A 281,060-nucleotide genomic window follows, 5' to 3' on the forward strand; every position below is an offset into this window, starting at 1 on the left:
TAGACTGTGGAAGATATGTAGTAAGACTATAAAGGTAACCTGTCTATTGCTCTCAGAGAATCCCATAAGCATATCTTCTATGGTAGGCGGTCTGTCCCAGCAAGATGTTCTAGGATTGAACTTGGTAGACTAATGTATAGCATGTCCATAGTGCCTAGAAAAGTCTACAAAAGGAGCTGGCTCCCCCCTGTGCCCCACCCCAGAAGATCAGTTGGCACAGCGACAAGCTTAAGGTATGTATAAAAGCACTACTTTGGTGGACATCTGTCACAGGCACAGTTATCCATCCACACACTCTAGAATGCAGCTACAACTAAGACAAATTTGGTCTAGCTGGTGATATAACCGCTTCACACTGAAACACCAGATTTGCCCTCAACACCAATGCCATTAGAATACAGCGACAACATATGACAAATTTCGGTCTAGCGGGGTACCTATCAAGAATCCTGCACTGTCATGACCTCAATCCACACCCACCCGTCCAACTTCTTGGGTTGCTTCCTCAAGCCTAGCTAGCCCGCCCAAGTCCTAATCTTGGAGAAATGCACACATGCATCTTAAGGCTCTCCTCTTAGAACTTCCCCATACCTGGACTTCGGCCCCTGATGGCTTGGCTTTTCTATCACAAAGCGCTTTGAGATCATACAAATGTGAAAAGGCGCTATATAAATGACAATACTAGCAAGCCGCGCAGAGCAATACAATCTTAACATTGAGGGACTTGCTTTTACTCTTTTCTAGCCTGGTTAGGAAGTACTGTTTTTGCTTGTGAAATCATTGATCCATCTTTGTGGCCCAGGACTTCATCTCTTATATAGCGCTTTGGATTAAGGCGCTATATAAATAACACATCATCTCCCAGCTGTTACTTATAGACCGGTAACACAATGAACACCGCCCATCTAATAGGGATAGCAAGGACAGGACTACTGCTCTAATTGGTGATTGACAGAAATTCCTGACAGAAATTCCTGGTAGCAGTGCCTATCTTGTCACTCACGAAAGAGGCACAATCTAATGTACATTGCCCTTATTTAACAACCTTACACTTGTGTCTGACCTTTTTAATAATTAAATTCTTTGAGGTATATGTGTATACTTGTTTGGTAGGAAGAATCTTCTTGCTATCCCTTTTAGATAGGCGACGCACCATCGGACCCCTAGGGAGAGATCCTCAGGATAGGGACAGGGTGTTCTTCCCAGTAGGGACAGCCTGCAAGTATGTTTTGTTGAACAAGAGTTGTTCTCCGTTTTAATATTTTCTCCATAGACCGTTCATTGTGTTACCAGATATTGTCCTAACGGTAAACCCTAGGTGTTTTTGTTACTTACAGACTGTCGGGCGCGCCCAAGCAGGTATGTGCCAGTTAGTTTTGGGCATGTGGTGCACAGTGGTGCTACTTGGTCAACTGCTAAGACTCCCTGCACATATTTAGCAGTGGCCTTATTCTTTCTTCACCCTGTGTAATACAACTAGGAGTCATCAACCTGAACTTAGCCCATTTTTTCTACCCGCGCAGGAGGCAATTATTAGCAAGTATTTAACACCTTCTACCCCTCCTGAACAACTTATGGTCTCTTCCTCCGAGCCAGCTTTCCTACCTCTTTTGTTAAAGCAAATCCCATTTTCTTCTGTTAGCGAGTTGGGCTGTGCCTTACATGATGTGCATGGCAGCTCCCCCGCCCCCAGCCAGTTCAACCTCAATGAAGCAGATATTATGGCCACCTAGAGTAGTTTTAAAGACTCCCCTCCGGCTACATTACTTATTAAGTTGGGGCCCTGACTGATTCTCTGATGCCAATAAAGGCTTTAGATGTAAAAATCATTAGAGCATCTCTTAAACACATGGTCATTAAGAAAACAGCGTTACTGTTAAATATCACTTCCCACAATGCAGTCATGATCCGTTATTTCTAACAGAAACCTGGTTTTAGATTCAAGCAGACCTAAAATGTATTTGACTGCCCCTGAGAGCTAGATTTCTTCTCCCAAAACAGGAAATTTGGTAATGGAGGCGTTGCAATATAGTCAAGGAAGAAGTGCAGCTCTTTGAAGTACCCTGTGCGTGTAACGACTGAAATTATACACCTCAAACTAAAGCCAAATTAAAATAGCTCCATCAATATTATTCTCCACCAGCCCCGAAAAGCTATGTCCAGTTTCAAGGATATTATCCAATTATTAGAGTACTTAAATAAACCAAACTATGATACTCTAGTACTCTGATGGTGTGACGACACCGTGGATAAAGAAGCAATATGTTTAGAATGATAAGTCATTTTTCCCCCGGGTTAGTTTAATTAAAAATGTTAATCAAAAACTCAGGTAAGGGGATAATATGGGTAGGGGTTTGGGATGGATATGGAAGGGGCGCCTTGGGGTCGAAACCCCAAAATATAAGTATTTTGATTAAATATATTCCTTAAAATCCTGGCAGCAAAAGGATATGGAACGGTTTAGACTAAACCTTAACATCGAATTCCTAGTCTGGAACAAAAACCCAACATTGGACTGGGTGGCTACATTTTTAATATCAAACCGTGCATTTGGTCGGACCACTTTTTCGTGGACCCTTCCAGTACATTTGAAGATCAAAACTAATTTACATAAAAAATCTTTAGTAGGAAGTACAAAACAGTAAAACCGTAACCTTTATGAGTGCACCAATACTCTTTCTGAAGCTACCAAGGACTCTGATTCAAGTACTTTGGCAGCGTCATACAGAACAGACATGACAATGTTGGATCACATAGCACATGAGTAAAAGGTGTAAGGGATGGACTTCCCCATAATAGTTGTTTCACCCCCAACTCTCCATTCTGCATGTTGGACAATCGTGCTTTCCACCAAACCATGGTACAGAAAGTGCCCTGCTCGATCTACTGACCCACATGAGAGATATTCTGGACCGAAGTAAAAGTGGACTGTTCTGCTTGACTTGTCAGCAGCTTTTCATCTCCTTGATCATGAACAACTCTCAAAGTAGGGAAATGTTGAAAAACAAACAGCACTGCCTGTATTCATTCATTCCTAAATAGGAAATCCACAGTACATTGGGAATGGGAATTGCACTGCATGGCTACACATTGGATGTGTCTTAACAGCACCAAAACATAACTTATGGTTTTTGGGCCATCACATGCCAGGTCTAAACTGGACTCTAGGATTCAAGCTTTGCTACAGAAACAATCGAAACCCCAGTAAATTGCCACCACAAGTAATGTACAGAAACTGAAGTGAATCAAAATGGTTTGCTCGGTTAAGGGCGTTCCTCACGAAAAGTATCTCCTAATTCAAGAAAGATCTTCATTGGTTGCACGTAGCTGCCACAGTACAATTTTAAATGATTACCGTAAAGCAAAAACGAATCTATGGCTAGGCCCCCTGCTTAAGACTAACTAGACACGAACCAAAAAGAACTTAAGTTGTCATGCAATACCATTCTCCTTTCATGCCCCAGAATAAGACGGGTAAAAGTTGGTTGCCTTTTCGGAAACGCCTGAAAGCTCTTCTATTTGAATGATCTGCCTGCTTATCCTCTTTCCCGTTGTGGCTTGTGCACCCTGATGCCTATGGGCAATGGCGTGTAATACATTGTGAAGAGTCAATGATGAAAGTAGTCTAAATAGGACAAACTACATTAAGAACAAAATAGAGTCCCAACATTTGAATGTGTGGTAACAAATCTGAAGATTGCCACTAGGGGTGGAGCCAAGGACTAATGTAATTGGCTGGGGCAGTAAGACCCAAGTGACAGTCGTAGGCTATACAAGTTACAGTTTTATGAAAAACGTATTAGCAAGAATTACCAGCCTGACAAAATATTCAATAAGCATGTAAATCCATGAACGACTCAATGCCGGAAAATGTACATTGCGGTGAACTGAATATGGTGCGTTTGTCAGTGTTTTAGGTCATTCCTTTTATAGTCCAACTGCAATACATTGCCCAATTAAAATGGTAAGTTGATCCATGTCCTGTTTATTTAAGCCACCTCCTTTTCACATGCCTTACCAGATCAACCAATCCTCAAATAGTTGCCCTTGGTGCCCCCAGCAGGGGGACAGTACCCCATACCGAGGTACACTTGGCTTGAAGAAGTCACCTCCGCTACAAAGAACAGTACAGGTGCCAGACCCATGGCTGCCTTGATCACAAGGAAAGTTTCGAGGAAAATAGGAGGGCAGAGATCTGTGTGGACTGTACTCCATAGTAGCCTGGTTCACTAGGCCTTCTGTGCTCACGTTTACTCAAAGGGAATGGTTTGCCCATTTTTATGGAGTTTCTACACTCTGAATTACAGGAACAAAGATGATGGTGGGTGTAAGCCACATGGGCAATATTGGAAGCGCATTGCTGCCCTAGTAAGGGTACAAGAGAAGATGGGAGAAAAGTTAGCCTTTTCCATTTATGGGGGGTCCCATAGTTGCCTTCAGGGTAATGGGGGCGTGTTACTCTGCCTGTTATAGCTATATGGTAGCTGCAGTGTGGTTAAAAGAAATATTAATTCAAGAACAAGAGGCCGTATTACTAATTGACAATGTAATGCAACTGCTTGAAAAGGGCAGCACTAAGGAGCAAGACAAGTCCTGGTTTAGTGAAAAAGGGAAAAGACGAGAACCAAGTATACAAGAGATTGCACATGAAGAATATTTGTGCATTGTTCCGCTACCAACTCTGCTGAATCCATGATATGGATAGGTGGGCAGAACTTTTATTAGTAACAAAAACACAGTATGCCCCAGGGGTATCCTGGTACTGAAAAAGGGGCTCCACCCGCTGGGACAAGAGGAAGGAGGCATTTACAATTGAAAAAAAGGGTTCATGGATGTCCGGAAATGAGCGTGGCCTCTAAGCCTCAAATGCTGGGGGGAAGAGTTTTCCTAAGTGCTTGTGCCGCCAATCTAGAACTTAAGAGTCTATTACCTAGGTACAAGATAAACCTAGGTACAAGACCTGCATTTGCAGATTGAGGGGTTCTTGCCGGAGTACGGAATAACCTGCTCCTGGAAGTAGAGCTCGTTTATTTATGCAGTGCTCGGTGGGTCAAAAAGGGCTTTAAAAAGACATGTGCATATCTAGACAGGCCAACCGCTATTAAGCGGTCAATTTTCAAGTCTGCCAATACAGTATTTTGGCTGGCCAGTGTAGCATCTGAGTAATTGTTTGCCTAAAACTGCAGAGGCAACCAACAGCCCTCTCAGTAGACGTGACAAAAAGGTACCAGCTTAAAAAAATGTAAATCCAGCATTGCACTCGCCTGCAAATCGAGGGACAAAGCTGCGGTTACCTCCCCGAATGCATTAGCGGACCCAAGTACACTGTGTAGCCAATCTTCCGATTTTGATACCCAGGTTGCCTACTGTCCAGTGTGTCCTCAAGCAACTGTGCATACCAAGAATCATTGCCTGAAAGAGGATGAGTTGGGATGGAGGTAGAAAGAGGCACTGTTACGGTGGATGAGCATTGGGGGGACAAGAAAGGACGCAGAGGAACATCAGATGGGTGGTTCAAGTCAGGGGAAGTTAAACATGGAGGCAGAAGAAATCAGATGGCGTTACAAGAGGGTAGCGTACAAGAGCAATGCGAGGTAAAGTTGGAAGTGCAACCCAGAAAGGGTTGGAGGGATTCCCATGGAGACGGGGTAGCACCCTAGGAGATGCATTGTTATGGATAGGTCTGGTAAGACATGTCGGATGTAAAATTTTCCAAACCTCACCTCCCCACCTCAAAACATCACACCCACAGAACTTTAATGCTGCTGTGGTAGTGAAAGTGCTAATAGTGCAAACTCCTAGGCAGCAGTTCGAGACTGATCTATTAAGCATTGGACAAGTCAAGTCTGTTCCATTCAGGGGAGTAGCCATCAGATGACCAGATTGCATAGGCAAGGACTAAACAGATTAGGCCAATATGCAGGGTTTAGTGCTAGTGGGTCTATATCAGGGTTTTCGGCACCAGATAACTGCCGAAAGTCACCAACTCGGCCATAACCAAAGCTGACACCTAGCTGGGCTTTGTCCAGCACATTGCCACCAGCTTGAAAACGTGAAGCAATTAGTTATGTTTAAGCTAGTGTCCAACTCTCCATAAATACACTATCTTGCAAGATGGCGGATTGCAACCGTTCAGTGAAATAGCACCTTTGTCAGCCCAAGGCAGAAGTCTAAACGCCACGGATGTAAACTGGAATTTTTAATAAGTATGTATAAACTAGAAAGCACCCAATCGCGCTCCGAACAAATTGAATCCACCCGAAATGGCCGGATGCTCTTCTTTCCCCTACAAAGCAGTGATATGGCCTACACGCATTGGATGGGGCAGTTAAGACCCAAGTGACAGCAATGGGGTATATAAGTTGGGACAAGTTTTTTCCATTATGGGGCGATCCCTATGTTGTAAAACAACCCAATATTTAGTTCAAGAACAAGTGTCCGTTTTACTAAAATTACCAATGCAACTACTTGAATAGGGCAGAAGGGAAAGACCACGCTTAGCGAAAAGGGCAAAAGAAAAAAAACGAGAACCAGGTAGATTGTACATGGAGAATGTATTGTTCCATTATCAACTCTGCTGAATCCATGATAGATGGGAAGAACTTAGTAACACGTACACAGAATATCAGAGGTATCTGGGTGCCGAGAAAAGGGGCTAGACCCGCAGAGGCAAATGTTAATACAAGTGAAATGGATTTCCGGAAATAGCATGTCCGCTGTAAGCCTCAATGCTAAGGGGGATGCGAAGGTTCCTAAGAGCTGGAGCCGCTACAGAGAAAGCAGCGTCATCCAAGGCACAGGGCATGCATTTGCCGATTGAAGGTAACCCGCTAGCGAAGGTTAAAAAGCTTGTTTATGCTGGACTAGGCACCTTTTGAGCACCGACCCAATTAATACACTTGAAGTGGCCTGGCGCTTTTTCCTCCACCAGTCCTTAGCAGTGATATGGGCACATCTCATTGGCTGGGCATTGAGTGACAATTTGAGTGGGCTTTACAATTTGGGAAAAGCTTTTTCCATTATGGCGGGATCCTCGATGTGTGGTCAAAACATTAAGTGGCTGTTGACAATGCACTTATTGACAGTGTACTAAAGGCGAGAACCAAGTGTATCACAAGAGATGCACATGGAGAATGCGTGTGCATTGTTCCATTACCAACTCTAGTGAATCCATGCTGTGGATAGGTGCAACTTCCTAGTTAGTAACAAAGTATGTCAGATATCATGTGCTGAAAATCCACCAGCTGGGACAAGAGGGAGGCATTCACAAGTGAAAAGGTTGGTGAATTTTCGAAGAATGGCCTCCAAGCCTCAAATCCTGGGGGGGGGGGGTAAATTCCTAGGGTCTGGTGCCGCAAGAGTGCCACCCATTGGTTTTAACTTACAAAGCCTGCATTGCTGGAGTAGGGCATAACCTGCCAAAGAGCTCCTTTATTCACACATAAAAACTCGGTACCACATTGCCTTTTCCATTATGAGGTGATCCTACGGTTGCAGGGGTCAAGGGGGTGTTATTACACTGCAGCTGGCAGTAAGTGTCCGTTGCTAAAATTGACAATGTGCTCCAACTGCTTGAATAGGGCAGCCGGGCTGAACTATTGTACATGGGAAATGTGTGCATTGTGCCTAGAGGTATCCTGGCAATGAAGGGCTACACCCGCTGGAACAGGAGGTGGGGGCATTTACAAGTGAAAGAGAATTTCTGGAAATAAGCACGTCTGTTTGTAAAGCCACAGTGCTGTGGGAAGAGGTCCAACTCAATGAGGTCACTACAGGACCAAGCCAGCTAGGTTTCTGCTGTTGCAGAGCCCCAAGCCATACATACTAATGCAACTAGCTTGGCTACCCGATTACCAACTAGAGGCCACAAGTAGTAGATCGCGAGTGCATGGCCATCAGGCTCACAGCTTCCAGGGTGGACAAGCTTGGCTTATAGGCAGTCAGAAGCACAAGTAAATATAGCTTTTAAACAAAAAGGACACTAAAGAGCTACACCAGTCAAGCAAGTCACAAGCAAGCTAAACGAACACAAAAGTCATTTGACCGTTTTTATTAGGCTTTCTTGAAGCCAAAGAATTGGATACAATAATTCCTTAACCACTTGAACATTGAATATGCATGTATTCCAGTAAAAAAAGGGCAATAAGAACCTTTCATGGAAAGCTTCAAGAATCGGAGTAGTTACTTTACAGTAAAAAAAAAACTCGTTCTCTTTAGGTTTGTCAGGTCGGTATACCATGGCGATTCTTATGTACACGTTTCCAAGGCTATACCTTGCTACACTAAAGGAATGTTGTAAAACACGTTGAAGTCAATAATGCACTTGTTTCAGAAGATTCCACAGCTTGCTTAGTTCCCATTGAATAGTAAACATTGCTCCGATGATCGATCTTAACTTAACGCAAGGCGTATCGCATCAAACTGCTCTGGTGGAGGACGGGCAGAAAAAAAATACTGAATATTTTGCTTTTGGACTGGATAACAGTGCGAAAATGCTGGTGCACTAAGAAAACAAAATTAGCAAAGCTCCAAAGTCTTTATAAATACAGCCATTGTAAAGAGGATCTTGACATCTGGGTCTAAGGAGGGAGAGATAAATAGGGCGTTAGAACGTGTATAAGTATTCGCTTTATTACTTTGTGGCAAGCCACCGCGGCAACAGATTTTCATGGGCAATTACACTACATTCGTGGAGGAGGGAGGTCGTAAGGGAAATTTGGGAGACATTGACAAACATTGACTAACAGTTGTTCACCAAATATAAGAAACTAACGTACCGTTTAGTTGTCATAATAGGATCCTCCTGAGCGATCATAACCACCACTCCTGCCGCCGCCACCGCTGGAAGAGAGAAACATTTACATTTAGAGGAAGCATATAGGCAGGGGCGCAAACAGCCGGGTAAAAAAAAAAAGGCAGGAAGTGGTACAATGGTACAAAGTGGAGAGCATTTGGGCGGAACGAAGAGATAAGGCACCAAGGAGCGGGGGCAAATGGAGTAAGGGGCATATCAAGAAACTCAAGGTACAGGCAAATTTGTAATTCTTACCCGCCATAATAGTCTCTGGAGCCGCCACCATATCCTCCACTTCTTCCATAGCTGTCACCGCCACCTATAAGACAAAACTCAATGTTCACTAACCCGCTTAACAGGGCACTCTTTGTGTACCACCCAGCCCCAAAACTAATGCAGAGAGGTAGCGTAGCTATTGACACACTACCTCTGGAATATCCGCGCCCACCTCCGGAGCCTCCTCTGTATCCTCCTCCGCCACCTCCTCGTCCACCACCTGAAGATTTGCCTGCGAGGTCAACTCTGATTTGGCGCCCATCAAGACTCTGATGAAAGATATAAAAACGCCATGAAGACGAAGCCTTATACCTTTAAAGTATGAAAACGTATACACCGGTCTGTTACTTTTCGTTAACGGCATAAGCTAGTGGTTAGCCAATCTCAACACGTCCATTTGAGACAGTCATTTTTAGAAAGTGGCAATTGAGATGAAGTCGTGTGGGTAACTATAGGTGACCCGTAAACCGTTCAAGCCGAATATATTATGAGATGACTGGTGAACAAGGCCTCACCTCTCCATTCATTGCATGCAAAGCTTCTTTGGCGTCACTCGGATTCCTGAACGTTACGAAACCAAAGCCTCTGGATCTGCCAGTCTCACGATCTTTCACGACGACAGCTAAAAACCAAAAAGGCTCAATATTTACAAAAACGAACAGTAGTTTGCCGTCACAACTTTAAGATATTTACATGCAATAAAACCGTACTCACCATCGCATACGTCGCCATATTTACTGAACGCAGACTCCAAGGAATGTTCATTCGAGTCGAAACTCAATCCTCCAACAAAGAGCTTCCCTTCATCTGACGAAGACATGACTTAGTTCTCTCTGAGGGAGAAGAAAATACAGAACGAGTTTGAATATTGAAAAACTAGCACGTTGGGAGCACAAAGGCTTCATCAAATTGCATAAGTTTAACTACAAGGTGCAGTCGCTTCAAGGGGGCATCATCGTATACTAGTAATCATGCATTACCAAATGTAATTACTTAGAGAAATATTTACTACTAATGGGTTATATTCCCTGCAGAGACCCATTAATATAACCAACAAGGTCGGACAGGGAACACCGCTCAAGATGGCGACCCGGCGCGTGGAGCGGCCATCTTGGCGATGAGGCGGACGCACCTTTATGCGCATTTTCATTCATTTCCCAAAAAGTCAATCGTTCAATAAAAGAAGTTAAGACGATGGATTTACAGGACAGTACCAAACGCAATAATGAACATTTACTTAACCCATTGGATACATTCTACTCCCAATAAGAGACAATGGAGGGGGGGGGGGGTCCTCCGCGTCTTCGAGAAGCCGTTTAACAATCCAAACCACGCGCCGCTCCAGTCAAAAGACGCCTCTTCCAGTCAACTACAGCTAAACTAGGCAGTTGAATGAACTGGCGTGTTGATATCTAACAAACATTTACAATCTCCCACTAATCGCATCATACCAAAACCCCTTACGGAAAGGCTGAAGCGAAGTCCCACTCGTGTGAAAACACTGGCACAACAAAAAAAAAGGCGAAGTCGCCTTCACCTCTACGGTTCCCCACTTACCGGATCAGGAGCACTGGGAACGGTGGAATCTCAAGAAGTGAAGGAACGATCTATCGGGCACTGCCCTTTTATACAGCAAATCGGCCACTTCAGTGACGTATTTCCCGCCGCCAAGGGGGCGTGCTGTGGGGGATGGGCTAACGTGTCCATTCACGGCATGACGTAGTTTCCCACGTGAGTTGTGGGTCGAATCTGTACTAGGCGCGCCTCATTGAGCAAACAATAGATATGGCGCATTCTGTACGACGCAAATAGAAAGGGTCGGTATCCACCGATATTGTATCGGGTTCTTACCACTGCCGGGGTACTCAGGTTTCCCATCGTTTCAACCAAAAGCCTCTTTAAAATACCTGATCACTTAACCAACCATTCCCCACTCTTCTTTACGAATGAGTGTGAAGCGGCAGCTCTTTGCTCGAATGAGACCACGTCCGTTATTTCATGCTCCAAAGTCCAAACACGTTTTGATTCAACTGTAAACGTTGAATAGTAAAGTGCAAGGTTTTCTCGTTGCTGCGGTATGCCAATCTTGTTATGGCCACAGTACTTAATTACAAGCATGCAAAAGCAGAAGATAAATGACAAGCTGGTCCTATGCTTGTCTCAACACCAGTCTGATGTGCATACCTTTGATGGGGGGAGGAGAGAGCCTGTGGCGCTTGCTTACCTTAAAAAGTAATTATCAAGGTTTACCATCTTAATAGCGCCATTTTTCGTTTTCGTTGCTCTCGATGTGCATGCGTGCCTCTAAGAAAAGTGAGTTTGTAGTGGGCTAGCAGGCTATGCAGCTAGATCATCCATACCAACTCTCCAGATCTGGGCGGGAGACGATTTTTTCATCTTAAATTGGGCTATTTGTTACTTTCTCCACCCTGACATATTTCTAACCTCAGTTCAATATAATGGGAACATTCACTTCTCCCGATTTCTGTTAGAAAATATCTGAGGTGCCGCAAATTGTTGACATGTGGAGAAGTGTAGATGTGTTAACAGTTAGGCTCATGGTAGTCTGTGCCGGTTTTGCGCACGTAAAGTACAGTGGTAGGGTATTTTAGGGGCGTTGGTCTGCCTAGGTAGAGCAACCTGGTGTACTTCTTGCAGTCTTGGAGACAGCTCCCCTTTCACTTACATTGAGCGTGCTGTGCCTCCCTTGTATATCCTGTCATCCAAAACACTACTTATTCACAGACCTGCCTACATTGCAATGTGTTTTTCTGTTATGTATAGATGGATATGTAGTACGTTTTGTTGTAAAAAAATTCATGTAAAATGCCATTTTGGGAATGTTTTAGAGTAGCGCGGATCATGCTCATTACACACTCCCAAAACATGATATCATTCACCAAGCTGTCTGTCTTCTTCTTGCTGATAGATTTTATCCCTCAGCTGTGATTTTGGATATGATATGGCATTTATAATGCACCTATGCACAAGTGTTTCGGCGCAACGAGGCAAGGGAGGGGAAACAGGGAAGACAGGGACAGTGATACTACTAGGCCAGGTGACATTGAGATCGCGTAAATGCAGGGGAGGCGGTAAACGCGAGGGGGCAGTGCAGTACATAGGATAACAGTAAAATATATAAAGACAAATAAATAAAAACTGCAAACATCAGGTGTCAAGTGCTAATGGGGGCTGTAGGGATACAGCAACAGTCATTGAATGCAAAGGTTGCCAGGGGGTCAGTGCAGGTGTGCAACTGGCGGGAGGGGACCTGGCCCGAAATCATGGGTAGCCAGGTAACCAGTGCAGTTTCAGATTCAGCCAGGAGATCAGCAGGAGAGGAGAGAAAGCAGAAGCAGAGAGGAAGGTCTTGCTGTGCTTCCAGAACCGGAGATGGTTCTCCTTAAGTTTCAGGGAGGCTGTTCCAGAGGGAGGCCCCAGCAGAAGAAAGAGATCTGTCACCAACTTGCTGCTTGGAGAAGCAACTAACCCTGAAGGAGTTGGAGGCGGATGAGCAAAGAGCTCGAGAAGGAAGATGTTTAGGAAGAGAGAGTTGAAGGTATCGAGGCCCGAGAAGGCCTTTTGGACAATGCAGAGGGTCTTGAACTTCATCCTCGCCGCCACTGGGAGTCAGTGCAGATGTTTCAGTCCTGGAGAGATACGATCCCTGGGCTTGAGGCCAAGGACAAGTCTCGCAGTCTTGTTTTGGATGAGTTGCAGAGGGCGGAGAGTAGAGGCAGTCAGATTTAGAAAGAGGCTGTTGCAGTAGTCCAACCTAGAGAGGACCAGAGCTCTGGAGACAGTGAACTTCTGGGGGAAGGAGAGGAAAGGAAGAATAACTCAGGAGCGGTGCAGCTGTTAGTGTGACTTCTTAGAGACGTCAGAGATGTGAGGAGAGAAGGAAAGTGTGGAGTCGAAGATGACCCTGAGGTTTTTAGCCTCACAGGTGGGAGCAGGAAGAGGGCCAAGAGAGGCCGACCAGAAAGTGACAGGGAAGGAGGGAGCAGGTGTGCCGATGAGGAGAATCTCGGTCTTACTGGCATTAAGGCTGAGACCGTTGGCGGCACACCAATCCTGGATGGCGGACCAACAGTCAGAGATGAGAGAAGGAGAAAAGGTGGCAGAAGGGAGCATGAAAATGAGTTGAGTGTCATCCGCATAGCACTGAAAGTTGGGGCAGAGAGCGGCGATGCAGTGGGCAAGAAGTGCCAGGTATTGGTTGAACAGCCAGGGAGAGAGGTTAGACCCTGGGGAACATCACAGGTAGAGATAGATGAGACGAAGGACCAGAGTTGGACCTGGGAGGGTCGATCAGAGAGGAAGGAGGTCAGCCAAGCCGGGTCCTAATCGGTGATACCCAGGTTATCACAGAGACGGTTGAGCAGGATGGCATGGTTGACCGTGTCAAAGGCAGAAGAGAGATCAATTAGGATGAGGACACAGGGTGTTGGAATCAAGGTTGGAGAGCAGGGCTCCACAGATGTTCAGGAAAGCAGTTTCCGTGCTTCTGGCAGCTCTGAAGCCAGACTGATGGTCATGGAGGCAACCAACAGATTCAGAGTGAAGATTAAGCTGGGAGATGGCCAGCTTTTCCAGGAGTTTGCCTAGGAAAGGAGTGATGGAGATTGGGCGATTACTAGCTGGGCAAGAAGGGTCGGCGGAGGGTTTCTTAAGATGGCGCACAAGGGAATGCTTCAGGGGGAGGGGAAGACTCCAGTGGCAAAGGAGTGATTGCAGCAATCAACAGGAGCCACAGTGTCAATGTGGTCCTTGATGGTTTTGGAGGAACAGTGGTGAACCTGTTTTGACAAGACTTTCATAGATCAGACTTGTCTAGAAACATCGTCTGAGGAGAACATGGGAAAGGCAGAGAAGGGGGGAGAAGAGGTGGCCGAAGAAGGGCCAGGGGAAGGTAGAGATTCCAGGATGACCTGAGTTTTAGAGATAAAATAAGAAGCCAGGGCCGTGCAGAGGGCTTGGGAGGATACATGAGAGGTAGAGACTGCAGCAGGATTGCCAGCTCCTTGCAGATCATAAAAAGTTCGGCCGAGCTGTTAGATGCCATGTAGACTTGGATGTGGGTTCTCTTCTTTGTGAGGACAGATAGCCACTATTGCCTTTGGAGCAGGCGGCAGGCCAGTTTGTCAGGGGATGTACCGTAAGCACGCCATTTCCTCTCAGTCACTCTGCACTTGCGTTTAAGGGTGACGATGTCTGCGTCATACCAAGATTTGCACTTGACTTTGATCTTCAAGTGGATCCTCATGACAGGGGCAAAGACATTGAGAGTATCAGATATTGCAGAGTGGACCATGGAAAGGGCTGTGTCAAGGTGTGAGTCAGCCAAGGGCGGAGGGGGTGTAGAAAGTGGCAGCAAAAGCCTCAACTAATACACACTTCATAGGCCAGATAACCGAGAAGGTAGGTGGCAGTGCTGGAGTTGGCGTGACCTGAGGGCTAAAGAGGGTGACATGGGAGGAAAGGAGAAAGTGATCACTCCAGGAGAGAGGAGTGGTGAAAGGGATCGAAAGGGGAAGGTCTGAAGAGATCAGAACATCCAGAGGATACCGAGGCTTGAGCCTCATTACTCCATCTTCTCGGGTTGAGTATGTAGTCGTGGGTTCGGATTCTTCTTGGTCTTTGTGGACTCGTCAGAGTAGGGCTGGTTTCACAGGGTCTTTGCTGTGATGGGCCGCTGTTCACCCAGAGTGTGCTTTGAATTTTTTTTTTAACATGGGGGCAGTAGAGGTGTGCGTGGCATCAAGTAGCATGATTTTCTCAGGGTTCTCGATTTTCAAATTTAGGCAGATCTGAACTTATTAAAGCTTTGGGTGACAGTATATTCAAGGCCTGCACAGCCTTCTCAGCAAAAGAAGCTGTGCAACCAGCTTCACTTGCTGAGGGGGCTGTGCATCCCTTCAATATACTGTCAACCAAAACATGGCGCTTGTTTGTTTTGCGGATGACAGGGCCTCATTACATGGATGGCGGAGAACCATGGCGCTGTTAGCGCCATGGTTCATGCCGGTAAAATACCGGCACCGCCGCGGCGGAAAGGGGAATTACCGCCCCATTCCAAGGTTGGTGGGGCGGTAATTCCCCCTTCCATCATTGCCCTTCCCCATTCCCATTTTTGCCCCATAGGGCATAATGGGAATGGGGAAGGTCGCTAATTACGGTACCGCAAATTGCGGTACCGTAATTAGCTCCCCGGGTCCCTTTGCGGGTTGGTTTTTAACGCCTGCAAAAAGCAGGCGTTAAATCCCCCAACCCGCAAAGGGACCTCGTAGTAAGGCGGTAAGGATTTACCGGTACCGGTAAATCCTTACCGCCATATTGAAGTTTAGGCACTGAGAGGTGTAGGTATCTGCTTTGTTAAGCTGAGCTCGAAGTGTCTACCAGTGTTATTTCAAATCAGACTTCCAAGACTTTGGGCCCGATTCATGGAATTTTTTGCACGGTTCAAATATTTTTGCACTGCCGAAAAGTGACTTTGCATGGCCGACACAAACCCTGATTCATGGAAATTTGCAAAGTGTATTTTTGCAGTGCAAAGTGAGTTTGTACTGCAAAAATGACTGGATTGACTTTTAACTGCAAAAATACACTTTGCACAGTTCCATGAATCAGGGTTTGTGTCGGTCGTGGAAAGTCACTTTTCAGCAGTGCAAAGTCAGTTTGCACTGTGGAAAAAATCCATGAATTGGGCCCTTAATGGCATAAATGAGTCTTTAAATCCACTACTGGTGTGATAGAAATGTCTTTACCAAGTGTGCCTTCAGGTACTTGATTAGTTTAGTTTCGTTTATTATTTGTAAAGAGCACCCAACCCTGAGGTAACTGGGCCCATAAACTTGAGAGAAAGATGCAGAAAACATACAGATAATTGTTATGTGTGCCCCTCCCTGAAGTCCTATTAAAAAGAATCATTGGAAACTCCAACAGTTTTGGCATGTGTGCAGGTATTAGATAGGCATTTTCCACACACTGTTTTATGTCCAGGTACTCATTACTTTCCGGATGCTACCATTAATGGCCTGTTAGTGCCATTATGGCCATTCTTTGCCTATCCCATGCTTTCACAAAAGCCAAAACTGTTGATATTTGACAAGGAGGATGCTGTGCCAGGCAAGGTGAGGGTGTGTGAAGAGCTGCGGAATGTTGTGCCACCATGAAACAAGAGGAGGAAAAAAAAAACAAAAAAAAGAAGCACAGTCGTTGTCTGGTCTGCCCCACGTTATAGGTGAAAACTGTTGTTGGGAGTGTGAAAGCTCGCTCCTTCCCCAAGCATTGCTAGGTACAGGTGAGCAGTCTGGGTCCTTGCAGGCAGGAAGCTATGATGCCATAGCAGAGAGGTCAGTGTGCTTTCTAACTTTTGGGGAGCGAAGAGCCAATATGCTGCTCTCTGGCCTCTGCTGTGCATGTTGGCTTGTACTTCACAGGCAGGCATGTGGCTGTCCCTGCTACATCAGGCTTATTTATTTTCATTTTGGGGTGTCTTTTCTTGACTTTCACATGGCACATCTTGGCTGGGTGTGCACGGGACTGCTGTGCTTGTGAGTGGAAACGGACCCATTCTCTATACTATAAAGCTGTAGCGTTGGAGGATGATGTGTGCACAGCATTGCACATATACTGTGTGTTGGGTGAGAATCCACCTCAACGTGGGAATTCGCTCCTTTCGAGTAATGCTGAGGGCGATGCTAGGGCGATGGAAGATATGTGGATTAAGGGCTACATGGTAACTTAGAGCCTGACTCCATAAGGCAGTGAGTCAAAGGTCCATGTTAAGCGCCGAACTGACTCCCACACCACTCTACAATAGCACACTCCAACTCGCTCGCTCCCTGTCTGATATCACACATATCAAGCACTCGCTAAACTGCCTATATTACACACTCTTGCCACCTTACCATATCCCTACACTAACCTGCAAGCAGCTAATGGGCCCTGGTTTGTTGAATACCAACCTAGAAAACCATAATGCATACCGCACACGTGAACATTCATGTAAGCGATGTTTAAACACAGACGATACTAGTAGTCTCTGCTCTCACTGACTCTTGATACCCCCCACCGCCCACACCCCTCCACTGCTTTCTATGGCCACGTTTCCAGAGGGTATGCTTTCGATCATGCCTTTCCCTGGCCTTGCCAAGCTACCTACAGTAGCCACTGGAGCTGGCGAGAGGCCAGGTCCATTGCCCACTTTATCCCTTAGCGGGACCATGGGCTACTCGCTGGCCATGCCCAGTACCTGCCTAGCCGCTGCAGCCACTACCAAGCCACCCAAAGTAGCCATTGTTCTGGCCACTTTAGCCTGCTTGTGGTTCAATGGCCAACTGTTTGTGGCCGCAATAGCCACGTTTGCCTGGGAGATTGGCTTCATTGTCCCATTGACCACGCATGCACTTTGGCCATGTTGTAAGACCCACCAAGACAGCCACTGCCATTCATGGGTGATGTCCATGTCTGCTGACGGGGTCCGAGAGCTGGGTCTGTGCACTCTGCAGTAAAATCGGCAGAATATTTTGCCATTTCGGGGAATATTGTAACACCCACGCTCAACCTTGCCTGGAGGGAGGTGGTGGTGGGGGGAGTCTTGAACAGGAGGCTGCTCTATGCCACTTTAAAAAAAATGTAGCACAGAATCCCACAAATGGACACCAATAGCAGCAGTTTAAGACATTTTACAAGCTTGCCAGCAAGTAGATCCGACATTTCATAACTGTGTGAACACCCGGAATTCCAGGGCCCAACGGCAACCCCCTGATATCGAGCATTAATGTCTGCCAACTTTTTGGCACTTTAGCATAAACCGCTCAATACATCGGTGTGAAATGTGTTAGAGCGCACTTTCAGGACCAGACACATCTTTCGCACGAAAGTGTGTTCGATGCAAATACCGTCCAGCATATTGGGCTGCAGGCATGACAGAACATGTGTCCATGGAGAATGAATGGGAACACATGCGCTTTGGAACTGCCCTATGACTTTGCCTTCTCCCCCCCCACCCTCACCCCTTGACAAAACGTGTAGGCTCAGTAACAAATATTGAAACGTTGAGGGGGTGAACATGAAGTTGAATTCAGAGATTCAGTTGAGAGGTGTGCAGTTCGAAAAATGCTGTACTCTCTGCACAGCAGATTAGGTATAATTACTAAGCTTTGTCATCAGTTTACCAGGGATGCCCCAAACACGTTTAGAGAACTAGAGGGCCAACCTAGCTCACAGGATGTGCCAGCACTGGTCATTCTCGTCCTTTCTGTGCAGCTCAACGCGTAGAAAACAACTCTGGAATGTGATATATAGCATGGGGTAATGTACCATTTAAAGATCAGTGCACATCGCTATGGATAGTACCGTCAGTGTATCCCAAAGGCAGGAAAAGAGATGTTGATGGTTCCTTTGCTTAGCTTACTGATTGCGCGCACGATTCTAGGGTGGCTGCAGCTCACTTTAATCCAACAATGGGCCTGATTCGCAGACGCGTTTTATAATGGTGCAATTCCATAGGAAAACGCTATGTCATAATGTCAACCAGGCCCTATATGTCACGTTTTTCTCTGCTTGCCAACCATGCAGCATATATACAAGTATATCGTACTTTAGGAACACTTGTGTCAACTAAAATGCAGAAATGCAGTTAGTGTACAGCAACTACAATGACTTCGCTGGCATTCGTTCCCACGAAAATCTGATTTGGCCAGGATCACACATTTTATTCAGCTGATCGAGCCATTTTTAAAATTCGGGAGCCATCCGGACAACTCGAAGGAGCCAAGTCCACCATCCGGAGTCATACGTTGAAGCTGAAGGAAGAAAGCAGGGATCTGAGACCTACAGCTCTTTAGTGTTTTGAACTACAAATCCCACGATATCTCGCCCTTGACAGTTCTAGCTATGGCTGATGATATTTGTAGTCTCCATATTTGAAGACGCAAAGTTTGCAAGTCCCTGCCTTAAAAAAAAAATGGGCACACTACGTCCTAACGTCTCCCACTAAAGCAAAAAAAGTAGTATGCAAACACTTAAAAGCAGAACTATGGGCGACACGTCTTAGAGGGAGACAAAGGCGCCCGGGGCCCCAATGTGGGCAAATGGCTATGGAGATTTTTTGGCCTGGCCTGGACCATTTGCTAAGTAGCTGATAAGCTCCTTTTGTTGGCGCTGTAGCCGCGGGGCGGGAGAGGGAGGGGGCTTGCATACTTCTGAGTAGATTAGGCCTTCCTGCCTCCAGTCTGATCTCTGCTCATTGGAGGACCCGTCTTTGCCAGACCCCATGCCGCACAATCCCACTCAGGTGCGAAGGAAGCCCTGGTCTGCTCATTGTACAAGAACAAAGGTTTTGGAGGAGGCAGAGACATGCAGATTGCGGTCACACCCGTGTGTGTGCAACACGTACAGTGCTTGATGTCCGAGGGGCCTCCAGAAGCTCTGGGCTCCTCCCATCACTCCGCATACGAACTCCATTACTTGGCCTTTGCCCCCTCCCTGGGATCTCTTCTTTTGTTTCAGTTCTTTGTTGTGCATAACATTCCATCAACGCAGACATTTCGACCACCTATAGTGAGAAGGGACGGAAGTGTGGTGCTGGGCTGAAATGGGGGAAAAAACACACGCATTTGCTGGCTTACTGAACTTCGTGAAAGCACACTACTTACATCACAAATGTGATTTAAAACACGAAGTGGAATGGTTATGTTTTAAAGCCCCACCCAAGCTTGCAAAACTAAGCCGCTCGTGACCCTGAATCTGGCCCAGATCTTGCAACTTCTTCTAGACACGGGCAAGTTACGATCAGGAGCCATCGCTGGCGAAAACCCAATGCTAGCAGCATGCAGCTTGGAATAACACGCACAAACAAGGCAGCATTTTCACGAATGAAAAATGAAACTGACACCATTCGACGCCAAAGAAGCCGCACAAAGGAAAATCTCGTGTTGCGAAAAAGTTGTCCGCAATTAAGTCGCTATGTAAATGTCATGGCTATCAATTAATAAAACCTTTTTTCCCCTACGGTTCTTCCTAAATACGTTTAAACATGCACTTTTCTGAATATGCCCCGCCTTGTGTTCTGAACTTGCCTTGGTTTTCAGATCCATCCCTACAGGACTGCGATGTTGTGGGAAGCTTTCCTTCACCCCCTGTGCACATTATACACAGTTCTCTGCAGCCACAGCCACTGTGGTTCTGTGCAGATATTGCTCGGGTGAACACGCAAACTACATGAATATTTTTTTTTCCCGTGGCCCTACGGTATTCTATGAGCATCACTTCTTTGGGGAGATGGGTGGTGTCAATATTCTGACGATGAAGAATATGCTCGTGGGAGTTCCTGCATCAAATCAATGAGTCAGGCATAATGACCTCAACCGTGGCACTTGCCAAGGCACACAGTTAGTTGGTGCTCCTGGAGCAACTGTTTGAGCGGAATTCAGGAACTTCCCAAAAATATTTGTATCTATCTATATCGCTGGGAAATGTATGTTAAAATATCCCAATTGGTCCCATTTTCTTTCAGAAAAACATTTTAGGAAGTCCACGCGTATAAAAAACATTGCCCTGAAAAATTTCAGAGGTTGGCAGTGATCCAGATTTCTCTTTCAAACGTTGGTGATTGTAATTGTACGGCAAAGGGGAGAGCGCTGGCAGGGTGACACCGGGGCGCAGTTTCTCTGGCGCGATCCCGCCGGTGTCCCTTTCAGCGGCGCACTGGCCTACATGGAAGTTTGGGATTTCTCGCTGGGCCTCTTATCTGAGAGCACTCGGAGTTTGTTATATTGCCGCATGCAGCAAACACACTTACGATGCTGTGTGTTGTATTCCGACAGGCGTCGGAACGCTGTAATCAAAATAATGAAACCGTGCTAATCATGCAAAGTAATAATACCCGGGAGCCAGGGGATGTGCTTCCAAACTCCTTTAATCATAAGCGCAAAACTGGCGCTTCGGACAGTAGATCCGCCCATCTACTTCCCGTGGGGTGCAGCCCACTCACACACACACACACACAACAATAGAAAGGTGACTTGGCTCCCCTAAACAGGGCAATTGAACTAAAGAGAGGACGCAACATCTCCCCGCAACTTAAATAAGAAATGGGCTCAGTTCATTTCTTCTATCCATCGAGTGGGTCTGCGTATGGTCCGTTTCGACGGGCTTCATCTTGGTGTCACTGTCCAGTTTGCTGAAGTGTCGCTATCGCTGTCGTTAGCGTCCCTTTCTTCCTCTTGGTATTCAGACTCTATGTCTGATGAGTCATAAGTGTTCGTGGCAGAGTTTCCCACAGGTTCGGTATACCCTTCAAAAGTTTTAAAGAATGAAGAGTTTCTCGTGATGGTTCCACGTGGGCTGGCGGCCGTTATCATGGACCCGTTGGTGTGGGTCACGGTCATGGGCTCTGATCTGAACGCCGGGGTGTCCTTGGTGCTTTGATCTTGTCTTACTAGTACCACGTCGCCCACTTGAATGCGGCACGGTTTAGCCTGTCTCCTTTGATCTGCATAGATTTTTGTCTTTTCTTTGTTCACTTTGTCTCTTGTTCGTGCATCATCAACGATGGTCGCGGGTGGACGGACACGGGGGTTGTGTGGAAGTCGTGTCTGTATGATCCGGCCAAACATTAGAGTGGACGACATACGCCCGTGGTACTGTGTGGGGTGTTCCGATATTCTCTTAGTAGTGTGCAAATTGCTTGCATGAATGACCCATTAGTGATGGAACAGACTTGCAGGGTCCTCTTGAGATTGCTCATAAATTGTTCAGCCATTCCATTGGCTAGTGGCCATAAAGGTGTTATTGTCCTGTGTTGGAAACCTAAGTGCTCTGCGAACATTGCAAAGTCATGCCCGCTGAAAGGAGGCCCATTGTCCGACTTTACAGTTGAGGGAATACCATAATCGGCAAATGTTTTGTCAAGTGCAGGTATTACAGTCTGTGCGCTGGTTGAGTGTATGAGATGCACTTCAGGGAAGCGTGACATTTCGTCCACGATTACTAGTGCGTACTTCCCATTTTCTAAAGGTCCAAACATGTCGACTGCCACCTCGTCCCACACTTGCAGAGGCATTTTAGATGGCCGTAGTGGAGCTGGGAACGTTCTCAGGGCTACTGCCTGACATGTGAGACATTTGCTCATGAGTCTTTCCACCTGCTCGTCCATTTTTGGAAACCAGACCTTGGTCCTCAGCTTTCTTTTTGTGGATACCACTCCACATTGTCCTGCATGTGCTATGTCCAGTATTTGTTTTTGTATGCCGGATGGAATTACATGCCTGTTTTCTTTGAGAAGCAAACCCTCCGGGGACACGGACAAGGTGTGTCGCACTAGTTTGAAGGTGCAGAGTTGTGCCTCCTCTTGAGCAGATAGGCTCGATGCGAGTCGATCTTTCATGTGCCACCGACCTGACTGTAGGGACTCTTGTACGATTTGCAAGAGTTTATCTGTGCTAGTAGCTTCCACGAGTTGAGCTGTGGAAATATGCTTTGGGAGCGCATTGTTGACAAGGTAGTTGACATACTGATTCGCTTTTGTGGATTGTCTTTCTTCTTGTGCCGGCAAGGGGTATCTAGATAGAAAGTCTGCTGGGTTGTTGTTTTTCCCTGGCCGGTGAATGATGGTAAATGAGTATTCTTGTAACCTTAAACCCCATCTGGCAATGCGGGGTGGCATCTTGGCGGTGGGTTTTCCATAGATCGTGGTGAGTGCCTGGTGATCCGTGACAACTGTGAACGGGCGCCCGTATAGAAAGAGGTGATAATGCTCGCACGCCCACACAACTGCAAGACTTTCTTTTTCAGGTTGAGAGTATGCACACTCTGCAGGTGATAGACTTCGGCTGGCGTAGGCCACTATGTGTTTCGGTGAGTTCGGTGATGCTCCTGGTCTAGATTGAGCTAGTATTGCTCCAAGACCGACTGGACTGCATCCACGGTCAGTTCAGTGTCATATGCAGGATCGTAATATGCCATACATGAGACCGAGGCTATTCGCCGTTTGATCTCTTGAAACGCTTCCTCACACTCTGCTGTCCACTGGAAGTCTCGATCTTTTCCTGTGGAGTCTTAGTGGGGTGCCCACTGACGCAAAGTCTTGTATGTATCTGGTGCAATAATTGGCCATCCCTAGGATTGAGCGTATGGCTGATGGAGAAGTGGGGGTGGGGGCATCGACCAGTGCTTGCACTTTCTCTGGATCTGGACGCATGCCTTTGCTTGAAAATATGTGTCCAAAGAATTTTAACGTGGTTTTACTGATTTCGCACTTCTCTGGGTTTAGTGTGAGATGGGCATTTTCTAATGCTATGCAGACTCTCCTCAGGGTGTCATCGTGACTTTCTTGTGAGGTGCCAAAAACAAGATGTTGTCGCTATAGTTCAAGCTCTTTGTATTGACACTTTGCGGTAAACATGCCTTTGCAGTATAGCGGTTTATTGGAGCCGTAAGGGTATATCAATGTGTCAGCTTTCCGTAAATCTTTCTTTACTTCGAGATCCTTGTATACTATATCACTTATGACGTTGACAGTAGCACCTGTATCAATTAGAAATTCCAAAGTTTGTCCATTGAGTTGAAGTAATAACGTTGGGCTGTATTCAGCTGCTGTGTCGTTGCCTATGGCATGTACGTATGCTCGTTTTCTTTCTCCGCTGGATGATGATGATCTGGTGGTTCTTCTTTCTTGTGGTGACTCATCCAGGTATCTAATTCTTTGTCTTGATTTGCAATACGGGGAGTGATGTCAGCTCTTGTGCTGGTTAGAGGTGTCCTTCCTTTCTTCCCGCCAACAAGTAGATGACATGTGTTCTCTGGATGGGCTGGGTGAGCGCCACCTGCTGGGCACGGTAGATTGACTTGAGTATCTGCGTGGACGTTCCCGCCTTAAATGTCTGCCATCTTGTTTCCAGGATTCTCTGTTAGTCTCTGCATTGTGGAAGAATTTTATATTTTTGCAAACGGACTGGAAATGGTTTTCTCCCCCGCATTTATCGCAGTGATGGCCTATCGCAGGGCACGGCCCTACGTGAGGAAATCGGAATCCGCATCTGTAGCATTTCTTCTGATCCGATGAGTCAGCAGGAGTGCGAATGGGACATACTGTTGTTGTGTTGGCATTCTGTGTGATGGTGATGTTCCCAAGCGATTCGGTTTGTAGTGTTGGAGCAGCATCAGCCCTCGCTATTTGAAGGATTTCTTCCAGTGTCCTGCTTTTCTGCAGCAATTTTTTGCGAAATTCAGGCGATCCACACCCTGCAATGGCTTGAGATTTGAGAGCTTTGTCAGTGGAATATTTGTCGAAGTCACAATATTTGGCTCTCTTTCTTAATCTCATGACAAAATTGTCCATGCTTTCTTCCTTGTCCTGGGTAGTTGTGTGAAAGACATGTCTCTAATAATCGACATTCCTCAGTGGTCAATATAGGTGTTCAAAGAGTCAATGATACCTTGGAATGAGTCAGTATTTGAATCAGGCATTTCAAAGACGATATCACGTACCGTGGGACCCATTGAATGAAGCAGAATTCCTGTCAGCCGACGCTCTTCTCTCACTCCGGAGGCGTCAATGTAGATATGGAGCTCTTCAGCTCCATATCTAGCCATCTGGCCCACCTAGGTGCCAGACTATTTGTATCTGTCATGTCAAAATGCGGCACTGCCTGCAGTTGCAGGGATTCAGAGGTACCTTCTTCTCTGATGCCAACCGGTCTCGGGGTGGAGCTGGTTTGGGGGCTTTGAAGGCCACTGTCCAGGTTATCTTCTGACATAATGGCAAACACGTGTGATCCGCTGTGTTCTGACGTGCTCTGATGCTGGTCACACCCTGTAGTTCCAGACGGCTGGTAGCGTTAGTGATAAGTCGGTATGTGGGGCCCACATGGCTTATGTGGAATGTTTGTGTCCCAGGCTGCACTTTCCTCCGTGGCGGTGCCTTGAAAACTGTGCGTGCAGGCGAGCGAACCTTGTTTCCTCGCTGCTGCCTGGGCACGCAATGACACGATCGTGCAAGGCGGCAATGAGGCTGCAGGCTTGTAGGTGCGGCCTTCGCGCCGTGCCGCCGCGCGGTGAAATGGGTTCAGCTGGGCTTAACAACCCAGTAAGAATACCTTTGTTGCCACTGTTGTATTCCGACAGGCGTCGGACACTGCAATCAAAATAATGAAACCGTGTTAATCATGCAAAGTAATAATACGCGGGAGCCAGGGGATGTGCTTCCAAACTCCTTTAATCATAAGCGCTAAACTGGCACTTCGAAAAAATTCATAATACAGGATCCAACTTCATATTTGCAAAAATACTTATTTTTACTCGCGTGTACGGTACCATCTTTGTGGGGACTTGAACGCGTGTTACCATCCTTGTGGGGACTTACTTTATTATTCTTATTTGGGATGGATTTCACCATAAGCAAATGGAAAAATGCTTACTTTATTGTACTCAATCGACATTATACAATTGTATTTCTACAAGTGAGTACCTGCCTGCATTATAGCTATCACAACAGATGGATTTCGATGGTTGGGGATTTCCTACAAGATGTTTAATTTGCATGCAAAACTTAAAAAGGCACTTAGTTTCAGGCATTAAACACTATTATAAACACTGAAAATGTTCCAGAAAAGATAACTGGGACAGAGGAGATGACTTGATTGACCCAGGCTCACACATTGTGGCCAAAAAGGAATAAATAATTCAAATTTAGATTTCATTCTTCACAGGCATCACCTCCCTGCTAACTCATATCTCCTCTTTAGAAATGGTCTAATGGAAATGATGTTGCTTTCTTCTTTTGGAATGTGTATACTAATTGTGGAGTTAACCTTCCTATAGGGGTCATGTTTGATTATGGAAAAGTTATTTTCCACAGAGATCATGTGCGATAATCATGAAACGATCCCCACAGAGACAGTGTGTACTTGCAATCATGTTGAGGTCCCCACAGAGATGGTGTGTGATTGCAATGATCGTAAGATGCCCATAGAGATGGTGTGTGATTAGGACTATACTCAAGTCCCCACAGCGACAGTGTGTAACTATTGTGCTGTTACGTGCTTGGGCATTAGCCACTATATAAATCTAAATAGAATACAAAAAATACAAATACAAAATATGGTCCCCACAGATATGGCAAGTGATTATGATAACACTAAAGTCCCCACAGAGCTGGTGTGTGATTACAATGATGATAAGGTCCCCATAAAGATGGTGTGGGATTAGGACTATACTCAAGTCGCCACAGAGACTGTGTGTAATTATGATGCTGTTAAGCATTTGGGCATTAGCCGCTATAGAAATCTAAATAAAATACAAAAGAAAATACATATATAAAATAAGATCCCCACAGATATGGTAAGTGATAATGATAACACTAAAGTCCCCACAGAGATGGTGTGTGAGTATGAAAAAACTCAAGTCCCCACAGAGACAGTGGGCATCATTACTCGGTAGGTGTTAAACCAAGGTGCTATTAGCACCTTGGTTGACACCGGTACCATACCGGTACCACCTTGGCGGAAAGGGGAATTACCACCCCATTCCAAGGTTGGTGGGGCGGTAATTCCCCCTTCCTCCAAGGCCCTTCCCCATTCCCATTTTTGCCCCATAGGGCTCAATGGGAATGGGGAAGGTGCTAATTACGGCACTGCAAATTGCGGTACCGTAATTAGCTCCCTGGTCCCTTTGCGGGTTGGGTTTTAATGCCTGCAAAAAGCAGGCGTTAAAGTACCCGACCCGCAAAGGGATCTCGTAGTAAGGTGTTAAGGGTTAACACTCACCGGCACCATTAACGGTGACCGTTAACCCTTAACACCTACCGTGTAATGAGGCCCAGTGTGTAATTATGATGATGTTAAGCGCTTAGGGTTAGCCGCTATAGAAATCTAAATAAAATACGAAAAAATGACAAGTACAAAATAAGGTTTCCACAAATGAACACTAAAGTCCCCACAGAGATGTTGCGTCATTTCTAAGATGTTGAGGTGCCCACAGAGATGGTATGTGATAATGATAACACTAAAGTCCCCACATAGAAGGTGTGTGATAAGAATATTGCTAAAGTCCACCCAGGGGCCACACAGAGGTCAATAAAAAACTGGAACTTAAAAGTGTGAGTCTAGTATTCAACTGCTCAAAGGTTGTCCTAATAAATCATCACCCCTTCCACATATTAAATGATGTACCCCTCCTTCTCCTACCACTTACACTACACACACGTATTACACCTCACACATGGCAGCATTATGTCTATTAATACCAAATTAACCTGATGAAGACTTGCCAACGCTATCATCTCTATTTATTTGACTCACCCCCCTAAGGCAGTGGCAAATCAAGTATCACAGTGCTGCCATTTAATAGATTTGGGGCTTTCCCGTCTGGATAAAAGAGAAATCCAAGTGCCACTGTCACAAACCACACAGACCCATACTGGCACTGAGGACTCAGGCACTGCCTCTGGCCTCCACACATCAACAATGCTGGTTTTGAATATGATTCCCCTCTAACCCACTATGACTCCGACCCCACCAGTTTTCTAGAAACATTGCATGCAATAAAACCACCAAAATGCAAAAGGTTCACTACGGAAGACCACATTTCAGTTCATGTATTGAGTGTGAAAATTATGTTGAAGTCCCATACAGATGGTGTGTGATTATAACGGCTTTATGGTCCTCACACATATTGTGTGTGATGATGGTGATGATTAAGTCCCCACAAAGATGGTGTGTGATTATAATATTGTTAAACTCACCTTATACATAGTGTGTGATAGAAATGAGGTTAAAGACCCCACAGAGATGGTGTTTGAATATAGTGATGTTAAAGTCTCCACAGCGATGGTGTGTGTTTATAAGGGTGTTCAAGCCCCTACAGAGATGGTGTGTGATAAAAATAAGTTTGAAGACCCCACAGAGATGGTGTTTGATTATATTGATGTTTTAGTCCTCACAGCAATGTTTTGTTTGATAATGGTGCTATTAAAGTCTTCATAGTGGTAGAGTGGGATAATAATGATGTTAACGTCTACACAGAGATGATGTGCAGCAATGTTAAAGTCAGAGATGGTAGGTAACAATGTTTGGTAAATGGATCTTGTATAATGTGGCTTAAGCTGTTTTGGAGACTTCATGGCATTACGTACTGAAATAGAGGAAGGTGGGTATTGGTGGAAGCAGAGCAAATGTGATCTGCAAATCCTGAAGGGTTAATTAATACAGATGTGGAAGTACATGCTTTGCTTTCTGTGAACTGGTAAAGATACAGGGTGAGTTGGACATGTGGATTTTGTGTTGACATATGGGCCCTAGATGTGTTCCATGAAATACTAACAGGATTAATCTTATGAACATGGGTAGGTGTGTCAATGCAACATGGTGGGGGGGATCACAGAACAGATAAGGGCGGTTTCCCTTTGTGGGTGTTATGACTGGCCATGCCACTGTGAGGGGAGTTTTAGTTGGTTGATATACAGAATTTAAGATGAACGAGGGAGTGTGAAGGTCAATAACTTCACAAAAATGATTTTAAAGACCCCACAGAGATGTTATGTGATGTTGGTAAGGTTAAAATCTCTGCAGAGATAGTAGTTGATGATGGGAATGTCAAAACCACTACAAATGCGTTCTAAAATGGAAATGTTTAATGTTATATTTTGCCCTCATTGTTAATGTGTGATGATGGTTGTTTTACACATCGCATAGACAAGTTGTTGAGAGATGATGGTGATTTTGTTGGTCCCAGAAAGGTGCTGTGTGATGACAGAAAACTGAGGAAGCTGAATTAGAAGTCGGGTGTCAGTGATACATAGTCGCCAAATTAGCATGAAGACCACATCGCCTCAAGCCAACAGACATCTTCTCCACAGCAATTGTTTGATCATATTGGTGCTTTCATCTACATTGCTTTGAAATGTTGTTTTAAAATTGTGTGTACGGCACCATCTTTGTGGGGACTTGAACATGTGTTACTATCCATGTGGGAACTTGCATCATTACTCTGTTTTGGAATCCAGTGCTTTCATTTTCAAATGTAAATATGCATGGTTTATAACAACACACATTAATTACACAATTTTCTCTTCATATACAAGTAATTTTAAGACACTTATAGGGTTCTTACTGAATACAGTTTAATGATTTTGAATTTTCTACCAGATAAGTCATGTTTGCATGTTCACTTAAAGACACTAATGTTGACAGGAAGCCACATTCCAAGTGGGACAAGTTGATTGGGATTGGCCTAGGATCATGCTATGTGGCAAAGATAGGATACTGGGAATTATATTTCGGTTTTATGGCTCCATAGACACCATCTTAATCACGAGAATAGATTCTCTGCACAATAATGGTATGATTATAAATATGTTACTCCCTACTTTGGGATGATGCATTGCGACAGTGAGATGTATGTCTCCAGAGGGATTTTATGTAGTGTGATGAAGTTGATTTAAAGTCCTCATAGGGCTGGTGTATGATGATAGTGGGATTAAAGTTCCCATAGGGATGGTGCGTACTAATGACATTAAAGTCCACACAGAGATGAAGTGTGAATATAGAGGTGTTGAAGTCCCCAGATAGATGGTGTATGATGACAATCAGTGAAGAGAGATGTTAAGATCAAACACAAATGTTTACGTGACCATAGATATTTTGTGCAATATTAGAATGTATTAAGTTTCAACATAGGGGGTGAGTGAGGTGGGAGATTGCAAAGTCCTCCGAGAGTTGATGTGTGAGGATTGCGTTATTGAAGTCCCCACAGAGATGGTGTGTGATGATTGTGGCATTGGCGTCCCGAAAGAGGTGGTGTAGTTGTTGGAGATGTTTGAGTCACAACATAGAGTGAGTGTGATGAAGGGTCTGGTATAGTCCTTACAGAGGTGATGTGTGATAATAATGCAGTTGAAGTCCCCACAGACATAGTGTGTGATAATAATGCCATTAAAGTCCCCACAGAGATGGTGTTTGACAATAGTGCTTCTGAAGTCCCCATATGGATGTAGTGTGATGAGAGTGAAGAGTAACATTAATAACCAAAAGAGATGTTTAACTGACTGTAGATATTGGCCCTCATTATGACCCTGGCGCTAAGTGAAAAACGATGGCGGTAAATGATTACCGCCATTGTTTTCCGCTAGGTCCGATTATGACCCGTGACCGTTAACTACGATGCCATTAGCGGCATCGTAGTTAACGCTGCCGCTAACTGCTCCAAGGAGGCGCGCACGCGACCTCCCACACCGTAATTACTGGCATAGCAGAAAGGTACGCAAATGCCGACCCAAGCGGACATGCACCTAACGCCATCACCCAGCCCGTTAAGTACCTTACCGCCATGGTGCTAATTACGCCATCGCGAACCAACCGTAAATGGCCATGTAAAGTGAATCCAGCTGCCACAGGTGCACAGAAACAGCACAGGTGGAGGCAATACAGACTCAGGAAGTACAAAAAGAGCACACCCCACCCCTTCCCACACCCAGTCACACTCCACAATGATACCAATAGGACTAGCAATGTTGGGGCTGGAGGACCTGATAGCAATGCAAGTGCTACAACAACAACAACAACAACAACAACAACAGGCAGCACAGAGGAGACGCAGGAGGAGAAGGAGGGCAAGGCAGGGCCAGCAAGCCCCACAAGCACAGCCAGTGCCACCACGCAGGCAGCCCCCAATCCCACGCATCAGAGCCAGTCCATTCAACCTCACTGCCGAGCAGATCCACACCCTGTACCGTTTGGACCGTGACACCATCACCGCCATCGTAGACATGACACACAACGACATCGTCAGCATGATAGAAACACCAACCGCCATCCCACCCCTACTGAAGGTAGTGTCTGTACTCCACTTCCTGGCCACAGGCACCTACCAGCACACAGTGGGGCACTTGCATGGCATTTCACAACCATTATTCTCAAGTACACTTATCCAAGTGCTCGATGCCCTCCTCAAGCACACAGACGACCACATCTCATTACCACGGACTGCCCAGGAGATTGCAAACACCAAAGTGGGTTTCCATGCACTAGCCGGCATACCTGGTTGCATTGGTGCCATCGACTGCACCCATGTGGGATTGGTGGTTCCACATGCCATGGAGGTACCGTACCGCAACCGGAAACAATTCCACTCAACCAACGTGCAAATGGTCTGTGACTCCAACAGGATCATCACACATTGTTGTGCCCGATTCCCCGGAGCAACCCATGATTCAATGGTCCTGAGGAACTCCACAATACCACGCTACATGGAGCGACATGCAGGCCCAACATCCTGGCTACTCGGTGAGTCTAATGTCATGACCATGGAAATGTGAAGTGGGTAGGTGAATGATGTACCAATGCATACTCCACCTGGCTGAAAGTGGGGGGGGGGTGATGCATACTCCACCGGGCTGAAAGGGGGGGGGGAATGATGCATACTCCACCGGGCTGAAAGGGGGGGGATGATGCATACTCCACCTGGCTGAAAGGGGGGGGGGTGATGCATACTCCACCTGGCTGAAAGGGGGGGGAATGATGCATACTCCACCGGGCTGAAAGGGGGGGAATGATGCATACTCCACCGGGCTGAAAGGGGGAGGGGGGATGATGCATACTCCACCGGGCTGAAAGGGGGGGGAATGATGCATACTCCACCGGGCTGAAAGGGGGGGAATGATGCATACTCCACCGGGCTGAAAGGGGGGGAGGAATTATGCATACTCCTCCGGGCTGAAAGGGGGGGGGGATGATGCATACTCCACCGGGCTGAAAGGGGAGGGGGGAATGATGCATACTCCACCGGGCTGAAAGGGGGGGAATGATGCATACTCCACCGGGCTGAAAGGGGGGGTGATGCATACTCCACCTGGCTGTGAGTAGCAGCGACAACAGAGCCAGATCATACCCTAAAACAACCCAAACTTCACCCAACACCAGTAAACCCCATACATGATGTATGCAGCCCTACCATGTGAATGAGGTTGTGTCCCAACCATGACACAACCATCTGCAAGTGCATTGTACCAATTCAGACCACATTGACTACAACGAAATGCACCTACATGCACGTCACCAAACACCATCAACCGAAAGGCCTGTCCCCCATAACTGCGCACGAAGGAGGCACATGACGGACAGAAACATCAACACACCATTACACAGACAGCATGGCCCCCAAAATGTCCCTATCAACATCAGTATTGCTCACTGGGGTCATGATGAGGCCGACAGCAATGTTGCAATGATGTGAGCATTGACATCACAGGACACGTGCCAGGCCACCAAAACAAACGGCATGAACGAACACAGTGGATGGGCACTCACAAGGCACTCGACCCCTCTGCATACATTGGTTGATGGCATGCAAAACAGGCCATGAGAGCCATGAGCATATACCGGTCGCATAGTGTGAATCAATTAGTGCATTTAGAAGTGGTCCAAAGTAACAGTTGGATGCAAGCCATGGTGGCACATCATGTTCTGAATTAGACGTCATGACTGACACATACATTCTCGCCCACATACAGGTGATGCAGGCTATCCTCTGAAGAGGTGGCTCCTTACACCAGTCCGGAACCCACAGAACCAGCATGAGGAGGACTTCAACTGTGCACATACACGTACCCGTGTGGTCATTGAGCAGGCATTCGGCCTCTTGAAGGCACGGTTTCGCTGCCTCAGCAGGTCTGGCGGGGCACTCCTGTACCGCCATGAGAAGGTGGCAAAGATGGTCATGGCATGTGTCATGCTACACAATATGTGCATCAGACGAAATGTGCCCCTGCCCCCTGACGCAGAACTGCAACCACCTGACGATGAGGATGAGGAGGGTGCAGATGGGACCGCACCTCATGGAGGAGGCGATGCACAGGAGGGGTGTGAAATGCGTCAAAATATCATCGACCAATGCTTCTAGCACACACGGCTGGTGTGTATCACATGGAGACGGCACTTGGGGCACTGTGTGTCTCTGGGTCAAATACACTGTGGACTGTACACCAATAAAGCACACATACGCAATGAAAATGTCCACACATTTGATTTGGGAAAAAGGAAAATGTGTATTTCAATTGTAAATTCTTGTGACAAACCCCCTCCCCCCTGAACACCCCAACACACCCCCTCCCCCCTGAACACCCCAACACACCCCCTCCCCCCTCCCCCCTGAACACCCCAACACACCCCCTCCCCCCTCCCCCCTGAACAACCCAACACACACCCTGTGAGTGGCTAAAGATGCCTGTAACAGTGGGCACACGCTATTGCAAGCCCCCTCTCCCGGCCCCCGGGGCACCCCTGCCTGTGGAGCGCAGGTTCCGTCCTGATCGTCGGACGGGGCTGCTTTGGGCAGAACTGGCAACGGAGGATGTCCCTGGCTGCTCAAGTGCATACATGTCCTGAAGGGTGTGGGACAGCTCCGAGAGCACACGGCGCACGGCGGCAAGTTCCCCACAAATGTCCCTTGAGGTGGACTGCATTGCAGCCCTCAGGGTCTCCGTGCTCGGCTCAATTTCGGACCTTAGGGTCTCCGTAGATTGTTCTATGGCTGCCCTAGCCCCCCACACATTCCGCAGCATGCTCATTGAGGAGCGTGGACAGCTGTTGCTGACGTGCAATGACATCCTCAAGGGACTGTTGCCTCTGCTGGGCCATGCCCATTCCAGGTGGTGTAACGGAGGGGCTGCTCCCCTCCTGTGGACTTTCAGCGGGGCATGGGGTGGATGGCCAGTCCTCTTCCTCTGGGTGCCCCTGTGTGGGATCCTCATGGGGGCTGGTATGGGACAAACAGGGGGAATGAGGCAGTTCAGTGGGGCGTCCAACATCGGGCTCCTCTGTATCGGAGTCAAAGCATGCTGCAATGGCAGCTGTTTCCCCTATGGTGCTGCTGCCTGCAGAAGCGGGTCCTTCGGTGGTGGACAATGTGGGGACGTGGGGACAGCTGCTGCTGCTGGCCTGCTGCCTGCTGGGGTGCCTGTCGGTGGCCCGTCCTGTGTGCTGGCAGAGGATTTTGCCTGCTGTGGGGTCTGGCTCACTGCAGCTGAGGTGGAGGGTCTGTGCACGGTGGTCTTGGCCCTCTTGGCTTTTTTTGTGGCAGGGGTGTCCTCATCCTCGGGGTTGGATTCTGAGCCTGTGGTGGAGCAAAGGAGGGAGAGCGTTATTGATGGGTCTGCGGACATTGGAATGGCAATGATTGACATGATTTTGGTCACTAGATGAGGCACATTTGAGGCAGGGGCATGCAGGTTGTCTCCTTTTTGTGTGGAATAAGGATGGAGGTATGTGGGTGCCTGCAGTTAGGGTGTGCATGGTACATGTATACAGGGTGGAGGTCGCATGTGGCTGTGGGCAGTGTCCAGCTGATGTGTTGCATTTACACTCTAGGGCAACATTGTGTTACACATGAATGGACTTCAGTGACTATAGCATGTCTTGATTTGAGGCACCTACCTTCATCGCCTGATGTCGGCGCTCCTCTTTCCATCCCTCCTACACCTTCGATGCCTTCCATGCCTATTGTGCTGGCACATATTTCCTCCCATGGTTGGAGTTTGATAGGGGAGTCAGATCCTCCCCCAGTAGCCAGGCCCAGGTTGCGATTAGCGGAGATGATGCATCTGACACAGAGCCTCAGGTCATCCCACCGCTTCCTGCACTGCTGTGGGTTGCGGGGTACGGTCCCCACCGCACTGACACGCTCTGCCACCAGGGACCATATGGCCTTCTTTTTGGCTATTGCCAGCCTGGTCATTTGCGTAGAAAATACTACGGCAGCATTGTCCTGAAGAGTCTCAGCGAGCATGGTCAGTTCCTCCCGAGAAACTCGGTCCTGACGCTGCCGATCGCATGCCTTCTTCACAACTTTGGGCATTTTTATGTAGGTAATTGGGTGGGTGATGGGTTGGGACAGGTCTCAGGGTTGGATCTGGTATGGTTGGGGAGGATGGCAATGGATTGTGTTTTTCAAGATGGCCGCCGTGCTGTTTCCCGTTCCGCCGCGATGACGCTACTTCCGGTTCCGCTTATTTACGGTGACCGCTAATTACGGTGACCGCTAACTACGGTGTCCGCTCACTACGGTCGCCGCTAAGATGGGTGGCGGTAGAGCACCTTGCGCGGCGTACGATGCCAGTAGGGGCCGTTTCCGCCATGGCGTAATTTACATTACCGCCATGGCGTAATGCTCGTGCGCGATGGGTCGGAATGTGACGCTCTTTCCGCCATCGATGCACGGCGTAAACGTTCATTACGCCATGGCGGGAATATCAGATACTTACCGCCTGGGTCGTAATGACCTCCATTGTGTGGTATTAGAAATGTTTGATACCCAAAAGAGGTGTTATTGAGGAGGAGGGTGCTACATCCTATTAGTGATAGCATGTGAAGATAAATTGCCAACACGCTGACCTATCCACAAAGGATGTAGATTGGGGATGTCTGGGGTTGTAAGCAAGTCTAAACCAGCTGTAACCACACACCGTGTGTTTAGGTATAGGCTCTGGGTGAGCCCACAACAGCACAACAGCCATTTTAGACCTGCCTTCTCGTGCCCAGAGAGAGAGTAATGGCTGGGGAAAACTGCAAGATGTCGTCTTTTCCTCCTGTGACACAAAGTGGCTTACAAAACTTTCAATGCAGCAAATGATACATTATTTTTTAGGAGAAATGATCTTTCAAATGTAAAGAACACCAGTCCTTGAACTTAGTAGAGATGTACATTTGCTCCTCATGGGCAGCTCGTATTCCTAATGAAATGGCAGCAAAATTTGCAATGGAAATAATGTATCAAGTATATAACAGAAAGCTACAGTACTGCAAGCGCTTCCCATGATAACACTGGCGGAAGCCGAAAATAAAAAGTACTCAAAATTCTATTCCGAGGAGGAAAAGGGGTGTATTATCATCTGTTCAACGGTGGGGAGTAGGAAAGAGGACAAGATGTGAAATGGTGGTCTTCGGGTGGGCTTGGGAGCCCATTTGGGGTAGAACATTTTTGGCTTATTGGTGGAATACCTGGGGAATCTCGCGAGATTAACGCGGCAACATCGCAAGACCTGCTTGGAAAAGAAAGAGCTTCACACTAAACTAAAAAAGTGAAAGGGGTAGTAGAAGAGGGTCAAGGAGGGAAAACATAATGGTTGTGGTGGGGACCCAAGAAAAAAGAGGGGGTGACATGGTGAGTGCCAGTGAGGATGGGGAAGACATTTTAATTTTGATACTTTGTCTTGTTACATTGCCGGGAGTGGGAATCTGGATACTCTGGTGGTATCATCACAGGAATAGTAATAGGGGGGGGGAGTCCCTTGAACTCCAATTTAAACCTCATTTAAGCACAGATCAGGGGGGCAAAGGGTCTTTGGGAAGACTTGAAACAACATGTTAAATGGACACAGCTGTGGCCAGTGAAATACAGTGGACACAGCTGTGGCCAGTGGACCTGAGACCATCAGTCATGGCTACTGGCCCACTGGAAATGGCCAAAGGGAAGTGGATCCTGAGATACCTAGGGTGTTATGGGCCTCAGCGGGTAGACCAGTGCAAATGGCCATGGTCTGGCCAGTGATCTTCCCTCTTTTAAAATCATTGGTGCAACATGCACAGTGGCCACGACCGGAACTGACTTCTAAAGTGATGGTTTCCTCTTTCCTCACAAGATACTCTACATGGGTATGTTCCATGACATAGTTGGGTGGCTTGAGTACCTGCAGGAGGGTTTGGTGTGAACATGCAATTCACTGGTTCAAATGATGATAGAGCTGTCTCAGTCTTTATTCTTTGCTAATGATAAAATGTGTACCAATGAGTTAACAAGTTAATACAATCTATTATTTTTTTTATTCACGTCTATAAAACCAGCATATGTACCAAGAGCTGTAACAAAGTGCTAGAAAGAAACAGTTATCAGGACATTACATGTTTTAAAGATTACAGCAATTTATTGAAAGACATGCAGGGCTGAAAGAAGACGTTCAAGGGGCCATTTCAAAAAGTTGTTTGGGTCCTCTTGCCAACAGTTGGGAAAACTTGCCTGCATATGTTAACATAAATTATAGATCTGATATAATGTAAGGCCTTTAAATGGAAAAGGGCAGTGGAAAATGGGCACACATATTTTCGATTGGTGCAGTTTTGTATTCATCGAGTGTCTGATCAAACAATGTGTTATGAGGTCTTTGAAGAAGGAAATCAGTGGAACATATAAAGGACTTCAAGTGGGGTAGGCAGCTGTGTGGTGAATAGATTGTTTCCTAAAGCAGTTACAATGGGTGATTTCCGTGGTTGAGGTTGCGTACCATGAGCCTCCTTGAAGCTCATTAATCTCCAAGCCTACTTACTGCCCCCACACCATAGAGGTGAATGCAGAGCAAAATACTTTCAGGAGATTCATCTTTGGCCAGCAAATGCACAGCTTTTAGTTTGTGAGACTTATGCTTTCATATGAGCATACCTTCAGTCCCATCTTGTAGCTTCATGTTATGGGAAAAACCTAGATAAAGCAATGGAGGCAAGGGGTTATAGCTGCAGGTCATCATGAGACTCTTTATTGACTTCTGGCCAGCAGAACAAGCAGCCAGTGCCTAGCTGAAACCTTCAATGATCACCTAAGAAAAGGAACTAAACCTTCTTCTTCAGAGTCACAAGAAGCACCCAAGGCTTGGGGCACAATTTCAACACGCATACTGTTCACCCAAGCAGACTATCATCTGACTATCATCATGAGAGCTCTACTTCTACTCTTCTGCATCAGCCCTTTGCCTTTTTGTCCGCTCTTCAAATGGTAAAGTCCAAAAGTAAATTTTGATTTTCAGGCACATTGCACGACAAAAAATAAAAATAAAACACATCTTTTAAAAACAGTTTGCATTGTGGACCTTTTATCAAAAGGCTAAAACAGCGAGAAATGTGGACAACAAAAATGTAGAACAAGTTTTATAAACAAGGTATATTTTACAAGATCAGACCAGTTGCAATTCAGTAAAAAAAATACAGGTGCAGAACAACGATTCAGCACAGCTCCAAAAACCTTTAGAAATACAGCTATTGTATGGACGAGCTTGAGTCAGGATTTTTTTATCGTTGCAAGCATTAGTTATCATAACTGTCTCTATACGATCCACCTCCATAGCTGCCACTGCTCCCACCACCACTGCTCTTAGAGTCCTGGGATCTACCATATCTGCCTCCTTATCCACCACCTCTATATATTCTGCTTCTGGATAAATACCCTCTCCTACCATAACTATCGTCACCCCGCCCTCTTCCTCCACAAGAAAATCCACTCCCAGTCCCTACTCGGTACCCTCCACGGCTTCCGTCCGATTTGCCTCCATGGTGCACTCGGATCTGGCGCCCATCCAGGGCCTTGCCGCCCATGCCCTTTGATGCATTCTTTGCATCATCACAGGAATGCAAACCCTCTGGATCTCTGTGTTTCACGGTTCTTTATTGCTACAACCTCATCGATTGCGCCATATTTGCTAAATGTTGCTCAAAGTCATGTTCAGTTGTATCAAAACTGAGTCCGTCAATTAATATCTTGCCTTCATCAGAAGACATTGGGCCTCATTACAAGTATGGTGGTCCAGAAATAAGGGTACCAGTAGAAACGTACCGGCACCCTTTCCAGACCGCCATACTACAACAATGCCGGTAGGTGCCACGGATCCGCCGACAGGCCTGACCTGCCGGGTTTTCAGGCACCTACCAGCAGGGTTGTCACTGAAGCACTGGCACTGTTTGCAGCGATGCCAGTGCTTCAGTGACCCCATTTCCATGGAGTCCTAGTGGACTCCCTGTAAATGTGGAATTATAGTTACCGCAGCCACTTGTGATATCCTGGTGGCACTGGGATATCAGGCAGTGGTAACGGTATTACGGGGTTACCGCCACCCTCGTAATGAGGCCCATTGTGTCACTGTTGGTTTTGAAAGTAAAAGGCGATGTAGGATTTCCATGAAGAACAGCTTCATTATGAGTTTGGGTTTATCATTGGGCTTCATTATGAGTTTGATGATAATTTGGCCGTAAATCTGCCAAATTACCACCAAACTCATTTACCGTTACTGCCACTTGGTCTTGTGGGTTTACCACAGGATTACACGTGGTGGAAGCACAATGTTAATCCCCATTTTTGGATTTCGTAGGACTCAATGGGGATTCTAGTGGAATTTCTGGAAGCGGAAATTTAGCCGATGTTTGACCTTAAATAGGCAGATTTAACTGCAGCATGATGCTCGAGGAATATCTTAGACTTCAAGCCAAACTTGTAGTTTGGGGGTGGGGGGCGGTAAAAAGGCTACCCTTTCTGTTGCTGACCAAAAAAGTGGCTGTTACAGAATTTCCACCAGTTTCTTCCTGAAATCGCTGCCCTTTTGTGCTAATATCCACAGACAGCTCTGTTAGTGGAGCTCAGTCCTAATGTATCCGCAACACGTTTGTCAAATGTGGGCATAATAACAATAACAATTACATGGTTGTATTTATGTCAGATTTCTCCCCCTTCTATAAGCTGAAATAATAAGAGGTATAATGACCTAAATTAATGGTATGCACTTTATTGATATTGGAATTATGAAAGACTGAGCCAGTCCTGCCAAGATTTAAATCTTTTACTGTAGATTGCACACCCATGTCTTCAGTGAGCCTTTTCTTCACTGAGCAGTCTCTCCCTGGATTTGCACACTATTCTGCCAATGCAGCTCTGTTCTGACATTCAATGCGACATTTCTATTTCTTTCATTGCTTCACACAGCTGAATCAATGCACCTTAATCCTGATGCGGTGCTCGATAGTTTCTAATGCTCACCTAAATGTTTATATGCTATATGTATGCTGCTGATCATGTTTCCATATCTGCAGTATGTCCACATTATCGCTCGGAGAGCGTGTACAAAAACAGTTCTACCAAAGGACCTCTGCTTTGGTCACAGTGTTCCCGTTCCCGATTGCTCACAGCACGCATAGGCTTTAACTAGATCTGTTTTCTTGGACACACAAGCAAAGGTGATACATTCCTGTGGGTGTAAATATTCCCTGCGGCTGTAAACTGAAAAGCACAATTTCATCTCCAAAACTTAAAGTAACTCAGTGAACTTTCCGCCTGTAAACTGTGACCTCTGGACATTTACAATTTCATGATATAAACTGACAAGCAAGGTATTTCCTTTTCAGTGTGCCCGCCTGATTTTCCCTTGTGTTCTGGGCAACCCCTCTCCCTTGCATATAAGCTCAAATTGCCATGGCTACCAGGCGGCTAAGGTGTGAACGGCAGCCATCAAGTTCTGAATGACAAAGGCTGTGTGCATTTGACTCTGCTTTGCGCCCCTCACCCACTCTCATCCCTTCCTGGCTGCAAAACAAAGTGCTTCACGTGAATGAATGAAAGCACTCTTTACTTGGGCGGCAACTTTAAATATGAATCAAAGCAATTGCTGCATCATCTGTTTCAAAACAAGGAATTCATGACTTGAAAGACAAGCACCTCAGTGAACTTTTGCTCTAACTTTCCTATAAAAATAAAAACAAATCACATCTCGCAAAAACATATATCGGGGTATCATAGGAGATTGCTCTATTTGCGAGTTTGACATAAGGATCAACCTATTGTAGCAACAAAAATAGTAATGAATTGCTCAAACAATTACATGTTTAAAAATAAACGGGTACACGCATCTGTGGTTTGCCTAAAACATATAATGTTAGCTAAGTTGATATTTTTATAGCAGTAAGTATCATGCCAGCACTCGCATTTAGAGTTCACGGTGTAAGTACGGGTTTTTAGAAACCCTGAAGTTTTAAATAGTTTCCACGTGATGTTTCAATAAACAGATCAGATGAATAAAGTATTAGAGTATTATCCGTAAAACATGACCTTAAAATAGCAAATCAGCGCACTCTGTGAATGTCTGGGCCATGCAAAATCTGTGGCTGACATAGCATGGCGCTTGTCCCAATTGAAGTAAGCAATAATTTGGAAAATGTGTCACTATAAAGCACATTTAAAACATAAATTCTGCTGGGTGTATACGCATGAGCTAATATAGATTTGAGAGCTTTAAGCGAGAAGTTTACATCAACTCTTCATGAATGAAAGTCATCATTTGCCATTAAAAACTGACAGTTTTGGTTTTAAAGCAATGGTGTTTCCTGTTCTATTGAGAAATTCCTTTGCTTGGTATATTCTTTTTCAACAGAAATTATCTAACTATATTTTACTGCCTTTAAATAAAATATAATTTGTATTGTGTTAATGCATGTATTTGATTGAGAGTTAAACATTAAAAATAATAGTGACTTTTTTTCAGCCTCAACATCCCAAAAATACATGTTATGGTGCACAGTTGTTGAGTCAAATCAAGCATGTATATAACAAATAAGTCATCAGACATGAAAAATTAGGAACTTTCCTTAATACTAGCTCATCCCTGATATTATGCATCGTATCCAATGTGGTGACTATAGGCAATTGGATCATTATGCCGATTCAGATTTTCTGTATATATGATATGATATGACATTTGTAACGCACCTATGCACAAGTGTTTCAGGGAGCGACAAGGCAAGGAAGGGGGAACAGAGGGAGGACAGAGACAACGATCTTACTAGACCAAGTGACATTGAGATCGCGCAAGTGCAGTGCCAGGGGGGGAGTGGAAAAGTGCCTGGGGAAAGGGGAGGGGGCAGTGCTGTACATGGGATCAAAACAATAACAAGAAGTGCAGCCAGTGGCAAGTGCAAGGGTAGATGTAGACAGCAGGTGTCTTAAAGTGCATGCAGGGGGACTGTAGGGTTACAGATACAGACCCAAGTGCAAGGGTTGCTGGGAGGCAGTGCGGGTGTGCAACTGAGCAGGCAGGGACCTGTGCCCAAAATCAGAGGGTAGCCAGGTGACCAGTGCAGTATCAGACAGGAAATCAGCAGGGGAGATGTAGAGAGAAGGCAGAAGCAAAGAGGAAGGTCTTGAGGTGCGTCCGGAACCATAGATTTAATGATTTAATAATAGAATTGCATCAGTTCGAGTGCTCTTTAATATCCATGTTTTCCTTTTTTAGTGTTGCTAAGTGTGGTTGATCTACATTTTGAAGTGTTTTTATTTTGCTTTTATTGTTCTTCAGTGGTTATATATTCCTATGGAAAGAGGAATTTTGTTCTTGTGCTCCAAATAGCATGTCGGCTTGTCTGACTACTTTGTCCACAAGGACCTGGAGCTCTGTAACACTGAATTCACTTGCAAGGCAATGGGGATAGGTGTCGGGTGCAAATCAATAAGCAATTGTAATAAGTATTTATTAATGTATTTATTTACAGGAGGAACAATGCTCTTTTGATCACAAAAGAATGTACAATAGATAAGAAATTAGATTTGCCGGGAAGCTGTGAGCTTCTTACAATGGGAGCTTGAGGGACATTCTGACCAGGTTGTGGAGGGGAGTAAATGGAACAGTCACTGGGTACAATGCATAAGTGGACATTGTGACGAATCCCAGGAGGTGAGGCCGCTATCCGATAGTCCCTGTGGGGATGACATTCTGAGAGTGGATCTCATGGAACGGGAAAACCCCTATGGGACCAGTGGCGACTATAGTGGGAGCACGCTGTATCCACCTTGACCCACCTGTCCTTCACCCCCACTCTCGTCAACCCTACCCTCCTATCCTATACATTTCTGTACTATGGAAGCAGTAGGAAGGACTGATATGAGGAAGAATAGGGATGATTAAAATGAAGATCTGAAGCAAGAAACTGTGACAAGGAAGAGGCACAGAGCTGCACAGTTCACTCAGAAGACTCTATCTGAACAGTCTAGTCTTCAGTCACAGAGCATACTGGTTGGGAGCATAAAGACTGACAACGGACTTGTCAGATGCTCCGGGGAGGAATCACGAGAGGGACTGAGGCTCGGAGAGAAAGTCGGCAAAAGTAGATCCAAGCACGGAGACGATAAAGGGGCGATCTCTACTGTTACCGCTAAACAAAACGAGAGGCTGGCTGTGGGAAGTGTGAGCAGCACAGTCTAACAGGAACACGTGGTCTGATGAAGAGGGAGATGCTAAAGTGGGTTTGGAGCCATTGCAGCAAGCGGACAGGAATGTCAGAGAACCAGCAAAGCAGAAAAAACACAGGGTAGCCCGCGACCAACCGGAAGGCTGCAGCCAAGATCCTGGCGGTAAATGGATGGCTGAGCCTTTGGTTGGGGGTCCCCATAAAGTGAAGGAAACCCTAAAAAGCATGAAGACTGAAAAGTGGGGGAAAGAGGACAGCCCCTACGCAATCCTAAGAGACGGTTTACCAAGACACAGTAATAAGGGAAAAGGACATATCCAGTGATAAGAAGGCATAATCTTCTTCATGGCAGTACTTGGAGTGAGGGTGACCCAGGACTGTCACATATGAAAAAAACACAAAGAGAACTGTGAGTGTAATATATCTGAAGACAGTACTTGGCAGGGGAGTAAACTAAGTCTGTATGTAACATTAATAGACGATAAACATAACTATGAGAAGAGTACAAAGGAACACAGAGCTTGGCAGGCCTTTGAACCAAGTTTGTGTTTGAAACTAAGAGATCTGAGGAAGGAGGAAACCAGGTCTGCCAATCAGGGTTAGGGACCAACCACAGCTTGGAGGAAAATTCAAGCCACTCTTCTTGGTTGCAGTGCCTGGTAGGAGAAAACCAGGTCTGCCAAGCAGTGTCAGGGACCCACCTCACCTTGCAGGAGTATCCAAGCCACTCTTCTGCATTGCAGTGCCTGGTAGGAGGAAACCAGGTCTGCCAACCAGAGCCAAGGGCCCACCTCAGCTTAGAGGAGCATCCAAGCCACTTGTGTTCTCTTCTTCATTGCAGTACTTGGTCAAAGGAAGCCAGATCTGCCAACCAGGGTCAGGGACCCAACACAGTTTGGAGACATACTGTGGCTCTTGTGAAATCTGATCCCCAGTGCAAACCCAAACCGATGGCATTCATTGAGAGACAAATAATCTAAGCAACATCTCCCTGCTGTTGCCCCCCCACTGCCCGCTCATGCCCCGTGTCTCTCTCCTGTTGCCCCCTACCCCCCGCTCATGCCCCATGTCTCTCTCTCCTGTTAACTCCGACCCCCCGCTCATGCCCCGTGTCTCCCTCGTGTTTCCCCCACCCCCGCTCATGCCCCGTGTCTCCCTGCTGTTGCCCCCCACCCCCCGCTCATGCCCCGTGTCTCTCTCATGTTGCCCCCCACCCCCGGCTCATGCCCCGTGTCTCTCTCCTGTTACCCTCACACCCCTCTCATGCCCAGTGTCTCTCTCATGTTGCCCCCCACCCCCGGTCATGCCCCGTCTCTCCCTGCTGTTGCCCCCCACCCCCTGCTCATGCCCGAGTCTCTCTCCTGTTACCCTCAACCCCGCTCATGCCCCGTGTCTCTCTCCTGTTAACCCCCCACCCCCCTTTCATTCCCCGTGTCTCTCTCCTGTTACCCCCCACCCCCCGCTCATGCCCCGTGTCTCTCTCCTGTTGCCCCCCACCCCCGCTCATGCCCCGTGTCTTCCTGCTGTTGCCCTCCAACCCCGCTTATGCCCCGTGTCTCTCTCCTGTTAACCCCCACCCCCTGCTCATGCCCCGTGTCTCCCTGCTGTTGCCTCCCACCCCCCACTCATGCCCGTGTCTCCCTGCTGTTGCCCCCCCACCCCCCACTCATGCCCCGTGTCTCTCTCTTGTTACCCCCCCACCCCCCCTCTCATGCCCTGTGTCTCTTTCCTTTTACCCCCCACCCCCCAGTCATGCCCCGTGTCTCCCTGCTGTTGCCCCCCACCCCCCGTTCATGCCTCGTGTCTCTCCTGTTACCCCCCACCCCCACTCATGCCCCGTGTCTCCCTGCTGTTGCCCCTCACAACCCGCTCATGCCCCGTGTCTGTCTCCTGTTACCCCCACACCCCTGCTCATGCCCCGTGTCTCCCTTGTGTTCCCCCCACCCCCCGCTCATGCCCCGTGTCTCCCTGCTGTTGCCCCCGACCCCCGCTCATGCCCCCTGTCTCTCTCCTGTTGCCCCCCACCCCCCTCTCATGCCCCGTGTCTCTCTCCTATTGCCCCCCACCCCAAGGTCAAGCCCTGAGTCCCTCTCCTGTTGCCCCGACCCCCCAGCCATGCCCTGTGTCTCCCTGTTGCCCCCCACCCCCCGGTCATGCCCTGTGTCTCCCTCCTGTTGCCCCCCACCCCCGCTCAGGCCCCGTGTCTCTCTCCTGTTAACCCCCACCCCCTGCTCATGCCCCGTGTCTCCCTGCTGTTGCCTCCCACCCCCCACTCATGCCCCGTGTCTCTCTCTTGTTACCCCCCCGCCCCCCTCTCATGCCCTGTGTCTCTTTCCTTTTACCCCCCACCCCCCAGTCATGCCCCGTGTCTCCCTGCTGTTGCCCCCCACCCCCCGTTCATGCCTCGTGTCTCTCCTGTTACCCCCCACCCCCACTCATGCCCCGTGTCTCCCTGCTGTTGCCCCTCACAACCCGCTCATGCCCCGTGTCTCTCTCCTGTTACCCCCACACCCCTGCTCATGCCCCGTGTCTCCCTTGTGTTCCCCCACCCCCCGCTCATGCCCCGTGTCTCCCTGCTGTTGCCCCCGACCCCCGCTCATGCCCCCTGTCTCTCTCCTGTTACCCCCCACCCCTCTCATGCCCCGTGTCTCTCTCCTGTTGCCCCCCACCCCAAGGTCAAGCCCTGAGTCCCTCTCCTGTTGCCCCGACCCCCCAGCCATGCCCTGTGTCTCCCTGTTGCCCCCCACCCCCCGGTCATGCCCTGTGTCTCCCTCCTTTTGCCCCCCGCTCATGTCCCCTGTCTCTCTTCTGTTACCCCCCACCCCCCGCTCATGCCCCATGTCTCCCTCGTTTTCCCCCCACTCATGCCCCGTGTCTCCCTGCTGTTGCCTCCCACCCCCGCTCATGCCCCGTGTCTGTCTCCTGTTACCCCCCACCCCTCACTCATGTCCCGTGTCTCTCTCGTGTCGCCCCCACCCCCCGGTCATGCCCCGTGTCTCCCTCCTGATGCCCCCCAACCCCCGCTCATGCCCCGTGTCTCTCTGCTGTTACCCCCACCCCCCTCTCGTGCCCCGTGTCTCTCTCCTGTTACCCCCCACCCCCCTCTCATGCCCCGTATCTCTCTCCTGTTGCCCCCCACCCCCAGTCATGCCACGTGTCTCCCTGATGTTACCCCCACACCCCGCTCATGCCACGTGTCTCTCTCCTGTTACCCCCACCCCTCTCTCATGCCCCGTATCTCTCTCCTGTTGCCCCCATCCCCGGTCATGCCCCGTGTCTCCCTGATGTTACCCCCACCCCCCGCTCATGCCATGTGTCTCTCTCCTGTTACCCCCACCCCCCTCTCATGCCCCGTGTCTCTCTCCTGTTGCCCCCTACCCCCCGCTCATGCTCCGTGTCTCTCTCCTGTTACCCCTCACCCCCCTCTCATGCCCCGTGTCTCTCTCCTGTTACCCCCAACCCCCCACTCATGCCCCGTGTCTCTCTCCTGTTACCCCCCACCCCCTGCTCATGCCCCATGTCTCTCTCCTGTTGCCCCGCACCCCCGGTCATGCCCCGTGTCTCCCTGCTGTTGCCCCCACCCCTCGCCCATGCCCCGTGTCTCTCTCCTGTTACCCCCCAACCCCCTCTCATGCCCTGCGCCCTGCCAAAGTATCCCTGAACTCACAGGCACCTGCACTAAAGAAGAAAGAATGGAAAACTTAGGATCAGGCAATGGGAAACTCATATTGGACCCCCGGTGAATCCTATGTTAGTTTCATGACAGTCCTGCTCTCCCTGGTTGCAGGATGAAGATCAGCCGGGGCCTCATCTAGGGTTTATTCCTGACCCAGCGATCAACCCTGTACCAAGTCAGGCTCCCTATATTCCAGTGGAGGAATGGGTAAGGGTAACCTGCCACATCCAATTTACCAGGAGCAATGGGATCAGGATTAGTCTCGAAAGAACACTCTGAGTCGGGTTCACGTCCTCTTCTCTTACTGCCAGTGTCAGCTCAAACTCATCCTGGACTTGGAGCAGATGGTTCCATTGCAAGGTCTTGATGTTTCCTGGCTGTCCTCATACCCATAGTCAGTAGACAGGCAGCACTACTAATTGATGCTCAATGTTGAATGGTTGAGACTCCCACTTGTTACTCAGCTTGTTCTGTCCACTCTTTTTCCAGGCTGTGGATCAACACACAATCACCAGGTGGAAGACTTGCATCAATGTGCAAGATGCAAGGCAACTGAGGATCTGTGTAGCCCAGAATTGGTTTGAGTATTCGAGGAGCTCAAGTAGTGAGGATCTGCCTCAGCTCCTTGAATGCCTCCTGGCATTAGTCGGTCCACCTATCATCAAAGGGCTCATGTGGATGGTGTAAATGGTCTGCAGAGTAGTCCTGCCGCTCCTCTAGTTAGGCAGGTATCCTTTGATGAGGTCCACAAGCGGTTGCACGATGTTGGCATATCCCACAACAAATCTCCAGTAGCTGTTAAAGAAAGGAAACTCTGTAACTCCTTCAAGTTCTGAGGTCTTGACCAGGTGAGGAAGGCTTCCGTCTTTGCGGGATCTACAGGAATGATGTCTGCAGAGATGATGTTTCTGCTGTATTTGCTGCTTGTCCAGCAAAACTGGCACTTGTTCACACTGACCTTTAGCCCTTGCTCCCTTAGGCAGTAATTCTGCCAAAAATGCCCCATAGAGTCCAATGAAAAAAGGGATCATACTCTGCCACCACCACGTGTAATCCACCTGTAAATCTGCCAAACTAAGTGGTGGCAACGGTAAGTCCAGTGGATTTACAGACAGAATACTGCCCAACTCGTAATCACCCCCATTGTCAGGTGAGATTTCGTTCAATTTCTGATTTGGCCATGTACTAAGCAGAGCATGATGTAACATTACCATTACATGAGTTCATGTTAACATAAAACACACTCAGGCCTATAAATACTTTCTTAAATGATTTCAACATCTTCACAAAACCTCTCTTTTACTTCCTTGAAGCATTACATATCTGTAAGGCATTTAATGTCAAAGAGCCCACATACAAAATGTTTAATATCATAATACATCTTCATTAAGGAGACTTCAACATCATCACACACCATCCATGTGAGGACTTCAATATCATCACATATCAACCCTGTGGGGACCTCAACATCAGCACACACCACCCATTTGAGGACTTAAATATCATCACATATCAACCCTGTGGGGACCTCAACATCAGCACACACCACTCATTTGAGGACTTAAATATCATCACATATCATCCCTGTGGGGACCTCACCATCAGCACACACCATCCACGTGAGGACTTCAATATCACCACATATCAACCCTGTGGGTACCTCAACATCAACACACACCATCCATGTGAGGACTTCAATATCATCACATATCATCCCTGTGGGGACCTCACCATCAGCACACACCATCCATGTGAGGACTTCAATATCATCACATATCAACCCTGTGGGGAACTCAACATCAGCACACACTGTCCATTTGAGGACTTAAATATCATCACATATGATGCCTGTGGGGACCTCACCATCAGCACACACCATCTATGTGAGGACTCCAATATCATCACATATCATCCCTGTGGGGACCTCACCATCAGCACACACCATCCATGTGAGGACTTCAATATCATCACATATCATACCTTTGGGGACCTCACCATCAGCGCACACCATCCATGTGAGGACTTCAATATCATCACATATCAACCCTGTGGGGACCTCAACATCAGCACACACCATTCAGTTGGAGGATTCAATATCATTGCATTGCATTTCTATGGGACCTTGAGCATAAATACACACTATTCTTATATGGCCTTCTATACAATGACACACCATCCCTGTGAGGACCTCTATGTCATCAAACAACATCCCAAAGGAGACCTCAACATGACCACACACCATCCTTTTGGTGGACTCAGTACCATCATATCAGCTCTATTGGGACTTCAGCATCATTACATACTATTCGTATTCACATACCCTTGTATGGCCAATTGGGTGCATCTGTGGCTTCATTTGCATCACCTGAATGCATTTTCCTTCACCATTTGGGTATTTTTGGTTGAATTGGCCACTATTTTTGGCAGTGTTTCGTTCAGTATTTTTACCTGAAGATAGGATGGAATTAGCATTTTTATTTCCAGCTCTAATTCCACTGGAGGATTTAGCCCCGGGGGAATTATCACTGGTTTTCATTACTTATTCCTCCAGCGCTCATTTCTTCTGGGTTAATTTCACCAGAGGAATTAGTGTCCATTTTCAATAACCCTTATATCAGCAGATTGATCAAAGTGGCGCTAATTCCATTACTGCCACTTTTTTCCCTTAGAGATCAACTTGTAAGGAAACCAAATGAGTATCAATTAAACATCAACTTTGTGAATGTTTTTTGAATAATCAGACAAAATGTGATGCCAACATTCAATTAATTCACATATCAGACTATAGACAAGATGACATCCGTGCACATAATGTGTTGTCTTGACAGTGTAGAATTCAATTTCATCACACACCACCCATATGGGGACTTCAACAAAATCACAGAAAAATAAGAAAGTAAAGTAAGTCATATTGTGATTCGTTTTTTTACAAAAGTAGTCAATGCTTGAAATGAATCTGGAAGTGTGTTGTGCAATCAATGAGGGAAGATTTACATTGCATATCAATTATATCCAATTCTGTAAACATACAAAATACACAAAAAACAGCTTAATTTCATTATTTTACATTTAATTGCAGAGTTCAGGCCATTTAAAACACAATTGTATTTGTGTATAAATGGTTCCCATGAATCTGCTGTCTGCTGCCTAAGCATGTAGGGCATCTGATTTATCAAGTGTGTTTAAATTCCTGTCCGTGTGTTGATGACTGCAATACCAGACCCACCCTGCGGGGGCAGAGCTGAGTAAAAAATCAACACACCAAAATAAACACAGGTCCCCACAAAGCCATTTTTTAAAAAGTTCTAAAAATTGGCACAGATGTCTTTTAAGTTGTTTTAAGTCATTTGGAAGGCATTACCATGTGGGGACTTGGGTTTAGGTCCCCACAGTGAAATCAAGTCCCCACAGCGTGTGCATGTTTACACACCCAAGTCCCCACAAGGATAGTAACACAAACTCTCACACACACACACACACACACACACCCTCCCCACCCCCCCAATTGAAATGAAGAGGGGATGCAACACTATGTTCGCTTCCACATTGTAAAAATCGGCCACTTTGGAAGAAAAAGAATCCAGGGTCTCCTTTGGTTCCCAGTCCACGCGGTCCCCTTTGTGCACGAAGTCTGAGCATTAGATGATCAGCCATTGCAACAGATGACCAGTGTTGACTATGAATCGTCTGCATCCCCAGCTGTGATGCTGTCCCGCCTCCTTGGTGTTGCTTTTTGGATTTCTTTGCTTGGAAATACAGGGAGAGACACGTTTTGTAGGTCGTCATTGAGGACGAGCCATGTATGTTTCTTTTCCCTTTTCTGTGTATTACAGCCTGTGCGCTGGTTGAGTGTATCAGATGCACTTCAGGGAAGCGTGACATTTCGTCCACGATTACTAGTGCGTACTTCCCATTTTCTAAAGGTCCAAACATGTCGACTGCCACCTCGTCCCACACTTGCAGAGGCATTTTAGATGGCCGTAGTGGAGCTGGGAACGTTCTCAGGGCTACTGCCTGACATGTGAGACATTTGCTCATGAGTCTTTCCACCTGCTCGTCCATTTTTGGAAACCAGACCTTGGTCCTCAGCTTTCTTTTTGTGGATATCACTCCACAATGTCCTGCATGTGCTATGTCCAGTATTTGTTTTTGTATGCCGGATGGAATTACATGCCTGTTTTCTTTGAGAAGCAAACCCTCCGGGGACACGGACAAGGTGTGTCGCACTAGTTTGAGGGTGCAGAGTTGTGCCTCCTCTTGAGCAGATAGGCTCGATGCGAGTCGATCTTTCATGTGCCACCGACCTGACTGTAGAGACTCTTGTACGAATTGCAAGAGTTTATCTGTGCTAGTAGCTTCCACGAGTTGAGCTGTGGAAATATGCTTTGGGAGCGCATTGTTGACAAGGTAGTTGACATACTGATTCGCTTTTGTGGATTGTCTTTCTTCTTGTGCCGGCAAGGGGTATCTAGATAGAAAGTCTGCTGGGTTGTTGTTTTTCCCTGGCCGGTGAATGATGGTAAATGAGTATTCTTGTAACCTTAAACCCCATCTGGCAATGCGGGGTGGCATCTTGGCGGTGGGTTTTCCATAGATCGTGGTGAGTGCCTGGTGATCCGTGACAACTGTGAACGGGCGCCCGTATAGAAAGAGGTGATAATGCTCGCACGCCCACACAACTGCAAGACTTTCTTTTTCAGGTTGAGAGTATGCGCACTCTGCAGGTGATAGACTTCGGCTGGCGTAGGCCACTATGTGTTTCGGTGAGTTCGGTGATGCTCCTGGTCTAGATTGAGCTAGTATTGCTCCAAGACCGACTGGACTGCATCCACGGTCAGTTCAGTGTCATATGCAGGATCGTAATATGCCATACATGAGGCCGAGGCTATTCGCCGTTTGATCTCTTGAAACGCTTCCTCACACTCTGCTGTCTACTGGAAGTCTCAATCTTTTCCTGTGGAGTCTTAGTGGGGTGCCCACTGACGCAAAGTCTTGTATGTATCTGGTGCAATAATTGGCCATCCCTAGGATTGAGCGTATGGCTGATGGAGAAGTGGGGGTGGGGGCATCGACCAGTGCTTGCACTTTCTCTGGATCTGGACGCATGCCTTTGCTTGAAAATATGTGTCCAAAGAATTTTAACGTGGTTTTACTGATTTCGCACTTCTCTGGGTTTAGTGTGAGATGGGCATTTTCTAATGCTATGCAGACTCTCCTCAGGGTGTCATCGTGACTTTCTTGTGAGGTGCCAAAAACGAGATGTTGTCGCTATAGTTCAAGCTCTTTGTATTGACACTTTGCGGTAAACATGCCTTTGCAGTATAGCGGTTTATTGGAGCCGTAAGGGTATATCAATGTGTCAGCTTTCCGTAAATCTTTCTTTACTTCGAGATCCTTGTATACTATATCACTTATGACGTTGACAGTAGCACCTGTATCAATTAGAAATTCCAAAGTTTGTCCATTGAGTTGAAGTAATAACGTTGGGCTGTATTCAGCTGCTGTGTCGTTGCCTATGGCATGTACGTATGCTCGTTTTCTTTCTCCGCTGGATGATGATGATCTGGTGGTTCTTCTTTCTTGTGGTGACTCATCCAGGTATCTAATTCTTTGTCTTGATTTGCAATACGGGGAGTGATGTCAGCTCTTGTGCTGGTTAGAGGTGTCCTTCCTTTCTTCCCGCCAACAAGTAGATGACATGTGTTCTCTGGATGGGCTGGGTGAGCGCCACCTGCTGGGCACGGTAGATTGACTTGAGTATCTGCGTGGACGTTCCCGCCTTAAATGTCTGCCATCTTGTTTCCAGGATTCTCTGTTAGTCTCTGCATTGTGGAAGAATTTTATATTTTTGCAAACGGACTGGAAATGGTTTTCTCCCCCGCATTTATCGCAGTGATGGCCTATCGCAGGGCACGGCCCTACGTGAGGAAATCGGAATCCGCATCTGTAGCATTTCTTCTGATCCGATGAGTCAGCAGGAGTGCGAATGGGACATACTGTTGTTGTGTTGGCATTCTGTGTGATGGTGATGTTCCCAAGCGATTCGGTTTGTAGTGTTGGAGCAGCATCAGCCCTCGCTATTTGAAGGATTTCTTCCAGTGTCCTGCTTTTCTGCAGCAATTTTTTGCGAAATTCAGGGGATCCACACCCTGCAATGGCTTGAGATTTGAGAGCTTCGTCAGTGGAATATTTGTCGAAGTCACAATATTTGGCTCTCTTTCTTAATCTCATGACAAAATTGTCCATGCTTTCTTCCTTGTCCTGGGTAGTTGTGTGAAAGACATGTCTCTCATAATCGACATCCCTCAGTGGTGCAAAATAGGTGTTCAAAGAGTCAATGATACCTTGGAATGAGTCAGTATTTGAATCAGGCATTTCAAAGACGATATCACGTACCGTGGGACCCATTGAATGAAGCAGAATTCCTCTCAGCCGACGCTCTTCTCTCACTCCGGAGGCGTCAATGTAGATATGGAGCTCTTCAGCTCCATATCTAGCCATCTGGCCCACCTAGGTGCCAGACTATTTGTATCTGTCATGTCAAAATGCGGCACTGCCTGCAGTTGCAGGGATTCAGAGGTACCTTCTTCTCTGATGCCAACCGGTCTCGGGGTGGAGCTGGTTTGGGGGCTTTGAAGGCCACTGTCCAGTTTATCTTCTGACATAATGGCAAACACGTGTGATCCGCTGTGTTCTGACGTGCTCTGATGCCGGTCACACCCTGTAGTTCCAGACGGCTGGTAGCGTTAGTGATAAGTCGGTATGTGGGGCCCACATGGCTTATGTGGAATGTTTGTGTCCCGGGCTGCACTTTCCTCCGTGGCGGTGCCTTGAAAACTGTGCGTGCAGGCGAGCGAACCTCGTTTCCTCGCTGCTGCCTGGGCACGCAATGACACGATCGTGCAAGGCGGCAATGAGGCTGCAGGCTTGTAGGTGCGGCCTTCGCGCCGTGCCGCCGCGCGGTGAAATGGGTTCAGCTGGGCTTAACAACCCAGTAAGAATACCTTTGTTGCCATTGTTGTATTCCGACAGGCGTCGGACACTGCAATCAAAATAATGAAACCGTGTTAATCATGCAAAGTAATAATACGCGGGAGCCAGGGGATGTGCTTCCAACTTCCTTTAATCATAAGCGCTAACACACACACACACACACACACACACACACACACACACACACACACACACACCCCCCACCCCCCCAATTTAAATGAAGAGGGGATGCAACACTATGTTCGCTTCCACATTGTAAAAATCGGCCACTTTGGAAGAAAAATAATCCAGGGTCTCCTTTGGTTCCCAGTCCACGCGGTCCCCTTTGTGCACGAAGTCTGAGCGTTAGATGATCAGCCATTGCAACAGATGACCAGTGTTGACTATGAATGGTCTGCATCCCCAGCTGTGATGCTGTCCCGCCTCCTTGGTGTTGCTTTTTGGATTTCTTTGCTTGGAAATACAGGGAGAGACACGGTTTGTAGGTCGTCATTGAGGACGAGCCATGTATGTTTCTTTTCCCTTTTCTGTGTATTGTAGACCTATAGTGAAGCCTGCCGTGCCTCATGTAGAGCAGTGGACTGGCCTCTGCACCATAAGCCTTTATTTCCATATTTTCAATAAAAAAGGGGCCGGGCTTGCCTTAAATGTCTAGAATGAGGCCACTAATACAATTATTTCCATGGCCTCTTTTGGTTCCCAGTCCACCCCTGCTCCTGTCCCAGGTGAACGCCCGTGTTCCCGCCTTTTCCCTTTCCCTATTCTGTAGGCCCGAGATAAAACAGGCAATTTTCCAGTGTTCTGCCCCGGTATTGTGGGCACGCTGTGAAGGTTTCTTTCCTTGACCATGCTTCCCGTTCCTGCTCTTTATGCTGCAGACCTGGGGGGAAGGGCCCTAAACCTCGATTTTGTCTCCTGCCTCTGTTTACTTGGCACATGGTGGAAGGCCTGGTTCCCACTTAATCCATGCCTGCCAGTATGTCTGTGAAGGACGTTCCTGTACCATGCTCGTGCTCCTGCCCTACTGTGGGCCTGCACTGAAAGTATTGGTCACTCAAACCCAGCTACCCTACTCCGCCTTCCCACTCCATCCCTAGGGCTGTGGTGAAGATCCATGTAACAGAACTGTGTCTCAGCCTGCGGAATGATTGGTGTCGCTTCCACCTTGCTCCTCGAGTAATATGAGAGATGCGGGTGCGGAGCATGTATGCGTGAAGAGCGGTAGCGTGCACAAGGCATTCTACTGTGGTGCTGGGACTGGAGTGGATGCTCTCTCCAGCATGCTCCACATTGTATTTGTATTTTATTTATTTATATAGCGCACCAGGCCCAAGGGCATCCAGGCGCATCACTTAGGTTACAACAAAGTGTAAGCATAAACAAGAGCATTTACAGAATTATATATATGCAGATTGTAAGGACAGTAATTACATATTTACACAAGAGTGAGCCGTAGGCAAGAGCATAGGAGGTCGCTAGGGAGCAGTCTGAATCAAGGGCAGGTCTTGGGCACACAACCAGGTTTTGGCCTTGCTCTTGAATGCCAGGAAGGAGGGTTCAGCTCTAAGTGGGTTGGGGAGCGGATTCCAGAGTTTCACCGCCATGACTGGGAAGCTGATCCTGCCAGATCGCTGAAGGTTGAAACGGGGTATGGAAAGGCAGTTGGTCTGGGCACTTCGGAGGGTCTATTGGAAGTGTGGATAGAGAATCTATTGGCCAGATAGCTGGGCGCTTGGTTGGTGAGGCATTTATGAGTTAGGGCAAGTGCTTTCAGAGAGATTCTTTGTGTTACTGGGAGCCATCGGATGCTTCGTCTGGTGTCAGAAATGTGTTAGTTCCTGGGGATATTTAGAGCAGCTCTAATGGCATTGTTTTGGATGATCTGTAACTTATTGATATCGCAAAGGTTGGTACCAAGATAGAGGGCATTGCAATAGTCAATTTTGGACATCACCAGTGTCCTAGCTAGTGTGCTACAGTTGGCTGGTGATAAGAATGGACGGCAAGCTGTGATTAACTTACATGTGTATGATGCAGCAGAGGAGACTGTGTTAATTTGTCTGGCAAGAGAGAGGGTGGAGTCAATATAGATGCCTAACGTTTTAGTGTCATTTGAAACCTCGATGATATTGCCATCAATGATGAAAGGTCTAATTTGTTGAGTCTTTGGTCAGAGCATAGGATGAGACGCTCTGTCTTTTCATCATTCAGACAAAGTTCATGTTGCGCCATCCAGGCTTGACTGACTTGGTAGATGGAGTTATCAGCAAGAGTGTCAGTTGTGTGATCACATGTAATGGGGATGAGTATCTGGGTTTCATCTGCCTAATTAGTGTAGGTGACACCCAGATAATCCAGGATATCGAATAGTGGCTTCGTAAACACGTTGTACAGTGTAGGGGAAACACACAATCCTTGTGGTACCCCACAGGTGAATGGCGATGGTTTTGCAGAGGGAGAGAATACCCTCTTAGATCTGTTATCCAGGAATAAACTGATCCAGGCCGTTGCTTTGTCAGAAAAATGGGCAGCTAGTTTGAGGTATCGACAAAGTATTTGGTGATTTACAAGGTCAAACGCCACAGATAGATCTAGTAGAAGTAGTAGGGCAAGTTTACTCTTATCTTTTAGGTCTTCAATCTGTGTTTTAAGATCAATATGAGCAGTTTCAGTACCGTGCTGTGGACGGAACTCAGTTTGCCTCAGTTCCAGGAGTTTGTTGGATTCCAGGTAATCTTGGATCTGCAGGTAGGCAGCTCGATCAAGAATTTTTAGCAAACATTGCACTGTAGTGATGGGCCTGTAATTGGTTGGTATATTTGCATCCAGTGATGTTTTTTTAAGGAGCGGGATGACCCAGGCATCCTTCAAGTTGTCAGGGACAATCCTAGAGCTAAATGAGGAATTTATGTGAGTAGTAATGAAAGGAGCTAGGTCATGAGAGGCCTCCTTAATAATAGGAGTAGGGCATAGGTCACCCTGACAGAAGGTTTTAGGTTGTTAATAATATTTTCAACTTCAGCAATGGAGCGGGGTGAAAAGCTGAATGGTTTCAGCGAGTCGAGATTGGTGTTGTTTTTGACCATAGGGTAGGTTGCGGGTCAATCTGCTGAGAGGTTTTTTTGTCATTGATTCTAGTTTGGCGAGAAGCTATTTTCCCTAGAAGCACCTTTTGAATGTTGGCACACCAGGTACTATCTTTGGTACAGGTGTCAGGTGGGGTGACAGGGGATTCCAATTCTTTTAGTATTCTGAATAGCTCTTTAGTATTAGATTTAGCTTGTTCGATATGCTTGTTATAGGTGTCTTTTTTCGCCTGAAGTATGGCCTCTTTGTAGTTCAGAGAGGCTAGAATAATACTTGCTTTAATTGAACGTGTCAACCAGGACCGTTGGATCAGTGCATGAGGAAGCGTGTTCGTTGAGAACTGGGAGGATTAGTGGGAGTAGTTTTTCACAGGTTATGTCCCGCTTATTTCTTGTGGAGATCGCAGGAGCGATGTCTAGAGTGGTACTAATAATTCTGGCGGGGATATTAAAGGTAATTAAATGGTGGTCTGTCCACGCAAATGGTTGGTTAAAATCCATGTTCATTTCACAATTTAGGTCAGCTATCCAGTCCCAGATTCTGCCCTTGGAGTTTGTAGGCTTGTTGATATGTTGCATGAAGCCTAAATTAGAGAGCAGATTATTGATATCATAGGCTGGGGTATCATTAGTGTCTTGGAGACCCAGGTTGAAGTCTCCTAATACGATGATTTGTGATTTAGTTTTAGTGTTATCGGCAAGAATGTCGGATAGGTCTTCAGCGAAGGTGGATATGGGCCCAGGGGGCCTATAGATAAGGTGGAAAGTAATAGTCTGATTCGGGGTTAGGGCTAATTTAGCTGTCAGTACTTCTGCTGATGTGATTTGATGCACATGGGAAATGCGGAAGTTTATAGAATGTGTATGTATGATGGCAATACCACCTCCCTTGGTTTGACTGGTATTATGATCGCATCTGATGATGGTGTAGCCTGTAGGAATAGTTAATGAGAGTAGCGGTCCTGAGGCAGCGTAGAGCCAGGTTTCTGTGATGGCAATGAAGTCAAGGTCATGTGTTATGATAAGATCAGCCATATCTAGTGCATGAGCCGTAAGGGATCTGGCATTAATCAATGCTCCCTTGATTGTGGTTTTGGGAGCAGGTGGGGTGCTCTCATTGCGGTTAGTGTCTGTGATGGGTGTAGGTAGAGCGGTGGTGTGAGCTGTTACAGTTGGAAGTGAATGGTTAGTATGTCGAATAGAGTTCATATGGTGGTGGGAGGTGTGAGGGAGTCTAGAACCAAGTCTGGAATTCCTCACGGATACCGTACATGGTTGGTTAGGTGTAGGTCTGGTGGCAAAGTGTTGGAGCCAGAGGGCTGGGGAGTTGAGGTATGGGTTGGTAGAATGAGTAAGGGTGGCCATAGCTGAGGTAGGGTGATGGTGTAGGTTGATCAACAGAGTAGTGCTAGGGCTTTGAGCATGTGAGGTGGGAGGTGTGGTGAACGTTAGTTGCGGGACGTAATGGGGCAGTTGATGTGTGTGCGTCCAGGTGTGTGATAGGGCTAGAGGTAGGGAGTTGAGATAGAGAGAGGATACCTCAGTTAGTAGTAGTAATTTAAGGAGGAGAGGCAGGGCGAAGTGATTGGCCACAGGGGAAGGGCTTTGCCAGTGCATAATAACTGTAGCCTCAGATATGTCCACGGGTTAGGTAGGTTTGGACGAAGTACAATTTGCAAGGGTCTAACGGAGATGAATAATTAGCATAGGCTAGCAATGTGTCTTGGGAACTGCGTGGCAGGCATAGCGAAGATTGCAGGGTCCAAGGCACGTTAACAGGCACATCCGTGACAAAAGGAGTAGTGCATCAAGGATGGGCTACATTCAAGTTAGCAGTAATACGCATAATAAGTGAGCAGATAAAATGCAATTTGAGGCTAGGTAACAGGCAATTGGTCAATACATTCAGGCAAATTGGCAATTAGTCAATACATTCGGAATGTAATGTAGAGCATGGTGGGGATAGAATGAGCAGAGTGGATAGCTTTCAAGCTGTACTAAGCTATTCAGTATCACAGAGTCGCTTACCAAAAGGGGTAGAGGCATAGGGGCCAAGGCAGAGATAACACGCCTTGTGATAGCCGGTACTATTGAAGGCCAGTTTTGAGATCAGGCATATACGAGCAGGCATATAAACAGTAGAGTCGTGGGCAATAGGCGATAACTAGATGCCAGAGTGGCACAATATGCGTAGGTTTCAAGATATAATATACATAGTGGTGGTGTGGGTAGCAATATTAGGGTCCGTAACGTGGACAACTTGCAAGAATGTCATAGGTAAAAGGCAACAGGGAATGTGCAAGTAGTCTCTTGAAGGGTCTCACGTTGTGATGTGATGCACACAGTACAGTGGTACATGTAGGACAGCGTTATTCTGTGAGTGCAACAGAGTCTCACCGTATGTGCCTCGGATGGCCAGGGGTCCAGGCTGACAGGCTTGCAGGCCAGAGAAAGGACGTACGGTAGAACAGGATGGTGGAGCTTAAGGACCTGGAGCAGCACGCAGCACGGCACACTCGGTCAGCTCAGTCAGGAACCTTTTTCCTTACACCTTCTTCCGTGGGCCGGCGCTCGCCTGCCGGCGTGGTGTGTTTGGATTTATGATGACTGCTGCAGCCTATCCAAGCGGTCCTATGCTTGGTGGCTCAGGATGGGGGAGGTTGCATTCAGCAGGGCGGCCATCTTAAAGAGGGATGACATTGAAAGGACAAATCCTCCTTCCCTAATGCTTATGGCTACTTGTTACATAATAAAACTAATGGTTCTTACACTTAGCTATTACGTTTTCATTTCCAGGGCTACGACACCACAATTGCAAATGAGTTGGTTTCCACACCACTGGCAAGTGCTCCAATACCTGGAACCATGCAAGGTGCAACTCATCCGCTGCCATTTATTCCAGCTCTGTAGATTCAATGGCTGCTTCTTTTAGGACTTTATTTCAAGGTGATGGACTCGGAGGCGCTGAGTATGCTGCACGTAGGAAGAAAGCGATTTTGCTGAACACACCAGATGTGGAGGGTCACAGCATTATCAGAGATATATACCAGTGTTTCGCCAGCAATCCCAAGATTTAAGACAAGTCAATTCAAGAGAAAGCTTTCGCTCGACGAGGAAAATCAGATCTCTAGAACTGTCGAAGAAAAATCATTTATGAGGAAGGATGTGCCCGCTCCACTACCCATATTCAAAGAGCATAATGTTTGTCCCGAAATAGGGCACTGATGCACCGTGATCATGTGCACATGCAAAGAAGACAGTCACAGAAAGCATTGTATCGTATTTGTAGCTGCAAACATCATCTCGCCAAATGACTGTATATGCCCTGCGAGGTCGAAAGAATATTTGTGGTCAGAAGGGATACTTTGTCAAAGTGTCACCAAAAGTTCAGGAAATCCGTTACTACAATGACCAGTGAGGGTCTCAATAACAATTCACCCTGGCAAGAAAAGCACATTGTTAGCCATCGAAGCAGGAAGGAGCCCGAACCGCACTGTCGGGTTCAAGTAGATGGGAATTAAGTAAACCTCATGGCCAACGCTGGACCAGACTTCACTTATTTATATGTCTACATACAACGAGATAGTTTTGATAGACACCACCACAGTGATGAAGATGAACTTTGAATTTGTTGTATACTGAAGAATACACATAAAACCGCTTTGTTACAAGAAATTGAATTTGTTTTGTGCTTCAAGTTGGAATATGCACAACTAACATCTATTTTTGCAAAACTTAGACCAGCGATCCTCAGATATCACAGTCAGGCAAAACCTGAAAAAAAGTGCTCTGTTTGGAGATGGTATGGTGCGAAGACAGAATGGTCCACCACAACAACGTATTCTCTAAGATGTTAGGTTGTGTAGCTGTGCCTGTGAAACACAAATTTCAACCTGTGCTTGACACATCCCTCTTAGCTTTGAAAGATCCACTATAAAGGCCAAGGGTGTGAGGAAGGGAGCTGCGAGGAATCAGAATTCCTTTTGGAGGCCTGCCTATTGATGGTACTCTGACTCTTTCTTTTATAATACTGACACAGCCAAGCCGGAGGCCAAAGGCGAGACAGCTGCAGCAAGGACTCTGAGTAACTGCAGACCTGCAAGGAATCGGAATTCCCTGTAAGCGGGCCGCCCATTTGTTATCCACCGACCAATGCGCTTTCACGCTATAATGCTGGTACTCCCAAAGCTTAAGGCAAGGCAGTTTCTGGCAGGCCGCAGGCGATACGACTGGAAGGTGCTGAGAAGTTCAAATTCAGGACTCCAATCTTGGGTGAAGTTAGTTTGCTAAAAAATGTAATATCAATACTTCTGGGCAAACACAGAAATGGACAAGATGCTTTCTCCAAACAATCACAAACTGTGTTACCCCAAACAGCAATTTATATATGTTTTTTAACACACTTATTCTAATGCAACCAGTGGAAGATTTATATTAGTCCTTAAGGGAGGATTTCATTCCTTCCAATTAACACAATAAACCTCGATGAGGAGACGGTTAGGACTTGACCATACAACGATTCTTCTGCCGCATTCAAGAGATACCAGCACAGATGTGCATTCATTATTCAATTCAAGCACATACACTATTATCACTACTCGTTTGAAATAGTTTCACCTGAAACATAAATGCCCTCTGACAAGGCCAGCAACTTTACAAAAAGTGTGGTGAGGCTGCAATTATCTAGCATGTCTGTAAAGAACTGCTTCTGTGAGCCAAGTTTCAAAGCTCCATTCTGACAGCGAGAATTTATGATTCTGAATGGTGTCTCTCCAACTATACAAAGCAGGTGAGCTGAATATAAGGAATAGTACTGTTGAATAATTATATTTTTTCATTTGAATCAATTTACAATTCTTTTGACCTTCAACAACTACATATATATCTGCGGCCTCTGTATTTAAAAAAAATATGTACAGAATATTTGATGGAGAAGAAGGTGTAATTTTCTTTCAGGATGATGTATTAGTGTACGCTGAGAACAAAGAAGAACACAAAAGGAGATTAGAGAGAGTTCTCAAGAAACTATGTGATGTTGAAATGGCCGTAATGGAAACATGAAAGACCAATAGAAAAGAGATTGCATATTTAGGGCATGTGATCTCCAAAGAAGGGATATCTCCTAAGAACGACCTGATCAATACTAGAACACATGGCCACTCCTAATTGCAAGGAACATGTTATAACATTTTTGGGAATGGCAGAGTACTATTCAAAGTTTGTCAGAGGAATCGCTGATCACACAAGTGCCTTGAGAGGAGTGTTAAAGACCAGCGTAAAGTTCATGTGGCACGACAATTGTGAAGATGAATTTCAGTACATTAAGAGGGCGTTAGCAACGGCACTGGTGTTGCATAACTACAAGAGGGGGCTACACACTGCAATTACTATGGATGCAAGTAATGTGGGGCTAGGTGCTGTTCTTATGCAAATTAAGGAAGGAAAGGAGCATATAATAGCCTTTGCCTCATAACTGCTAAAGGGACCCGAAAGAGCTTATGCAACCATAGAAAAAGAGGCTCTAGCCATTAAATGGGCTATGGATAAGTTCAGAAGCTTTGTTTGGGGTACCAGCTTTGAATTACATGCAGATCACAAACCTTTGGTTGAGGTGTTTTCCACGAAAGGTCTGGGCAAAGTTTCAGGGAGAATAAGAAGATGGGTGTCCAGGTTGCAAGAATTAGATTTTACAATTCAATACATCCCTGGTGTGAGAAACTATGCCGCAGATTGTCTGTCGCTGATAACTACAAATGTGGAAGTTAGAGGTGTAGATGAGGAACAAGGCACAGTTTGTGAAATAGTGGAAACCTCGATTTCGAAACAGGAATGGCATGTGGAAGGTGAAAAGGATGCTAAAATGAAAATCGTCATCAATGATTTGGTGGAAGGAGGACTGAACGGAGAATCTGCACAAAATGCAGGAGTCAAAGGATTCTGGAATGTTAGAGAGGAATTTTGTGTTCAAGATGGTATTCTCATGAGAGGGGACAAACTGGTCCCTCCCGAAGGATTAAGGGAGTAGGCAATCCATCTCGGACATGAAGGACATCAAGGAATAGTGACAACTAAGTGAAGGATAAGGAACAGCTACTGGTGGCGGTGTGCGATAATCATATTGAGAAGATAGCCAGAGACTGTATTCTTTGTACAAACAGTGATAAGGTGTGTGTGAGTGAGAAGTGTCCCATGGCTCTTACGGATATTCCAGAGAAGCGGTGGGAGAATCTAGCAATTGATGTGATTGGGCTGGTATGGAGTGATGGATGTCAGACTTATTGTATTGTTGTTGTGGATGTTTTGACAAGATGGGCAGAAGTGATGATGACACCCCATGTCACTACTAAAAGAGTGATTGGGTTCTTGGAGAATTTGTGTGAGCGTGAGGGGTACCTGGAAGTGATTCTCACTGACAATGGTCCACAATTCAAATCAAAGGAAATGGAGGTATACTGTGAGGAAAGGGCCATTGTTCACAAAACCAGTGCCATATATCATCCACAAACCAATGGGATTGTGGAAAGCTATAACAGGATAATTAAAGAAGCCATTAGATGGGCATGGTTAAATGGAAGGGATTGGAAAAAGGTGGTAAAACGAACTATGGTTGCTAGCCGGTTCATGCCACACAGCACTACTGGGGTTTCACCCTTTGAACATAGTAAAGGAAGGAAGGAAGGGTGCTACGAATTTGTTTCCAGGTTGGATCGGTGGATGACTGGCATGGGAGTGAGGTTTGATGAAGTGAAAGACAACATCCGACACAATCAGATGAGGAACAAGGCTTTGCGAGATAATAGGAGATTCAGGAGGCGTCCTCTCCTGAGAGTTGGAAGCTGGGTCAGGATAAGATTACCAGTTGTGTTGAGAGGTGCTGGTTGCCAACGGTCAAGCCCATTTGAGGTTATTGGGATTTTCAAACATGCTGTATGAAACCTGGAAAGGGTGATGGTGGTAGGATTGAGACAGGGCAACAGAATGTGTGAAGGAGAAATTGGTGTAGAAAAGGAAAAACTTTGTAGTGGTGGTTTTTCATTGTCACATACAGCAGATATGTCTCCTACATCGAGATGTGGAAGAAGCTACCGAAGACCGAGATATCTGGATGATTACACCCGATAATGAGAGAGAAGAACTTTTGTGAAAGAAAAGGAATGTGTAGCGTGCGGCACACACTGTGTCATGGAACCCAGTGACACAGTGTGGAATGAGGAGCTGAGCAGCAGGATGCGCGTGGAGAGGAACTCAAGTCAGCGACAGTTGGAAGGACCTGGAGAGGCAGAGCTTGCATTTCCCAGACTCAATGTAACTTACAATAAAACATAAATATAATATAATTACATTGCCTACATGCCCTCATTGGACACTACAGTGCTGTTCCTGTTTATATGCAGATAACGCGCTGTAAGCCTGTTTCTTTATCCAGCGATGTTCCTGCTATATTTTCTCCACTTTTAAAGCAGTCCATACCAACATTTCTCCCTCAGAGATCCCCTAGCTCGAGTTCTGACTTAATCAGTAGCCAGCTGACTAACTGTCTTAAAAAGGGTATGATAAAATGAGTGTCTTGAATTCCCAATATGAGCTGTTGTCAAATGTAATCTTAGCCCAGCATGAGGAAGATGATGGCTGGGCTATTCTGGGACTTCAGCCTGAGTCAAACATTTAACTATGGCAACTCTCTCACCGTAGCTACTGTTTTGTACAGTTCTGGACTGACAAAAACATAATGAGCAGACGGTTGGTGCGCATTTGAGCAAGGCTTGCATATAGGAGAGTCCACACATCTAGCCACATCATCTATATTCTAGTCGATCTGGCTGGTTAGGGTCTACCTGAGGTCTTAAAGGTGATCCTGTGAGTCGAAAGTGACCAGGACAACCTGGTTTTGACCATTCATACTCTCTGATATTATGAGTAGATGTATTATAATGGAAAACAAAACATAAAGTTAATGTTACTTCTACTTGGGAGCCCACTGGCCAAATCTAGACTTAATGTTATGACATGATAGTTTATTTATATAGCGCATATACACAATGTGTTTCAAAGCGCTTCACTGCAAGGGAGGGAACAAGGGAGAATACAATGACATTCTTATAGGCCATGAACAACAAGAATGTGAAATTAACTATCATACTCGGCCTGACGACATTTCAGATAGTGCAAGAGCTAAAACACAGATAGGAAGGAAATGGAAAACAGTAGGGGACTACTTGCATACTAGGTCTGATAACATTTCTGGTAGAGCTGGAGATTAACAAGAGGTGAGGGAGGGTGGAGGAGAACGGACGGAACAAAACAAGTGACTATCGTACTAGGCCTGACAACATTTCAGTTAGTGTGGGGGATTGGAGGGGGACAAGTAAAAGGAGGGAGGGAGGAGACAAACATGTGTTGCTATCATGCTAGGTGCAGGGGCAATTCTGATAGAGTAAGTGCATAGAAAAAAGTAAAGGTGGTGGGAAGAGAGAGGGAGAAGGGAGAGGAGGAGAAAACAGAAAAAAAAGTAAGAAAAGAAAATATATAACAATGCATTACTTACCGTAAAAGCATTTCTGATGGTTGTATCTTCTTAGATTCACATGCTGTGCATAGGTCCGACATCCAGTGGTCACTGCGGAGTATTGCATTTTGTTTTTCGTAGTCGAAAAAGGGGACGTCGACAAGGCGTGTCTGTAACACTATCCCTATAGTGACGTGCGTTGTACCCACAATCCCTCACGCGTCGAGGTCCCTCTGTTTGTATTTTTCTGCCCTGAGGGAGCCTTGTAGACGTGAGTGAGTACAGAAAAGAGAGAAATATAGAAAAGGATGTCTATGTTCCTTCCATCCGAGCGGGGAGGAAGGGTGGGCGCATGTGAATCTAAGCAGATACAACCATCAGAAATGCTTTTACGGTAAGTAATGCATTGTCTTCTGATGTTTGTTAATCTGCTTAGAATCACATGCTGTGCATAGACTAGCGAGATATACCTGGAGTTGGCGGTGGGTTATGAGAAGGAACAGTAGAGAAAATATGTCTTAATACTGCCTGTCCCACCTGGGAGTCAGATCTAGAGTGTGCATCTAGACAGTAGTGTTTTGTAAAGGTGTGCACAGAACTCCAGGTAGCCGCTTTGCAGATGGACTCAAAGGGAACATTTGCAATGAACGCTATGGAAGCCCCAGTGCCTCGAGTGGAATGTGCTCTTGGCTTGAAGGGTAGTTCTCTCTTAGCAAGAGTGTAACAGAGAGTGATGCATTAAACAATCCATCTAGATATAGTGGACTTTGAAACTGCATCTCCTTCTCTTCCTGCTGCCACAGAGACAAAGAACTGATTAGTCTTTCTCAGTGGTCTGGTTCTTTCCATGTAGAACATGACAGCTCTGCGTACATCTAGTGTATGCAGACTTTTTTCTCCCAAGCTGGAAGGGTTTTGAAAGAATGTTGGTAGTTCTATTGACTGGTTTACATGAAATTTCGAGATGAATTTTGGTGCAAACCTTGGGTGTGTGCGTAGAACCACCTTATCCTTGTGAACTGTTACGAAGGGCTCTAGTACAGAAAGAGCCTGTAGTTCACTTACTCTCCTAATGGAGGTGATAGCTATTAGGAAAGCAGTCTTAAGAGTGAGGTCTTTAAGAGTTGCCTTGTGCATGGGTTCGAAAGGAGGGCCCATGAGTCTAGAACGTACCACATTTAAGTCCCATCCGGGAGCTGGGTTAGCTATCGGAGGGTGTATTCTCTTTACCCCCTCCATGAAGGCCTTGATAACTGGTATCTTCCACCACGACACTTTAAGTTGGGAAGTGGTGTATGCAGAAAGTGCCGCTAGGTGGACTTTAATGCAATTGAAGACTAGACCTGAATCCAGTAAATGGGTCAAGTACAGAACAATGTTAGTGGGAGAGCAGTCAACCGGGTTGATGCTCTTACCTCTACACCAGATGACAAATCCTTTCCACTTGCTAGAATAGCAGTGGCGAGTATTAGGTTTTCTGGCTTCCCTGAGGATGTCCATACATCTCTGCGGGAGTTATAAATGTCCAAATTCTATGATCTCAGGAGCCAGGCTGCTAAGTTCATGGTCTGAGGGCATGCATTCAGTGTCCTGCCCTTGTCCTGTGACAGCGTGTTGTATGGGCAGGGAAGTTTCACTGGGGGAGATAGGGACATCTCCATCAAGTGAGCGAACCATGGCTGCCGGGCCCACATTGGGGCCACTAGTATCATGGTAACCTGCTCCTGGTGCATCTTGTGCACCACTTTGTTGAGAAGGGGAGTCGGGGGAAAGGCGTAAACACATTTCCCTGACCATTGAATCGACAGACCGTTCCCCTTGGACTGGTTCTGGGGGTACCTGGAGGCGTAACTTTGGCATTGTGAGTTCTCCAGAGTTGCGAACAGGTCTATTTCCGGGAACCCCCATTGCGTGAAGACGTCTAAGATGATGTCTTCGTGCAATTGCCATTCGTACTCTTCGGGCAGGGGGAAGTCTCTGCTGAGTTTGTCTGCTAGCAGATTGAGTTCCCCTGGTACATGTTGTGATAGTAGGAACATGTTGTGTTTGAGAGCCCACTTCCATATATTCTGGGAAAGCTTGGACAGTCCTGGAGAGTGAGTGCCCCCTTGCTTGTTGAGGTAGTACATGGCTGTGGTGCTGTCTGTGAGGACCATCACTGTCTTTCCTTGTAGGTGTTCCTGAAAGGCTTTCAGTGCTTTGAACACCGCTAGTAGTTCCAGCAGGTTTATATGCTTGGATGCTAAGCTCGGAGTCCACGCTCCGTGAGCAGTCTGATGGGATAGGTGAGCCCCCCATCCTGTAAGGGATGCGTCTGTGGTTAGAGTGGCTTCCACTGCGGGTGTGGCAAAAGTTTTCCCTAATAACAGGTTTTCTTTTGTCCACCACCGTAGCGAGAGAACCAAGGCCTGCAAGACCACCACTAGATCGTCCCATTGTCCGCTGGCCTGACACCACTGGCTGTAGAGCCACTCTTGCATTGGGCGCATGCGCAGGCGCGCGTGAGGTACCAAATAAATACATGACGCCATCATTCCTAGCAAGCGCATTGCTTTGCGTACCGTCACCTCTCGACCTGCCACATAATGGGGGATCTGAAACAGCTTGTTTTGGACCCTCTCGATGGAGGGGAAGACGAGGCCGTCCTTTGTTCAAATTAGAGCCCCTAGGAATTGTTTGATTTGGGTGGGGTCTAAGCTGGACTTCTTTTCGTTGATGGAGAAGCCCAGTTGGGACAAAAGGTCTACGGTCTTTTGGGTATTGGAGAAGCATGTTTCGTAAGAATCCCTGTAAGAGGATTCAATTCAACACTACAGCTAAGTCAATGCCTAGTCTGGGATACTGAATGAAAACCCTTATTGCTATATCTTTATGTCCAGTTCATGAGTTCTGGATGACTACCCCTATATAACACCCCTCTCTTGGAATCCCCCTGACCCCGCTAAGCCAAGAAGTAGTTCTGTTTTGCAAGTTAAAAAGTTTATTTGAGAATTTCAACAATATATATATATATATATCACACTTTATAATAAATTAATAATTGAATATCACACTTAATCTGAGCAGTAATCAATAATGGATAGTCTGGCACTAGCACGCTTCTTTATAATCAATGATGAGTGGTTATAGGATGGATAAGATAGCAACAATACTTTTATGGTTTCAAATGGATGCAAGGTGGAATGAAAATGCAGTACAGAAAAAAAAACTTGATATGATTTCAACAAAACAATGTAATCACTTTTCTCTGGCAATCCACTCCCCCCCTTATGCAATGTAAGGAAATGAATAGGAGAGCCCACAATTCTTAGAAATACAATCAAATAGAATTCAGTTCAATTCCCCCTCAGCAGCTTATACAACAATAGGAGTTTTGAAACACAGGCAAAATGCTTTGAATATGGTGACAATGCAGTGAGAAATATGCTGAAAATGCTTTTAATTCCCTTCAGGAGGTTCAGGGTGAGTGAGAGATACTAGGGATGAGTTCAGGCTCACTTTAGCAATGATTCAGAGATGGTGATTAAGAGGCAAACGAATTTTTAGCAAGTAAAGAGATGACTGCTGATGGTTACACGTGGCTGGATTTTTAACCAAATTGCAAATCGCGGTAAAATTCGCGAGTGCGAGAATCGTGATTACGGCAAAAGTATACAGATTAGCAAGTCGATTCTAAGCTTGTTGGAAAGCTGAGATTCTAAGCTTTCAGAGGAAAGTTAAACCAAGTTCCTAGCCCAAACGGTTCCAGAGATACGGACGATTAAATAAAGGTAGTTTTTCGGATTTGAAATTTTAAAAGTTCAAAGCGACAGGTTACAGCTTGCAGCTAGAAAATGACAGGTGACAGCTTTGCAAATGACAGGTGACAGTTAGGAGGCAGTTCTACTTAGATTAAAATAGTTTGGATTAGATTATTTTAACTAAGAGATTGGTTCTGCACAGTTCTGCTAGGTACTCACAATATAATTAGAAATAGAATGGGCCTCGCCACGGATCTGGTCAACAGGTTTTCTTCACTCGCCACGGACGGTCTCTACGCACAGCGTCTGGGTCAGCTCTACTCTGCTGGTCTGGTCTGGGTCTCTGGTTCTGATCAGGTCTGTGGGTCCGGATACAGCGGTCTCCGGTTCAGCTGGTCTCTCTCTGGATACAACACTGCTTTCTGGCAAATGGCAAGAGTTCTTGCAAAGAATTCAAACAGCTCGCCTTGCTGTGAATAGTGGCAATGATTTGAGGCCTGCTAAAGAGGGATTTAGCTTGTAGTTGACCTCTCTGCTACAAATTCTGAAGTAAAGTCTTGGTCTCTGAAGGTGGATAGATTGAAGTCTCTATGTTGGCTCTCTGGAGGTTGATGGAGGTAAAGTATGGATTTTCCCGGCAGAGCGTCCCGCAGCAGATGGAATAGAATGTCCTTATCTGTCCTGACTGTCTGCTTTTATGTGTTTTGAAAGTGGGTGGAGAGGCTAGCTTTCTAGGCCCTACCCCTCTCCACTTGTCATTGGCCACTTCCTCCTCTTCCCCTTGATTGGGGGAATGAAATGAAGTGTCATCATGATGAGGTCTGTTTATGATACAGAGAACCCACCCCTGTCAACTTTACACACAATCTATATTTAACCAAAAAGACATATTTCATAGATACACAGTTGTTTGGCATTGCATACACACATCATGCATTTACTGATGGTAGCCCCTGTTCCAATTCTGTCGTTTCTAGGAGCTTGGGTTCAAAAATGGCAACATATTTCACTTTTTGGTCGGGTTACCAATATTGGATTTGTCACCGCATTTACACAAATGTTCGCAAAGCATGTGGGCATTAGGTGGTGGAGTGTCAGATTTTTAACGTACATACATTTAGAGTAATATCCTCTTTTCCGCTAAAAACCCCCCTGAACATACCACCGGGTCCTGACACGTCTTCAAATGTGCACCGAAAAATCACAAGAATAATGATATCACTTATAAAATTTTCACAAGTCCGCTCTATGAATGATCCATCTTTTTAGATTTATGTTCTGGCCCCAAAGGGGTGTGGTTTCCCCCAGCACAAGGTTGAATTTCTGTTTTTTCCAGTTCTGCCAAGCCAGCTTGCTCTCACAGGCAGTGCTCCTCCCCTTTCCTTCCAGGAGGAAGCCACTTTTACGACCCCCATAATAAAACATTTGCCTGAGTCAGGACAGGGCTTTGTTCAATTTCCTGCAGAGCCCAGGTAATTCAATCAGAGAAGTGTCATATCCCTTTTGGTGGGAACAGCAAAAGGCAGGTAGGCCTGGGAACACAGCTGTTGTGCAAGTCTCAACTCCTGTCGGGGGTAGCTGGTGGGCAGAATTCAGTTTCATTAAGCCAGGTTTCAGATAAAATGTCACTTTTTGTTCCCCAGTTTAAGTCAAGACAATTTTTACATATGCAGCTAGAATGCTGATTCTAAGTTCAAAACTATGACATTTCAACAGTGACAAACTATGTGACACTCTAAAGTAGGTCACTCATTTAATTTAAACATTTACGATTTTTGGTAGTTTTAAATCCAGTTTCAGTTAGGCTGCTGCAGACCTGCAGAGCTCAGCCAGTCTTGTTATGAACATTCAAGTCACTTCAGAATATAACTTTACATTGTATCCACCTCTCAGTAAGTCTTTCTTTGGTCTGCTTTGGGTTCATTTATTCAGTTTTACACAAAAGTCTGGTGGTTTTAAAACGCCGGCTTTCTGATAGTGGTGAGTACTGGTAATGCAACCATTTTTGGGATCTTTCTTGGATTAATGCATTCCAAACAGGAATGGTTCTTACATGGTAGTAAATAATCCTTGCTTAACATTGTTTTGATGGGGCTCCTTACAGTAAAATGGTTATGTGGAACCCCACAAAAGGGTTGAATCTTTAAAGTGGTCCGGTGAGCCACGATTTCAGCAACTTTTTGACATCAGTAACAGTGGATTTTGTTAACAAAGATCTTTCTTTACACTGGTGGGTGGCAAGTGAGGTAACCATTTTGGTGTGCGCACAAACTGCGTGGTTCTCCTGGATTCTGGCGCACTTGTGGGCTTTTTGGCCATCTTGGATTTTCTAAGCCCACAGCACCAAATGTTGCAGCATGATAGCTCGAACGTGGGTCAGGACACCCGACATCCCCTGTTATGAGCCAGTCGTCGAGGTAAGGGTATACCGGGATGGATAACCTGCGCAGGTGGGCCGCTGCCACTGCCAGTACTTTCGTGAATACCCTTGGTGCAGATGCTATCCCGAAGGGTAGTACTCTGAACTGGTAGTGTTTGTTTTCTATCTTGAACCTGAGGTATTTTCTGTGCGCTGGCAACATTAAAATATGAAAGTATGCATATTTCATGTCTAGTGTTGTCATGTAATCCCCTTGTGATAACAGTGGGATTACTTCCTGCAAGGTCACCATACGAAACTTTTGGGGTTTGACAAACTTGTTCGCTGGGCGCAGATCTAATACAGGGCGCATGGTTAAGTCCTTTTTGGGTACAAGGAAGTACACTGAATAAATACCTTCTGTTACCTGAGATAGGGGGACAGCCTCTATAGCCTCTTTTTTCAGTAGCTCTTCTACTTCTTGAAGAAGAATGGTGAGGTGTTCCGGTGTCATGCGTCGGTTCCGTGGGGGTCTGTACTTCGGGGAACCGTTGAATTCGATGCAGTATCCGTGGGCTATGGTGGATAATACCCAGCGGTCTGATGATATTCCCTCCCATGCTGAAAGGAACGATGTTAGCCGGCCCCTGACCGGTGATGCATGGGAGGGGACCTGAATCTTCGGGTCATTTGTTGGTATTGGGCGTGGAACCTTTGGGGCTGGAGCCGCGACCTCTTCCTTTGCCACGGCGTTGGCCTCTTTGACTGAACTGGGTAATGTTACCCTGGTTAGAGGGCCAGGTGGTAGCAGAGTAAAATTGCTGTTGGTTTTGCTGCTGGCGTTGGCCACGAAAGGAGCTTCTATTGCCATAGCTGCGTCTGTTAGGGGGCCTAGAAATTTGGTCAAGAGTCTTGATGGTATCAAACTCTTTCTTCGCATGTTATAGGGCCTCATTAACTGCTTTCCCAAAACCGATGTGTTTGTTCTATGGGCTTATTTATCAGGGAAGCCTGGGTTTCCGGCTTAAATCCCGAATTGCGCAGCCAGACATGGCGTTGGAGAAGTATTCCCTGAACCAGGGAACGGCCAGCCGTCTCTGCGGCATCTAAGGAGTTCTTTACGATGCCCTGGTTTACAAGAGTTCCCTCTGAGATTATAGCTAACAGGCGTGAACGCAGGGGTTCTGGTGAGTCCTCTGCTTCGCTGCGCAGCTTGCTCCACTGTGCATCTGCGTAGCTAGCTAGTAGGGAATTGTTATTTGCAATCCTAGTTGAGAAGGCGGCGGAGGTCGTGATTCTCTTCCCAAGTGCATAGAGCTTCTTGCCCTCTTTGTGAGGTGGTGCCTCACTAGTGGATAGTGGTACCCCCGCTCTTTTTCTTGTATAAGTAACTACGAGGGAGTCCAGAATAGAATGTCCTCTGATGTACAAAGAGTCAGAGGACGAAGGGCTGAAGAGCTTTTCTATCCAAGGGTTGACCCCTCTGACTAAGGCAGGATTGGAAAGGGAAGGAGTTATTCTTCTCTTTATAGAAGCCAGGAGCGGAATAGACTGTCTAACAGGGGCTTTTTCTTTAATAACTTTCTCTACAAAGTCTATGGGCCTCATTACGACCCAGGCGGTAAGTTACCGCCTGGGCCGTGACTTTACCACCATGGCGTAAACTATGTTTACGCCATGGTGGTTGGCGGACTTACCGCCCCATTCCGACCTTGGCGGGGCGGTAAGTCCCCAATCCCCATTTACCCTTCCCCATTCCCATTTTTGCCCCATAGGGCATAATGGGAGTGGGGAAGGCGTTAATTACGCCACCGTAAATTACAGTGGCGTAATTAACTCCATGGTCCCTTAGCGCCATGGATTTTAACACCTGCTAAAAGCAGGTGTTAAAAGCGCCATGGCGCTAAGGGACCTCGTAATTGGCGGTAAGGGGTCGGCGCAGCTAACGCTGGCGTAAACCCCTTACCGCCAGGGTCGTAATGAGGCCCTATGTCAGGAAGAGTCTCCCCTGTGTCTATTTCAAAATGCGCTGCTGCCTTGCGTGTAAGGATCTTCTTCCAACCCCTCTCCCTCATGTTCTTCCTCTCCACCTAAACACTCCTCATCTTCCTGGAGGCATTGCTCCTCTTCAGTGAGGTCATATATGTCTGTAGAAGGGGGAAACAGCCTAGGAATCTTGACCCTAGGGACATCCTGGGGCCATTCTCTTGGTCTTTTGGGTGTGGGTGGGTTTTGGCTTCCCAAAAACCTTTCCATTTTCTCCATACAAGAATGGAGTCTTTCAAGGGTCTCATGGGGGACCCCTTAATAGTCTAGAGTCACCTTCAAAACGCTTAGAACGCTCCCACAACGTCGAAGAAAGGTTGTCGTCGCCCTCTGAAAAGCCCTCTGGTAGTTCAGAAGTGCCCTTAGATGAAGGGGGCAGTTCCTGGCTACTCTTGCGCTTTTTCGGCGTTTCCATAGCTTTTTGTGCGGTATTCGACGTTTGTTTCGTCGTCCGCTTACGTTTGTCTTCGGAAACAATTCTCGCCAGGCTCTCGACAACAAGTTTGTCAGTAGAGGGCTCTGGTGTCGACGTTGCCTGCGTTACGTGTTGTTCCTCGACGGCCGCTCTATGGAGCGTTACGTCGGATGATTTTGAGGTAGCGCCCGTGTTTGATGAAAGCCCAATCGCTGGTCGCGGCTGCGTTTGCGGGGGGGGCTTGAGACCCTTACGGTCTGAGGTAGACGCCTGAGTGCCCTGCGTCCCCTTCGGCGCTGATGGATCCTTCGTCTTTGACGAAGAAGAGCCGTGGGTTGTGTGCTTAGGCCTATGGGGTCTATGTGCGTCCTTGTCGCCGGGGTGTTCATCCCCATAAGCAGGGCGTGAGCCGAGCCCGTCGGGGCTGGGGACGGACGTCGAGGAGCGCGAGCGCTCCTTCTGGGGGTAAATGACTTCCGTAACGGACGTCGAGTTATCACCCTCTTCGTCACTTTCTGTAACAGCAGCGGCGGGTGAGGAAACTGACTTCGACATAGCGTAGTCTGCCCACCTCTTAACTTTCCGTTCTTTAAGAGTTCTTGGTTTCAAGAGCTTACAGGCCGCGCAGCTGTCCTCCTTATGATCGAGGGGCAAGCAACGATTACAGAGCTTGTGTTTGTCCTTCCAAGTGTATTTGCCCCTACAGCGTGGGCAAAACTTAAAAGGTGTCCTCTCCATAGCTGAGGCAATAATAACTGGTGATAACAACCCCAAGGGAAAGATAGGGGAGAAAGAAAGACATTCTCAAAGAGAAGATAAAAGTTCAAACCCCCACTCTCCCTACTGTATGTTGGCCGGCGAGGCCAGGCCACGTGTTCGGCAGCGCCGAAGGATCTCCTCCGTCTCTTCCCCTCCGTCGAAAACTTGCTCGGCGGAGAAACAGCTTCACAGCTAACGTCGAGGGGAGGGATCTTTAACAATATAATAAGTATAATTAAGGACCGAGGTCCATAGTAAGTATTTGCAATGTCTCTCTAGGAGCTCCGCGTAAGGCGACCAGAAGCTGGGCGGAAAAAAACAATCTGAGGGACATCGACGCGTGAGGGATTGTGGGTACAACGCACGTCACTATAGGGATAGTGTTACAGACACGCCTTGTCGATGTCCCCTTTTTCGACTACGAAAAACAAAATACAATACTCCGCAGTGACCACTGGATGTCGGACCTATGCACAGCATATGATTCTAAGCAGATTAACAAACATCAGAAATATAAATATATAAAATGCAGGTGCCAACCTTGAAGCTGTATTTCTGTGAGGTTCCAATACATCTGAACTTCAAAACTGCAATGTTCAGCCAGTGGCTCTGCATCACTGTTCTCATCTGAGGCTGTTCCTGGTATGAGAGTAGTGCCATCTTTATACAGTGACCTCCTTTCTGTGATTGAAATGTTCTTTTGTATCCCCTGACCTTGGAAATTGTCCCAATGGTAATTTATGATCGATTTGTGTCAACTGTCAAGCCTTATGTCACTGCAGATAGTTCTGTGATTAGAAAGATGGAAACAGAAGGTAACAGTTTGATCTTACAAAAAATAGCTTGAAGCAGCAGTAAGCAACATTATTCCTATTTCAATAATGATATCTTAAAACATACATGCACATAAACATACTTAGGAGTCCTTTTTAGTGCTTCAGGACATTTCCCACAAACCAAGAAAGCACTTCAGGAGAATGCATCATGGGCATGGCATGTCATGTTATCAAAACTTATCAGACTGAATCCATAGACACAGCTCTGCATAACAATGTTTTATTCCCTCATTAAGGCGATTTTACTATATGGAAGCAAGGGCTGAGGATCAACTCAGAAGCGAGAACTTGTCAAGTGGGACAAGACTCAAACAGAAAACATGCACCAACGTTCGGCAAACCAATACCTAAGGTCCACATTAACACACCCAACAGTGCATGAAGAGCAGAATTGGAGATGTAGCCCCTACTGCTAGACATTAAAAAAAGGTGTTGAAGTTCTGTACACTGCTCAATGAAAGCGAGGCTAGGTCATTCTAAAGAACACTGGCTAGTCCAGTGGTACTCCCAGATTGAGAGACGGAACAACATTCAATTTTATAGACTACTAAATAGAGGATACAAACTCAATGAGAATACCCGCTACCAAAGATAGCAAACTGAGACAAATAATTACCAGATCTAAGTTGAACAATAACATTTGAGATTGAAACAGGTAATCCTAGAAGCATGAGGAAAACAGTATCTGTAAACAGTGCAACATGAAACATAACCAAGAAGAAACACACTTTCTCTTTCATTGCACCAAACAAAAAGACACACGAGACCCTCTTTTGGAGCGCTTCAAAAGATCACAATCTTACCAAAACTAAAAGATGAACAGAACGTGCACATTCGCATGAGTTTAGATGGTAAGAAGGCAGCACAGACAAAACAGCACAATAATTAGCATCATGTCACAATATGACACCAAAAGACCCCAAAACCACACTGAGCAAAACCATAGGCTCTCATTTTAAAAGAGGTGGCTCATAAAAAGCAAGTGTAAAAAGCATTTGTGGCAGTGTTACACATGCATTTTACGAACGACCTCACATTCGTGGATTGAGCGTGGGCAAGGATCATAGTTTGTAAATAGTCACACCCATTTGTTCCACCATAGAACTACGATAGCATTTCCATCTGCATTAGATTAAAAAAAAATAATCATTCATTAATCAACAAAACAAGATGCAGTGTACCACAGATGTTATCGCAGTACTACCACGTGTTGCAATGTTAAGCATGAGCATACCAGAATATAATTCTTCCATATTATTAGAGCCAGGTCTATGAACCACTTGTTGTGAGAAGGGGCATCGCTTGACATCGAGTATTTCAGTAAACGGCGTTTGGCAATCAAACAAACAAGATTAAATAATTTACATATACATTCAGGGACTTTACCTATATTTTCAAGGAGGTTTTCTGCTGGAAGAGGGGTATTGGGAATGGATGTAAAACCAGATAAAGTGCTTGCTAATCTGTGCCAGAATTCCAAAATGTGGGGATAAGACCAAAGCATGTGTAGATAATTAATGTCCTGCGCGACACATCTAGGGCACCCATTACAGCAATTGGGGTCAAATTTGGCTAGCCTGGTTAGTGTAAAATACAATCTATTTAGGACTTTAAATTGGATCAGAAGATATTTGGAATTGGATGATACGCAATTAGTTAACAGACATTACTGTTTCCAGTATTTTTTTGAAATAGGGGCCCCAGGATCTTCCTCCCATCTACTGTGAGCTCTAACTTGTGTAATTGACATATCTAATTAACGTTATCACCTGAATTAGATTTTGGTGCAGGTGGAGATTCTGTGGATTCCTATAGAATACACCAGCTTTTTCCACTTGCTTGAAGCTAATGGATTCCATAGAAATAGAGGTAAATGTCTCCCACCATTCACAATGAGAGCATAGGCATATTTACGACTGTTTGCACTATGGATTGTAAACATTGACAGAAACCCAGGTTCGCCCAGATTGCAGATTTCAAAGCATTATTTGCACTTTGTAGAGCAAACAATCAATTTAGCACAGAGGGAACTGCATTGCTAATAACGGGAACCTCCGACATGAGGCTATCAGTCCTTAGTGCAACAGAGGGAAACAATAGAATCAAATCAGATACTAACCTACTGTATATAAACAATATTCACCAAAGGATTTGATAGAGATGATTCTTTTCAGCTTTGGCAATTCTCCTTTGTCTGATCCTGGACGCCTGCATCAAAATGCTATGGTATTTCTCCCCCTTACCCTGTCTGTCTACATATCACGTTGGCCTGGATTCACAGATAATGCCCCTCCAACCTCTTTCACTGACTGTATACTGAAGGGCTGAGTTCCTGTGCCTTTTCATGAAAAAAAATGTCAAAGAAAGGAGCAAAGTCTTCCCGCTGAAAAGTAATGAATTGTGGTCTGCCATTTCAGTGACCTCTTGGTGCTAGGTGGTTTAAGATATTGGTGAATGGGAAGCTAAGGGGAGGAGAGGGAGAGGCAAGATGCTGTACTGGAATATTAAAGAAAAACACAATAATGTGCGATAGAGGCCCATGCTTCAAAGGAAGTTTTGCTTAACTGGTATGATATGCTATTTATAACGTGCTTAACAGCCAGAGGTTTCTAAGTGCAGACCCGAGGATCGAACCTGTGTTGCTCCATGTCGTCTTGCCTCCCAGGCGAGCACGTTGTCCCTGAGCTATCCTCCCGAGACAACTATGAGGTTAACACAAATGACCCAAGGTAGTCAAAGGCAGCAGCGCTTATATACAGTAAAAAGAGGGCTGGTTAGTAATTAATTACATAGCAGTGCACATAGACCAGCGGTATTCAAACTGTGGGGCACAGCCCTGCAGGGGGCTGCGTCGCATCCCAGGGGGACCGGGAGAGGCTAGCATGAAATCTAAAAAAAAAAAAATATATATATATATGCATATATATATATATATTTATGTTTTTATATTGAAGAAAATGGCTTTGGCTGCTCACATGGTCGGGCAGAAGCATGAAACTGTCTCAGACACCAATGAAAAAGTGGCCTGCAGTTGTAAATGGATATTCATTCCTTTAGTCACAGACTGTTTGAATAGTACCCATGGGGATGCTTTGTGTTAAAATGTAAGTAAATTGTGATATTTAAAGAATATTTATTCATCAACAATGGTCAAAATTACTAACGGCTCAATGGTCAAAATCTAACTGCATTGTGAAGTAACTCATCAAAGCGGCCCACATTGGCCAAAAAGGTGGGCCATGTTAAATGGCCCGCACTAGCATTTTGCATTTTTGATACATGCATTGCCCTATTGGCCAGTCCGAGCCTGGCGGCTCATCCATAATGGCGAGGGGGCGCCCACCCAGTGGCCCCCTCACCCATTATGGGGGAGCTAAGGAGCCAGCCCAGTTAAACAATGAGCACTCCCTCAGCTGCTTTTTCCAGATGAGGGAATGCTCCTCGGCTGGTTGAACTGTCAAAGGGAAACACTATTTCCCTTTGACAATTCTGTTCAGTGCCCCAGCCGCACATGCTCACTGAGCCATGAAAGGCCGGGGCGTTTTGCTTCGCCAGCATTGCATAGCTCATTGGAAATGCTGACTGGGGCACTGCGTGTCTGTATGTGCGAGGGGGAGCTCCTGCGCCTCCTCGCACATACGGACAGAGCAGTCTGGAGCGGGGCATTTCAGCACCCACGCTCAGGCACCTGCAGAAGGTACGTTTATGTTCATTTTTTTAAATGTAAACATGTGTATGGATGCATGTATGCTTGTGTTATGAGTGAGTGTGGGGTGATGGATGCTTGAGTGAATGATAAAGTGATTGCTGTATAAGTGTGTGTGTGTGTGTTAGTTTGTTTTGGTCCGTTGAGCTGATTTTGGCAAGTGGTGGATAGAGGGGGAAGGAGGGGTGGACAACAAAGTAATTTCAAGAATGCCTAAATGGGTTTGGTGCACAATCCCCCTACCCACCTGCCAAAATCAGCTCTCTGTCCAGTAAAAAATGTCCTGCCTGCCCCCTGAGCCCCACTGCACCAATTGCAAACTGTTTGGCTATTTACCCATTTCTTTTTTTAAAGTATGCTCTACAATGCAACATTTTAACCCATTATTTTAAAAAATAATCACGGGGGAAAACCTCCCGATTCCCCCTTGATTGGTTCCGGCTCCCTCACTGACTCGGTCGCTTAGGCATTTTTGGGGGAAATTGTTATGCCCCGCCACTTCAAAAATTCACCAGCTGCCACAGGCCCTCATACTGTGTTGGGAACGGGATGGGCGGAGCCTAGGGACTGTGGTGGGAGAAGGATGGGCGGGAACCATGGCGTAGTGGTGGGAGCAGGGTAGGGAAAACCTATGGTATGTGATGGGGTAGGGAGAGCTCAGGGACTGGGTAGGAGTGGGATGAGGGAGCCCAGTGACCGTGATGGGAGCAGGTGGGGGAGCCCAGGGACTTTACTGGGAATAGGGTGTGGTGACAGCACGCAATAGTGGTGACAGCCCAGGAGGATAGCTCAGCTGCAACGTTTTCGCCTTGGAAGCAATACGACACGAAGCAACACAGGTTCGATCCCGGATCCGCGCTGGGAAACCTCTGGGTATTGAGCATGTTATAAATAACCTATCATACATACTGTCCATTGGGCATTTTTGGGGGGGTCCTGGCCTGCCCACATTTTGCTCCAGGGGTGCCCTGGCCAAAAAAGTTTGAAGACCACTGACATAGGGCCTCATCACGAGTCTGGTGGTAACCCTTAAATGCGACGGTAGTGCTATTACCGCCACATTTAAGGGTCCGCCAGATCATGGCTTTGATGGATTTCCCCCCAGCTCTGGGGGGAAATCCGCAGTAAATTTGCCGATTTTCGGCACAATTACTGCCGGCGGGAAATCCGCCGGCGGTAATAGCGCAAGTTTTCCCCATTGGGCCCAATGGGGAATGGGCAATAACCCTTCTGCCAAACCCGTGTTCCGGCGCTAATAGCGCCGGGGGGTTTGGCGGTAGGGCTATTAGCGCCGGCGTTACCACCCAACTCGTGATGAGGCCCATAGACAGAACCTTTCACCCAGGTGATCCGCCCGCACTGGTCCACCCCCAAGAACTGGATCCAAAAGTGATGGCCATTTCCTAGCCACCAGGATGACAGATCCCCGGGGACTAGTGGGCAAGACACCGTTAGGTTGCTCACAGAAGATGATAAACAGATACCTATCAGAGCTTGATTGCTAGCATTTCATAGACATTTTTGAATAGCTTGTTTACAAAATGCGACTCATTATCAGACTTAATTTGCAGATACCACACCTTGGAAATACGTCTCTCACCAGGAACTTGGCCGCACTTTTAGCATATGGGTGAATGCAAGAACAGGCTTCTACCCACTTGGAAAAGTGGCACACTACCAGGATTTGCTTAACCATGTGGTTAACACAAATGACTCAAGGTAGCCAAAGGCAGCAGTGCTTATATACAGAAAAAAGAGGGCTGGTTATCAATTCATTACAAAGGAGTGCACTAAAAGAACAATAGTAGGTACACTTTCCATTTACATGTCCTTGTCAGGAAGGACTGCCCTTGAATTAGTAACTAAACCAAGCACAGGTGAGCACATGAAAAACGAGACCTTATGTCACCCTTCCCCAAACCACAAACATTAACCTGATCCTCTACACAAAATGTATGCCAGCATTAGTACAGACACTAGACAAAATCAAAATAGGCACCCATTTAACTAAGATAGCCGGAAGAGACAAGATGGTTGTTAAGATACTTTGGGCCTCATTATGAGTGACCACATTTTGGTCGTTTGGTGTACATATCGAATGGTTTTAGGTTGAAAAGGTGCAGTGAGTACTAGCAGGCAGACTGCTGCATTGCATTGTGGGTAGCCAACGTGTAATATATACGGTGGAAAGAAAAAGAAAGAAGAATTGTGAGCTGGTTATTGAGTGCTGGGATAGGCCCAGCATGGGGGGTGGGGCTCTACATGCATAAATGATCCTGATTCGGATAGTAGCCTTAAGCCAGGAGAAAGTTCCTGTTGTCTATTGTGATGGGTAAGTGAGCGAGTACCAAACCACACCTGTGCCCACCATCTGATAATTTGGGAAGGCACCTGGTCCACTTTGTCTCCCACTAGATACCCCCAGAGCCAGGCATGGGACCTCTTGACATATATCCCATTCTTCTTTTTGGCACCCACAGGGCCTTGCCTGTGTGCATGGTTCAAATTAATCTCAAGTTTGGATTTAGTGTGGACAATGAAAAAAGTTGCAGCACTAGGAACCATCTCATGACTCTGAGGTTGGTGGCCTTTGTTCGAGACAACTAAGTGAGCGGGGCGTGGTTGGTGGGCAATATGAATGTCCGTCCTGTTAAATAGTATTTCAGAGCCTCTATGGCCTTCTGATGATTAGACACTCAAGTTCAATCGCGGTATAGACCTCCTTGTGACGAGTGAGGTTTCTAATGGTAAAAAGAATGGGTTGTTCTACCCAATTACAAAGCTAGGAGAGCCATGCTCCCAACCTCACAAGGGAGGCATCTGTTTTTAGGAATAATTTGTCATCTGCCGCCGCCAGGATTGGCGGTTTCTTCCGCGTTGTGGGTGGCAGCACAGGGGCAGAGTGTTTTAGTCCCCTTTCTATGGACATGGTGCGCAACTCCGTCTTTCAGAGGCGGTGCGTGCCGGGAGCTTAAAGACCTCCTCTCCCCGGCGGACACCCTGTTGCAACCCCAGTCGGATGTTTCCGCTTCCGGGTTTTTCACTCCTGAGGCTTGGCGCTCTGTTCCTGTTACTGCCCAGCCTCTCTTCCTAGTTCCCTGTCTTTGTCGCTCTTGCGAAGCTTTCCTTCCCTTGCTCCTGTCTTTCTTCCGATGCCTTCCGGTGGTTTTTCTTGTGCTTTCCCGGGTCTCGTTTCCTTCCCGGCCTGATCCGCCTCTCATTCCCTCTCCTCGGATTTCTCTGCTTTCTGTTCAGTCTGCTTGACACCGGTTTCCGGGTTTGTCATCTTTTCTTTCTCTCACCTGCCTGGTTCCAGTGTTCCGCTCGGAGCCGCGGCTCTACCACACCCTCGCCAGTTGTCCTCTGGGCGTTCCTGTCCGGCAGCTGTATTCCTCCTCATCGCTTCCTTCCAGGGATCCGTGCTTACACCTACCAGCACCATCGCCTTTCGATTTGGCCACGATCTCTTTTCTACGAAGAGTGAAGAGGAGATTCCACTTGATCCGAAGGTTTTTTTCTTCCCCATTGGGTTTTTCCCTTCCTCCGGCTTGATTCCGGAAAGGGAGCCACAGGACTGCTGTTCCCTAGCGGTCACTGTAGCTTCCTTCCGTGACAAGCACATCCACCCAAGAAAAGAGAAGGACTACTTAACCAGGCGGCATTTACAGACTACCGACAACGATTCCAGCAGCTCAGGTGAGGACGGTCCAAAAGGAGGGGGAGAAGAGGGAACCAAGCGACCAGAATTATCACATAATTGTTCATCAAAGTTTGGATTTATGAGGATAATAGGACAAGGAGCTGTGATTGGTTACTCGTGATTGTGTCACCAGTGTTTAATTTAGACTCATCAGAGTAGTCCAATACTTTCAAAGGCTAGGCTGCCATTTTGAATAGTGCTTTTCTTTTCTGGCACAAAGCCTGTTCACTTTAGAGTAGGCATTCTCCACTTTGGAGCGATTTGGAGAAGGTAGATAAAAGACTGTTTGTCCTGCTCCCCATTCCCTACAACCACACAAGTGGACATCGCTACAGAGAAGGGTCTGTGGTTTTAACTCTTGACGTCCTGGCCCTTTTCATGAGTATCCGTTTGAAGCCCACATCCAAGTGCAACTCTTGGTAGGATTCCAACCTCACCACCCTTAAACGCAAGTGCAGGGCGGCTGAGAGGAAGTGGAGGGCATCAAGCGCACCCTCTGACAAACTGGCCTGCCACCTGCTCCAAAGTCAGTACAGACTCTCTGTCCTCTCTAAGAAGAGAGACTACATCCAATCCTGCATCTCTGCGGCCTCAAGCAACTCAGACAAACTTTTCAAAATCTGCAAGGAGCTAGCCAACCCTGTTGCAGTCTCTACCTCTCCTATTCCCTCACAGACCCTCTGCACAGCTCTGGTTTCTCATTTCACCAATAAAATTCAGGACATCTTGTCCACTCGCTCTTCCCCTACCTCCTCCTCTGCCAACCTTGGCCCCTCTTCGGCCATCTCTCCTCCGTTCCCCTCTTCAGCCCAGACAATGTTTCTAGACAAGTCTGATCTATGAAAGTCTCATTAAAGCAGGTTCTCCCCTGCTCATCCAAAACCATCAAGGACCACATTGACACCCTTGCTATAGTCTTGGCCGATTTCTGCAATCACTCTTTTGCCACTGGAACCTTCCCTTCCCCCCCTTAAGCACTCACTTATGCACCCCCTTCCAAGGAAGCCCTCTGCCGATCCTTCCTCCCCGCAAACAATTGCTCGATCTCCATCACTCCTCTCCTGGACAAACTCCTGGAAAAGCTGGCCATCTCCCAGCACATTCTGCACACTGAATCTGTTGGGGGTCTCCACGACCACCAGTCTGGCTTCAGAGCAGCCAGAAGCACTGAAACTGCTCTCCTGAACACCCGTGAAGACTTACTCTCTAATCTTGACTTTAACCTTCCTTCTGTCCTCATTCTCTTCAATCTATACTCTGCTTTAGACATGGTCAACCACGCCATCCTGCTCAATCACCTCCGCGACAACCTGGATATCTCTGGTCAGGCCCTGGCCTGGTTGACCTCCTTTCTCAATGACTGACCCTCCCAGGTCCAACTCGGGACTTTCCTCTCTTCTATCTCTCTTTCTACTTGTGGTGTTCCCCAGGGGTCTAACCTTTTTCCCTGGCTTTTCAACCACTACCTGGCACCTCTTGCCCACTGCATCTCTACATTCTGCTCTAACTTTCAGTGTTATGCGGATAGCACCTAGCTCTCCCCTCAGCCCCCTCAGCTCCTTCTCTCATACCAGATTGTCTGGCCGCAATTCAGTAGTGGTGTGCCGCCAATGATCTCTGCCTTAATGCCAGTAAGACTGAGATCCTCGTCATCGGGACACCTGCTCCCTCCTTTCTTCTCTCTCTCTGGCCGACCACACTAGGCTCTCTTTCTGCTCCTTCCTGTGTGGCTAATAATCTTGGTGTCATCTTCGACTTCGCCCTCTCTTTATCTCCTCACATCTCTGACATCTCTAAGAAATCACACTATCAGCTGCACCTTCTCATAGGTATTCTGCCTTTTCTCACTTTCCCCCAGAGGCTCAATGTCTCCAGAGCCCTGGTCCTCTCTAGGCTGGACTATTGCAACAACCTCTTTCTAAATCTGCCTGTCTCTACTCTTCGACCTTTACAACTTATCTAGAACAGGACAGCAATACTTGTCCTTGGCCTCAAGCCTAGAGATCGTATCTCTCCAGCTCTGAAATCTCTCCACTGGCTCCCCGTGGCTGCAAGTTTCCTGTTCAAGACCCTTTGCATCGTTCAAAAGGCTTTCATGGGCCTGGGACCACACTACCTCCAACTTTCTGTTCCTAAACCTCTTCCTTCTTGAGCCCTCCAACCATCCACATCCAACTCTCTGAGGGTCAGACACTTGTCTAAGCAGAGAGTGGTGGGGCAAGAGTGGGGGGGATCTCTTTCCGCAGCTGGGGCCTCTCTCTGGAACAACCTCCCTGCCTCTCTCAAGCTTAAGCAGAACCACCTCCAGTTCTGGAAGCAACTCAAGACCTTCCTTTTCGCTTCCGCTTTCCCTCTTCCTCTCCCTTGCTGATGTCCCTGACTGCTCCGCACACTGATCACCTGGCCCCCCACTGAAACTCGGGCCCAGTATCCTGCATTTCCGGTTAGCCTTGCACTGCCTCTAGGTGCCCTCAGCACTTAAGGATCTGTATCTGCAACCCTACAGTCCCCTGTCTCTCTGAACTTATGAGCCACCCTCTGACTGCACTTATTGAGTTACCTGCACTCCATCCCCCACCCCTGGGGCACATCTCCCCCTCGCTTCTCTCCGCACTTGCGCGATCTGAATGACACAAGGCCTAGTAAGGTTTTTGTTTTGTCCTCCCTCTGTCCCCCTCTCCTTGTCTTGTCGCGCCTAGAAAAACTTGCGTACAGTTCCGTTATAAATGACTTATTATATTATTTCAAGTTGTTCACTTTGCTAGCAGATCATGGATTGCAAGAGCAAGCTGGTTCAGCTGTGTTTGTGCTTCCATGAAGTGAATGCGTGTCACTCTCATCCATGGACCTCTGGGGTGTCCTCACTGAAAAGTATGTATTGGTTTGGGAGTTGCACAGACTTGCAGTGCAGTCCACATAGGAGCATTCATAGTGTTACTGAGTTCGACACACACTAGTTCTGTGGATTGAGTGGCAATGTGCAGTCTTATTCATGTGCCGGAGTGGTTTCTTGGTAACTATATGCAAGTAAAATGGGGAAAACTCTACATAGTTCCTTTGGCCTGCAGTACATTGCTCTCCGGAAGGGTTGGTGTCTCTTAGGCAAAGTTTGTATGCAGTACTGTTTGGGACCACTACACACAACTAGGACTACAGGTGTAAGCAAACCAACCTTTGGTATAAGTCTGTACTACACAGGTTTGACAGTGGATCTGAGCAGCCAGGCTTATCTCAAGAGGGGAATGTGAGCAGTAATGGTGATGCACATAGGTCTACAATCACAAGTGTTCAAATAAACTCTTATACTCAAGGTTTCTTTGAGAAATACTTATTAATTTATTTATGTCAGTTATAAAACATGCATAAGCAGGAGGCAATATAATCACACACAAATATACTTCAATAATATTTCAGAATACTTTTCAAGAGGAGTAAAAGGCAAAGGACATGAACATGAAAGGTTACAATTATTCTTAGACAGTGAAAATACTTTGAGTTTACTAAAAGAGTCAATTCAATTCAATAGGCTAGGCGAAAGTCAATGGGCTAAAGTCTTGGATAGGATAAAGCGGTTCTGGTAAGTAAACGGTAAAGTCTCTGCACAAATTCTTGGAAGTAGTTTGTAAAAGGAAGAATCATATGTTGGGTCACAAGCTGATTAGGCCCACGAGTTGCAAGAATTTCAGGCACTTTCACTGCGACAGGTAAGTACTCTCAGTCTTATTTCACAGTACCTTGCAATGAAGAAAGAGATGCAGCTGATGACTTCTATTCCTGGCAGATCCTGCAGATCTCGCTGTTCCGGTGTATCAGTCGTGGGGACAAGAGGGAGGACATCGGGTGGGGGACTCCTGCACTGCACTGGGACTGGCCAAAAAGCTAGCATATGGCAAACTTCAATTTTGGTGGCTGCGAGTAAAGCACACACACTGGTGTCCCTCTCCCTGGTTCTACCGTTTCCTGTAGCAACTCTTAGGAAATTCAACCAGCTCAGAGATAGGTGTCCAGGTGGCTTACTTGTGAGTTGATTGGTCCCACCAACTCAAAGGGAGAAGTCGTCCTTGCAGGGGCTTCGCTGTCGATGTGAACTTGGCGATTCGGACCTGCAGCAGGGCTTCACCGGGCAAACCAACGGTCCAGGAGTTGCAGCAGCCATCCTCTTCAAGCTCTAATTCTGTTCCTTCGTTCCAGTGGTCGACTCTGCTTTGCAAGCCAAGAGACTCGCCTTTTACTGAGTTCTCTCCCATTCATTCCAGCCTAGCTGTCACTCACCCAGCAGGGTGGCTGTCCTTGCCGGACAGTCAGCCAGCCAATCACCACAGAGTGCATTTGGGTCTCCTAGGAGACTAAGCACAGGGAGTTTCGGGCACCTCCCTCACTTCCTGCCCACCCCAGACACTCCGGCGCCAGAGGCGGGTTTCACTCCTGAAGCCCGCCAAAGGCGAATGAACAAAGAGACCAAACCTGATTTGGTGCGCAGAGAAAAACTCTAGAAGGACGTTTCCAGAAAGAAAGGGCGCAAAAAAAGACCAGGACCTGTTTTAACAAAGGGGGCTCAGACACCATCTTGAAAAACATGGCTCCCACGATTTAACGTTACCGGAGTACGACTAGTTCGCGGTCAGGAAAAATCATGGTAGTTCGTTATAAAACCACTGCCACCAGCCATTCTGAGAGGAAAGGGTAGCATTTGACTGCTACATGAGTATATAGACAGTAGACACAGGTAAGTAATCCCTCCAGCACTCTATTGTAAGATAGGGTGTGCTTGGTCTAGGAATTTAAAAGACTAGTAAAGTCAATTTTACTTTACTTGCTCTGGGAAACAGTAGTTTATCCCAGAGAAGATAGTAAAACCTTGGGAAAGCCTGAAAGGCTTCCCTGTGTCACTGCACTGAGGGTGCTCTGTGACACAATTGCAAAAAGATGATGCCTATGGAGTTGGTTAGATTCATAACCAAAAGAAACAAAAACAGAAAACAATTAGAATTAAAAGTACAAAGTCCCAAAGTTCAGCAAAAGAGCTGGGGGCCTCTAAGGTACAGAGGAATTAGCACATTTTTGAGAATTCTCCCTAACAGTGTCAGCCTCTATACAAGCCCCTAACATGTGACTCGTCACTCCTTGTCGACAGGTAAAAGGTGAGATAACCAATGGCGTTTGTCCCCCAGGGTAGGAAAAGAATCCCTTAAAGAAACAATGTCATATCCCCTGCCATAAGTGGGTGCAAAGTGGGGTGATGACCAAGAGATCCTCTCCATACCACCCTATGCCCATCATCCGGTAGTCTGGGGATGCACCCAGTCCCCTCAGTCACCTGGCTGGATGTCCCCAGAACCGGTTAGAGGACTTTGTCACAGTACTTAAAACACACACTTTTGTTTGGGCAAGGCTTTACATTTTTCTAGCGCCACTGAGTTTTGCTGTTGGGTGTTGGACTTTTTTTTCAGCCTCACGTTCTAAGCCATCAAATTGTTACCTTACCCTTTAATCCACTGCTTAGTTTCATTGTGGGATTTGTGCCCCTTATTGGTAACCAGGAACGTAGTCAGCGTTGAGGAGATTTTTTTGGGAGCGGCCCCAGGCCTTTGATGATATGAGAAAGGAAGCCTGAATTATCTGTTAGCGTTACCTTGCTTTGCATTGCCCACTTTTCCAAAGTAACACAACAATTCTGGGCTGAGGCCGCCAACAGCACATCACTGCTCTTTTGCACTTCTCCAGCTCATCACACTAACTGCCCCCAACCCCTCCCTTTTTTTCAGAGCCGCCAGCAAGCCAGGGGACCACTCCGGTGGTGGTAGTGCGCGGTACAAATATCCTTTAACATTAACATGTTTCATGTGCCAAGTTTTAAAAGATTTCAGGGCCCAAATCCCCAAATGGTAGCACTTTTATTATTGTATTCACTTACTGATCTGAAACGCCCCAGGTGGTATACACTTGCGGTTACTTTGCCCCACTTCTATCCCATCAAAGTGCCGAGCCAAAATCTGTTCCCAAGTGGCATCCAGGGAATAGTGGAGTTAGACAAACATCAAAAAAATCACAGTGAGCCAATCAAAGACCAGACGTATTGGGTGCAAAGATTATGATGCAAGCATCAGGGACACGTTGTACTTTGGCACAACTTTCAGTGTAGATGTCAAAAGGATGTAACCATAAGCAACACAAAGTGGTGCAAATATCGCAATGAGTACCAGAGTGGCACAGCCAGAAATAAAACACAGTGAGGCTCATTTGGAATTCCAGCACCGTACATTGCCGTCAAATTACAGTCATGAGCAGAATGATCTCCAGTGTTTGCAAATAGCATAATGAGAGTATCAGAGCTGCACAACAGTGCCCATATCATTTCGGTGTAGCAAGAAGCAAGCATCACATACAGCATGGTTCCGTTTCCCAGGGGCCAGGAGAGGTGCCATCACTGGGCTTACTTATGCAAGACGATGAAAATCACACAAACAGCCAGCCAGGAAGCATGTTCTATGTAAACAAACTCTCCGTGTGCAGTTAGAAAAAACGGAAAACAGTTAATAGATATGCACTTCATCAATGACCCAGTTGATGGACTGAGAATTGTTACAGCTTTGTATGTATTGATTACCCCATGTAATACATTTTGTGAATATTCTGTATGTCTATCACATGTACATTGAATTGATTTGTTTGTTACTGTTAGTTTATGTAGATTTACACACATAACAATTGGACAATAATACATTATTGTATTGATTTTTAACTACATAACGGTAGGGTATTTCTTACTAAGGCTAAAAGATGAGCTGGTTGGTCTGGCCATATGTATTCAGAGAATAGCATATATTTTCTATCAGCATATAGAGAGTTTGTGTACATAACATTATATATGTAATGCCGAACACGACCATCTGAAGTGATTGAACCTTTCAACCCGATGTCTAATGCTCAATGGGATCCCGAGCAATGACGCCACTGAATAAATACGCTCATTAAGTCACTACTAAGTGAACGCACGCTCGAAATCCGCAATAGCAAACTCCTTAGATCTTAACTCCACCCAAACTCAAACCCCCATATCACTATGCTTACTCTCTACTCTAAACCATTAAGCAGTTAGAGTGCAGCTACACCCCTCAACCAATGTCAGCCTAGCTGCTCACATAGGAACATCACCCCATGATAACCTCAGCATTCTAATAAAACACAGCTACATCCCATGACAAACCGGCAAAGCTGCACACATAAGCGTCCTACACAGGCCTAACCCAGCCAGTACCAAGTCTAGGAGTCCACCCTCCAGACTGCACACATTCAACTGATATCAATGCCACCACACCTATCGCTAAGATGCAGCTACCATCAGGCATTTGCATCACCTGCACACATAACTGGTGCACCCAAGCACCGTATGACACCTCACTCTCTCAAACTGACCTGGACTACGGTTCACAAGGACATTCAACCTACCAGCGCTTTAAGGGCATAGCAATGATATATAGAGCGCTATATAAATGCCAAACAAAATATCATAACAAAACATATGGCATCATTACGAGTTTGGTGCTATTCCTGTGGCAAATCTGCACAGAGAATTACAGAATTACAGTTACCGCCAATTGGTCCGGTGGAATTACAGCCAATTTTCTTCCTTAATGATGGCAACCTCGGATGATCACTGCATCTCTTATTTAAAGGGTTGTCTAGCGGGGGTCGCCAATAAGAAAAGGTTTGGCGACGACTCCAGGCTGCTAAAAGCCAAGGCCTTTTTTTCCTAAAGCCTGAAGTTCTCGCATGTGAACGAGCGCTTATGACTTTAGAAAAAAGAGTTGCAGGCATCATAACCCTCTCTCCCGGGGTGTGAGGGTGAAGATCCTGCATCTCTTAGTTAAAGAGGTGCCTGGCAGGGTTCAGCGTCACAATGAAGGAAGAATAGGTGTGGCATATACCCCCGCCAGGCATCCCTTTAGATAACCACCTGTTTCCTGGAATAAAAAAAATACTTTTCTTGTCAATATTATTGTTGTATTCACTATATACTTTAAATATTTGAATGATTTAGGACCTGAGCTTCCATCCAAACATACAGCGCTAGTCTGAACCCATCATAAGTATTACCCTGCCTTCCTCCCAAATATCCATACGTTTTCATTTGGGGGAGGGGCACAGAAGTGGGAAGAAACAAAACTTCGACCTACTTACAAATAAGGGCAGATTATGGGGAGTAGAAAATGTGTTTGTATTTGTAAATATACTAAACTTACAAATACACTCATCCAAACAAAGGTGCCACTACACACTGTAATATATTGTGTCAGTGTAATCTTACAAGAGGGCCATGGGCTTTCAAGTGACTTTTATGATTAAGCTAGGTGAGAAATTACTTTGTTGTGTGCAATATATAATTGATCACAAATAATATATGTGAAGGAACACTTTACTCTATTAAACCATGAGAGAATGTTTTTAGCATTGCATACATGTTCTAGGGACTTACCATTTTGGCACATAGGTCACAGTGAAATCTAATGATTTGTCCCAGCATCACACATACGGTCAAGTGGCGAAGCCGGGATTTGAGTGCCTTCTGCTATTTATGTACCTGTGTAATCATATGTTTTATAATGACAAGAAATAAAAACGAGGTCCTTCACCACAGATCTTTCGCTTTGACGGATAATGGTGTTTCAAAATTGCAGGTTCACTGAGTAGTAGTAGTCCTTCTCTTATTGGAAGGGGGCTTCCACCCATATGTCATATTGACTACCACTTGCCATCCCATTCATCCTATACTATCACTTAGGGTAGTAGCCTAAATCTATTTACCAGTATTCGGGGTAGTGATTTGTATCTACTTTGGTCTGATTCCCTTGTTTTTCCTGGACACACGGAATCAAATCCCAAACAGCCTGCACCCCGCTTCCCTTTCCCCACCACCCCTGTGCTGCCCTCACGCTATTGGATCCATTGAGGGCCTGTGGGCCAGGCCTTTCTCCAGAAACCAAGGATAAACAGGAATCATTTCTCAGGCAGCCGGTGATGAGAAGGTTGTCTTGTTCTAAATCAAAATCTGGACTAACATAAGGCACTGATTCTGCTAATGAGTTTAGTCAAAAACAAATGTGTGATGCAATACCTATGTGATCCTATTCATCATCATCATCATCACTTTATTCGGACATGGGGCCATTAAAGTACAACATCACATATATAACAACAATGCAACAATTATAACAGATAAGCTACCCATCCCCATAAATATTGGAGCGACCACTACTACCTCCTAGAACAAGTACTAGCCCATAGATACTCTTCCCAATTAGGGTCTCTTTCGATGTGAATATGTCTTCAATAGTGACTTCTAGTGGCCTCGCTTTTTCTTCCAGAATAGTGGTACCAGCCCTCCTGCATCTCTTAGTTAAAGGGACACCACCAGTATGGAAGAAAAGGCCTTTGTTTCTAAAGCTTGAAGCTCTCTGCTTATCATTGCAGTGGATCAGAGGTACTATGCATGACTGGCCCTTCCGCAATGCATTATAAGTAGAAATGCCTCTAGGTGCTTAAATAACAGGTGTTACTTACTGCCTGCAAGGTTGCAGAAGTAAGGCTTGGAAACAATGGTGACATATTTTTGAATAAAGGCTTTTATTAACAAAACCCGGGTTGGAAAAAGGCCTCTCTATCCCTAAAGCTAAGAGGGGTTTCCCTGCCTAAAAAGAAACTAGTGAAATTGTCAGGAAGTCCAAAACTATGAGAAGACTATGTTTTGTAAGTTGCACAAGGAAGGATGCTATGATGAACAATGGGGAAATTTCTCTGATCTTTATGGGTGAAATGTGCTTCATTTGAGAATTTTCGGATTGGTCTAGATTACTATATATGTTGTGGGTTGTGGGTGTTTGTGTTTTGTTTTATGTTGTCGTTTGTGGTCTTGTATGTATGGTCATTGATTGTACTTCTTATTGGGATGTTATATAGTTTGTAGTTCCTTTTTCCTTAATTGATATCTCTTACATAATGTTCTATGTGAATTTCACTATTGACCTAGTCATTGTTATTTTGTATTTACTTTGTTTTTCTGTAATTGAAAATGAAAATAAAGTGAATAAAAAAAAATAAAAGGTCTGTCACGGTCGTGTCCAAAAACATACTTCTGACCCTAAAATTAATAATATGAGATAACTGTGCAAGGATGGTCCCTTCTCAAAGCAAAAAGCGTTCCTTGTGTTTTCAAACAACAGACACGTTCCCAGGTTCACTGGTATTAAAGGTTATGCAAAATGCAGGATTCCAAATGCTATGGTTGTTCTCCTTTGACCTAGACTTCTTCTCATCTTAGGTAACAATACAATTCAAGACATATTATTTATTAGCTTCACGTTCTTGTATCCTTTCAGCTTGGCATGTCGCTACCAAGCGTAGAACTCCCTCTCTTTTATTATAGGGTTCTTAGCCCTCTTATTCCCTTTTTCTCAGGGTCTCAGACCCTCTTGTTTTGGGTGCGGATCCTAGACTCGCACGGTTGTGTTGTATTCGTTTAGTTCACTCTCCTCCCAAGTATATAACTGTCTTTTATTCACTTTAGGGTCCTAGCCCCTCTAATTAGGGTCCATAAAGGTGCAGAAGCAAGAGTCTTGACACAGATGTAACATTTTGTTTTCTATAGACTTTTATTTATTCAACATCGAAAGGAAAAAGGGTTGGGGAAAGGCCTAACTGTCGCTATCAACTAAGAGGGGTTGCCATCCATATACAAAATAATACTATGGACCCAGTCAGGATGTTCGGCAAACAAAAATATTCACCATACTGTGTCGGGCAAAGGATAGCACAGGGACAGCACGCTGGTCTTGGAAGCAAGACCACGCAGAGCAACAGAGGTTAGAATCCTGGATCTGAGCTTTGAAACCGAACTTAGGTACAGTATTAGGCGCACTATAAAAACCAATAAAATAAATAAATAAACCTATTTCCGTCCCTTACACTTTCAATTTAACTAAAGAAGGTGTCTTCTTAGTTCTAGAAGGAGGTCTCTCTTGTTCTGGATGCTGACACAAAAGCACAGTTCTTATGCAAAAGAATATTTATAGCTTAATGTTCACTCTTCACAAGTTCAGCCAACCTTAAAGATAACCCAGTTCCTCACACTCCTCGGGGAACCTCTTCCTGGGTTCTTGGTTCCACAAAACAAAGTTCCTCAAAATCTGGCCCAGCTCCATGAATTTCCATCTGGGTGGGCCAGGGTTTTGACCAGGGTGCCCATATTCGATTAGGTGTAGGTCTAAGAGTACCCTGAGCAATGTCTTGTTTGGTACTCTTAGGCCCACACCCAATGATCCAGATTTCCCAGATCCGGGATCCAGCAAAACATTTCTTCCCAGATCTGCAAAAATACATTTGCACCCCTCTAAAAAAAAAAAGTACATAGATAGCAAATGAGCAAGGGAAATAGTGTTGCAACATCAATCTACGTATCTTCCCTTGCCATCGGCTCCTCCACCTTTCTGTTACATCTGATCCTCCTTCACGTTTCTCCAGTCACCTTCCTTCAGCTGCCCTAAACACCGTTTACCTCCCTTCCCACCTATTCACACCAGCACCCACCATACCTTTCCTGGCCTGGAGTGGGAGAATTGAGGGTGATGCCTCCTCTTCCTCCTCTGAGAGGGCTGAGCATGAGGCCCCCAGTCTTTGTACCATCTCAGATGGTGTCCGCCCAACAATACCTTCCTGAGCACTGTGGCTACTCCCAGCAGGCCCCGGAAGAGATGCTTGTGCTCCCTCCATCTTGTTGTGAAAGACAGACCCCCCCCACCCAGAATACTGAAGCAATGAATAAAATATTTTGTTTCCTACAAAATTAGTTTTTTTTTTCAAACTTCTTTTAATTTCAAGAACAGAACATATCATGTCCAATCAATACAGCAAGTCTTGTTGATCTTAACAATATTTAGAGCACAACAACATATCCTCCAATAACATACACATGTATACAATCCTCCCTTCACCCACCCATTCCACAACCCCCCCCTCCTTTGCAACGGAACCCCTACAGAAGTCCCATTCTGAATCTCTCCTATCAATGGTTCATGCCCAAAATTACATTTTAAACACAATATGTTATTTTTTGTGGAGTTTTTGCGGCACATTTTAATTGAGTTGAGAGTGCAAAGGAGTGCTAGGGCTGTAAGGGCTGCATCAGGAGGCAGACAGTGCTGGTTGAGCAGTTTGCAACCTCCTGGTATCCTCCTGGTGGGGCATGCCCCTGTACATCATTGTCTGGTACATGCTGTTTACACACTGGTTATTGTATGCAAATGTCCATGATGACTCTTTTGGTGTGTGTGTGTGTGTGTGTGTGTGTGTGCGTGTGTGTGTGCCCTAATGTCTGTGCTGCCCATCTATTAAACCATGAGTGAGGCTTTTTGGAATAGCTTATAATGCAAACTGAATCACATCTCGGGACACCTAATTTTAACAGGTAAGTCATAGTGAAATAGAAAATTATGCCCAGGATCACACCCTTTGGTCAAGTGATAAAGCCATAATTTGGGCCCAGCCTGATATTTAGATACTTGACCACACATCTTCCGAGTTAAAGTTGATACAAATATGGGTTTGAAGTTTGGCTTTGAATACCTAAAATAATAGTAAATATTATACTTTATAAATTACTTTATAAATGCACAAGTCACATGATAAACCAACCTGGCAATGTATTATTGTAGAAACATGTTGATGAAAAGATTAAGGGGGGGGTTTGTTTTGAATCCTAAATTGCACAGAGTAGAATTCGCCTGTTTGCAGTTTTTTGCAAAAGGGGCCGTTCATTAATTTTAATTGTTTCCACCAAGTACTGGAAAAGTAAAGAGTAAAACACAGGCAAAAATTGCCTTTGCTCTTTACTACTTGTCTGAAAAAGTGTAAATCACTTCCAGAATTAACGATTGTGGGAGCCATCCACAATTCCTTTTACCAGGTGTAAAAGTCAGAGAGATCCCATAGAAATCTATTGGTTTCTGCCAACGTAAAAATACATGCTAGTGGAACACCAGGATTTGGCAGGGGGAGTCCGATCTGCTCTCCAATGTTGCCTGTCAAATCATACAAAATCCGACAGCTCATACAAATTGGACCTAAATGCATTTAGCGCCACTTCTTCCACTCCGCTTGACCTGGAAAATGATCCCCTATGACTGTAGCTTTATTTTCCCCATTGTGAATGGAAGCCTACAAGCTCCAGCTTGGCAATGAATGAGAACGTACAAAAATTCTCATACAGACACAAAGTGAAATGAAATCCATGACAAGGTTATTGTTTCACACAGCTTGTTCTGTATCCCCTTACTTACTAATCACACAACAATCACACTTAAATAGCTTCTTAAAAACCTATATAATTCTTTTTAAAGTGCCACAGCAATGGTCACTGCCTTTTTACCTTTTATCATCCCTAATCACTTCCTGTTGTAAATAATCTGCCTCTGAGACACGTTAAAAAGATAAGATCTCACTGGGTGGGCCTGTTCAGCCCTGCTATTTGTATTTGAGGGGCAGAGAGAAGAAGCAGGGGTGGGTGCATTGGCATTTGTCCCTTGTCCAAATGTTAATTCCACCTCTGATTGCACTCTTTAGAAAATATTTAAATACTGCTTTTTGGTTATACCAAATGTGCACCTTTTATACTTTGCCCGCAACATTATAGAACATGCTCTTCTTTTTTATTATTTTACGGTTGTTCATGTTTTATTTCCGGCACTGCCTAAACACCAAGCACCCAGGACTGACATCACACTTTACAAACAAATCCCACAACACACATGACATATTCTGTTTGCATGCAAACTCTGTAAAGGTACTCAAACAGAATGAGGTTATCAAGTCAGTACTTATAGTTTGAATTATGAAATGTTCTGGCAGAGTAGACTAGGCTTCCAAACAAAGATACATTCTATTTAGGTCAGAGCCCTACTGGTAAGTATGCATGAAAAGATCTGAAACTGGTCAATGCTTGACAACCAAGGCTTATCATTTTCAAGTAGGGCCTTGTTGGAACAGCTCAGTGAGGTGCAGCTTGATTCCCTGTGCGTAGCAAGCAAGACACCCACATCTGGGCATATACACATTCACTTAGGGAGACAAACGGAAGCCAACATGCATTGGCAAAGCCAACAGCTTCAGCTTTTGATTAGGCATGGATAGGCATTTGCCAGGCACTGCCATAAGGGTACCACCTGACCATAAAATGGGAACAGCTGGGAAATGGTGCCAGTAACTGGGTATATGATGGCCTTGCCTGGCAAATGCCTGCTAATACCTATACGCTAGCCAGAACTGCTGGCTTTGTGATTGCTTGTTTAAGACAGGACTTCAGTGCAAGTCACAGAGGCAGTGACAAATATATTGCTTATAAAATCAACTGGCTGAAGACACACATTAAGATAATTTTACTACACCAGGAGCTCATTTACAGAGGCAATTAAGTAATTAAACACTAAAAAGAATGCTTAGATATAACACCGGCAGGCCCTATACAGCAACACGTTTGGTGTTACTTTGTGATGGAGCTTGCTCAAAGAGTTCTAGAAAGGTTAGGTTTTGGTGGTGAGCCATTGATATAGCCATGGCTAGTCATTAGGTGGGTAAATGACCAGACACACACATAGGATGTGTGTTTCTCCTCACATTTTATTGCCACCCTATCTGTGCTCCACAGCATGCATTCTGGTTGCACCTAATAGGCACACGTCTCTGAATCAATTATAACCACTGTCATTGCTCTGGCCAGCCTTCTATACCATTGTTTGCATGCCTTGGCCCTTTCAGTAATATCAGAAGCCCATCCAAAACTGCTAGAACGCAGGTCCTAACAATGCATGTGGTTGCTTGTGTTCCAGTGAAGATGGAACACTGCCCAGCAATTGAGCCTGAACTGCATACCTTTTGTGTGGCAGCACCAAAAGTAATTTGCTAATGGCTTGTCCCCTTCTCTAATCACACAGGCATACTACAGAATTATGGCATGGAATGTTGCGCAGAGCAACAGTAGTGGTAATGTTTAATTCAAAACCTTGCATCAATCACGTTTTGATTTTACTACACTCTCCCCTCCAAAATTACATTTTTGTTACTTCCAACCTTATCTTTTCACTTGTACTCAAGTAGTTAATGCAGCAGAATAAATACTTTGAATGTAATTTGTAAGGCCCCCCAGTCAGTTAACGCACCTTCTGCAGAAATCTGTGTTCAAGAAACTTTACCTGTCATTTATTGTTTGATATAGTTAAACCATTTTATTAAGCATGATGTGAAAAACCACTATTTTCCTCCCATTACAGAACCCAAAATTGTGATTTTAAGTTTGAGAATATAGTTGTAGGCAGCCTGCTTGAATAAGTTAGATGTGTGAATGGCCCTCCATCTCCCGGATCATTTGTACTTTTATGGCTCTGGGGCATAAATCATTGTCTAGGGCAAGAAAACAAATCCACGCCAGGCCTCCTACAGTGCAGCCTCTCAGAATGATGTCTCTGAGATTGCTGCTGAATGCTTAGAGTGACATGCAACCTCCACTCCCTAAGTTACCAGTGGTGTATAACACCACTGACATGGCCTCCTTTCTAGGGGGGGGGCAGAGGATGGCTGTGGGGGGGCCCGGCCCCCGTGACCCCCCTGCTGGAGCCGGGCCTGCTCAAAATCCTCTGGGGAATTCCTCCTCACAAGTCCGTAGCACAAAATGATCCTTTCCAGCCTCTTGTCAGGTCTAGTTCGCTAACCTGCTGGACCTCACCGTAGACTTTCCAATGGTACACCAAGTCTGGTTTACCCGCCTGCCAGACCTGATTTCCACAACTTTCAGTTCCAAAGATATTTGCGTTTTGGGCTCCAGCCCACTGGTTATAACTGTAACGCTCACCTGATTCCCGCAGAGGCGCCGGTCTTGACTGGGTGAATGCCGTATCTTCAAAGGTGATGTGTAACACACGGTTGGCTCTTTGGGCTGGACCTCTGTGCACTGTATGTCTGACTCGAAGAGTAAGATGTCTGCAGATAGAAAATATGGGATTAATGAACTGGGGTTATTGGGTGCCTCTCTCCTCTTCCCTTTCTCTTCTCCTGTAGAACCCCAAAGGTTAACGCCCTCACCTTAGGTAAGTGAACGCTGAGCTCTCCATCTGCCTCGGGGCAGGGTGCCGTAACCAGTTTCTTCACTGGATAAGGGTGCAGGCCTCTTGATCTCAGAGGACTGCTGTCCGTCGTTAACTGCACGAACGGTAAGTTCTGGGCACTTCAAATGTCTTAAAAGTCTTTTGTAATGATATCTCTTGTTTTGCAGGGTTCCGGCGATGGCGGATGGCGGGCTGATGAGAGTTGAGGATCGAAACCGCGTGAGGAATAGAAGCGCCTGGAAGCACGTAAGTAAGCGCTTGTAGCCTGCTTCACGATGCGCACTAACTGTCCCTTTTATCTTGCAGGTACAAGTTCTGAGCTTTAGAGAAGCTGAAGGGTGCTGGAATACCCACTGGATTCGGCGTGGGAAGGAGTAATGGCACGTGAGTAATAAAGTTGCCCAATGTCTTTAAACGCACCTTCTTTTGTCTTTCAGATGCGGGATGCAGCGCCGAAGGCCTCCGGAGCGTGCAAAGAGCTGGTAAGCTTTTGTCTTTCAGATGCCGGAATGCAGCGCAAGGCGTTGGTGACAGCCGATGGACCAGGTAAGAGATGCGCTGCCACTGAAGACCGTAGTGCTAACCTGTTCTTTCTTTGTCTTTACAGGTGCTGCTGAAGACTGGATTCCAGGATGGTAAGCCTTTGTTCCCTTAGGCCCAGGATCAGAAGCAGAAGACACGATGAGCGTTCTGCTGCAGAGAATGCAGAATAACGCAAAGCAAGATTCATCCATCGGGTGTGGTTTAAATAGCCTCCTGTAGTGCTTAGGTGTCTCCTTCCACAGCCACGCCTAGGTAAGAAAAGAGTTCCTGCTTTCCAGAAGAGTTCCAGTGTTCTGAACCTAGGGAGTGGCTCCTGCCCCACCCAACAGGAAAAATAGTCCCAAACAGAAGAGGATCAGGGGTTCAACTGGAAGGTAAGTAAGCAGCATGGTCTGCTGCAGGTAAGTCCACCCAAGCATTATGAGCCCGGCGCTTCCAGCGCTGGGACTGGGCATCTTTATGAGCCTGGTGCCACTGGCGCCAGGACAGGGTCCAAAAGGTCCCAATTGGGACTGGCTGGCACTCGGAACCGGGGTTATGGGTCTGCTTCCAAGGGAGTCGGGCAAGTCCTGATCTTTTGGAAGCAGAGATCATGACAGCACCCCCCTCAAGGCCCCTCCCAAACCGGGCTTCTCCGGGGGTTTGGGCTTGTTAGGAAATGTTCGATGAAATCTTTTGATTAGACGAGGCGCGTGGACATATTCTGCAGGTTCCCAGGATCTTTCTTGGGGACCGTAGCCTTTCCAGTCAATCAGGTAAAATAGTTTAGATTTGGAGATCTTGGAATCCCGGATGCTTTTGACTTCAAACTCGAGTTCTCCATCAACTAGAATAGGTTTTGGAGATGTAGTTAGTCGGGTTTGAGGTTGCACAGGTTTTAATAGAGAGACGTGGAAGACCGGATGTATCTTCATGTGAGGGGGCAAGTCCAACTTGACCGCTACTGGATTTACTATGCGAGTGATGGAATAGGGACCAAGGTATCTTGGGTTGAATGTGCGTGGTCCTTTTAGAGGTAGATATTTGGTGGATAACCAGACTTGATCTCCTACTTGATATTGGGGGGCTTCCTTCCAATGTTGGTCTGCTCCTTTCTTGTATTGTTCTTTAGCCCTTTGAAGGTGAGAAACGGCTTCCTTAAAGGCTTGGGTGATTGTAGAATGCAGGTGGTCTACTGCTGGTGTTCCAAGATCTTGGAGTGGATCCAACTCCGAGGTTCGAGGGTGACTACCGTATAAAAGAAAAAACGGGGTCTTCCCAGTTCCCGAGTGGACAGAGTTATTGTAGGCATATTCGGTTATCCAAAGGATATCTTTCCAAGTTTTTTCAGTTTGTTGTAGCATGCAGCGCAAATACTGTTCCAGAGTTTGATTGGTCCTCTCGGTTTGTCCGTCGGTTTGAGGGTGGTGGCTGGTCGAAAGTCTCACATCAATTTGAGCCGACCGACAGCAACTTCGCCAAAAATGAGAAATAAATTGACTACCTCGATCCGAAATTAGAACTGAAGGAAAACCGTGCAGTCGGACGATGTTTTCGAGAAATTCTCAGGCCAGAGTTGCTGCTGTTGGTAAGCCTTTGAGTGGAATGAAATGCGCCATCTTGGAGAATAGGTCCACGATTACTAGGATCGTATTGTATCCGGAGCATGGAGGTAGATCGGTGATGAAGTCCATAGAAAGCGTATGCCAAGGGCGAGGCGGGATGTCAATAGGGCGTAAGAGGCCAGCTGGTTTTTCCTTTTGACTCTTGTTTTGGGCGCATACTCCACAGGACATTATAAAGTCTCTGATATCTTTTTTCCAAGACGGCCACCAGAAGTAGCGCTTGATCTTTTCCGAGGTCTTGGTCATACCGGGATGTCCTTCCATTAAAGAATCGTGATAACAAGAGATTACCTTTTTCTGTAAATCTGTGCTGGGCAGGTATAACCGTTCTTGGAAATATAATAGGTTGTCCTTCACCGTAAAGTCCTTTCCCTGCAGATGCCAATTCTGTATGTCTGCTGGAGTTACCAGTAGCCTGGCTTTATCCTTAACTTCCTCTATGGATTGTGTGGCGATTACACCTAGAATTCTTTGTTCGGGAATGATAGGTACAGGTTTAGGATTGATCAAATGTTCTTCCACTCCCATCCGAGGAAGGGCATCAGCTTTACCGTTTTTTGTACCAGGTCGATAGGTAATTATGAAGTCAAACTCGGCAAAGAATAGTGCCCAACGGAGTTGCCTAGAGGATTGAGCTTTTGCGGTTTTCAAATATTGCAGGTTTCGGTGATCTGTAATCACAGTAACGGTGTGTCGGGCCCCCAGAAGATAATGCCGCCAAGCCTTAAAGGCGGACTTGATAGCTAGAAGTTCTTTATCAGTAATAGTGTAATTGATTTCAGGAGGCGAGAATTTGCGGGACCAAAATGCCACGGGATGCAACTGATTGGTTACTGGGTCCTTTTGTGATAGAACTGCCCCCATGGCAAGACTCGAAGCATCAATTTCAACGATGTAGGGGAGTTCTGGGCAAGGATGTTTTAAGATCGGTGCAGAGATAAATCTAGTCTTAAAATTCTGGAAAGCTTGTTCCGCCTCGGTAGACCATTCAAAACGTTTGTTTTTCTTTAACAAGGCGGTGATGGGCTGGACTATTCGAGAGAATTTGGGGATAAACCTGCGGTAAAAGTTAGCGAAGCCTAACATGCTTTGAACACCTTTTACGGAGGATGGCGATGGCCATTTGAGAATTGCATCGACCTTCTTTGAATCCATATGCACTCCGCTAGGTGATAATATGAATCCCAAGAATTCAACTTCAGTCACGTTGAAAACACATTTTTCCAACTTAGCGAAAAGTTTGTGTTGACGCAATCTCTCGAGGACCATTTTCACGTGTTTCCGATGTTCAGTTTCCGATGAAGAATAAACGAGGATGTCGTCAATGTAAACAACAACACACACATCTATGAGCTCTCCGAGGACATCGTTCATAAAATATTGAAAGGCGGCCGGGGCATTGCAAAGTCCGAAGGGCATGACCTGATATTCAAATAGCCCATACTTGGTGCGGAAGGCCGTCTTCCATTCATCGCCCTCTTTTACTCGTACCAAGTGGTAGGCTCCTCTAAGATCCAGCTTTGTATATATGCATGCTTTTCTGACTTGGTCCAGGAGTTCAGGGATCAAAGGTAACGGATATCTATTCTTAACGGTGATCTGGTTCAGGGCGCGATAATCTATACAAGTTCTAAGGTCCCCTTCTTTTTTTGGAACGAAGAACAAAGCTGAGGAAGCAGGGGACTTGGAAGGACGAATAAACCCATTCGCTAGGTATTGATCCAGGTATTGTCGGAGGTGAAGATTCTCAGGCTCGGTGAGGGCATAAATTCTACTACAAGGAGGAGTAGATCCAGGTATCAGGTCTATTTGGCAGTCATAAGACCTATGAGGAGGTAGAGAGTTAGCCTGATCCTTCCGGAAATCATCTTGGAATTCTAGGTATTCAGGAGGTAACTGGGGAGCCTCCGAGGAAATTGCTGCCAGTGCAACACCAGGTCGAGGGTGACAAGTAGAGACACATTCTGGAAACTGAACCGTTCTTGCTCGCCAATCGATCTGAGGATTGTGCTTCTCTAACCAAGGAATTCCTAGAATAATCTGGAACTGAGGGGCCTTGATCACATCGAACACGATCTTCTCATGGTGTCCATCTTGACTTGCTAGCGTCACTTCTTGGGTGGTATGCGTTACTGGTCCGGAGGCTATCTCCGTACCATCCACCGTAGTAATGACATCCTTTACAGCCTTTGGACAAAGAGTCAGATCCATCCTCAAAACCATTTCATGATCCACATAATTGCCGATGGCACCGCTGTCGACGTAAGCTTCAATCGCATGTAATCGATCCGGATGTTCAGGGCTAATGAGGACCATAGGTATCACGAAATGCGAGGTCACGGAACTGGTTTTAACGCTCGGCAAGAGGACCTCTATTCTTGTCGGGCGAGGTCGTTTCCCTGCTCAGAGTTTGTGACCCTGGTAACTGCAGCTCCTACTGCCTTCTTGGCTGGTTTCACCGGACAGTCTTGAAGAAAGTGCCCCGAGTTTCCGCAATAGAGGCATAATTGCAGCTGTTTTCTCCTTTCCCGCTCCTTTTGTGTTAGTGGTCCTTTCAGGCCCCCTATTTGCATGGGTTCCCCGGAGTCTACTCCTTTGGTAGGAGTTGGTGGTTTGGAAAATACTCGAGCATCAAACTTGGAACGATCGGCCTTCCTGTTCTGCAGTCTGTGGTCAATTTGAACGACTAAGTCAATATAGTCCGAACAGTCTTGCGGGGGATTCACTACTTGGGCTAACACATCTTTGAGCTCTCCACGTAGACCTCTATAAAACAGCGTAATCCTTTTGTCCTCAGGCCATCGAGTTTCCACTATCAGTCTGTTGAAAGACGCAATATAAGCCAAAAGGTCTTGATTACCCTGTCGAAATGAAAGGAGCTCATTGTCCAAGGCCTGCCCCTGTGAATGTCTTGCAAACAGTTTTTCCATACTGAGCTGAAAAGCTTGAAAATCATGGCGAACCGGATCATCTTGATTAACTAGAGGGATCGACCAGTCTGCCGCATTGCCACTAAGGTACGAAAGCACGAAAGCTACCTTAGCTTGATCAGTTGGAAAGGCTGCTGGCCGGCATAAGAAGTGCAACCGGCACTGATTAATAAATACTGCAAACCTCTTTGGGTCACCAGAAAATCGTTCGGGCGGAGCCAGAGGTACATTCCCAGGTAGGTTGATCTGCACTGGGTTCGTAGAGGATGTTGAAGGAAGATTTGCCTCTGATGCGGGTAACGGAGTTTGTCCGGCTTGTGACTGTAGCAATTGTCTAGCGAGATCGTCTATTCGCTCCTTGGAAATAATCAGTTCCCTTCTTAGAGCATTCGGTTCCTGACGGGCTGCATGCACTTCTGCTCTTAGTTCCCCAAGTAACTGGGCTAGCTGGTCGGTATCCGAGGTTTCCATAGCGCCTGGGTGGGAGTTTTGCGGTAGGCTTTGCGTTCTGTAAAGCTCACCTGATTCCCGCAGAGGCGCCAGTCTTGACTGGGTGAATGCCGTATCTTCAAAGGTGATGTGTAACACACGGTTGGCTCTTTGGGCTGGACCTCTGTGCACTGTATGTCTGACTCGAAGAGTAAGATGTCTGCAGATAGAAAATATGGGATTAATGAACTGGGGTTATTGGGTGCCTCTCTCCTCTTCCCTTTCTCTTCTCCTGTAGAACCCCAAAGGTTAACGCCCTCACCTTAGGTAAGTGAACGCCGAGCTCTCCATCTGCCTCGGGGCAGGGTGCCGTAACCAGTTTCTTCACTGGATAAGGGTGCAGGCCTCTTGACCTCAGAGGACTGCTGTCCGTCGTTAACTGCACGAACGGTAAGTTCTGGGCACTTCAAATGTCTTAAAAGTCTTTTGTAATGATATCTCTTGTTTTGCAGGGTTCCGGCGATGGCGGATGGCGGGCTGATGAGAGTTGAGGATCGAACCCGCGTGAGGAATAGAAGCGCCTGGAAGCACGTAAGTAAGCGCTTGTAGCCTGCTTCACGATGCACACTAACTGTCCCTTTTATCTTGCAGGTACAAGTTCTGAGCTTTAGAGAAGCTGAAGGGTGCTGGAATACCCACTGGATTCGGCGTGGGAAGGAGTAATGGCACGTGAGTAATAAAGTTGCCCAATGTCTTTAAACGCACCTTCTTTTGTCTTTCAGATGCGGGATGCAGCGCCGAAGGCCTCCGGAGCGTGCAAAGAGCTGGTAAGCTTTTGTCTTTCAGATGCCGGAATGCAGCGCGAGGCGTTGGTGACAGCCGATGGACCAGGTAAGAGATGCGCTGCCACTGAAGACCGTAGTGCTAACCTGTTCTTTCTTTGTCTTTACAGGTGCTGCTGAAGACTGGATTCCAGGATGGTAAGCCTTTGTTCCCTTAGGCCCAGGATCAGAAGCAGAAGACACGATGAGCGTTCTGCTGCAGAGAATGCAGAATAACGCAAAGCAAGATTCATCCATCGGGTGTGGTTTAAATAGCCTCCTGTAGTGCTTAGGTGTCTCCTTCCACAGCCACGCCTAGGTAAGAAAAGAGTTCCTGCTTTCCAGAAGAGTTCCAGTGTTCTGAACCTAGGGAGTGGCTCCTGCCCCACCCAACAGGAAAAGTAGTCCCAAACAGAAGAGGATCAGGGGTTCAACTGGCAGGTAAGTAAGCAGCATGGTCTGCTGCAGGTAAGTCCACCCAAGCATTATGAGCCCGGCGCTTCCAGCGCTGGGACTGGGCATCTTTATGAGCCTGGTGCCACTGGCGCCAGGACAGGGTCCAAAAGGTCCCAATTGGGACTGGCTGGCACTCGGAACCGGGGTTATGGGTCTGCTTCCAAGGGAGTCGGGCAAGTCCTGATCTTTTGGAAGCAGAGATCATGACAATAACTCTTCCTGTACAATTGTTCTCGACCCTTATATGATATGATATGATAGTTTATTTATATAGCGCCTATACACAATGTGTTTCAAAGTGCTTCAAGGCAAGGGAGGGAACAAGGGAAAATACAACGACATTCTTACAGGCCATGAACAGTAAGGATGTGAAATTAACTATCGTACTCGGCCTGACGACATTTCAGATAGTGCAAGAGCTAAGACATAGATAAGGAAGGGACGGGAGAGTGGGAAGGAAATGGAAACAGACAGGCGACTACCGTACTAGGCCTGACGACATTTCTGGTAGAGCCGGAGGAAAACAAAAAAGTGAGGGAGAGGGGTGCAGAAAGGGAGGGGAGGAACAAAACAAGCGACTATCGTACTAGGCCTGACAACGTTTCAGAGAGTGCTGGAGGGCGGGTGGGGGGAGTAACAGTAAGGGGATGGAGAGGGACAGACGAGGTTGCTATCATACTAGGTCCAGGGACAATTCTGATAGAGTAAGTGCATAGAAGAAAGGGGAGGAGGGGAGGAGATAGGAAAAGGGGAAGGGGGAGAGAACAGAGAGTAAGCAGTCAAAAAGAGTGGAGAAGCAAGCGGGGAGAGCAAATACAATTGCAGTAGTCAGTAGTAACACATAATGTTGCAAGCCAAGATACAAGATGTATCGGTAAGATTGCCGGTAAGATAGCTCAGCGGGTTGAGCGCTCGCTGCTGCGATCTGAGTGTGGTCTGCAGGTTGCAGGTTCGAATACCAACAAGGCCAACTCAGCCTTTCATCCTTCCGAGGTCGATAAATGAGTACCAACTTAGGTTGGGTGATAGTGTATATAAATATGTGCTCTGTAAAGCGCTTTGGATAAAGGCGTTATATAAATAGCACATCATTATCATTATTACAAGATGAAGATGGGAACGGCATGATTCAGGGCCACCATGAGTACATTCCACTGGTGGGCTTACACTTTTTCATCTGGATCCCAGACGCTGTTCCTTTGTCTTTGTGGAATCCTTGTCCCTTTGTTACATAGTGTCCAATTGGACAGATACTCCCCTGCCAGGTACTGTCCCACCTAGGTGTACTCTCAATGTTTGTATCCGATTGTCTGCTTTTTCTGCGATTCCATTGTGCCTCCCAGTGCATGTGTATCTGCTTCACACACTTTGTATTATTTTGTATATTCTCTTTGTCACACCCTTGTGCTCTTCGGGATGTTCCTAATTGATGTATAAAGTTTTCGGGCTGTTTTATGAGATTTGCAAAGATTGTATTAAGTTTTATAGTATCCCTTTCCTCCCCTTGGGTTCTTCGGGATGTTTTCATCAAGTTTCTCAGCTCCCTCATTGATCCTTCATTGCCCCCCTGACCGGTCTGGTCCTTTCCCTACCTTTGGGAAGTCTTGGGGTGGTCTTTGGTCTCTTCAGGAGGTGGAACAAGGCTTCTCTGTTCCTGCCGCGCTCATTGTTCTCCTTCTATTAGCTCTGCAGGGCTGCCCGCTCAGCTTTCTCCTTCTCACGTTAGGACCTCTTGGATACCTGTGACTGTCTGCGTCCCGGCTTCCAGTCTCTGGGTTCCTCGATACGGGACCAGCGTCTCTTTCCCTGTTCCTCCAGGGCTGGCTTTTCGTAGTGGGAATGAGTCCCTTTTCCCTTTTTACCACCAGGCTGGCCTTTGTGTGTGTTGGTTCCGCAGTGGGTTTTCGCCTCCTTGCTTCATCTTCCTCGTCACAGTGATATTTTGCATCAGGCTTGGGTGAGTCTCCCTCTTCCTCGTCTCAGTCTTATTAAAGATGCCCTCTGCTAAACCATAACAAATAGTGATTGGTGTGGGGACCAGAGGGATTTGAGTGGGGGTTAAGGAAGGTGAGGACACCAAAGGAGTGAATGAAAACTGCGTTCTCCCAGGGCCATTGTCATCAATCCCATGAAGGATTTCCCTTCCCATGAGATCCACCTGCTGAGTACCACCTCCAGTGCAGGTCCCAGACTTTCACGGTCGTGTTGTATCCACTTGGTTCACTCTCCTGCCAAGTATAAGGCTGTCTCTGATTCTTTTCAGTGTCCAAGACCCTCTCTTTTACTAAGGACCCAGGCCCTCTTGCTTTTGGGTGCGGGTCCCAGACTTGCACGGTTGTATTGTATCCGCTTGGTTCACTCTCCTGCCAAGTCTACAACTGGCTCTGATTTGATTCAGGGGCCAAGACCCTCTCTCTCCAGTTCCTGAGCTCACCCCAATGCTTCCCCAGTCCTCTCACAGGTCCCTGGCAACCTGCGTACCTGCCTGCCTTCTTCTTGGCTGTACCAGTGGTTCCCGGGCAGCTATATTCTTCCTGGAGTCTCCCGTAGCGTTAGGGTGTCCAGCGGGCTCTGCAGCGTCCTTGCAGACTGAGGCTTCCCTTTTGCTGCGTGCTCTGTCTCTTGCACACTTCGTTTTGCATCTGGGTATGGCTCCAGCTATTCCTCTTCGGGGGATGGCTCTCACTCTCTCGCATCTCCTCAGCACCTTTGTTTGAGTTTGAACGCTGATGGAAATCCGACGTCGGACTAATGTATTCTTGGAGCCAATCACTGGTTGTTGGGAACTAGACCGCTCGCTCGGTTCCTCGCGAGTGAGCATTCTCCTCCCGGGCATCTTTTTTGTCACAGTACCAGCCTTAAAGTTATATGCACAATACTTTGTATCATATAGGTTATCATTGGTGTTATGTAATTTGGGTTGGCTAGCCTGGCAACAATATATATTAGCCATCTTCTTCGTCACAGTACCAGCCCCATAGCTACATGCACACTACTTTGTATTATCTGTTTTTTCAGAATTGTTAGATAAGTTAGGTTGACTAACTTGGCAGCAATATATATTAGCTTCATATAGGGAGGGAGTAGGGGGGTTTGTCAAAGGGTTTGGACGTGGCAAAGCGTCTGTTTGAAGAATACATTCTTTCGTAAAGTTGTGTACTTTCAATACCGGGTCAATACAAATGATAGATTTTAACATGTTGAAACAAGCCTGGTTGGTGTTATCCCATTTAAGTTTTTGGGGCTCTGCATTCCTTAACTTGTCGGTAAGGCAAGTAGTGATGGAAGAATAATTCGGTATGAACCATCTGTAATATTCCACCAAACGGAAGAAGGCTCTTAAGTCTTGTTTGGTTTTGGGTATTAGTGTACCCTATACTGCTCTTACTTTCTTGGTTTGGGGTTGCAGTAGTCCATTACCAAAAAAAATAAATACTTAAGGCAGTAAGACCGGCCTTTCTCAGAGCTAAGTGTTCTTCACAAGTGTTCTTATGAATAACTGTGTCATCCAAATAGGGCACGCAGAACCGAGAGAATGATCCATTAAGATGTGAAAGGTCGCGGGTGCACCATGCAGACCAATTGGCAGAACCTTAAACTGCAACAATCCCACATGAGTGGCGAGGGCTGCCTTTTTCATGTCAGATGGATTGATTGGTACTTGCCAATAGCCCTTCGTTAGATTAATAGTGGAGAGGAAGTTTGCAGATCCCAGTTGATCAATAGTTCATCTATTCACAGCATAGGATAGTTGTCGAACTGGAATGATGCATTTAACTTTGTAAAGTCAATACAGAATCTCCATGACTGATCCGGTTTTGCTACTAATACTATTGGCGAGCACCAAGGACTTTGTGATTGCTTCTCTATCTCTAATATATCAGAAGCCAGCATTTTCTCCACTTCCTGTCCACTTCCTGTCAAACTATTCCTCTACGAGAGTCAGGTATCCGATAGGCTTTTAAACTGACAACTTTATTGGGAGTACGGGTTGCAATTACCCTGCAAGTCTCTGAGATGGGCTCCCCATCCTGACAGGGACATATCCATCCTTAGAAGAAGTGTAGAAACAGGGGCCTGAAAAAGGCATGAATTGCTCTAGGTTATGTAGAGCTTGGTGGAAAGGGTGTGACCGGTGTGACCGGTGGAAAATGTCTTCACACGAGACCGATGCTTGAATCCATTGTCAGTTGAGTTCTTCCTGGATTGGTCTCATTTTCAACCTGCAAGTAGGAACCAGCAATATACAAGATGACAGCATGCCCAGCAGGGACTTGTAGTGACACACCATGCTTGTGCGTTTTCTTAAAACCCACTGATCAGCTGGGAGAGCTGTTTTTCTCTGGGATTAAGGTCTGACTTGTGGAATGCAGGTGTCTAGTTCTGCTTTAGGAAGAGGGCATTCTATGCTAGCATAACTGCTGACTTTTCATGATTGATGGAGAAACTAGATTTGTGATGGTTTCGTTCATCTGATGGACCACTCGATGTTCATACCTTTGTGTTTGCTTTGACAAGCTAATTGTCAACGTACGGAAAGACCTCTACACCTACTCTTGTTAGGTGCGCTGCCCCACCGGGGCAAACATTTGGTGCAGATCCTCATGACTGACCGTAGGCCAAAGCATCCAGAACTGATAATGCTTGTCTCCTACTGCAAACCCTGGTTAGCGCTTATGTACTGGATGAATGGATATGTGGGAATACGCATCCACTAGGTCGATTGCAGCTAGAAGATTGCCCTTCTGGAGCCAAGAGAGGCCACATTGGGGTGTGGTCATTTTGAAACTCATGCGATTAACCTATTTGATCAAAATGCGCAGGACTAGGAGCGGGCGCCACTGTCTTTATGACTAGAATTCCTTCCCTCCTTGATTGAGAGGAATGGCCTCCATAGTGGCTTTTTGTAGCAATTTGTCCACCTCTAGCTTGAGCTGACCCATGTGGCGTGTATTGTGTGCACGTGGAGGTAGGGCAGGAGTCTGTGTGAGGAATTCTGTAGAGGAACAGACGTACACATCCGCAGGAGATCCTACACCCCTAATTTTCCTGTTTTGGAGACATAAGACAGTGCCCTATCTAACACCAACTAATTTACCAATACTGCAGCGAGTATTTAGAAGATGGTATCCATTGAGTCAACCATATCGAATGTACCCTTGAGTTGATGACAACCTGCAGAAGTAGATCCCTGAAGGAATATGGGAAAGAGCTAAGAAAATGGACTCATGATGTCATAAGAAAGTGTGCACAAAGTCCTGAAATACTGAGTGAAGACAATGTATGAATCATAGAGGAGAAATGACTAATTAAAGAATCAAGTGAACCTTAAAAGTGTAAAAGAAGATTACACGTTAGAAAGTGCTGCAGAAATCATAAGTATAATGAATGTACATACAGTGAAACGCAAGATAGATCAAGTCATCGTACAGGCTAGCTACAAGTAGTGAATAGAATACAGGCGCAGCCTACATTGTACAGAAACTGGACATTGGTATCAGGAAATAAGTAAGCCAATGAACCATGAAGAGAAAATGAAAGGCTGTGTCGCAGTAGAATAGCAGGTTGTTGGATCTGCATTGGGAGGCTGGCTGGCCTGAAGTCAAGAACTGAGAAGTCGAGGTCAGCTATCTACGCTGAAGAGGAACATGTGTGCGGAGGATGAATCTTCTCACGTGAAGGTGTAAGAAAGAACACAGAAGATGTTACGTTATGTTACTTTTGCATTTATATAGCGCCTTATGTATCATTGGTATGATCTCAAAGCGCTGGTAGGATGAACGCCCCCGGGAACCGTAGTTCAAGTCAGTTGAGAGAGAGGGAAATAGAGTCGTAAGGTGCGTGGGTGCAGCTGGTGAGGCGTTGTATGATAGCTGCTTCTTAGCAGTAGGTGAGGTGTTTGGGAGCTTAGGAGAGTGTGTTCATTCTGGAGGGTTGACACCCAGATTGATTTCTGGCTGCGTTAGGCCTGAGGAGACGCTTAGACGAGCGGTGAGTGCTCAGCTAGCTGTGTTTAATTAGGATGTTGAGGAGTAAGAGGCAGGTGTTAGTATGAGAACAGCTATACCGAATGTGTCATAGTATCGCTGTGTTCTAGTTGAGTGGTGGTGTATAGGAGAGAGTAAGCGTGGTAGTGTGATATGGTGGTTTCCGATTCCGTACATCCACTCGATTCCTTCTGTCCGTTCCGTGTACTCCATCCGTTCCGTGTACTCCATCCGTTCCATTGGTTCCATCCATTCCATCCGCTCCATCCACTCCATCCGTTCCATCCACTCCATGCTTTCCAGCCACTCCATCCGTTCCATCCACTCTATCCGTTTCATCCACTCCATCTGTTCTATCCGTTCCAATGGTTCCGTTCCGTTCCATTCACTCCATGCGTTCCATCCACTCCATCTGCTCCATCCATTCCATCTGTTCCATCCATTCCATCTGTTCCATCCACTCTGTCTGTTCTATCTACTCCATTTGTTTCATCCCCTCTATTTATTCTATCTGTTCCATCCACTCCATCCACTCCATCTGTTCCATCCACTCCATCCGCTCCATCTGCTCCATCCACTCATCCGCTCCATTCACTCCAACCGCTCCATCCACTCCATCCGTTCCATCCACCCCATCCGTTCCATCCACTCCATCCGTTCCATCCACTCCATCTGTTCCATCCGTTCCCTCCACTCCATTGGTTACATCCACTCCATCCATTCCATCCACCCCATCCATTCCATCCGTTCCATCCACTCCATCCGTTCTATCCACTCGATTCCTTCCATCCGTTCCGTGTACTCCATCCGTTCCGTGTACTTCATCCATTCCATCCATTCCATCCGCTGCATCCGCTCCATCTGTTCCGTCAACTCCATCCGTTCCATCCGTTCCATCCACTCCATGCGTCCCATCTACTCCATTCGTTCCATCCACTCTATCAGTTCCATCCATTCCATATACTCCATCTGTTCCATCTGCTCCACCCGTTCGATCCACTCCATCCACTCGATCCACTCCATCTGTTCCATCCACTCTATCCGTTTCATCCACTCCATCTGTTCTATCCATTCCATCCGTTCCGTTCCATCCACTCCATGCGTTTCATCCACTCCATCTGCTCCATCCGTTCCATCCGCTCAATCCGTTCCATCCATTCCATCTGTTCTATCTGTTCCATCCATTACATCTGTTCCATCCACTCTGTCTATTCTATCTACTCCATTTGTTTCATCCCCTCTATTTATTCCATCTGTCCATCCACTCCATCCGCTCCATCTGCTCCATCCACTCCATCCGCTCCATCCACTCCATCCGCTCCATCCACTCCATCCGTTCCATCCACACCATCCGTTCCATCCACTACATCCGTTCCATCCACTTCATCCACTCCATCCACTTCATCCACTCCATCCGTTCCATCCACTCCATCCATTCCCTCGACTCCATTGGTTCCATCCATTCCATCCACTCCATCTGTTCCATCCGTTCCCTCCACTCAATCTGTTCCATCTACTCCATCCGTTCCATCCACTCACTCCATCCGTTCCAACCGTTCCATCTGTTCCGTTCCAGTCGCTCCATCCGTTCCATCCTCTCCATCCGTTCCATCCACCCCATCCATTCCATCCACCCCATCCGTTCCATCCACTCATCTGTTCCATCCACTCCATCGTTCCATGCTTTCCATCCACTCCATCTGTTCTGTTCCAATCGCTCCATCCGTTCCATCCACTCCATCCGTTCCATCCCTTCCATCCACTCCATCCGTTCCATCCACTCCATCCGTTCCATCCGTTCCATCGACTCCATCTGTTCCATCCACTCCATCCGTTCCATCCACTCCATCCGTTCTATCCGTTCCATCCACTCCATCCGTTCCATCCGTTCCATCCATTCCATCCGTTCCATCCACTCCGTCTGTTTTATCTACTCCATTTGTTTCATCCCCTTTATTTATTCTATCTATTCTATCTGTTCCATCCACTCCATCTGTTCTATCCACTTCTCCTGATCCATCTATTCCGTCTACTACATCTGTTCCACCCACTCTAATCCGCTCCATTCGTTCCATCTGCTCCATTTGTTCTATCCATTCCAAACTTTTTGTTCAACTCGTTGTGTTTCGTCCACCCCTTCTGTTCCATATACCCCTTCTGTTCCATGCACCCTTTCTGTTCCATCCACCCTTTCTGTTCCATCCACCCCTTCGGTTCCATCCATTGTACCTGTTTCATCCATTCTACCTGTTTCGTCCACTCTACCTATTTTGTCAAATCTACCAGTTCCACCCATTAAATCTGTTCCATCTAATCCATCAGATCGATCCACTCCTTCTGTTCCCTCCGGCTCGTTTGATTCATCAACTCCAACTGTACTGTCTACTGTATTCATTATATCCATTGCATCCGTTCTATTCATTTGATTTGTTTGTTCCATCCGCTTCGTCCGTTCTATCTACTTCATCCATCTGTACCATCCCTTTCATCTACTTCGTCCCTTCAGTCCGTCTCATACCTTCCGTCCGCTTCGTCCCTACCGTCCGCTTCATCACTACCGGCTGCTTCCGGCCGCTTTGTCCCTTCTGGCCGCTTCGTCCGTACTGTCCACATCATCCGTTCCATCCACTTCGTCCGTTCCGTCCACTTCGTCCGTTCCGTCCACTTCGTTCGTTCCGTCCATTTCTTCTACTTCGTTTGTTCCGTCCATTTTGTCCGCTTCATCCGTTTCATCTACTTCGTCCGTTTCATCTCTTCTGGCCGCTTCATCCGTACCGTCCACTTCGCCCGTTCCGTCCACTTCTTTCGTTCCATCCACTTTGTTCGTTCCGTCCATTTCGTCCACTTCGTTTGTTCCGTCCATTTCGTCCGCTTCATCCATTTCATCGGCGTCATCCGTTCCACCCGCTTTGTCCATTCCATCCGCTTCATCCGTTCCATGCGCTTCATCCGTTCCATGCGCTTCATCCGTTCCATGCGCTTCATCCGTTCCATCTGTTCCATCCACTGCCTCCGTTCCATTCACTTCCTCCGTTCCATTCTCTTCCTCTGTTTCATTCACTTCTTCCGTTCCATTCACTTCTTCCATTCCATTCACTTCCTCTGTTCCATCCACTTCCTCAGTTTCATCCACTTTATCTGTTCCACTTCATCTGTTCCATCCGCTTCGTCTGTTCCATCCACATTGTTTGTTTCTTTCACTCTGTCCGTTTCATTCATTTTGACTGTTTCATCCACTTCATCCGTTCCATCCACTTCCTCCGTTCCATACACTTCATCTGTTCCGAATCATCCGTTCCATCTGCTTCGCCCATTCCATCTGCTTCATCCTTTCCATCCACTTCAACCATTCCATCCACTTCATCCGTTCCATCCACTTCATCCTTTCCAACTACTTCATCCGTTCCAGTTACTTCATCTGTTTCATCCATATCGTTTGTTTCATTCACTTTGTCTGTTTCATTCACCTCGCCCGTTCCATTCACTTCATTCGTTCCATCCACTTCATCAGTTCGATCCACTTCATCCGTTCAATCCACTTCCTCAGTTCCATCCACTTCACCTGTTCTGCTTCATCCATTCCATCCACTTCATTCGTTACATCTGCTCTATCGATTCCATCTGTTCCATCCACTCCATCCGTTCCCTTCATCCGCTCTATCGATTCCATCTGTTCCATCCACTCCATCCGTTCCATCTCCTTCATCCGTTCCATCCACTTCACCCATTCCAGTCACTTCAACCCTTCCATCCAGCTTCAACGCTTCCATCTGCTTCCGTTATACCTATTGCATCTGATTCATCCACTTCATCCGTGTCATCTACTGCATCCATTTCATCTGTTTCATCTGTTGTATCTGTTTCACCCATTGCATCGGTTTTATTCATTTCATCCATTTCCTTTCTTTCAACTACTTCATTCATTTCTTTTTAGTTATCCGTTTTAATTTACACTGGCAATTTTAGTTTTCCATTTGTCACGATCGGGTCTCGATGCTTTTTGATTCGGCAACCTTGGGTTACTGACTATTGTTGCTGATTAAACTGTTTGTGATGAGAGTCGATTTTTATGGGAAGAGCCACGTTTTCAGTGATTTGCGGAAAGACATAAGGTCTTCAGTGAGTCGGCTGTGGGGTGGAAGTGAGTTCCATAGAATGGGGGCCACTGCTGAGAATGATGATCCACCTAGCCTAACTGAGTTGGTTTTTGGTATCACTAGGAGATGGGCAGAGCTTGATTTTACAGTGCGTGGTGGATGGTAGGGTCTAAGTTTGACCTGTAGATATTGAGGTCCAGTTTTATGCATTGCTCGGTGTGAGATGCATAAGGTTTTGAAGGTCACCCTTCGGCTAACCGGGAGCCAGTGCAGAGTTTTGAGAGCTGGGGCGGTGTGATCCCTTAGGCCAAGAGCTACTAGCAGTTTGGCTGCGGCATTTTTAGTTTAGTCAGGTGGTACGCGTGGACTCCGAGATAAAGGGAGTTAGCATTGTCTAGCCTTGACATTACAATTGATTGGACCGCAGTGAGTCTGTTGGGAAAGGAGAGATATGGAAAAATGCTCTTAAGAATTTTGAGGTGGTAGTGGCAGGACTTAGAGACGTTGTTGACTTGGTGCGAGGTGGTTAGGTCAGAGTCCAGAGTGCATCCAAGCTTTTTTACTGAGGTTGAGGTTGTCTGGAGTTGCCCATTGCTGGTGGCCAGGGTAGAGGGTGCGGAAGAAGTTCGGTGTTGCCACACACCATGATTTCGGTTTTGGAGGGGTTCAAAAGGAGATGGTTTGTGGTCATCCAGTAGTCAATGTCAAGGAGGCAGGCAGCTAGGTTGTGTTGGCAGCTGGGTTTTGAGTTAAGGAGTTGTAGGATTAGTTGGGTGTTGTAGGCGTAGTTGTAGCACCAGATATTGTGCAAGCGGATTATTCGTGGGAGGTTGGACATGTGGAGGTTAAAGAAGAGGGGGGCTGATAGGCACACTCCTTGTGGAACTCCGGTGTTGGCTGGTCGGTCGGCGGAAGTGAAGGAGGCGAGGAGGGTTATTTGTTTCCTATTGTTAAGGAAGGATGCTATCCACTTGAGTGCATTTCCACAGATTCCTAGGCACTGGGGGCGGTCGAGGAGGATAGAGTGGTTGATTGTGTCAAAGGTAGTGGATAGGTCAAGAAGAATTAGTGCAGCGCATCCCGCAGAGTCTGCAGTGTTTTTAAGGTCATTCCAGACTGAGGTCAGGGTGGTTTCGGTTCCGTGTCGAGGTCTGAAACCTGATTGAGCGTGTTCTAGGAGATTGTTGGCTTCGACAAGGGCGTTTAGTTGGGAGTTTGCAGTTTGGTCGATGAGTTTGGCAAGGAACCTGGTGTTTGAGATAGGGCGATAGTTTTTGTGGTCGAGAGGGTCGAGGCCTGGTTTTTTTAGGAGAGGTTTGACATGAACAGTTCTGAACGCGTCAGGAAAAATTCCAGAGGAGAGGGACTCGTTTATTATGGTTCTCGCGTATTCTCCTGCGCAGGTAGATGCAAATATTTCTTTGAGGGTTGAGGCTGGTCAGGGGTCTAGCAGGGAGCCGGATGGTTTCCGGGCGGAGAGAAGTTTGGTAAATTGGTCATTTGATATTGGTGTGAACAACGCGAACGTTGGTTGGGTTGTAGTTGCAGGCAGAGGATTGGCGGGTGGGGTGGGTGGATTGTGCGGTGGGTGCAGGAGGGCCAGTTTTTTGAATAGGGAGTTTGTTCTTTCGAGAGCAGTGGTGTAGAGAAGTGCAGAGAGAGTGAGTCGCAGATTGATTGAGAAGGGGTTATTTGGGTGGTGGTACATGACGGTTTGGTGAATTCACAGGTGATTTTGTGGAGTTCTTTGCTGAGGTTTCCACTGTTGAGGATTCGAGAGTTGTAATGTTTTTTTTTTGCTTTCCGGATTTCGGCTTTGTAGTGGCGGTGGTGCCGTGCTAAGGTGGATCTGCTCAGGGTGGTTTTATCATTCTGGCACTTGCGTTCGAGGGAGTTGTTTTGCCAAGTCTTAATTCATTAAAATATTTAAAAGATTGCAGAATCAACAGAATCATGGTCTCTTGTCACGTGTGTCAAAGCTGAAAATAGGGATTGAACTTGGGAGTTCCAGACACAGTAGCGAGTGCCCTCACTCTCGTTGCAGTCATAGGACTAGAATACTCTGCAAGGCCAAGTACAAAGAGAATTTTATGGCAGAAGGCATGGCTGATGAGAGATGTTGGGCTAATTGGGTGGTAGGACAGCGCCATGTCCTATCTGCTTGCACCTGAGTCTTGGCCTATGTGCTTCTAATTGAATTGAATGTTCCAGACATGGCACAAGCATGACAAAACAATTGTATTAGTCTATATAACGAAGGAGCTTATAGTTGGAGAATCCAATGAAATACTGTGTAACTGATTTTTCTTATTACACATATGAAGAGGTAGTCATAAATTGTCCACCTGATGTCTGGCAGTCAATGACAAACCTACCTCCTATATGAGTGTATATCTAGATGTGTCCCTAAACCAATCCCAACTCTTGATAGGTTTTTCACTATTGCCACGTAGCATGACATCATTCTGACGCAGAAAGAAAGTATATGATTGTATTTCATGTGCAAATCACTGAGAGAATGAGCGTGCGTACATCCGTTGATGTTCGTTGTAACTTCCCTGTTTTAGATAATTGCTAATAAAACAGCAACTTGCCATCTTCTTGAGTTTGTCCAGTTATTTTCTTCCACCATTAGCTGGAAGATCGTGGATTTTCCCGTGGAGAGCGGCCGATAGAAATAAACTTGCAAGAAAAACCGAGACAGTGGGCAGGTCCCTCTTTGAAGAAATCCTTGCTTGGTTTCCAAGGGTGCTCCGCGGACGGAAGGCAGAGTGGTCGGATTGGAGGAGGAGTCGATTAAATGGATGAAAGTAGACTAAGGGAAATGGCAATATAAAGGGGCAGGGTTGTGATATTTTATGAAAATAAGTTGCTTGACAGGAATTTTGTGTAGATAAAGGAAGGCCTAGGTAATACTACTTCAAGGGAGATAGAAGAAGACATCTCAAATTCCATTCGGAATATTAAGAGAGAGGATATCCACAGTGAGAATCATGGAAGGAGACGTCTTAAGCTCTGTATGGGGTAATATAATTGGAGGCGTAGGAAGAATACCTCTTACTATAAATATTATAGGGAAAAGATAAGGTGATAATGTTTTTTTTTAATGTGCAGTGTTATTATTTTAATTATTATTTGATGTATGAAGTTTTGAAAAGTGATACATTGTGAAGTTTGGAACTGAAGTTCTTTTGAGTTAAGTTTAGTAAACGGTTGGCGCCGGTCAGAAGACCGATAGGTTGTTGAGACAAAAGAGGATTGAGCAGTGATTGATGGTACTTGCTCATATTTATTGTTTTTTGTGTTTAGAAGTGGTAGCCAATAAGCTTTGAGATAAGTACAGATGTATTAAATATAACAAGGTAACGATCTGGTAAGTATCGACAGTTAATTGTGACTTGTCATTATGGAGGACACTTCTCTTATACACACCTTTGTAAAACAATACCACGACATGCGCCCAAGCTCAAACAGTACAGTGCAGAATGGGTAAAGGGCACAGAAGATAAAATGTTCATACCATGGCCACAAGGGGGATCATTGTCAAAGACAGTATTACAACACATGACCACATATGTGCACGTTGCGTACACAGGAAAGAAATTAGAGAGAAGACTGGCAGTTTTAGAAGTCTGGAAAATGTTTTAAGAGGAGAAAGATGACCCGCCACCGGAGGAGTGGATGCTTAATCATCATAAAGGGGAGGGCATCGAGCCTCTTACTCCACCTGAAACTAAGAATGTAGATGCAGAAAAGACTGAATTTTATCCTTTTAAAGAATTAAAAGCAGTGGCGGCGTCTAATAACCTAGTATATGCACCCCGCCTCCCGCTTATAGTGGTGATGACAGTCTAGAAGAGAGTAAAAAGAAGGAAGACGTGAATAGGTTCATACAAGATAAAGAGGAACAAGGCGAGTCATTCAATATATCAACAGATATAGACAAGGCAATTATGAGATGTAAAGGGGAGACGGATAGGGCCGATGAGGTAACTCTTGTACAGGACGAATGGATGGGAGGACAGATATTACTCAAGTTAGATGGGAAAAGCATCGAGGAGGTTAGGCAAAAGGAAGACAAAGACGAGCAAGAAAAGAAGGTTACGGAATGAGAGAAGCGGTTTAGGGAGGATGAGCAAGGAAGGAAAAACAGGTAAAAGATATATAGAGAAGAACACAAGAAAGACGAACGTGGGCAGAAGAACAAAGGAAGTATGAAAGTCGGAAGAAAGAAAGGGAAGAAAGGGATAGGAGAGGAAGAAGAGGCACAACGAGTGAAGGAAAAAAGATTACAGAGAAGAGAAGAAGAAGAATGAAGAGAAGAAATAAGAAGGGAAGCACAAAAGCCAGAAGAAGTGAGGGTAAGAAGAGATGCGAGAGAGCAAAGGGACGTGGAAGAAGGAATAAAACAGCTCTTGATGAGGGATACAGATCGACTGATATAACAGATGAAGGTATGTTCAGAGAGGAATGTAGAGATGATGACCTAACGTTTTTCATAAGCATTACATATTGGATAAAGATTGAGAAAAGGGAAGTCCCACAGTGAATGGCACTGATGTGGCAAAGACCAGCGTTCTTTCAGGAAGACACAGAAAGGTACCAAGTGTCCTAAGGGCTACGGGCCCATATGACATTAGCCTATTGAAGGGAATAGGGGCGGTTAAAATAAAACTCAAGCCAGGAGCAATTTTACCCCAATCAAAACAGTACCCCATGTCCCGGGAAGCTGATGACGGCATATTTAAGACTATCTCAGCGTTCATGAAACAGGGAATCCTAGTGCCATCGGACTCCTCATGCAATACTGCGGTGTATCCGATTAAACAATCAAAAGGGAGGTTGTGGAGATGTATCCAGGACTTGCGCCCTCTTAATTAGATTATAGAAGTAGAATTTCCATTAGATCGGAAACCTGTGATAATATTGTGTAGCATTCCAGTTGAAGCTAAGTATTTCACTGTGTTTAATCCCATTGCACAAAGACTCACAAGACCTTACTTCCTTTATGTTGAGACAAAAAAGACTAAAACATACTTATTTGCCTCAGGGTTACTGTGAGTCCTGTCGATTATTAATAGGGTACTACAGATGGATTTAGGTAATATTGAACTCAAAAGTACAGTAATTCAGTGCGAAGTTGACATATTCATCTGTAATGAAACAGAGGATGAATGTGGGCAGGACTCTGTTCAGTTAGTGACTGTATTGGCAGACAATGGATACAAAGAAGGTAAGGAGGAATTACAGTATTGCCAGGAAGAGGTGTTGTACATAGGCCAGTTAATTTCACATGCAGGAAAGAAAGTGACACCTGAGAGAGCTGAGGTTATTATGAAAACACCAAAGCCAAATACAGTGAGGCAAATGCAGCAATTTCTGGGCCTATGCAATTATCGTAGGGCCTGTGTGTTTGACTACAGCACATACACAAAACCACTTTTGCAACCACTTGAGAAAGCACAAGTTGGTAAGGAAAAGATGGAATAGACTGAAGAAATGGAGGAAGGATTTGAGGAATGAAAAAGAGCAATTTGTACAGCTCCAATTTGGGGAATTCCCAATTATAGTGAAGAGTTTTATTTGTTTTCACACACAAATGGATCAGAAATGACAGCAGTACTCACACAAAGAACAACACTAGGATATAAACCTTTGGCGTATTACAGTGGGATTTCAGATCCAGTTATGAGAGGACATTTTCCATTCAAACAATCTTTGGCTGCTGCTGCATTTTCGATTAAGCAGTCCACAAGTATTGCTACAGGCTGTGCAATGACACTACATGTGGAGCATGCCTTATTTTACATTTTAGAGAGACCCAAAAGTACATTGACGAGACAAAGAGCATCTACATATAAAGTAATGATTTCTAATCCAGCGATTATTATTGTGAGATGTAAAATAGTGAAGGAATGCAGGAAGTTGGTGGGCACCACGTGGTTTGTTTAATTGCTTATATCCACACTCTAAGTGTAATATGTTTTGAGTTACTATGATTGTTCTAGCCTGGAGCTACAGTAAGAGAAGGTCCTATGGCATCAGGACCAAAAAGTATGCAAAGAAGAAAATAAGGTGAATCCACCCTATTAAAACTGGTGCTCTCAGTTCGCCCTTCTCAGGGCTTCACAAATATGTGGTTTAGTACTTGTAAAGTTAGAAAAAATATATTGATCAAAATGGTAATTTGCTTCCAAAAAGAATTTTAATTGTTCATAGGAATTGTTTATTCACATTCCTATTTGTGTACTACTTTGAGTACTATGGTTTCATATTTCATGAGGCCAGGCAAATATAATGGTTGGCTGTTACATGTACATGTGCCAATGCATTTCGGTTATAAACCATCTTTAGGGCTGTACATATTCTCTAGGTTCAATATTAAGCTTTGCCCAACATCCACTTTCATTGCCAAACGTATTTATAAAAAGAACAACAAGGTTAAACAAAATACAATTATATTCATACACAAAAGGAATATTAAGCACATACCAATCGTTTTTATATCCGCGATTATGTCCCAGATTGTTAGTTTAAAGAAAAACAAAAATAAAAACTTAAAGTCAGCAATGCTATCGAGATTCTAATGGTATGCACGGTAAATCTGGTTAAAGGATCGAAATTCAGCATAGGCAGCAGAATTGGTAGTGCTTGATGCTGCGCTCGAGAAACACAAAGATCAGGAAGTGACGGTGTATTGTGATTCTGCCCATGTGACGTCAACCGTACACGCAGAGCTGTCATGTAGGAAAAGGAGGGGTTATCTCCGCGCAGACGGCAGTCCAGTGCAACATGCTTCTTTATTGGACAGGCTCATTAAGGCACTACAACTCCCAGTGGCCATAGCAGTCGTAAAATGTGCAGCGCATACTGAACGAAAATACTTTATTTTTCCCGGAAACAAAGCTGCAGATTTAGAAGCTAAAAGGGTTGCATAGTGCTCCGAAATTTCAAGTTTCGAAACTGAAAATGTTAAAGAAGTATCAAATAGAAGCATTGGTACAAGGGGGGTTTAATATGCTGTTGATTATGCAACTAATAGAGATACAAGGAAGAGCCCCACAAGAAGCGCAGGAGCTATGGAGATGTAGGGGGTGTTCTTTATTATTTATTATTTATTTATTAATAAGGAGACAGGAAAGCACTGGAAAGCCAGTGATGCCAGCGACAGTACTGAAAGTCGCACTTGAGTAGCAGCATTACCCCGCGCATATAACCCGAGAAAGTCTTGCTGCCACTATTGCAGAGGGCTGGTTTGTTCCCAATTTATTGGAACACGTTGCACAGTTCATTGTGAATTGCATCGTGTGTAAGAGGACTCTATGGGAGTGGGGACCCGGAAGCGCCGGCACCATTGCTGACAGTGCTGGCCCTTCTGTGAAGAGTCTGCCTACTGGGCCGCTGTGCCCGGCAGGGTCAGACCTATTGGGCGCAGCAACCAGGCAGGCAAACACGTTCTTTGCCAGTCCAGAAACAAGGGTGCCAGTGTGCTTACCAGCCCCCTTGTTTCTGGATCGGCAAACTCGAAATGTTGCCCAATGAGTTGAAAGTGTAAAATAAAATCTAAATTTCATGAGGCGTGCAGGCAAGGACTCCGCTGACATGTACATGGATCATCCAAAGAATGTCATTTACGCAACTTTCACCTCAGTTCATAAGTGACACATGAGCCTACAGCAAAAAGGAGGAATGGCGGAAAACCTCTGAAAAAGAGGGCCATAAATGCCTACACTTTCAGAAAAGGTCACTAGGTGATTATCAGACTAACACCCTAGGACAGATTAACCAATTCCAGGTACCTGTCACCCGTAAAAGTAGAAAAGGTATACCAAAACAGAGTAACACACGGCATCAGAAACAACATGCTGAAAGGGGAAAAGGGCAAAAAGAGCAAGTAGCAAGTTACAGTATAGGCCATGGGGCCACCAACTCTAGTAAGAAGGATTTTCGAACAACTGCCTGAAGAAGGGACCAACATATTTAAAGAGCAAGAGTCAAACTACAGGGTATCCAAGTTAAGGGAGCTTATGGCGTTGGAATCAAAAGGGTACAAATGACAAAGACTGTAGTGCATATTCCAAGACTTTGAGTTGAACTATACATTACAAACTCACAAACTCTTCTTCTTACTGTAAGAAAAGAGAATGATCCATTCCTCTATTTGTTGTTAGTACTGGGGAGTGGTAAGCAGGCTATTTCTGCCAAGAGGAATGGATTTAAATGGAAACCCTGGAGCAGGAAAGAATACAAGTTAATGTGAGGGGTTAGAAATGCAATGCAGACATTTTTGTGAAGGTTTTTTCATAAAAGAGGATTCCCTGCCTATCAAAATAAACGAAAAGAAACACTCTAACAAAAGGAATCTGTCCCTTACAATTATACATACAACAAACATATAAAGGAAATATATGGCAATTCAAATATAACAAATATTACAGTTATGTTCAACATAAACTCAATAACTGTTTCTTCTTGTAACCTGAGTGATGTTCCCTTCCCCAGATCAAAGCAGGAATTTGTATTGACAGTTGCAGATTACTAAAGTTCCATTTTACAACAAAAATTCCGATGATAAGTTTCTTCTTACTCCAAAAGTCTCTCTCTTGGACTTTCCAACAGTTCAAAAGAAATAACAAATCTTTTTATCTCCACTTGTAGCAAAGAGCACAACACAACTTCTTCTTTGGAAACAAAAGCACTTCGACAGTTCGGTTTTAGCGACAGCAAGGTTTTGTCTGATTTCACAAAACAAAGTAGTGGTCTTTGCCACTTCTTCTTCTCAGTCTTTAACCACAACACAGTACTTCAACAACAACTGGCCCTGTCACCTGCCAGGTCTACCACTCAAAATATTTCCCTTGTGCTGGTATACTCGCCTGCCAAGACAAAAAACTTCTAACTATGCTACAAGCACTTCTGTGGTAAATTTCACGTCAAACAATTTAGCAATGAATACTTCTTCTGAAAAGACATGAAACAGATTGGTGCTGTTTATGCCACATGCAACACAGGTTATGCTTCTCTCCTCCTAAATGCTTTATACCAGGAGGGCTGCTCTCCTGCCACAATAAAGTCTTTTGGCTTTCAACAATATCACAATCAACAACTTCAGTATAGGCTACTGCTTCCTCCATTCAATAATGACATGCGCTTTAAAGTGCGCAGAAGACAGACATTCGCATTCACCTGCTGGGAACAGCTGTAAGGGGATCCGCATTGCATGACAGGGTCATTCATGATCTTGTCTTGCATTGATTTATTTTAAACGTGAACAGCAGTGGTATGAACCACTGATGTCATTGTTAGATTGCGATCCCTCAAACAGGGACAAAAATGCTTAGCATTTCACAGCAACAGACCCTTAATAATCCTGTCACTGTGAAATGTACGCGGGTGCTGGGACTCAGTCATACATTTGTGTTGGGAGCGCACTCCTGCTAATATCCTATACACCTTTTGCTCTTTTATCCATCCTCCCTCCTTGAGAATAAGGCAACTTTTGCAGTTCTAAATGCAAATTAAAAAAGCATGCCCCTGCTCTTTTTTATTTATCTGTCTTAGATTTTTAGAATTGGGTCCAAAAGTCGCAACTTTGTTTGGTGAAGTTGTGCTAGCGCCTTCATTAAAATGGGCCATAACACGTCAGTCCATGACAGCAGGGACGTCATTTCACCAAAATGCCAGGGGTAGCGGAAGTGACATCACACGACCCTTGACCTCCCATGACATGGCTGGAAGTGATGTTATTTGATCAACCCTGAAGTCATATCACGGGAAGCAGTGGAACATGACCTTTCACCCCTTGACAAAACAGGAAGTGGCATCACAAGTTCACTACGAACAATATGGTTACGATATGACTATAATGTAATATACATTTCATACAAGAATGGATCGACATATGTATCGTTAAAATCAGTGTGTATAGGCCCATATTACCAAATTACTCTGAATGCAAGCAGACGTCCATGGCCAAATGATAATGATTATGTTATTATATAGCACTTACGCTTATGCGGTTTATATAGAACACATATACATACAATAGCACCGAACCTGTGTTGGTACTCCTTATTCGACTAAAGAAGGATGAAAGGCTGAGTTGAGGTGTTGAAGAACATACTAATTCTGTGACTCACCCCCTGAAGTGTGCCTGAAATAAACCTTTAATGAGTCTAGCAATTATTGTATAGAATTCCAGAAAGAAAGTCAAATTATTTGGTATTCCTATTCTTTCTTATTTAGGGTCTCTGCTGAAAGTGTTAACCTTAGAACCCCTGTATTTTATTTTGGAGGCCTGAACAACAAAGCCTGCCACTCCAGAAGCAAAGAACCAAACCAGGTGCTTGAGAAAGTAACTTGCTCCCAAACCAAAGAATCACAACTCTATCTTGCGCTTACTGAATCAGTTAAGACGACTGGCGCAAGGCTTGTCTGTGTCTTAAGGGTCCCAAAGGCTTTGCTGCCCCAGCATTCTCATCTTTATCCTAGTAAGTACTTCATTGGAAGCTCTGAGCATGTGCAATATAGCAGCCCAATTAATAGAGAACCCTCACCAATCAGAAACATTACTGGAAACTCCAAGATCATGCCTCGCGTTTGCTAATTGCTACAATGCTGTTAAAGGAGACACAACAAATCATCCAAAAAGGTAGAGTTACGGAAAACCATAACATTTGTTTTTTTTTTACCTGATATTCTTAAATGTCCGACCTGAAGATGTGGGCGCCATTTCAAAGCTCTGGATACTAGAATTCCTGGATACTAGAATTAGATAAAAGCATCATTAGGGCCTTCGATCATTACTCTCCAGTGGCTAATACGTTTAATTCCTGTGGCCACAATGTTATTGCAAAAGTTTTAAAAAAGCAGACACCCGAAGAGTGATGACAAGTACAATGGACCTTATTACAAATATGGCGGGCAGTAAAAGAAAATTTGGCAATGGATTTACAGCAATTTGTATTGCACTGCCATATGACAAGTTCAGAGGGGAGTTGGAGGAAAAACCTTGAGATAAACTCGAGATCTTTCCTCCCGGATAATGGAGGCTTTACCACCAGTAAAATTACTAGATGCGATAAATCTCCAAATGAGAATAGCGTCAACTCTGAAGGATTTGCCTCCAGTTTCAAGGCAGTAATCCCATCGCCACTGGTGAACAGTATTCCGGTCTGGAGGATTTATCACATGTAAATCCTCCAAAATTCTTAATGAGGCCGTTGTATGCAGTACTGGCACCTTTCTTATTGAATTACTGTAAACATGAAGACAACCACGAGGTGTGCACGGTATGCGTCTTGAAAAAAGTCCCCAATTTCTGTGTAGTGCAGGAAATATAGTGTTTTGTTTTCTTACATTCAAAATCAGCCCTGGTGGGATGGGGGGCGTGACCTGGCCAGAAGGGTAAGCGATCCCTAAGGCCAGAGCTCCCCTTAGCCCTGCTACATGAAGTGAGGCCCTGCCGCGTCCCCGACCAGCTAACTGCCACATGCGAGCTGGATGTCGGAAGAGCCTGGGCATAATATGCTGCATTTGTGGCGCAGCTGATGCAGTGATTGAGCAGAATCATTTGGTGGAACACCCAGTCGGTCGGCCGGCTCGCCGTCTCTCCCAAGAAGGCTGCAGCATCAAGATAATAGGACGTGCCATGTTTCCCCGCCCAGCAGCAATACACCAAAGATCCTGCAAATAAATCGAGGAACAGGGAACCCTGGCTGTTAGGACAGTTTTTCTGAAGTCCAACTAAGGGCTTAGTAAAACTATTCAACTGAGGCAGTACTAGACTCCACTCTTAGTAATAAGGCTGTACCACCAGAGTTCATGGTAGCATAGACAGAGCAGCCAGGCTTACCTTAGGAGGGAGAAAGGGCTGTAGAATTAGTACAAAGAAAATTGCAATACAAATGTTCCAATGAAACACTATGCATGATATGATATGGCATTTATAACGTGCCTATACACAAGTGTTTCAAGGCGCAACAAGGCAAGGAAGGTGGAACAGAGGGAGGACAGAGACAGCGATCCTACTAGGCCAGGTGGCATTGAGATCACGCAAGTACAGGGGAGGGGGAAAGGGGAAAAGTGCAGTGGGAAAAGGGAGGGGGCAGTGCAGTACATAGAATAACAGTAAAAAAAATAAGAAAGACAATAAATAAAACTGCAGCCAGCTGGTGGCAAGTGAAGGGTAAGTGCAGACATCAAGTGTCAAGTGCTAGTAGGGGCTGTAGAGATATAGAACAGCCCCCGAGTGCAAGGGTTGCCAGGGGGGCAGTGCAGGTTTGCAACTGGTGGGGGGGACCTGGGCCCAAGATCAGAGGGTAGCCAGTTAACCAGTGCAATTTGAGATTCAGCCAGGAGATCAGCAGGGGAGAGGAGGAGAAAAAGTAGTAGTGAAGAGGAAGTTCTTGAGGTGCTTCCAGAAGCAGAGATGGTTCTCCTCCAGTTTCAGAGAGGCAGGGAGGCTGTTCCAGAGGTAGGCTCCAGCAGAAGAGAGAGATCTGCCACCAACTCGCTACTTGGAGAAGCGACTAATCCTGAGGGAGTTAGAGGCAGATGTAAAAATAAATGATTTCTTTAAATACAAGTAGGCCCAGATAAATCTAGGGGTAAATAAGTACTATCACATAGTATATGTAATCACAATTATCAAAACAAAACACTATGCTTGAAAGTCCACAGACCAAAGTATAAACCTTATTTGGAACAACTAACTGTAGTTCTAGGGAAGTCAAACCTTTTCATACACATTCAGTATATGTCACACCTATTCTTGGACAGTAAACATCAATGGTTACTTTCACAATGACATTCAGTAATGCAAGGGCAGTAGACCCTACCAGTTGTACAGTGACTATCAGTACAAATCACATAATCAGTCAACTGGACAATATACTTTTAGTAAATAGTGAAACACTTATTCTAGGTACAGTAAAAACCTATAACTCCTTTTGCGATAACATAATTATACTAGGCGAGTAAAGCCTAAGGATGTAATATTCAATTACAGGTGCTTTTGAGATCAGTGAAACACAGATAGAGATATGCAGTGACTCTGGTAATTTAATTTTGGATGGCACACAGCTAATTAAAGGTAAGTAAAACCCATATACTTTTTATCCTCACAATGGAGTCCAGGTTAGATCTTTCCTAGCTAATCAAGTACCTTATGTATGACTTATTGGGGGACAGTTAGAACCACAGACTCTTCTTGTGTCTGTCTAAACAACACAGGGAAAGCAAAACCCAATGTTACACTTTACTGAATGACTCAAAGTTATTTTAGGTAGGCAACATCCTAATACAGACTTATTCTGGACAGGAAGGCTAGCAGTAGGTGAGGCAAGACCCAGTTTGGGGACACGCATACAATTATCCTAACAGGACTAATCTGGCGATACCAACAGTTGGAGTACACTCATGCAATTATCCTGCAGGAATAATCTGGTGAAACCAACATCTTACTTTTGGGAAGAGGCACAACCTAATCACAGGAAAGTAATATACCTTCAGATCTACTTTCTATTAGAATGGCAACACGGTTTCTAAGGAAAGGAAGATGTTAACCATACTTTTAAGAATAGTGCATCACACATCCAAGGTAAGTAAGAACTTTTGTAACTGTTCACTCTTAGAGTTACAGTTACCAACAAACTCTTTTTCAAGTAAGTAACTATTAAACACTTATTTTCTTTTATAGGCAAAAGGCCCAATACTTAAAAAGTAATTCCCTTGTTCTTGGAGCATGAATGTTCTCAGTGGCAGAAGGGGGTGGAGGATAACTATGTGCTAGTGACCAATAGACAGTGTCAGAATAGGTTCTTGAGTAGCAAAAGTCAGAGTTCCTTAGGAAGACTGGGCAAACAGGTGAGTACTTTACTTCTCGATTTAGAAGAGGGTCCAGGGACTTCGCAGAAGACACCCTAGCATTATTCTAGCAGTGGGACTGGATTCACTGGAACACCCCACAGCTACACAGAAATCCTAAGAGACTTAAGATAAGTACATAGCCAAGCCAACACAGTACCTCAGCATTGAAGAAGATTTTGCAGCAGGAGGACATCAGGATCTGCAGCCAAATACCCCGTCAGTGGATTCCTTGTCGTGGTGACTGAAAACAAGACCTCAGAAGGAAGTTTGCAGCAGGGATCGATGGAGAAGGCTCTAGGCAAGGTTGTCCTCGCGGTTGTATGCGGTTCTGTGGATTTGGCACCTTTTCAAGGAGCACAGAAGAAGACAGAAAATCATACTTGAATTCTCGTCATTACAAAGGTCCAGCACTCTGTTGAAGGGACTTTTAGGACTCAATTTGTGTCTCTGGAAATTCACCAGGATGCCCACGAAGTTTCAGCGAGATTCGTAATTCAGAAGACCGTGCACCACACAGTGGCTCCGGGTCCTTGGGTATTGAGGTATTGCAGCAATGCGTGGGATGACTCAAAATGCAGGTCTTCTTGAGTCTACTGGGTCTCACCAGGCTCTGGGTCAGGGTCGTCGTTTCCAACAGGCTCCGGTTACAGAGCAGGTTCTCCCATGCTGGAAATCGTTTCAGCTGCTTTTCCTTCATCATCCTCTTTGGTTTCGGTTCCAGTGGTCGACTTGTCTTCAGTTTCCAGGTTTGCAGTATTTAACAGGAAATACAGAACAAAATCTGCATTCTCTCCCTGCATTTTACAAGAAGGAGCGGTCTGGTTGTCCAAACAGGACAGCCAGCCTCCTATTGGGTTTTGTACCCATTCAGGCGAGGAGGAAGACAAAGGGCTGTGGAGTTATGGACTCCTCCCTCACTTCCTGCCTTCACAGACAGACTGGAGCCTTGGGTGGGGTGCCAGGGGAGTCCAAGGGACTCCCGCCGAACATAAAAATCACACAAAGGAATTTCCGTCCCTGGATGTCAGGGGAAGGAACATGAAAGGACAAGAAACACAAAAATGGCAAAAAAGAAGACAGAGGCCAATTTAGTAAAATGAGCACCCTTGGGTGCCTTTACTGCAGCTGTGAACCCAGCCCGTAGTAAATGTGCAACAAATTAATACAAGGTATCACTGCCACCAGCCATTGAAGGTAAGCTTGTCCCTGTAACAGAATTGTTACAGTTTTAGTGTGAAAGGGGATATATTGTATCTCCAAGCACTCCACATAAGGTGGGGGTGCTGGCTTCACAGAATAAAAAGTAAAAGGGATCCAAAGATCCTTTCTACCCTTGGGAACTGTAGTTCTCTCAAGGTTAGCAAAATAAAGTTAAAAGGGTAGCCCCTAGGGCAACTAAGCAACAACAGGCACTTATTGCCAAAATGTTGTTAAAGAGGATAACTTTAAAAAGACATTATGGTGAGTCAAAACAAATGACACCCATAAAAAGCGTTAAAGATTCTGTGAGTGTGGAAAAAGGTTCGCACTCACTGATGTATTAAGGAAAAATATCCCACTAGTAAAGAAAAAGTTCTGGGATTGACCCAGGTCAGGAAAATTTACAATTTTTATGAAAATATTACCTAACACCGGCCCGCTCACTCGACTAGATCTGTAAACCGTCTTGCATATGCTAGAGCCCGAAGCGAGGAGTGAGAACTGCCACCCACCACGGCAGTAATCTGTGCAGGGAGAACGCGGGCAGCAGTAGACCCTGTGCACACAGCGGAGCCGGTGGGTAGCGTATTGCGGGTTTCCCACCCGCTGGGGGCTCTTGGCTGGCTGAGACCCCTCAGCTTTGTGCGACCTGAACACCCGACTGCATATTCTGCCTGTGTTGGGAGCCCGGAAGGAAGCCGGCCCAAGATTCCCGTTCTGTAAGCCCACAAACTACCTTGTTCCGCCAACGTGCACTTGCAGGACCCTCCTCCCTACAATGTTGTATAAATGGAAAGCTGAAGATTGAAGAGTCTGATGGTTTCCACTTTAGAACTCTCTTTCTTCCAACATCTTCGGCACCTAGCTAAACTCTACCAATTACTTCCACAGCAATCGGAAACCTAGCAGTGCACACATATCCTGCACTGCTCTAACTCCATCTTGCCCAGTGCCTTGTAGCTTCATTGCGCGTAGTGTGACAGAGACAACCACAAAACCAATGAAAATAAAGGAAATAATTGAAGCCATGAAACAACATCAGACTGAGAACAAGACGCTAGCATTGGCGACACAAACAAGCACTTATATCAAGAAAGACAGGTTTAGGGAATGGAAAATGGAAAGAGCGTAGAAAGCTGCTTGAGGGTAAGGTTAAAATCCAGCCTGAAAGAGGTCAGTAAGGATATTTGAAGTTAAGAGTTAACGCTCCTTTTATGAAGCATGGAAAGGATCCAGACTACTGACTGATGGAAGAGTGTGTATGGTCATGATCCAGGAGGTGCAACCTGATCATCTCAAAATGTTTTGGGCATTGATTACTGTGCCCATGACCACTTACTTATTATGCTGGCTGCAGCTGCTGAGAGTTGCAGTGCAAAACATTTGAGAGCCAATGGTTGCTGATGCCAATTAAGATGATAACTTTGTAAAGGATAACAACCAGATTTTGGGGATGAGGGTGAGCTGCAATCAAGATGGCCTCCTGGACCTTGAGCTCCACGACATGAAGTAAATCCTTAAGAGATATTCTGCTGCAAGCAGACACTGAATCGATCCCGTCTGCTGTCTTATTCAAATACATTTTTGCTGCTCCCAACCAACACACAGCAACCTTGTTGTGCGATGTCTGCAGATTGAGCCTAACATCGAAACTAGGGCTTAGACCAGAATGGCTGCACAATGAAATCATCGCGACTAGCTGTCTGCACCAGGTGTACTCCATGCACAGGCTCTTGAGCCTGCATGCATCCCCTGTGCTCTTTAGCCTGCAGGCCACTGTGTGTTTGTGGCCTTCCCTGAAATCATTTCCTCCAAAGATTGGAGGAAACAATAAGCAAGCTCCTGTTTCTTGGCAAACCAGGTGATGGGTGCAAAAAGAAGCTACTAGTATATACAGATGTCTTTGTTAAACTGTGACTTAAAGGTATTTGGAATAACCCGGGCACCCCATATCCCAAAGGAAGGCAGATCCTGCACCCAGATCAACAGCGGCTCATTAAGGGGAGATCCTTACACAGCCACATGTTCACTGTTTCCTCTGCAGTCATTTAGTTATTATTAAACAAATTCCGTCTGGAAGGATTGGGGGACGACACCTGGAAAGCATTCAATGGGGTGCCCTATGTTTGGGTCACTTTGTCAAATATAGGTTCCAGGCAACAGTGCTTGGAGCAGGTCAGGCATTTTACAATAACAATAATAGTAAATGGGTCCTGTTCCTATTTTGTTGTTTCTAGAGGAGTGATGCATGGCTGTCACACCTTTGATGTCTTCGTAGGATCTTTGCTGAATTATCTAGGAAAGTTAGCGCTCCACCTCCACCCTTTATGTAAATTGAAAATTTAATGTTATGCAGATGATAGTCTGGTTAGCTCCTGGGTAAATTACTAACACATAGTTGTTTGTGGGGTGTGTCCATTTATCAGGTTGCAAAGTAAATGGAGCAGAATCAGGGTACATGAGCGCAACCCTTAATTTATTATATAAGGATTCCATGCGCCAATAAGTAGGTCTTCAGGGAGTATCCCTACTGGCAATTCATAAAGACTAAAAGTGTGACACATAGCCAATGGACACACCTGTCACAACCAGTCATAGGGAGATACAACATTGTTGAAATGGTGCCTTTACCTAGATTTGTATGTAACACAACCCTGGACTAATATCACAGCCCTTTTCAAAATATTACAAGGCACCATTTCATCATTTATTTAGATAGGAAGATTGGCACAGTGGTATTGGGTATGTTTTGTACAGCCCAAAAAAAACTAGGGGTCCTTGCTTTATACAAGACTTTTGATTTAGTTTCTAGAAACACCAGTTAAAATACTTACAGTTTTTCTGAAATGGTGGAAAAGGCATCTAATATGTGATTGAAAAGTGCAGTACTTGCTGCCTTTTGTTCTCTACATTTATACCCTGCTGTGGATGCCAAATTTGCCCCTGGCTATGCCTGAGTGCAAATGTACAGGTCCCCGCTGTCAAATTATGCCTGGAGCAAAATTAGCTCCATAAAAGCCTTACGTGAGGCTTTTACGTCTTTCATTAACGTCAGGCCCTGAGAATGATGCCCAAATGTGAATCAGTTTTTGAAGGACTTTTTACTTTGTTTGTTTACAAAGATTCGACCAAAGCTTCTGGTAAAGGAGGGATTAAATATAATAGAACAACTTCTAAAGAATGACTTGAAATCCCCAGTACTATTGAGGCATGGACAGTAAATTAATAGGCTTTAACTATACGAGTAATGTTACTGAGTTACCTCAATACTAAACATTTTCTTAATATAGCGCTGATACACCCTGCATTGCTTAACTTCAAATCTTTGCATTAGCCATCAATTTTATGCAACAAACTGGCCTCTAAAATCATTTTTTTCAGACAATACAATGGACATCTTATCAAATAATATCACAGAGTAACTATGGAATGATTGGTTATATGTCTAACTAGCTGGGGTACCCACCTGGGGTGCCCATGTCTTGATTGAGTGGTGCCTCATGTGTCCTGGTGGTTACTAATATTACACCTATCAAGGGTACACAAAAGGAGGTGAAGTCTATCCCTATCCTTGCTCACTACTTTCCTGTCTGCTAAAATGTTGCACACATCATCAAGGTCGATATTTTTACTTTATTGTCATCTCCTTGGATCTGTGTGGCTTGCAGTACTCAAAGCCTTGATTTTACTAATCAAGGAATTTCTAAAACCAATAAACAGCTACCAATCTTGTTGGGGGTGCTTATCCTAAAAAGATGCTACTATGTCTGTGCCGTGTCTACCACTTCCGTTTGTATTGAACACGGGATCTAGGTCATCACTCCTGGATCTGTTGTCTACCGGTTTCAGCGGTATCTCATTACTTCCCGCTTTCTTCAGGACATATAATGATTTAGCTTTACTGGTCTCAATTATTAATAACAGAACAGCAGAGCAGAAAAACAACAAGTATTCCTGTCCTGTGTGGCCACATTTATAGGTTGTGGATCCTTTTCCCCAATTTTCTGTAGGCCGTGGCATTCTGGTCACGTGCCCTGTCTTCCCTTTGGTACAGATGATCTTATGTGTGCTTTTCCCAAAAGTGTAATTCAGGTATATGGTGTGTACCTGTATCTTCCAGGGTCTGTAATTTCCTATTCTCCAGTTCTTTTCATCTCCCCGCGTGTGTGCGTGGTTATGGATAAGCCAGGCTTCTACCTTCTCGCCGTGCTTCCCACTGACTAGCGTTCAAGTTCCGCAGGCACTGCTCTGGTGCTCTTGTCCTCATGTCAGCAAGTCTTGCTTCAATGTGCTCTGGTGTCTCATGTGCCCAGGAGGATGTTGCCTTTGTCCTCATGTCGGCAAGTCTTGCTTCAATTTGCTCTGATATCTCATTTGCCCTGGATAAAGTTGCTCTTGTCCTATGGTCAGCAAGTCGTGCTGCTGTTTGTTGTGTTTCAGAAGCTCTTGATATTGATTTTCGCTTTGCATCAGATGTAGCTTTTCCAAGTGATGTTCTTTTTTTGTAAGGCATGTTTCATTCACTCAATGGCTTCAGCACATTTGAGAAAGTGTCCAAGATTGATTGATTGTGCTTTCTTCTTGTAAATGAATTGAAGTAAACTGTAACCCTGCCATTTCCCATATTTGGATTTGTCTATTTTCTTATTTTGTTTAAAAATGCTTTAATAAACACTTTCAAACTGTATACAGTAGTAATACATTTCAAAACAATAACCAACACATCGAACATTTTGTTTCAGACAAATGTTGCCTCCTTCTATAACCTACTGCAGTGAATCGGTGAGCATCGGTAAACGAGGTTGTCTACGGATTGAATTTTTTAAATTCAAACATAGACTACAATCTTGCCCCAGCCAAATGAGGAATCCATGCAAAATTTGGTAGCAGTGGGTTCAACGGTGTGGATTTGTATAGCCAGACAAACACACACACACACACACACACATCCAAAAATGTTTTTGCATATAGGATTTTTGTATTCAAACATAGTCTGAGATCTTTCCCCAGAACAATGAGGAATCCATGCAAAATTTGGTAGATGTTAGTTCCAACAGTGAAGATTTGTATAGCCGGACAAACATACACACATGCATTCGCTTTATATTCAAAGAAGAAAGATGGACTGCTCGAATCCAAGTGATTGTTCTGTATTAATATTAACGGTAAGTGATGAGCTATCGCCACCTGGCGGTAGGCCGGATGTATTGTTAGTCTTCACATTTAAATGTTAAATGTTTTTTTCCATTTCCTAAATTTATTCTTCCTTTATTCATTTATTTTTTGGTTCTTCCTTTCTTCCTTTGCTTTATTGCACTCTGAACTCCTCTGCTCTCCCTGACCTAGAATTTCAACACCTCCTCCCGCTCTAGTGCCTGCCCCACGTCACCATCAAATTAACCAATTCCCCCACCCCCTCTATCATACTCAACAGGCTGACGTCCACCTTATCAGACTAACAGGTCGAGAGGTCTAGCCTGTAGAGAATAATAAATATTGTGTTCTAATCAGTGCCATACAAGCCTGCTCATCTGCAACTAACATAAAAGTCTCTCCCAGTGGTCATTTGAATAACTATTACAGGAGTCAGAAAGAGGATGCAAGCAGCTATGGGCTGTCTGTTCAAGTGAAGTTAAGACCCATTTCAATTATTTCCGAGGTAGTCAGTATCGCTCTAGTTCAATCTGAAGGTAAATTGAGCTTCTTGTTAGTTACTGATTGCAAGAATGAATATTATGACATATTGACTTTCAGAAAAACTTGGTTAGGCACACAATGGTGGAGAGAAAAGAGAGGGCCACAACCAGAGAAATGCCTGACACTAAAACAACACATCTGGTGCTGGAAAGAATGGCTGAATAATCAAAACTGCCATCTGTGCTTAGTTCGTAGGATTAGAAAGTAAAAGAAGTCTGGTCTAGGTATATTTATGATTTAGAAATACTGTGACACAGAACGCTAGGTGGCCGGTGTTTGTCAAAATGTATCTCTTATGGTATTGTAAGAGGATTATAGGACTAATGGCGGAGATGTAAGGTTTAGATATGGAGAAGCTAGCATGGCCATATCTGTGGAATGTGGAGATAGGAGGAGGAATGAAGTCAATGGGGAGAATCAAATAAAAACGCGTTGGGGCAAAAAAAATGCCAAGCCAAAATCCACTTGTCTGTCCCCATCCTAAAGAGAAGGATAGCCTGCAGTTAGTGATTCTTAAGAAGAGGAGTTGGAGGAAGAAATCCCACTCAGCCTGCTCTATGCGACTGATACATGGCACTGTTCTTACTTAAGTACTATACTGTATCCCTGTGTGCCTAAGACGAAATATAACAACTTTAATACATTTCCTTAACCAAATCTAACAGTTTCTGCGTTTTCATTGCTGGCTTGAGTACCTGCGAGCGTACATTACCCAATCTAGGTTAAGTCTCAATTGGCTCTGACCGAATCCCAGATACACTGCATTGGGAAGTCCAATTGAAGTTCCAAATTAGCTTGCGACTTGCTCAGAGAGGAGGGAGAGAGAAACGTGCACAATATACAACTACGACCATCGCCTGGAGTTACAAAATGTGGCAGTCATCACAGATGCGCAAGACACACAGGAGCTCTTCTTTCTAATTAACTGTAACGTCAATGTATGACGTAAAAGACTTGCTTGAGGCTTTTATGCCATGAATTAACATCATGGCTAATTTCTGTCCATTTGTATGGCAGAGAGGAAGGGCAGAATGCAACATGTGTATCCACCGCCTACCATCCTCTCCACCATACACATTCCCCAGCATTGGATGGATTTTCATGTTGGCGCAAATGTTAAGGATCCCTATGGGGTGCGCCTATGGGGTGAGCCAATATCAGAGAGACCAAGAGCGTATGCCAAACCGTCTGGTCATTAGCTTCACTTATTGTCTGGATCTTCACTGCTATTGGCCATCTTGGATTGGTGACATTCACATACTGTGGCCATCTTGGATCAGTGACAACACTTCCTGCGGCCATCTTGGATCAACCCTATCTCCAGCGAAGGCCACAAGAGGCTCCTCTGGGAACACCAATCAGAAAGAATTTGCCTCGTCCCAGCAACACCTGACCTCACCCCTGCTCCAAGTCCCACCTCAACAAATACCTCTCCTTCCAGACACACATAGCTAAGAAAACTCGGACAGCTTGGTATCAGCTCTCCCTCCTGTGGTAAGTCAAGCCCCTGCTCCCCCCCGGACAGCTTTAGGTCCACCATTCAAGCACTAGTCCTATCCCACCTGGATAGGGGCAATGCACGCCTCAAAGGCCTCCCGTCGTCCTCCATTATGCCCTTGAGAAGTGTCCTACAGGTGGCTGCACGCCTCATCAAGGGTCTACGCAGATATACCTACATCACCCCGGCCCTCATCAACCTTCACTGGCTTCCACTACACGCACAAACTCAGCACCTCTGGCGGACAGCACACCAGCAGAACTCAGGACACGTCCTGACTTGAAATCCGCCGCTGCACAAAGGAAAGAACCAGAAAACAAGCCTTCTCTGCCTGCGCCCAAGACTATGGAACCTCCTCCCCATCAGCATCAGACACAGCCCCATGCTCCTACAATTCAGAAAAGAACTCAAGACCCACCTCTTCAAGGAATATCACCTCAACACCTAGGCCATCACATCTCCCCTCGCGCCACCTGACGCACTAGACGCCATCCGCTGTATATCTGTTCTGTTATTACCTCTGAAATGTGCTCCGTTATGCATTTGTACTGTTGTATACCTCTGTAAAGCTCTCTGTTGCTTCTCAAAGCTAGGTACAAGCTCAATAATAACACAATTATAAAAATAATAATAATAATAATACCACCAGAGACAATATCAGAGAGAACTGATGGACTAGGCGTGTGTCATCCCTTCTGAACTTCCTAGGTGCGTCCCGCCAGGGGTGTCCCAGTTAAGAGTGGAACAGTGAAGGGTGAAGAATAGCCATTGACCAGCCTCTTTCCTTCTTTGCCTCTGAGCCTATGTGTTTGACTTTCTCTCTGTTGCACCTGTGAGTACTCCAAGCTACCTAATGACTGTACTGTCTCTCCTCACCTATAATGCATTCACACCTGCTCCTCCTGCTGCTCCTCCTCACCTCTCCCTACACTTTCTCCATTCACGCTACAACTTCCTCCTTCCAACAAACAAAAGCCAACCATGCCTCCTATAAAACCCATCCACCTCGCCTCTCTTCCTCTGAGACTCAACTTCTCTACTGTTCCTTACCTTATCAACTGAACATTGCACTCTGGAATGCTCAGTCTGTATGCAACAAAACGTCAGTTATCACTTTATCACTGACTACTTTTACTCCAGCTCTCCACTCGTAGACCTTCTTGCTATCACTGAAAACTGGATTTCTCCAAGCGACACTGCCTCTCTGGCGGCCTGACACAATGCCAAACTATCTTTCATTCACTCTCCTCGACTGATTGGCAGAGGTGCAGGCGTCAGACACCTACTCTCTTCCTGCAACAATGCCTCACAAATCTCCAATGCCACACCCTCTCCTATCTCTTTTGAATTCACCATCTCTACTATTGCTCTGCCTCACTCAGTTCACATCATCTCCCTCCTGATCCCACTGGACCATTCTTTGATGATCTTGGGCAACTCCTTGATTCTCTTTCCACTAAACATCACCTCATTCTCCTAGGTGACTTTGACCTTCACTCTCCAACCACTTCTAAGAAATCTGAAATTCAGTCTTTTCTTATTGACCACACTCTCCATAGTATCCATAACCTACCTACCCACGCAGGGGCTAACTCTTTGGATGTTGTATTCATCTCCACCTCTCTCTCAGCCACTAATACTACTATCACACTATCCATATCTGATCACTCAATTGTTTCCACCACAATCTCCTTTCCACCCTCTGACATTTCCTCACCACTTGCTTCACCTATTGCTAAAAGGAAATGTAAAGCTTATACCATTCCCCCCTTTCTCTCTGACCTACAGTTCTCATTCTCCTCCTTCATACATATTGCCTCTTCCACCAACACTGTCTTCTCCAGCTTCTAATCCCTATTAGTACCCGGCAAGAGTCAAGCAGAATGCAACACGCATTCTGATTGGCTCTTGCCGGGTCGTTAACCGGCTGAGAATCCCTCGATTCTTGGCTGGGATTCCAGCGGCCTTGTCCATGGCGGGGGGCGTGGCAGCCCCTCAGCCAATGATGAGGCTCGAACCGGAGCCATCCCCGCTCCGAGCCTCCCCACGGCTGAGAAGCTGTCTTCGCTCCCCGCAAGGGACTCAGGTAAGTGTTTTTCGCCCTTCCTTCCACCTCCCTGCCCTCCTCAACCCACTTACCTTCTGCCTCCTTTGTCCACGGCGGGGGGCGATGGCAGCCTTGAGCCGTGTGGAGGCTCGGAGCGGGGTCCGTGCCTCCACATGGCTGGAGCCTACCATCGTCCTCCGCCGGGGATTCTGGTGCGCCTTTTTTTCCCCATCCCTTCTCCACCTTCACTTCCCCCTCCCAACACCACTTACCTTCTTCTCTGTCGTCTTTCGGGAACAGATGCGCTGGGAACACTTCTGTTCCCAGCGCGTCTGCTCCCGATGGCCGCCATGGAAAGGGAACCCAGACTCTGTTTTCCCTTTCCTGGTGGCCATTTTCTTGGTTGTTTCTTTTTTTCTTTTTTTTTCTGTCCCGTTTCGGGACAGTAAAAAATGCTTTTAGTGCCCCGGTCACGCATATCTTGCGGGCTGGGGTACTATTAGCTATATGCCCCTCACGGCAGGGGCATTACCGACTCAGGTAATGCCCTGGGCCTTCATTAAGGTCCTCGCTTCACTTGTGCCTATAACTATGGGTCCCGGGGCATTAACTGAGTCAGTAAAGCCCCTGCCGCTCGGGACATATTGCTTAACTATAAGATTAATTCTCCGCTCACTTCCCACTGCTTACCTTCACCCCCAAGTCTCAGCATCCTCAGCCATGGGTCACCCCATTTGCAAGCTCTATCCGCACAGCCATGCGTCGGCTGCTGCGCAAATGGAGGTGTACCCATTCACATGAGAACCTGCAACTCTACCTCTCTGCCCAGAACTCTCTCAAGTCCACTCTTGATAGAGTGAAAAGGATATTCTACTTTACCCTCATTGACTCTCACTACAACCATCCTGGCCGGCTACAGGGCACCCCAAACTCACTCCTCCCTCGTCCTATGTCTATGAATATCAACTCCACTCTCACAGCTAATAACCTAGCTGAAAACTTTGCTGCAAGAATGACCAAAATGAGAGACAGTCTCCTGACCTTCCTCACTCCCCCTCCTACATTTTACGCTCTGCCTACTCTACCATCATCTTCTGTCTCTATCTCCCACTTTAGTCACAATAATACTGACACAGTGCTATCTCTACTGATGAATGCTAACCCCTCTTGTGCCCCATCAGGCCCTCTTGCTCCTCAGCCAGTTACACCTATTGCCCCTTTAGTGGCCTCTGACCTCGCTGAACTCTTCATCACGTCCTTCGACTGCACTTGCTTTCCTTGGATTTTCAAAACGGCCACAGTCAGCCCTCTCCTAAAAAAGCAAGGGGCTGACCTGAACCATCCGGCTAACTTTTGCCATGTATCTCTCCTTCCACACTACTCTAAAGTGCTCAAAAGGATTGTGTTCAACCGTCTTATCAATTTCTTAGACAACAACAACCTTACCCCCTAAAGGCAGGTTTCTGCTTCTGTCACTGCACAGAAACAGCTCTCATGAGTGTGTCCAGTTTCATCGCCTCTGCTAAGCACTCCAACCTATCCTCTATCCTAATTCTCCATGACCTGTCTGCTGCCTTTGACACTGTCGATCACTCTTTCACTCTGATCTCCTTAATACTCTCTTCTTGGGATTGCCTGTATTGAATCGTACCTTGCACCTCACCAGGTCTGTCTCCTGGAGCACCAACACCTCTCAACTCACTCCTCTAACTGTTGGTGTTCCACAATGATATGTCTTGGGTCTGCTCCTCGTAACACTCTACACATCTGCTCTTGGGGCACTAATCTCCTCCTTTGGGTTCTCGTACCAACTCTTCGCAGACGACACCAACTATTCCTCTCTTTTCCTGAACTGGCCTCTGATCGCTGTATCAAAATTTCCAACTGTCACTCTGCCATTAAATATTAGATGGCTTTGCACTCTCTGATGTTAAACTCTACCAAAACAGAGGTGCACTTTTTCATCTGCCAAATGCTCTCTCTCATTTCTTCCTCTGCCTATCCAGTTCCCACCCAACGTGCTCCCCTACTCTTCTTCAGCTATAAATTTCAGCCTCATGACCCATCTCACACCTTCTCTTCTTTCATCTCCAAAACTGGAGCAGCAGTTGCTTCAGCCTCTAAATATGTGACGATTTTGATATTCTTCTTAATAGAGTTCAGACTAGTGCCTCCTTCTCGAAGAAGTATGCTGACTCGATTCTATTGTTTCCCTTGCCTCTAACCTGCATCTGTCCCTCACTTTCTCTGCCTCCACTACATCACTCCACCCATTATGGTCACATCCCGGGCACATCTGGCCCTACTGCTTACCTGCACTTATAAATGTCCAATGTTCGTTGTCCTTAATCTATGTATGTCCCCTTAATATTGTCCCTGTTGACTGTTCCATTTACTCCCCTCCACAACCCGGTCAGATTGTCACTCAAACTCAACCCCACTGTAAGAAGCTCACTGCTTCTTGTCAAATTTAATTTCTTATCTATTGTATGGTCTTCTGTGATAAAAAGAGCATTGTTCCTCCTGTGTATAAATAAATATTTAAATAAATAAATTGTAAACACTGCCTGCCATGTGCGCATGCCAGGTAGCATTTAATTATAATTGTAAACGCTTACATTTATGTTTACAATTACAATTAAACATTTACAAATAATTTTACAATTACAGTCACATGCAGCCTGCCATGCATGCTTGTATGCTGCCTTTTGTCCTGCACTTTTGCACTCTGCCGTGCAAATTACCAAAATTTAGTGGCGGGGAACCATTTATGTTGCAGTGGTAACGTAACGGCTCCCCAGCCCCACATCACAGCCTGGAGCAAAATGAGCTCCACTATTCACATTACTTAAGCCTGTGGCCAAAGTGTGAATCTATTTCAATGAAATACAGATGTAGCACTAGAACTCAACTTCAGCTGGCATCTCTCCCATCTTTACCAACCTGCCAAACCCAATACCCAGCGTGCCTGAAAATAATACTTTCAAGGAACCACAATGAGGCACAGAAAACATGGCTGCCTAACTGTGCAGCGCTCGAACCTGAACTTGGACCTAAGGAAATATAGCAGTGAAACGGGACTTATACACATGGATTTCTGAGGTCTCTTGAGTGGAGATCTCCAGCAGTGAAAGCACTATGTTTGGGGCTCTGACTAAGAAGTGACACCCTGATGATGCCCGGGGGTCAGAGGCATCTCACAGAACCAGGGAAAGGGAGGTCCAGGGTTCTACAGCAAAGCATGGCATATAGGGCTGGGAAACTCTACTACTTGCTCGTCTGGATGGAGTTGGGCAGCGAAAGCTCTCCATGCCTGAACAGTGATCAGAGAGAGGACCCAGACGGAGGGGTGGATGCTGACACTGTGCTCCGGTGAAGCTGAAGCAGGGGCACAGAGCAGACACGAGACGGTGGGGGAGAGGTGAGTCATCTGGCGGGACTGCTGACCTGGGTGATCTCCTCGTTCTGTTTCAGAGTGCCATCTACAGAGTTGACTGTGCATTGTGCAGCGCAGCGTGCTGGTACTGCTGCACCTGTGGTCTTTGATTGGTTTTCGGATTCAGTCAGTACAACGCCCGATTCAAGGGCCTGGAAAAGTGTTGTACAATTGACCAATGTACTTGGGCCAATGGTCAAAATCCTAGAATTGTGTTCAGCTTCTCACCTTCCCCCTCTGTAATTCCGCTCCTTTCCTTCGCTGAAGTCTGTGAGGCGGAAGTGCTATCTTTCTGTGATAAAGACACAGAAATCTACCAGCTGCCCAAGAGATCCATGTCCATTTAAATTCGTAAAGTCTTGTGCTTTGTCCTGCTGATTACCAATTTTGTTAACGCTTCTTTCTTGTCAGCTTCTGTCCCTATGAGTATCAAGCAGGCTTGAATCACCTCGCTACTAAAAAAGACTTCAGTTGATCGTAACATTCCCACTATTGATAGCCCCATTACGAATGTTCCGTTTCATCTGAAGATATTAGACGGATTGGCCTATTACAGGTTCAGGCTCACCTTGAATAACACAACCTCTTGCGTGCCAGACAATCAGGGTTAAGAGCATCCGATGGCTATGAAGTTGCTCTTCTAGATATTAAGTCCAGTATGCTGGAAATCATTTTATTAGATCTGTCGGCTGCATTCGACTGTGATGATTTTGATATTCTTTTTAATAGAGTTCAGACTAGTGCCTCCTTCTCGAAGAAGTATGCTGACTAGATTCTGTTGTTTCTATCTGGTAGATCGGCTAGAGTCTTTTGCAAAGCGGCCATGGCACTACCCACAGAACTGTTGTGTGGTGTTCCGCAAGGTTCCTGCTTGTCACGCACTCGCTATAATATTTTCACAAAGCCCCTATTCGATCTGTTGGATGACAAGGATATTCTTTACACAATTTATGCTGATGGCATGCAACTCCTTCTCCAACTTACAGGTGATGATAGTTCTGACCTGACCACAGTGAATGCCATCTTTGAATTGATTCAAAGCTAGATGGCACACAAGAATCTTGCTCTTAATGACCCCAAGATCCAACCTTTACTGGGTGGCACCAGACAAAGGGCCTCATCACGAGTTGGGTGGTAACGCCAGCGCTATCTGCCCTACCGCCAAACCCCCTGGCGCTATTAGCACCGGATCACGGGTTTGGCGGTAATGGAATTCCCCATTCCCCACTGAGCCCATTCGGGAATGCCCCATTCCCCATTGAGCTCAATGGGGAATTTTCGCGCTAATACCGCCGGCGGATTTCCCACCGGCGGTATGAGCACGAATTTTCAGCGGATTTCCCCCCAGCTCAGAGATGGGGAGAAATCCGTCGAAGCCCTGATTTGGAAGACCCTTAAATCCGGCGGTAATAGCGCGATCGCCGGATTTAAGGGTTACCTCCAAACTCGTGATGAGGCCCAAAGACTTCTCTTCTTCATTTAAGAAATGTACCATCACTGGTTGCCCCATCAGTGGTCTTTCCAGGGTAAAAACCCTAGGAGTATATCTTGACTCCACCCTGTCATCAGCATATTATTTAAAGTTGCTTTGTTGGACCCACCCTTTCATTTCTGCTGAAAACTGTGCAGTGCTTGCCTGCACCATAGGTGCCAAATTAGATTACTCTGGCAGTTTACTGGCTGGTACCTCGCAGAACAACCTATCCAAACTTCAAGTAGTGCACAGTATTGTGAGGATTGTGGCCCGACCTAGTGAAAGAGCACATGGTACCTCCCTCCTTCAATTTATTAGCCCCTTACCTTTGGAATAATTTGCCTTTTTACATAAGAGCAGAATCACCACTCTCTTCTTTTTTACTTGAATATTTTTTTATTGCCTTTTACTGATTTTACTTAGCTTTAACCTGACTTGTTTTTATCTTATGTATGCCTTTTTGGGTGTCTTATTTTGTTTTTACTGTTGTGGTACATGTTTGCCTGTTTGGTATTGCCCTCGTTTGCTTTCGGGCCTAAGGTGCATAGTAAATGTATAAACATAAACATGTACGTAGTGGTACGTCCTGGAGCCTTGCCGAGACCCTTGCCTCACACTTGTATGCTAAACTGGACTGGAGGGCTTCCTTTGTGTACCCCATCAGGCAAGAGTGCAGGTACAGGCCAATTTTGTGACTCTTAAGCGAGAAAGAAAGACAGAGGTAGCAAAATGTCACTACTTCAGCTATAAAATGGTGTATGACAGGAGCGCTGAGAAGCACGATTTGTTAGATTTCGAGGGAGCAAAATTAACTCCATCCCAAGGCCTATCTGTGGCAACATTGGATTGGAGCAGGCTCTATAGGCCCGAGGTTCATGGCTTGTGGAGGAAGGAACCCATTATGGATGCAGCTTGCCGTTTTCGTTATTCTTTGAGTACAAAGGTAAACAATATAAATTGGAGGGCACTGATGATGCCTCACAATTGCTATGGGAACTACAGGGAAAACGTGCTACAATAGAACAATGAATGGGAAACTGTTGCCCGAGAAGGTGCCCACAGCGCTAGTTCACAGAGGGACTTGGAGAAAGATGTACAGCACCAAGAGGTTCAGGAAGCTGAACACCCCATCTCCAAAGAGACCTTGAAAGGGCTGTGTGTTGAAAGGGGGGTAGATTGAGGGTGGAGATGATGTGGGTCTTTGTTGGGGAATAAAATCTGGCTGTTGCTTTTGACATAACTGGTCAGGTTGCGGGGCAGTGAATTGCTTGTTGCTGTAAATAGGCAATGTGCTACAGCAGCTAGGACCCCTTATAGCCTTATGGAAGGGGTCCAATCTTGCAGCTGTTTCAGAGTCTTCTGTCTGGTGATGTCATACTCATGGTACTTTATCTGTAGGAAATAGGGAAGGGGCAACGAAAATGTGGGAGCCCTGGGAGGATCCAAGATGGTGGGACGCTTCTGAGGACTGATGCTGATCTCTTCTGGCTATTCTAACTCTGCAATCGCTCCTGTCTGCCTACATCAAATAGTCTGCTAATTACCATCCCGGTGTGAGCTGTCCTTTCTCTTCACAGGGCTTGCCAATCCCAGCTAACCCCCTGGCATGATTTCTTGTCTCCTGGAAAAGGTGACAAGCCTTCACAGAGATATCAATATGAGTGTGGGATTCCGTGGTTGAAAGCGAGCTCTCAAATGCTGATACACCTAGGCCCTGTAAGTGAATCACTAGCAACCAAAGTGACAATAGTATGACATCAATAGGTTTTGGATTCCAAGAAACCATCATGTCAAAACCAGACATGGCTAATATTTATTAGTACCTGGCGAGGGGGGTGTGTGGCCTCCCAGCCAATGAGGAGGCTTGGAACAGGGTCTTTACCACACCAGGAAAGACCCCGTTCCGAGCCTCCTCAGAGCGGGAGGCCGTCATCTTCCCTCGCTGGATGATGATAAGTGCAACGGCCAAACCACACTGATGCGCTCAATCTTGTCTGCTCTCGGAAGCTAAGCAGTGTTGGGCGTAGATAGTACCTAGCGCCATGGTTCATGCCGGTAAAATACCAGCACTGCCTTGTCGGAAAGGGGAATTACCGCCCCATTCCAAGGTTGGCAGGCGGTAATTCCCCATTCCATCATTGCCCTTCCCCATTCCCATTTTTGCCCCATAGGGCATAATGAGAATGGGGAAGGCGCTAATTACGGTGCCGCAAATTGCGGTACCATAATTAGCTCCCTGGGTCCCTTTGCGGATTGGTTTTTAACGCCTGCAAAAAGCAGGCGTTAAATCCCCCAACCCGCAAAGGGACCTCGTAGTAAGGCGGTAAGGATTTACCGGTACCGGTATTTTACCGGTACCGGTAAATCCTTACCGCCATCCGTGTAATGAGGCCCCATGTCTTCAATTCAAGCAAAAAGATTTAAACCAACTGCCCAAATATCCACTAAAGTTTCCCTCCTACCATTACAGAGATCTTCTCCTCAGCGTGCGTTTAAATATTCTCACAACGGGTTGAGTAAAACTAGCTAGGGGACAAATAAGGTTGGAACAATCACACTGTCGATTTTGTGATTCGCAAGAAGTAAGTGAATCTCTTTATCATTTGGTAACTTCGTGTTCAGCTCTCCATCATCTGCGCACAAAACATTTACAAACCTTTTGTCTCCAGCAAGTGATACCCCTTTGATTTAGAATGGTGGCAATGGGTTCTAATGGGAGAGAGAGTGAGTCTATGGGCCTCATTCCGAGTATGGCGGTAAGGGATAGGGGCCACCGGTAACGAGACCGGTGGCGGTATTCCCTTACCGCCATACTCCAAGTTCCCTCTGCGCCCTCGCCTTTAACGCCTGCTTTGAGCAGGTGTTAAAGTCGAGGGCGCAAAGGGGCCTCCAAGCCAATAACGGTGACCGTAATGAACGGTCACCGTTATTTGCATCTTCCCCATTCCCATTGAGCCCTATGGGGGCTCATTTGGGAATGGGGAAGAGCCTTGGTGAATGGGGAATTACCGCCCCGCCAACCTTGGAATGGGGCGGTGATTCCGCCATCCACCAAGGCGCTGCCGTTCCGGGTACGGCGTCAACCAAGGCGTTAATAGCGCCATTGGTTAGCGCCGTACTCGGAATGAGGCCCTATGTCTTGCTGTGCTTAAGTTCATTGAAATTGCATTAGTGCAACCTGAAGTAATTGAATGATCAAATTATGGAAGGACAAAGTGATCTCAAAATCACAGTATATTTAAGGGATTAACTCAGTACCAGCTAGTGAAGCAGAAACATGACTTGTTGCTAAAACAAAGTGGTTTTTTGATGAGTGATTTGAAGGGATGATACATTTGAAAAACAACTGTAAAAGGTAAGTCCTCAAATATGTTTGAAAACGTGATTGTTCTGTTCTTTTCTTCTTTTGCTGTCTGTTCTGTTTTTAAGGTACACGGCTTTTGATGTTTCAGAGACTGTCGTGGATTTTTGTTATGTATTTATGTAAATGGTTAATTTACTTAATCTTCTTTTAAGTATAACCAATAAACAGTTCAACCTACTCCAGCGTCCCCTTTCCCCACCCTCCTTTTCCACATCTCATCTCCCCCTCCCTACCCCCATCCCACTTACCTGCGCTGCTCTGTCCTTTCCTGCACCGGGACCAGTGCTCTGTTGAAGCACCAATCCGGCAATGGCCTCCATGGAAAGGGAGAAGGGACTCCATGTAGTTCAATTCTCCCCGATCTATGGTGGCCATTTTGTTTTTTAGTTTTTCCAAAGTTGAGAAACAGTTTACATGCTGTTTCTCAACTTGAGAAAAATAAACTATTAGCACCCTGGTACAACGTGCGTGCCGGATTACTAATAGCTATAGAACCCTCAGCGGGGGGAATGGGGGATTACTGGTCTGGTAATGCCACAGGGCTAACGTTAACTGATACCCGTGGGCACTACAAGACCGGTAATGCCCCCCCCCCCCTCCTCGGTTTCTATTGCTTTAAAGTTTCATCTGGCTCCATTTTGGTTTCCATCAAGTTGTTGGCAGGTATGCGCATGTCACTTTGTAACTGCAATGTTTCCAAACTACAAGGCAATTGCTGCGCAGTGTCAGTAGACAGGCTTAGCAGTGTTACTGTTGGCACTGTTGCACTGTGTTTTTCAACATGAAGCACTATGGAAGTTGGTTCTGACTAGCAGACAACACTTTCCCAGGCAGATTTACCCCAATCATTGAAAATTAAATATAAAACAATTCAGGCCATTCTGCCCTCACAGATCGCAATGTTATAGCAACCCTCCAATGGCACAAGACCTATCATCCGTTTTGTTGATCAACACTTAAGGTGAAGTCATTATGGCACAATGTAGGGATAATATGATAATATGATGTAGTCATCCAGATGCAAATCAGTCTGAGGCAAGGTGCCCTCTCAATAAACTGCAGATCAATTAAAGGAAATCTTGAGGGGGCTTCCATATTCTTAACCAACCAATCCCAATGAACAAAATGTACCCATATTTGCCTGTAGGATTCCTGAGGCATTCATTGGTTTAGCAGAGAAATCAGGCAGAACACTCTCATTCTTCGATCTCATCCCTGGCTCTCACATTAATCAAATCCAGTGGGTCTTGGCCATTTTCTGGATTGGATACGGTACCAGCAGCCCCGGAAACCCAAAAAGCAAACCAACCCAGAGTAGGTCTACAGCAGATTAACAGGGGCCCAATCTAAGAGCAGATGACCTGGGCCATGGTCCAGCAGCACATGCACTTAGGCAAATGCGAAGCAGATGAATCCGTTCTATGTCATTATCTCGAATATTAAAGGCCGCACCAAAAAAACTCAGATTTTTTTTCAGCCGATTTTGGGCGGCTTTTTATTATTCGAAATATGTTCTATTCGAGTTCTAGTTAGATACATACAAAAGTATCATGCCGGGTAAATTTCATTTATATACATCTTTACAGATTAAGGAATTACAACTACTTTTTGGTAAGTAGTTTGATTTATTACAAGTTATCAGATATAAGTATCACCCAACCTTTTTGGGATGTCATGTGTCCTAGGGTGTTAGGACTTTGGCTGATTATTACACAATGTGCTCTGTTACAGATACGTGACGGAATACAACAACGTTCAAGGTATTTCTGCCTTCCGCTCAATGGGTGGCATTGTTGTGACACTTTTCACTAAGCATAAGGCATAAGGTGTAATGATCTGTTATAGTAACCGGCTATTATTTTCTTTTTCTCCCTTTTCTCTTTTGTTCTTTTTACCTCAAATGTGCGATTTAATATTGGTTGTTTCTTCCTTCTTTGTCTCCTTTTCATGGTGTTTTGTGCATTTATTTTGTTGGGGTATGTCCATGAATCATCAATCCAATCATTATGTAATCTGTTTTAAATTGCATTATACTCGTCAAATAACAATATGTGTGGCAATTGTTTGACTAATCTTTATAATGACCTGAATGGATTGTTGTCAGCTCTTGGTTTCACTGGATTTGATTTGACCTGGTGTATTCTGTGCACAATTGTGATATTATATGATATGGCATTTATAAAGCGCCTACACGCAAGTGTTTCGAGGCGCGACGAGGCAACGGAGGGGGAACAGTGGGAAGACAGACAACGATCCTACTATGCCGGTGTCATTCAGATTGCACAAGTGCATGGGAAGGGAGAGGGGAAAGTGCACTACATGGGATAGTAGAATAAGGGAATAGTTTCTTACCTGTAACTCCATTTCTCCAGCATTGGTATCTTTCATGGATTCACATGCTTTGAATATTCCCCGTCGTCAGGCTGGGAATCCCCGGTACATTATATAGACCCTTTCCCGTAGGAAAACTTTTTCGACGCTTATGCGTCCTATCCGCCTCGTTTTGTATCATGCGGGCCCGTGCCGTCAGGACGTCATGATATAAATACAGGCCCCGCCCCCGCGCTCCCTCAGATTTCGGCCCCCAAAGTAGTGGGGGAACCGGTTTGCATGATCAGGGGAGGCAGGTGGGCGCATGTGAATCCATGAAAGATACCAATGCTGGAGAAATGGAGTTACAGGTAAGAAACTATTCCCTTCTCCAGCATTGGATCTTTCATGGATTCACATGCTTTGAATAGATTACATAGCAGTACTACCCCCAAGAGGAGGTGTGCATGCAAACCCATATACTTTCTTCGCCAAAGGCCGTTCCCTATGATCATGTATACATCAGTAATAGTTTACATAGGAAAAAACGGACCACATACAGTCATAAAATTCCACAGGATGCAACCCCGCAGCCGGGGCTTACCTTACTGGAATAGGTGTCGAAGCACTGCCTGTCCCATCCGGGTGTCTTCGGCATGTTGCTGCGACAGGCAGTAATGGCGGGTAAAGGTGTGTGTAGACGCCCAGGTAGCCGCCATGCAGATGTCCCCTAGAGGGACTCCGGCCCACAGTGCCGTCGACGATGCCGCTGCTCTAGTTGAATGAGCTCTTGGCCGTCGTAGAAGAGGCTTCCCTGCCCTGGAATGGCAGTACGAAATGGTAGATGACACCCATCTTGATAGCCCTTGCTTTGAAATGGCTTTTCCTCTAGCACCCAACCCATAGGCCACAAACAGCTGTCTCGTTTCTCTGAACGGTTGCGTACGATGAAGATAAAACTTGAGAGCCCTTTTTACATCCAATGTGTGTAGCATGCGCTCCGCTCCCGAGCATGGCTCCGGAAAAAACGTAGGCAACACGATAGAAGAGTGTTTATGAAACACCGAAGGAGCTTTTGGTACGAACTGTGGGTTAGTGGCTAGGACTACCTTGGTCTTGAAAAATCTTAAGTATGGTGGGTCCACCATTAGAGCTTGAACTTCTGAAATACGTCGGGCTGAAGTGATGGCCACCAGGAAGGCCAATTTCCACGACAGAAACTTTAGAGACGATGATGACATTGGCTCAAAAGGAGGTTTCATAAGAGACGTTAAGACCAGATTGAGACTCCACTCCGGTGGAAATTTCTTCTCTGGAGGGAAACTCCGAAAGAGGCCTTTAAGGAAGTGCTTAATCAGGCGGTCGCTGAACAATGGCGCCGAGTGCCGTCGACGAGTAAACCTGGAAATGGCTGCTAGGTGTACTTTTATTGACGACACCGACAGGCCCTTTTGAGCTAATAACAGCAAGTATGGAAGGAGCTGTTCCGGCCTAATCGATTGCGGGGCCAAACCTGGTTGATCCTCACACCATTGACAGAACCTTTTCCATTTGTACGCGTATGAGGCGTTTGTGGAAGGTGCTCTTGCCGCTTGCAGGATACGTCGACAGTCCTCCGGAATCGTTAGCTGACCAAATTCGGCGAAGTCAGGAGCCAGGCCGTCAATTTGAGGCTGTCCGGGTCGTGATGCCAAACGACACCCTCCTGTCGAGACAGAAGGTCGGGGGTCTTCTGGAATCTCATCGGTTCCGCCGCCGCTAAGTGTAGTAGGTCTGAAAACCACACCTGTCTGGCCCAGTATGGGGCCACCAGAATTACCCGACATGGGTACCTGAGGATCCATTGCAACGTCCTCCGGACAAGGGGAAAAGGAGGAAATGCGTACAGGAATTTGTTCGTCCATGGGAATGAGAACGCATCCCCCAGTGAGTCCTGCTGAGGCCATCTGCTTGCGTACTGATGGCATTTCTTGTTGTTCTTCGTTGCAAATAGGTCTATGGAAGGGTGTCCCCATTCCTTGAATACTTGTTGAAGTTGTTGGTCGTTCAGCACCCATTCGTGAACTTCGTTCTTTTCTCTGCTGAGAGCATCGGCTTCCACGTTTTTCACTCCTGGTAGGTGAAACGCTAAGATTTGCATGTTGTGTTGCAGGGCCCAGTGCCAGATTTTCTGTGCCTCCGTCGATAGGGACCTGGAACGTGTCCCTCCTTGTTTCCTCAAGTAGAACATCGTAGTGGTGTTGTCCGTCATGACACGCACCACCGAGTCCCTCAGTTGCGGAAGAAAAGACTTCAGAGCCCATCGCACTGCTCTCAGTTCTAGCAGGTTGATATGCAGAGAGGACTCCTGCAAAGACCACTGGCCTTGTACCTGTAACGAATCCAGATGAGCTCCCCATCCGCTCAGCGATGCATCCGTCACCACCGTCTTTTGGAACTCTGGTTCCAGTAGAGGCATCCCTTTCGTTAGATGAGTAGACACTTTCCACCAGCCGAGTGCTTGAACTAGTTGTTCGTCGACGACCAGTCTGTCGGACCAGCGACCTCTGCTCTGAGCCCAACGGTCCGCTAGAAATTCCTGGCAAGGCCTCATAAACAGACGGCAGTTGTTTATTAACGGAATGCAGGACGACATGGTCCCTAGCAGGGACATGTACTTGCGCACAGAGACCTTGGTACCGCCTCTCCATTCCGACGCCTTGTTTTGAAGTTTCTGAATTCTTTCGCTGGATGGTTTCACCAGGCTTGTGTGTGTATGAAACTCCGCTCCTAGAAAGACCAAGGTCCTCGAAGGCTCTACTGAGGACTTGTTGAAGTTTATTGCGAAGCCCAGTTCCTGTAATATGGACATTGTGGCTCGTAGACTGTCTCGTGTTTGTTCCCTGGATGACCCTCTGACTAGCCAGTCGTCTAGATATGGATAGACATGATGACCATCCTTCCTTAAATGGGCCGCTATAGGGGCCAAGCACTTGGTGAACGTCCTGGGGGAGGACTTGAGTCCGAACGGGAGGACCTTGAACTGAAAATGCTTTTTCCCGACGACGAATCTTAAATATCTCCTGTGTCGTGGGCGTATTGGGATGTGAAAATAAGCATCCTGAAGGTCTAGTGATGATAGATAGTCCATGGGTTGCACCGATCTGATAACCTCTTGGAGTTTTAGCATTTTGAATTTTTGGCTCTTTAGCCACTTGTTGAGTACCCTTAGGTCCAGAATGGGCCTCCATTTGCCGTTTGGCTTTTTGACAACAAAGAACCTGGAATAAACTCCTTGGCCTTCCTGTACTACAGGAACTCTCTCTACCGCCCCTTTTCGCAACATAAGCGCCACCTCTTGTCGTAGGATTTGGAGGTGGGGCTGTGTCGAGAATAAAGGAGGAAGACGCGGAGGCTTGTCTTTGAATTGTAGCGCATGACCCATACGAATCGTGTCTAGGACCCATCGATCTCTGGTTATGCATTTCCATCGGTCGAAGTGATGAGAGACTCGACCCCCCAGGACGTTCCGAAGGCCGTCATTGGTTGCTGGTTTGCTTGTTCTTCGTTGACGACGGACCTGAGCCTCGCCGCCTGGAGGATTGATAGTCCCTGCTTCCACGTGCCGACTGGGACGCTCGTCTGAACCCTTGTGAAGAGTACGAGGGCCTGTTAAATCCACGGTCCCTAGAGGCACCAAAGCGGGAGTTTCCAGAAGCACCTCTGAAGGGGCGAAAAGAGCGAAAATTTCTACCCGTTTGAAGGGCGCCGAGGGATCTAGCAGTATCCGTGTCTTCTTTCATCCCTTTTAGCGCTTCATCAACCTTTTCGCCAAACAAGTGCTCCCCTTCGCATGGCATGTCCAGGACTTTGTACTGTACTTCAGGACGGAAAGTAGTACATTTGAGCCATGCTTGTCGACGAAGCACTACTCCATGGTTGATTTGTTTGAAACCAGACTCTGCTAGGTCAACTGCGATATTAATAGCGTGGTTCGAGGCCTCTTCGCCGTCCCGCACCAGTAACATAGCTGCTTTCCGGTGTTCATCTGGCAGGTGTTCTAGGATAGGGGCTAATTTGTGCCACATTTCCCTATCATATCGTGACACGATCGCTAAGGAATTGGCTGCTCTTACCGTCGTCGCACCGACCGAGAGCACCTTCTTTCCAAATGCGTCCTGCCTCCTAGCCTCGCTTTCCGGTGGCGTTGAACATTTTTGCTGGACCCTGGCCTTCCTAGCCGCTGCCGCCGACACCACCGAGTCAGACAGAGGCTGTGATGTTAGACATTTTGGAGTGGACTCTGGAGCTTTAAACTTTTTCTCGATCCGTCCCTTTATGGCTGGTTCCGAGAACGGATGGCGCATCGTCTTGAGACCTTCTTGCCACACGTGGTCAAGGATTGGAATGGCAAATACCGATTTTCTCCTTTGACCCATATGGTCAAAAAGGAAACAGTCTTTCCTCTGCTCCTCAGGAATCAAGCCGAATTCCGAACACGCTTTCCCCATCATTGCATGGAAGGCTCCCACATCATCAGGGGGGGATGGCTGTGTCTGGCTCCTCGTAGACTCCAATTCTACATCCGAATTCCATGTCGGGTCCCTCGACGGTGACAGGGAGATGTCTGACCCCGAATCATCACGTATAGAGTCGGACTCCGACAGCTCACCCTCCTCCTGAGCTCGAGGACGATCTTTCGCCGCCTGGGGAGCCGATGGGTGTTTCGTCGACGGGCGAGCAGTACAAGTTTGCTCGTCGACGGAAGGTACAGACAAAAGTGACGATGACGTCCCAGGTTGAGGGAACTGCGTATCCATCCGTTGTAGTAGCTTCTGAAGAGTATTAAGCACATCCAGAGACAAAACCGTTTGGGGGGTCAGTAACGTGGATGATATAGGTACCATACCCCCGCTCGCACTCGTCGCCGTCGTCGTCGACGTGGAAGGCCTTAAGCCTAAATCCGATGGCTGCAGAACCCTGTCACCTTCCCCTTCCGCCAAGCAGGCCGTGTCTGGCTGCAGTAAGACCTCAGGGGGGATCGGGTCATAGACCTCAGGCAGCCAAGCCATAGACTGAGCCTCCGTCGACGAAGGAATCCCAACCGCTGCTTGAACGGTAATAGGCATCGTCAATGACACTGAGGTCGACGAGCAAGTCGTCGTCGTCGAGCCCTTAGACTTCGTCGTCGATTTCGATGCCGACTTCCCGGCTGAAGCTTCCCGACTCACGGAAGACCTGGGACGGTCCCCTGAGGAGGATTTTGACAGCGCTAGCCTCTCCGTCTTAGATGATGAGGAGGAGGAGGGCTTTTTATGTGATGAGGAGGATCCAGCCTGTTTCCCCTTATGCTTGTCCTCAGCGCGAATTTCTGCTGGCCGCACCTTCTTCGATGGAGGCTCCGACTTGCTCCTGGAGGCCGTGGAGCCAACTTCCGAAGCCGGGTAGGCACCCGCTCCGTCATTAAGCCAGTCGACCAGCCTTCTTTTTCGGTCCTTAAGGGTTTTTTGGGAGAAACCCTGGCATATCTCACATGTATCCGCCGTGTGGTGCGGGTGGAGACAGTAGATACAGTCCATGTGGCCGTCTCCTTCATAAACCTTTTTGAGGCCACAAGTTGCACATGGGCGAAATAACGCCTTTCCAGACATAATTCTTCAGAATTTGAACTTCGCTTACGCGAAACAGACAAAAAAATAATAAACAACCTAGTTTTCACTAGTAGTAAACACGAGGATCCCACTACTTTGAAAGACGGTTGAAATCTGAGGGAGCGCGGGGGCGGGGCCTGTATTTATATCATGACGTCCTGACGGCACGGGCACGCATGATACAAAATGAGGCGGATAGGACGCATAAGCGTCGAAAAAGTTTTCCTACGGGAAAGGGTCTATATAATGTACCGGGGATTCCCAGCCTGACGACGGGGAATATTCAAAGCATGTGAATCCATGAAAGATCCAATGCTGGAGAAATAAGATAAATAAAAGCGGCCAGATGGTGGCAAGTGCAATCTAAGAGCAGACATAAGTGCTAATAGGGGGATTGTAGGGTTACAGGAAACAGTCCCCAGGTGCAGGGGTTGCCAGGGAGGCAGTGCAGGTGTGCAATTGGCGGGCCCTGGCCCCGAGATCAGAAAGGGTGGCCAGGTAACCGGTGCACTTTCAGCCAGGAATTTCAGCAGGGTAGAGAAAGCAGAAGCAAAGAGGAAGGTTTTGGGGTGTTTCCAGAACCGGAGATGGTTCTCCTCAAGTTTCAGGGAGGCAGGAAGGCTGTTCCAGAGGGAGGCCCCTGCCGAAGAGAGAGACCGACCACCAACCCATTGCTTGGAGAATGACTGACCCTGAGGGAGTTGGAGGCGGATGAGCGAAGAGCTCGAGAAGGAAGATATTTGCGAAGAGAGAGTTGCAGGTATTGCGTCCCCAGGCCCCAGAAGGCCTTGTGGACAATGCAGATGGTTTGAACTTAATCCTCACAGCCACTGGGAGCCAATGCAGAGATTTCAGTCCTGGAGAGATACGATCGCTGGGCTTGAGGCCAAGGACAAGTCAGAGAGCGGAGAGTAGAGGCAGGCAGATTTAAATAGAGGATGTTACAATAGTCCAGCCTAGAGAGAAACAGGGCTCTGGAGATGGTGAGCTTCTGGAGGAAGGAGAGGAAAGGAAGAATACCTCTGACGAGAGGTGCAGCTGGTAGTGTGACTTCTTAGAGACGTCATAGATGTGAGGAGAGAAGGAGAGTGTGGAGTCGAAGATGACCCCAAGGTTTTTAGCCTTGCAGATGGGAGCAGGAAGAGGGCCAAGAGAAGCCGGCCGGAGAGCTGTAGGAAAGGAGGGAGTGGGTGTGCCAATGAGTAGAATCTCAGTCTTACTGGCATTAATGCAGAGGTCATTGGCGGCACACCACTCTTGGATAGCAGACAGACAGAGATGAAGGAAGGAGACAAGGAGGCCGAGGGTAGCCTGAAAATGAGCTGGGTATCATCCGCATAGCACTGAAAATTGGGGCAGAGAGTGGCGATGTGGTGGGCAAGGAGTGCCAGATATTGGTTGAACAGCCAGGGAGAGAGGTTAGATCCCTGGGGGACACCACAGGTAGAGAAAAAGATATCAGAGAGAAAGGACACAAGTTGGACCTGGGTGGGTCGGTCGGAGAGAGGAAGAAAGTCAGCATCGCCAGAGCCTGACCAGTGATACCCAGGTTATCATGGAGACGGTTGAGCAGGATGGAATGGTTGACAGTGTCAAAGGCAGAAGAGAGATCAAGCAAAATGAGGACACATGGGGTGTTGGAGTCAAGGTTGGAGAGCAGGACATTGAAGCGTTACGTCAGCCACAGGGGCATACACAGCCTACAAAGGTCCACTAACCAGAGCTGACACAGAAGGGCCTTTACAAGGGTCTACAGACATTAAATGCCATGTACAACAGTCGTGGAAGCCACTATTGATGTAAGCACAATGTCCTCTTGCTCGGGGTGCTACTAGTGTTTAATGACATTTAAAAAGCATTCTCCACCATGACAGGGTGTAAAGGGTTGTGCACCTTTACATCGAATGGGAATGCATTTAATCAAAATGGGCATGTAAGAGGGGAACTCAGGAGCAAACCTCATCTCTCTTACTGTGGTGGTGGCAGAGACGGAGTGGTGAATGGTGGAGACCAGGAGGCGTGGCGGATCAAGGTGAGTGAGGGTGCCAGGGAGATAGCAACAGCATGTGGAATGCTGCCTGACCGGGGACAGCCTGAGGACAGAGCCCAGTGGATGGGGGAGCTGTGTCCAGCTTTCTTGGAGCATGGGCAAACAGTGAATTGAGCCAGACGATCCCAAGAGCTGAATGTTGGGTTCCATCTTGCTGGAAGTAATAACTAAACATCAGGAATGAATTCTGCTCTCACTGCCTGCAGGGAATAGAGGTTTCACTATGGTATAGACAACACGTGCAGAACAGAGTATTTAAGTGGGAGGTCAGAGAATCAACAAAGACAGGCCAAATACCTGAACTCTCCATCTGCCCACCCACACTGGCTTCATACACCTTCCCAAACTTCAAAAGAAATATACCTCGTGTCTCCTATTGCAATTCATACATTTGCTGTGCCTTCCCCCAGTTGTCCAGTAGAACGCTGATACTTGATCCGTTTCCTCATGCCGACTCTGCTCTAAAAAACACCCTGTAATCCATTAACCACCTCCTGACCCTTGCCAACTCTTGACCCAAGATGCTATGGCTCCTCCCATTTTTACACAGTCACAACAGAGTAATGTATTGTAAATGATATGTTATGGACAAATGCAGCTTCAGAAGAAGAGCAGTGGCTCGAAACACATGTCAGGCTGTCCCAGCATATCACCATATTTATGCAACTCAGCATTAAAATTTCTTTTGATACACGTGCAATGTGAATACATTCTTGTTTGTAGAAGTTACTTGTTGGTAGGGTTTGAGCAGTAAACCCCACAAATGTTGTCATTCACCTGCTGCGATTTGTGTGAAATAATTTGTCTGCATATCCAATTTGGATATTATCTTTGTGTACAAGCGCTATCGCTATAAATGTCAATATCAATATCAAAGCCCATCAAGTGAAGCTAATTTTTCAAAGCAAGGGCCACCCTACTGTTGCTTTTAGTAAGGAAAAAAAATTGCAATAAGATGCTATGCGGCCTGCAACACAGAGAACTGCATCTACTGCATACGTTGTCCTTGTGGGCTATACTATGTGGGAGAGACGGGTCGGAAACTGCAAATTCTCATGAATGAACATAAATCATGCATACGGAATAAGAACATTAATTCAGCAGTCGCAAGACATTTTAACGAAAAGAAGCACAATATATCACAAGTGAAATTTCAGGCCTTAGAAACCATTGAGGTCTCTGGAACACACATTGATATGAAGAAAAGAAGACAACAGAGAGAAGCCTACTGGATTGATCGATTGGAAGCTTTATCACCACGAGGAATGAATGAGGAGTTTGATTTAAATTGCTTTTCACAATGTAACATAAAAAATTGTAGTGACTAGGGATGAGGTTGATGTCATTATCCTCGCACGATGTACTGAAATGTCTTACAAGATTAAGATATTTCTTCACAATTAAGTGGTGGCATGATTGATAAAATATCTTAGACAAACCAGACAGGTAGTATTATCCACATAACTGCACTTGACAAGAACAGTGTATAACACGGGCCAAAGAGCATACTTTTTTCTTGCTAGAATGGGATGAGCCATGCGATGAGCATACATAGTAGCGCAATCGCTACTTATTGAACAAGAAACGACCGATACACAAATTAATTAGTAACGATCAGATAGGCCAGCCATACTTAATGCCTTATGCCTGGGATATCAATACTTATTAATTGTTGAATATCTGCAGAGAACAACACAATAACCATCATAAGCAATCCTTAGACATGCTCAGATTCAGTATGATCTACCACGAAGGATAACACACACTACAGCAATATGCAATGACTTCTACAACATACTTTGAAACGCACTGAGTTAACTGCCCACACCAACATGGCCGACGCTTCTTGTAGCGAGCGGCCATATTGGTAAACAAACGTTGCCGTGATCTACGTACAATCTTTCAGTTACTGCCGGCTGTCACAGCGGCTTCTGACACAGACGGCTGCAACAGCAGCACCGCGAGCGCCATGAATAGATAGAAACTCATGCTGTTAAAGGTAAGCGTATAGCCCTCATATACTGTCCACTAGTACAGTGGCACAATGTGGAAGGGTAAAGCGAATCTTGTACTCAGAGAGTAACAAATATGTTTGCCTGCATTCTCAGCTCTGTGAAAACGCAGATTGAATGTACATCAGGCGCAGTTACTAAGCAGGGATGATTGCTGCTGACAGGTCAGTGTAACTGACACAGTGAAGGGGAGTGATAAACCAGCTATTACAACAGTGCACGATTGAAGGCACTACATATAAGCATGACCACGACATTGAGCATGCTTATTATGCACCAAGTCAACTCCTCCGGCAATAGCTATAAGCACTTTTGATATTGATATTTTATTTCTATCGCGCTCGTACACAAGTGTTTCAGAACGCGACAAGGCAAGGGAGGGGAACAGGGGAGAACAAAACAGCAATCTTACTAGGCCCAGTGACATTGAGAATGCGCAAGTGTATGGGAGAGGGGGAGGGGAAAAGTGCATGGAAGGGGGGAGAACAGATAAATAACAATAAATAAATAATAAAGGCAACAAATTTGCAAGTGCTAGGTTTAAGGCAGCAGACAGGGTAGGTCTGATAAGTGCAGGAAGAAAAAGGGAGGGCTGTATGGGTACAGATACAGACACCAGTGCAAGGGGTGGCCCGGAGGCAGTGCGAGAGGGTGGCAGGGTGAGCAGGTACCTGGGCCCGGAGGACAGAGGGTGGCTAGGTGCACAGTGCCAAGAGAGAACAGATCAGCAGGGTAGAGGAGGAGCGAAGGCAGAAGAAAAGAGGAAGGTTGTGAGGTGCTCCGGAACCGGAGACGGTTCTCCTCAAGTTTTAGAGTGGCAGGGAGGCTGTTCCAGAGGGAGGCCCCAGCCGAAGACAAAGATCTACCCCCAGCTCGTTTCTTTGAAAAACGACTGACCCTGAGGGAGTTGGAGGTAGAGGAGTGAAGAGCTCGAGAGGGGAGGTATTTGCAGAGGGATAGCTGAAGGCATTTTGGACCCAGGCCCCATAAAGCCTTGTGGACAATGCAGAGGGTTTTGAATTTAATGCTTGCATCCACTGGGAGCCAATGGAGAGATTTCAGAGCTGGAGAGGTACGATCCCAGGGCTTGAGGCTAAGGACAAGTCTTGCAGTCCTGTTCTGGATTAGTTACAGAGGGCGGAGAGTAGAGTCAGGTAGATTTAGAAAGAAGCTGTTACAATAGTCCAAGCTAGAGAGAACCAGAGCTTGGGATGCCATGAACTTCTGGGGGAAGGAGAACAAAGCCAGAGTACCTCTGAGGAGGTGCAGTAGGAAATTTGACTTTTTAGAGACCTCAGAGATGTGGGCGGAGAGGGAAATGGTGGAGTCAAAGATGACCCCGAGGTTCATAGCCTCGCAGGTGGAGGTAGGAGGAGGGCCAAGGTAGGCCGGCCAGAGAGTGAGGGGAAAGGATGGTGAAGGTGTGCCGATGAGGAGGATCTCCGTCTTGCTGGCCTTCAGACAAAGATCATTGGCGGCACACCAATCTTGAATGGCAGTTAGGCAATCAGAGATGAGAGAGGGAGAGGAGGTGGCAGAGGGCAGCCTGAAAATGAGTTGAGTGTCGTCAGCATAGCACTGGAAATTTGAGCAGAAAGTGGCAATGCAGTGGGTGAGAGTTGCCAGTTATTGGTTGAAAAGCCAGGGCGAGAGGTTAGACCCCTGGGGAACACCACAGGTAGAGGGGAAGATAGATGAAAGGAAGGACCCAAGTTGGACCTGGGAGGGTCGATCTGAGGGGAGACAGGTCAGCTAAACCAGAGCCTGATCAGTGATGCCCAGGTTTTCACGGAGACGGTTGAGCAGGATGGTATGGTTGACCGTGTTGATGGCAGAAGAGAGATCGAGGAGGATGATGACAGAGGGAATGTTAAGAGTCAAGGTTGCAGAGCAGATTTTCACGGATGTTCAGGAGAGCACTTGCACAGACATCTTCATACACTGACACCATAGCGTGTTGACAGCAAACTGCACTAGTCACGTTAAATATCCAACGCATCCTAGGTTAAGAGCCAATCAAATAAAGTTCATTTTTCAAAGCAAGGGACAACCTACTGTTGCTTTTTGTAAGGTCACTGAGTAGATGTGAAAGATTAGAATATCTATGTGGCATTTTGGGAAGCTGATATTGATTGTGTTCAATTTATTTTCTCTTTTGTGTTATATGTTTGTTCTCACTTGTGGGTACCCTGTCTTAAATTGTATAACGCTATTGTGATTGTGTTAATGGTATACTGTAATAGAAAAGCATTGTGTCAAAACCCGGCTCTGAGGAAGCATTTATTCCGAAATGCATTAGCCAGAGGGTTTTTGTTTGCTACAAATTTAGTGTCAGTCTAATTGCTGCAGTTTAACCAATTATTCTGAAGTAAGAAAATATGAACAAATAAATGGACTTGAAACACTCCAGAGTTGGTTCACATTGTTTCCAAAGACTTAGTCAAGTTATTTAACCCCGAGTGGGAAACACGGGTGTGAGGCCCACACCGAAGGCAAATAAGCCTAGGTCTTTTCTCTCCTTTCAGTCAATTTTAGTGCCCAGCACGGTGGCACTATATAGTGGGCTGCACCCTACTAATTACCAGTAAACTAAAGTGAAAACCAAGCAACAAAATAGAAGAGAACGATTTAAAACAAGCTGTGCACTTACTCCAACTCACCTTTACTATCAGTGTCACAAAAGGAATGAATAGCCATTTGCAACTGTGGACCACTTTTTTTTGGTGACCGAGACACTTTTATGGCCCAGTCCGACCCTGCCTGTAACCTGTCTTCCCCTGCCCATCTCGGTTAGCCTGTCAGCTCCTGCGCGGACTTGTGCGCGGCAGGGGCGTGACAGTTAAGATTTAGAACAAAACGCTCTGAGCAATCACTTGGGTCCTGGGAGCCTGTAATACATTAAGTCCCGAGAGTGCCCCCGCCCCAAAACTAATATATTCAAGGAGGCTGCGCTCTTTTAATTTGTGCACATTTTTGAGAATCTGCCATAAATCTTTTTTTTTTAATGAAAAACATCCTCCAAGTCTTGAGAATGTCCCTGCAAAAATGTCGCCTGAAAATCCACTTTTTTTTGCAGGGACATTATTACATTGAACATGCAGGGGACAACCCTGCAACACTCCCAAAACCTTTTTGTTTTTCAAGAGGAGCGGGGGATACTCCCGTAATCCCAGCTCCCCTTGACCCCATATACATGGTCACCATATATAATATTGCCACAACCTTTTCCCGGCAACATTTTGTATGGCGACCATATATGTGGGGATAATATTACCGGATACCGTTCACACGTGGTTTTTCAAAGCAAGCACCACGGAGGCACTCGAAGCTGTCCTAAATAATCCTCATGCGAGAGAAATGTCACATCCGATGGGTCCCAAACAATGCAATTGTTAAAGGGACACTGCTGTGCCCCATCCCCATGTCTGCAACCGCTTTTCCTGCTTTTCCTTCAGATTAAGGGCTGGTTTCCCAGGGAAAGGCCGCAAAATGCCATTTTACGGACAAGGATGGGCGGTTGAGACTACTATTGCGTGGTGATTTGGTGTGATAAAAAAGCATAATAATATTGCACAACATATAGCCCGTGGAGCAAGATATCAAACATTAAATGCATTATCAATGAACATAGAGCTGCTGCAGCATACTCATTTAAATTACAGTTTACATTGCATTAAAATCACATTGTAATGATCAAATATAGGCAAACTGAGATTAATTATAGTTATTAATAATCTACTCATTTACTATCTATGGAAAAGCGGGAGGGAAGGAGGGCCTCAGCAGAGTAAAAGGTGGACCTTCACCCCATTACAATGCTCACCATTGCTTATCTGATTCACATTGAGTTTATGAAAATAATTACTGCTCTCATATAGCACTTGGTGCCAGATTACTCCCACCCTGTCGCAGGACTTGAACTTGCGAAGTGCAGGTTGCCCGTATAAAGAGTGCAAACTTAACCTGTGGGCTATTTACCCGGCCCAGACCAATATATTGTTTTGTGGTTTACAGATGTACGAGTAAGAGATACAATACCAACTATCAGTACATGCCACAATATGACACATATCATTCAGCCTACATCAGGCTGACAGGGCCCATCATGAGTAATCCATGCTCCCACACAGTACTGGGAAGTATCATTCCCACAGACAGCATGACATGTTCTCACGAAAGTTAAAAAGGGAAACGAAAGAGAAATGGGGTGGGTGAAGTTAGTGGCCCAGCAGAGTAAAGTGTGTGTGGGGGGGGCATGCCAATGTCCCATCCGTGCAGTTTTACTAATTTCTAACATGTAGTGGTAGAAAAGGTGTTAAATCAGCTTTTCTTTTCCATTACACTTGATAAACATTTTAAATGCCTCCCACAACCTATGACTGCAGGAGGCATTTACAATATATTCCTATGGAATTTGCCAACTTTCATCAGATGTAAAAAGCAGAATAATTCCATAGGAATCCATTGTTTTAACTCCAACATGAAAGAATATAGGATGCATGAGGGAGACAGGTAGTCCATTCAGTGCCCCCCCACTCTCAAAACAAAGAGACAATCTACCCCATCAGCAGCGGGTCAGAAAGAAAGGTGTTAAGACAGGTGTAAAGACAGGGGTGTTAACTTGGAACACCAGACTTTACCTCTTTTTTTCCTTGATTAAGGGGACTTGCCCCCTAGTTGGGGTTGTAGGGGTAAACGACATCCCAAAAGGGCATCTGCATTTGCGCATCTATAAGGCACACATTGGGGGCAAATTCTCCCCAAAAATGTGGGCATAGGTTCACCTATTCTGACAGGGTATGTGTGCCTCAATCAAATATTTTCGTTTACCGCCTTTCTACATCTGCGCAAATCAAGGGCAAATCAAGGGCAATGTCTTCGCTTTTGGAAGCGCATCCTATATTCAATAATGGCATGCGCTTTAAAGTGCGCAGAAGACAGACATTCGCCTTCACCTGCTGGGAACAGCTGTAAGGGGGACCGCATTGCGTGACAGGGTCATTCATGATCTTGTCATGCATTGACTTTTTTAAACGTATGAACCACTGATGTCTTTCTTAGATTGCGATCCCTCAAACTGGCACAGAAATGCTTAGCGTTTCACAGCGGCAAACCCCTAATAATCCTGTCACTGTGAAATGTACGCGGGTGCTGGGAGTCAGTCTTACATTAGTGTAGGGAGCGCACTCCCGCTAATATCCTAGGCAGAGAGACTGTCCAGCACACCCTTTGCTCTTTTCTCCATCCTCCCTCCTTGAGAATAAAGCAACTTTTGCTGTTCTAAAACTAATGCAAAAATAAAAATAAAAGCGTGCCCCTGCTCTTTTTTATTTATTTGCCTTAGTTTTGGAGAATTGGGCCCACAAGATACAACTTTGTTTGGTGAAGTTGTGCTAGCGCCTTTATTCGCTTGGGCCATCACACGTTTTGTTAAGGGGCCCGTTTCAGTCACTGACAGAGCATACTTTGAGTCAATAGGTTATCTGTTGAAGAATGAGAAAGTAACTCGCTGCCAAACAAAAGAACCACAACTCTTGTGCTTTCTGAGTCAGTTAAGACGACTGGCGCAAGGCTTGCCAGTGTCTTATAGGTCCTAACGGCATTGCTGACCCCGCATTCTCAGCTTTATCCTAGTAAGTGCTCCATTGGAAGCTCTGAGCATGTGCAGTATAGCAGCCCAGTTAACAGAGAACCCTCACCAATCACAAACATTACTGGTCGCACCAAGACCATGCCTAGCCGTTAAAGGAGACATATAAAATCACCCACAAACCTAGAGTTACACAAAACCATAACATTTGTTTTTTTACCTGATATTCCGAAATGTCCGACTTGAAGATGTGGGCGCCATTTCCCGGCCCTGGATACTAGAATTCCTGGATACTAGAATTAGATAAAAGCATCATTAGGGCCTTCGATCATTAATTTCCAGTGGCTAATACTTTTACAAAATGTTTTTACAACAGTCAAAAAAAGCAGACACCCTAAGTGCGGTGACAGGTACAAATGTGGTGGGCAGTAAAAGAAATGTCAGTAATAGATTTACAGCAATTTGTATTGCACCGTATTAGGCAGGAATTGATGTTGTAACCCTGGGGGAGACTACACAACCCTTGTCCTCTTGGTGTTAGGTAGCCCACCTATTGGTATAGGCCTGTACTACATAAGTTGGTAGTTTGACTGAGCAGCCAGGCTTATCTCAAGAGGGGTAAATATGAGCTGTAGAGGTGTAGTAATTAAATCTACAAATATAAGTTGCCAACACTTATACTCAAGGTTTTAGTTAAAATAATAATTTATTTATTTAACAGCAGTTTTTAAATAAGCATTCTTTAAAAAGGGCAATGTATGTAGCAATCAAATACACTTTAAATACTTTCACAGAATCAGCACAAAGCTAGTAGATACTCTTTAGAGATGCTTCTTACACACTTCCTACACCCTGAGGTGACTTCACTAACTAGGACAGTAATGGCATTTATATATCACTAGTACACTTTGTAGATTTCGAGGTTTGCAGAAAGGAACGGTTAAGGGAAGGAAAAAGGTTAAACAGGTTCTCAGAGCATGTGCGCACTTTCAATCTTCCAATGACGTCTAGATAAAAACCTTACCCAGCAATATTAGTTTAAAACCAAAGTATCACCTATGAGGGACAGTAAGTACCAAGGTCAATGGTATAGAAGAGTCTACAGGGAGCCAGGACAGCCAAAGTCAATTGGAGCAAAGTCTATGGAGCTGAGGCACTTATTAGATAGTAAAAGTCTTGCACAAAGTTAGAGTTTGTTGAAGAAAAATCACTGTAGGGTCACACGCTGTTACACTTGTGAAGGTTAGAGCTGAAATCAAGGCTAACAAAGCAGCTAATGCAAGTCTCAACTGAGAAGAGCATGCTACAGACACTGAGGTAAGTACCCCAAGTCAGAACAGTACCTTTGGTTAGAAGAACAGTGATCCAGCTGGCTTCTGTCTGGTTGCAGCGATGCAGATTCCGTGTTCCTGGACCTCAGTTGTGGGGACAAGAGGGAGGGCATCTGCGGACTCCTGTGGCAGCAATTCGGAGGTCGGCGGCAGCTACAGGCTCTTCTCAGATCAGTGGCACTTCACGGTTTTAGCGCTCAGTAAACAGCACCACTGCGGATCTTGGATACCAGTTGGGCTTCCTTCACTCCTTGATTCCTGGACTCTGGTGAGGGGACTCGAGCTCTGGTCGTCCTACCTCTGGAGGATCCTGGGGAGACTCCTGGAGCTTTTGGCCAGATCACAGACGTTGCACTCGACTACAGATTTCTCAACCCCTGGCACTCGGTTCCTGCAGCAGCAAAGAAGTACAGTCAGTTGGGGAAGGCGATCCAGTGAGTTCGTCTTGAGGTTAGTTTGTCCCACTAACCCAAGGGAAGAAGTCGTCCCTTCCGGAGATTCTCTTGTCGATCAGAAAAAGGACTTACAGCACAGCAGCCTGGCTTCACCCGCCAGTTCAACGGTCCAGGAGGATGTAACAAGCTTCGTTCACGGTTTCTTCATTGGGTAGTTCTCCCCAATGGTCGACTCTGTCTTCAGTCCCAAAACCCTTGCCTTTTACGCAGGTTCCTTCCATTCATGCACAGCCTAGCTGTCACTCAAACAGCAGGGTGGCTGTACTGCAAGGACAGTCAGCCAGCCAATCAGAGGACAGGGAAGCTTCGGGAACCTCCCTCACTTTCTGCCCTTTCAGACAGACTGGAGCCAGAGGAGGGTTTCAGTACTGAAGCCCGCCAAAGCCAAAATGACCAAAGGGCTCAAACCTGGTTTGGCACGCAGAGTAAAACCCAAGAAAGACCTCACAAACAGAAAATAGCGAAAAAAGAAGACTGGGGCCATTTTGACTAAATGGTCACCCATGGGTCCTATACTGCAGCTGAGGATTCAGCCTGCGGGAGTGAACTGGATAACCAGCCCTTTAAGATGAGTAGCAATTACCCTGGAGATGGACGGGGATGCAGATTTTTATTCATCCATCAATAATCGAAACGACTCGGGTAGTTGGCAAAAGGAAAACTGTTTTAATAATAATTATCTAAAACAGGGAGCATAACAAACATCAACGAACTCGCACGATCCTCTTACTCAATGCATTTAAGAAAAGACGGAGATCTTATACACAAAACTCGTCATCAATGACGTTAGCCTACGTTTCTCTGACGGCTGACGTCATCCTACGTGGCAAACTATAAAAACCTATGAGTATGGGTGATTGGCTCTGAGTGAACATCTAAGTATACGATCCATACTAGTCTAAAAAAGTGTGAATATATGATTGGTTACTTAACATCAGGTGGGGCAACTAAGCCCTCTCCTAAAAATGACCACTATGAACATCACTAAATACACAGCGTCCCGTTGGTTCACACAACTATAGGACCCTTAATTATGTGGTCCTCTACAATTGGTTGGCATTCTAACCTCCGTCAGTACTTTTCCACCTACGTCTAGCAGCATGCAGGCTAGCCATCCAGGTGCTGGTGAGCTCGCTTTAACCATTGCTTCCCAACAATTATCATATCAATCCAACATCACCTCAGTGGTCTACTGTCAATTAGGCTTTGAAGCTTGGCCTTGAGAGTGTTCTTAACTCTGAGAAATTCAGGGAGTGAGAGCACGATCTGCCCTTGTGTGTAGGTGTGACAATCTTGTTCGTCCAACTTCATCCTTCCTTCTGACTAGAAACCATGGAATTGAGCTTCTAGTGCATTTTAATATTATTTTTTAACAAACCTCTAACGTCTTCCTTGTCTGGTTCATGCCTTCTGAACAGGAGTTCTGTTCTTTCACACGATTTGTATCCAATGTCAGTTCACTCCAGTTTGAGAAGACCTTGGCTTCCTTGGCTCATCCAGCCTTGTCTGCTGAGATTCACTTCGTAATTCAATTTGCTTTTAAACTGCGACACTCTGAAAATGAGGCTTTCTCGCCTTCTTGTTAAAGTCCAGCACTGCTATAATGCGCAGTGGAAACATCCATCCTTTACTTGTCCATATGCATATATATATATTGGCGCTTGCCGCAATCTATTCACTATAAAGCTAGCCTCAAGATTACTTTGGGGGTCATTACGAGGTAGGTGGTAATGGATTACCGGCACCGGTAAGGACACCGGTGCCGGTAATCCCTTACCACCCTATTCCGAGGTCCCTTAGCGGGTCCCTTCCTTAATGCCTGGTTTTACCAGGCGTTATGGAAGGGACCCGTTAAGGGACTTCAGTGCTAATAACGGTACCGCAAATTGCGGTACCGTTATTAGCTCCATCCCCATTCCTATTGAGCCCTATGGGGGCTCCAATGGGAATGGGGAATGGTTCTCGGAATGGGGACTTACCGGGTCCTCCAAGGTCGGAATGACCCGGTAAGTCCCTATTCTGGGAAAACGGACCCGGAATGCGGTAAGGGGGTAGCCATGGCTACCTCCTACCCCATAATGACCCCCTTTGTCTGCTTGTGTTTCTTTTGCATCTGTACACGTATGATATAGCTTAATGTCTTCATCTGTTTCTGTGGCATAAGCTTCTTCACCTTGATCCCAAGATGCCACTTATCCTTGATACTTTCTTGATGCCTTATAGAATATCTGCATTCTCTGGGCTCTGCATCGCTTCTATGTACGTCCGCTCAACTCTGTGGGACGTTTACTTGGTGATGGTTGGTGACGTCACCATTCGATTTGACCATTTATTTTCTCTGCTTCTTCAGGAATCTCATTTAAACAGCCATTATGCTTCCTTGTATGCAGGTATGGTTTCCTCAATGGGAATCTTGCCTCTAGGATTCCCTTTGGCCTTTGTTGTTTCAACAGCTTCGTGTATGTTACATACTCTGGTTTCCAACATACAGGCAATAGGGGCATAACGGTTGAGGTGGGGGTACTTAGCTCCTCCTCTACAGGAGGAAAGCACACTGGTAGGAAAAGTAAACCACTGCCACCAGCCATTTAAATTAGTGAAGGTAACATAAACATTTTTACGTGAGTAGGTAGGACAATGGGCTACTAAGTAATCCCCCAGCACTCCATATAAGATGGTGTGTGCTGGACCTACAAAGAGAAAAGATAAGTAAAGTCAATTTCACTTTACTATTCTTGGGAACAGTAGTTCTCACAAGAAAAGGTATCGGAGAAATCTAAACGATTTCTCTGTGACACTGCACTGAGGGTGCTGGGTGTCACCATACAAAGAGTAGATGCCTATGGAGTTTGTCAGACTCCAAAAACAGAGGAAACACATAATCCAAATCAGATAAAAACGCGTGAGAGAGTGAGAAAAAGGGCTCACTCACTCCAGGGTTAAAATGAAAAAGTCCTAAAGTACAGCAAAGAGCTAGATGTCTCTAAGGTTGGAGGAAATTAGCACAGAAATGAGAATTCTCCCTAACACACCACCATATCATATGTTTGGAGGGGAGTTGGAGGAAAAAACCTCCAGATAAACTGGAGATCGTTCCTGCCGAATAATGGAGGCTTTACCACCAGTAAAATTACTGCATGCGGTAAATCTCCAAACACCAATGGAGTCCAATGGAGAATAGCGTCAAATTCTTAATGAGGTTGGCGTATGCAGTACTGACACCTTTCTTATTGAGTTACTGTAAACACGAAGACAACCACGAGGTGTGCACAGTATGTGTCTTGAAAAAAGTCCCCAATTTCTGTCTAGTGCAGGATATATAGGGCCTCATTACGACTTTGGCGGTAGCCATGCCCTTAATAAGGGCATGGCTGCCACCAAAACCGGGTCCGGGTTCCCTGAATGGGGAATTACCAGGCCATTCCTAGTTTGGAAGGCCCGGTAATTCCTCCTTCAGGGAACCCGGGCCCGGACCTTCCCCATTCCCATTTGAGCCCCCATAGGGCTCAATGGGAATGGGTGCAGGGAGCTAACAACGGGCCGATTACGACCGGCCCATTGTTAGCTCCCTGGTCCCCTTGCGGGACCCTCGTAATCAGGCGGAATGGTTTTAACGGGTCCGCATCCATTAGCGGCACCAGTTAACCCATACCGCCAGGGTCGTAATGAGGCCCATAGTGTTTTGTTTTCTTACTTTAAAAACCAGACTTGCGGTGGCCTGGCGGAAGGGTAATTTATTATTTTACATTTTTACATTTGTATAGCGCACAAACAGCCCATAGGCATCGCAATGCTGTTACTTGCAGGGAGCTTAGTTACAGGGAGATGCAATATACATATTTTACATAATTTACATTGGTAACACATTAATGCAGTCAGCTAGTTGCAAATACATTTTTAGGTTTATAGGGAGAGGTGATGGAGCCCTAAAACCAGAGCTCTCCTTAGCCCTGCTACATGAAGTGAGGCCCTAGGGGGTCCCAGACCAGCTAACTGCCACATGCGAGCTGGATGTCGGAAGTGCCTGGGCATGATATGCTGCATTTGTGGCGCAGCTGATGCAGTGATTGAGCAGAATCTTTTGGGGGAACACCCAGCCGGTCACCCGTCTCGCAGTCTCTCCCAAGATGGCTGCAGCATCCAGATAATAGGATGTGCCACGTTTCGCCAACCTGCGGCAATACGCTGAAGATCCCGCAAATAAATCGAGGAACAGGCAACCCCGGCCCACTCCCTCGACTAGCGGTGTCAACCGTCTTGCATATGCTGGAGCCCCACAGGAGGAGTGAGCCCTGCCATCCACCTCAGCAGTAATCTGCACAGGGAGAATGCAGGCAGCAGCAGACCCCGTGCATACAGCGGAGCCGGTGCATAGCGCATTGTGGATTTCCCACCCACTGGGGGCTCTTGGCTGGCTGAGCCCGGCTGATCTCTGTGAGACCTGGACACCTGACTACATCTACTGTCCGTGTTGGGAGCCCAGAGGGGAGCTGGCCCAAGATTAAGACCAGTACCAGTCTTCCTCTCCCAGGTCTAACCACCATAGGCCCAACATGGTGGATCACCATCTCGGCGGCCTTCACAGCAGCCTGTGAAGCACAGTGATAGAAGTACTACCCGTGCTGGTCGTTCTCGTGCAGTGGCAGCACTAATACAGACAGCATGGTTTGGAGGGGAGCAGGGTTTGATCTTGGGGGTACACATTTTGCTATCTGTGCTGCAGCAGTGAGCCCAAGTCTGCACGATTGTGGGTAGGCATGTTGTTGCTGGGGCTGCAGAGGTGTGGGAACCCAGGCCCGCAGAATACTCCTCTCCAAGCAATTGATTCCAGTGGCAAGCTTCTAGGTCATAGCGGAAGCTCTCCCTCTGTGAGCACCTTGTTCGCACGGCTGGCTCGGGTGTCACCCCCCCATGCATCTTGATTATCTAGCTGTGTATCCAGGCAAGAGGGTGCAGCTGGTGATTGGGGTATTTTAATTCTGTTGAGGAGGGGGTACACACTGGGGGAGGCAGCAGTGGGAAACCAAGTGGTCTGTCCACCTTTTATAGGACTTCCACTAGCCCGACTTGGACTGGAGATATCTGAGCCCCCTGGGCTGCGGATGAGTGTAGGACTGCAGAGTCTGGAATCATGGGAGTTCACCATCATGAGTAAGGGGGTTACGCCAAATTGTCAGAGGGATGGTGTGTGACTTAACCATGAAATCCTACAAGTCCAAGAATAAGCCCACAGTGTCTATTATGGATCTGCCGCAATCCTCCAAATTGTCGTCAACTAGGCAGTTGGCAATGGACTCAGCTTTGTCAATGGACTCCAACTCCCAACCCGCCACTAAAGCAGCTATTACTCAACTATTTCAATCTATACAGACGGAGATGGCGTCCACTCTTCAAGAGTTGAAATGATCCTTACAGCCATTGTCAAATACTGGCCAGCAAATGGAACATCGGCTGAGTGATCTGGAAACTGCTTTCTGTGACCACGCCAATTGCCACGATCAGCTTGAGCAAAGAGTGGCGGCCTTGGGATGCGCAAGAAGATTACGGATTCGGAAGACAGTGAGAACTATTGTCCGGATCAGAGGCATTCGAAGGGAAATCATAGAATGGGATTTGGAGGCATATGTGAGGGATTTCTTTTGCAGCATTCTTGGGGACGAGGAGCAAGCATATTTGATGCTAGATTGTACTCACTGGCTGTTCTTCAATTTCCAGCAGCATCAGAACCTTCTCCCAGATGTATTGTCCAGAGTCCACTTTTTTCCGACCAAGAAACTCCTATTCCAAAAACTCAGGGCTCAACGCAGTGTTAGTTTTCGAGGTACCGACCTACAGATATTTCAGGACTTGTCCCAAGGAACTGTTCAGTGTCGTCAGCAGTTGAAACCGCTTACCCAGTGGCTGATAAACTAAGGCATCCAGTATAAATGGGCTATCCTTTCCGGGTAATGTTCTCCTATAAGTGGACTCAGCACCAATTTGTATCACTGGGTGCAGCGCTAGATGTATTGAGGATCCCCTGTGCAGAGCTACAACAGCGGCCCCACAAGGGACTGGTCCAAGGCGCGCTTCGGGAGGGGCAGGCCCAGAGATCGGCGGAGAACCTCTATGGACAGGCGTGAGAGGAGTAGGGGCACGGAGAGGCCTATGTGATTATTTAATGTCACCTGTCCCCCTTTTCTTGGGGCTGTTTTCTCATCTTTGGGGCTTGTCTTGGAGAAGTTGCTATTGTTGTTACTCTGGTTATGGATGGCTGGAGCTGAGGCAGCTGCAAGTCTACTTGCTGTTTCAGGTTTTTGTGTACAAAAGTAGGGCATCAGGAGTACCCACCCTCATTAGGTTAATTAATGACCCAACGTTATTCCGTACGGGATGGTTTCTATTTTTCTTTGCTCGCTTCTTTGTTGAGTTTTGTTTCATTAAGCTGTTTCCATTCTATATGCAACTGGACCTGTTTCTCCGAAGTTATATCCTGGCTACTTCACAATATGTATTTGGAGCGTGGTTTTGTGGTTTGGAACTGGAGTGGCATGGTGGGTTAGATTGTAGCTCCTATTCTAGGGGTGGAGCTGGGATGGGGGTTGGAGGGATTTAATAGCATTGTGGGATGCTCTTCTGAAGGAGTGACCTTAAGGTGCTTTCATTAAATGTCCAAGGGCACAACTCTCCCAGGAAAAATAAGAGCGTATTGTCCAAGCTGATAGAGTCCAAAGCTGATATTGTTTTATTGCAAGAGATGCATTTATTGTGAACAGACTGGTTTAGGCTTCGCTCCAAATGGTTTTCCCGCCAATATATTGTATCCTCTCCGACCAACAAGCAGGGCTGGCTGTTCTATTTGCTCATTCCTTAAACTTAACCCTGGTAAAAATGGAGAGACCAGCAGAGTTGCTACTTAGGCCTTCATCGTCGGCTTGGGGGTGTACACCTCACCCTCTTTTCTATTTATGGTTCTAATAAATCTCAAGATGCCTTTTATGTCCACATTATTCTGCATATTACTCATTTCCAGGTGGGGGGACTCATACTGGGAGGCGATTTCAATGTGGTGCTGGAGGGAGGTTTAGATAGGTCTGGCAGGGCAGGGGGGTGGGTAGAGCTGAGTCTGAATCCCTTGGACAAGCGATAAGAGAGCTGCAGCTGGTGGATATTTGGAGATCGCATCACCCCCTTAAAAGGGATTATACCTATTTCTACTATGTACACCACACCCACTTTCGACTGGACTTCTTTTTGGTTTCTCATTCCTTGGTTCCGAAGGTGGTAGACTCCTCTATAGGGCTGGCAGTAATATCACATCACACTCCGATTATTATTTGTATTGATGCACTAGCGCTGGGATCTAGGAGAAACAGTATCTGGAAAATCAATGATTCATTGTTAACGGACATGGCCTATAGCCCTGCCACTTCAGATAGAATTGGCCAATATTTCCAATAAATTCTTACAGGCGACGTACTGTAGAGGAGGTCCCAATTATGGCCTGCACTCCAGCCACCAATGTCGAGATGCCAGAAGCATACTCGCCAAGATATGTGATGTATAAGGGCAAATGAACCAACAGAGAGCCAGGGTGGGGCTCTGTCCAGTACCTGTTAGAAGGACATGTGCACCTATTGAAGAGCTAATAACCAGACAACCGTGGGCTGCAAGGTATCCATTGAGACAACCATACCAGCAGTTAACACGAAATGAAGACTACTTGCAAACTGTCCCCGAAGAGACCCAAAGAGCCTTAATGGAAGGCGAGTGGTGATGACCCAAGGGCCCGGACAGTCTTACAGATGAACATAACCGACAATCGAAAGATGACACATAAGGACGGAATGTGAAGAGTAATGATGTAACGGACTTGTAAGAAGAAACAATGTTGATATATAAAGAAATGTAACCATGAAATTAGATGAAATATGCAACTAACTGACACCTGTAAATAGGCTTGTAACGCAAGAAGCTAAGAAGACAGTACGGCTTGCAATGCTTAGTAGAAGAATAGAGAAGCAAGCGCCAACTATATACAATTATATGTCTACCTCAAGAAGCACATTATACAAGTGCGACTCCATTTTACGAAAGCAGAATTAAGCCCAGGATGGTAGAGCCTAACAGGCCAGGATTCATGTACCAGCACAAAGTCGAACGAAAGAGCCGAATCGAAACTTAGCAAGAAGCAGCTCACGGCTAGGAATTCGAGGTCAACTCCAGGAAGGCAGGAGAGCGGCAACTCCGAAGAAACGAAACTTCAGGAGCATAGCAGCCAGCCAGTGAAGGTCGAGATAAGGAGGCCCCAGGCAGGTGGCGAGGCCGAACAAAGAATCAAATACGCAAATAGATGGGAAATGAAGCTGCTTCGCAGTGTAGAGACACATGACCAGCCAAGCGCAAAGCGGTACCAACGTCTGATGTCACCCAGAACCTGAGGATGCCATAACTTTTCCTGATAAGAAGCCACAGTTCGAGGCCATCCTCAGCCAACTAATTGACACATAGCCCTAAACTACTGATTGATGGAAGGGGGGCAGGGTGAATCTTGGGGCACGCAGCATTTGGGTGTCCATTCTGCATGCTGCTAATTAAAGTGGAGATTTATGCCTAGGGGTGTAACCCACCCCATCACAATGGACCAAATAATCTAGGGTCCTATAGCTACTAGAACCAATGAGACGTCGTATTTGTAATGACGTCTATCACGAGTGATGTAGAGGGAAGGGCGTAGACACCCACCCGATAAGAGTTATCCAATCCTCACGCTCTGTTACCATATACAGATATAGTACCTATACTTAAGTTACCTTTCTCAACCAATAGAATTGCATGATAAACTTTTAAGTTTACACGTCAATGATGACGAAAATGTACTATAACTATTGCTGTTTGCATGAAGAATTTGGGAGTGGAAGCAAGACAGGCGATCGCAACTCTGATGATTTCCATTTGTTTCCCCGTTTTTTGTACTTCTCATTAAACGGACTTCCCTTTGCCAAACCATTGACATGTCCTCATTGATTTGTGTTGGAGTAAGAGAATCCTGCACCCCATCCTCCTCAAGGTGCAGCTATCTCGTTTTAAGGTGCCGCAGGGCGAGCTCTGAATCTCATGGGCCCGTTCAGAGGTTGCTCCGCCCTCCAGTACAGTACCCATTACGACGGTGTGGGATGCCCTTAAGCCCACGCTATGGGGGAGCTTATCAGTCTGGCAACTTCTAGGAAGCGCATGCTGATGTCTCAGCAGGAGGGGCAGAGAAGAGGGTGTTGGAGCTAGATAAACAGTGTAAGTAGGGGTCTCCGGAAGGGTATACAGGCAAACTTCAAGTGGCCAGGTCTGAGCTTAGGGTGCTTTGGGTAGCAGATATCTTATAAACTGCTGCAAACAAAGCAGTTATACTTTAGCACTTCTAATAAAGCTTTGCACCTTCTAGCCTATAAGTTGAAGCCCCAGAAGGCTGTGAATAACATTAGTTGGCTGCAGGATAGCGCTGGTCAGTTAGTGGACGACGAAGCCTCCAATATGCGCACTTTGGTGGGGTATTACTCGCCCTTATTTGGGGCAGAGGCTTTGGACCCAGAAGCTCAGAGAGATTTAGTAGCTAGAGCGCACCTGCTCTCCATCCCAATAGAAGATCGGCAACGTTTGGAGGACCCAGTCACGTTGGAGGAGGTTACTCAGGTTATTAGGTCCTTCCCTAATAACAAAGCCCCTGGGCATGATGGGTACTCATTTCTCAGAAATGTGTGGGCTTGCTTGCACCCCATCTTGTTACCCTATTCAATAGCTTCACTACCACCACAGCAGTCTCACCTACCCTGTTGAAGCTTATTGGGAAACCAAACAAAGACCCTACCCTTTGCACATTTTATGGGCCCATCGCAGTGTTGAACTACAATGCCTGGATCTATTGTAAGGTTCTGGCGGTTAGATTGGCAGGTGTCCTCCCCACCATAGGTCAGATGGACCAGACAGGTTTTGTTCCAGGACGACAGACATTCGATAATGCCTGCAGGACCTTGAATGTGACCAAGTATGTAAAGCAATATCGCCAGGAGCTGGCCGTGCTATCTATTGATGCTGAGAAAGCCTACAATAACATGCAATGGGCCTATCTCTCTGCGGTGCTGGCCAAGTTTGGGGTTGGGCCTCTGTTTATTAAAACAATACTATCTAATTTTATTCACCACTCATCAATTTCAATGGCGCCCTGTCGGACCCACTATCCTTATCAAGAGGGACTTGTCAGGGTTGTCTATTATCACCACTTTTAATTTCACTATCGATGGAGCCCTTGGCAGCCCGGATAAGGTTGGCCCGAAATATTCATGGGATTCACATTGCGGACTATGAACATAAAAATGCCCTTTACACTGATTATCTGTTATTTTATATGCATTGTTGCCAAGAAACCCTGCCTCAGGTGGTTTCTCAGCTTGACTTGTTCCTCCGAGTTTCCGGCTTCAAGATCAATTAAGCTAAATCCACCATTTACAGCCACAAGTGAAGCGAGACCTTCGGCAAAGGTTTGAATTTCAATGGTCTGACGAGTCTTTAAAATACATAGGGGTTCAGATTACGCCCTCCCATTCTCAACTTTATGCTAAGAATATCCCCTACCTGACCTCTTCGGCTAAATCGGACCTGCTCCGATGGGATCAATCAGATACCTCCCAGCTGGGGCGAGTGGCTTTTCTTAGGATGACCCTATTGCCACAACTACTGTACATCTTCCAGGCCATCTCGAATGATTGGTGCTGAAGGTCTCCTATGGCTCGGAGGCTAGGGTCTAGGCTTTTGCCGTCAACCCAGGTCTTGATTACCTTTTGGGATAAGGCTGCCCTGAAGTACCAGTAGACTATATTCCCATCGCTCTCTAACGCAAATCTGGAACACTCCTGAGTTTCCGCCTGGTCGCAAGCGAGGTAGATTTGTGCGTTGGATGGAGGGGGTGCTATAACAATTAGCCCAATTGTTCGATTCTGAGCAACCTTTCACTTTTGATAAATGCAAGCAGGTTTTCATGGTGCAGGACGTTGACAAATACACTTACAGACAACTATGCCACTGGACATCCACTGCTAGAGTACACCAGCATGCTAAGTGGGACTCAACCCCATTCGAGGACCTTGTCATTGGGGATCCCCCGGCTCGAAAGATCTCAGCACTATATGGAATTCTTACTGTTTGCCCATTTCGGCCCCCCACACACTTATATGGTGAACTGGGAGGAGGACCTAAATGCCCCGGTGGGGGACCTTACATGGTATACTGTATGGACTAGGACTAGTAAATCATCCAGATGTGTTGCATTACAGGAGAATAGCTATAAATTGCAATTTCCATGGTATCTCACTCCTGTATGGCTTCACAATATGAACCCTGCTGTATCATACCAATGTTGGAGGTGTGCACAAGCCCCGGGACCCTCTTCCACATATGGTGGTCTTGCGCATTAATTCAAACATATTGGAAATACATTCTGGCCCAGATTAAGCTGATCACTTGCGTAGAACTTCCCGTGGAGCCCTTGGTCATATCATGGGTGATGAAGGCTTAGAATGGCATTATAAATGAACTATCTGGCAGATCTGCCCAATTGCTCACGCATTTTTGGGTGGCAGCCATAGTGGTGGTGGCGTGTAACTGGAAATCCCCCACTGTGCCAGATCTTAGTGAATGGTGGGTTAAAATACGGTACGTGGTAGCCATGTACAATGAGACTTGTGTATTCATTTTGTAGCCCGAAATGATAATTCGGGCCTGCACCACAGGCCAAACACATGTAATCTTTCACGCTTTTATAATCCCGATGTCCACCCGTGCTCAGCAGGTTGTCCTCCAATGCCACTCGATATGTGTGAGACAGATGTTGTTTCTGTATATCTCTATAGTTTATATCATGTTTTACACTGTGTAGTAACAGGCTTTCTCTCATTAGGATTTTCACACAGAACATGGAAAATGCGATATATGATTTGCTGCTGATCAATGTATGTTATGGTTTTGATTTCTATATCTTCTTGGTGTTTTTTTCCTGATTTGTAATTTGCTTTCCTGTTTTATTTTCTCCACAATAAAATATGAATGGCAAAAAAAATAGCCTTGTAAGTCTTTGTGCTAATTCCACCATACTTGCGTGTTGATATAGCTCTACGTGTGTATGAGGGAGGGTGTCTCCACTGAGATGGTGAAAGCCATTTTGATCTTTTTTCACAGAAAGGGTACCAATCATCAATTAACCGGTGAGTGTTGAGTAAATACATATTTGTGTTGAACGGTTGTAAATAAGGGGATAATAGATTTAATTGATTCAACCGTTTTTTCTTTTTCTTTTATTTCTAGGGAGAATTTAATAAGAAAGCATGGTCTTTGGTGGACCATTTTCTACTCTTTTTTCTAAGCACCATTTCTCCATCGCTGCGCACCAGAATGCGTTTAGTGTGTTCCATTTATATTTTCATTCATTTTGTTTTGTTGAGTGCTTTCCTGCTTCCCCTTCCACAATTCCTGACTCCTTTTCCCCACTTCTGCCTGCATTCCACCCCAGCGTTCTGATTGGGCTGCATGACCAATTTAGGATAACTTCCCTCAGGGCAGCCCCTCGATTAAGGGCCCCAAGACAAAGGGCAGTTCCCGAAGAAGCAGCTCCAGTCCGTGTTTGCTCGTGTTCGCCTGGGAAGCCAGCCACCGTCGACTAGCTGCGACTGATAACGACTCTTATTACCTTAGATACCACACCACATCAATGTTAGGCAGCAAGTAAGTCGTTTTCCAATCACTGCTGTTTCTCAATTGTAGGTGACTCTCAAATTTAGGCAGGTCCGTCACGAGGGAGGTTCAGGGGGCAAACTGCCCTGGGCCTTGCACTTGCGGGGGGGCTCACGGCCCCCTCTCCTAAGTGGAAGGCAGCAGTCTCCCGCGTCCTTTATTCACACGGGGCACTGTGCTGTCTGCTCTATGCCCCTGCAATGATTTTGCTGTTTGTTGCGAAGCTGTTTGGCTCTGCAACTTACAGCAAAATAATGGGAGACAGCAGGGCTCAGAAGTGGGCTCTGCTGCCTCCCGTCATTCAGCTGAAAACGTGGACATGCTGAATGACAAGAGAGGACTCCTCTCCTGTCAGTCAGTGTGTTCACGTTGCTCAGCGTGACCTCGCTGACTGATGGGAGAGGAGTTCTCTCTTGTCAATCAGTGTGTTCACGTTGCTCAGCGTGACCACGCTGACTGATGGGAGAGGAGTTCTCTCTTGTCAGTCAGTGTGTTCACGTTGCTCAGCATGACCACGCTGACTGACAGGAGAGGACTTCTCTCCTGTCAGTGTGTTCATGTTGTCAGCATGACCACGTTGACTGACAGGAGAGGAATTCTCTCTTGTCAGTCAGCGTGTTTACGTTGCTCAGCGTGACAACGCTGACTGATGGGAGAGGAGTTGTCTCTTGTCAGTCAGTGTGTTTATGTTGTCAGTGTGATCACGCTGACTGATGGGAGAGGAGTTCTCTCTTGTCAATCAGTGTGTTCACGTTGCTCAGCGTGACCACGCTGACTGATGGGAGAGGAGTTCTCTCTTGTCAGTCAGTGTGTTCAAGTTGCTCAGCATGACCACGCTGACTGATAGGAGAGGACTCCCCTCCTGTCAGCCAGTGTGTTCATGTTGTCAGCGTGATCACGCTGACTGATGGGGAGGAGTTCTCTCTCGTCAGTCAGTGTGTTCACGTTGCTCAGCGTGATCACGCTGACTGATGGGAGAGGAGTTCTCTCTCGTCAGTCAGTGTGTTCACATTGCTCAGCGTGAGCACGCTGACTGATGGGAGAGGAGTTCTCTCTTGTCAGTCAGTGTGTTCATGTTGTCAGCGTGATCACGCTGACTGATGGGAGAGGAGTTCTCTCTTGTCAGTCAAGTGTGTTCACGGTGCTCAGCGTGACCACATTGACTGACAGGAGAGGACTCCTCTCTTGTCAGTCAGTGTGTTCACGTTGCTCAGCATGACCACGCTGACTGGTGGGAGAGGAATTCTCTCTTGTCAGTGTGTTCACGTTGCTCAGCATGACCACGATGGCTGATAGGAGAGACTCCCCTCCTGTCAGCCAGTGTGTTCATGTTGTCAGCGTGATCACGCTGACTGATGAGAGAGGAGTTCTCTCTTGTCAGGCAGCATGTCTACGTGTTGACTGCGTAGATACTTTTTAAGGGTGCCTCGAAGTAAGGTAAGTGTTTTTATTTTAAATTAAAAGTGTATAGGTGTATTTAAATTAGTATGTATAGGTGTATGTATGAATGCATGCGTGCATGTTGGTGTTTGTGTCAATGCTGTGTTTGGTTTTATGTATACATGCATGTATGGAGTTGTGTAACTGGTGGATGAATGCATGGGTGAAAGTGTTTTTTGTGAGTGTGTGTTCAGCACCACCCCTAAATGTAGCCGCCCTGGGGGCCACTTCATTAAGGGGCGGGTTCATGGCATCAGAGGTGTACCTAGGCTAAAATGTCAGGAGGGAAAGGGGACTAACAGTTCAAATGTTGGGAGAGGCGCTAATGTCAGAGGTTGTGAGGAAGGGACAAACCTCCTTGTGTGGAGGCACCTAACATCTTTCCACATTTTGAATGAGACTATTCTGGTGAAGCTTCAATGTTACAAGCAGGCTGCAGCTACCTCTTGCCTTCATTTCTGAAACGTCACACTTAAGGACTGCTGTGAGAATTAGATGTCTCATGTCACCACTTCCCTTCTAATCACTTCCCTAGCATGCAAGTGCTAACCCCACATTACGATTTCAATTACCTAAAAATGTATGGATATGAATGCAGGTGCTAACAGTGAAATTACTTCTCATGGCCATGCTAATCCCTATGGCAATTCTCACCCAGTTCCTGCCCTCCCCACCCAAAAACATCAAACGTTGCCCTCAATGTGCCTGCAAGTGTTTCCTCAAAGGAGTCTTCTGAGAGTTCATGACTTCATTGGAGTTGTAAACACGTAACTGGTGTAATAAAAATGTCTTAATCAGGTCTGCCTTTGGCCACTCAATTTTAAAACACCCTGCATGTCTTTCGCTGAAGTTCTTTTAAAAATAAGCATTGGCAAAGCCAACAGTTCTGGCTTGTGTATAGGTATTAGGCATTTACCAGGTACTGCTATTAGCTGCTCAGGTACTCAAACCATTTTGCACTGGGACTATCAATGGCCAGCTAATACCAATACAGAAGTGCCTTTCCCATGCCTACACGAATGCCCAAGCTATTAGCATTGCCAGTGCTCTTTTTGCTTTACCCTTGATGCACAGGACTATGCATCAAGGTTAAAGCAAACATACTACTTGGCTAAATTGGCCCACATTGAATGTAGGCCAATCTAGCCAGCAATAACACGTATGGTACACAGTCAGCCTGGATATACTTTCTGTGGCATGGCATTTTTACTGACTGGGAGTCCGTACATCGCAATAATGGCATATATTGATGCAGCCTGCATTGACATAATTAGAACAACCAGCATGAATATATTTTTATACTAGCATATCTCGCTTGGAAAGGCGGCATGAAATGTATTGGAAAATGTTCCTATGCACAATTTGTGATTTGCATCAATTGGGAATTTTCATGTGCTTCCATACAAAACCAATTGCAAACTGTATGGATTTCTACCCAATTTTGCAAAGAAAGTGCTGTAAAATGCATACTTTTAACCCAATGTTTCAAACATTTTCTTGGGAGTGAAAATCCCCCTCAAGCAACCCTTGTTTGGTTTGGGCTCCCTCACAGTGCTCTGTTGATCCTGCCTAATTGGCACAAACATTTAATCCTCTTAAGTTCAGAAATGTACCAGCCTCCACTGTACATCATTTGTCACTGTGTATGATGTGTGTTTTAATGCGCACACAGGGGCAGGGTGCTCCTTAATGATATGATATGGCATTTATAACGTGCCTGTACACAAGAAGTGTTTCTAGGCGCGACAAGGCAAGGAGGGAGAAACAAAAGAGTAGGACAAAACACAGATCTTACTAGGCCTTGTGTCATTCGAATCGCGCAAGAGCAGCGAAGGGGGGAGGGGAGAAGTGCTGAGGGTGGGCTAGGATGCAGAAGTGCAGGAACAAAGGAGAAACAAGAGTGCAGCCAACGGGTGGCAAGTGTGGGTACTCATAAGTGCAGCCAACGGGTGGAGAATAAGAGCAAGAGCGGGGACTGTAGGGTTACAGATACAGACCACAAGTGCAGGATAGCCAAGAGGCAGTGCGGGATTGCAACAGGACAGGCAGGGACCTGGACCCGAATTCAGAGCTTGACCAGGTGACCAGTGCATGGATCAGGTAGGTGATCAGCAAGGGAGAGGAAGAGAGAAGACAGAAGCAAAGAGACAGGTCTTTAGGTGCTTCCGGAACCAGAGATGGTTCTCCTCAAGTTTCAGCGAGGCAGGGAGGCTGTTTTCAGAGGGAGGCCTCAGCCGAAGAAAGAGATCTGCCCTCAACTCTTTGCTTGGAAAAGTGACTGACCCTCATAGAATTGGAGGTGGCGCAGTGGAGAGCTCATGCCATCTTATATATGTTTATTCATATGATAAAAAAGTTAGTCTGGCATGAACCTTTCTTCAGTAGAGAAATCTAACTTTGCTGTAGTTGATTTGGAGTTGTAGTAATAAACCATATTTGGGATCCTGCACACAAACTCAAGGGTAGATTTCTCGAGTCTCCTGTTTGCGGATGTGCCGCCGCAGGCCGAGTGCAAAATATTGTAAGGGGGCCTCACCAAATGTTTCGCCCCGGGCCTCACCACATCTTCTGACAGCCCTGAATTTAGGCGTAATTTCCCACTTGCCATGTATCTCACATCTAGATGTTTTCTACTTGTTACGGTATCTCAAACGTATGTGTCTATTCCCACTTGACAGGTATCTCAGAACTAACTGTTTTCTACTTGCTACTGTGTCTCAAATGTATGAGTATTTTCTCCCAACTTGCCAGGTACCGCAGGGGCGGTGACTGCAGAACACCAATATTTGCGATAGGAGAAGGGATATGGGCCACAGTTAGTCATAACAGCGGGGGTAGGAAGTTTTGGACCGATGGGCTTCAGCAACTCATCTTTGACAGTGACAGGAATCAGCACATTCGTAAAGGGTTTCATTGGGTGTTTTACAAATAAACGTATTGTTTGTTATATATCAAATAAATGTAATTGGCAATTTTACTTTAATACCTTAATTCTGCCATCTCTCTATGGGTTTGAGCAAACACCAACCTTCTAGGTACCAGCCATAGCACAGACAGATTGAGCCACTGATGCTACTTTAGGAAACAGTTTAACAGACATGCTGAAATATCAATTGGAGCAAAATAACCTTTGTGGCTTATATTGGAACTCCCTGTACTTTGCCAGCGCGGACCAGTTACTTTTGCATGCACAGGTCTCCACGTTGGAATTTTCCTCATTTTCATGGCGGAGTGCAACAGTGGAGTAGAAAAAGGCAGCATACATGTTTGTACGCTGCCATTTTGAACTCTGCCATGCAAATTAAGTAAATACCAGTAGGAATCCACAGCATTTGCGCCGGCATAGTAGTATTGTATGGCATAGAGGAAGCGGGTGGCGGACGTTATGATCCATCCCTCCTTGCCGCCATACCAATGCATGAAAATTGAGTGTGACATGAATGAAATGCATAAAAGCCTTGAATGAAGCTTTTATGCCTTTCATATACGTTGCACCCCAATGCAAAATTAGCTGCTTTGTGTTTATTGTCCTTAGAGTAGAGTGCACGTAACGCAGGAACTCTGCCCAGCATGTTGGCCAAGTCACTACTGTGGGCCCGATCATTGCCATCACCCCGCCCACATGGGCCATTTAGGGACTTTCACGTGATCCCCTCACGTGACTCTATATCTAACAGCGTTGTCGCGCTGTCCCTACCACACCACTGCACCTACCTGAAGGCTGATGCTCCATCTACGCTGTGCTGTTGGACGCTCTGGACCTCGCCATTTCATCTGGTATGCATATTCCTGTTCAGCACATACTGTAAATACACAGGCATACTCCTCATACTATCAATCTCTCTAATCTTACTTATCCTATTATCTGTCTTAATGTTCCAATTTAGGTTAACTTTGGTCTCTAGAATGCATGTTCCCTTGTTTCCAAAACTGAACCTTGTTTTTCTTAGTCAATTTAAATTTTTTCAGTATCTATGAAACTTGGTTATTTTTTTTAATTATTGATATAGTTGAATTAAATCAACTTTCCAAAACGTTACAATGTTTAAGAAGAGAACAACAGTACAATATAATGCAATAATAACATATATTGAAATACAGATGTTATATAATAAAAAGGAAAGAAAAGAAAAAGGACACATTCATAAAACATAGATTGTTAGAACACAACTTGAAAAATAAAATATTCAGAAAGATCAATTCATTGCATGTAAAGAATTGACAATTGCTATTTGAAGGGAAATATTCGTAGTACATAATAAGGAAGACCATCTTTGTACTGGATCTAGTATCCCAAGATGATTACAATGGACTGAGAAAAACTTTTGATGCTCACTGATTAAAGCTGGACACAGAGATAATATGTGTTCTAGGGTTTCCATAACATTTGTATCGCAGCAGAATCGACAATAGGCTAGATCTGATGAGATGTGATTGCGTTGAACAAGCAATTCACGAGTGTGCCACAGATTTAGACGCATCCTTAGAATTCCAGTGCGTATTTCTTTACATGGAAACTTAAGGAGGTAAAGTTCTATAGAACCTAGACATTTATGTTTGAATTTGTCAGGAATGGGCGATTTGTACTTTAAGCATTTGTCTCTGGTGTTAATCCAATTGTAACGATAAATTAGATTCTTAACTTTGTCAGGATTGGTAAGCAACATCTCAAGGGTTACTTCAGCTTGGACTAAGATGATATAAGCGGATCGCAACCAGCATTTGATAAAGGTATGGTTGGTTTTAAATATGTAGTCAGAGAGAAGTTTTAAGATGTTATTTTCACTCGCTGACAACAAACATTTGCGGAATAGCGCGCAAACCGTCAAAGAGTATTGTGCATGTAAGGAGGTTAAACCTAATTCATAACGCAAATAGACTACTGGGATGCATTGGGGGGGGCTGGGGAATTGCTTTCCAAAACTTGCCTTCCAAGTTATCTAAGATTTTTGACGACCATGGTGGTTGGGATTCGAGGCCATACAGAATGCATGGAATAGCTTTTTGTTTCCAATACAACACAGCTTGCTTCATGGTGAAGGCACCATAGCGATGTATGATGACGTTGGACTGAGAGATAGTTGTGTTTAGGTTTTGCTTTACAACATCTAGATGGCCAGAAACTGAGGCATTACCATTGAATATCATTCCCAAGTAGACATAATTTTGGACTGTTACCAGAGGAATTTGGTTAATTGTCCATAATGATTTATGTCTTGAAAAATTATTTGGTTTATAGATGACAATTTGAGTTTTAGAGGTATTGCTTCGCAATTCATTTTTTTCTATATAACTATTAAATGCATTAAGGAGGTTTTGAAGACCACTGGGGGTTTTTGAAAGCAGTACCAGATCATACACGTACATAAGAGTCTGGATTTGGATATTATTTAGTTTGGGAGAGACAGAAGGTATTGCCTCAAAAACCTGGCGTACGTCATGCATGAAGTAGTTAAAAATGGCTGAAGCGAGTTAACAGCCTTGTTTGAGGCCACGGGCAGTTGGAATTGCCAAAGACAACAACCCTTCTAAAGTTAGTCTGATACGAACTGAAGTATCACAGTGTAACGCTTGGATGATTTGTTGTAGTGTGTAAGGACACTTATCTCTTGTCAATTTAGAAAATAACAGGGGGTGAGAAATGGCGTCAAAGACTGTGTGAAGATCTACAAAGGCAAAGTAGATTGCCTGCTTTGACGACTGCGCTTGGGATTTGACTGTACTGAGGCAAAGCAAGTTAATGTTTGTGCCCATGCCTGCTAGAAAACCCATCTGGAAAGCATCTCTTTTAAGGGTGGTTTTTGTCCAGCTGTTAAATCGCGGAGGATACGTTTAGCAAAGAGTTTCCCAGGCGCATCTAGCAGTGCAATGGGCCTATAGTTACATGGAAGAGTCTGATCCCCTTTTTTATGGATTGGAACTATTATGGAGCTTTTCCACGAGGTAGGAATACAGCGTGATGTAATGATCTGCTGAAATAGATCGTTCAAGATTTTGACCAACATGACGGGATTTGAGTTAAACATAAAGTTACTAAGGCAATCCAGACCCATGTCTCTTGAGGAACTGATGTGCTTAATATATCCCTCGAGAATAGTCGAAGAGCATTCTAGAAACCATTTGCCTTGTCCTTCTTGTCTGTAGGCGGCGTTAGAAAATTTAGGATCAGCATACAATTGGGTATAGTGTTGGATCCACTGTGCCTCAGAAACACTAAGAATTTGCATATAAGGTTGAGTCTGGTGGGCACACTGATTAAAGACGGCCCATGTTTCTGCGGTGTTCTTGTTTGCAATTAATCTAAGCATGTGTTCGCTATCATGCTGCAGGATATGGGCTTGATGTTGCCGCTTCCAGTTGCGATATTTACATTTGGCAGATTTTAGTTGCTGATTACGAGAGGGCGAATTTGATTTGCAAATTAGTCTCTTTTCACGCTGATATTCGGTCTTCCTGGCTTTAACCAGGGGATTAAATGAGTGTTTGTGTAGGGCTCCTCGGCGATTAGCGGTATTTACTGGACTTTTGAAGGTGAACAAGAGGTTTGTATACTGCTTTAGATTATAGTAGTTATTGTTACAGGTGACACATTTAGAAAAAGCTAGAAGATTGGTCTCAGACCAACGAAAACGGGATTTTGCATTGTTAACAATTAAAATTTTGCAGAAATAATGTATGAATTGAAGGTGCAGAAACCCATTTTATGGTTAATACTAGCAAATGATGATCACTATGTATTTGGGGAATGACTTCAAAGGATTGTATGTGGCCATTCAAGTTGGTATGACTGTACTGTCGTGATAAGCTGCTAGGCGCTTGCAGTAACCTGCATTTGCACTAACCCACTGAGCTATCTTGTGTGTACTAGAGCCTATTCGAAGCGTGGAGGAAAATGATGACATCAACCAGGACTCTCAAACTGGGTGAGCCTGCATGCTTGCAAGGGGTTAATTGCAAAGGCCTTTTCTGAAGACATAAAACATCCTAGCACAAGAGGCTCTGTGCAGCCCTTGGGAGTCAGGCATAGCTTTGCTCGTCTTCGCTCTGCGAGTCAGGTGCACTGATAAGGCAAGAATGCAAAACACAGTGCCCGAAGCCTGGGAGCCAAGGCTGGCTGTTTCCAGTCTTGTAACTTTCCAAGCAAAAAACATGTTTACTGCCAGGAGGGGAGAGCCTAGAAGCTTCTCGAAGAGCTGACACGTCATGATGATTGACGTGCAGCTCCTAATAAGAGAACTATACTTGGACCTGGGAGGGGGGACTCATCCTGGACTGTTGGGAAGACGCGCGTATCAAGGACAGTGCCTGGACGACCAGCTGTGCGCTATCTGGGCCGAGGCTCCTAACATCACATCCCCGCTCTGGTGTAGGACTGTGGGGGCTTGGCCAGTCCTCCCCTCCTCTGCTGAGGAGTGCCGGGCACCTGTAGCGGCGAGGGTCCTGGGTGTGATCAGATCGTACCTTCATCTACATTTCATTAGGAGCGTAAGACCAAATAATTGCATATTCATCTGTGATTGATAATTGGCATTATATAGCTTGCACTCTCTATTTCCACATTATTATTAATTGCTGCTTAGTTTTCATTAGTCATTGTAGATAATAAATGCAAGCATCATATTCTGTGTGATTGACTTTTTTCCAGACTGAGTTCATCGTGCTTCTTAAACCTTATTTGTGTGGGAAGGTAATTAGGAGTGATTTACTTTGCACAAAGGGCTGGATCCCAGGGAGGTGCGGGTACTGTTTATCACTACATGTACATATAGTCAATGGTGCTAGACACGGTTTCTCTCTGCCACGTCGGGTGAGCTGAAATGTCACTGTGTATAGCACCATTGGTCATATGGAAATTTCGTTCCAGCATGAATGTGGACCAACACTTAACTTTGGCAATGGTATTTTTGCCTTTAGGATGTAAACAGTCAAGGTTAAGGTCTCCAACAATGATGGTATCTGTGATGCCCGGAGTGATAGATATGAGGTCAAGCAATCTGGACATACCACCGTAAAAGGCTGTTTCTGTTAGTCCGAGAGGGTTGCAATAAATGTTAATCAGAGCTAATATGTGAGATGGGCATGAAATGTTCACAAGTTGGATATAGGTCGACACCGAATCCCAACTTGGTTATGTCATTATGACTCTGATATTTGGTCTGCTCTCACATCTTCTCAGTCTTCTTTTCTGCACTCCCCTGGGCTTTCCGGCCCAGGCTGAGGCATTTGTTTACTTGTTTACTTTTTCATCCTCGCTGGATTCAAGCTTGTTCTTCAACTCCTCACAATTTCCTCATACAAATTTCCTTTTCATTATTTCTTTCACCTTTTACCTGCTTCAATTGCTATTTTAACACTCTATCAGCCTCCTGGACTCCAAGGGCCATTTTATGAGGACTTTGATACCTTATTGTCTATGTTATCCCCTTATTCTTCTTCCTTCTTTATTGCTATTTAATATTAATATTCTGCCATCTGGGTCTTTTCTTACCCTCTGTTATTCTCTTCTTCTGCACACAATCGTTCCTTAGTTCCTTCTCTCCCTACTCATGTTAAAGGTGGCACCTTAGACCTCAACTTGATCTCAGCCGGCATTTCTATCTAATCATCTGTTCAGACTCATATGATCCCTTCGGCTGATCACTGTATACTGTCTTCTTCTTTACCACACTTGTGCCCTACTGTATCCTCTTTACTTTCTTCTTTTCTACCTTTTTCCAGTGAGATCTCCGGAATCTGAACCCTCCCCCTGACCTTATTGGGTTTATTTCTTCTAAACATCCATCCTCTGGTCATGATTCGCCAGCTAGTCTGGATGCCATGATCGCTGATTTCATCTCTGCAGCTCTCTCATCGCTTGATGCACTATGTCCTCTGTCACCATTTACCCCTAAGGGGGGAACCCCTCATCCCTGGCTGTCCATTTCCTTAAAATAACAAAGGATTTGTCTACGCAGGTCTGAGCGGAGATGGCTGATTTCTGACCCAAGCTAAGTCAGACTATTTCCATTCCCTTATTCAGACCCAGACATCCTCTCCTAGATTCTTCTTCTCCCCTCTCAATAAACATTTGGCTCCTCTTACTCCTAATCCCTCATTAAAGTGTAGTAATAATTCTAATGATTTTGCTATTTTTTTCTTAACAAAGATTCTTAATATGTGTTGTTCTCTTGATCACTTGGGTACCCACCATCATTCTGTTCTTCTAGGGTAGTTAACCCAGCCATTTCACTTTCTTCCTTTACTCCTGTTCTAGATAGTGACATGTTAGCCATCATTTCTTCATCCTACTTCTACTTCCTCTGATCCTCTCCCAACCATCCTTCTTTCTTTTGTTCCCTTTCTTTAATTTAATTTGTCCTTATCACCTGGCTTCCTCCCAGGTTCCACAGCTCCTTTACTGAAAGAACCCTCACTGGATGCATCAGATGTTGCACATTTTTGCCCTTTTTCCCTCTCACTTTAGCTGTCTAAAATTCTAGAGCGCATCATTCATCTCCAACTTACTTCTGATTTAAGTTACCATCATAATCTTCCCTCACATCAATCTGGTTTCCATCCATGTTACTCATTGGAAACTTCACTTCTGTTTCTAATTCTGTTCTTCATGCCTGATACCTTAAGCTTTCTAGTTTTATTAGACCTTTCTGCAGCATTTGAAACAGTAGACTGTTCTATGCTGCTCTCTACGTTGTCTTCTTTGTTGGGAATTTCGGGACGGGCTCTTCAGTGGTTTTTTTCTTACCTTTCCTGTTGTTCGCTCACGATGTCCTGAAAAACGTCTTCTACTCAATCTTACCCTCTATCATTTGGTGTTCTGCAAGGGTCTGTCCTTGGACCCTGTCTTTTTACTCTTTACGCCTCTCCTTTGGCTTCTTTGATTTCTTCTCAAGGGTTTCAGGTGCACTTTCATGCCGATGACACCCACATCTTTCATTCCTGTCCTTCCTGTGACTGTTACTCCACATTTTTCTATGGTATTTATCATGTGAGTAATTCATCTATTAAATCATCCATTGACCATGTATTAATTTATACATTTATGCTGAAATAGGCAGTTTTAACACTATGGGTTTGCTTAAGCTATAATGGTTCCATGTTTGCTGAAAGCCATGTGATTTATGTACACCTGTCATTTTAGTATAGCAATGAGTAGTGCTTTAAGGCGCTAGAGAAAGCTGTTCTTCCTTTGCCATTCTGAATCGGCTTTGCTGTGCGGGGAAGGATTGTTGTTGCACAGTGTGGAATGGAAACAATTGTCTTTGCCAGTAGCTGTTTGGCCCGGGAAGATGGTCTTGGCTGGCAGTTGCTGCAGGCTTAGGAGAGAATGTGCTTTTCGGTTTGAGAGAAATGTATTCGCTGACTGCAGAGATTCATTATTTTGGGTTTCGCAAATAAGCTGTCTCCATGTTTCGAGGGAAAGACACGATATGATGTTCTGTCCTTGTAACATAGAAATTTAGAAATGTCACTGTGAACTATGTTCATGCACGTAGATAGACATGCTGTCTTGAAGAGAAATGCTATGCTGACGAATTGTATATATTACCCACATGTAGCCATAGAAATGAACAGACTGCCATTTGCACCATTGCAATGTATAACTGTGGGGTCTCTGTTGAGTAGGTTCTGTCTGCCAGGAGACTAGGAGACTGTTGAGGGTATCTGACGGAGTAGATGCAGGGCTGTCGGGAGATGCAGATGCAGATGAGGGGAGTAGGAGTGTGTTGGAGAGCTAATGCTAGACAGAGCTAGAGGGAAGGGAGCTGTCTCATTAGAAGGTTTGAAAGAGTTGCCTGGGGACAGAGACATGCTATTTAGGGGTTTTGCTATTTGCTAATGCTAGGGAAAGCATTGCTAGAGATGCAGTAGGTTAGGCTCAGCTGGTCTGAGAGCATTGCTAGGAGAAGCCAGAGGGCCTGGGCTAATTGCACTTATGCTTAAAGAGTGCTGATTTGCTCGCTTTTGTAGTGATTTGCTGTTGTTTTGTCGTGTTTGTTTGTTTGTTTTAATATTTATAATGCGCACCAGACCTGAGGGTATCAGGGCGCAGAAAGCAACAAGAAAATGTTCAGCTTCGGTTACAGTGCTGTACAGTTATAAACATATATGGGATACATTACTCACCGTAATCGCATTTCTGATGCTTGTATCTGCTTAGATTCACATGCTTTGCATAGGCCAACATCTAGTGGAAGCTGCAGAGTATTAATGTTTGTTTTTCGAAACTCAAAAAGGGGAGTCGAACTAGAGCGTTCCAGTAATAGTATCCCTATTGTGACGTCCACTGTACCCTTGATCCCTCACCCGTGTAGAACCCTCAGATTGTATTCATTCTGACATGAGGTAGCATGAGAAGTAGAGTGAGTACAGAGTATCCAAGCAGATAAGATAGATAAGACTAAAAGCACCCATGTGCCTGTTCTCAGAGGGGAGGGAGGGCGCGCGCATGTGAATCTAAGCAGATACAAGCATCAGAAATACGATTACAGTGAGTAATGTATCCCTTCTGAGGCTTGTGGAATCTGCTTAGATCACATGCTGTGCATAGATTAGTGAGCAGTGTTAGACGAAGGAGGTGGAATGTGAGAAGGGACATGAGCAAAATATGTCTTAGAACCGCTTGTCCCACTTGAGTATCTGTCTTGGAATGAGTGTCAATGCAGTAGTGCCGAGTAAAGGTGTGAATAGTGTTCCATTTAGCTGCTTTGCAAATGGTGTCAAGGGGTACATTTGCAATGAAAGCCAGAGTGGCCCCAGTACCTCTTGTAGAGTGGGCCCTTGGCGTAAAAGGCAGTGTTTTATCTGAAAGGGAGTAGCAAAGTTGGATACATCTGACTATCCATTTAGAGATGGCACCTTTAGAGACGGGATCTCCTTCTCTGCCTAGAGCTACGGAGACAAACAGTTAATCCGTCTTTCTTAGCGGTCTGGTCTTGTCCACGTAGTAGAGGACCGCTCTCCTCACATCTAGTGTGTGGAGTTTCACTTCAGCAGAGCCTTTGGGTTCTTGTAAGAAGGCTTGTAGCTCAATGGACCGGTTAACATGGAATTTTTAAATTAACTTAGGTGAAAACCTAGGGTGAGTGCGTAAAACCAGTTTATCCTTATGAACAGTAAAGAAAAGATACTGGACTGACAGAGCTTGAATTTCACTGACCCTTCATATGGATGTCATGGCTGCTAAGAAGGCAGTTTTATAAGTCAGGATTTTGAGACTAGCTTTATGCATGGGTTCAAAGGGAGGTCCCATGATTTTAGCAAGCACCACATTAAGGTCCCAACCTGGTGGTGGGTTAGAAATTGGAGGGTGGAGTCTCTTTACCCCTTCCAAAAAGGCCTTGACAACTGGCACTTTCCACCAGGACACCTTGTTATGGGATGTGGTGTAGGCTGACAGCGCTGCCAGGTGTACTTTGAGTGAATTAAATACTAACCCTGCATCCAGTAGGTGGAGCATATAGGTGACAATATTGGAAGGAGTACGATCAATTGGGTTGGTTATTTTATTCTGGCACCAAATAACACATATTTTCCATTTATCAAAGTAACAGTGCCTTGTGTTAGGTTTTCTTGACTCTTTTAAGATATCCATACATCTCTGGGGTAAAGTGAGATGGCCGAACTCTATGACTTAATGCTGCCAAGCTCATCGAGTTGGGTTGAGGATGCACTGTCTGTCCTTCGTGCTGGGAGAGTAGGTTGTACCAGCAGGGGAGTCTGATGGGGTCGCACACCGCCAGTTTGCGTAGGTGTGGAAACCATGGTTGTCTCGCCTACATAGGAGCAACTAGGATGAGCGTCATTGATTCCCTGTGTAGCTTGTTGACCACCTTCCTCATCAGAGGGGTTGGTGGAAAAGCGTAGGCAAACATCCCTGACCAATTCATCCAAAGAGCGTTCCCCTTGGAGCCTGGCTGGGGGAACCTGGATGCGAAGTCTGGGCATTGTCTGTTTTTGCCTGTGGCAAATAGGTCTATATTGGGGAAACCCCACTGAGAGAAGAGATCTTCTACGACTTCTTCGTGTAATCACCATTCGTGTTCCTTTGGGAGGGGATCTCTGCTCAGAGCGTCCGCTAGTGAATTGAGATCCCCTGGAACATGTTGGGATGACAGGTAAATCTTCCGTCTGAGCGCCCATTTCCAAATTTCAATTTTCTGGGCAAGCTTGGACAGATTTGGCGAACGAGTACCCCCTTGTTTGTTTAAGTAAAACCTTGCCGTCGTGCTGTCTGTTAGGATTTGCACTGACAGGTTGGATAAAAGGGATTTGCATGCCCAAAGTGCTCTGAAGACTGCCAGAAGTTCTAGCAGATTTATATGGTTCTGAGCCACTGTGTGAGACCAGAGACCCTGAGCTGTGTGGTGAAGGTAGTGAGCTCCCCATCCTGCCAGGGTGGCATCTGTTGTGACGATGGCTTGTATCTCTGGATCGTAAAAGGGTTTCCCCATGTAAGATTTTCTCTTGTCCACCAGCGAAGACTTTGAACTAGTGTTGGCGAAACAACCACTATATCGTCCCACTGACCACTTGCTTGAGACCACTGTTTCGCGAACCATTCCTGCATGGGTCGCATGTGCAGGCGCTGGTGGGGAACCAGGTAAATGCAAGATACCATCATGCCTAGCAAACACGTCGCTTTGTGTACCCTTATTTGGCGACCGGACTGATATTGGTGAATTTGTAACAACAGATTTCGAATTCCTTCCTCTGATGGAAAGGCCAACCCCTCTTGGGTGTTTAGGACAGCTCCTAGGAACTTTTTTAAGGTACTGGGCACCAGGCTTGATTTTTTTCTCATTGATTGAGAAGCCCAAATGGAAGACGAGGTTGATTGTTCTTTGAATGTTCAATCTGCAAATTACGGGGTTTTCCCCTGTGATGAGCCAGTAGTCCAGGTAAGGGTACACTGGGATTGCCTCTCTGCGTAGGTGCACCGCCACCACCGCCAGTACCTTGGTGAATACCCTTGGAGCCGAGGCTATTCCGAAGGGCAGCACCTTGAACTGGTAGTGCTGGCTGTCTATTTTGAAACACAAGAATCTTCTGTACGCTGGGAACATAGAAATATGAAAATAGGCATCTTTCATATCCAATGTTGCCATGTAATCCCCCTTTTTTAGTAGGAAGATTACCTCCTGGAGTGTAGTCATGCAGAATTTTTGTGGCTTGACATACTTGTTTGCAGGGCGCAAGTCTAATACTGGGCGCATCGTTAAATCTTTTTTTGGCACAAGGAAGTAGGTTGAATAAATACCCTTGTTTACCTAGTTGCCCGGGACGAGTTCTATTGCGTCCTTTGCAAGAAGAATGACGATCTCCTTAAGGAGGATTCTTTGGTGCTCCAAGGAGTGTACTTTCTGTCTTGGAGGATGGTTGCAGGGGCGATCTAGTAGCTCTATGCAGTATGATCCGGACACTGTGGACTTCACCCATCTGTCTGAAGTGATCCCTTCCCATGCGTGGTTGAAGGTGGAAATGCGCCCCCCTACAAAGGATGCATGGGAAGGGACCCAGAGCGGAACGTCACTGTTTATTGGGTGGCATACCCAAGCTGCCTCTACCCCTAGTGCGACCCCTGCGTTGACCTCTGGTGAAACCCTGAGTGGCCTGGGATTGATTACTGCCCCATGAGGGTTCCTTGACCTTGATAGTAATTAGAACCCCTCTGGGGGCTTTGGCCGCGAAAGCGACAATAATTATTATTTCCCCTTTGACCTGAGGGCTTATTTGTTAGTTGGCCGAGGGATTTCAAGGACTCGCATTCGTCCTTAGTGCCTCCTCCACTGCCTTCCCAAATAGGACGTTCGGCTCTACCGGCATGTCTACTAGGGTGGCTTGGGTCTCGGGCTTGAACCCGGATTGTCTTAGCCAAGCATGCTGTTTAATTACTGTGCCTTCTGCTATAGTCTCCCTGCATTATCTGCTCCTTTGAAGTTTGCCTTAAGGATGCATCCAGACACAGATCTTCCGTCTGATGCAATTCGGGCCAACTGGTCCTTTAGAGGTTCAGGTGCAGAAGCTATTAGTGCAGTTACTAGTTCCCATTGGTGGCAATTGTAGCTTGCTAACAGAGTGGTGGTGTTGGCAATCCGTGCTTGGTATGCTGACGTGGGGGCCACCTTCCTCCCCAGAGCATATATTTTCTTGCTCTCTTTGTCAGGGGGTGCTTCTGAAGAAGCTAGTGGTGTGCCCTCCCTCTTTCTGGTGGTTGTTACTACCAATGTGTCGGGTTTTAACTGACACCTTATGTATAAGGGATCGGAGGGAGTGCCCCGAAATAATTTCTCTACTCGTGGATTAATCGCCCAAGTAAGATTAGGGGTTACCAGAGAAGGATCGATTCTGCGCTGGATTGATTTTAATATGGGGATAGCTTGGGCAACGGATTTCCTGTCCCCTAGGATTTCTTCTGCAAAATCAATCTCTTCTTGGACACCCTGTGTGTCTATTTGAAAATGGGCTGCAGCTTTAGCTAGTACCTCATTAAGTAATGGTTGATTATCAACCGGTGAGTCATTCACTGGGGGATCTATAGGCTTCCGCCTCATCTTCCTCTTCCTGGTCCTCATCATCCCCACAGTAATCAACCCCTGTCTGGTCTTCCAGCATCTGTATTTCTGACTCCTCACCATATGGCTGGTAAGTCTGAATTATAGAAGGGTCTGACACCAAACCCTGAACTGGAGTCTCAGAACGGAGCCTCTTAGTAGGGGGTTGAGGGTCTTTGGATCCCAAAGGGGCAGAGGTAGCTGGTGTACTATGATAGCTATGAAAATAATTTGTGTACTTTTCGTAAAAATCTACAAAAAAGGACATCCTCCTAATTACTCTATCAATGTCCTCTGAGTTCTATTGCTTGGAACTGGGGATAACCCTCTCCTGCTGTGGTTCCTCAACCATGTTTTTATCCTCAGGAGTGGGAGGAACAGAACAGTATTTTCTTTGGTGATAGGGTCAGGGACCTTAGATTTTCTTTTTGTTTTTCCTTCTGAACCTGATGTTCTGAGGTTTTTTTTATGTTGTTTTTCCCCTTTCCCATGACTAGAGGAATATTTTTCTGAGCCTTTAGGGTTGTCGAATGTTTCAACGCTTGGTGTTGAGATTCGGAGGTGGTGTCACGAGATTCGGGAGTCTTGGAAGAGGGGCGGTGAATCTCGGAAGCAGACGTCGAACGTAGTACAGAAGTAGACATCGAACGTGCTACTTGGAGGAAGAGATGGGATTCGTCTTCTGACGACCGGGCCTCAATGACTTTTGGTAATGTGGCACCTTTTGCAACCATGGGCGGTTGCTGTGTGTCATGAGGCGAATGTGACCTGGAATGCCCAGAGGACACCGAATCGGTGGAACGTTCTCTCGATGCCTTTTTTTGCCGATCACTCGACATACGTGTCAAATCTCGGCTGGGGTTAGTGTGTTTGGTGGAAGAGATGTGTGTTGCGCTCTTGCCGCCGGGTGTTGTCCCCATAACTGAACCACCGGTCAGTCCTCCAAGGTCGGGGGCTTGCGCGTGGGTGCCTGACGTCACCCCTGTGCCCTCGCCATCCGATAAGGTGGCGTCGCTGCCATCGCTGAAGGAACCCACGGCGTCCATGGCCTCTAGCTGCCTGGCGTAGTGGGCCCAGCACTTTGCCGAGTGGTCCTTGAGTGTCTTGGCCTTGAAGAGCTTACAAGCTCTACAATTAGCCTCGGGATGGTCTTGTGGGAGACATAAGTTACACGTATTGTGTTTGTCTACCCAGGGAAACTTACGGTTACACTTTGGGGAGAATTTAAAGGGAGTACTCTCCATATGTTACTAATTGGCAGCGGGCGGGTATATGTAGGAAACGAGTGTGTGCGACCACCCCCCATTCTCCCTACTTGCACAGGGCTGAAGCCAGAGGCCTTCCGAGGCCCAAAGTCTGTTGTGTAGTCTCGACGGCTGTTTTCCTCAGTCTCGATTTACCGACATCGATCTTCGGCATAGGATTGGAGACATTTTGTAATTATATTGATAAATGGCTAAAACCAAGGGAACTCCGCGATATGCTTCCGACAAGTATGGCGGAAAAAAACAAACTGAGGGTCCTACACGCATGAGGGATTATGGGTACAGTGGACGTCACACTAGGGATAGTATTACTGGCACGCCTTAGTTCGACGCCCCTTTTCGAGTTTCGAAAAACAAACTGTAATACTCCGCAGCTTCCATTAGATGTCGGCCTATGCACAGCATGTGATCTAAGCAGATTCCACAAGCCTCAGAAATACATATACAGATTATATACACAGGGAGTGGCTTAGGTAGCTGGGTTAGTAGAGGCAAAAGGCCAAAGATTACAAAACACGATAGGATGGTCTGTACAGGCAGAGAAGATGTAAACATGGAAGGTATAGTGGTGCTGGTGTGGGGCAAACTATGTATTAGCGGTCATTATCCTTAATCCAGTGAACGAAATTGTGCCTAAAGTGTGCCTAATGCAAGGCATGAATAAAGTGTATCATGTTTCGAATTCAACTGATTACTGTGTTTCTTTTTGTGTCTTACTTTGTGATCTTTTCATGTTTGTTTGACCCATAGCATGGACATTTTGCTGTAGTTTCTCAATTCACCTCAGTAACACAGTGCACCATTGTTTTTTTAGTTTTCTGATGACAACACCATCCATCAGTGCCTTTCTCACTGTCTTCTGGCGATGAAACATTGGTTGGCCTCTCGGTTCCTATGTCTCAACCCAAAGAAAACAGAATGTATTTTCTTTCCTGCTTCTCTTTCTATTACTTTACTTTCTTCTATTTATTTTCCCTCTCATGACCTTCTTATTTTTCTTCATGCCCATAATTTGGGATTTATTTTTGATTCTGCATTTTCCCTTCAAAATCAAATCTCTACTATCTCTCAGTCTTGACGTTTCTGTCTTCATAATACCAAGAGAATGCATCATATTTTAACTTTCTCTTCTACTAAACTTCTTTCACAAACCTGTGTTCTCTCTCACCTTAATTATTGTTGTTCCTTATGTGTTGGATTACCAGCATATGCTCTTTTCTATTCTTCAGTCAACAATCAGACACTTGTTTGGTCTGAAGTATTCTTGTAATATATCCCCTTCTCTAATTCAACTTCGATGGCTCCCTATTAGATTTGATTTGAATTGCACTTTCTTTGCTTTGTGTTCATGCTCTGGCTTCAGACTATCTGGTTTCCTTAATTTCCATCTATCACCCCTATAGGGTTCTTCGCTACTCATCGCAGTTTCTCCTCTCGGTTCCTCACCCTCATTGCGCCTCATCCCACTTCTGTTCTTTTCAATTACTTGCCCCTAAATTATGGAATCCCTTCCTTTTGACATAGTGTGCCCGATTCTCAACTAGGTCTTAAGTACCGAAAAGGTTGTTAAAATGGTTAACAACCTTTTCGGTACTCAAGACCTATTCTGAAGGTGACGCATTCTTCCGAAATCGGTAGGAATGCGCCACTTTTGGAATACATGTGGCGGTTCCTAGAATGGGTTGGAAACCAACCTAGCAACCGCCACATCCATTACCTGCCACTTTGCACCAGTATTCTTGTGGCACTCCTCCAGTTTTATATGTGCGCTAAAGGCGCGCACTTATACAGTACCATTTCAGTGCCTGTATTCTGGAGGAGTGCCACAGGAAGCCAGTCGCAGTGGAGGTGGGTAAGCAGCTTCAACGAGAACGTTCAATGTTGACAACCATCAGCCTGTGTATAGCAAGCATAATTATTGCACATGAATATAAATATCAAAGGAGCTATAACACGAGTTTGTCTTTCTGAACTTACAATATTGGGCATGTTAGTTGGGAAAAGTAGATACGATGATTGAGACAGAGAATTGAGATCTTTAAAGATAAATGACATAACCCTTATTATAATCAAGATGACAATTCCCATCCTGTGGTTGCAACGAATATGTCGTTATTTTACAAAAATGCTGCCGTGATTTGAGGAATGCGTCCATTGTGCCGATAAACAGGCGCAATGCTCACGGTGCACTGTCGTGAACTACGAGGACGCTCAGGCCCGCTTGAGAATAGTGGTGGAGACTGGGCGTCCCGATTTGGCACAGTGAATCGTGTTCTTTAGCAGGTTAACTGCAGCAATTTAAGAATTGGGCCCTCAGTCTTGTCCTAATCACGTTCTTTTCAAAAGACGCCTTAAACTAAATCTCTTGCATTCTGCCTTTCCTTGTAATGTGTTTTCCTGATTTTAAGCTGTCTCATGTTTTTTCATTCTTCTTCATGCATTGTCATTTTTCATATGCCTTTTGTACTGTTTTAGCTTGTACAGCACCTTGGATAAAAGCGCCATTTAAATATGAGAAATACATGCAAATCACAGTTTCATTCCAGGGGAAATGCCTGGAATTCACCTCTGAACATTTTCACCACTACTAAAGTGTAGTCCTGGCAGCCACTGTCAAAAGTTAGTCCTACTTTATGTTGGTGGTCTGTCTCGGTTTTATATTTTGAAAATGTAGTCACCTTAGGCTTACAGAAAGCATGTGTATATTGTGTAGTTTAAATGGATCCCTTTTTAATGCTACCAGTCCTATTGGGTACAGCCCAGGCTTCCTTGGGCTTATGCATAATGAATTAGCCCGACTTGTGGGCATCCCTATTTACAATTTCAAATAAAAATAAAAATAGATGTGCAGCGGAACAGAGAGCTGTGGTCAGTTGCCGCCTGACTCTCCTTCTAGGAGGGCCATTCTGTTATTGATCACCCCCCCTAAAGGGGTTCTCACTTGTTGCCAAAGTACCTTGTTGATCGTTGCCAGCATTTCAATGCCCCGCGTCCAGTATTCACTGTAGCTGCGTAATGTCTCTTTTACTTTTTATCTCTGCCACTTTACCTCTTTCTCTCTCTTTCTTCCCAGGCATATTTATGCCAGCTGCCTAGGTCTTGCTGTATGCCTCACTAGTGCCACCTTCCTGCTGGGCCACTCCTGACATGCATGGCCTGGGATTTTGAAAACTCTGCCAGCCCGCCTCCTGCTCTGCTCCACTGAGACAGTGCCTGGCATAAGTGGCCCGGGGTGCTAAAGACTTCTTGCTGCTATTACCCCAACCCATCCAATCCACCCGCCATGCTTTTCACAACCCAAGCCGGTCCTGGGATATGTGGGCCGGGGCTCATGGAACTCCTGCTAGCCCGCCTCAGGCAATCTGGTGTTCTTCCTGTGCTGCCAAGACCTCATCCACCTGCAGAAGCGATTTGTTAAGGGCATCTTGGAAATCATGCAGCCCTGGCCAGGTTCCCAGCTTCGGGACAAATAATAAGCTAGCTTGGAACAAGTTGCTTACCTGTAACTCCTGTTCTCCAGCGTTGGTGTCTTTCACGGATTCACATGCTCATGAATATTCCCCGTCATCAGGCTGGGAATCCTCAGTAATAATAAAGCAGTTTTGCTTTAAGCCTTTTAAAAAAAACTGCTTGGTACTTGTATAGCCTATTACTGTCACTTTGGGGAATACTGCCCCAGCCAATGACAGTCCTTCTTAGCTCCACCCCTGGTGGCCATCTTCATATTTAAAAGCGCACGTAAATTGGAAAAAGGAACCAATGAAGAGAAATAGAGGGGTATGCGGGAGGTGGCATGTGAATCCATGAAAGATACTAACACTGGAGAAAAGGAGTTACAGGTAAGTAACTTGTTCTTTCTCCAGCATTGGAACTTCATTGATTTACATGCTCATGAATACGATTATATAGCAGTACATACACAACAACCAATGGAAGGCGGTACAAGTTTCAACAGAAGCAATGGAAACTCACCTCTGGAGCATTCACCTCAAGCCTGGCCTCCAGTGAGTGTTTCTTGGGGGAATTGTGTATTTTTGATTTCTTTTGTGCCCGCGCTCCGAGTGCTTGTTTCTCCCCCGTCCCCCGTCCCCCTGCAGCCACTTCCTGATCCTCCCTCCCTCCCGCCTCCCTGGCCGCCCACGCCCCCACACCCTTCCTATTGGGTACCTTCCTGGTTTTACTGACCATCCTAGGCAGCCCTACTGCTCGGCAGCCCCCTCGGCTAATGGCCCCTTAGGCAAAGGGCAGCTCCCACTGCTGCGGCTCCTGTCGTGTCTGCAGGTGTCCGCAGGGGATGCCAGCCGCCAGCCCTCTCCCTTCGTCCTCCTGCTCACCCAACCTTTCGCCCACTAGCTGTTAACTTCTGCTGTTCTTCATGGTCAAATCCGCTTGACTTAGTACCGCATTGTTCGAACCTAGGCCTTTTTTCGCTCTCTACGATTCTCAAATTTAGGTGGCACTTAACTATTGTATTGCTACCACCACTATATCTGCACTGTTGAAACCTAGGCCTTTTTTCCCCTCTCTAGGATTCTAAAATATAGGTGGCGCTTAACTTAACTATTTGTATTGCTACTACCACTGTATCTGCACTGTTGAAACCTAGGCCTTTTTTCCCTCTCTAGGATTCTCAAATTTAGGTATGTCTTCTTTCCTGTCTTGAATGTCCTGTGCCTTTCTACGCTCACCTCCTTAGTGCCATCGTCTTGTACCACTCTCCTGCACACTTGCCTCTCGCTGTCTTGTCTGTCTACCCCCTGAATCCCCCTCCACCCCAACCTACTCTATGGTGCTCTCTGTCTCCCCTATTTTTTCAAACTGCTTCTCTATTGACTATCCTGCTCTCCTCACTAAGTCTGGTAGGAAAAAGTTTAAAAAGGACATCGTGGTCTCCAACCCAGGCCTCCCTATCGCCGACACCTACATCAGTGCCTCCTCCAAGGAAACTCTCACAGACATCCTCTTTGTCGTTCCTTCAGCAGATCTATGGACCCCCCATATGGTCTCTGTTCTCTCTCCTTTCTCCTTTTCTACCATTAATCGTGGCACCCGTTGGGACGCCCTCCTGGCCTCCTTCCTATCCTCTAAGGTCATCATTAATGTCTACTCTAATGGGACCGTCTTGGTCCAAGTCCCTCAGGCCAACCTTCATCTCTTTGATAGACGCTTTCCGCGCCTCATCAACTTCCTTTCCTCTCCTGCTGTGCCCTCCTCCCTTTCCTTGGCTACCTTGCCTTCCCCCTTCCTCTCTGCCGCCTCGCGGGCGCTCTCTACACATCCGCAGGACGTACCTCTGATCTGTACCCCTCCTCGGAAGTCTTTCAAGGTGGGCAACCTTCTCCACATTGCCACTCTTAACCCTCGCTCCGCTGTCAAACACTCCTCTGATATCTTCCGCCTTCTTGAAGAACTTGACCTCGATGTCCTCGGTCTCACTGAGACATGGTTTACGGCCAGCTATGTCAGCAGATTTGACACGCTCCTACCTGATGGCTACAAGATCCTCTCTGTGCCCAGGCCCAATCGCTCTGGGGGTGGCGTAGCACTATCTTCCCTGAGTGGATTCCTGCCTCTGTCATCCCTAGGCAGGCCTACTCCTCTTTTGAATGCCTCGTCTGCAGGCTCTCTCTTTCGCCTAGCCACTCCCTCACTGTGGATACCATCTATCGGCCACCTGGTCAGGTTTCTTCCTTCCTCTCTGAGTGGGCTGACCTCTCCTCCTCACTCCTGGCCTCAACCACTCCACTCCTCCTTCTTGGAAACTTCAACATCCACCTGGATGCCTCCTGTCCCCCCTCTGAACTCTTTCATGACCTCTGCGACTCTCTCTCACTCACCATTCTCCCCTCTGGCCCGACTCATTCTGCAGTGCACACTCTTGATGTTCTGATCTCTTCAGACCTTCCCCTCTCTGTCCCTCTCTCCACTCCTCTCTCTTGGAGTAACCACTTTCTCCTATCCTCCCACCTCACCCTCCCTACCCCGCAGGTCAAGCCACCTCCTTCACTGCCACCCACCTTCTCGGTCACCCGACCCATGAAGCTTGTGTCAGTTGAGGCTTTCGCCGCCACCTTCTCACCCCCTCATCCCCCCCTGGCTGACTCCCACCCTGACACAGCCCTCTCCACGCTCTACGCTTCTATATCTGATACTCTCGATATCCTTACCCCTGTCACGAGAATCCGCCTGAAGCCCAAAGCCAGGTGTAACTCCTGGTATGACTCAGACCTCGTCACCCTTAAACGCAAGTGTAGGGCTGCCGAGAGGAAATGGCGTGCTTCAGGTTCATCCTCTGACAAACTGGCATGCCGCCTGTACAAAGGCAATACAGGCTCTCCGTCCTCACCAAGAAGAGAGCCCATATCCAAGCCCGCGTCTCTGCGGCATCTAACAACTCGGCTGAACTCTTTAAAATCTGCAAGGAACTGGCCAATCCTGCCACAGTCTCTACCTCTCCTGTCCCTTCCCAGGCCCTCTGCACGGCATTGGCTTCTCACTTCATTAAAAAAACTCAGGACATCCTGTCCTCACTCTCCCTCTCTCACCCCCGTCCCGCTATTCCCTGCTCATCCTCCGGCCCTTCTGCTGCCACCCCTCCTCCCTCCTTCTCTGCCTTTCCCCTTTTCTCTCCAGATGAGGTTTCTAGACAAGTCCGATCTATGAAAGTCTCGTCGAAACAGGTTCACCCCTGTTCCTCCAAAATTATCAAGGATCATATCGACTGCCTGGCGCCTGCCTGGCAGATTTCTGCAATCACTCCTTCGCCACTGGAGTCTTCCCATCCCCCTGAAGCACTCCCTTGTGCACCCTCTTCTTAAGAAACCCTCTGCCGACCCCTCCTGCCCGGCTAACTATCGCCCAATCTCCATCACTCCCTTCCTGGGCAAGCTCCTAGAGAAACTGGCCATTTCCCAGCTCAATCTCCACACTGAATCTGTTGGTTGTCTTCATGACCACCAGTCTGGCTTTAGAGCTGCCAGAAGCACGGAAACCGCTCTCCTGAACATCCGTGAAGACCTGCTCACCAACCTCGACTCTAACACCCCTTGCAATCCTATCTTGCTTGATCTCTCTTCTGCCTTTGACACGGTCAACCATGCCACCCTGCTCAACCGTCTTTGTGATAACCTGGGTATCACTGGTCAGGCTCTGGCGTGGCTGACTTCTTTCCTCTCCGACCGACCCTCCCAGGTCCAACTTGGGTCCTTCCTCTCTGACATCTTTTTCTCTACGTGTGGTGTCCCCCAGGGATCTAACCTCTCTCCCTGGCAGTTCAACCAATACTTGGCACTCCTTGCCCACCGCATTGCCACTCTCTGTCCCAAACTTCAGTGCTATGCGGATGATACCCAGCTCATTTTTAGGCTACCCTCACCCTCCTCCTCACCTTCCCTCATCTCTGACTGTCTGTCTGCCATTCAGGAATGGTGTGCCGCCAATGACCTCTGTCTTAATGCCAGTAAGACTGAGATTCTACTCATCGGCACACCCACTCCCTCCTTCCCTGCAGCTCTCTGGCCGGCCTCTCTTGGCCCTCCTTCCACTCCCACCTGCAAGGCTAAAAACCTCGGGGTCATCTTCGACTCTGCACTCTCCTTCTCCCCTCACATCTCTGACGTCTCCAAGAAGTCACACCACCAGCTGCACCTCCTTTCCTCTCCTTCCCCCAGAAGCTCACTGTCTCCAGAGCCCTGGTCCTCTCCAAGCTGGACAACTGTAACAGCCTCTATCTAAATCTGCCTGCCTCTACTCTCCGCGCTCTGCAACTTATCCAGAACAGGACTGCGAGACTTGTCCTTGGCCTCAAGCCCAGGGATCGTATCTCTCCAGGACTGAAATCTCTGCACTGGCTCCCAGTGGCTGCGAGGATTAAGTTCAAAACCCTCTGCATTGTACACAAGGACTTCTGGGGTCTTGGACCGAAATACCTTCAACTCTCTCTATCTAAATATCTCCCTTCTCGAGCTCTTTGCTCATCTGCCCCCAACTCCCTTAGGGTCAGTCGCTTCTCCAAGCAACGAGTTGGTGGCAGATTACTCTCTTCAGCAGGAGTCTTCCTGCATCCCTGAAACTTGAGGAGAACCCTCTCCGGTTCCGGAAACAACTCAAAACCTTCCTCTTTGCTTCTGCTTACTCTCCTCCTCTCCCTTGCTGAATTCCTGACTGTACCTGCACTGGCTACCTGTGCCACCCTTTTGATCTCTGGCCCAGGCCCCGTCAATTACCCACCTGCACGGCCTCCCTGGCAACCCCTGCACTTGGGACCGTTTCCTGTATCCCTTCAGTCCCCCCCTACTAGCAATTATGTCTGCACTTCCTTGCACTTGCCACTAGCTGGCTGTTATGTGTCATATTTATTCCACTTCCCATGCACTGCACTTTTCCCCTCTCTCTTCCCCCTGCTCACTTTTCCTTTCCCCCCTTCCCATGCACTTGCACGATCTGAATGACACCTGGCCTAGTAGTATCGTTGTTTTGTCCTCCCTTTGTCCCCCCCTTGCCTCGTCGCGCCTTGAAACACTTGTGTATAGGTGCGTTATAATGCCATATCATATCATATCAAGCAAAAATTTTGCAAAGCACCGCCTGACCGACAAGGAACTCCTCCCTGGAATCCCTGCAATGCAGTAGAACTGCGTGGTTGGACCGCCACGTAGCAGCCCTGAAGATGTAAAGCAGGGGAACACCAGACAGGAAGAACGTAGTAGAGGCCCCGGCTCTGGTGGAATGCGCCCTTGGTCTGCCTGGCAGTGGTCTGTTCGACCAGCCAATGACTGTAGGAGATGAAGCCAGATAGCCACCTGGAAAGGGAAGACTTTGACAAGGCCCTCCCTTGTTCAACACGTCCAAATATTACAAAATGTTGTCAGGTTGTGCTAAAGTCTTTTGTGCATGCGATATAAACCTTTAACGCACGGGCAACATCCAGTTAATGCAATGCCCTCTCCGCCGGAGAAGTGGGAAAGTCAAAGAATACAGGTAGGACCAGAGGCTCGTTCAGGTGAAAAGTCGATGGAACCTTTGGCAGAAACGAGGGATGAGTGCGCAGTACCACCCTGGATTGATCGAAAGTAAAATACGGTAGGTAGCTTGGAGTAAAGAGCTTGCAACTCCCCAACATGTCTGGCAGATGTAATAGCCACCAGAAATACAGTCTTCCACGAGAAACTTTAGACGGTCAAGGTGGAGAGGCTTAAAAGGTGAGCCCATGAGCTTGGAGAGAATCACATTGAGCTACCACGCTGGAGCTGGTGCTTTTATTGGAGAGAATATCCAGAACAGGCCCATGAGGAACTCGTTAACCAGCATATGAGACCACAGGGAAGGCTTGTCCGCTGTGCAAGTATAGCAAGAGATAGATAGACCTTTAAATTTATGGATGCATGTGCCAGCCCTGCCTTGGTCAATGATAGAAGATATAGCAGTATGTCATTAGTCTTGATTAGAAGAGGGTCGCGCCCTTGTGAATGATACCATATGGTGGAACTTTTCCACTTGTGCTTGTAGCAGGAGAGAGTGGATGGAGCTCTAGCGTTTGCCAGAATTTTCCTGCAGTCTAAAGGCAATGTGATGTGACCAAATTCAACTTCAGAGAAGCTGGGTCATGGTGCAGAACAGACCCTCCTTCTCTGGAGAGCAGGTTCAGACGAGGAGGAAGTCTGATGCAAGGTGCTACCAACAGATGTAGAAGGTCACAATACCAAATCTGCTGTGGCCACGCAGGAGCAAAGAGGATCATTTTGAATCGGCTCTGTTTGAGTGCATTGATTACTCATAGAAGAAGAGGAATTGGAGGAAATGTGCATAGAAACCGGTCCTCCCAGGGCATGTAGAAAGCGTCCCCCAGATTCCTCCCTTGCAGGTACCTGCTGGCAAACTGGTTGCACTTGGAGTTGGCTGCTGTGGCGAACAAGTCGATCTGTGGGTGACCCCATTTTGAGAAAAGACAAACTTGATCCGGATGGAGTTCCCATTTGTGATAGAATCGCAGTTCCCTGCTGAGGGAATCTGCAATAGTGTTGTGGGTCCCTGCTAGGTGAAAGGGAAGGAGGAACAAGCTCTTGGATTGCATCCAGTGCCACAGTGTCTGCGCCTCCTTGGACAGAACAAGAGAGCGAGTCCCTCCGTGCTTTCTGATTTAGAACATTGTGGTGGTGCTGTCCGTGAAAATGTGAACCACCTTGTTTTGGAGCTGGAGTTGGAAGGACTTGAGAGCCCAAAACACAGCTCGAAGTTCCAACAATTTGATATGCAGCAGCTACTCTTCCGGCTGCCAGAGTTCTGTGGCATGGAGACTTTCAGTGTGCGCCCTCCAGAGGCGTCTGTTGTCACAGTGACCTGATGTGCCAGTGGGCAAATGGGGGTGCCTTGTTTAAGGTGCTGTCGATGACCCCAGCAATGCAGAGTCTGGCGAAACGCAAGGTAGAGTGAGATCTTCTTGTTCCAGGAGCCCGACACCGGTTTCCAACTGGTATCTAGGAACTCCTTGAGAGGTCTCATACACTGTCTGCAGTGAGGTACTAGAGGGATGCATGAGGACATCACCTCGAGTTATGACTTGATTGAGCAAACGGTTGTCTGTTGGGAGGGAGGACAGCTGCTGAATCTTGCAAAGTATGGCCTTGACCCTCTCCTCCGAGGGGGTAGCATGTTGAGTTGTGAGCCCAAGAACAGGGCGTTCTCAGATAACGACACGCATGACTTCAGAAAGATGATGGAGAATCCAACCAAAGTTAGGCATTGGATGGTTTGCTATGTGTGTTGCAGGGCTAGTGGGAGGCATTGCGCCAGGATTATACAGTTGTCCAGAAAAGGGTAGACGTACACGCATGTGAGGCGTAGCTAGGCAGCCACTGTTGCTAAGCACTTGGTGAATACCCTTGGTGCACACTTTAGTCCGAATGGCAGGGCCTTCAACGGGTAGTGCTTCAATTGTACCACGAAGTGAAGGAGATATGTGGAAGTATGCATCCTCCAAGTCCAGGGACGAGAGGAAATCTCCCTGTTCCAGTTGTTCCAGCACATGCTGAAGCGTGACCATGTGGAAACCCTGCAATTTTATAAACTTGTTGAGGTCCCTGAGGTCAGGGGTGGATCTCCACCAACTAGACTTTTTTCTCACCAGAAAGTATCTGGAGTATGTGATGGAATGGCTTCTATGGCCCATTTTTTGTAACAGGGACTGAACCTCTAGTAGGAGTGGCAGATGTTCTTCTTGCCTTCGAAGTGGAGGAATGGAGGGACATTTGTCTAGAAATTCCAGCATATGACCGTGGTGGATGATGTTGAGCACCCATTTGTCGGTGGGGATGATCCGCCATTAATCAACAAACTTTGATAGCTGGTCTACCACTGGGGTGCTGAGGTGGGGGCTCGGGATCTGACACTGGTCAGACTTGTTTTGGGGTTTGCGTGCAGGTGGAAGAACCGTATTGCCACTGCATACCCCTATACGTCTACAATATTAGGCCAATAATCTCTGAAAGTCCTAAAGAATCAGCCCTTCCAGACCGAAGAACTACATTATCTGCTGTAAGGTACTTGGGGCTGAGCAGGAACTGTATCCATTTTGATTCTAACCCCGTCTCATCAACCTTTTTCCCAATGAGGTCCACGCCATCAAATGGCATGTCCATAACCTTCGATTATACCTCAGGACAGTAGTTTGTGGCTTTTACCCATCCATGGTGCCTTAGGACTGCTCTGTTGCCCATCTGGATCACTATCATTGGCTGTAGTCGTATGACCCAAAGTTAAAGCAACAGGCTATTCATGTACAAAGCAGTTTTAAAAAAAAGTTTAAAGCAAAACGGTTTTATTATTACTGAGGATTCACACCCTGACGACAGGGAATAATAATGAGCATGTGTATCCATGAAAGATCCAATGCTGGAGAATTTAAGACGACCAATTTCTAAGGTGTGCACTTTGTTTTTTCTAATATGCTTTGCAGCTGCTCAAATGATCAGTCCACTAACACTGCAATCTCGAATTGGCAGTGTATCTAGATCATTGCTAGGTAAGGATGTGTGCCAGAATTCTTTAAAAAGCTACATGCAAATGCTAAATGATGAAACAAGGGCAAAAGCATGTAGGGAGTACTCATCTCATTTTAAAAGATGTCCTTAGGGCGAGATAGGGGGGTGCTGTCAGCAATGAACAGAGGATAGCACAGACGCAACATGCTGGTCTTGAAAGCAAGACCATGCAGAGCAACAGAGGTTCGAATTCCAGATCGCGCTTAGAAACTGAAATCAGGTATGGTATTAGGTGCACAAATTAGCAATGAAATGGCCCCACGACCAGTGGTCGAAGGGCACAAAAAGAAGTAGTGGAACTATGTTCCCTACTGGCCTGCACCCACTCCCATTTAAGGGAACGTTCAGTGCAGTGCAATTTTCGACTTCTTCCTACACTTTTATTTTAAAATGAAACCATCCCGGAACGGTTTCTTTTTAAAATAAAAGTATAGGAACAGGAAAACGTTTAAAGTAGAGAAGCACCACTCCCATCAGCTCCTGCTCACTTCGACCACTGCCCACAACTCGTGGGCCACATGTGCACTTTCATATGAAACAGAGGAGGTGTTTTAATAGAAATAGAAAAGAGCAGCATTGTCACTGAACCTTCTTCTAGAAGCGCCATTCTGCTTGGTGCCCATTCTATTATTGATAGATCCCAACATGGGAGGCCTCGCTATTTGACAAAGTACCTGGTTGAACGCTGCCAGACGTTTCCTCTGCTCTGCAGCACTCTATGTGACTGCGGGAGTGCGGCACTCTCTCACCACTGCAGCCCATGTATAGCGCGTCTGCAAAGCCTTACTCTCTCTCTTCGCCTGGGCTGCTCCCTGATCCTAGCAGCCCGGGACTTACTGTACACCACGCCAGTGATTGACAACCCACGCCGCTCCTGCCATCCGCCTTTTACAGGGCCCACCTCGTGCTCTGCTGCTCCTCGGAAGCTCCTGACATATGCGGCCCGGAACAGAGAGGAATCCTGACGTGGGCCTGCTGTTCTCCAGACCCTTGGCCACTCCTGGCCTACCTAGCGCAAGATTCCATAGACTTAATGCTGCCCGCCCCCTGCTGCACTTCACAACTGAGGCGCTCCTAGCATATGTGTTCCAGGACTGTGGTAACTAATGCTGGCCTGCCTCATGGCTGTGGCGTTGCCCCGTGAGGGTCTGCGCGCGCGGCGGCGTGACGTTGCGCGTCACCGCGTGCGGCTTAAATAAACGGGGCGTTCCCGGCCACCACAGAGCGACCGGGGAGCCCGAACTACACAGACGTGTGCCGAGTGAGGTCTGTGGGTTGAGGTTGTGATGTAGCGGGACTCTGGGTGGAGGACAACTTGATGGTATCCTGCTCGTAGGTCCAATTTGGAGAAGAACCTTGTCCCTTGAACTTCTGCAATTATGTCATCAATGGTCGGGGTCAGGTGCCGCTCCCTCCTGATGGCCTTGTTGGGCAGCCTCATGTCCACACAGATCCGGACAGAGTCTGGCTGTTTCGGTTTCCTCGCGACCACGATGGGGGACACCCAGGGCGTTGGGCCCTCCACCTTCTCAATTATGTCCAGGTTCACCAGGTTGTCTAGTTCCTTGTCAACCTGGTCCCTCAGGTGGAAAGGGACCCTTCTGTGCTTCAAAGCCACCGGCTGCACCGACTCATCAATGTGAAGCCTCACCGGGTCACCATTCATTCTTCCAATGCCCTTAAAGATGGCAGCGTACTTATCCAACAGGTCGTTTATGTCTTCTAAGTAAACGGAGTACGCGAAACTCACGATGCCAAGAGCCTCCGCCGCCACACAACTCAAGAGGGTGTTGCTGCTCACTGGAGTCACGTAGAAACGGGCCTTGATCATGGACCCGTCATGCTCTACCTTTGCAACGAATGCGCCGTCCAGTGGCAAGGGCTCCCGCCCACCAAACGCAAAGATGCGGGCCCTCGGCATCGCCAGACTCGGTGGTGGTTTGAGCGCGGCATAGTGTCCCCTCGCCATTACGTTGACTGATGCCCCAGTGTCGACCAGCACCGGGACAGGCAAGCAGTTCACCTCCACCACGCATCTCGGCTGTCTCCTGCTCTTCCCCTTGAGGACTTCCCTGCTGGAGACAAAGAAGATGTTCTCCTCGTCCTCCTCCTCAGCGTCCTCCGCCGGAGCATCTTCTTCTGCGTGGTCTACTTGAGCCACATTGGGCGGCCGATTCTGGCGAGGAGCCCAAAGCCGGGGTTGTCCTCTCGGAGTCAGTACAGGTAGGGCCGCCCTACATACCCTCGAGAAATGGTCGGGTACCCCACATCGGCCACAGATCTTCCCTATTGCCATGCATTCAGGTGAGTGGGGGAGGTCATAGCCGCACTTCTGGCAGGACTCCACAGGCTTTCCCGCTCTGTCTCTGGCTGTTCCACCGGGCCTTCGGACCCCTCTACCGCCCCGCCAGACGGCGCACACCTCATCAGGCCGCGCGGTACGGGATCCGGCTTCCATTTTGTTGGCTCAGGCCTCGGCTACCTCATGACATCGCCCCAGCTCAAGAATGCGGGGTAGAGTGAGGCCGGGCTCTCTCAGGACCTGTCGCCTCAACTTGCCAGATGAACAAGCCTGGATTAGCATGGTCCGCATCATGTCCTCAGCATCTCCCCACGCACACCCTTGGGAGAGGCTGCAGTCGCTGGGACTCACCCTCCACAAGGACAAGTGCGAGTTCCTGCGCCTGACCATTGAGTTCTTTGGGTTCGTGTTTAAGGAGGGCGGTGTGTCGCCGGACCCGAGGAAAGTCTGTGACATCAAGATGGCACAACCGCCTGAATCGGCATCGGACGTGCAAAGCTTCCTGGGTATGGTGACATACTGCGGGCGCTTCACCAGAACCTGGCCTCAAGGTCGGAGCCGCTCAGGGCCCTGACGAAGAAGGAAACAGCTTGGCAGTGGGGTCCGTTGGAGCAGTCGGCGTTTGAGGACATTAAGGGTGCCATGACGGCAGAGCACACCATGGCTTTCTTCGGCCCGGCTCTCGAGTCGGAAATTGTTGTGGACGCAAGCCCATTCGGTCTGGGAGCAGTGCTTACTCAGGTGGGCCGAGATGGAAGGATCAGACCAGTGGCCTACGCCAGCAAAGCCCTCTCAGAAACAGAACAGAGGTATTCCCAAATAGAACGCGAAGCCCTGGCTGTCCTTTGGGGCTGTAGGAATTTTCGTCTGTATGTGCTGGGAAGACCTGTAACGGTGGTGACTGACCATAAGCCGCTGCTCCCGATCATGGCTGGATCATCATCAAAGCCTTCGCCCAGAATCGAGAGGTGGATGCTTGCTCTTTTGGAATATGGAGTCACCCTGATATACCGGCCGGGTGCCAACAACGCGGCTGACTACCTGTCCCGACACCCGGGAGGGCGTGGAGGTCCAGTGCAGGACACCTGCGCCGAAGAAGCCGATGATCACATCAGAATGGTGGTAGAGGGTGCCACCCCCAACGCGATGCCGCTACCAGAACTGGAGGCAGCTGCGGCCGACGACGAGTGCTTCCGAATATTGAGGAGCTCGATGCGGTCGGGATCCTGGAAGTCTGTGCTGGAGATGGTGGCGGGGCGCACTCAAGAGGCCAAAGTGACCCTAGAACAGCTCTGGAAAGTGAAGGACGAGTTGTCCTTCTCGGAGTCCGGCCTTCTGCTGCAGGGCGATCGCCTGGTGGTGCCTGGTTCCAAAATCAATGAGGTTATCAATCTGGCACACCAGGGGCACCAGGGAGCCGCCAAGACAAAGGCGAGGCTGAGGCTGAAGGTGTGGTTCCCCGAGCTAGAGCGGAAGGTGGACGACTTCGTGGCGGCCTGCGTGTGGTGCCAGGCGGCCTCCCCGGTGCAGCGTGAACCTGAAATCGAGATGATGCCACGAGGGACCCAGCCGTGGGAGATCGTACATGCGGACTTTGGGTCCACGGCAGTGGGCACCCACTTCCTGGCCATAGTGGACGAGTACTCCCGGTACCCCGAAGTAGAGTTCGTTGAGTCAGTGGCGTTTGAGCACGTGGTGGGAGCAGTGGAGAAGATCTTTGCCACCCATGGTTTTCCGGTGACTCTGTGCTCGGACAATGGATCCCCGTTCCAGAGTGCACGGTTCTCGGAGTTCCTGGAGAGCTGCGGAGTGATACACAGGAAGGTCTCCCCGCTGTGGCCCCGTGCAAACGGGGACGCGGAACGGCTGATGAGAACACTGAATAAAACGTTCCGGATAGCCCAAGGGCAGGGCCAGCCCCTCCAGCGGGCATTGTATCAATTCCTGAGGGTATACCGCACCACCCCACACGCCTCAACTGGGGTTGCCCCAGCTGAGGTCCTATTCCGACGATGCCCCCGAGGCCTCCTGCCGGAGGTACAAGAAAAGGAGCCCGGCGTGATAGACGATCAACGGGTGGAGGCTGAGCGACAGACACGGACAAATCAGGAGAATCTGCGGCGGGGCCTCCGTCCGCAGCGGCTAGAGCCGGGTGACGAGGTACTGATCCGGAATCGACATCCTCATGGCAAGCTCTCGCTCCCGTACGAACCGGAGCCACTGGACGTGGTAGCCGTAAAAGGGTCAATGGTGACGGCCTCGGATGGGAAATCGGCCGTCACTCGAAATGTGAGTTTCTTCAAGAAGCTGGGTGACTCTCGAGCAGAGCTCCCGCCGGACCCCGATGAGGTGGACCTCCCGGATGAAGACACACCCCGGGGGGAAATCCCGGTGTCGCCACATCGAAGGACTGGGACGATGGGGAGTCCTGCGGTGGAGGTAGGCGGGAGGTACCCCCAGAGGGCTGGGCGAGGGAAACCTGCCTACCTCGGTGACTATGTACTAGGACCGGTTGAGTGCCTCCCGGATTGAGGGGACCCGGGTGGCTGATATTAAAGGGGCATGGGCCCTGAGTTTTAGTTATTGTTTTGTGTGCGGTGCAACATTGAGAAATGTGTGGTATTGTTGTTCCTCCCGAAAAAGGAGGAGTGTGGCGTTGCCCCGTGAGGGTCTGCGCACGCGTCGGCGTGACGTTGCGCGTCGCCGCGTGCGGCTTAAATAAACGGGGCGTTCCCGGCCGCCACAGAGCGACCGGGGAGCCCGAACTACACAGACGTGTGCCGAGTGAGGTCTGTGGGTTGAGGGGCTCACGGGCACGCATGGGGGTGCCGACCGACTCCCAACAATGGCCAAAAACAGTACATTGTAGCCTAAACAGCCACCAATCTGGGGAACCTCCTGCACTGGAAGTCAGTCCGCTGGGACAGGGAAGAGCTGCTAGGACCTCATCCACTGCCAAGAGTACATATTAAACAACATCCGAGATATATTGCAGCCCTGGCTGCCAATACCAGAACTAACAGTAAGCTTGCGTTTTAAGACTACTTTTTTCAAATCGTGCACTTTATGAAGCTCATTCTGCTCCAAGAGATAATTTGACGGCAGTGACCTGCCACGTTTGCACTGAGGAGTAGCCAGGTCACTGCTGCCAAATGTACATCGTTTGCACTGCGGGATACAAATGTAAAGGGCAAAAGGCTGCATACAAGCGTGTTGGGAGTGTTTAATTTCAGTTGTGAACACTGCTTACCATGCGAGCACGATAAGCAGTGCTCACTAATACAATGAAACCCTTCCAGACATGCAAGCATATCGGGGCCAGTTTAATTGTAATTGCACACACTCCCTGTAGCATGTACAATGGATCCCTATGGGGTCTGTCTTCTTTATGCTTGTGCATAAAGCAGGGGGACTCCACAGGGATCTCCAGCATCTGCGGCGACTTGAAAATCAATGCAGGCACAGATGCTGGAGCATTTGTAGGGTGGGTGGAAGGGAGCGGCGAAATCCAAGTTGCGCTCAGACCTTCCACTCCACAATACAAATGTTTGAAAATAAGCAGCGGCATGAATGGAAGGCGTTAAAGCCTTACCGAAGGCTTTTACAACTTTATTCACGTTACAGCTTTCATGAACATGAGCCTTTATGTCTTGTATAATATTTTGTAGCTGCTATGCAGGTCAGGTTATTTTAAAAGTATATAGAGTTAAGGGTTTTACACATATTTATTTTTGTAGAGATGAAAGGTTTACATTTTCCTGTTTGAACACTTACAGACCATTACTCTGCTTTGTTGTTTAAGGACTAAAGTGTCAAAATATGACATACTTCCAAATAGCTGCTTTGCCCACAGTCACCCTGGGGCAAAGCTGGAGATCACCTCCAGATAGTGGCCATATCGGGCCTTTTTACGCATTTAAATTAAATTTTCAAATACGCCACATTTCACTTGTAAATGCATACCATTTATGTAGAATTGTTACTGCAGTTCTTTATTGAAAAAAAGTCCTTTTCCGCCAGTAGATGGCAGTGCAGTATGAACCATTACTTCTGCACACATCAGCCTTGCGAGCAGATGCTGCAGTGGCACTCCCAATATTCCTTTCGTCTTGGCAGGCTGCCTAGAAACAAGCAGGGCCTCCACACGAGCAGTATTTTCTAAAGGTTTGTGAGCAGACTCTGCCAGTGACACTCCCAAAAATCCTTTCGACTCTGCGTGCTGTGTAGAAATGAGCCCCATTTTCTAAAGTATCATTTTTGTGTCTCGGGAGAATAGCTCAGGGGCAATGTGCTCGCCTTGGAAACAAGCTGACACGGGTCTGCCCTTAGAACCCTCTGGGTATTAAGGACGTTATAAATAACTTATCATGTCTAAGTTAAGCTTCTGGCTGAGTGCATGCCCTGCCCTGGTAGTACCCAACCCCTTTTTATATTGGACTTGTCAGCGTTGCATATTTGTGGCTGCATTTTGGTCTCACAGCATCAACTCATTGAAATGCAGCTCCTCTGCAGCCTGTCAAGGAAACGCATGGTGATCTGAGCTTGAAGCGTTAACAACCCTTATTATATATCATCAGCTCGCTGAAAGTTTTTTTTTGTTAACCAGCAGTGGCAAGTGCCAGGTTCTTCGAATAATCTACCTGGGCCCTGTCCCTTTCACTCCCAAATGAAACAGCAAATCGTTTGGATTTTTGGGATATCAGCAGACTCTGAAAAGATGTCGGAGTCGCAGCACTCAGATCTACTACTCTCCTCACGTACATGACACTCTCCAGACACGTCATCTGTGTGCTGATCACCTGACGTTTATTGACATTTTAATACCTGTTTGAACGATTTCAAAACCTCAATTTGTACTAGCAAGCAGTGGCGTAAAGGGGGGGCCTAGGGGCTAGTGCCCTCCCCTGGCATCCTTTGCCCCCCTTACCTAAGGCGAGCAGTGACTGTGTTCTCTGTTCCTGGTGTTATTTGTGCCACTCACTGAGGCAAATGTCTGCAGATCACAGAGCAATACTCTTTTTGTCTCAAAGCAAGCGGTGATGGAGCAGCTTGCAAAATGTAGTCCATGAACGTGCTAATGATGGGCCATTAGTGCTTTCGTACCTGCATTCTGATGGGAGGGGAAGTACAGTGGGGTATGGGTAGTTGGTGTGCACAAAAGCCTCTCTGCAGGAGTGCTTGGGATGTCATGCATTACCTTTCTTAGGTCCCCCCCACTTTTGTCTGTGCCCCCCCTACTTTTGTCTTTGTCCCCCTCTGTGCCCCTCCTAAATTTGATTCCTGTGATGCCACTGCTAGCAAACAGTGGTCTGAAAATGGGTGTGTGGATGCAAGAGTGTGTAAGAGAAACATAGGGGATGAAAGGCAAGTGTGTTAGCGTGCAGGGTGTGCAGATGTGAGGCTACGTGAGACCTAGCACAAGTGCATACATGCCAACCTTTTAGATCTCCTGAGAAGGAGATTTGTTCACAAAAATCGAGAGCATGACATTTCCCCATCCAATTGCATTGGAGTTAGGGATATTTTAGGCAGGACACAGTAAAACATAGCAACTTTTTTTTACAGGAAAATCTGGAGTCTCCCGCCTAAATCGGCAGGGTTGGCATGTATGCAAGTGTGATAATGAGCAAGGGTGCGTGAGTGTGCAGGCGTGTAAGTGCAAAGATGGTGTAAAAGCGAGCAAAGGATGTGAAAGCGCAAGGATGCATGCAAAGGAAGGTGCAAGAGAGGGAGCAGGAGGAGCGATGGTGTGGAAGAAAGCGGGTGAGAGGGTGGTGCACTGCATGGGTGGAATTGAAGATTGAATCAAATTGTTGTGCAGAAAGGGCAGTACCCTGGGCCTAGTACCACAGATAATGGTACGTGACTCCATCATGGCAGCAAAGGCCTGACTTGGGCCTGAAGAGAGGTTCTTACTGAGACAAAAAACGGCATTACTGGGCTCACACAGCACAAGTTTTCTTACAGTAAGCAGAACGTTCAGGCACACGGTGGGAGGGGCAAGGTTGGTGGTACATACAATGCCCTTTCATTAAGGTTTCCTTTATAGTGTCAGTAATGGCGTAATTGGGCTCAGGCAGCACTGGTGTTCCTGCATTGGGAAATACTGGCCCCAATTGGCAATGGCATCCCTAGTGTTCTTTCAGTGCATGTTGCACTGTGCATATATTTATACAAAATTCAAACACCGGCCACAATGAGCTCCAGAAGACAGAGTTCCTTGGACAGCCAGACACCCGGGGCCATGGAGGTGACCGGAGATGCCTGGTCACCCTGTATCCCCTTCTCACCTTAGGCGTGCATCCCTCAGGCACTATACCATAGTTAATTGCAGCCGGTGCTCTCTTTATCATTTGATTGTGCCTGTGTTGCCACTGTGTTTTATTGCTCTTATATTTCAATGTGTATCCGCTGATCATTCCCACAACCTGATTGGAACGCTTTAAGCGGGGTAGGTGTGACTGAATTTTGCTTCAAGGTTCGGTTCTCCCGATACTGTGAGTGAGCTCCTTTTCTGTAGTGCTTTTATCAGTTGTTGCTGGACACAAGACATCGCGTCTTTTCAGGATGCAAGCAGAAGGTGTGCCCTCTTGTATGGCATTGCTCCTGAAAGCAAAGGTATTTTAAGAACCCTGCACTTGTTTGTAATACAATAAGACAGCTAATTAGGTTTAGCGCCAGCTCCCGAGAGCTGCATGTATCCTGCAGGTCACAGGGTCTAGGCCCTCAATGCTGGCTCAGCCTTTTATCTTTCTAATCTCTGATTATTCCTATGCCGCGTGTTGTTAAAACATCAGGTGAGACATTAAGTACCGGAGTGCAATGGGATACCTATATTATGTGAAGCCAGCAGATAGCAGGGCTTTGTTACAAAGTCTACTTTCAGGCAGTTGGGGCGACTTGGAGACCAGACAAATATGTAAACTGGCAAGTGCATGTGTGTGTCTTTCTGTCTGTGTAGAATGCCATTGCATGCAACCTGAAAACTGAAGCAAGTACATGTTTACCCGATTGGGATAATGTACCTGCTGCAGAGATCGTGTTATTATCGGAGGTTCACGAGTTTGAAACCTGGCAAGCATGCGCCTTTTTATTCCGTCATTAAAAGCGCCAGCTTCCTCTCTGTATTATTGGGAACCCTTGACCTGGTAACATTTGCACAATCATTCGAAATGAGAATCCCCTTTGGTTCATTTGATTTTCTTCCTCATTGGAGCTTTGCGCCACCCTATAAAGGTATGCAGTGATAAAATCGTGGCAAAAATGTTGCCTGTACAAAAGATCGCAGCAAAAATGCTGTGGTTTGAACCGGTAAAGGTGTACCCCATTATACCATTTAAGAGGAGCGGGGGTGCCCCCTGCTCCACTTAAATGGTATAATGGGTCAGAGGGTTGCAGGGATGTCCCCCACATCCTTTACATGGATTATGGTGGCACAACTATTGCCTTTTTGCCACGATATGTTGTGTCAATGTCCATTTTTGCTGCGATTCTAACACATGGAACCCCTATAACTAGACCACAAACTGCTGCTGCAGTCTGTGGACACAGCTGGTAGGTACAGCGCGCCCAAACTGCGCACTCTGTGCATTTCCATGAAGGCTGGAACACTGTTGGCGCAGGAACTATTCCACTGTGCAGCTTACCACACCTCACCCCATGGTCCAGTTACCATCTCAGTGCTGGTAGATTGGTTAGTCAAGGTCTGCAATCATGTCTTAACACCTAATTTCTATCACTGGCTGAATGAAGGAACTAAAGGTTTATCCCCCAAATGTCTGAACATTTCAGATACATATTTCTCTCTTGTGAAGGAGAAAACGAATTTGACTCTCTTGAAATTGCATTTACTCTCTAATTGTAAAAACAGGGAGTAAACTACTCCCATCTGGAGCACTGATAAAACCACAAATAGACAGTGCACCAGATCCTATGGTTGACACTGTCTGCCTTGAGTTTGTTTATTAGTGTAAATAAGAGTTAACATTGCTTTCTCTACATTTAAGGACTTGGTGATCTTTACTCTACCCTGCCATCCAGCTTCCCGGCCTACCTTGTCACAATCACTGAGCGGTACGAGATCATCGGGACCAGTGGAATTTTGGGGAGACAGGCAAGGGGCTGGCAAAGATGATTTATAGTGATACTAGTACAAAAGCCTGTGAACACTGGCTAATGTGCGTTAAGCAAGACATTTTCAGAGTGTTAATACATATGAGGTCAAATAAAGTTTAAAACTTACATGAAGAATAGCATTGATATAGTAATACATACCAAGAAATATTACAATTAATAATTACATAGTACATTGAAAAATGAATTTCTGTTTATATGTTTTTTTCTTAAATGGATATATTTTCTTAGTGTTCCTTTTCTGCAGCTAAGTGTATGTTATCATTGTTGAAATAACACATTTTGTTTGCCTGGAAGATGAACTTGAAATCTTATTGTTGTATGAGTAAGGCAACATCTCATCTAACAGTGATAACAGGCGAAGCGCGCAGGACGGCTTCAGACAAACATACATCTAGCCTTTTATTATATAAAATGATCATTTAAAAAAGTGTTTACTGTTTGCCTTACCAGTCTGGGCCTGTCTCTACCTCCTCAAACCTATATGTGGGTGCACTTGTTGTTTACCAAGTGTCGCCTCCTTACCTCTTTTGGAACTGCTAATCTGAAAGTCAGGAGCTGGCAGATCTGTCAGTCCAGGTGTGGGGTGGGGAATGCAGTGACCGAGTCTTTGTGACCTGGCTGGACTAGGATTGCTTTGCTTTGCCTTGCTGAACAGGAGGGTGGGCCTCATAAGCCATGGTGGCATGACTGCTGAGGAGATGGGGCCTATATGCGGCAATCAAAAAGTGGCACCCCTATTTGATGGCTAATACAATACAGTGACCTTCTTGTGGCAAGGTGCTATAATCTGCCAGATACACGTGGGGGGTAACTGAGTGTGACCCTGTAAGTCATAGGTTAACTATAACAAAAACTAGTGTTTTTCTTCACGCTTGGCAAGTTAAATCACCAGCACAGTTGCAGCTGTCAATGCCATGGCAAACCTGTAACAAGAAGGGCTGGTCTGAATCTACAAACGAACATGGGGAAATTCTGATAATGGCCTGGGTCTGTATGTTGGATGGATCTAGCTGTGGCAGCTATGAGTGGGATGTGGGGGACTCCCTTTCCTGACAAATGCAGATCTCGAGGAACACATTTTGGATGATATCATAGATGGATATGATAGTTTATTTATATAGCACCTATACACAATGTGTTTCAAAGCGTTTCATGGCAATGGAGGGAACAAGGGAAAATACAATGACATTCTTACAGGCCATGAATAGTAAGGATGTGAAATTAACTATCATACTCGGCCTGACGATATTTCAGATAGTGCAAGTGCTAAAAGATAGATAAGGAAGGGAGGGGGAGAGTGGGAAGGAAATGGAAACAGACAGGCAACTACCGTACTAGGCCTGATGACATATCTGGTAGAGCCAGAGAAAACAAAAGGGAGAGGAGAAACAAAACAAGTGACTATCGTACTAGGCCTGACGACATTTCAGATAGTGCTGGAGGGTGGGGGGGGGACAATTAAGAGGGGGATGAGGTTGCTATCATACTAGGTCCAGGGACAATTCTGATAGAGTAATTGCATAGAAGAAAGTAAGGGGAGGAGATAGGAAAAGGGAGAGGAGAAAGGAGGAGAGAACAGAGAGTTAGCAGTCAAAAAGAGTGGAGAAGCAAGAGGTGAGAGCGAATACAATTGCAGAAGTTATTCAGAAGATGGTAATGTAAAGGTGACAAAATGTAGAGCCTTGCATACTATTTTTTTTTTTTTTTACTTGATTTAATTGTATAAAACAATTTTTACAAGGTTTTGAATCCTTGAAGTCAAAAGATGAAAAGAAGAGACAGAAAAAAAGAGAAAGACCTTGATGATAAAAGGATCTCACAATCAGAAGAAAGGACAGAAAGCAGCAGACGGAGAGGATAGAGAGAGGAGTAAGGGCGGGGAGGACTGCAAAAGTCATGTTGTTTCTCTCTGGTCTCCCACAATAGCAATAGAGAGATGATTTTCGAGCCATGATTTCCATTTGCTTTCTCTTCCTTATTGAGTTATTAGGCCAATAGCACGGAAAAAGCCCACCACTGCTATGACCCAGGACGTCTTTTCTCCGCTGATTAGGCGACACCACCATTCCTCTTCATCGTAAAACTGCAGATTTCTGAATAGAGGACCGAGGTGTAGTGTGCGTGCTGTCAGCACGGCCGGACAGTTCATTAACAGGTGCTTAATAGTTTCCACCTCGTCCCCAATTTCACAGTATCTGCACCCTTTTTCTTCCGACTTATTCCTTCTTAACAGAATTTCCTTTGTATGAATAATATTCAATCGAATTCTCAGGAAGGACTCGCGTATTTTTTTGTCAGGACATTTCGACAAGTACTGTTTAGTAGAATTAACTTTCTGCCAAATTGGGGGTAGGTCGGATATCAATTTCGAGCTCGATGCCTTCTCCAATGTGTCGATCCAATCTTGCTCCTTAATGCGCATTTTCACCTTTACCGGGTTGTTAATGAGTTCGTCACTAGAGCTGCTTGCCCAGTCTAAGAAAGTTGTCATTCTTAGTGACCAGTCCGACAGCATTTTGCACGACCCTGTTATTATTTCTTGACGTATTTCTTTTAGTATCAACGGCGGAGAGGGTAGTAGCATTTTTCGATAAAGCATGATTTCATTTCGAGCCACAATGGAGCTCAGCGATTGAAGTGACAACTCTCTCCTTATTAATACAATTGGGAGCGACTGCGGCAGATTGAGCAGGTGTTTCCAAAAGAGTCCCTCCACTTTTTCCCAAAAGTTTGATGGTAAATTGGGTAGGGCTTCAACTCCATACGTCAAAGTAGGGACTACCTTCGCTCTGTAGAAGGTCAGGACTGGTACTAATGTGAAACGGCCGTATTTGGTCGCTACTGCTCTTGCCTGGGTTACAAGAAGGCGGGTTTTAGTCAGTATGTTATCTTGCATTGGGACTTCTTTTGAGCTTTTGTTTAAGATAACCCCAAGGTACTTGAAGTTAGTCACTTTTTCCAGCTGTTGGTTGTCTACTGCCCAGACGAATTTCTCCGCATCACGAAACGATTTTCCAAACGTCATTATTTTGGTTTTATCGAAATTCATCTTGAGATGGTTTTCTTTGAGATAGGCATTAAGATTGTTGATCTGTCTTTGGAGGCCTATGGGTGTAAGGTCCATGAGAATAATATCATCTGCATACAGCAGGCGCGCTATTTTGCTTGTTCCCAATGCCGGGGGAAAGCTACGAACTCTCTCCTCATATTCCTTGTAATCCGCTATATAGGCGTTATACAAGGCCGGAGCCAGAGGGCAACCTTGCTTAACGCCTCTCTCTGTCTTGATCTCGGAGGAGAGACGGCCCTGATTGTTTAATCGCACATACATTGAGGTATCTGAGTACAGGGCCTTTATTGGATCCAGAATCTCAGATGGGCAAGCGTGATGATATAATTTCTCCCAGAGTAATCCTCGATCCACAAGGTCGAAGGCCTGGACCAAATCAATAAAAGCCATATATATCTTAGGCCGTCCCTCTGAAACCTTGGCTTTCAGTGTGCTCAAAGCGAATATGTTTACCGTCGTGCCAATGTTTTTCACAAATCCTCCCTGTAAAGGATCAAGGAGGGCTGATGTAAGTATCCAAGATTGAAAATTGTCCAGCAGTAGAGCTCCAAAAACTTTGCCTATGGAGTCTAGCAGCGCGATTGGGCGATAGTTCGAGGGAGTGTCTCTAGAGCCCTTTTTAAAGATGGGTACCACTAAAGCTTTCTTCCATGATAGTGGGATCTCAGAATGCTTGACACATGCCATGAAGACCTCTTTAATGAAGATTGACCATGCTTTCGGATTTTTTTTCAGATCATAGTTCGTGATGCCATCCGGGCCGGCAGCTCTGGAGCTATTAAGTTTTTTAATTTTCCACTCAATCGTCTCGATATCTGTCGGAACCGCCCAAACGATCTTTTTTGTCTGCTGAGCTGCAATAGGTAGGTTTTTAGGTGACGATGGGACTCCATAGAGGTCTAGAAAGTGAGATACCCAACTTGCATCGCTTATTGAATTTTGAAGTGCTTGATTCAGGACTTTCGAGTCCCCCTTAATTAGGGACCAGAAGTCTCGCGCGTTCTTACCACAAATAGTTCGTAGCATGAGCTCAGCGTCGTCTTGAGCACGCTGGTATTTCGATGACCTTAACCATGATTTGTAGTTGATCGCCGCCAGAGATGCTTCTTCTTTTTTCCCTGGAGAGTCCGATATCGCTGCTGCTCGCTTCAATTTTCTCAGCCATTTTCTGCGTTCTACTAATTGCGGGTTGAATACGTGATTAAATGGCTTTGCTATTGGCTGCTTCTTTCCTTTGTTACAGGCAAATGTCGAAAGAACTGAGACGTAATCTGTCGATGCCTTGGTCCCAATAAGGTTCACATTTTTCTCTTCTTTATACAGACGTGTCAACTGAGCAATTGCAGATACGGACATCTTCAGCCGTGTGCCACTTTGGTTAACTTCCAGATTTGCATTTGTGTAGCGGACTTCTGCTCTTGGTGAGGCCCAAGAGAAACTCACGATATTATGATCGCTATATTTAGTCCTGGTCACTTCAAAGGATTCTTTTATTGCTAAAAAGCTCCTTGATACCTGGATGTAATCGATGATGGCCGTTTGATCATTTCTCTCCCAAGTTGGAATAGCCTCTGCATTAGGGGCTACTCTTTGTAGCAGATTATGTATGTCTCTAGCCTTTATTAGGTTTGTCCATCTGCGAGATCTTTCCGTAGCCGAGTTTAATCCTTTGGTTAAGTCGACGTTCAGGTCGCCAACCAAGATCGTGTAGTTGGCAGTGCTCGAGATTAAATAATCATCGATAATCGTCTCCATTTGATTGATGTAATTATCACAGGTCACCCGTTTAGGGTTCCAATAGGTGTTCACCAGTAGAATGTCAAGCTGCGTGGCCTTGTCACCAACGTTACGGGAAGTGTTCCAAGTAATGATTACCGCTAATATAAACTCTGTAGTTTTGAGTATCTTTTTCAGGTAAAGGCCACTTCCCGATCTAATGGCGATAATGAGCCCTGATCTGGGTCTGCCCGTGTTTTCTTTAAGGGCCGGCGAATGGATCAGATGGTAACCATCCAAGGTAGGTTTCTCCCTTAACCAAGTTTCTTGTAAACACAACACATCGAAACCTGTGAGGTCGACGTCTGACTCCACAGTCAGATGTTTGTAGCCTCTAGTGTTCCAGGACCCTAGTTTTAGAGAGGGGGGATCCCATATTGACGGTACCTTGGCATCCCCAAAGAAGTCGGTGATTAATCCTTGTGGTGGCTACTTGCTTCTTTGTGGACCTCTGCTGAATTCTGGCTTATCTCCGTTTTGGTCATTGAAATTCAAGGGGTGCAGATCACGTGGGGGCGTCCTGCGAACCCCTCTGTCACTCAATTGATGTTCAACTAGATGGAAAGTTCGACGAGTAGAAGATATCAACTTCTCGTCTGGTTCCCATTCCCTCTCATTTCTGCCTCTTCCGGTAGATAGTTGCTGGAAGCACTTTCTTGCTAGTGGGGTGTCCTCTATCTTGCCAAATTTAGTGAAGCCCCCCTCTTCGCTTCGCGGTTCGTGTCTTCGCGTGGTTTGCAAGATCGGCCTTTGGCGACCGTAGTTTCGTTCGTTCACCTTATAGTTTGCCGTTTTTCGTGAAGCACCCTCTTCGGATGGTTTGGGCCCCAGAATGCCGTCTGCGACATAGAGCAGCTCGAAGCCCAAATTCCAGAGGTTGGACCTTTCCCCCCAGATCTGTTGCTGTGTATAGTTTGAATCAATGTGGAGATACGAGCTGTCTTTTCTTCCATTAGGATTTGGTTCGAGAATGTTAATCTCCTTTGTGATGTTGATTTGCGAGAGGCGAGCCTTGCTAAATAGTTTTGCCAGGGCTCTGCGGTTCAGGGTCCAACTGTCCTGTTTTTCCTGGATCCTTTGGAGTTTGAAAGTCCTGGTAGTCTTTTCTTTTTTTCCTGGAGGATCTATATCCCCAGCTACTCTTCGTGAGAGCCCCTCCGACCCGACTCCCCTTTCATTCCACCTCTGCTCATGGACTCGTGATTTATAATGCGGATTTAGAATTGCTGTGGAGGCTCTTCCAGCCTTTGATCTCTCTTTAAGGTCTCTTGCTTCCCTCGGCGACCTATCTCTTAGAACTACAGGAGCTCTTTTGTTGTCTCTATCACACTTTTTCCTGGTAGTAGGCCTGGGAGAGCGCCTATCTTCCGTGGGTTTGTGTGAGAATTTATCCTTCTTGATTCTCAGTCCCTCTGGACCTGTCTTAGAGGTCTGGCTCAAGTTCCTCTTGTTCTTGGCCCGAGGGGAGCAAGTTGACGAGTCCATGAGGAAGGCTTTTGTTTTTGGTTCTTCCGCAGCTCTGTTTTCACGAGTCTCTGGGATTTTTCGTTTTTGCTGGATTGGGGGCGACAGATCTATCTCTTCCTCTTCCACCGAGTATGTACTAAGGTCGATAAGATCAATTGAGTCTAAGTCGCTAACAGATTCCGTGTCACCGGGGTCCTCCTGATTTTGATCGACTAGCTTTAGTTTGAACACTTTTCTGTTTTGCACAGGTGTTGGGTCATTTGCCGTCCTTGATTCTCTTATATTATTCGGTTTCAGCTTTGCTGTTTTTCTCGAATCAGTTGACACTGGTTTGGCCACCCTCTGGGCTTTTTTTCTTTCTTGGGCCGGATAAGGAGCTCCTACATGCTTAAAGATTTCAAAGGTTGACGGGATCCGGATAGCTGCAAAATTGGGTCCCTTCTCTGCAGGTTGAATCTGACCATCTTCCGGGGGGTCAAGAACTACCACACCGTTTTTCGTGCCTGCTGAGTTCTTTATTTGCGGGTTTGTTGAAACTGCCTCGATCCTAGGGGGCTGGGAGAAGATTGCGTTTTCACTTAGGGCCCTCAGATCAGCTGAACTGCAGACATCCTCCGTTGTTTGGGACTCCTGGTTACTTAAGGAAACCTGTTTGGGCGCCATCGATGTATCAATCAGGTCCCCGTCCGCATGTTGAGGTCTCTTATTAGCCAAGGTATTTTGAAAGTCAGGTCCACAAGTCCTGTGGGCCAGCACGAAGCCCTCCAGATAGATAAGTTTGGAGTGCATCAATGCTATTAGAGTGTTTTGATCTTTAAGAGTTTCATGGATCGATTCGTACAACTTCCCAAACGGAGCCAATGCTATCGTGACGGTGGACAAGATCGTCATTGGGTCTAGCTTTTTCCCGGGTGTTTCTGGCATCGGTTTGGCAGTAAGTTCGCTAATCCGTCGAGGAGGCACAGGGGAGTTCAAGTGCTGTGCGTTCCCGATGCATTTATCTACGCCGCTTCCTAACCCTGTCTCCTTGACTCCTTTAAGGGAAGGGGGGAAAGTCGAATCAAGGGGCGGCGGAGGGAGGGATGATTTGAACGAGGAGGCTGCTTCCTCTTCCGAGTCATGAAGGAGCGAGGGCTTCTCCTTCCACTCCCGCAGGCTCCTCCTGTCCTTATCCTGAACTTCCTGGGGCTGCTGACCGGGGTCCTGGGTTTTAGCAGCTAGAGAGCGCTCTCTTTCTCTGGGGGCAACTTCAAGCACGTCACTTGTCACTAAAGGACTTCTTCTCGCATCCGGACCAGCCTGAATATCTCCTTCCTTGCCAAGCCCGAACTCAGACTCTGGTAACAAATTGCTGGGAAGGACGTTTGCAGGGTCGGTGGGTAGCTTCACTGGCCCCGTCTTGTTAATGACCTCTTCCATCTGAGGTTTATGTTTGGGAGGTAGAATTAAATTTGAGAGATGTAGGGCCGTGTCTTCCATTATGGCCAGCAGCTCCGCGTCAGAGAATTCCTGCTGTCCCCGCCCTTCACGGCGAGATTTTTTGCCAAAAAAGTCTTTGAGGGTGATCATTGCATTTGAAGGATTCTGATACTGGGTTTTTTTCCCTCCTACTCCCCCCCTCTTGAACGGAACTTTTAAGCACGCTTTTAAGCACGCTGGTCTTTTGGGGAGCGTTTTCTTTAAGTTCCCCTGTGTCTTTAGGTAAGCAGAGGGTTCCGTCCTCCTTCTGTCAGATAGAGGACTCGATGGTAGGATGATCACTGGAGAAGCGATGGATAAAGGACTTGCGTTCGGCTGGGACAGCGCTACCGGGCTAAGGGGTGCTGTGGTAGCCGAGGCGCTGTGGTCCTGGGGAGTTGGAGAGTCCCTTAAACTGGCCTTTCCTTGAGGCGACAATGATCTCGCCCTGTCCGCTGGCACCAGACTCTTCAGGGAGGTGGAGGGACTAAGTTCTAGAGCTACGGAGCTAGCCTCTAGATCGATTGGTGATGTGGGAGGGGAGATCTCCTCGCCGCCTGGCGGTGTTCGCAGGTCGTCCATTTCCCCCATCGTATGTATCATTATTTTCACTTGTTCTCCCCCCATAAAAGGCATATCGGGTGGGCCCGCTCCCAGGGCCCCCTTCCTCCCGTTGGCGTCCATTGGCTCTCTCTCTGGAACGAGCGGGCGTAGATGGTTCTCTGGTCTAGTGGGGGGGGGGTTCCAACCGTGGGACTGGACTAGTCTTAGGTGACACTTGGGGTTCCCTGCTTCCTCCTTTTACCACATGGGGCGAATTTTTGGGCGTGGGTGTTTCGCTAGTCATAGAGAAGTCTGTAGCACCCTTCCCCGAGGTGAAGATTTCCTCCCCCCTCCTCTCAATCGTGAGGAAATTGAAGACACACTCTGAGTGTTGTGATTGAGTCTTTGCATTATTCGAGAATGTTGGTAAGGGGAGGTGATGATGTATATCCAGCAAAAGGCCAGATTCTGTTACCTGTTCTGCTGCATCGGTAGAGCTGCTGTTTAAAAGCTCTGGACAACGCTGCTTCTTACTCCGTAGATTTCTCGGCTCGAGATCATTCACCGATGGTTTCCTTTTGGCTCTCTGCATCAGCTCAGTCATGGTAAGGAAAGGCCCTTCCCTCGACACGCGCTGATTGAAGACCTCTCCTTCCTCCTCCCGCCGACCGCGGACTGCTGACTGCCCTTGTCAGTCCCTTCGCGGTCCGCTTCGCGGAGGGAAGTGGTTATGTGCCAGAGGCTCACCAGAGCACACGCCTCTCAGCACACGCCTCCAAAAGAAAGTGAGGAAATACTGCGCTCTCGAACAGCGCTCACTGCTCACACTGCTGACTGCCCTTGTCAGTCCCTTGCATACTATTAAATATCTCAGAACATGGAATACCTGAGATGTAAGACAAAGGAAGTTGAGCAGCATGTGTCTGTGAATACGAATACAGAGCTGGCATACTCGTTCAACACCGTAATGTGGTGTGTGCTAGGCCGGTGGTCAAACTTTATGATTTGGAGAATAACATTTGCCACCTTTGAGTGCCAAAGGGGATAGGACAGTGTGTGATGGAGTAGTCATTGAAATTCCAGCCTAAATATTTTACAAGAAATGCTCTGATTCAAGATCTCTCAGTGGACAAGGATCACTGCACCTCATCACAAAGACTGTTAATGGGCTCCCTTTAAACAATGATTTGCCTTCTTCAATACATAGAAAAAGTAAAACTCCACATGGCTGTGAGACTGGTGAGGTAATGTGCAACATGCATAAACTATTGCTTTGCTCCGGGTTAGTCTGGCCACTCAAATGACCATGAAGATCTGTAATAGCATTTAGAAAATGCTCATGGAACAATGAATTGGGTATCATCTGCTGCCACCAACTGGCCTCTAGCTTGCTGTTAATGGCCATTAATGGTGAATGGATTTTTGACTACCGGTTGGCACCACTGCAGTACGTGAAGACTCTGGCCTTAATGCCCACGTACCTAATATCAGTCTGCCCATGTGGTCCAGATATACCAGTAGGCAGATGTGCTGCCTCTCTAGGCAATTCTTCCCTGAGAGCAGCGACTACTGGCAGAGCAACTCCTCATCTGTGTCAGCCGCCTGCCATGAAGCCAGAGAAATGGCAAATGTTATGCTTTACAAATAGCATTTAGCATAATGTTTGTAGGAGGTTGTAGTGTTAATGGACAAGGTATGCTATATTGGTAACTAAGCTCAGTGTGATGGAGCGGAAGCACAAAGGCCTCTTGAATTGTGCTTGTAATCCTCTTTAGTGCTGGTTCCTCTTTCTCATCCTGATGTATAGCATACTGGTTTGGAATCCTAAGAAAGCGACCTCGCATTTTTAGTTCTCGACAATCTTATTTCTTGTTTTTCTTTATATTAGCGTTAAAAGTGTTTCAGGTTAGCTGAGTTTAATGGAACTTGTGTGTGAAATCCTAGTTTTCAGGGATTCCCAGTAGGAAAGTAGGTTTTGGGCCATTTTTGGGTATTATGTTATTCAACATCTTAGACTCCCACGACATAGCATACACCAACTATGCTGAAGATACCAAAGTCCTCCTCCCACTCTCCGGCAACTATGAAACTGACACAGTCTACTCCACCATTCAGGCCTGGATGGCAGCCAACAATCTGTCTCAATGGTGAAAAGACAGAAATCCTCCTAGTAGGTCCAAGTCAAAACCTGAAGATACTTTCCAGCCAATACACCGCCATTAATATCGACAACATCCAGCTTCCCGTCTCTGCCTCGGTTAAGACCCTAGGAGTCTACCTTGATGCCACCATACCCATGTCACATCAAGTCAGCACCATTGCCTCCTGAGCGTCCTCCTACACTAAGCTGATTAACGCAGCCAAACCATTCTTGTCCACTGAGAACTGCCTCTCTGTTGCTAGAGCAATAATAGGCTCAAGACTGGATTATTGGAATGTCCTCTTTGCTGGCACATTCCTGAAAAACCTAAAGACACTCCAATTAATTCAAAACAATGCACTCCGAGCTGCCCTCACCATACCAAAGAGAGAACATATCTCTGCGGCCAGATGCGAATCCCACTGGCTCCCCATCAAATAATGCATTCTATTCAAAACCTTGGCCATAACTCACCCAAGCAGTCTCCCCCCACCCCTCCTCAAAACCAGTCCGAGCCAGCTCCTGCAGACCCACTAGAACACCTTACTCCCACCAACTCACCATCCCCAGAGTCAAACGGGCCAAAGCAGGTGGTGCTAGCTTCCCATTCATTGCGGCCAGACAATGGAATACCCTGCCACCCACCCTCAGAAGCGTACCATCCCGCACTGCCTTCCGTAAAGCCCTCAAAACCTGGCAGTTCCGCTAACATTTGCACATTCCATGCAACCTACCTAACTGTATACATTTGTTCTGACAATTCCCTACCACTGCAACTAAGTAACCGTTTCTATAATTACCATTATACACAATGCTTGTCCCACTGTAACCATACCCATTGCTTGTCCCACTGTAACCATACCTATTGCCTGTACCACTGTAAATAAGTAACCATTGCTTATCCCACTGTAACCATACTCAATGTCTGTACCACAGTAACTAAGCAACCTACTTTCTGTAACAACACCACAGCGCCCACAGGCCGTTTTGGCACTATACAAATGAAAAACATAAAAAAAATTCAACTGAAGCTATATCTGGAATGAAGGTTTGATGACAATATATATTGGCTTAGATCAGTGTACTTCACTGGTAACAAGTACAGTGTAACATGCCAGATGTAGTACTGCTATCTGGGAACCCAAGAGGCATCCATGGTTTATTAAGCCACCAGTTTTATGCTACTTGTGTAGGAAGGAAGTTAAAAATTAAATAACCTTCCTGTAGGACAGGTCTAAATTAATGTACAGCATTTGAGGTTTAGGGCAAAATGGGGGCAACAGCAATATTTGTCCTGCTTCTCATCTATGAGGGCATACTTATCTAGATAGATTAATTTGTTGCTGATTCATTGTTAGGGGAGGAGTCTGAGATACAATGGTGCAAGTGATGTGCTGTATGGGAAGAATATATTACTATTAAATGTTTATTCTCCAAATACTAACGATGCAACATTCAATTAAATTTTTTTTTAACATGTTTATTAAGTTTTGATCAAACAACATCAACAAATAACCCCCTATATGCACACCGTCTCTCCCTCTTCCCAAATTCCCCTTATACGCTCCCACTGCCCGGTCCAACCCCAGAAAAAAACACTATACCTCCTATTGCCGTTGTCCTTTAGGAGGGGTTTTCCTTTTCTTTCACACACCCAGTCCTTTAATAACTTTTTAGTTCTGAGTCTGTTGCACCTATGCGTGCCCTCTCTCAAACGTTGAAGGGCGGAGGTCATCTGGTGAAGTTTGAATGTCACTGAGTAGGGCACCCCATTGCAGTTCCAAGGCATCCGAGTCCTCCTCTGATATTGGCCCCTTTATTGCTTTTTCCGCAGTAGTCCAGGTTAGAACATCTTGTGACCATTGTTGCAGTAGGGGAACTTTAGGGTTTTTCCATTAGATGGCTAAGCAACGCTTTGCTAGCCCCAACAGAAAGGATGCTATCTTATTGGAATACTTCCTTTCTTTCCTTTTCCCTCCCGGGAACATCCCCAGCAGGAACACACCCCAGGAGTGCACTCCAAGTGTCTCCCCACTACATTGTTTATTTTGTCAATAATCTCATGCCAATACTTTGCTATGCACGGGCAAACCCATACCATGTGCCAGAAACCAGCGGATTCACCACTACATCTTGGGCAAGTATGTGGATTCTGTGCGTTCATAGTGTGCAGCTTTTGTGGTGTTATGTACACACGGTGTATGATGTTACATTGTATCAGTTTAAAACATGCGTTGCGAAAGACCTTTGCTATGTAGGTGCAGATTTTAGCCCACCTTTTCTTTCCTAGTGGTTCCCCTAAGTCCTCCTCCCATCTTGCCTTCACCTTTAGTGGGGGCCATGATCTATTGTCGTGCATTGCCGTGTATAGTAGTGTGATTGCATGCCTTTCAGCTCCTTTTCATTTTGGTTGGTGTGCTCTCTCCCACAGCACCAATTGTGCCGTTGGATGTGGCACACACCTTACCATGACTGCTGAGCATCCAGCCCAGTCCCATAGCCCGGCCCAACTTGGAGTGTGACTAAAAGGTACTCCCCCCCCCTTTTTCATTCAAATCATTCTTACTTTTTCCTGCACACCTCATTTATTCTCCAATTCACTCCGCAGTGTGCTTCAATTTTACTTCTTCTCACTTGCACGAGCACCCGCTCCACCTAGCCTGTGGTGCTGGCGTTTTTCTGCGCTCCTTTTTGTGCACGGGTTTGTGTGCATTCTTAATCCACCCAGTCATTATGTCTATCGTCTCCTAGTTAAGCTTCACTCATGCCTCTTTACCACATTAGCCTTTTTTCCTGTCGCTCTGTATTTGACCACATTTTCTGGTATTCATGCTCAACAGACTTCGTCTGGTTCTGAGTGCGGGCTCACGGACAACACCTACTGATGTGTGTTTGTAGTAACCTCCAAAGGCCTGCCCCAATCCTGAGGCCCTCTCTTCCTGTCTACTTTTGTCTTTACAGCTGCTGTACCTCTGCATAGCAAGTTCAGAACCCTGGCCCAGGTTCTCTCTCTTTTCCAATCTGGCTGAACCGTTTTACAGTGCAAGAATTCTGATACACTGGGAAAGTAGCGTCTACGGACTCCACCCTGTTCCTTAAAATTTGTACTGGGTGAGTGACCCGTGTATCCACGACAGCAGCCCCTCTAACACTGATATTCCTTTGAAGTTGTCTATATAGAAGTTTGTGTTTGTAACCTATGTCCCCTCTATCTCTGCCCCCTTTAGGGTGATACTAGTAAATCACATCAATCCTGCCCTGAGGAAGGCCTCTACAATTGATGCCCGTCTGGCACGCCGAAACGTGATATCCATGTGTGTTGTTCCCTTTGGGAACAAGTTTATGATCTTTTCCTACACGTTGGCAGACAACCATGCAAATTTAGCTGAGTGAATACTCCCTCTCTATACCTACCAGGGTAATTTTTTATACACCCTGGTAGGCTCTATGTTGTAGGAACAATTAGTATCCTGCAAGGATTGTTCTAAGTTTCCCCAACAATCCAATTTGTTATTTGATGAACATGTTGTTCTTTAGTATTTTATGTATATATGATGAACGTTAGGTTTCATGTCTTTCTTTGTTTTTTCAATTGCTTCATTTAACTTTTGTAAAAATTCTGAATAACTAAAAACTGTGCTCTTAACAATAAATCTATTGCCAGTACTCTATAGACTTCTTCTTTGGTTTACCCTCAGTGACCTTTTCTGTAAACACTATCCTTGAATTATTATGACGATATTACCTAAATAATCGACAGAATTTAGCACTGTCCATAGCGTGAGTACCCTTTTGTCGGTTCTGTTTAAGCTGCCTTTCAGCTCCTATCATTAGGGCGGTGTGGAGAGCCGGGGTGGTTGGGCGTGCTTCCGGTATAGAGTCTCATTTCGTAGCTAGGATCCTTGTCAAACAGGTAAAGTTCGAAAATTGCCCTTCTGGCATATTACATTTTTGGCTCCAATCTGTAAAGGGTATCAGGATCCCTCCCTCAAACATATCCGCCAGTGTGGTGAGCCTGGTGCTTACACATTTGCTGGAGCATTAAGTCGCTCATGATATTTGCGATTTCAGGATATGCTCTTTGCAGTATATCAGGGCTGTATCCCTCCCCCAACTTCAGTTTAATACATGCTTGTCTCCAAACCCGCTGGGCTACTGTTGTTATGCATGTAGTTTGGAGTCCCCCTATGTCCCTACATAGGAATTCCAGCCCGTTGTGATGTCTCAGGGGTTCCCACAGTAAGAGTCTGTCCATCCTACCCACCCGGCTGTCCCATTTGGCTGCGCGTTGAAGCTGGGCTGCTATGTAATATAATTAGAAGTCTGGGTGAGAGAGCATGCCCTCCAGATGACTTCTCTGTATCCAAGGATACACGTCTCCTGCCCCCAGCCCACAAGAACTCTGAAACTAAGCTATCCAGCTTTCGAAAGAAGTGGGGTCTGACCAGATGTGGTATTTTCACAAAGCAATATAGGAATCGGGGTAAGATGGTCATTTTACAAACAGCTAGCCTGCCCATGAGTGAGAGGGGCAGGTTTCTCCAGAATACAGTCCTGTCCTCCAGGTCTGTCATTGCCCTGCCCACGTTGAACTGGAAGGTGTCTCCCACCATATGGTGTATCTGTATACCCAGGTACTCGAAGGATTCTGTTTCCCATTGCAAGCCCACTTTCGTCAGGACTGCTTGCGATTTCCCCCTCACAGAACCTAATGGAAATGCGATCTATTTTTGCCTGTTGATACGGAACCCTGATACTTTCCAATATTAGACATTACTTCTAACATGTAGGGTATGTGCCTACTGGGGGTGTGGACGTAGAGGAGGATGTCATCTGCATATAGGGAGATGACCTGTGCTTGTTGTCCGCCATAATTCACCTGTCCTGAAACTGGTTCCTGAGGACATTTGCCATGGGTTCCAAGGTCAGGGCGAAGAGGATAGGGGAGAGTGGGAAACCCTGCCGTGTGCCCCTTTCTATTTGCCACTGGGGAGAGTTTGCTCTACCTGTTTTCACTCTGGCTAAGGGGCGCTGATACGTAAGTGTTATCCATGTTCGCATGTTCTGGCCCAGCCCTATCTTAAGCAGTATCTGGAAGAGACACTCCCACACCACAGAATCAAGTGCTTTAACTGTGTCTATGGCTACCACTGCCAACTCCCCCTGCTCGTCCTCAACACTCTCCATAATGTGGTGCAGGCGACACAGATTCATTGTCGTGTTCCTCCCCTCTACAAAACCGCATTGGTCGGGATGAATTAACCATGCCGTTTGCTTTGCCAGTCTGTTTGCTAAGATTTTGCCCAGGATTTTCCTCATCTGCATTTAACACAGCAATCAGGCGATATGACTCACACAGGTGTGGGTCTTTCCCCGGTTTTGCCAGCACCACTATTAGCGCTTCCCGCATGGAGTCTGATAGAGTACCTTTGTTAAAGGCCTCGTGGTACAGTTTCTTTTTCAATTTGGGGGTCAGGAGGTCCGCATAAGTTGCTTAGAATTCTATGGGGAGGCCATCACCCCCTGGTGTTTTCAAGGTCCCCAATGAGTTTATCGCCATCCTTATCTCTCCTTCTGTTATATGAATATTGGCCAATATGGTGTGTTAACTGCCAAAGAGACCTGCTGTTGACGACCAAACTATTGAAGTTGTTGGAAGTATATGATTACCTAGGGATAAAAATTGATAGCTCAATGAACTGGAAACCCCAACTATACAGAAGTACATACACTCTAGCCGTAGAGCGCAAACACTGATATTCTTCAAACAATACAGAGAAAGGGCAATATCAAGTGCAGTGGATGTACACCATATGCAGGCAATATCAGCCACAATTTACAGATCTGAACTATGGGTGCATAATAACATTGAACTGCTGGAAACTAGGGAAAATAAAGTTTTAATGAGATTGTTGGGACTACCATATAACACACCATCACTCCCAGTAACGATGCAACTGGGGCTATATGGCATTGAATATACTGTGGGACTAAGGCCTCTTTTATACTGGGTGAGGATCTGGCATTGTATGAACCTCAGGGTCTATTGTGAACCACTTCAAAACCTCCTGCTTACCCTTACAGGTTGGAAATATGCCAAGGCTCCATTATATTAAACAAATGTTAGGTGCTATTAGTCTATTGGTACTCTGGGGCAATCCATGCTGCCATAGAAAGCACGCAGAAATCATGGTCAAAGAAGAATTTTAAAAAATGGGCATCACATGTGGCCTGGTCAGATGAATCTTAAATGTACACCAGGTTTAGAGAACTATCTCGATATTCTAGACAACAAAGAAGGTGCCCTTATTCTAAAATTAAGGCTCAGGATTTTGCTGCTACAAACCTTTATTGCACAGTGGGGGAGGGACAAGACTACTAATTGCAAATACTGTGCACCATGTGATGAAACAGAAGTTCACTTCCTATTTCTTTGCCCTCTTTATAGAACAACAAGGGAGCGATGGCTTATACCTCTATTTAAGGAGGAATTAACAACGTATGAGATGTAATATTCTTGTGTAAGGACACACATGACCAGGATACACTAAATATTTGAGCTCTTTCGTGGTAGCTACATGGCACAAACGATTAAGATTCACAAAAACAATGACATAACTGTGTTGTACTATTTAAATAATGTTTTTGTCTCCTCTGAAGTATTGGTATACGAGAATGGTAATGTGTATATGGGGTACCAACATAGGAACCAGTGAAAAGAACTTGTAATCCTCTTTCACTCTAATTTTAAGTGCTTTGGAGTTTTAAACAGAAGCTTCATGCTGACTTTAGAGAAGATGGTGAATTAGATAATACTGACAAACGTATTGTGACGAGTGATGTATTCCCCTGGTGACAGGAAGAGAGATGAGGCAGCTTGAAGGCTTTTGCACTCTCTCCACTATAGGCAGCACCCATGCTTCCCTGTGGTCCCAGATGTAGCTCATGAAGGGTCAACTTTGAGAGGCTTCCCTGTGGTCCCAGATGTAGCTCGTGAAGGGTCAACTTTGAGAGGTGCACAGTAATGACTGTGGACAGTAATGGTGACAACCTCAACGAATAAAGGAGATCCATCAAGGTCTACATGTCTGGTTGAATACGCTCAGAGCTTGGGAGAATAAGTTGTCTAAATACAGGTAAACATGGAGAACATCCAATCTGATATGAGCTGCAATGGCTAATATCCGGTTTGCAAAAACATAGGGTCCTCAACGAACATGACAGGCCAGTACCTTCAAATAAGGCACTTGGTGTTACATGAAAGGATCGAATCAGTGGCTTGCAGACCCCTGCCAAGGTTTGGAACACTCATAATGAACACGGCCTCACCCAAAGCCATAATATCAAACATGTATAAGATGTTATTAAAGCTAAACTTGAACCAACACACCTCCTACAGAACAAAATGGAGAGAGAGGCCTAGGGGAGTCCACGGTATGAATTGATGTTTGTAACCTGACCAAAGAAAACGTTGATATGTGTCCAACATAAGGAGGTACTCTATACCTTGATGCATAGTTGGTACATTCCCCCTACACAGATTGAACAATATTGACCGAAATATCTCGAGCAAATTCTGGTTTAAATGTTGGAGGGCACACACCCACTTTTTTGGTTATAGTTTGTCTCCTTATGTTAGAGAGAGTATGCCCAGACAGGGGTCCTCTGCTCGCTGAGTCATAGGGAACCAAGCTGCACCTCACTGAGGAGGCCCAACAAGGCTGAAACATGCCTGGGGTGGTTACCAGAGATTTCGTCGAAAAAAAATGGTCGACAAGACATTTGGTCGAAACCATTTGTTCGAATGACAAATGGTCGAATTTTTTTTTTTTATCTCTTTTTTTTGGGGGGGTGGTCCCCCCCAACCCCCTTTTTTTTCTAAAAAAACCCTTTTTCCCTAAACTAAAACCTAAAAAATATATTATAAATTAAAAAAAATTCAACCATTTGGTTTTCGACCAAATTCCGTCGACCAAATGTCTTTCGACGAAATGTCCGGACACCGCCTGGGGTTGCTTGTGTTTCCGTGCAGAGGGGAGCTGGCCTAGCGGAACAGGCAGAGCTGCTCCCAATGGTGGCAGTACCTGACTGATTTGCATATGGCTAGAACCCTTTTGCAATGGCCCAGCCGGGTTAAAAAACTGAGGTGTGGAAGGTTGCCAAGAGCAGTGGCAGTGGTTCAGATTAATTAAAAACCTTCCACCCATCACTTTTCTGGCTATAGTTTGTCTCCCTATGTGAGAGAGTGTATGCCCAGATGTGGGTCCCTTTCTCTCTGAGCCCGTTTTGCTGATTCTCAGCATTAAACTTGTGTGTAAAAAACTCAATCAAAATGCATTTTAGAAAATAATCATAGGGGAGGCATTCAGGCCACATTGAAGTGCCCTCTGCTGGAATTGCCCTTTGCCTATCAAAAACCCCAGGCATTGGTGATGAGAGCTCAAATGGGAAATAGGAAGGTAGGCATTTTTCATATCCATTGTACAGATCCAGTCTTCCTGTGCAAGGCAGATCAACTCTGCACTAAAAGAATCATCTTGAATGTTTCTTGGTGTAAGAAAACATTGACTGAGGAGAGAACCAGCACAGTACACAGACTCATATGTGTCTTTGTTTAGGGACTGTGGAAAACCCGTAGAAGCTCAAGCCCCTCTTCCAGAGTTGGACCTACTCCCAAGCTCCAACATCTATGAACTTACTTGAAAAGAGAAGTCAAACCTAGTTGGAGAAAAGCAGTGTGGGAGGGAGGATATAGAGGAAGAGGAAGCCTGCATCCTTTCCCTACAACGCAGAGCACCACAGGTTCGATCCCCGGTCCGCGCTTAGAAACCTCTGGGTATTAAGTGCGTAATAAATAACCTATCATATCATATCATATACCAACAGAATCCAAAGGCCTTTGGAAATCTCAGACCAAGCCACCAGATGTAGCTGATTACATCCTCCAACTACGGTCAGATGAGCCATGCAAGCACAGCCTTTATCTGAATAATCAAAACATACGTTAGGTGTTGTTTGCTGCTGCTTTTTTCTTTTACATGCCAGAAGACCTCTCTGCTTGTCTGTGCAGATTTGAAAGCCGCAAAATGCACCCGTGTACATGGTACTGTCTCGTCTTTGGCCGTAGGTGCTTAAAGTTTAATTGAGAGCCATCTCAGTAAACACTACCAAGGACTTGGCAGTCTAGATAGGTGTTTTCCACTTGCAGAGTTCCTCATTTACCCTGGAGTGAAAAAGAGCCACATTATCTAAAGGATTGTCAGGTATTTTGTCATGGATAGCCAACATATCAATGCCTAGTAGAACGCGTTCACTCCAGTGCTCAAGCAGCCTAGCAGCTGTGTCCATAGGATGGACTGAGGGCTTTAGGAGGTCGGGACCACCCTGTGCTGCCTAGATGAGGCCTGCACAGAAGTCTGCTTGTCTATAAAGGCAGAACTTACTCAGATTCGGCTAACGCTTTCCAGAGTTTTTGGTCGCAGGTTGGTGTACCACAGGAGCGAAAAGTCTGGAACATTTTTCACCTGAACAAATATAGGAATTTCCCCAGGTAGTGCAAGGCCAATGGAGTAGTGAAGATGGTAGAAAAGTAGTGATCGCGTCGCAGCACAGCCAACACCACCATGGAAAACTGTGCTTAGAGATGCAGTTACATGCCTGTATCAAGTGTTGGTGCATTTATTTACTGGTAGTGGATGCCAGACCTACTGCACTTTCTGTGGGACTGAAGCCAGAATTTGTTAAACGTGGACAAATTGGCAGGCAATATCATCCTTGATGTCTCCAGAAGTGTCTCGTCGATAGTAATGCCTATTTAATCCTACAAGATTTCTAATCAAGGAGTATTGTACATAAAGTCTGACGACGGACCCATCAGGGACAGAGGTTGAGGGACCAATTCCAGAGGGTCCATTGGAAAAGCCAGAGCCACTAGAACGAGCACCGACATTAGAGTTAAGATTATAGTTGTCACAGTGGTATAAATCGTAGTCTGTGCTGGCATAGTGGGAGTTGGCACCATAAAGGTGTTGAGCTCATTAGGAAAATGTACTTACCTGTAACTCTTGAATATTCCGTCGTCAGGCTGGCAATCCTTGGTAATATGAGAGCAGTTTTCATTTGATGAAAAACTGCAGTCACTTAAGTGCTCTTAGTCATTTACCCTTGCAACAGTAAGGAATTTTCTGTGGCGATGATGTATCAGGAACTTAAAACAGGGAAGACAAGAAACACCCTTGACTGAAGATGTGTTGAAGCATGACCATCCTGTAGGTATGGGACCGGATGAACTTGTTTAGGAGACAGAGGTTTAAAATTAGTCTTCAGCCGCCTGCCTTTTTCTTTATCAGAGAGTATTGCTAGTAAATGCCTTGTCCCGACTGGTTGTGTGGAAAGAGTGCTATTGCTCTTTTTGAAAGGAGCTTTGAGAGACGTTTGTCAATCTTTTTGGGGTGTGAAATGTTAGGCTATGTTTGTAAAAACTCCAGAGCATGGCCGTGTCTCAGTTAGGAGAGCACCCACTTGTCTGGGGTAATTTGGTGCCACTGAAAGGAAACTGGAAAGACTCCCTCCTGCTGGGGAGAGGACGTGGAGGAGCGGGCCGGTGTTGTGGTCAGGCCTGTTTATTGGGCTGGCCTCTTGCCTGGGAGGATCCATGGCATCACTGGTTGCCACTGTACGACTGATTTACCTCTGAAGCTGTCTCATATACTATAAGCACAGGTTCTATAAGATGCTGAACGATAGGCTGGATGATAACCCCTGGACGTTCTGGGGAACCCGGATCGATTGGACAGAAGGGCTGCTGACATTGCTACAAGGTGCCCAAGGATCGAGCAGTGTCAGTATCTGTTTTGATGGTCTGAAGGATATCATCCATCTTCTTCCCAAAGAGTTCTTCACCATTGAAGGGCATGTCGATGACCTTTGCCTGGGAATCCGGGCAAAAATAAGTGGGTTTGAGGGACCCTGGGCGTTTCGGATCTACACCATTTCTCATCTGGAGAAGGGTATTAAGTATAAAAATAGTTTTCAAATGAGCGAGAAAAAAGAAAAAAAAAGATTGATTTAGAAAGACCGCTCTGTGACCGCACAAAGCAATCTTTCTAAATCAAACGGTAATGCCCCTTCTGCACACAAGTGCGCGCAGGGGCTGACAGGCACGCGAGGACTAGGAAGAGCCATTGCGGGAGAACAGGTAAGTGTTTATGTGTGTGTGAGTGTGTTGCGTGTTTGTGAGTGTAGAGGATAGGGGTATGCTTGGGTGGGGAGGGATGCAGGGACGGTTCTATGTGGGCGCAGCCGAGGAGGTGAGTTTGGGGGTGAAACCCGTTTATTTTATAGACAGCCAGTGAGGGGTATAGGGGGTGGGCAAAGGGTTGAAATATTTTCACTTTTTGCGTGCCGCTGAAAATCAGCCAAAAAAAACCCAGTCTTTTTGGTAGGCGACCAACAAAAAGGGAAAACATGTGAGAACCAGAGAAAGTCGGTGTGAGCGATGTCAAATGCCACCGAGATGGTGTGATTGGACACAGCTTCTCCCTCATGAAGCAGTTTGAAAGCTTCCTCCTTTTTGACATCAGGCAAGCAATCCAGAAGAAGCCGCATTTTATACCACAGCTTCCAACTCTGCAGCTTGCCAAGCTTAATGCCCGTTCTGCCATCAAACACTCCTCCAACATCTGCCTCCTTCTTGAAGACCTTGACCTTGATTATCCTTTCTCTTGCAGAGCAGAGACGTGGTTCAAGGCCAGCTCAGTCACTGCTTATGACTCCCTGATGGCTATTAGATTATCTCCAAGCTTCGCCCTGACCGTGCAGGTGGTGAGGTTGCTCTTATCTTCCCTGGGTGGGTCCCTTCTTCCCTCATACCTACCCAACCTTACTCCTCCTTCGAGAGCCTGGCTTGCAAGTTGGTCATCTCTCCTACCTCCTCCCTGACCATTGCCACCATCTACAGACCACCTGGCTCTTCCACCCTGTTCCTCTCTGAATTGGCTGATTACTCCTCCTCTCTCCTCACTTCCACCACTACCACCACTAAACTCCTTCTCTTGGGCGATTTTAACATCCACCTAGAGTCCTCAATCACAGCCTCCACTCTCTTCCAGGACCTCTGCACCTTACTCTCCCTCTCCATTCTCCCTTCTGGTCCTACCCATTCGGCTGGACACACTCTGGATGTCTTCATCCACACCCACCTTTCACTCTCCTCCCCACTCTCCTGGTCAGACCAATCTCTCCTCTCCTCGCACCTAGGTCCTCTCGTCCCTCTGACCATGCCTCCCTCAGCAATGCCAACCTCGTTCATGACCATATGTCTGATGAAACGAGTGTCAGTTGCTGCCTTTGCATCTACCTTCATCCCCCTCTCTCCCCACTACAGACTCTACCTGACGCCGCTCTCAGCAAACTCCATCTTGCCATTACTAATACCCTTGACATTCTTGCCCCAGTCATTAGGATCCGCCCGAAATATGCCTTTGTGCGTAACACTTGGTATGACTCTGAACTTGCAGTCCTGAAAAGCAAGTGCAGAGCTGCAGAACGGAAGTGAAGACCTCAGGCTCACCGACTGACATACTGGCATGTCGCCTGCTCCAAAGGCAATACAGACTCTCGATTTGCACCAAGAAAAGAACCTCCACCCAGGCCCGCATCACTAGTGCATCCAACAACACAGCAGAACTCTCTAACATCTGCAGGGAACCAGCCAACCCCTCCGCAGTCTCCGCCTCATCTCTTTCCTCCCAGGCCCTTTGCAACACACTGGCTGCACACTTCACTAAAAAATCCCAGGACATCCTGAGTATTCTTTTATCCCCCTTCTACTCCCCTTCGCCCATCCACTTGCCTCCTATGGCCTCCCTTTCTCCCTCTGCCTCTCCACCTTCTGTCCTATCACACCTGAGGGGGTCACCAGAGTTGTCCGCTCCATGAAGGTCTCCTCCAAACAGGTTTCCCCCTGCTCCTACAGAACCATGAAGGACAATATTGGCTTCCTTGCCCCTGCATTTGTCGATTTCTGCAACCACTTTTTTGCTACTGGATATTTCCCCTGCTCCCTCAAGTACTTCCTTGTGCGCTGTCGCCTGAAAAAACTTTCTGCAGACCTGACTTGTCCAGCCAACTACCGCCACATAGCTATCACCACCTTCCTTGTGAAACTCCTGGAGGAGCTGGTCTTCCCCCCAACTGGCCCAGCACACTGAACTAGTTGATTGCCTCCACGACCACCAATCTGAATTCCAAGCATCCAGAGGCATGGAACTGCTCTTCTGAACACCGGTTAGGAACAGCTGCATCTCTTGATTCCAACTCTCCAGCTGTTCTCTTTCTACTTGACCCCTCCTCTGCATTTGATGCAGTCAACCACTCCATCCTCATAAAATGACTCCTTGATAACCTAGGTATCTCAGAGTGGGCACTGGACTGGCTCACCCCCTTCCTCAGTGAACGTCCGTCCCAGGTTATTTTGGGCTCTTTTTCCTCCCCCACCTCTATTCTCCACATGTGGCGTCCCCCAGGGCTCCAACCTTTCCACCTGGCTGTTTATAAATTATCTTGCTCCGCTTGCACACTTCATTTCCCACTTCTCTCCAAACTTCCAGTGTTATGCAGACGACACACAACTCTTCTTCAAATTTCCGTCTGATCCTCTTCTTACTTCCTCCATCATTCCGGACTGCCTATCTGTCATTCATTCCTGGTATACTTCCAATGATCTCTGCCTCAACGGCAGCAAGAGTGAGATCCTTCCTATCGGGAGTCCTGCTCCCTCTTTCTGTCCCTCACTCTGGCCATCTTCTATGGGCTCTCCCCCTTCTTCATCTGAAGCCAGAAACCTTGGAGTCATCTTCGACTCCTCTCTTTTCTTCATCCCTGACTTTGCCAAGAAGTCCCACTTTCAACTCCACCTCCTCAAAGGAATTCATCCTTTCCCCACTTTTCCTCAGAAGATCAATGTCTCTAGAGCTCTGGTTCTCTGTAGGCTAGACTACAATAGCCTTTTCCTTAATCTACCCTCTTCTTCTTTACTACCCCTCCAGCTAATCCAGAACAGGGATGCAAGACTTATCCTTGGCCTCAAGCCCAGGGACTGCATCTCTTCAGCCCTAAAAACTCCCAACTGGCTCCCAGTTGCTGCAAGGATCAGATTCAAATCCCTCTGCATCATCCACAAGGCTGTCTGGGATGGGATCAAGCTACCTACAACTTGTTCTCACTAAATACTTTCCCTCCATATCTTAACAATTCTCCAGCACCAACTCTCTGTGTGTTATGCACTTTGCTAAACAGCAAGCTGGTGGCTAATCTCTTTCCTCAGCAGGCGCCGTCCTAGGGAATAGCCTCCCCCTTCCTCTTGAGCTGAATCTCAAATTCCGGAAGCTCCTCAAGACTTTCCTTTTCACCTTCTCCTTATGTGTCCTCCTGGGTCCTAGCCATCCACACCCAATCGCCTACAGCCTCCAACCCTCCCGGCACTTTGCCTTGGCACCCACTGATGTCAGGAATCAGGGGTTGTGGTGCAGGAAAAGACGTGTAATGTACAGATAAGGGGGAAAAAACTACATTTCCCAGCAGGCACAGGGAAAGTGTGTAGTTCCCTGTAAACGCGCCTGTCCACAGCTGCAGGCAATTGTGTATCAAGCGGGTGTGCTCTTAACGACGGTCCGCCCGTGCTCCGGTGCTGATGATTGATGTTGGAGAGCACGGGCGGCAGCAGCTACAGAGCAACGATGCAGGAGGAGGAGGTTGGCAAACGCGACGCAGCTTAAGGAGAGAAACGCTGGACCATGAGCGGCGGCAGACTCACACCTCAGGCCGCGGCGGTGAGCACTGGCTGATCTGAGCTTGCATTCTTTCTTCAGGACCGGGGCAGCCGTAGGAGACGCCCTGACACTCAGTTAAGTGCTTTGTGTGTGTTCTACAATTGAAGGCCGATTTCCTCCTGGGTCGCGGCGGTGATTGATATTGCCTAACGCTTCACTTTTTGGGTGTCCGGACGTTCTGAGGAGACGTCCGGACAATCAGTTAAGTGTATTCTTATATGTATTTTGGTGTAATTATGGACCTTGGGATGTTATGATACTGCCTTGCTGAATTGAGGGGCAGGGATAGGCTGGCTAACCAGGGGAGATCAGCTACGCCTGGACTCACAAGTCACAATGACACTCTCTACAAGTGGAGGGCGTTGTTCCATGTAATGTTGCTTGTGTCTACCCAATATTGGGGCATTTCGTTGTCTCAGTGCCATTGCTTGCTCTATGTACGTTCCATATGCAGCACCACAATGTGTTACATGTCCACAAGGCTTGCTTTATGATGGTTCGCGTTGCTTTTAAGTCATGCTTTGTAAGTCATGCTCACTAACATTCATGGTTCATGTATTGTGCTCAGTGTGTTTCGTGAGAATTATGTTATGTTTCCCTAGCTTATGTGAATAGGGTCAGGTTTCAAGATATTCCAGTATCAAGTCAGGAATTACCAGGGTAGCAATACAGGTGTGTAGTTTTGAGTTTTGCTCTTTATGCATTGTTTTCCCTTTCCTTCCCTTTATTAGTCCATCCCCTTTCCCTAACTCCTTCCCCCCATTGGCTGCCACGTGGCTTCCTGTACTTCAAAATATCCAGGCGCCCGTGCCAACCACGGTGGGAGGGTCGATCCATTCGGCTTCTGTGGTTCGGGAGAGGGGATTGATATCCTCCTCCTTTAGTTATATTTGTGACAACTGACCTATGTCACTGCAGGCCTGCACTTAATTATTTTGACGGCTGACCACTCCACCTATGCACGCTCACTCCCTAGCACTTCCCTCTCCATACACCTACCACTTACACTCCCCATTCCCTCAGCACTTTTCTCCCTTTGCACTTGCATGTTCTAAATGCTTACAAGGCTTAGAAGGTCAGCCTCTATCTTTGATTGTTGTATATGTTCCTTCATTCCCATGTCCCCTCCCTGTTGCCCTGTGGGCACTTGAAAAACACAATTTACTTGTTGTATAAGAGCATTACAAATGCACAATAAAATAACATTAAGAAAATAAACTGTATTGGCACGGATAGCAAGGAAATTAGCAGACAAAAGTAGACAAAATGTGCTTGCCAAAAGAATCTAATAGTCTCCCTTCCCTTTGTGGAGGCACAAGGGGAAGTGTGGTTGGCCAGTCTCTTGGCAGCAGCAGCGGATACCACAGACTCAGGAGTGGGTTGAGCACACAGACACTTGAGAGCAGTTTCAGGCGCCCACTATTTCTTTCTCTGAAAATGTTTTTGGAAGGAGCAGTAGATGGGTTTTTCATGGTCAGTAGACCAAACTCCCAGATGCCGCCCTGAAAAGGAATGGACGCAGCAGTCTTCCGAGATTGCTCTCTACTCTGGTGAGAGGAAACCCCCCTTCCTCCGCTTGGTGGGGAGAAGGCCAAACATCTTGGCGGCTTTGGACATGTGAAATGTTCCAATCTCATCAGTAGAAGGATCCCTGAATGGAAAGCCGCCAGCCTCACCATGTGCTGGGACCAAATTGTCAAACTCATCCGTGGTAGAAGAGTGGGTGGACCATCTGTCTGTCATGGGGAATGTCTCTCATCTGGCCTCCATCCGACTCAGAATCCGAAGGGACTACTGAGACAGGAGGTGGGGCCAAAGCAATGTGATGTTGCCGTCCAGGCGAAACAGGAGGCAGATCTTGCAGAGGAAAATGGAGGGAACTCTACATTGCAGTTCCAATACCAGTGTTTGCAAGGTTGGGAAAATAGCCATTGAGAGGCAGTGGACCTCTAAATGGCTGGCACCAGGAACCGGTTGGGCGAGTACAGAAAGCGCACAAGGTGGCTGCGTCAGAGGCAAAATTGTCAAGGGTGCACAAGGTAGTGGCGCAGGAGGCAATGAGGAAAAGTTGTCTTCTTCCTCCTCAGAGAAAACCCCTTGTGGGCCAACAAGGTCGGGGTCAATCACATGCTCCAAAATGTCCTCTGGAGGCACATGGGTGGGACCTGAAGTAATCGGGGTAACAAGGCACCAGGGTGAACAGCTGTGCCTTCAGTCTCTTTGGAGAGCTTGGTGTAGTAGTAGATGGAGAGCGTGGACGAGCACAAGTTATGGTAGTCACCGAAGAGACAGCCGTTGAGTGTTATTGATGGGATTTCTATCATCGACGTGGTTGTCACTGCCGTTGAAGGGGATTTCATCGGTTGCTGTCGCTTTCGACAGGATTTTGACAGAGCCGATTTTCTAGGCTTATCCACCATCGACTGGGAAGGCATAGAAGGACAAATCGCTTCAGGGGTCTTCAATGAGTGCATCTTGGATGATGGAGGCATGGACGCTGGGGGAGTCATTGAAGTAGCCGTCACTACGGCCTAGGTCGACAAAGTAGGTTGGTTATGTGAGGATTTCTGGGGTACGGCTGATTTTTTCTGGGGCAGAATGAGCTAGGGTGACATGTCCCTTCTTCACCCTTTTTCCACAGGAAACCTCCTGGTGTTATCTCCACATTAGAAGAGGGAACACGCTCTTGAGGTTTGCTGTGGCAGAGTGAAGCATGACTTCTAACGGTAGCTGAGTCTGAGGCCACAGTCACCTCATCTAGCCAAGCCACTAATCTTCTGTGACAGAATTCTATGTTTTTATTTGAAAACGAGTGGCAGATGGAACACAAGTTAACTTAGTGGTCTGGATACTTGCCTAGAAAAAGCTTTCTCTGTACTTGGAAACAGTCATGGTGGGTGAAGGAAACCCACTCCACATGCCTCAATCCTGGAAAATGGGCGGGGACCCAATGGATGAAGAATTTCCTTCAAACCCCAAATCGAAAGTTACTTATCTGAGCTTTCCAGCAATATAAGTAATCTGTAAACTCGGAAAAATTATAGACAATTGCAAAATTAAAGTAGAGAACTTGAAGAGGACTCCCAACACTTGTCTGAAGATGGCCTCAAGGCGTGGAGCTAATGGAGGCACTGCTTATTGGCTAATGGATCAGATGACTCAAAACAACTATAGGAGAACAGGGAGAACGTTACTGCAGTTTTTCAAATTCAAATGACAACTGTTCTAATGTTACAGAGGATCGCAGTCTGACTATGGGATTATACAAATCGCATGTGATTTTACTTAAGATGTAATGCTGGAGAAATAAAGTTTATGAATGAACGCTTAATTGATGACAACGTCCTAAATTTGTGGAATTTAGAAAATAATCTTTCCTGAACTGATGTTTGAGGATAGACAGACCTGCTGATTTACTTGGTTCGGAAAGCCAAAAGGGACCCCTTGTGGTTTCAAGTAATACAAAAAGCGGAACATTAGATATAGGGGATGACATTCGGGCTGAAGTGGATTGAATCCAGTATTTGCAAGTTCTAGACAGCAAACAGAATGAATATTCCCTCCAAGTTGGAAGATTCATTTCTGTCTCTGAATGGGGCACTAAAACCTTTGTGGTGGTGTATATTATTCTCATGAAGAGGTTGAATAGAGGCCAATCGAATTAGGGTGCATGACCTTCCAACTCAAGTTCTTCGCTTCACCTCCAACTCCCTCGGGGTCAGTCGCTTCTTCAAGCAACGAGTTGGTGGTAGATCTCTTTCTGCGGCTGGGGCCTCCCTCTGGAACAGCCTCCCTGCCTCTCTGAAACTTGAGGAGAACCATCTCAGGTTCTGGAAGCACCTCAAGACCTTTCCTCTTTGCTTCTGCCTTCTCTCTTCCTCTCCCCTGATGATTTCCTGTCTAATACTGCACTGGTCAACTGGCTACTCTCTCATTTCGGGCCCAGGTCTCTGCCCGCCCAGTTGCATACCTGCACTACCTACCGGCAACCCTTGCACTTGGATCTGTATCTAACCCTACAGTCCCCCTACCTGCACATTTGGACACCTGCAGTCTGCACTTATCCTTGAACCTCCCACCTGCTGGCTGAACCTCTTGTTATTGGTTTTATCCCATGTACAGCACTTCCCACCTCCCATTACCCCTGGCACTTTTCTCCTCCCCCTACCCTGCACTTGCACGATCTCAATGTCACTTGGCCCAGTAGGATTGTTGTCTCTGTCCTCGCTGCGTCTCCCTCCCTTGCCTCGTCACGCCTCGGAGCACTTGTGTGTAGGCGTATTAAAAATGCCATATCACATCACATCACATTGGAAGCTGGCATGGAAGCACCTAAAATGGCGCACTCCTAGGCGAAGGGGGTCTTTTTCCATACCAATCTTATATGTGCTGGTGTGTCAAATTACAGAGCAGCACTCGACACAGGAGAGGCGTCCTGACAGCCCTTTGGCGGCATCCATTGGAGGGTGAGTGCTGGACCTCAGGAGGGAGCCTGGTGGCACTCAATGAGCCCTCTAGGCCAGAAGAGCTAGAGCATGTAATGACTTCATATCTCTGCTTTGTGCAAAAGCAGGGTTGCCTTAAAAAGTATCCCTTGCGTGTGGGGGGCTCCGATCAAAAGGTAGGAAGCCTCTCTTACTTTCTTTTTTCAGCATAAAAAGTTCATAAAGGATACTAAAACTGGACAGTTGACTTTCCCCTCCCTCCTTTTGAGCCCATCTCCAAACATGTGTGTTGAAATCCTGAATCAGAGAACGCAAACATTACTGTAAAGAGAGTTTGGATCCGTGGCAAGGATCATTTTCTTCTAGGAAAGATTCTATTCTGTTCTGTGTGGCATAGAGCGGGGGAGATTCAGAGACCAGGAAAAAAAGAGTTTGATACAAAAACTGAGATTGGCACAGCAAAAATATCTGACCCAGTACAATCCGTCCAAGCTAGATGGTACAGTAAAAAGAACTGGCAAGTGGGCAGAAACATGTGTTGCTGCACATGCACCATGGAGGCTGGGGAGGAAAAGTCAATTAAGAATTTTGTTGTGCAAAAAGGCTCTGGTACCGTGAACAGGCATCACATATTAAGTAGGAAAGGGGCGAGAGCATTGGAGTAAATAACTTCCATTTCCATATGACCTGCCCTCAATTGACCCTGTAATGTCATCTTGTTTTCCAACTGTGACGAGCGTCAACCTCTATCTCTTCCACAATTGTCTACTTGACTGAACGGAAAAAAGACAAGATGATTTCTACATAGACATCATACATGGATGCTACTACAGCTCTGCCCTGCTCGACAGCTATGACAGAAATCTCATAATTTGTTGTATACATTGAATGAGGCTTGTCTAGCAACCCGAACAAGTAGACATATACTTTACCGTTAGTTTTTTTCATCCCTGTTTTGGAAGGTTTTAAAACCCGACCAACCTGAGGAAATTGTTTCACACTAACACATCCTACTGCCACGCTAAAAGTTCAGGTTTTGTAACCTTCCGTGACACCAGACAATACTACTCGAGTGTAGTTTAAAAAAGGAAAGCAGAAGCATATCTTGGTTTACTATCACAACCATTGGAACGGCTCTCAAGCAGCCAAGTTACCCACTTTCACACTACCCTTTAAATACTTTCCACACATCTAAGCTAACACCCAGAAGTTCTGGACTGACCCAAATTATCAAAAACCAGCATCGTGTCATCAAAGGTTGCAAAACCAGACCATACATGGAACTATTCACATTGAAAATCATACTCCCATGTAGAAGGTTTACAAAACCTGAAAACCACTCTACTGGAACATTGACACAATGGTGTTTAAGGTGGAAATGTCTAACCACAATGAGGGAACTTGTCCACACACTGACAGCCAATCGCGTGTAGCCCTCAACTAGCCCACACTTGCAAACCACATTTTGTTGGTGCTGGACAATGCAAGGCCAGGTCAGACAGCACCAGGCAAATGGCATCCAAGGGAATACTGTGTTGGATATATTGTAATCTCTACCACCCAGACAACTTTAAAAACCAAGAGGTCATGCAAGTAATCAACATCACGCTTTACAAATATTTCCTAAGCACACATCCATCTCACCTTTTCCAACAAAGCATTACAGTTGTGATATTTCATGTGTGATATTATTGGACCAGCGCAAAGGCATAGTGCAGTTTCCAAAGATCTATGAACTCTTTCCAAGATGAATTGGGGCAACAGCTTTGTTTCTCTAGGATTGCCTTAAAAGAAAATCTCTATATTTGGTGCTGTCATTTGAGACACCCCAAGCCTTGAATGTGCCTACACATCATTGTTCTTTACCCGTGGCAGGTTCAAACCATTTCCTAATTTGGAAAGCCTAGTTTACTGGTACGCTATAAATAACTCAACTATTCAAAATGTTTTCAGCCTCTGTGAGCCTTGTGCTTTCTAAACTAGTTTCTATTGTTGGTCTACAACTATGTAATGGTGAGCATCTAATTGCATTTTACCATCATCAATGGCACCCCATAACTTCACTAAACATGAATTGGGGTTCACCAATGTCTTGCTTCTGATGCTACAGGTGCACTGGTTGAGGCGCCCCGTCTCAGCTGCTGAAAGGAGAGTTCATGGCCATCTCCATGAATATTTATATACAGTCCTTCTGTTTACACATTTCACCATGCTGCCTAGATCTACATCCGTGACTAGTGAGGGCATTTGGGCCAACCTTATGACTCCTATGTATCATCCAATGGTACTTTAGTGTGCCATGTCACCCTTTCCATCAACCCTTTTATCTTACCTATCTCCTTTTTCCAAAAAATATGAGATTCACTCCTTTCACTCTGGTACCTCTTCATTAAGTCAGTTGGCTCACTTGTTTGTAGCAAACTCTGTGGATCAGGTCTATTTGATTGTGGTCTGTTTTATAGCAAGTTCAGCTCAAATTATAGTGTTAGCTAGCCCTTCACCTTGCCCACAAATTCAACTTTGAACATACTGCCAAAACACTCCTATGCACTACACTAATTTCTCGAGGGGTCAGAGGAGTACTGCAATACAGAGCTCAAAGGCAAAGCAGACACTCCCTAGAATCAGCATACTCACTAAGGAACTGGGGATAGGCAACCTCCTTCCAAACCGTGCTCCCGCGCTGCACCAAAGATCAACACCAGGATGAACCCCTCAGTACTACACTGGCTTCCTTCCTCCAAGACCCAAAATGCCACATCAAGTGCCCATCAGGTGCATCCTGTGGGTCCACTCATGCTCCCACTCCACCCGCTGGGTAACCCTCACACCAATTAACCATTTGACAACTCAAATCCCAGCTCACATCCAGAACATGTAACCAACACAGGGCATCTAATGATACTGGCAGGGAAAACACTGCAGTTTGATCAATGCCCGCTCCATCTCTAAACATTAAACAGAGGTTCATGATATTCTTAGTACAGAAGGAATCGACTTGCTCTTGGTAACAGAAGCCTGGTTACCAGACGACAAGATAATAGCACAAAAGTCCATACCCGCCAACTTCAAACCTATCTAACAAAACCAGGCCGGCAAAGGAGGAGACCGTGTCACTGAGGCACAAAACAAACATCTCAAAATCTTGACTTCACACCAGATTGACTTCACCGTCTATGGAGGGCTCATGATCCACCTCACATTCAACCACCAAACCAACTTCTCCTTCCTGCCTATTTACAGATCACCATCATACAACCCAAACCTTGCGGAAAACTTTGCAGAAGTAATTGCTTATCTAGCGATACAACACAAACATCTAACTGTCCTCACAGACTTCAATGTTTGGTTTGAGGCGCAAACAGAATCAACATCCACAAGCTAGAGCTCCTACAGTGCCAGCTTTCATCTTAAACAAATAGTCAAAGGAGTTGCACTCATTGTAGGTCACATCCTCAAATAAATCTTTTGTGAAGAAGGCCTAATACGTTCCACGTTCCTGTAAGATGGAGCAATCATCTACTGATTGCTTTTACTATCAACATGCCAAAGTGGCAACTTCCGCCAGGAAAAGCTGATAAACTCTAAAGTTGAAAGAACTTGGAAATATCATTGAAGAGACAAAAGCCCAACCCCAATGAGCCAGAACTCTTACGACCAGAAAAAACTTTAGTGACACTAGAAATCTAGATAACCAAATCACTAGAAAACTTCATCCCATTAAAGCGCTTTACCCGCTCAGAAAAAAAAGACTTGAGTAAGATAGTTAAGACCCTACCCACGAACACTGAAAACAATACATTAAATACTTGAAAAAATAATGGTGGAAACACTACAACCCTACAGCCCTAAACAAGACACATCCACCATTACAAAGCAGAATTCCTAAAAGCAAAGGGGTGTCACTATCCCAAACGAATCATCCAAAGAAAGAACTTTACCAAATAATTGACGTAAGAAACCCAGCTCCCTGCAGCAAAGTATCTTCACTTACCCAAAAACGAAACAAACAGCAAGCCATCAGCACTGCAATAAGGAACGGAAATGGAAGCATAAAACAAATACCATGCAATGCCATTCAGCCTACAACCTCAGCAATGAGCATCTTTGAACCAATATTTGAAGTAGACTTAAAGGAATTCGGGGACGCTAGCAACAAAGTAGGCTCTTCGATTGACAGCTGCCCCCTCCAAACATCTACAAAGAGACCATTGAAAGGGAAACGCTAGCTTGCTACTTTAGCAAATTAATGAACTGCTCACTCAAATCCGGAATTATACTAAAGGTTTTTAAGACAGCCTATGTCAAACCACTTATAGAAGACCACTCCAACTTTCCTCCTATCTCAAACATACCATACCCAGCCAGAATTCTCGAGAGAGCTGCGTATATAGCCAAATATTGGAGCATGTAGTCTAATAACTTACTAGATTGCTCACAGTTAGGCTCCATATGTGAACTAGTTTCCATTTGGAACAACCTCAAAATGTCATCAGACATCGTCACCTAGCACTCATACACCTCAACCTCTCAGGGCCTTCAAAAGTGTTAACAACAGTACACTAATGGAAAGGCTTGAATTAACCGGGTTCCGTGGCACGACTCTACAATGGATGTGATTGTTCCTAACAAACAAAACAGAAACCTCCTTGCTCCTCCCTTCAGTACAACCCCACACCACATTACCTGTGGCGTTCCCCAGGGATCAAGCTGCTCGTTGATTATCTTCAACGTACATGACCCATTTGAAGATTATAAAATCGTATTGGCTAAACTGTTCTAACTATGCAGAGGCTCCCCATATAATTTACCAAATAAGCAAATGGATGATCGACAACTATGTAAAAATGTAAATGATAGTCTCACTTCCCTCCGCACCTGAAACATCTCTGCCAAGGCCTTTGAAAATAGGTAACTGCCTGAAACCAAAGCAAGTGATCAGAAACACCTGGCATATTAATGGCAAGTGGCAGATAGACTACTACGTATAGTCATAAGGAGGTAACACCTAATTCCAACTCTCAGAGCACTCCACAGACTACCAATGAAAAACAGAATTCAGTTGAAGGGCCTCTGGATCGCCCACAGAGAAATTGTATATCAAAGATCAGAATTCCTTCAAAAGCAAGTCTTAATCTATCAGCCATGAAGAGACCTACGATGGACAAATGACATACTATTAGAAAACAGAATATTTTCAAGACGAAAAAACAGAGGCTCTGCCATTACAACTATGGTGAAGAAACACTGGAACCTACTAACAATGGAAATCTGCACCCTCTACCTCTACAAGACCATCTGAAAATGAGGAAACGTCTATCATCCTGGCTCTTTAATGCTAACAGACAAAGTTTAACCTACACCCATCAAATACTGGAAACAACACTTCTCAATAACCTAATGGAACGTTATACCGATCCGACCATCTGTCTAGATCACAACACACAGCATAGTAAACAATAACGATTAGAAGCCGTGCACTGTACAAATCCTAATAACATAATACTGAAAACACAAACTTCCCACACAGTTCGATGGACGTGCTCAATGGTAATTTATTGCCCACAGGGACCTGGAGACACTAGCTCTGAACTGGTTTTGATTTAAGATCACATGGTTTATCGCTGCACATAAACAATGTTATATTGTATATTTTTATATACCAGCATGACTGATGTTGACTGTTCAAGGTTTAACCAAACTCTGTACATTGTATAGCAATTGCTTCTTCATGACACCACTATGGCTGCTCAAGCATGCTTCTCTTCGTCCCCCAATCACTCTTTCCCTACCCTTCCCCTACTAGTTGTGCACACAGCCTTCTAGTCCTTCTGTACTCATGCTACCCCCATCCACATCCCTATATTTCCCATGTCTTCCAAACCTTATTCAAACCTCATCCACTCCTTTTGTCTTAAGAGGTGCTTCGCTCTCCTCTTCACCCACCGACTTCACATTAGGTCTCAAGAATGCACAATTACGCTATAGAATGACCTCCGGGTCTACTTTGGCTCCCACATCCCCATTATCAACAGCAAAAAAAATTTGATTAACCCTCATGACAATGCTACATGTGCTGCTTTACACACTGACACCTCTAACTTCTCACATTGCACTCCCATTACCTTACAAAAAGAGGTAGTCGTGTAGGCTTTATGATTAAAGCTCATGCTTATCCACCTTATTCCTTCATAGACATTGCTGTTCAACTTCTCACACAAATCCATCTCACAATAGTTCTCTGCTACCGACGCTTTGGCACTCAACCCCTTCTAAAACCTGGACCTACTACTTGAACCCTACCCTCCAAGGTCATTGCCACGCTCATAGGGGACATAACATACCAAACATGACCACAGATCCCTGACTGGCTCATCTCTTTCGGACCACTTTTTGGTTTGCCTTCACCACCAGCAATCTTGACAAACGACTTTTTGTATTTTATTTGAATTTATATAGCACTTTTGCCAAAACGGTGAACAAATTAAAAAAACAGTACATTATGTGTCAAAATGGGAGAAAATCATAGTTAAAAACTATTAGTAGGCTAGAAGATGATATTTTAGAATGAGCACGCAAAAGAGAATAGGAGGAACGAGACAAAGGGCCAATGAGTCGCATTCCATTGTAGCGGGGCCATGAGAGCAAAGGAAAGAAAGCAGGATTGAGCGCAGGAGTGAGGGTGGCGGGCAGACCGTAATAAGGAACTGTGACTGTAAATGGAGATAACGAGTGGGGGAATAAAAAGGCAGATGGGAAAGGTTATGAATAGACTTAAAGACTTGGCGTAGGGAGTTAAACTTAGGACAATAGTGGAAAGGACGCCACAGCAAGAACGAGAGCAAAAGATATGGATTTACAAGAGGACACAGAAAATAAGAAACAGATCGAGGAGTTGCAGATAGATATCGGGAGGATAGAGGTTCCATGTGTTCAAATCGCGGCAAAATTGAGCGTTTACACAAAGAAATTGCAGCAAAAAGGCTGTGGATTTGCCGCCGCCATCCATGTAAAGGATGCGGGGTACACCCCTGCAACCCGCAAACCCATAACACCCGCTTCCTTTACATGTTATAATGGGGTACACCTTTACCAGGTCAAACCACAGCATTTTTGTAAAGGCGACATTTTTGCCGCAATTTTATTATTGCATGCCAGGGCAGCTCATGGCCAACGTATCTGTCTTTGAAGAACAACAATGCAGAGGAACACTGGTTCGAATCCCGGTTTATGGTATTAAGCACGTTATAGAAGATTAATTAATTCATAGATCTAAGTGGATTACGAGAGAGACAGGGAGACCAAAAAGAAGACAAGAGCAGTAGAAAAGGTTTTGGGGAAAGATTAGAGAAGAAATGAAGCGCTTAGTGGCATGGAAGGAGAGAAAGGGTCAGGCTCTATGGGTGTTAAAGAGGCGAGTTCTGCACGAGCAAGAAAGAGAAGAAATATGGTGAGTAAAAAGAAAGAGAGGAGTCCAAATAGACCACAAGATTGCGAGCTGCAGACGAGGTGGATAAAGCACACGGAGGAAAGGAGATAGCAGATTGGAGAGAGGAAGGGATAGACAGAGCAGGAAAGAAAAGAAGGTCCGTTTTGGAGGAATTAAGGACAAGATAGTGGTCGACCATCCATGATTGTCTGGCCAGTAGACACAAGGTTACGGTAACGTGAATGTCAGCAGAGAAAGTGGAAAAAGAGAAGACAAAAAGCTGGGTGTTGTCTGCATAGAAAGGATGAGAAAGTCTGAAAGAAGAGATGATAGCCGCACAAGGACAGGTGTAAAGAGAGAAGGGGACCAGGACAGAGCTTTGTGGAAAACTGTGGCTAAGAGGTAAAGTTGGAGAGGTGTTACCTGCCCAAGAGACAGAGTATGGGTGAGTAGAGAGATAGGATTTAATGCAAGTAAGGAGAGTGCCAGAGAAACCGAAAGAAGAAAGGGAGGAAAGTATAAGAAAGTGATCGACAATTTTGAAAGCTACTGATAGATCAAGGAGAATTAAGAGTTAGGAGTGCTTTGCATGTCCAGCTGAGAGAAGAGTTGCATACTGAGAGTAAAGCAGTTGCAGTAGAATGATAGGAACGAAAGCCAGGTTGAAAAAGAGGAAGCAGTGAGTTGGAATTGATAAAAGATGAAGTTTGTGAATAAACAGAATGTTCCAGAAACTTTGAAAGGTAGGGGAGAAGTGATATAGGACGAACGTTGATTGGAAGAGAGGGGCTCTGAGAGGATTTTTCAAGATTGGCAAAATAGAAGTGTGTTTAAAGGAAGAGGGAAAGACAAAGGTAAAAAGGGAGGTATTGAAATGTGCAGTGAGATAAGGAAGGAGAAGATAAAACGTTTAGTAAAAGTGAGGATGGGAGAAGATCAAGAGTGGCAGAAGTGTGGTGTGCCTTAGTTAAAAAAGCAGCAGCATCAGTATCCCAAAGAGGGATGAAGGTTAGGGAAGCCGCAGATAAAGGCAGAGAGGGGGAGGACAAGGAAGATGCAGAAAGTGTAACAGTAGAACAAAGGAGAGTGACCGTGGAAGAGAAGTACACAGCAAGATCGCCAGCAGAGAGGGATGAGGAGAGAGCATGATCAAGGAATGGAGGATAGAGGATCCGAGAAAGAGTTTGAAAGAGCCGACAGGGAAGAGTGGAGGAGGAGGGAAGGTGATCAGAGAATTAAGAGAGAAAAGTGTGGGAAGGTCGGAAGGAGCAGGGTACTTGCACCATCAACCTTTGGCTCGGCCGAAATTGCACAGTCGGGAACAAAGCTGCGGTGTGAGCCATGGCTAGGGAGGCTTTCGTATACATATGATCAGAGATGCAGAGTATAAGGAGTACAGAGCCACAGATAGAGAAGAGGAAAGAAGAAACAGCTAAATCAACGGACAGAAAAAAATCAGATACCAAGGGGAGAGATGAAATGCAAGCAGAAATGTAGGATGGGGCGTAGAAGACACAAAGATCTTGAAGGATAAAGGATTTGGTAGGGGGCAACAGAGTGAGGGCAAGAAGGACAGAGAACGAAAGGTGATGGTCAGAGGAATAGACTGGGAGAGCAGAAACAGGTGGTAGAAAGTGAAGATGGCATTTTTTTATCAAAATAGTCAAAAATCGAAGTAAGAGGAACACTAGTGTGGGAGGAGGAGATGAAGACTGAAATTGCCTAGGAGAATAAGGGAAATATCTAGAGAGCGAAGGATCAAAAGAAGTGTGTGAAGATCGTTGCAGAATGTGTTTACCGGACCAGGAGTATGGTAGACCAAGAGAAAAGCCATGGAGAAGGGACCCTTAAAGTAAGAGTACTGATATTAAAAAGTTGAGAATAAAAGAAAATCAGCGGGGGGAGAAAAGGAGGAGTGGTAAAGAATATCACACCCTCCCTCTCCACCAGTTGGATGGGGTGTGTGCATAAAGGCAGTAAGGTGTTGTTGAGAGAGCCACAGATGTAGCAGTGTTGAGTGGCCTCATCTTCCACCCTCGATGTTACTGTCCCTCCTCCCCCACCTGCACCACTCCCTTCATTGTTTCTGTATCTTTTTTCAATCCCAACTCTTTGCTATCAACAAATGTAATTTTAAACTTTGCTCCTTGGCACCCTGTTGTAGCCAAGTTTGGTTGTCCCTCAAAGCTCTCTCACTGGATCCATTAAGCACGCCTTCCTGGATTTCCATTCAGCACTTGTCACTCACTTTCTCACTAGCATGTTCGCTCTTCCTCTCACTCTCAACACTGGAACTCTCCAGCAATTTTGACAATGTGGCCAATTATTCACAAGCTATGTCCATTGTTTAGAAACTCCAGCAGTTGAGATATCTGTATCCCATACAAGGAATCTGTATGTGCTTTCTCCATACATATGGCTCAGCAAGTCTTACTATACCAGATGTAGCCCCTCTTCCCGCTTTTTATGCTCCTCCCTGTCAGCTGAGGACTTTGCCTAATAATTTTTCAAGCTTTTGAAACAGCGAGACATTCTGACTGCCATCCTTTCCTCCCCTCCTACGCTCCATCAACTACACCCTCTTCTACCTATGGGTTTTCTGTTCTCTTATGGGTTTTTTGTTCTACCATACTTACTGAACTAGCATATATCAAATACTCATCTTAAGTGTGTAAACTATAGCTCGCCTTTGTGATTTTACCAGACTGTTTCGAACAGGTCACTGTCTTCTCCATCCTGTAGAAATCAACAACTGGTCCAACCAATCATGCAAACTATTGACATATTGCTCTTCTATGTCACTACTCAAAGGCTCTTGAACGTGTGGTCTTCAATTGTAGTATTTCTTGCTTGGAAAAAAACGGATTGTGAAGCCCACTTAGCTGGGCTCTTTAGCAGACCCTCCACAGAAATAGCACTGACATGCATCACAAACTTGGTCACTACTGTACATCACTCTCGCCTCTCATCCATTCTCACCCTCATCCTCTCTTCACCACTGATCACCCTTCTTGCACCCTGACCCTAACAAATGTTGACTTTAAAGACAATGTATATGGCTTCCTGGCTGAGCCATCTCCTGCAACAATGGCACCTTCTCAGACACCCCCTCATCTTGCAGGTGTCCCTCGAGGATCTGTCTTTGGCCACCGATTTTCACACACTATGCATTCTCTCTTGGTAAATTCCTCTCTTCCTTTGGTTTCCCTTACCATTTTCTTGCTTGTGGCACTCAAATGTTGTGCTTCTTCATCTCCTTTATCCCCAACGTACCTTTACCAAGTGTATCTCCACCATTCGTCACTGGATGCTCAAATCCTCTAAGACGAAAATGTTCTTTGTTACAATATACTGGACTACAATAACACAAACCTTCCGGCCTTTCCTTCCCCCTTCATCTCCTCATGATATCCCTGACAGCTCGCAAACTTGGGCTCTTCAGTTCAACAGATGGCAGTCTTAATCTCCTGGGCTTCTGTAAAATCCAGCCACCCTCACCTACTATTCATCTAAGATTCACTGTAGACATGGCCACTCCCAGGGCAGATGAAACTACCTTGTGCTGGCCAAGATGGGATAGTCATCAGAGAAATGGCATTGGATTTGAAAACTAGGCATTTAGAAAAGGTTTCTGTCACAAAACAACACAAATGCCTCCCTTAAATACCTTATACAAACTTTACTATCACAACACATTTTAGAGAGCCCTTTTAACACTAGAAAGGCTTACTTCAGTGTTAACAGGCCTGTATCTTCCTTTATTCAATGAAATAATTCCACTGTAACCTATTTAGATAAGCGTGCATCTTTTCATCGATATCTTTAACACTATTACCATTTAATGATAAGAAAAACAACATTTGTGAGTGTGTATCTATATCGCTTTATTGTATTTAAATTATTTTTAATGCGCACACATATTACCAGTACAAGTGCAGTTTTGAGGCGTTATGTAATACATCAAACAATAACATGCCATATTTAAAAGACACCAGGCACTTTTCTTTGAAAAAGAAATCACCACTAAATGTGTTTTTGAATTTTAATACAAAACAGAAGCAATTTACACCTTTCTTCAAGGCTCAACAATGATTGCTTTTTAGAATTGATAAATCTTTCTCCCCTTATTGTCTTAAAACTTTTGTATTTAAATCATATTTAGATTTATAAAGCTCTTTCATCAAAGCTCCAGGCAAAATCTTACAACTTATTACACAAAATTCAGTCAGTAAGGGAGAAGGTGCGTTGTTAGGTGGGTATGAAAGATGTGATAAGAGGGGGAAGAATGGATGAGGTAGGGAGCTGCATTATTTTGGGGCAAGGAGTGACAAAAACAGATTTGGGAAGAAGCACCAGGGTTTGGGAACGTAAAGAAAAAAGAGAAATTGAGACTGGAGCATGCAAGAGGGGGAGTGGAATGAGAGCAAAGAAGAAAGGTAGGGATGGGAAAGGCAATAAAGACATTTTGGAACGACGCAAAGAAAATGGAAGGGAAGACAGGAATCAACGGGGAGAAGTGAGGCAGATAGGAGGGAGCATGATAGAGGAGCGAGGTGGTAGTTAGAAAATACATTGTATCGCTCAGTTGTAGACAGAACGAGGGGTACGATGAGAGCGGAGAAGACCAAATAGGATGGCACAGCAGTAGTCAAAACAAGAGAAGAAAAGGGAAGATATAAGAAGCTTGGTAGCGTGGAAAGAGAGATACCGGCAAGTCTGAATAAAGGTTATAGAGCTAGAAACAAGTACATGCAGTGTTAGAGATAAAAAGGGATAAGGAAATAGAGATATGACCGATAACACTGAGGTTGCTAGCTGAAAGGGAAAAGTGGCGATCGGAAAGAGGAAAAAGAAGGTCAGTAGGATGGAGAGAAGGCAAGGGAGATGAAGGGGGTAGGAAAATAATTTTAGTTTTAGAGGGTGCAACATTGGATGGCCATAAGACAAGAGAAAAAGTGGTGTTGAGGGAATCAGAGAAGGAAAGGAAAAAATGTGTCTTTCATCGGCATAGCTATAACATGAAAGATTAAAAGAGGTAAACAAGGTTTAGAGAGGAAGAGTGTAGGAAGAGAAGAGTAGGGGCCCATGCACAGAAACCTTGGAGGACACCAAATAGTAAGGGACATGAAGAAAAAAGATGGCGATCTAGGAAACAGAATCGGAACGGTCAGAAAGATAGGAATGAAGCCACTGGAGGGCAGAGATGGAAAAGTCAAGTGAGGCTAGAGAAGACAGGAGAGTAGGGTGGTCAACAGTGTCACATGCTGCTGAAAGGATGATAAATATGACTACAGAAGACAACGTGTTAAGTAGACAAAAGGGAATTAGACATGTAATAAAACCATTTTGGTAGAGTGGGATGGGCGGAAACAAGATTGGTAGAGAGGAAACAGAGGGTGTAGATTACGAAAAGAGGAGAATTGGGTATTAACAACTGTTTCAAGGAGCTTGGCCAATAAAGGGAGGTGAGAAATAGGTTGGAAATTAGAGGTAAGTGTTGGATCAAAGGAAGGTTGCAAATTTGAAAGAAGTCGGAAAGGTGGAAAAGGAGAGAGAAAGTTGAAAAGACTAGTAAGATAATGAAGCAGAAGATGAAAACACTGGCTATTAGAGAAGAATGTCGAGGGAGGAGAGAAGCAGTTGGTCAAGTCCGGGATTGGAAGGAGGCAGTGTCAGAATCAGAGAGGGGGGCGAAGGAGGAACAGTTCAGTTCTTTATTAATTTTGCAGCTCAGCTTCCAGGGGCTAAATTGGCTCATTTCAATTTCTTTTCAGAGATAGCAAAGTTATTCTGCTGTTGCATATTCTACGTTAACAAAATCCTTTAAACTTTACTTATGAAAAATGATTAATACATCCTTCACAATGTAAATTCTAACAGCTGTAAAACATAATTGAAATACTTGTGCATTCATACATTACTGAAAGGTAACCCAGAATAAAAGCTGTCCATAAAATGTTTAGTTTAGCAGTTTTGTATGTCTAGGTGGCTGTGTATTATGCTGGCGAAAGTGCTGTTCTAATACAGATTTCATGTCTGATTTCATGCCTGTTTAAATCAACCTGCTTCAAACTTGCAGGGCTAAACAAATGTAGTTTACCTTACCTTTATCATTTTTCATCGAAAAACGCCACCATCTTGGCATTTTAGGGGCATGCCTTGTTCATTGTAAAGATGATTACAATCGTTCAGTCTTACAATCAGGCAAAACAATGGTTGATACTCTGTTCTATGCCCTTTAAGGTTGCAGAAAACCAAACACCCTTTACGAAAATCAAAAAAACGGTTGCAGTGCATTTAATTGCTGATGGTTTAAATGAAACCTAAAGACGATTGGCGCTTACATTCATCAGTTCACCCTTCCATATGTGTTCATGTGTTTAGGCAACACAATCTATCACAATAAGACTCAACATTTCATTGAGTCATACATCACTTCCATTCAAATCTACCACACTGAATTACTGCTCCAGCCTTCTCCTGCGACCCCACCTGTATAGATTTGCTCCTTCAAAAAACCTTCTGAACTTTGCCACCTGGACTCTCTAAACTGACACAATCCTCATCCACTTCAGCACATCATCTTCACGTGGGTTGATCTGACATACAAATAGACTCTTCCTTAATGGCCCGAGGCCTGCCCTTAACTTGAGGTCATTGATGTCTGAGTGTGTTGTTCTGACCAAAGTCGCCTCATCTACAAGTCACTGTAATGTGCATTCCATCCTACCAGGAACTAGTTGACCATGACTGGCTCCTGATACCAAGGTTATGTAAAATGTCCTCTTATTATGATGTCTATATATATATATGCCAAGCAGGGAATCACAGACTTAAGAGGCTCTAATGATAAAGTGGTTATCCAAGTCTGTTTCCCCAATGCCACTGGTCGGTTAAGCCTACTGTAGTAGCTAATCACTAACCTGGAGTGTGTGCTTAGATGTATGGAAGAAGACCATAGCACTTATTACAAGGTTGGCAGTATTATTCTTGAAATCCTACCAAACTAGTTTGCGTTACCACCACACACAAGCCGGTAAGCTAGAACAGCGAGTTGAGCGCTCGTTCTGACATCTGGTGCATCCGGTTTGAATCCTGGCAGCGCCAATTCAGCCTTTCATCCTTCCGAGGTTCATAAATTGAGTAACACACTGTGGGCTAATGTCAATTGTTATTTCAGTGCTTAGACTCCTATTGGTTTGTGGCGTTATATAAACCAGATATTAAAACACAATATGGTAAAATGTGAGAGATTATGAGGTGTGGTACAGCGTAGTTAGTGGGGATTTGGAGAATATTTCCACAAGAGCTCATTTGGCCTGTGGTTAAGTCCTCCATTTTTTAGACGGAAAGCCAAGTAGAACCTCCAGCAAAATTCTTGATGTATGTCCTCCACATCACTATGAACCTCATAGTTCAGTAGTGCGGCAACAGTGTCAATAACGGATATACCTACATTTTGCTGTCACTGTTTCCTGCACCGCCGAAATGTATGATGAGGGTTCTCATGTCAGCAGGCTTTTTACTCCTCCGATAGATGTGGTCTTCTGACTGTTAAGAGCGTATATGTATTAGCTTTGTATCATTAGCATCTCATTTTCTATTGTCTTTGTCTGGTGGTGTCACTGGGTTTGTGTACTCTCCTAGAGCACGGAAGGGACAGTCTTCTCCAGATTCTGTTGCATTAACTAACATAATGTTGCATCAGTGGGGACTGTGAGAAGCCTGAAGGTGCCTCCATGTCTAAACATCGAGGATCCGTGACCAGGACACGGCCATCACTTTTGGATCCAGTCCCTAGGGGTGAAACAGTAAGGGAGGATCACCTGGATGTGGGGTCCTGAGGAGTCAGAGTGGGACATTGACGGGTGAGGCGCGGTATCCCCCTTCCTTTGACACCTTTTTCCCAGCCTCTCACATAGGACATTCGAAAACACTGCCCCACGCCCCCTTTTACACCACGAACACCTTTGCACCACACAATAGACAACTAATATGCAACCTGTTAACCTGATAGGTCCAACCCGAGGGTCAGGCAGAGTCAGGCAATTAACCAAAATCACACACACCTGGCGTACCTTTTCCCTTCCCCACAGGGATAAAACGTGGAGTAAGAGAGCACAATACGAACACAGCAGACAGCACAACGAGACGGCTAATCAAGCGCAGCAGTTCAAACGAAGAAGGAAGACTGCAGGAATCAAGAGGGTGGCGAGCAGAGAAGTGACCTTGCCCTTTTCGTCCCAGAACTGCAGAACCTTCGGGGAAGAAAGCCTAAGATTGCGAACAATAGCACAAGTGTCTTGCAGCAGATTTCAACGGTACACGGGGCATGCCTACGCCGATAAGCATGAGCGAGGGAAGCTCCCGCGATCGTGGTACCGCCATGACTACAATGAAGAGGAAAGCCAAGCGGTTCATCACAGCCAGTGAGTTTGGGGGGGGAGCCAATAAGAACCGGGTTGTGTTAAGTGATAATCGTAAAGTGGCAAAGTCCTAGGAACTTTGAAAGAACTGTAAAGTGTTAAGGGGAGACCAGATGCAGAGGGAAACCTGCACCACGTGGGTGCTAAACTCAAGAGACTCTGGTCGATCCCTATCTCAGCCAAACTACAATTACCAGAAGGCCGTAGGAAGCCCAGCACAATAGGTCAAAGTGGTCATTACAGGCGGTCAAGCAATATCCCTGTACAACCGACTTTGTTCTACAAGCAGTCTGAAAGAAAGGGAGGTGAATCCTGCAAACATTGAACTGTGTAAAAAGAGGGATCAGCGTCCAGAAAAGGGGGAACCCAGTGATGAGTCACTATCCCCCTAATCAAGAGCCACAGTAAACCCAGCGAAGGGAGGCTAAGAATCGAGAGGGGTCGGATGCCTGGCAGAGGGGGACTCAAGGGTGAAACTTTGTCACCCCAAAATTCAGACAAGTGAAAGCAAAACTTAAGTGACGGCTAGAGTGAACCCAAAGGAGGGATGCCAAAGAAGGAGGGTCCAAGCCCGGCAGAGGGAGATCCAGAGATGAAGCTATCACCCAAGTACTAGCAGTCAAGAAAGGTCCAAGCCCGGCAGAGGGAGAACAAGAGGTTTGTTTGTTTGTTTGTTTATTGATTTGTATAGCGCACCAAACCCGTAGGTAACTGGGTGTGTTGCAAGAAATGTCAAGGTTACAGTTACACACATAGATAATTGCAAACATTGTACACAAAAATTCAGCAGGTGACAAATAGTATAAAACAAAAAGAAAGTACATTACATTAATCTAAACAGTGATAGTATCGAGAGTAGTGGATGTCGTGATGGAGGTCATTATGTGATTCGTAACTAGCCAGCTTTTCGTATTTTTCCTAAAGCTGTCAAAGGTCTGGTCAGTTTGCAGATAAGAAGGGAGGGTGTTCCAGTATTGGGCGGACAAGACCGGTAAACTACTCCATCGGCCCTTTTCAGTTTAAATCCGGGAACTACGATGCAACAGGAGTTAGCGGTCCTCGTGGGACGTGTTGAAGATTCTTTGACAATTTATTCTCTTAGTTACAATGGGGCAGCATTATTTAGACATTTATGGGTGATGGAAACTGTTTTGAACTGAATCCTATCCTTGATAGCCAGGCAGTTGCACATTCTACGAGCCTCAGAGATGTGTTGTCTCCTAGGAATACTTAATGCTGTCCTGAGTGCATTATTTTGTAGCATTTGAAGTTTTTTCGTAATGTGTTTGCTAGCACCTACATACAGTGCGTTACAATAATCAAGTTTTGAGAGAAATAAGGCTCTCGCTAAAGTGATGCAACTCTCAGTGGATAAGAAAGAAGGGTTCACAGGCATGTATCATCTTACAAGTGTAAGCTGCTGCAGAGGCCGTAGCATTAACTTGTTTGCCAAAGTTCAAGGCTGAATCTAGGTAGAAACCTAGGGTTTTTGCCTCCTTAGCAACTTTGAAGACAATGCCATCAATATTGAAGGATGTGTATTTGTTGCTGAGTTTGTTGAGGTTAGTCTGGGCTCCTAGGATCAAGATTGCTGTCTTGTCGTCATTCAGACACAGGCCATGGGCTGCCATCCATGCCTGAGTGATTAGATACATTTTGTTGACTAGGGCCAGGTCTGTATCATAGTCACCAGAGAGGGTTAAGAATATATGGGTGTTATCTGCATAATTAGTTTAGGTGACACCCAGATGGTCTAGGTCGTCGAACAAAGTCTTCGTAAATATATTATGCACCGTGGGTGATACGTAAGAACCTTGCGGTACTCCACTTGTAGTAGGTGAGGGGTCAGCAGCGACCGAGGGTGAGAAGACTCTCATTGACTTATCATTGAGAAAGGATTGAATCCATGCTGTGGCTTCTTGGGAGAAATGAGCAGCAGCGGACATGTGTTTACAGAGCACTTTGTGATCTACCAAATCAAAAGCAGCTGATATGTCTAATAGAAGTAATAGAGTGCTTTGCCTTTTATCTTTAAGTTGATCAATTTGCATTTTAAGATCTATCAGTGCAGTTTCTGTACCATGTAATGGTCTGAAACCTGATTTCCTCAGTCCTAAAAGATTATTAGTCTCCAGATACGTTTGGATCTGGAGGTATGCAACTTTATCTATTATCTTAAGTAAGAACGGGGCTGTTGTAATAGGCCTGTAGTTAATTGGGATAGTTGGGTCCAAGGATGTTTTTTATTTTAGAAGTGGTAGAACCCACGCATCCTTGAGGTTTGTGGGGACACTGCAGGCTCGAAATTAAGCATTTATCAATTTGGTGATGAATGGAACCAGGTCTCCGACAGCTTCTTTAATGATCTGGGCTGGGCAGATGTCTCCCTGGCATCTTGATGGCTTGAGCGAGGCAATTATCTTTTCCACCTCTTGGGTAGCGACTTGGGAGAATTTGAAACCCTGGAGGGGTTTAGGAGAGTATTCTTGGGGTCTGTGGTGGGTACCTAATTTAGTGAGGTTGCGCCTTTCGACTGCAATTTTATTTTGGAGGGAGGCAATTTTATTGGATATTGCATTTTGGATGTTAGTGCACCATACTTTATCTTTTGTACACAAGTCTTCAGGGGGAGAGGGGATTCAATTTCCCTTAGGATAACAAAAAGTTCCTTGGTGCTGGAACTGGCTTTGTTGATCCTATCGTTATTTTCGCGTTTAGTTCGCCGTATTTCTGCTTTATATTTAGTGGACATTTCGTTCAGGTTGTGTTTGTTCTCTTTGGAAGGAATATTTTTCCACAGGACTTCCAATTTTCTTTTCTCAGCCCGCAAGGCTTTTAGCTGGGGTGTGAACCATGAGTTTAGATGGGCTCTAGGTTTACCTTTTCGTATTTTAAGTGGAGCGATAGTGTCTAGCGCTTGTGTGATGGTAGAATTGTATAGATCTACTAGCAAAGCTGGGTCAGAGGTATCTGGTAAGGAGTTCAAGGGAGGAAACAAAAGGAGCAGTAGCTTATCTACTGTGATATTCCGTTTGTTCCTAGTGAGGAGGGGCGGACCTATAGGGTTGGTCTAAATTGCCAGTCTACTGGCTAGCATGGTGAAAGATACTAACTAATGGTCTGTCCACGTCAGAGGTTCGACAGAGGTGATTATGGTCTTGCAGTTGAAATCTGCTACCCAATCTAAGGTTCTGCCTTATCGTGGGTAGGTTGGTTGACTCTTTGCGTGAGGCCAAGTTCAGTGAGAGTATTCGACAATGCCCCTGCATGTTGATCGTTGGGATCGTGGAAACCCAGGTAGAAGTCGCCTAGCGTTAATATTTGCGAAGTAGGTTTAGTTTCCCGAGAGTATTGTTGTGATGTCTTCCTCGAAGGACCCAATGGGACCAGGAGGTCTATAAATTAAGTGAAGAGTGAGTTTACTTGAATTGGTAGTAGTTAGTTTGACTGTCAGTAGTTCACACAACTTGACAATGGGTGAGGTGGATACTCTAAGCCCTAAGCTCGACTTTGACGATGGGTGAGGTGGATACTCTAAGCCCTAGGCTCCACTTCGCAATGAAGGCAATGCCACCTCCTCTAGAAGTTTCTCTATCTGCTCTCAAGATGGTGTAGTTGTCAGGAATGGGCAGTAACAGTGAGGGTCCTTCCGCGGCGTGAAGCCACGTCTCGGTCATAGCTAGAAAGTCTAATTCTCCAGTACTAATTATGTCAGCTAAATCTATGGCATGGGCAACCATAGATATGGCATTTATTAAGGCAACTTTGATGTAGTGGCTAGTAGTTTTGGAAGGGTTAGGACAACACTTTCTTCGGTTACCTCAAGTTTTATTTGTGTATTTTGTATTAGGAGTTAGGTTCTTTGCCACCAAGGGCAGACTAACTTTAGCTATGGGTCTAGTATGTGAAGAGAAGTATCTGGTAAGTCTAGAGCCAAGCCTACCATTTCTAACTTCGATGGAGCAAGGTTGGTTAGGTACTGGTTTCGTGACATAGAGGTTAATCCATTGGCTAGGAGTTATGGTACCTACTGAGCCAATGGGGATAACAGAGTCGGTATTATGTGACTTCATTCCTAGATTTAATTCTGGTAGGAATGTAGTAGGTCTAATGGTTGTATGAAGTAGGCTGTGCTTCAGGGGTGGGAGAAATTTAGTAGTTTTAATCCCTGCTAGTGGAGAAGGAGGAGTGGTCATAGTTGTGAACTAAGGCTCTGATTGAGAGGAATTGACCGCTATAGCATTGTAGTTGGCGGCATTTGAGGTGCACAGAAGGATTACAGTAAGGCAGCTGGAGGTATGCATCATATAAGAGAATGGGTTAGCTAGATGTGGGAGAGCGGCAGTCAGTGCCCGAGGTGGATGCTCTGCCGTGAGCCCTAATATCGCTTGGCCCCTGTTATCAGAATTCCTTAGAGTAGGGGAATAGGCTGATGATCAGAAACTATATGCAGTATGTAGCAGGCTTGGTCATAAGCTGCAGGGTGTTGGCAGACAGTGTAGGCCGTATGCCTAAAGAGACTTTCATTATAGAAATGCATTTGGGCTGCAAAGTACTATAAGAGGCGCAGTTACAATGAGGTAACAGACTTCGTAATGCATTTTAGGCACCAAAAACACAGGATTCGGCACAATAAACAAGGTTAGCTGAGTGGTAATTGCTGTCAATATTGGCGGTACTACTTATGTTAGACTATACAGTACAATCAGGCATCAATTATAATAGGTAACGCAGTTAGCCATATGTTGAGCTTACTATGGGCTGTGTTAGAGGGGCCCAGAAATATGCACAGAGGACTGAGGCAGATGTATGTGGAGGCAAGTTAAGGCTAATGTCACAGTGCATATAAATGGCAGTTCACGTACAGACAGAGATAATTGCGTCTACCAGGCTCGTAGACAGCACATGTTAACTGATCCTCATTAGATAGAATAGGTAAAAACAGAAACGTTCTAGAGTGCGTAATATCTCTGAGCCGCATAAAGTGCCCAGATCAGATTACATAGCAGCGGGAAGGTAGGCAATGTGCGCTGATCAAGTTTAACTATACTAAGTGTAAGGCAGTGGTCGCATAATCACTCATACGTATAGCGAGTGTAGGTCAAGGTAAATACACATAGGTGAAATGCATTGTTTGCAATAGTCTATTCACTCAAATATAAACGTCAGATGTGCATGGCACGCTAATCTTCATAGGGGGGAAGTGTAGAAATTGCAGATTTGGAGAGGATGTAAGAGTTTAGAGATTGCAGGTCATAGTTCAGGAGTATACACTTCAGTCAACATCCACCTCTAATGGGACTGGTGGCGGAGGTCAGAGCAAAATATGCCTGACGGTGAAGCTACTCACTTGTTGATGGTCGTTAGGGGGGTGGCCACGGCACGGACTTCCACCGACAGGCATAGACAGGCGAGCAGCCTTTTGTATCGGCCTTCTGTTTACAGGCCGGCTAATGCCTTCTGGTGCTTCCAGGGCATTCAAGTAACACGGTGCGCCCAATCGTACGGCGCATCTTCTGAAATGGGGTTGCTAGGCAACCAAATAACAAAAGGCATGGGCCATCTTAGGAGGCGGTGCACGTGTAAGTTACACGGCTATTCAGCTCTAATACGGCAGAAAGCAGCTGACTGAAGAATGCAGGTAAACGAAGAGTAGATGGGGTCTCCGGATCTCAGGTGGCAATGTGGATATGGGGATTCACATTAAGGAAGCGATGCTGCGGCATGCACGCTTGTCCTTACCCCAGTGTTCACGTGTTGCGGCAGGGCAGGATGATGTGCAGTTCTCTCCGGTCGGTAGTGGGGTTAAGGAAGGGCTCCAGCCCTCCATCCCTTGATGGATATATACAGCAGAATGTGGGTCGCAGACAGGCGAGCAGCCTTTTGTATTGGCCTTCTGTTCACAGGCCGGCTAACACCTTCCGGTGCTTCCGCGGCATTCAAATAACACGATGCGCTCAATCATACGGCGCAGCTTCTCAAATAAGGTTGCTAGGCATCCGAATAACAAAAGACATGGCGGCCATCTTAGGAGGTGGTGCACGTGTAAGTTACACGGCTATTCAGCTGTAATATGGCAGAAAACAGCTGATTGAAGAATGCAGGTAAACGAAGAGCAGATGAGGTCTCCGGATCCCGGGTGGCAATGTGGAGATGAGGGTTCAAATTAAGGAAGTGATGCTGCGGCATGCATGCTTGTCCTTACCCTAGTGTTGACGTGTAGGGCAGGATGATACACGGTTCTCTCCGGTCAGCAGTGGGGTCAAGGAAGAGCTCCAGCCCTCCCTCCCCTGATGGAAATATACGGCAGAAGGTGAAGCTATTACCCGAGTACTGACAGTCAAGAGGGGTCCGACCCTGACTGAGGGAGATCCAGGGGTGAAGCTATCACCCAAACTGAAGTAAGAAAAGAACTGACATATAAATTAAGGAATGCGATACGTGAAAGGTCAGCGCCTAGAAGAGGGAGACCCAGAGGTGAACCGTTATCACCCTAAAGGAACTTTTGGTTTTGTTATTTTATTGAAGACATAAAGACCTGAAGGCAAGAGACTCTCAAAGGAAACAAGACTTAGCCATCGACGGTCCTGAGAAGCCATCCACGGTCCTGAGAACTGCCATTGGAACTGTCGTCTCGTGCTGGAGAAGCTAGACACTGTACTGTGCTCCTAACTCTCATCTTACCTGTCAAAACGTGGGGAAGGGAGACCCAAGCTACTGCACCCTGACATTATTTGAGAACACTTCTTTCTTTTGTTTCGAACTATTCCACACCCCTTTATTGTATTAGTTGTAAGGTTTGGCAATAGGTCTCTCTCTTATTATAGGCCCTTTTATTCTGACACAACACCACTAGTACTGCCTTATTTTTAATTTGATGGTTGACACTTGCTCCCATCTTAGATTTAGGTTTAGATTAGGCATTTTTCCAACCTGCATACAGCATTTGATTGTCCAATAAACACCCTTGAACTGTGATCACTTGTGTCTGTCTTACTTGTTGACACCACGGGTTTCTCACATATGGTGTGAGGGGTGGGATGTGATTCAACTGACAACATTTTCAAACCCATGCTAATAATGGTGGTGCCACCAGAAGGGGAAAACAGGCTAGTCGATCTCCTAGAATCTGACCGCGTGTCCACATTGAAAGAGGTGTTATCCTCACTGTTAATTATTCCATCTGGTCAACAGGATCTATTCTTCAAGACTCAAGTCTTACTAGCGACCCTTCCTCTCTCTCATCATAACCTACAACCTTGGGACCGGATAGTTCTCAAAGTACGACAATTTCTTTCTTTCATCTCCCTCCCTCTGAACCCTTTCTTTTTCAGGGTAGTCAGTCTTCATCTGTAGCGGGACCATCAGGTTTACAAATTAATTTATCCCGGTCACCTCCTTCGACAGACTCAGATTCGGAGGACTCTGAAGTTATTGAGACCTTATGCAGCCTAAACCACTGGATCCTTGCATTATCTGTGCTCCTGACTCACTAGAAATCTGAGGTAACACTGGTGTTTGGCATGAATGAGATGGAAAGGTGCACCTTGTAGTTCCAGGGAGAAGAACATGTTACTTACCCCTGGTAACGTTCTTTCGACTGGATGTTCCCCACACATATCCCAAATCTTTGATATTCAATATCCAGCCTCAGCTGCTTCAGAATTCTTTTTTCTGCAGAGGGCTCTGTGTGTTGAGTCGTTGTCCCTCGAGGGCCTCCGTCGAGGATGATGTCTTCGAAGGGTATATATAGCACGCTCTGCCTCAGTTCTGTTTTTCCCACCTCTTGCAGCAGAGACACCCGTAAAACACAGGAAAGACCATACTCAGACTTTATGGGACGGTAAATGTAATAGCACAGGAAATTCTACTATGGGGTAGAATGGGAGGGCAATGAGGAATACGTGGGAGGAACATCCAGTCGAAAGAACATTACCAGGGCTAAGTACCTTGTTCTTTGGATGGATTGTGTCCTCCAATGTATTCCTCATCTTTGACAGACTCCCAAAGCAGTGTTATGATTTGACAGAAGGAGTAGAATTCAATATACACATTCTTCATGGATAGATTGAAGGACTGCCTTGTTAAACGAATCATCCTGGCCAAGGAAACAATCCAATTGATGTTTAGTGAACGTGTGTATGGACGAGCACGTTGCTGCTTCACAAATTGTTTTAATTGGTATGCCCCCTTGAAGGGCCGTAGATGTAGCCATGACCCTGGTGGAATTAGCTGTTAAACCTTCAGGAGTGTCTTTCCCTGCTAGCCTGTAGCATTCTGATATTGCGAGAATTATCATCTAGATAAGGTCTGTTTGGAAACAGCCTGACCTAACTTATGTCCTGTGAATCCTATGAAAAATTGATCGTCAACTCGCAATTTAAACATTCTGGAGATGTAAATGTTTAACGCTCACCTAGGGTCCAATCTAAGGAGTCTTTCCTCTTCCTTACCAAGATGAGGTGCAGGATAGAAGGATGGAAGAACAATTTTCGGACTCAAATGAAAGTCAGAAATGATTTTGGGCAAAAAGGAGTTTGTCCCTTAAAACCACCTTGTCCTCTTGGAAGATGGTAAAGGGTGGATTGGATGAAAGTGCCTGCTACTCGCTCACGATACGGGCTGATGTCAGAGCTATCGATAGGATTGTCTTAAAGGTTAACAACCTTACCGGACATGTGTGCAGAGGTTCAAATGGAGCACACATCAGGAATTTCTAAACCAGATTAAGGTCCCAAACTGGTACCTGGAATGGAGATGGAGGTAACACATTAGTGACCCCCTTTAGAAATGGAGTCACCAGTGGTATTTTGAAATAGGAGCATTCCTCTGACAAGCGCTTAAAGATGGATAGCGCTGCCAAGTAGCCTTTAATGGTACCTATCTGAAGGCCCATATTAGCTAACGATAGAAGAAAGGATTGGGAAATTTTACAAAGAAAAGGATAAACATTCTTTTCCTTGCACCAGTTGCAAAACGTATTCCAACGGCAACGGTACAAAGATTGTGTTGCTGGTCTTCTGGCCGAAAGCAACACCTCCACTACGTCATCCGGGAGGTCCCAATCCTTGTATCTCAGCCTTTCAGAAACCAAGTGTGAAGGTTGAGAGTTTTGACCTCTGGATGGAGAACCTTACCCTCCTCTCGCGAGAGAAGGTCCTCTCTTTGTGGAAGGCGCATCGGAGGACAGATGGACATTTCCAGAAGGTCCGGGTGCCACGTCCTCCTGCCCCAATCTGGAGCAATTAAGATCATGTGTTTCCTGAATCTTGTCAGCCTCCTGGTTACATGAGCAATGACAGGGATCGGAGGAAATGTGTACAGGAGTGGAAAATCCCAGTCCACCACAAACGTGTCTCCTAGAGCTCCTCTTGGAGGAAAGTCCCTGGAGCAGTACAGTTCGCACTTCCGGTTGACACCGGGCGCCAACAGATCAACTTGAGGTGTTCCCCAAAGGGTGAAGATCTGTTGAAGGACCTCCTGAGCTAGTTCCCACTCGTGGGAGACTGCTCTGCCTGCTCAGAGCATCCGCCGCATGTTCTCCTCTCCGGCTAGGTGAACTGCTGATAGGGAGATTGCTTCTTGAATTGCCCAGTACCAGAGCTGCATTGCCTCTCTGCACAGTGGTAGAGACCCTACACCTCCTCTCTTGTTGAGGTAATGCATGGCCACTGTGTTGTCTGTCATTATCAGGACATTCTTTCCCGGGACAGAGGGCAGGATGGCCTTCAGTGCTAGTCTGAATGCCCTCAGCTCCAAAAGATTGATGTCTAGTTTGGACTCCGATGGAGACCAACGACCACTCACTGTCAGATCGTTGGCATGGGCTCCCCCACCCACTGAGTGAGGCATCCATCACTACTGTAATCTCCGGCCATGGTTGCCAAAAGGGTTCTCCTTTCAGAATATTGTCCCCACAGGCCCACCACAGAAGATCCTGTGAGACCCTGGTTGGAATCTGAAGTCGGTCCGACATATTTCCTGAGAACTGGGACCACTGTGTCCTTAGAGCCCACTGAAAGGATCTCATTCTCAGACAGGCCTCCAGCACCAGAAAAATGCAGGATGCCATAAGGCTGTGCAACCTCAAAAAAGAAAATTGAAGGCCCGCAGATTCTGGGCACACTGAAATTTGGTAACCTCTGGCGGTGAGCTCTTTCACAAGGATGTGTCTAGCACAGCTCCGATGTACTGAAGCAGTTGGGAAAGTGTCATATTTATGTAAATGAGGGAGAAGCCCAATCTGTGAAGAGAGTGGCAGGTGACTTTGAGATGATCCAGAGCTTGTTTGGGAGTACAGCCAATCGTCCAAGTAGGAGTAGACATGATTCCCCCTCTCTTGAGATTCGCTGCCACCACTGTCATCAGTTTGGTGAAAACCCTCGGGCAGAGGTCAGCCCGAATGGCAGAACTCAAAACTGATAATGAGAACCGCCAACCGCGAACCTCAGGTATTTTCTGTGATTGAGATGGATTGGCACATGAAAATAAGCATCCTGAAAGTCCAATGACACCAACCAATCCTGGAATTGGAGGGCCTGAAGGATGTGAGAAGACGTGACCATCTTGAACTTGTCCTTCCTGAGGAACTTGTTCCAAGTATCTCAAGTTCAAGATGGGTATCAGTCCTCTGCCCTTTTTGGGAATCAAAATATATGGGGAGTACCATCCCTTGTTCCTATACAGGTACTGGTTCTATAACACCTTTCTCTAGCAGGGCTAAAATGAACAGCAGAAGGATCAGATTCGGTATCCTCAAGAGTGGTTCCCTGGTTGATTGTTCTAAGGTCTTCTTATAAAAGGAAGGCAATAACCGTGGACTAATGTTTCCAAAGCCCAAGCATCCTATGTAATGTTCTTGCCATTCCTGCAGATGCTGAGACAGTGTGCCCCCCACTAGTGAACTATGGCTCAACACCTCAGAGTGGTTTTGTGGTGGCTGCTGCAGAGGCCGATGGTAAGGAGGCTGCTGCTTGAGCTGGCTTTGCACCTCTATCTCGTCCACCACAATGAAATCTTCTCTGGCCTCTTTGACTGGCCATTGCTCTCGCCCTTCCAACTGAGGAGTAGTAGCGAAAAGATCTACCCCTCCAAGGTTCCCCACAAGGACGAAAAGGCTGAGGCTGCTTAATAGCGGCACCTAAAGATTTGACTGCCGCCGTTGAGGTCTGCAACTTCTCAAGGCTCTCGTCACCCTTGTTGCCAAAAAGATGAGACCCGTCAAAAGACATGTTGAGAAGCCTAGATTTCACATCTGATGCAAAACCTGACTTCCTCAACCACGCAAATCTGTGCACGACAGTGCGGGTAGCCATGGATCTGCTGATGCTATCCTGATTGAAGGGACTCACACATGGCCTGTTTGCCATCCTTAACAATAGCTAAGAAGCTGACCATTTCATCCCCTTTGGGAATGTGATCTGCCACCATGAGGATACAGTCCCAGAGAGTATACAAAAACTTAGCCAGGGCACAAGTGAAGTTCGCAGATTTCAGTGCCATGCTCCCTGCAGAAAATACCTTCCTCGCCCATCCATTTACACACTTGACGTTCCTATCAGGAGGGATGGAAGGGTACACTGCTTGTTTATAAGTAGCCGTAGCTGCCTGCACCACCAGACTCTCCGGAGTGGGGTGTTTTGACAGGCAGTTGGGGGTCGCTACTGGAGCTGTGGTATTTTTTTGTCAGGTTCTTGTTGACTGCTGGATTAGACTCCAGTCTCCCAGTTCCTAGCCACCTTTTTTGTAGTGCCACATGAAAGGACAAAATGGGATTAGTCTGAGGACCCTTGTCCAGAATGTATGTGATGACATCATGGTCAGAGGGTACTGAGCGCCTACTCCAACCTAAATACTCACCTAACTTTGACATAAGCTGACGATAGGAAGAGTCAGCATGTTCCCCTGGTTCAGGCTTTCCGGACTCAAGTTCTGGGGAGGTATCTACCCCACTTGCTGTTTGCAAGTTTTCATACAAATCCTGCATTCCGTTTTCCTCAGAGATAAAGCTCTCTGGTTCATTGGGCGTACTGGATTGTAATCCAAATGCATCCTCATTATCAGAATGCTCCTCTTCAAAAACAGAAGTAAGGGACTTCATTGTGACTGGTTTTGTAACCACAAGCTTCCACGTCGTCGAAGTTGTCGACATTTTCTTTGTCAACGTCGATTTCGGAGGGGAGCTAGGCGCTGACAGCATAGCTGGTAAATGTGGCACAGCCGGCGTCGAAGACTTCAGCGCCAATGTCGACATTGAGGACTTACGAGGCATTGAGGGCCTGACAACCTTGACTTTTCACCATGTCTCTTGTGATCCTTGATTTTTCAGATCGGGGCCATAAGGGCTCCCGATGCTGATCAGGAATTTTACCCGGGCTTGAGGGCGCAGAGGTTTTCGATCGAGACCTCTCCTTTCTGTCTTCATCCGAAGGCTGGGTCAGAGCATGGCTTTGTTTGTCAAATATTTTCAACATTTGCACCCTCACGGCTTCCCTTTCAGCCGGTGTTAAAAAAAATGTGAAGGGCATGCAAGCCTTTCAGAGGAATCGTCAGATGAAGAAGTCGACAAAGGCGACCTTCGGTGCCTCCACTTTGACTTTTTCGAAGACGAAGTAGAGTGGTGGGAACCACTGCACGACCTAGAACCATTGGCCTTCTTCCTCCGAGGAGTACTCCCTCGACCCATCGGTCGAAGGCAGAGCGGTTCGGGTAGGTGACTTTTTGGGGATTTTTCCTACCTTAAATTTCCCCTTCGGTTCCCGCAAGGCTTTTCCCATCATGGATCGGCATTTGGAACAATCGGTGGCTCTCCCCGAGGCACCACAGGCAGATGCGGGTCAGTAAGTGATATTTTCGACCCACAATCTCTGCTTTTCTTTAAACCAGACTTTGGCGTTGACGGTGTCAAAGAAGAAGACATATTATCGATTATTTTTGTAACAAACGTCACAAGATGAGGTGCGCCAAATTGCATTCGAAGCAAACGCTAAACTGAACTGAGGCCAACGGGCGCTGCGCGTGCTATATATACCCCTCAATGACATCACCCTCAAAGAAGGCCTTCGAGGGACATCGGCTCGACGCCAATTTCGAAGCAGCTGAAAGCTGGACAACAAGTGTCAAACATGAGGAGTACGTGGGAGGACATAATCCATTCGAATATAAATATTTGGCACCAAATCGACTTGAGGAGGCTGCGGTCCATGGAACAGGAATAAACTCTCATCCCCATGCCGTTGCAGACAATTTCAGCAACCGCCTTCTTCAGCAGGCATTGGTGCGTGTTGTTGTGCACCATTGCTCGTGGTGGCTGTGAAAGGGGTTTGCGGACAAACTCTGCAGTCTGGCCCGAGTGTAAAATCTGCAGAACTAATTTGTCTGAAGTGCTTTCCGCTCACTCCAATGAGATAGTCTGCACCCTCACAAATGGGGAATCAGGCTTGTTTCTGATGTGTTATTTACTACTGTTCACCTCTTTCCTCAGCCTGAGCGTGTATGTGTCCACTTTGAGGGCTCTGATGTTGGCGCCTGTGCTGTTGCTGGGATTGAGAGATGCAATGCATTTCCCTGAAGGACCAGTATCTTCGCTCATAATATGTACTCTGTCTGATCTCAAAGCCGTACAAGCAGTGTTGCATTTTATATTAGCATTTTCTGTCTGGACATCTGCTAGCACTTTTCTAAAAAGCTATTCCCCATTGATATTCAGTACTTTGGGCTGTACATCAAGCCTAAAATCTGTGCTTTCTGAGTACCTGGCCATTGCAAATGTTGCTGAATCTGACATCTGCCACATTCAGAGTTGCTTTCATTGCACTCTTTGAGGCAAGCCTACACTTCTGCGTCCTTGTACTTGACTTCTGGTTAAAAAAAATGCCAGGGTTTGCTGTTCTTTCCCCGTTGGTGTGTATCAAACTTCCTGAGAACGGAACCGATTTAACTAGCATCTTTTCCCAGTGTGGTAGATGCTTCCGGGTTAGCAGATCTATGCCGAACTACAGACACCACTAGAAGGGGGGTCTTCAAACTTTGCCTTCAATATGTTTTGGGCAATAGCCTAGCCATCATAGTCAATTGACAGTATACATAGGAGTTATCAAGAGCCTCACCTAGATTATAGAAAGATGAG

At 46.1% G+C, this 281,060-nt stretch overlaps 1 protein-coding gene and 1 pseudogene across 5 annotated transcripts; both read right to left on the reverse strand.

Annotated features, from left to right (window-relative positions):
* Positions 1-8,035: 8,035 nt before the first annotated feature.
* Positions 8,036-166,361, reverse strand: LOC138569196 (cold-inducible RNA-binding protein-like). 5 transcript variants are annotated; one of them, XM_069646993.1, is made up of 9 exons: positions 166,294-166,361; positions 126,588-126,660; positions 75,180-75,427; positions 9,785-9,903; positions 9,586-9,692; positions 9,243-9,339; positions 9,050-9,113; positions 8,778-8,841; positions 8,036-8,579 (listed from the first exon to the last, which is right to left on the reverse strand). In XM_069646993.1, exons 4-8 carry the CDS (start codon positions 9,888-9,890, stop codon positions 8,781-8,783), a joined length of 435 nt encoding a protein of 144 aa, XP_069503094.1. In that variant the 5' UTR covers positions 9,891-9,903; positions 75,180-75,427; positions 126,588-126,660; positions 166,294-166,361; the 3' UTR covers positions 8,036-8,579; positions 8,778-8,780. The 5 variants fall into 5 exon arrangements, with proteins under 5 accessions (XP_069503094.1, XP_069503067.1, XP_069503075.1 ...); XM_069646966.1 differs by having other exon boundaries at positions 9,222-9,339; XM_069646974.1 differs by lacking the exon at positions 75,180-75,427 and having other exon boundaries at positions 9,222-9,339.
* LOC138569192 (cold-inducible RNA-binding protein B-like) lies at positions 33,269-44,069 on the reverse strand (annotated as a pseudogene).
* Positions 166,362-281,060: the final 114,699 nt, after the last annotated feature.

Source organism: Ambystoma mexicanum, chromosome 1p (assembly GCF_040938575.1).
Source record: "Ambystoma mexicanum isolate Mex_15411 chromosome 1p, UKY_AmexF1_1, whole genome shotgun sequence".
In the NCBI taxonomy this organism is placed as follows: domain Eukaryota; kingdom Metazoa; phylum Chordata; class Amphibia; order Caudata; family Ambystomatidae; genus Ambystoma; species Ambystoma mexicanum.

Coding starts and splice junctions, on each gene's coding strand:
- LOC138569196 (XM_069646974.1), bottom strand. CDS start 9,890: ATGTCTTCGTCAGATGAAGGGAAGCTCTTTGTTGGAGGATTGAGTTTC. Junction 9,693..9,784: donor ATATGGCGACGTATGCGATG/GTGAGTACGGTT, acceptor TTTGGTTTTTAG/CTGTCGTCGTGAAAGATCGT. Junction 9,114..9,221: donor TGGGCGCGGATATTCCAGAG/GTAGTGTGTCAA, acceptor TTTGTCTTATAG/GTGGCGGTGACAGCTATGGA.